This window comes from Eleutherodactylus coqui, chromosome 5 (assembly GCF_035609145.1).
Source record: "Eleutherodactylus coqui strain aEleCoq1 chromosome 5, aEleCoq1.hap1, whole genome shotgun sequence".
Taxonomy (NCBI): Eukaryota; Metazoa; Chordata; class Amphibia; order Anura; family Eleutherodactylidae; genus Eleutherodactylus; species Eleutherodactylus coqui.
The window spans coordinates 126,184,300-126,472,657 of NC_089841.1; the positions used below are offsets into that span (position 1 = coordinate 126,184,300).

Consider the following 288,358-nt stretch of genomic DNA (forward strand, 5'->3'; position numbering starts at 1 on the left):
ATAGAACCCGCTCTATCTATCTGGGCCGTATCCTTTATACGGCGCAGGAGGAGATCGATCTTGCCCGATCTTTGTCCATGATACGCAGCAAGCTCCCATAGACTTCACTGGCAGCTGGAAAAAATGGAAGGGAGGGAGTCCCCCTGCGCAGAACGCTCTGACTAGGCATTTCATTGCCGTACCGAGCATTTCTTCCTGTTACTTGCATTGGGTTCAGCGTGGTTTTATTTACGTGCACGCCGCAGCACACGGTCTGAACGGCTTTTAAAACACGAGTCGAGCATGTTAAAACTTCATTCATGCGTAAATACGTTCGTGTGAATACGTTCAGTACGCATACGTTCGTGTGAATAAGCCCTCAGGCTAACTTCACACTGCGAGCGCGATATGGAGCTGTGTGATATTCCCCGCAGATGCGAGGCGCTTTCACGTCAAAACAGCCTCCCATCACTTCAGGGCTGTAGCGGTCAGCCGCGATGGAGGATGGCGAAGTTTCTCCAATTGTTTTCAACAGGAGACCTTGCATAGTGCGCACCTAGCGCAAGGTGTGCTGCTGCCGCCGGCCTTGTTTAAGACAGTGGGCGCTACGATGTGAGAGCACGCAGAATGATACAACATGCTGCCATGTGTTTCCTGCATCGCATCGCTCATGTGTATGACCCCGTATAAAAAAATGGGGTTCATGTTTGTGCATCTCGCAACGCATAAATCTCACGCAATTTTCTCAGCCTTAGGCCACGCCCACAAAGGTGGGATTTTTTTAAATTGTTTAGCTGTAAAACACCTCCATTGATTTCAATGGGGCTTGTCAGACAAGCGTTTGAGAGCAGCGTTTTTGATTATGCGATTTTTCAAGTGCCGTCTGCGCTATTTCAGTGCATTTCAGCGATTTTTAATGCACCTCCTCACCCATCACAATGTTGGGGCTCATTATAAACACAGATGAACGAGGGAAATCGCGGCATTTTTCCGCCCACCGGTGTGAATGCCCCTTAAATTTGCATCCAGCAGTCTGCTGCAATCTGCCGGTTTCCTAGCAGGATCAGCGCGGTTCCGCTGATGTGACCGGACCGACCCCGCAGCCCATACATGTGTACAGCCGCTGTCCTCCCCGCGGTCAGCAGTAGCCGTCAGCCGCCGGCAGTCAGGGGCCGGCCTGTGACCTAATTGGGCGGGGTTTCACGCACACAGCTGAGACCAATCAGTACTAGGGGGCGTGGCCGTCGGCGGGGTTAACCCCATGTGTGCAGGCTGAGGCCGGCGCTGCTCTCTGCCTGGGAGGCCGCTGTGTGCTGCTGCCGCGGAGCTCCGGACGCGCATCCTCTCACCTACAGAAGGATCCAGGGGATTCCAGCGGAGGAGACAAAGGTGATTAGTGGGAACATGGACGAGGGGGAACCCACCGCTCAGGGGCACTGATGGGGGATCTGGTCCAGTCTGTGGACCCCGGAGCAGATGCTGGATGATTGTCTCCATGGTAACGCTGCCCGCAGCTTTGTTCTCGGGTGATGACCCCATCCCTCCACTATAGCCCATTGCTGGGTCCTTTATCCCTGCCACCTGTCTCCATTCTCTGTGCAGATGTAGCAGAGCTGATGCAGCGCCCTGTCGCCTCAGTTGTGGCAGCTAAGTGCTGCAAACCCACATATAGGACAGCACGATGTGCAAATGACATATTCATCATTGCTGCACCTGACTGAGCTCTGCTGCATCTCTAGACCCTATTTTATGTACATTTATTAACAAAAGTAGCTTTCAGTGTTGCAATATTTCTATTTACTTGTATCAACTAATTGTGGGATTTGCCATAAACTGCTGTGTGCTACAATGTATCTCTTCTGGCTTGTCATCATGTGCATTGACCATCTATGTGGCTGTGATGGTGGCTGTATGATGGACGAGCAGAATATATAGTGCTGCTGACCATAATATATAGTGCTGCTGACCGTAATGTATAGTGCTGACCGTAATGTATAGTGCTGACCTCGCTAGAAGAGCTCCCAGCTCACACATGTAGACAAGTCCTAATACTTCTATTGTCTGGCTGATGATGGGATAATCTAGATTGTTACCAGATCTAAAGTGTTGGCGGCTCACAAGGTCAGCACCCTATATAATCCCCTCGCACTGAACAAAGCTGCTGTGTTCAGGGGGCGCTGAGTCCCCCTCGTCACATGACGCCTCAAGTTGTTGCTGGCTGTCATTGAGATGAGTGACATGTGGCACCATGCTCTGCTGATAAACCTTCATCTTCGGGGGTCTACTAGTGTGAATTGTTCCCGATGTGGAGGTGCTGCAGCCGCCTGTTCTCCATCAGGACTGCAATCTACTCTTATAAGTCTCCGCACTCAGGAGCCACTTACTGCAGATTACTGTTCTTCACTTTCGTTTGCTCTTCATTGTCTCATTCTCCCCTCTCTGGTTTTACGTATTTGAGGTTGTACGCAGGTCTTAAGTTTGGAATTTGTTAAATCAAGATTTTGCCACTTCGTTAAACCGTTGTCATAGAACGTCAGCAGATGACTGACCAAGAAGTGCACGTTTTACTATGTAGGCTGGGTTCACATGGGGCGGAATTGCCGCAGAATTTCCGTGCGGACATTCCGCACAGAAATTCTGCATGCATTCTTAAGCCTGAGACTAAGCAGCAAAGTGGACAAGATTTGCAAAAACCTAGTCCACACGCACCAGACAGTCAGCTGCGGACGAGCCGCGCAGAAACTGGCATGCGGCGCAGAATTCAAATACGCAACAAGTTAATTGTATCACCGTTTCCTCTGTGGCTCTCTTCTCTCTATGGGGAGAGATTTCCGCAGTGGAATACAGGCGGACAAGCTGTTGGCACAGGTTTTGAAACAGCCTTTCAGCTGCAGAAATCTCGCAGAATTTCCGTGTGATCCTGCTGCGGACATTCCACGAAATTTCCGCAGGATTTCCATCCCGTGGGAACCCAGCCATAGGCTTGTGTGATTGAAAAAGGTAGCTTCACGCCACTTGTGTGGATGTAGATAATGTGAGGCATGAAGTTTGTTATATAAGTTGGGCCATGCAAAAGTAGTCCGGCACATCAGTCTTATGAAAGCTGTGTAAAAAAATCTTTGTTGGCCATAGCGCCTGCCAGATGGTGAAGGCTTTCTGGTCGTCCCTGGCGCTCGTGGGTGCAACTGATAGGCAACAGTACCTCCACCGATATCTACACTGAATGGAACAATGCTCTCGGTCGTGGTCATTCTAGATCGGTGCTACAGACCCTTGTCGTAAAAGCGAGATAACTAACATAGCATCCAATCACAAGCACAGCTTTCATTTTTAACCTTACCAGTATAAGAGATGAAAGCTGCGCTGTGATTGGTTGAAATGGACAACAAAGATTTTCTTTTAGACAGGTTTCATAAGAGTGTGGTGTCTGGGTACCTTTCCGTGGCCCCCTGTAGATGCTATGGTGATGATGAGTGTGAGGCACAGTGTGTAGCGGCACATCATTCAATATATATATACATCTTAGGCCGGTTTCACATCTGCGGTTGGAGGTTCTTTCACAGATCCGTCTCAAATTACTGGAAGAAAAAGCATTGCATGCAGCGCTTTTTCTACCAACCAAAAGCCGGGCATAAGACAAACAAACCCCATTATAGTCAATGGGGTTCATTTGGCACTATTCAAATTTATCTTGAGATGGACCCGTTCGTCCGCGGGGATGCTCCTTTCCTGCTCCGCAAATGGACCAGGAAAGCAGAATTCCAAATGCAGGTGTGAAACCTGAGGCCGCTTTCAAATGGGCGAAGTGATGGGAGGTGTTTTGGCACAAGCGCCTCTCATCCGCGGGACATTGAACTCGGCCATGTGTAGGAGCCTGATGTGGCGTGGTTTGTTATCTACACGACTCTGCCCTCATGTGTATTTATTAAGTAACTACATGATTTGCACTCACTCATCATCACCATAGCATCTACAGGAAGGCCACGGAAAAGTAGGCCACCACCACACTCTGATGAAAGCTGTCAAAAGGCACATGTCTTTATTGCCCATAACAACAAATCACAGCGCAGCTTACTGCTGAGGTAAGATGAAAGCTGTGCTGTGATTGGTTCAATTGTTTTGCTAAAGATGTATATGCAGTATACTGGATGGATCAGGTCAATCATGTGCGCGGTACTACTGCCAGCACTCCATGATATAACCCCCATTGTTGTCCACCTGCAGTCTGTAGGATATCCTCTGTGTCCGCTGACCGGTGATCTGTCTGTTCCAGGAACCGGGGAATTAAAGGGATTTTAAACAGGCCATTCAGCTGGCATATATCATGTGTAGTCTGACAGAGCAGAGATTACCATTACTGGGGAGAAAGCTGCAAAATAACCTCATAAGTCACATCCCAACAGCAGCCTGACATGTTTCTCCCCTCTCTGCACTATGTGACGGTGGGGCAGCCTTTGTACGGATTTATTTATGGGCTCACTTCTCCTCCGCAGGACAATTACATGTCTGCTTTGCCTCTTAGAAGGTAAAGTAAAGGTAAACTATTGCAGTCGCTACTGGCGTCACACTATGCTTGCAGCTCCTTGAGACGTCCTGCTTTCTCAAGACTGGTTTCAGCAGATCGTAATCCATCTACATTTTAAAGGGGTTGTCTAGTTGGAGACGGTTTATGGCCAATCCTCATGAATGGTCATCAATGGTTGATCACTGGGGTCCGTCATACAGGGTTCCTGGCGATTAGCTCTTTTATGGGCCTGCGCACTGCGGCTGTTTGGTAAGCGATTTTAACGTGCGTGAAAATCCAATGTTGTTCCAATAATAAAAATTTAAAAAATCAGATTGCACTTGCATGAAAATCGCATTTATATACCAGTGCGATGCAATTTATTTTTTTGCTCCCATAGAAAATAATGGGTGTTACTTAAATAGAATCACCCAAAATTAGGACACTCTGTGATTTTTCTGTCTTGGCCCATCAGGCCAGCTTCACATGGACGTATTTGCGTGCACAATACACGTTCACATGCGCGTATTTTGCACATGCATTTTGGCCACAAAAAAAAAAAGAACATGCTCTATTTTCCTGCGGATTTGCGCGCCAAAGGTTCTCATAGTCAACGCAGTTGCGCAGATGCATGCGCACTACACAAGAAGATGTATGGAGCACTGCATAATTGCGCTGACAGAATAATACATCTGGAACTAATTAGCCATTTCAATTGGTGCATTTGTTTGCCATGCGCAAATGAATATGCCCTGCGGGCAGAAAAAGTACTGTGAAGTATGCCAATATGCTTGCAAAAAGCCTCATAGCATGAAAACGTTGTGCTAAGGCGCATGCAATTGTGCTTGCATCCATTTGAATCCAGCCATAGTCAGAGAGAAAAATTACTCATGTGAATGAACAGGTTGAAATTAATGGGTTCTTTTCATGTGCGAGTTCTGTCCATATTGCAATTGGACGGAACTTGCGCATGAATATGACCCATGTAAATACACCCTTCACACACTGATGTACCTGTAAAAAAGCATAATTCATTCCGCATATACGCGTGCTCTGGTGCGCATAATACGCTTACACTCATGTGAAGCCAGAACCATGGTTGCACTTGAACTCGGCTATGTCCGGTGGTCTCATTGAAGTACATGGTGCAATGGCGTGAATGCACGGCCACCACTTCCCACATTTTGGAACATTTAGGGCTTAAATACAAATGGGTGCGTTTGCAAATACGCACGCCGCTACGGAGCGTAATTCCGCAAGAACCAGTGATTTTTTTTTTGACTATTCAAACTCTGTCCTATTGCGTGCGAGTTTAAGAAACAAAACAACGGGAGGATAGGTCCTGTCCTATCTTTTCTCGTACATAGAAAAACTATGTGCGATAAAATTAGGGCAAATCCTGTCTTTTTTTGCGATTAGTATTAACGCATAAGAATCCCACTAGTCAAAACCAAACCATTGGAATCAATAGTTTCCTTTTGTCATGTTTTGCGAAAACAGGATGAAATCACGGCCATATGAAGAAGCCCTTGGGGATGAAATCTAGAGATTGGTGGTGGTCCCACCAAACAGCAAATTAACCTCTATCCTGTGGATAAGCGATAACTTGCTGAGATGGAACAAGCCCATTAAATGGGATGTCATATCACAGCAATATTTTGTCTGGTAGCTTTCACGACAATGAGCCGATCCCTGGATTCCAGTTGCCAGAAGCCTAACCGTTCCAGCAAATGAAACCTCCACAATCAGCTTATCATTGTGGAAGCTGGCTCTGCAGGGGAGATGTACAGAATTATAGAGTAGGCCACTGAAAAGTACACCACACTTGTACGAAAGCTGTGTAAAAGAAAATCTCTATTTGTTGCCTGTAGCAACCAATCACCGCACAGCTTTTATTTGACCCCAGTAGTATAAAAGATGAAAGGTGCGCTGTGATTGGTTGCTATGGACAACAAAGACAGATTTTCTTTTAGACAGCTTTCATGAGAGTTCGGTACCGGACTACTTTTCCATTCCATGGCCTACCTTGCAGATGGAGCTCATTAAATTCAATGGTGCATGTCAAGCCTCCTGAATGAAAGTCAGTGCTTGTAATACATCTCTTCTATGGCTAAATGACCTTACCCTAAAAAGGTGACCCAGTAAGTGACACTGATGGAGCTTTACTACAGAGCAGAAGGGCCCCTGACATGCATCGATCTAGTTTCCCATGCATTTATTAACATGGAAGCATGGATTGTCTGATAAGTGTTGTTTTTATCCTACTGTAATCTAATGAGGGCAAAACCCCCCGAAACAGCTGTCTGTGTATGGTATTCTAGCTTGGTCATTGTTATAAGGCTTGTATAAAGAGTAACATTGGCTTGCAGGGATGCTGCCTTCCAATAGGTGGTGCTGCAGAGGTATTGTTCCATCTTCCTTATTTGCATATTTCCCAGAGGAGCATGAGTGGCCTTATAAGTCTTCTCACTCACCTTCTAGGTACTCTACTTAACTAGAAGCGATACCCTTCCCGACCCATGTTTTTTATTTTGTAATGACATAGTTTTGTACAGGGTGAAAAGAGAGATTGACAAGGAACACATTGGCTCACATATGCTAAAACTGGTGTTTCTTTATACCGATCTAAAGTTGAAGGGTACAGTAGCTGGAGTAATGTGCACCACAAGTATTAATTTGGTGCATTTTCACCAATCAGTCAGGAAATTAAATCTATGCCTGCAATGAGCAAGCATAGGCTTGTGCCATAACTTACATCATTTCTCCATAGCCGATGACTGTTTAGCCACTGTCCTGTTTTCACTGTAATTTTGGCACAAGCAAACGCAGCAAAATCTGCTGCAGCTGAATTAAGTCTTGCATGATGCTATGTCAGTTAGCAGCCAGCGACTGGCTGAGGATTATGGAAGATGTAAGTCATCAACACTTGGAGTGTGGAAAGTTGCCCATGCATAGCCTAGACCTTTAAATCTGCTGCAGAGTGCTTTATAATGAAGTTGGCGACACTTTTTACAATCTGTATGCAAATACCTTTTTGTCTTATGTTCCAAGTAAATCTCTCATAGACATTACTAGTAGCAGGGTTGCTGTTCATCATCTGTAGCTATACTTGTATCACTGCCTTTTTTAACGTTTATCAATATCAGAATACATTAGTTACAGAGTAACAGCTTTTTAGGACAAAACGACCGAGATTCCAACATGCATCTTTGCTCTTGAACAGCTCCTGATACATACGATTTTCATGATGTACCGTAAATTAAATGAATGTAACAGATGAAGGAAGGGCATGGAATCTTTTTGTAGATGATAACCAGGTGTAGGCTGTATAGCTGCCTTCAAAAGACCAAAATTCATCTTTGTGTAACCTAATATACAGGGTGTCTCCAAAGTGTGGAAACACTCATATAGAATAAAAATGGTTTGGCAGGCGATGAGGCAATGCAAGCTGCAGGGAAAGGAGGATGCCTGTTTGACAACATCACCAACCGTTTTAAATGCCACCATCTTGGATTCAACTCTTGATTTTTCCATTGAAACGGTAGGTGTGTTATATATCAAAGTGGCAGAGAATTTCATCGGAAATACAATGGTGTGCTTCATTTTAACAGAATTGTATTCGTTCTCACATTAAGGCTTTATTAACACGAGCGTATATCGGCTGGTGTTTTCAAGGCCGGCCAATATATGTTACCATCTGATGCATGGGCTTATATGCCATCGGGCGGGGGGAGACAGCTTAGCTCTGCTAAATTGTCTCTCCCTTCCCTCCTCCTCCTCTCTCTTCCCCTCCGTCTGTTTGCTAAGCTCCCGCCCCCTCCCCTTGTCTGCAGCCAGCAATGGAAGGGAATGGGGCGGAGCTTAGCTCTGCCCCTGTCCCGCCCCTCCCATTGCAAACAACCAGAGGGGAGGACAGAGAAGGGGGAGGAAGTTTAGCTGTCATTCCCCCGTCCTTCTCCGGCCACTGTCATTGGCTCCCAAAGGAGTCTATGGCAGCTGGTGTAGTCCGGACAGGAATATCGTTCCAGAACTAGCTTTCCTGTCTAGTCTGCAGGAATACGCCTATGTGATGATCTGATGCATTGGAATCCAATGCATCAGATGATAGCGTATATCGGCCGGCCGTGAAAACGGCGGCCAATATACGATCGTGTGAATAAGTCCTAACACTATGATTTTATGTGAAATCAGAAAACTACCCATAATCTCTAAAGTATGTGTTAAAACATGTTGGCCACCATATTCAAGTGTCAATCCTATCCTTTTCACCCATTTCTTTTGAATTCTGATTCTTGTGCTAGCATAAGCATCAACAATTCTGCATTTCAGATGAGCGACACGCTGTATCTTCTCAGAGTACACATGTGCCTTGACATAACCCTATGGATAGAAATCCAGAGGGGTCAAATTAGGAGAATATAGTGGCCATTCGACCAAAGCTGTATGACCAATCCATTTTTAGGGAAACTGCACAACAAGTCACTGACAACGCCCCTGCAATGAGGCGGGGTGCCATCTTGTTGGAAGAATTGTGGAAATGTTCCATCCTCTGACAGCAATGAAGGAAACATGTCTTCATCTAACAACCTTGCATAAATGTCTGCTCTTAATGTTCCCTCAATGAAGAAAGGGCCCACAATTTGGTTATCCCATACACCACACCATACCCTCACTGAAGGTAAGGCAGCCATGTAGATGGATCAGTCCAATAAGGGCTTGTGTCTTGATTAGTATCCATGATTCTGTTTGTTGACCTCACCATTCAAAAGGAAATTTTCTTCATCACTAAAAAGCATCGAATAGGGAAAACAAGGGTTAACCTGTTTCTCCGTATATGAAAGACGTTTGACAACTGCACTGTGGGAAATAGAAGGTCTGGTTGGGTGGCGTTGATTGAAATCTGCAGCGATGACATGTGCTTCGTTCTCCTGACATAAGGATGATTACAGCACGGTCTGCTTGACATAAGGAAGAAAAATCACCGTTTTAACATGAGAACGAATAAAGTTATGTGAAAATCAAGCACACCATTGGTTTTCTGGAGAAATTCTCTGCCAGTTTAAAATATCCCACAGCTACCTTCCCAATGGAAGAATTAGAGTTGAATCCAAGATGACAGTATTCAAAATGGCCGCCTTGTTGGAAACATAGCCTAACAGCTTTCCCCTTCTCCTGCAGCTTGTATGAAAAACTGCATCACTGTCTACCAAACTGTTTTCATTCTCTATGGGTGTTTCCACACTTTTGAGACACCTAGAACTTACTGCTTTGTCCTAAATTGATCTGATCTTGCATGAAGCCACAGTCCGACCATCTGAATTAGGCCTTAGGCTAATGTGCGAGTTTGTGCGCAACTACGCAACTTACAGTGAACAGCACACAGATGCAAGTCCGTGTGTCATCCAATATACACAGACACAGCACATTGAAACGGACAGGAATAGGACATGCCTTGTACATAGCCTCATAGGCCTGTGAGGGGTCTGTGAGCTGTCCATGGATTAACATGGAGAGCACACGGGCCTCAAATATGGTAGTATACTGAGGTCTAAAGAAGCAGTTCTCCAGCTAAACCAGTGAAGCATTTATCTAAGGCAGTGGTCCCTAATCTGTGGTGGCTCTTCAGCTGACAATCCTAACAAATTATGACTGTTAAGGTAGGGGTGGGAGTTGTAGTTTTAGGAGAGCTGAAGAGTCATAAATTGGGGACCCCTGAGCAAGAGCACTTACATTCATTGTCAAAAATATCAAGCACCTAGGAGGAGTTGTTGGAATCGAATGAAACTTTCTCTGTGTGATTGTAACGTTGATGTAAGTGATTACAATATCAGAGCAAAAGGATAATTTATAGCAGAAAACTGACCCCTTGAAGGAGGCCCTAGTACCCTCTTGTACCGTCTCTAGCTTAGATACAAGATGTGATACGGGTGGGCATGGAGGCTCTAGTACCCTGTTGTACCACCTCTAGCTTGGATACAAGATGTGATGCAGGCGGGCATGGAGGCTCTAGTACCCTGTTGTACCACCTCTTGCTTGGATACAAGATGTGATGCAGGCGGGCATGGAGGCTCTAGTACTGTGTTGTACCGCCTCTAGCTTGGATACAAGATGTGATACAGGCGAGCCTGGAGGCTCTAGTATCCTGTTGTACCGCCTCTAGATTGGTGATACAGGCAGACATGGAAGCATACAGGTTCCGTATGGTATCCTGCAGCATATCAGTCCACATTTGCTATAGATCTTGTAGGCTGTCGAATTTGGCATCCTAAATGGTCCCATACATGTTCTATTGGTGATAAATCTGGCAACTGGGCAGGCCACAGAAGTGTGACAATGTTATGGAGACATTCTGATGACACCCTTACTGTGTGCAGCCGAGCATTATCCTGCTGGGAAAGGCTTTCTGGAAGCCGCTGTGAGAGGAATACATGTGGCTGCAGGGTATGCTGAACATATCACTGAGCGGTCATTGTCCCTCGTACCACTACTAGGGGTGACTGTCATATGCGATGGCCCCCCAGACCATCACAGCAGCAGTGGGGGCAGTGTGCTCCACTCCGCTCCCCCCCCCCCCTCCGCAGCCCACCCAAGCCTGCTCGGATCACTAAGCAGTTACTCGAGAAGAGCGATGCTTGCTTGAGTAACTGCCTTACCGAGTAGTCTCGCTCATCTCTAGTGCTCACCCATAGGTCTTCAGACACAAACATGGTTGTCATCAGTGTCCAAACTAAACCTACAGTCATCACTGAAGACAACCCGGTTCCACTCCTTAGCAGTCCAGTTTCGGCGTTCACGACACCACTGCAAATGGAAGTGACGATGGGTGTCAAAGGCAGTACATCTAATGGGCTCTGTGAGACCAAATGTCCTTCGGCCAAGTACCTGGAAGAGTGGCTGGAAATGGTTCAGACAGACACAGCGGTGTAACAATGGTGCTACCTGTCTCTGAATGGTGGAAAACAAACTTGCTGGAGCTGCTTGTGCTGGTTGGATGATCAGACAATCTTCTATACTGGTGGTCTGTTAAACCGTCCTGAGCCCTGTCACCTTGTGTGCCCTCACGCATCCACTGGTCCCAACACCTTTTTACAGTCAGAACGGCCCAGGGGGTGAGCAATTTGTTGATAAGACATCCATCTTCTCACAATCCAATAATGCGCGCCCTCTTAATCTCTGTTTACTTGGTGAAATCTCTTCAACTGCATCATAGGGCAGTCTAGTGGTCAACAAGCTCTACACAAGCGGATAAAGAGGTCCACTACACACAAGGAGCCTCTGAGAGCCTTTTTACAGGCCAAGGGGGAACCACTTTTAGGGCCTCAGGTGACCAGACCTTCATCTAATCACATCACTGCATGCTGAGTTTTGCAGAAAAACGACAACTCCTTCTAGGTGCTTGATTTATTTTTTTGTTACAACGAGTGTACAAAATGGTTATTTCAGCATTACTTGTGCGCTAGTATTATATGCTAAAAATTGTCCAAAGGGTTTGTTCCTTGTACCCTCAGAATTAAGTGTGTAGGGAAGCCCCTCATTGGTAAGTAGAATAGTAATACCCAGTTGTTAATTTTGTTCATACTCTTCCAGGAGGAATAACAGAGGAGCGCAAAACGCTATTGTTATTTTATGGCGAATGCAAGTATTTACTATACCAGACGTGTAACAAGAGCTGACAGGCCCTCTTTGATTACAGTGTACAATATGTCATTCTGTCTTTACTCCATTTGAACATAAAAGTACTTTCCCTACTGGGTAAATAAAAGAAAGGATTGTAATTCTTTTGATGAAATCTATGCACATAGAATAATGTAAGAACAATAAGTTATTTTTTCTTCAAAAAGAGTTTACAAGAGAAGAAAATGAAAACACTTGTAGAATCCCCAATGACCTGGCACAGCCCCAGCAATGACTCTAGTGGTGCACTTCTTCTCCCTTGATAGCCGAATGTCTGAAACAGTGACCTGTTTTCTTTACTTGCTAAGTGTGTGCAATTGTATCTAGCCTGGGGTAAGACTAATATGACCAGTGTGTCTTAATTCAATTGTCCTGGTGTTTTAACGTCTCCATCACAGCTGGCTCTGAGATGAATCGCTTGGAATAATTATTCTGGAATCGATTTTATATTTTCATTGCAAAAGCTTTTCTCAAGACCAAATTTGGTCATAACTGGCTTCTGTGGTTTCAGAATGCTATATTTGTGCTCTGGTATTGTTTAAGGTAAGCAGTAAAGTACATTTAGAGGGCAACTGCTGTACCAGATTAAAGATAACGTGGGTACATGTTTTACATTTTTTGTCTGCGCTCTAAGCAACAAATTAGTGCGGTTTTATTCTGAAGGGACTTAAAAAGGAACTGAAGTGTTACTTGTGACAAAGTAAGAACTTGCTTATAGGGCTCATAGGAGCGTACATGCTGAGTCCAGGGAGGTGAGATGATTACCTTTGCTGCTGTTTCCTTGCTGTGCGCTGTTGATGCCGCCTCTGAATGCACTTGACAGACTACTTGTGCCTGCACATAGAATCAGAAAACTAGTCCTTTCATCCTATCCGAATCTAGCTGCTGTGATGGAGAAAACCGCAGATTCTGCTCTCTAACTGTCATTAGCATACACAGAGGAATAACGTTAGTATGCCGAACACTAGAGAGGTGATCAGCAGTGTAGATGTGATTCCAGTAGCTGTGGGATAGTAAATAGCTCACCATTCGCTCCAGCTTGTCTATGTGAGTCTTTCTCCCACTAGCAGCTTTTCCTTCCCTCTGCTCTCTACTTTCCATAGACTTCTGTGGGCAGCATTAGTCATTACACTCCTCCACTTTCTGTCTTGTTCTCTCTGTTACTAGAGACAGATTTCACTTGATAACACGTAGTGTACAGCAAATTAGAAGGAAAAGACACTTCTAGTGGCTAGCATGGTAGAGGGATTTTTTCAGCACACACATATCATTTTAGGTAAATAAAGTGATTTTCACTTTTACTAATTAACACATTGGCTTTCACAGTAAAACGGTTTTCCAAAAACTATTGGTGACCTATCTTCAGCATAGGTCACTAACAGCAGATCTATAGGTCACCAGTAGCAGATTGGGGTGCTTGGGGACCCCATTGATCAGCTGTTGGCAAAGAGCTGTGGATGGCCAAAACATTCAAAATGCCATCTGTAGAGCAGTGGCCCAGGTGGCTCTTTCTCATTCACTTCAGTGGAAGAGAGCTGCACTACGAAAACAGGCCACGGTGATAAGAACAGTTTTTGAGTTTATCTGCCATCCAGAGAGGGATCTCTGTATTGTACCCTGATATATTATACATAGTTATTAGGTCGCCCCTCAGCCATCTTTTTTCTGAACTAAATAACCCCCATTTTAAAAACTTCTCTGTGTATTGTAGTCCACCCATTACGTTTATTACTTTAGTTGCCCGCCTTTGTACCCGCTCAAGTTCTGATATGTCCTTCTAGAGTATCTGTGCCCCAAACTGTACACAATATTCAATGTGTGATCTAACCAGTGACTTGTAAAGAGGAAGAACAATGTTCTCATCATGTGCTCCTGGACCTCTTTTTATGCATCCTATGATTGTATTTGCCTTGGCAGCAGCTGCCTGACTCTGTTCCAGTGAGGTTAGCATTTAAAATCCCCAAGACCTTTTCCATGTCAGTGTTACCCAGTGGCTTCCCACTTAGTGTGTAATGGTGACATGTATTTCCCCTGCCCATGTGCATAACCTTACATTCATCATTTGTCACTTTTCTGCCCAAGCCCCTAACTTACCCAGATCCATTTGTAACCACATTTTGTCTGCTCCAGTGATAATTACTTTACATAATTTTGTATAATATGCAAATATTGATATTTACTATACAATCCCTCTACCAGGTCATTAATAAATATATTATACAGAATAGGGCCCAGCACTGCCCCCCTCTGGTACCCCACTAGTAACAGTGACCCAATCAGAGTATGTGCCATTTATAACCACCCTCTGCTTTCTATCACTAAGCCAGTTACTTACCCACTTACACACATTCTCACCCAGACCAAGCAATCTCATTTTATATACCAACCTTTTATGAGGCATAGTATCAAACACTTTGGAAAAGTCTAGATACACAAGATCCAATGACTTTCCCTGTCCAGTCTAGAACTTACTTCCTCGTAGAAGCTGATAGCCCCTCCATGCTATACCCAAGTGACTACTGCAGCCAGTGAGGCAGCATTGTATGGCACAACACTGCTGAGGCTAGTGACTGAAGAAGACTCTGATTTGGCTTATATCCTTAGTCATGTTGAAGGCTTGTTAGAAGGTCGGACATTTACTTATAGAGAAGCTACTTTTGAATAGGTGGCACTGCAGAGGTATTGTACCGCCCCTCATTTGCATATCAAATTTGCCAGAGGAGCATTGCATAGCCTATACGTCTCCTCATGTCTACTTGGTGCTCTCCACAAAGAGAAACAGTACCCTCCAGACCTGTATAGGATAGTGTCTACTTTTTAGCTATCTGTAAGATTAGATGTTTCAGCAATGCATAGGCCTATCACTAGTGGCCCAGTGGTTTTAACTAATCCCTAGTGAACCGTGCCCAATCTCTGGTGTTTGCTGGTCACTTATATTTTCCATGCTTTTACAGTGTGATAGAAGGTGTTATGAACCAACTGGCTAACAGTAAATCTGCTCCAATCCGTGAGGATTTCTTTTACTGTAGATTTCCATTACATGTAAATGAATATTTAGGTTACAATTCTGTACTAGTGTCTTCCATCACATTACAACGCTGCAGGAGAGAATGTATTGACTTTTCCTGCCAGCTCTTTTGTATGCCCTCTTTGGCTCATGACCAGCTTGTTAAAAATGGTGGTTTTCTGCATAAGGAGTTAAGTTTGGAGCATATGTTTTTTTTATTAGTTTCTGGAGGCTTTGGGGCTTTTTGTGTCTTTATTTTCTTAATAAAACACATAATCTGAAACAGAATTTTTAGTAAAAAGTTTAGCAGAATGTTTGGATTAAAAGAATATGGTAATGTCATTTTAAAGTCTATCCCTCTGTATACAACTGTCCTCTAGGATATCGCATGTCATAACTGTAGTATCAAAAAGATGAACAATCATGTGTTAGCCACAATTGAAACACATTATGGGGAATGTCCAGTACATTTTGCACAACCATGTCTCTTGTCTTCATTGATTAAGAGGCAATAAAAATGAAATAATTGTTTACACAGGCAAAATTAAATCACAAGTAGTGCAGCAATCAACAGAAGATTGTTTACAAGATATACCAAGTGCCCCAAACAGTACCCATCTTTACCATGCAACAAATGCTTAGTGACCACCTTCCACTAACCAGCATCTGTATAAGCACTGATATGGGGCCCATTACATTGAATGACTCTATGTTGTCTTTCACATGATAGGCAGAATCCTTTTTTCTCCATTGGGTTGGGTTGTCGAAGCTTTGTAGTGCTCATGTTCCTATTAACAACTTGCCCATGATTCTACTTTGCATCTGAACTGAGCATCGCTAATGCAACTGGTGATTGATCTTACTACTCAAGCCTTTGTCCACCTCTCATCTACCGTAGTTCACGTTTGAGATTAGGTGCAACACATAAGGAGGTTTGGAAGACAAGTGGGATGAATAGCAGATTGGAAATCATTTCATGGTAGCCATAGAGAAGGTTGAAATGTGGTTTGTGTTACCGCGTATTCATTTTAACGAGGACACTAAGCACTAGGATTCCTATTTATTTCCTGCTACTCTGTTGCTTACCCTCCGCAGTAATGGCTCTTTCTTGATTTGAAGCTTTGCCAACAAATGGACTACCTGTCCCTCTCCTGTCATATCTACTCATCCTGTTTCTGGTTGGCCGTATGATGGCTCCCTTAGTTTTTGTGCATCAAAAATGAAAGAATAAAGGAGAATGCCCCGCAGCCAACCAGTGACCGAAAATAAGAGGAAATAAACATCAGTTCATTGAAGTGAATGTAAATGAAGCTTACAGTACAGTATAAATTTCATTCATTTCTATTCAGAACGCTGCTGCTTCTTTTACAGTCAGAGCATCCAATTCAGAGCTTTAAATCTAGTAATAAATCTTACTTATGTCAATTTTGAGAGGTGCCAGGAACATAGCTCATTGACTTCTCGTTAACTTACATTATAGTATTAGATTCATTTTACAACATTTTTATATCTTCAGGAATGGACACCAATTGTGAAGAATTGAACTATGTGTTAATTGTTTCAGGATTGTGCTCACAAACCAATAAGTTGGAACTCGTAGAAAAGTATTTCAGTAGTTCTATCCAACACATTGCATTGAATATGTAGAATTAAAACCCATGATATAATATTTTTGGCCAATGTTAGAGAAGCAAAAAAAACCCAAAACGGGACAATTCTGTAAGACCTAAATGGTTCCCTGTAAATCCAAGACAAATGGCAACCACATTATCACTTCTTCTAGCTGTACAGTCTACTGTTCAGTATCCCCATTTATTTAAGACTTACACTCTTGTCCCATAAGGAGACTTTCATCCAAGCCATCCATAGCGCTGCCAAACTATTTTATCTCACATGCAGATCTTTTCTCTTCCTTTTTCCTGGATTTCTTTCTAATATCAATAATGTAATGTAAATTTTTTTGGCCCTATAAAACATTTTCCTGCAGAAAAGTAGCATTTCTGTGCTCCTATGATTGAATTCTCTACCATCTCATCACCTTCTCATCTGGTTTAACATTCCGACACTCCCTCACCACTACAACTAATTTTATCTCATCGAGAACTAAAATAACGATTGCAAACATTACCCGCATACAACCTTCCACCCCTCCAATTATAACATGGGTTACATATGCTCATGTCCTGTTTATAATTAGGATCTTTTACTAGCGAGGACTCACCAGCATTTCATTGGCAGTTGTTTCTCTTGAGCTATAATGTAAAGCTCTTTAAATGTAATTTGTAGCTATTCCCTAATAGTAATAATAGTGCTGCAGCATTTGCGGAAAATTTGCTCTGTTAAAATGAAACAATTCCTTAGAGCCGCTGTAAAGGCTTTATTAGTGAAATGCGTTATCAGAAATTTCCTGATATTATATTATTTTCAGAATGGTTCTATTTATAATTTGGCGCAATCCAATAACAATCCTTTGGGGTTTTATAGAATTTTACATTTTTCACAGATTTTTCTTGCAAATGCCATTTGTAAAATGCAAGTGCTGTTATGATGGGAGACAACACAGTGCACAATTTGCTTCTCATTCACTACTTTCTCTATGGTTGTGTTTGTATGTTTCTTGTTGGGGCAGGAGGATCAGGAGCAGTTCTCAACATCCATTGAGAACATTTTGCTTTGTAACAGGTTGCATAAATGCATCTGTCTTTTTCTTGAAGCTTGAGGAACTTGTGCGGGTTAATAAACATTCACGATTCATTTTGGGTTTTCCAATGTGTCCATAAAGAGGGCATGTCCATGATTTTGGGTTCAAGAAAAACAATTAGGGTTACTCTTGGGTGTGGACATGGTTTTAAAACTGAAAAATGCTGAAGAACATCAAGATTTTGGAGAATACTTTTGTAATTGACCTACATTTGCACAGATGAGGGGTTTTCTCATCTTGACCAAACATGGTGGAAATGGGAACACCCCTGATTACGAGGTGGTGAGAATGACAGAACCAGATGAAGATGACTGAGCTACGTTGTTTCTGTTACTTCCATAGAAGTCATAAGTGAGATATGCCTGCTCCCAAGTTACACAAACAGCGTAGCTTGCTTTTTCCATAACTCCCATTGACTTTTATTGGAGTTTCAGAAACAGTGTTTCACAGGATGCTTCTTATTTTCGTCCTCTGACCATCCACAACCACCTCATTCAGGGTGGCCAAGGGTTGTGCGTATTCTAAGTCAAGGTAGGTGCAGGTCATAGAGGTGGGATCCGCACATTTCAAGCTTTTATGGTGTATGCTTTGGAAAGACTATAAAAGTCTGAGATAAGAATACTCCTTTAATCTGTAATTGATAGTGTTGTTTTTGATCTAGTTTACTACTATTCCATGCTAGGTTAAGTAAAGTTGACCACAGGTCCAGCTTACCTAACCTCCAGCAATCAGCTGTTACTACTATAGGGAAGTTACATTGGACTATTAATCCCCCTGCAGCGGATACTGCGTTACATTTAGCATTATACGCCAGCTGTTCATACAATACATGGTAGTGCCAGATAGAGGAGGGTGTTGTGATAGGCAAACCAATATTGTGCATATGCCCTACAGACATGGAGTGCCGTCGTGGGACAGCCCCTTCAAAACTGATAATTTTACATAAAAAAAACACACAAAAAAAATAGGAAGGTGGTAAGGCAACTGCAGCAAATAAGAGGTTAACTTGCACAGGATACTGCACAAAAGGACAGCTGCTTTCTGTAGGAGATTATCTCACTTTGTAAATTTCTGGATTTCCTTAGTGTCCATTATTCATTTTTTGTCCTTGAAGGTTGTTATCAGTTTTTGGTCTTCATAAAAGAGATTGCAAAATAAGAAAATAAATTGAAATGCAATGGAAAAAAAGCTCAAATTCCTTAAAGTGATAAGAAAGTTATAAGAAGGTGCACATGAGATAATGAAGCTGATTTGTTTTTAAAGAGGGCCTGTCATGGGATAAAGTTAGTGGGGCTGGCTGCATGGCTCTGGAGCCATGCAGTCGCTGATCCTACCCCTATTATATTTTCTATGCTCCCTTCTGTTTCCCCCTGGTGAGCTCTTCTTAGGTCCAGTTCTTGGTGCTGTTAATGTATTAAGTGGGCGGTCCACACTGCTCACTGATAATGGGCAACATCGGACTTGATTTACAGTCCAATGTCATCCGATAACAGTGAGCCATGTAAAGCTCTTTAAAACGTAATTTGTAGCTATTCCCACATTGACAGTTCGGGGAGCTGGAAATAAGAAGAGCCTGTTTGAGCAAATAGAGTCTGGGGGGCTGGAGCTGCAGAGCTATACAGCCAGTCCCTCTGACTTTATATCATGACAGGTCTTCTTTAAGTTATCAGATTTACTGGACCATATATGTTAGGCCTCCTGCATATGACAGGGTCAGATCCGGCATGTGGGATCCCGCAGCAGGATCCAACCCTGTGCCCGGCTGGTAACCCCGCTCAACCCTGTGCCCAGCTGGTAACCCCTTCCTCTTTTTCTGTACTGCGGAAGCACCGGCCTAAGTGCCGGCACGCATGCGCAGTACAGATAAAACCACTTCATCGCTAGGCGATGACGCGGATCCCACGAACCTTCTACAGGAAGGGCCGCGGGACAGACTGCTTCCATTGACTTCAATGGAAGCTGTCGGTGCAGAAAACCACACAGAATGCAGCATACTGCGATTTTTCTGCCACGAGCGGAAGTTTTCGCTTGTATGCAAGAAGCAGCGTCCCTCCAATCTGCTGGATCCGGATTCTGTTATCTGTCATCCAAAATGGGCGAGTAAATCTTTAAACTAATCCCCACAGTGCATTGGTAATGTTAGATTATTCCTGACCTCTGATTGGCCAAAGGTGCTCATGTAGTCAGCACTGGCCAATCAGAAAGCAGTGCACAGTGTGCATTAGGTAGTTAGAAAATTGCTGCCGTGATTTTAGATGGCGGAAAACAGTGCCAAAAACCAGTGAATCAGTGATGCAGCAGAGAAGAACAGCAAGTAATATATTCCCCTGCCACCTACTGTCTCAGGACAGAATTCTAGTAGGTAGATGAGTTTGATGCAAGAGTTAAAACTACCTAAAGTTTCAGAATAAGCCGTCATATGTGTACATAAGAAATAACACTATCTCTGAGCATTGTAGGATTTGTATATTACAGTTTTCAGCAGTTTTCTCCCCTCTGCCGGCTGCATCTCTAATTCTCAGCTTTCCCCAAGCTGCTCCTACACTTTTGTGTTTTATGACACTTAAATAATTACAGTCTTGCTTCTTTTAAGTGTTATTTTATATTTACTAGTAGACAAAATATCCTAATTCATTATTCTTATGGGGAAAACGGATCCCACTATTTGAACTTTTATATGCAGGTCAGAAGGCTTTACTTGAAATTCCATAGCACAATTTACAGCCTATCACTGTAATCTACTAGGATTTTCTATTTTTTGGCTTAAGTACCAGTCCAGTCTATGCACTAGCTTGATAATTTAGTGCTGACTTCTTCTAGGAGGTGAAGAGACATCTTAAGAGCTTTGCAAACAGACATGTTTTTTTTTTTGTGTAAGGCCTCCTTCCCACGAACGGATTTCCGCCGCGTAATTCGCGGCGAAAATCCGCTGCGTTGCCCGCAGCTATTAGGTTCTATTGAACCTAATAGCACAATGCTCACGATGCGTAATTCCACCGCGGAATTACGCACCGCGATTTCTCCCGTCCTCACCCGCAGCATGCTCTATTTTCTGCGGGTGAGGACGGGCTGTACGCACTGACGGCTTCCATTGCAGTCAATGGAAGCTGTCCATTCACGCTATCTCCCGCTGTAACCAGCGGGAGATAGCGTGAAAAAACGCTTTCCCGCCCACCGCCGAGCGTCATATGACGCCAAATGACGCGGTCCGGCCGCGTCACGTGACACGGCCGGCCGTGCACGTGACACGCTCGGTGACGCGGCGGTGACGGGCGGTGACGCGCGGCGGTGGGCGGGGAAGCGATTTCACGCTATCTCCCGCAGGTAAGTATAGGGGCTCTGGGGGGCGCCGTGACGGGCTTCACAGCGGAATATTACGCTGCGGAGCCCGTCACGCTCGTGGGAAGGAGGCCTAAATCATTTTTGTTATCAAATAATATATTGACAAAGCGAGGAAAATAAAGTCGCCCCACCCCTAATTTATTATTTTTGTACTTATTTTGCTGCAATTTATAGGTTACTTTTAATACTATGTTAATTCTCTTTACTGCAAATGTATGAAGTTGTTAAAGGGATGGTCTATCAAAGGCAACACCTTTTTAAATCAAGTCCAGACCAGCAAGTCTGGTTTCAGAAAGATTCAGCAGTGTCTAGCCAAACTGCAGACGAGTTGGAGTATTATACCTGAATAAAGGGTTTATAAGGTGGTATATTTTGTCTTGAAGGCCTGCATGCCGAAACCTTGCTGTGTTATGCTTTTGAGCTCTGTAATAAAGCTTTAAAAACTTCATTTTGACAGTGCCTTGGACCTTGTTGCATATTGGACTTCATGGTGACTTTGGTGGAGCTGTACCCCAAGCAAGCATGCCATTCCTTGCTCTAGTGTGCTTGGTACCTCTGTTTGATGTAATATTAGAAAGATGCATAACTTTATTATTTGTCACTTGAGCTTTATTTACAGAAAGAACTGTGATCTTAATTCAGACCAGCTCAGATTTACTTGGGTTTATGTGTTCTTAAACTAGTCAGTTTCTCAGTCAGCATAACTCCTGTGTGATGATATCACATGGACTCTACCATATAAACTTTTCAGAAGGGTACACAAACACAAAGCCTTTGGCCAGCTGTGTGCCAGCATGCATACTTGTTGCATGCCACCAATCCCCATGCACTATCTTTGCGTGTACGCACCAAAATAGAACATGCAATTGTTTTCGTAATATATACGCCAAAAAAAACCCACCAGTGTGAGTGCCCAAATATAAACCAATGGGCTATTGGCGTTGTCCTTGTGAGACTGGCCTAATAGATGTTGTAAGTGTTTTGTATCAAAAAGGAAGTGTCCATTCTTGAGCTCTAGTCAAAACAATGAGCAAAGGATTGTTTTCTATGTGTTTATAAAGGGACACGTCATAAACCCGTCCGGGAACCCAGGTGTCTGTCAGACGTAATGTTAACCAGAGCTCTATCTGCTTCTGCTGCTCAATCACTGCTCTTTCTCTGGAATGATTTAGGCATCAGCTGGGGTGATTCATTCAGGCATCAATTAACAAGATGAACATCAGTGGAAGTGGGAAACTGGAAGTTCCTCTTGGCAATGGTTTCCCCAAAATAACATTTTGAAAGAAAGCAGGAGTAACTGCAGCACAAACATGACCCATTTCAATGGAAGCAAGGCAGCAGTATACAGTTGTGAGGGATGACTAGGACTACAGTGACAGATCTGTGTTTTATTTTACCCAAAGCACCGTATTTGTCATGTAGTATGTGTTATGAAGAGTTATGTTTATTACAGTACAAACAGGTGTACATAGAAGAAAGCATACCCTCTATAGCCATAATCCAAACTGCAGCCCCAAGTGCTGAATTAACAGATCACTCTGCTTTTTCATTTCCCTTCTATCATCCCTTTTTGCTTGACCTTCAGGCTGGTTCCCTACTTCTCATGGGTGAGGTCTCACTCTTAATCGTACCAACACCTCATAGGTCTACCATATGAATTCATGCAGTCTTGCTTGGGAAAAATATAAAGAATTAAATCAATACAGATGTAGCTAAGTTTTACCTGACTGTGATAACTTTCTGCAGCAAGTTATCTTTGGGCGGTTTCACATCTGCATTAAGGATTATGCTTTCCTGGTCCATTCAGGAAGCAGGAAAAGGGAATCTCCACGGCCGAACGGTTCCATCTCTGATCGGAACCAAACCGTGCAGAACGGACTCCATTCACTATAATGGGGTACACCTGATTTCCGCCCAGCTGCTTGGCTTTTGCATGCTTTTTCTTCCTGTGTCTTCAGCAAGATCTGCAATGAAACCTCCAGCTGGAGGTTCCAACGCTGATGTGAAAGTGGCCTTAAAGGGGCTCTGTCAGTAAAATAAAAAATGTATACTCACCTGCATCCTGCCCTGCATCCCTGTAGAGTCTAACTTGTAAAAAGAAAAGAGTTAAAAAAGCAAAGCAAACTCACCTAATCCCGTTGTACTTCTTCCCTCCCTTGTTCACCAGGCGCGTTAGGGGTCATCTCCCAGCGGCTCCTGCGCGCTCTCGTTGACCTGGCCGCGCCCAGAATGGGGATGCATGCGCATTCGCCGTCAACTCTCCAAGGACATTGGAGGTTAAACATGGCCAGGCCAATCTGTGGGCAACCCGTCACTTGTGATGCGTCGACCACTGACCCAGGCGACAGGATTTGCTATCCGGCAGTGGTCGAAGCAGGGGCGGAAGCTGGAACTTTGCCAGCTTCTGCCCTGCGATCGGACGGCTGCTGGAGGGACAGCGGAAGAACAGCAGCTTCCTGGTGAACGGCCTCGTAAGGCACAGGTGGGTATAAATTTTTTTATTTTTCTTACAGAACCCCTTTAAGCCATTAAAAAGCCATTGGTCTCTTAACACATTACAAGCCTTTATAAAGCTACTGAAAGGGTAAGCAAGCTGTAACACAGAAAGTTACCTTAACCGCTTAGTGACCAATTTATAGTGTTTTTATGTCCTGGTTTGCTGGGCTTTAATCGCCAGAGCCGTAAAAACACACTTCCTCTGGGGATTGAAGCCCTGCGGGCTGTGGACTTGACAGCTCCATGCTGACAATTACCAGAGGTAGCCAACAACCTGGAGCTGTCATGGGGGTGCCCCACCCCCAGTCAGGCGATCGTATTAGAGTCAATACAAAGTTTTAAAAAGGTAATATTTCAACTCCCCTCACAGATCCATGAAGGGGAGCTGAGAATGCTCACCCCCGTCCTCCCCGATGTTCTGCGTCTGTGCATTTGTCATTTTTCCTTCTGCTTTGCTTAGAGTTATTCAAAAACTGTGGGGCTAAAATATGCAGTACCCCCCTAGATAAATTTGTGTAGGGGTCTAGTTTTCAAAATGGGGTCATTTGTGAGGGTTCTCCATCGTTTTGGCCGCTCAAGGGCTCTACAAGTGAGCAATGGGGCCCCGTTGTGCATACAGACATTAGATTAGGGCCACAATAGGTATGTTTTTGAACACAGGACAAACAGGGGGATCCATTTTGGAGTGTAAATCCTCTTTTCATGTGCACTATATAAAAAAACATGTCTTTAAAATGACATATTTGCAAAAATATTAAATTGTATTTTTTCTCCTCTAAATTGCATTAACTCCTGAAAAAAAACGGTGGGATCAAAATACTCATGACACCCCTCAGTACATATATTAAGATGTTTGTTTGTTAAAATGGGGTCATTTGTGGGGGTATCTATCATTCTGACACCTATGAGCCTTTGCAATCTTAGTTTGGTGTAGGAAAAGAAAATGTTCCTCAAAATGTTAATAAGTAACGTTAAATTTGTACGTCTCCTAAATGGTTAGAAAAAAAACAAGGTTTTTCAAATGTGGGTCCAGTAAATAAAGTAAACAGATGGAAGTAAATAAAGTAAACAGATGGGAATATATGTCTTCTCAAAAATTTGTAATGTATGTTTGCACATATTTGAGATATTGCAGTTGAAAATATAATAATTTTTTCAAAATTTTCCAAGTTTTGGCATTTTTAATAATATACACAAATACTGTCAGTCTATTTATAAATGAAGTACAATATGTGGCGAAAAAACAATGTCAGAATCACTGGGATATGCAAAACCTTTATAGAGTTATTCTGTTTTAAAGAGACACATGTCAGATTTCCAAAATTTGGCCTGATCATTAAGGCACGAACAGGCTTGGTCACTAAGGGGTTAACATGTTATGTATGAGTCCAGTAAAATTTGGCTGCATTTGCAGTTGTAACCATCAAGTCAAAGCTAGAGATTCATCCAAGAAGCAATCACTTTATTGCATGTGGTCAGTAAGGGTATTTGGACAGGTGGACATTTGGATCAACATGACACAATAATACTTTAGGCGTAAAGGAAACCTGTCAGTAGAAATATTTTTTACAATCACCGCCATAGTGTTATGCTGCATGGCACATGTGGTTGTACACAAAAGGAGCCTTTTAGCTTCACCAGAAATTCTGCCTTTGAAGGCTGTGCACCCAGTATGCAAATGTGACATCTCGAGTAAAAAAGGTGGTGCCACCATCCCTCTGAGGCACAGTAAAAACCCAGCTTCTCCTCTCCACTTCCCCCCGTGTATAAATGTTAGTGCTGGTAGAGCTGAAATCTCGCAAACACGCTATGCGCTTCTCCGGCTGGGTCCTCTGGCGCATGCGCAGTGCACCAATTAAGGCAAGGTATATGCGCTTCACTGTACTGTGCTTGTTTGCGGAAGATGTGGCTGAAGGGGCGCATGAAGCATTGGAAAGATGCCAGGGCTGACATTAATATACAGGGGAGGCAATGAGCAGGAGGAGAGGCAGGGATTCTGCTGTGCCATGACGACTTGGAGGCATGGTGGCACTGCCTTTCTGTGTCAAGACGGTGCATTTGCATGCTGGGAATGCAACCTTCAAATTAAGAATTTCTGGTGAAGCTAAAAGGCTCCTTTTGTGTACAACCATGCAGGTCCTGCTTGCGTCATACTGCATAACACTATGGTGGCAGTTTTTAAATAATTTTTATGCTGACAGGTTGCCTTTAATACTGTAGGTTGAGAATGTTATGCTGTAGACCAATGCAATTTACCTCTCGGGTTACAGGAAATTACATGACCCCTTGCAGCCTTTGTTGGGACTTAAAGGGGTTGTCTAGTTTTAAACTATTATTGGCCTATTCTTACGATAGACCATTAATAGTAGATCGGTGAGGCCACCACCTGTGACTCTCACCAATCAGCTTCCCGGCTGAAAAACACATTTCAAACTGCCATGTTTCAGGATAAACGCATGTGGATGTCACACTGTGCACAACAAAAACACAAACTAAATGCAATGGAAACGCAGTAAGACCGCAATTCAGACACTATGAATAAACCCAGCATAAACCAGATTGTTTTTGTACACAACAGAATTCAGTTGTAAGGTTGTCATAGCCATTCTGCCTGTTTGTTTGATCTCCCTTCTTATTTATTTGCTCCTCCACTTTGAGACAGACGGATTCAGTCAGTTTTAGCTTTATTTTATTTATTTTCATTGCTTAGGAAAGGTTTGGAGCCGAATCAGAGGCCACCTTAGCTCCTTTTAATATCTCTCACTAAGTGCAGATAATATAAAACACACTAGTATTATGTCTAGTGTACTAGTTGTAGACATGGCTTGATCGGTCATGGTAACCCAGTTGATATCTTGTACATACCAGCCTGCCTGCAAAGAGCCAAACCCCTACTGCGACACAGTTGAAATTCATCACCGAGCAGGAAATAGACAAAATAAAGCTTGTATAGCAATCGGAGAAGTCATTCTGTTGAAGAAAATGATTGTAATTGACAAAAAGAATTGGGAAATAACAGGAATATTGGATTTTAAAAGTGGCAACATTCTACTTTGTATCCCATAGAGGCAATAAAACCCAACATTAATACTGGAACGTAAACTCTAAGTGCTCCTATTATATGTGTAATATATATATTAGTGGACCATTTAATATTACCAACAGTTTCTCCATTTAATGTAAGGATCAGAATATGAGCTCCTCCAAACTTGCATGATAAGAAACTTTGGAACATTACTACATATCCCCCCTTGAGTTCTGTCCTTACTGTAAAGAGTGCTACATTATGGTTTCAAAACTACTATCCCTCAGCTGGTTTTGATATTATGCATATGGCCTCCAATCTGTCTTTAGCACCTCTGCTTACCAAACAATTGTAACACCAACTACTATCTGCTGAGCAATAGCACAAATGCTTGTCAGATGTCCTGGATGTGTCTTTACTGCTTTTTACAACCATAAGGAACGAGGAGTCAAGTCTGTGACATATTAACAAGAGTTCATAAGTTAAGGAATTTCCATGGGCTTAAAGAAACAGTACTGGCCTTTTAGTGTTTGACATATTTTGGCATAATAGGCCTTAACCTGTAGTGCTTGACCTTCTTGTAGTTCTAAGCATTCTGATTTCAGTTAGACACTTGGAGTTCCTGTATCTCAAATGGGATTTGTTGGCAATAAATAGTCACTGCAATCAGGTTCTAAGTTGGCTCTGTATCTGAGAGCGCATTTCAGAACGGAGGTATTTTCATTAAAACTATACGAGAATAACAATTACTGCAGAACATAAGACAGATACGAGTCTTCAAAACCAGTCAAACAAGTGAAGACGGAATTGGATATTGAAATACCTTGATGTGCCAGAAACAGACCTGCAATCCATTATCAGTAACTAAGTGTTTCATGCAGAAAACAGCCAAAAAAACAGCACAGATGCTGAACTCTTATTGAAAAGCCGCATCCTTCCTTTGACACTATTGTAAAATAGTGGAAACCTAGCTTAGAATGACACTCTTAAAGATGTCTATCTGAAATTGTAATTAAATAGGTTATTTACTAGAGATGTGCGAGCACGCTCGGATAAGGCAGTTATTCGAGCGAGCATCGCTCTTCTCGAGTAACTGCAGGCTTGGGGGGAGCAGGAGGGAAGAGTGAGAGATTTCTCTCTCTCTCTCGCTACCCCCACTCTCCCCCGCTGCCCCCCCCCCCCCCCCCCGAGCCTGCTCGGACAAGAATGTAGTTACTTGAGAAGCGTGATGCTCGCTCGAGTAACTGCCTTATCTGAGCGTGCTTGGTCCATTCTATTATTAACCATTGACCCCTTGATGCCATATGCAGGCATTGTGAATTGATCAAGGGTTAATTTATTGAACTTTGCAGTTACAAAGAGGTCATCAGCTAGTTGTGAAATTGCCATCAGCATGGCTGGCACTTATAGCTTAAAGCTAAAAAACCCAAAATGTGGGATGGGGATGTCCAAAGCAGACAACCTTATAAGACCTACAGCAAAAATAGCTGAAATAGTAGTCCACCGCATGTATCACAGAGCAGGTGCCACAAGATAGGTAGAAAAGGTGCCAATCAGGGCAGTAGTAATTGTTTGCTTATTTATATAGCCATCTTACTTTTTAAGTAATCTACATTCATTGTGAGCAATTTGCAATAAAAAAAAATTGATCAACAAAAAATATTAGAGTAGACCTAATTTATTCAATTGAAAGTAATTTAAAAAGTCTCAAAATATTGATAAAAGATGATAAAAGAAAAAAAAAACACAAGCAAAATTGAAGATACAATCTTGTCCGATAACTTAAATGTTTGACATTTGAAACTTAAATGAAAGCATTAAGATTTCTAGTCTAAGGTTGGCCGTTAGATTGGCCAAATCCTGTGATTTTGGAAGGACTGGATGAGCATTTCATATGTATGATGGCCTTCCATCTCTCTCCAGATGACAGATGTCAGGGGAGATAAGAATGGAATTCTACTGCCCAAACCATTTGTTCTTGGCAGCGGTCTTCTTCCATCTCTGTACTTTAGCACACATGCACATTCGACTGAGCCGAACATGCATATGTATGGGGGTGTTGGGCAGTTTAACTGAGGGGTGAACAAGTGTTCTGCTGACAGCTATCTAAAATGGATGGGAAGACTAAACGTTAAAACAGAGCCAGTGGAACCTGTGGCTAAATGTGTGAATTCTGCCTATGCAACCTACATAAGAAACCCTGCCAATGTCTAAAGCCAGGCTTACTGCCAGTATGTAACTGTTTTCTTGCTTAAGTATTTGAATTAGTAAAAAAGTTTCTACGAAGTGTTAAGTGACAAATTGTCTCTGGAACTTTGGCTGCGAGTAGACCTTTTTGTTTTTGCAAGCTCATGATATGGATTGAATTCCTATATTATAACGAGTCTTACTGCAGATACGTTGATCATTGGGTGTGCAAAAAGATGATCCTTTAATTGCTAAGCACATTTACAGATTTCATTTGGAACATTTTTACCTTGGGTTACCCTATAAAGTGTGTATTTGTATTAGCAGTGCAGGAAGATTTAAACTGGTACTAATGAAAAATATAATGTAAGCTCAAAAACTCTGATATATGTGAAATTTCAGACCTCCCTATTAAGTTTTTAAAGGTTCTGCTATAGATCTTGAATGTCAGATAATGATGGATGGATCTTTTCTCACTTACTCCACCTCAGTTGCTGACTTTCTTTTCTAAATCAGATTAATTCATGAGGTCTTCAGTGCCAGCAGTGATCACCATGGTTTCTCTGAAACATGTAATTAGCTAATAAAGATGTTTGCTAGGTGCCAAAATACTACCTTAATGCTTTTGTATGAAGTTAAAAACTTAATTATGAAAAGATTAACATGCCCGGTGGCCAGCATAGTTTTTCTTAGGTTGTTAAGAGACCATTATTCTTCAGAGCGTATTGTTATAATGTGCTTTCCTCACATGATGCACATGAGAATAAAGATTCCAGCATGGTATAAGCTTTCCGAGAAACCTTTAGGGCACACTCAAGGTCAAAGACATTTCTTTAAAAGGTTGTCTCACGAAGACAAGCTCTGTCCATACGCCATATTTGAGCATAAGAGTGTCATAGAGAGGGGTTTCCTGTATTGGCAGACCATGTATAACATTGATGACCATTTTCCAGAAGGACCGCCATGTAATGCCTCATCTTTCCTATAGTGGCTACTGCTGAGAATTTCTGTTTGCCCTGTTGGTTCTCATGATAGCAAAGTGGTTAGATAAACTTTAAATCATATTTGTCAAGGGAGATATATTCTTTCCATAAAGTGTTCGTTGCTTAAAGTCAGTCCTTTTCCACGTGCTCCTAAGAATCAGATTTGACATCCAGTCTGTAAGTGTATATGGCTGTGCTGCAGTTCTTTTGGAACGGGTGGTCATGAGCACAACTGTGGTAGGAAAAAGTTTGAATGGGCCACAGCGCTAAACAGGCAATTCGTCGAACCCCCAATCATCAGAAAGTAATTGCATGAGCTAGTAATATGCCATCACTTTCTGAAAGCGCTCACTATGGTAGAGTGCTATTTGTGTCTTGCAGTAGAACATCGGAAGAGTTAGAAACTGGTGGTTTATCTCAATGGAGTTGGTATCTAGGGGGAAAAGTATTGTTTTGCAACAAATGATTGTCCCATATTCAGAAGACTGCTACAAGAAAGCTAAAAAATACCACCCCAACTGTTAAAGTGTCTTAACGCCTAAAATATAATGTAAAAAAAAAGCAAAATTAAGTAAAATATGTATGCACATAAAGTTTTGAGCTTTCAAAATGTGCCTCAAACTACTATCTATTGCTAAAAGGTCATTTTTCCTTTTTTTTGCTGACTGTATTTGTTTTTCTACCTCTATTTGCACTGGTTGCTATTGTCAGATAGGCTACAATTGTTTTTGAATGTTATAGCATAAGAAAAGCAAAAACTAACTTTTCAAACATAGATGAACTTTTAACAATTGGGTAAAACTTGGTCATAATTTGGATTGCTTTGACTTTTAATTGTTTGGTCCAAATACTGAAATGTGTGACAGATGCTCTTTAATAGCAAACGTGGCTCTGCTAAAGTAGCCATTTGTTGGTATAAGTGATTTATATAATTCCATAAACGATTTAACAAGTTATCTGTGTAAAATATGCTTTAACAAAGGAATCTTTTCTTTACCTCTTTTTCTCACTATAAAATAGCACTCAACTATTGCACATGTGTAGAGTCTTTACGTCTTATTCCCATGGAACAGAATGACAATTAGCTATTCAGATTTGCTCAAGTTTGCCTTTGGCAAAAAAATACCCAGCTTCTCAGTTTATGTGAAAATAAATCCTATTTGAGATGTGGTACCTTTTTCCTAAAAAATAATGTGCACACTTGAACACTCTTTGTCTTTGTCATTTAAATGGATCCACAATTCTATTCTGATTAATTTCTTAATGTAGCTCTATAGCAGTTGTAGATCCTTGAACATTCACTTGGTATTATTGTATCTTGACGCCACTGGAAGCTAGGGGTTTGACATGGCTTGGATGCAGGAATGCCCCTGTTCCCGATTTGCTCAATTCGGTAAGGTCCTTGAAGGTCCTAGCACTTAAGGTTCATAGTTACTTTTCCAGTTAGGCATAAACCGCCGGGTCTGTCCGGGCTTCTCCCCCACTGCATCCGCCGCCCCAGCGCCGCTTAGCATCGCTGACATGTGCCGAGCGCCGGGTCTCTTCTCTGCCTTCTCCCCCACTACATCTGCTGTCCCAGCGCCGCTCAGCAGCACTGACATGTGCCGAGCGCTGGGTGTGTTCTCTGACTTCTCTCCACAGCATCGTGAGCCGGACAGCCAACAGCGGGGAAGGAGGTGAGGGACTACAGCCGGTGAGGATAGTTAGAGCGCAGGTGGTAAAGGCGACTGCAAGTGCAACAGGCAGACAGCGGGGCAGAAGGTGAGACACTACAGTTGCAGAGATAACAGCTGACGGGGACATTCAAAGCGCGGGCCTTAAAGAGGACTGCAGGTGCCACAGGCCAACAGTGGGGCAGGAGCTGAGACACTACTGTTGCAGAGACTACAGCTGTCAGGGACTGTCAGAGCACCTGCGGTAAAGGGGACCGCAGGTGCGAGAGTAGTGACAGTGGCGCCGCAAAGGGGAAATGGTAAGGGGAGATAGCTGTGGCAGCGGGACACTCGCCACAGGAGACCGCATTGCTCAATGGCAGGACCTGTGAGGAAGAGGAGGCAGCCGTCCAACCAATCATGAACAGGGGGCCTGCGTCACCAGCCTGTCAAGCACCCACAATCTTGTCTCCACCCCTACTTCATGGTGGCGTCAAAATATAATAATACCCACTCACTTTTTGTAGCACTCACTGGTCGCTTACAAAATGTATTGGATAGTTCATCTTAGGTAGTTCAGCTTTATGATCACTTTTTTATGCTTCTAAGGTATAGGCTAGTACCTTTTTAAAATGACAAGTTTTTGAGTATACAGGTCCACAACTGCCTGGTGATTAACATGGCATGAGGTAGTTATTAAGAGGTACTTTAACTAACTGGGTATAAATTGGGAAACTGAAACCTATGGATCTCATAAAGGAAACAAGTTTCTGTCAACAACAAGGGTGCAGTTCAGGGGCACCTGGAAAATAATGACTGTAATATAATGAATTTCAACTTGTCTTTCAATAGGGAGTTGTATTGGTGAGCTACAAAAATTTTAAGAAGGCAAAGTTCAAACCTTAACTGACTGGGACAATGTCCTCAGAAATAAGAGTGCAAACAATAAATGGGAAGTTTTTAAAGCCATCTTAAATACTCACTATGAGAGGTTTATACCTTACAGGAATAAAAGGGTTAGGAATAGGAGAAAATTAATGGGGCTCAATAAAGATGGAAAGAAAGCAATAAACAACAAAACAAAAGCATTTAAACTACTAAAACAAGAAAGCATTGAAGAAGCATTCAAAAACTGTAAGGGGGAAAAAATATGTAAAAAGCAAATAAAAGCAGCAAAGGTAGAGACAGAGACTCATTGCCGAAGTGAGTAAAACTAACCCTAAACTGTTCTTCAACTATATAAATATCTAAAAGATTAAAACAGACATTGTTGGTTCTTTAAAAAGTAATGAGGGAAAAATAGTATAGGGTGATGAGGAGAAAAAAATCTGTTAAATAGTTTTTTTGCCAGTGTATTCACTCAGACGAAATGCCAGATGAGCTGCAAACTGGTAAAGTGAACTCTACGTTAAATGTCACCCAGGAAGAGGTGCAGAGCCACCTTAAAAAGATTAAAATAGACAAATTGCCGTGTCCCGACGGCATACACCCCTGGGTTTAAGGGAATTAAGTAATGTGATAGACTGACCATTATTTCTTATATTTAAGAACTCTATAGTTTTGGGATCTGTTCCACTGGATTGGTGCATAGCCAATGTAGTGCCAATATTCAAAAAGGGGTCAAGAAGTGAACCTGGAAACTACAGGCCAATAATTCTAACTTCTATTGTGGATAAAATGTTTGAAAGGGTTTCTAAGAGAGGCTATCCTGGAGGACCTCAAGGGAAATGGCTGTATAACTCCGTATCAGCATAGGTTTATAAGGGGTCGCTCCTGTCAAACGAATCTGATCCATATTACCAGAATACCAGACCCATTTGATGCCAAAATCCAGCACCTAAACAAGGGAGGAACATTTTTATATTTGCTATGGGGCTGCCTTTCTTCTTTGTACTCAACTGAGGCCGCTCTCACACTCCCCGCTTTTTACCGTGATTAGCGCAACGTCCCAAATGTTGCGCTTATCACAGTACAACACTCACATTGATTTCAATGGGGCCTCGCAGACATGCGCTTGAATGCCACGATTCTTGACCGCTGTCTGTTCTATTTTTCTGCATTTTCACATTTTTTAATGTACCTCATCACTCATTACAATGATGTGTTAAAAAACTCTGTCAAATATTGTACCATGTGTTCAAAAATGCCCCTAGAAATCACGGTAAAATGCCACGGTTTTGAGCTTGATGTGAGTATCTAAACTCATGTGTGAGAGTGGCCTAATAGTCCAGCATAAGTCTCTGTACAACATGGTAAATAGGAAAGCTTAACAAAGTGCCAAATAGGAAAGCTGAGTCCACAGTAGGTCTAGTTTCAATTTTGGAAGAAGCGTTGCAAAACTATATTAAAGACTTCCTCTACATGTAATTTCTAATAGTTATTCCTTGTAAACTGGAAGTAAATGTTAGCAACTTGTTTTGTACATATGATCGAGGTCAGTGACTAAGGCAAAACTCTGGATCCACCTTGACTTTTGTTTTGCAAATTATTATAACATATTAAAACTTTTCCTTTTATGTGATTATCCTTTGCAAACTAACTATATAATAAAAGTCTTAGCACTGACTGATTTATACCTTTTATAGGCTGCTGTTTTAATGGATTGTTTCCTAAATACTCTTAGCATGTGTTGAATTTAATCAATTCCCGTTTGTTGGCCTGCTGTTTTAACTTTAGAGTCTTCGTCCATCATCTATTCCAGAATGAGTATTCCTTCCGTTAGCAAAGCCAAACTGTGACTTCATTTTTAGCTGTTGTGTTGTGGAGAGCTGCCTGTACATCGTCAAATTGCCAGATACATGGTTTGAATGGTCATCCTATCCAGAGAGTTACAGTATGTACAGGGACTGGTAGCGAAGTTGCACTTTTCATGTAATCTTATGAAAACAGATAAGGCATTGTGTTGTATGTATATGATGCTGATGACACTAATTATAACGATATTTTTTCTTAATGATGGTCACATTTACAGATGTTTTCCACCTGAATTTGTTTTTGCAGAATGTATTTAAAGGGGGTGTTTAATATTGCAAAAACATGGCTGCTTTCTTCCAGAAACGGCACAACACATGACTAGGGGTTGCTCCTGGTATTGCAGCTTGATTGAATTGAATGGGGCTGCAGTACCACACACAACTGTAGATAAATGTGGAACTGTTTATGAAAGAAAGCAAAAGGTTTTTAATCCTGGACAACCTGTTTTATGCAGCAAAGCAACACAGAGAAGATGTTTTTTCCATGAACTTGAGACAAGAAATCTTAGATCGACTTTTTGCTATAGGTGTGACCAAATAAAAGTTCTGTGCTCATTAGACAGAGTATTGCCAACCAGATTGTAAGTCATGACTCAAGTTTCATGACTTGACACCATATTGACAACTGAGAAAGGAAAAAGCAGCTTGGCTACATACTACAGTATTCCCTATCTCATATTGTGTTCATGGGCGTAGTTGTAGCTAACCATAGCATTTCCTACAGTCTAGTGCTCAGAGATTTAGGCTGCTCAGCCAGGTATAAGAGTTGTTCTTTCACGAAGAATTTTCTGTTTTCTAGCTCTACTATGTGTATTCTTTTTTTAACTCTTTTTACTAAAGTATAAACCTCATACAAAAGTACCACGCAGTACATGACAATTTGAGTATACTGGGAAGGTAAAAAATAAAAAATAAATTGTAACTAGTCCAGTCCAGGACTCACTGACAAGGTATCTTCATATTTTCTCAGCCTGCATAGTGGTCCGGTCAGAGATGGAAGAACATTAAATTCAACAGTGACCAGAGGAAAACAATTATAGAACAAAGAACCCAGGAGATCATGAGTTTCATCTCAAGACATAGCAATTAGGGGAAACCCTTCAAGAATACTGACTTATATGAGGAAAGAGATGGTGGAGAATGTTCAGTAAGAGGACAGTTGCACCACATGCCCCATACTTTGTCAAATTTGTCAGGGCAATGGTGTCTTTTGTGAACTATGTAGTTGAATGGGACAACAGAGTTAACCAATTTCATCTGCATGGATAGGGAGGGTTTTTACGATCCATTAAGCAATAGTTTTTCTAGCTAAGAGTAATGTTTCCCTCAGGAATATGCTTATATGGTGCTGCCAGGTCTCCTCATCAAGAACTCCAGGGCAGAAGGGTTTAGGGATATTAAAGATCATTGAAAGGAAACCTTTGACCACCAGAAATCCTGAATAACCAGGCATGCCCAAAACATATGCAAGAAATCAGAATGAACACAAGAATATCTGATACAATTTGCTGACGTTACTCTACCCATTCTCTGTAGCCTTAAAGGGGTGAGATAACACTAATGTATAATGTATACCTGTATCAGTTTGCTCTTTCCAGCTGGAGAAATTAATAAAAGTGATTGCGGATGCGTGGTGTCTCTGCGCCTGCGCGCTAAAGCAGGCTACTGAGGATTCGTCATTCTCTGCTAGGCAGTGAATGAAACATCACTAGTGACATAGCAAACATTGACTTTCAGCAAACAGAATGCCGAAAATGGATGCTATATAACAGGATGAAGAGGATCCGGCCCGCTTGATCGGTGAGGAGAAAATGCACTAAGAAGACTTTTTATAATAGCAAAACCCCTTTAATGTTGGTATCAGTGATTTCCACCGTAAAAAAAAATGGAAGGTGTCATATAAGATATTTTGTATGTTATCAAATGGGAATATAGCATGGGAATAAGGCCTCAAGGGCCTTGGGAGTATAATATGCCGATTAGGGAGTTATGTGATGTACAAAGCCTGGAAGATGGAAATTGTGCATTTTATGCATTCCTAACTTGCAGGTATCTATAAAAGTGGGCATGAGGTAATTTATAGTTTGCAGCTGGTCAAAAGAGGCTAAAGTGTTAAGTATATCTTAAGTCTCCTAAGACCTGTATACTGAAACGTTCCCATATGTGGACATCTTGTAGGGAATATAATTCAGGAAGCCAGGGTTATGCCATTTCACTGCTTGACTTGAGAGAAAGCATTCTACTCGATGAGATCGAAGGGGCATTCAAAATGGGCCACAGGTTAGGGATTTTCAAGAAATGTGCCAGGTGTGCCTCTGAGTTGGAAAGAGGATCTAAGGTGAATAGAATGACTTACAACATAATGCAAAAACAGGTCTGGGAGTGCAGCCCCTGCCATCTGTTTTGGCCTATGGATGGTAGAGATTCGTAATTTAGGGCAAGAGCTTCCCTAAATAAAGGAAGTCATAAGAGAATCCATTGTACAAAAAAATCAGTATAGGGCCGGTACTGAAATATCATGCAAAACATTGAGGCATTTAGGTAGCGCTATCATTTTGATTAGGTTTATATGATCAACAACTGAAAATTGTGATGAGCCCCATATCTTAAATTTGGAATTAAAATGGTCTGTTAAGGGGTATGCATTAAGGAGCCTAAAGTCATTGGAAATATGGATTCCCAAGTAGTTGAACGTATCGGTGATTTGGAGACCACAAAGTGAATTGTTAGTGGATAGGGAATTTTCTGTAGAAAGGGGCATAAAGGCCAATTTTACCCAGTTAATATGAAGCCCAGAGAAGCTGCCAGATTTGTTTGTAAGGTTTATTGCATGAGGGTAAAATACCATAGGGTTTAATAAGAATAACATCCAGTCATCGCAATACAGTACCACACGGTCCTCCCAATCTCCCACACTTAAAGCTTTATATAATGTGTTTTTTCCAGACTATAATGGCCAGTGGTTCAGTGGCTAACAGGAAGAGTAGAGGGGACATGAAAAATCCCTGCCTTGCACCTCCATGCAGCGGGAAATAGGGGAGCAAGAGCCATTAACTGTGACTGCTTCAACAGAAGATTTGTAGAGTAGAGAGACCCATTTAATAAAAGTGCCACCAAAGCCAAATCTTTGTAAAACATGGAGCAAGAAGGTCCATTCAATTTAATCGAATGCCTTTGTGGCGTCAAGGGAAGTCAAAGCCCAGTTTGTTTTAGTAACTGCACCAATCTGAGCAAAAACCTGTACCCTCCTAAGGTTTTCGTGAGTAGACATACCAGGCATGAAATCTGTTTGGTTCAGATATATTAGATTTAATATTATAGAGTTGAGGTGGTTCGCTAACATCTCACATCCCACATGTATGCATGTCTCTGCTTAGAGGTGTTAAGATGGAGGATGTCTGCCTTATCAGTCTGCAGGGAGATGGGCAAACTGCAGCAGTATTCGCAGACCCGGAGTAAAGAGGGCTAATGATGGTGTTTTTCAGAAATGTGACTGCAGCGTCTGGCTGCTGACTGCCTCGGGGAAGGAAAGGCAGGAGAATTGGCAAGGAGTCCCACTAGCAGTTCCACTAGCTGTGCACCCAGGATTGCAGAGCACCAGCAGAAGTTCCCTCACCAGCACACTACCGCAGGGGTCAGAAGCTCGGGAGAGTGGAGAAGTCCCCTGCTGCTGAAGGTCTGCAGTTCAAGAGGTTCCGCAGCATGTGCTACCTAGGAGATAGAGCTGCACCACAGGGGGTGAATGCCCACAGAGTAGGTCCGTGCCAAGGCCTCAATACATGCCACAGCCAGGTACCGTCGGTCAGTCCACTAACTCTGCAACTCGATCCCCAGGTGAGGCAGGCATTTGGTAGGTGTTCGGTCCTCAGGAAGTATGGGATAGTGTCAGGATGTATGGTGTGCCAATAGAGCTCAGACTAAATGTGTCTCACCATATTGCTGCAGCCCCCTCATCCCCCTCCCCCCATGTGTGTTTATTCTTTGTGTGGAATACCTAATGTATGATACTACTATCCCTTCCTTGATAGTTGTTAAAGTAACAATATTTGTGTTGTGAGCCAAGTGGATGTGGCCCATCTCTGTCTTTGCTGGTACTCTATAAATTTTACCTATGTCCTTATTTTTGCTATTCATTTTTGTGAAAAGTTGGTGAACCTTTTAATATAGACTTGAAAGTGAGTTATACACTAAGCACTGGTGTTGATACTAGAGTACTGCATGAATAATTAGTATAGACATCGATCAATTACGCTGGATACTATTGTTGTGCTTTCCTCTACTAAACGCTTTTAGAAAGCTAGTTCTCATTAAGGAGACCCAGCCGTGTTTGGAGTCTTAAGGCCCTTTTAGACACAATGATTTTCGCTCAAAAATCGCCCAAAGCCATCTTTTGAGCGATAATCGCTGTGTCTAACTGCACTGACATGCATATTTCGTTAAGCCGTCGCTGATCTTTCAGCATGCTGAAAGATCAGTGATCAGTTATCAGGAGTTCACAGCGGGATACAGCTGATACTATTGTTTCAGCTGAATCCCGCTCCCTGAAGACAGGCAGATTATGAAGAACACAGCTGTCTTCTTCATCCCTCGCTTGGGGCGCTCTGCTGTATAACAGCTGGGCGCTCAGAGCGGAGAACAGCTGGATGCAGAAGACAAGCAGCTCGCTTGTCTTCTGTATCCCCCGCTCAGAGTGCTCGGCTGTATAACAGCCAGGCGCTCCAAGCGGGGAACAGCTGAATGCAGAAGACAAGCGGCTCGGCTTGTCTGCTGCATCCACTGCTCAGAGCGCAAGGTGATCGCTCAACGTTTGAACGATCACCTTGTGCTGTAAAAAAACACAACGATTATCGCTCAAAAGATTTTTTGCAGCGATAATCGTTGTGTCTAAACCCGGCTTTATTAAAGCTTCTTGGGAAAAACGCATAATACCCATAATGACATCGGATACTCTACATGGCATACTTTCTACTAACACCTGACACACTACAACTGGTATTTCCCTCCATTCATCCTGCATATATCTGAGTTCTCTCAAAGAAGATTTATACTCTTCATGTTTTCAGTTTGTTCCAAATATATTCAATAGGATTCTGGTCAGGACTCTGTGCAGGCTAAACCAATTGTGGAACATCCATACCCTCAAAGCAACATACAACATGGTTTAGTTTGACAGGGCACCTTGTCTTGTTGGAGGTCGTGCTGACCATTTCCATAATATTGCCACATTGTCTGCAGTACCTTTCAGGTTAAAGCACATTATCAAGGTTCTGCGTTTTTCTAAACCCTCTTTCATCATGAGTTTGTACTTCGGCTAATTCTAGGTGAAGTTGAGACCCCCAAGGATCACCTACATTTCCCCTAAGTCAAAAGGTGTGTGTGTAATGTGAATGGTCTTTGAGCTCTCCACTACAACTTATAAAGAGAGTATTAAAAATAACTTGTGTAATAAAAATGCATTTGCCTATGACCTTTATTCAGTTTTCCAGTGGTTTTCTCCCATAAATGAATGTGTATTTTATTACAGCTCTGTTTTTTTATAGAAAGTTTGTTGGAAGTCGCTTACATCAGATAAGTTCGAGCTCGCACGGTGATCTGGTGATAGATATCTGGCTGTTTTTCCTTTTGTACTTAAAAAAGGAGTAGAACATTAATGAGAAATGTTCCATAAATTAGGCCCTAAAACTCTTTTCATTAAACAGCCAAGCTAAAAATATCTTTGGCATGTCAAATGATTATTCTTGATATCTGGCCTTGAGTCAAGAATCTCTGCTTCTCTTGTCTGATGTACACAGATGAGACTTCCAAAGTTGTTGCTACAGATATACAGTAACACTACAACTGTTGATCAGTGTGTTGACTGCTGAGGTATGGTAATAGTTGTGGCAATGGAATTTAGCTCCACCAACACTTAAACTGCCATTGAAATAACTGGAAATAAATCAATAAAATAAAAATAAAGCTTGGTATTTGTACAGCACCAACTTATTCCGCAGCGCTTTCAAGTAATTTATTTCGCCCCACTAAGCCGGGTACTCATTTTACGGCCCTCGGAAGGATGGAAGACTGAGTTAACCTTGACACAATATCTACAGGATACAGGATGATCTCATTGTAGTTAAGCGAACAGCCTTCAGTTAAGTCAGGGTTACCTCCTTTTATTAATGGGGGGTTTCTCACCATAACAATCCAATCTCCAAATGCTCTATTATGCTATATGGGCATTCTAGAGCGGGATCTCCTGCATCCTTTATGAGCCACAGTAGTAAGACACTAAGTATCAAGGGCTTCCATTTTGGTAGACCCCCCTTGAATTACCTGGATGTCTGCTATGTAGTACTACATGACCCCTGCAGCGCTTCTCCCAGGTGATAATAGCTAATCACCAGGGGTTCAGACACACCTTTGGCTATCAGCTGATTGACCAGTTAGCTTTACTCTTAAAAGGGGTTGTCATGGTCAAACAACCCCTTTAAAGCATTTTAAAGCTCTGAGACCCCAATCTTTCCGGCAGCCAATTCATATTGTATTGAATGAGTCCTTAGCAGAGAGGAGAAGTACTATAATTGTAATGTGGAGTCTTGTACTCAATCATATGATTAGTATGGTTGGAGAGATCTTGAGATCTCACTGCTTGTGGAAAATCTGTATTATTGAATGCGTATATACAAATATCTTTATTCTCATCCTGCTAAAATATAACATAATGTACACATTAATGAGCAATAATTTTTAAATACAATATTGAATTTCTACACAGCACACAAACAGATCAGTGCTATAATGTAAGGCACTATATGAAAGGTTCTGATGTTTTTGCAATTGGAATGACAAGGTGTTTGATGCCAGTACTGTATGTAGGATGGGTTTACGGTATGTATGCTCTTCTCACATGTGGTTTCAATAAATTCTTAGAAAATTACTATTGCTTCATATGTATCTTTCGTTTCCAAGTTACTGAGTTTATTCAATACATAGACTTCTATTTGGATATGCCTTTAATGTACGGTTACTGATATAAGAGAGCTCCTTTTGCCCTGAATTAACTTTACCGCAATCAAATGAGTTACATTCCAAGTGTTTTTTGGGTTCTTGCCTTGTATTCCTTTTTAATCTATGCTTATTATGATGAAATCTACACCCCCACCCCCACCACCATTTGCCAAATAGATTTTTTTTTTTTAAAGAAACGTTTATAGGTATTCTCATACAATATAATACAAATCTACATAGGAAGAGATATCAGCAGTGTTTTGTAAATTTCAATAATCAGAACTCGTGTACTCTTCCTGTCCTTTGTAGTTACATATACTCTTATTTATTTCTCCCAAAAAACAGAACCCAAGATTCCCAACCTGGGAAATAGTAGTAACTAAAACATAAAAGCAAAGGTTTTACCCATGACACAACCGTCATCACAGCAAGCATTCAATATCCTTACAGATACAGATAATCTGAATCAATTTATGCGCCTGATATTTAACCTGTGGCTGACGATCTCCTAGGAAAAACAAAATTTTTGAAATGGGCCTACAAAATAGTCTATGCAGTAGCCTATGCACCTGAGTCCAAAGCCTAGCCACCTCAGGACAGGTCCACCAAATGTTCCCACCTCCGTACATCCCCTAAAACGCAGGGGTGAAGATGTTGGGTAAATGTTGTTCTTGCAGGCACCAAGTGGGTACGGTGCAATATTTTTAAGGATGTTTCCATTAAAGTAACCTGATAACTACCTTTAGAGACTGTTTCACAACAATGGCCCCAGCTTTCCACTGACATGTTTATACCTAAATGTGTCTCCCATTTTGTCATAAAAGGCAATCTGCCTTCCCCATTGGGTTATTCAGGATACTGTAAATTAAAGACAGAGTGCCTTTTGTCATGGGATCTCACAAGCACAGTCTCTCAAAGATAGTCATATCCTTAAGAACTTGTGGTAGCTGTAGTGAATATAGAAAATGGAAAACCTGATTGACCCGATAGGTTTTTGGATAAGGGAGGATCAAATCTTCCACCACTAGAAATGAACCAGGTCCAAGCTTGGTGGGAATCTCACATTTGGTATTAGTAGAAAGATTGTATTTAAAGCGAATGTTCCTCCGAGTACGCAGTGAATAGTAGTAAACGGGCTAATGCTATACAGATTAGCGACCATAGGACCATTTGACCATATCAAGTCTGGAAATGTGTGCTGGGCTATTCTTGATGGCTCTAGATCCACCCACAGCGGGGTTCCATCTCCTCCCAGAGTCTCAATCCATTGGGTAGTTCTAGCAGCTTTGTAATACTTCATTAAATTAGGGACAGATAGACCCCCTTGTCTATTATGGTAGTACATTATGCTGTTTTAATTCTAGGGCATTTATTAGCCCAAATACATTTAAAAATAAGCTTCTGAAAATTATTTAATACCCCACTGGGAACTGGAATAGGCATGATTCGAAAGAGATATAATATTCATGGAAGCAGATTCATTTTCACAGCATGAATCCATCCCACCCAAGACAACATTGGGTAGTCCCACTTAAGTAACTCTGAAGAGAGCTTCCGTATCAGGGGGTGATAATTCCATTTACATAGAGCGGACAAGGAAGTGGTCAAGTTAACGCCCAAATAAGGGATATAGTGGGCCTGATGTTGAAAGCCAAAATTCAGTTCCACTAAGTTTGTTATGGAGGGTGATGTTTTAACATAGGGAATATTGCTTTTATTGTTGTCTACGTTTAATCCTGTGAGAGCTGTCCATTTATCAAGCAGTCTCATCAAATTTGGCAAATATGTCAGCGGCTGGGTGAGTGTGAGCAGAAGATCATCCGCAAATAAGGTTAGTTTGTATTCCTTTTTCCCCAGGCTAATTCCTTTTATATTGTGGTTTCTGTCGAATCGCAATCACTAAAGGTTCCATTGCTAGTGCGAAAAGTGCTGGTGAGAGATGACACCACTGACAAAAACCCCGCCTAATTGGAATGGGAGTCTCTTTAGTAGTAGGGAGTTTTAAAAGAGTGGAGGGAGAGCAGTAGAGTACACACATAGATTGAAAAAAAAGTCATACATTTTTGTGCAGTGCATCAGTTATGCAAAAATGTGCATGTCTTTTATGCCGGAAACTAGCGTAAAAAAGGTTGCAGATGTACTCCATTGTTCTTGGCAACACATCTTCTATTAAAATGGCTAGGGGCAAATGATTGTATGGATTCACACGTGTAAAGAGTAGGAACAGTGCCAGTCTAGATGATCAGCACTTGTCAAACACCTGATATCAGGCAGCTTAGTGTCTTAATGCTTGATGCCAGATGTCCTTGGTTATGTCTCATCAATATATTGCATCTATACTGCTATAGACTATTGATGGGTTTTTCTTCTTCCACACTACAGTAATTATATATTCTCTTCCTTGGGAGTCATTCACAAGTTACATTCTCTCCAGCACAAATGCTGGAGACAAATGATAAGCTGCTCAAACTGAGACCTTGTTGGTCTTTCTGCATCCTGTTTTGGGCGATTCAGGTGTAACCCAGAACGGAAATTCGAGATGTAGTAAGAAACAAGATCTGAATGCCCTCTTATCTCAAAACCCATTGGAAATTGGAGGATATTGTGTTTTGTTATATTTGATGATTTCGCATCGTGTTTTATTTGTCACCGTACTTGGGTTGAGGTAGATCTCATATTGAGATCCTTAGACAACCCCCAAAATGTTTGAAGCTTAGTTACAAATCCCACAGCTTTTTTTGTAATCATTCTCCCTTTTTTCAGAAATATGGTTGGCTGAGGTTAGATTTTTTTTTCCTTCTCTCTTTCAGAATAACCACATTTAAATTATACTTTGTTTGATGGACTTGAAGTCATTTTTTTCCACTAAATGAACGATGTAATGCAACTACAGTATGGAAAATTTTACTAAGTCATCAGCCACAATTCAATAATTCAGTTCTATGCTAGCAATCGTAATGTTAATCCTTAAGTAAGATATTAGAAAACGAGATAAAACATTATTTTTGTATTCTGATAGAATGCAACATGTGAAAATGATCGTAAATAAGAAGAATGCCGAGATTCATTGTTTGAATGTTTATTAGATTGTGGTACAAAGAAAATACGACCATGTTTTAAATTAGTGATCTTTCTTGAGTGAAACTTGCTAAAATGAGTTGGCAATTGTGTGGACAGCATATTGGAAGCAAAGAAAATAATTTAGCCTCTTTTTAAAAAGAATGGGATTAGTTTATTAAAAAAATGTGGTTAAAAGAATATTATTTTTGCTAGAAGGCCAGCTTAGCTGTAAAATACATTTTAAATAGAGATGAGCGAGTATACTCGCTAAAGGCAATTGCTCGAGCGAGCATTGCCTTTAGTGAGTATCTCCCCCGCTCGAGACTGCAGGTTCGGGTGCCGGTGCGGGGGAGCGGTGAGTAGCGGCTGTCAGCAGGAGGGAGCGGTGGGGGGGAGAGAGAGGGAGAGAGAGATCTCCCCTCTGTTCTTCCCCCCTTTCCCCCGCAGCTCTGTGCCCGCTGCCGGCACCCGAACCTGCAGTCTCGAGCGGGGAGATACTCGCTAAAGGCAATGCTCGCTCGAGCAATTGCCTTTAGCGAGTATACTCGCTCATCTATAATTTTAAAGGATATTATGGCTTCAGCAAGTAAAGGATATTCATGGTATAATGAGAAACTGAGGAATTGATACAAAAAGTATATAGGAAGATTCTACATTGTGTTCAGGATCTGGGCCTACAGTCATACAATGGCAACCATTAATATTTACACATAGAGAAAACAAGAGTATGACAACTGTACTGTAACGGTCTATGGACCTGTGTGGTCATCATATGATCAGGATAGATTGTCATTTTCTGTGACTAAATAATGATGGTGCCCCTTTAAATGACTGTAAGCAAAGGCCTTGAAAACCACGAGAAATTAATTCACAACATATATAACTAAATTGTGTATTCCACATAGACACTTCCAACGTTTTATAGTACCAAAGTGCTATTAATATAGTCAAAATACTTTAATACTCACTTAAAAATTAAAGCATGCACTATCTTGGCGTGTAGTACATGTACATACATGCCAAGTTAGTGCATGAGATTTAGCGGCACGCAGCAGTTAGGCATGTCATGGCATACTTACTGTGTGCCCGTGCACAAGAGATTCTCGCATGGGATGCCGGCTCACATAGTCGTTTGAGCCCGGCCTAAACTTTACATGATCAAAGTGGTAATAATCCATTTAAGCATGTGTTAAATTGCATTTCTCAAACAGTAGTGTTGAAACTTGTTTTGGGTCGAACTCTACTAAGTTTGGTCATTCGTCTTGGCGAAATTCACTAGAATGGCTTCTTCTTTATTCCTTTTTCTTATTTCTTACTCCTTTCTTCTTCTTTCTTCCTCCATCTTCTTCTTCTAAAGTGCTATACACTAGTGTTAGGGGTACTGGTGAAGTCTGGGTTCTGTTCAGACTCATTCAGACCGAACTAAACTTTTATCCCAAATTTAATGAACCTGCCGAACCGAACTTTCAAGTGTTCACTCATCACTAACAGGAGTGTTAGGCTATTTGAAAAAAAAAAGCCATAAAATTGGATATTTTATATGCTTTTCATCTTTTAAGGATTATACCCATTAAAAGTGATAATGACTCTCTTAACATTGACTACATTGATAAAAATCATAAAGAAGCCAGAGACGTACCGTTAAGTTCCAGGCTACCAGTGCAAATTCTGTAACAGGACGCCCACAAACTACCATGTGCCATTTATAGGACTGGTTATGTTCATATGGCAGAGGGGATTTTGGGACCTCTCAGTCACCAAGGCCTGGGTACAATTTGCCTCCCCTATAGCTGTATGTCTTGGAGAAAAAGTTGATCTACTGTTGACCTGTATGTGTCCTCATTTTTTGGCCCAGTTCAAACTTCAAAGCTGAAAAAAGTGATTTGGCTGCGTGCTTGCTTTATTTGCGCATGACTGTTGTATAAAGTTGTACACCCTTCTTGATTATATATACAATTCAATGAGTGCTGGCAATCAAAGTTCTGATTGTCTATTGAAATCCGCATTGTTCTTGGCTTGATCTGATAGAAAAGGATGTGCAGATGTTCAATACTACATGCAGAATTCATTGAGGTTATTATCTTGCTAGTCCCTGGTTTCTGCTCTGTAAGCCACCTGAAACACTGTGCCAGACCGTGGAAGCAGATGTGCATTAGATCACATTAGTTAAGGACTTTTCATGCTCCGTGTATTTGCCTTTTTATTGCAGATGAATAATGGTTTTGTGTCTTATTCGGTGAATTAGAAACACAAGCCAACTAGTGATATTGAACTGCAGGTCGTTTGTGATACAGTCTGTATTAGTTTATTTCATCCAGCCTCTCTCATGTCTTTACACGGGCAAGCAGCACTTATTGACTTATTACTAGTCTGTTTTCTGCTTTTTCACAGACTTGTACCGAATTGCCAAGTTTTCACTCAGCTTGGATATATTACAAACCTTTCATTTAGTAATTGGAATGGGGTCTATAGAGTAATGAATCAGTGACTGAAGAAACTGTAAAAACACATCCTTCATTAATTTTTAATTACATTTATTGTGATGTTTTAACTGGGCAAATTCAGTCTGCAGTGTGCATGGAAATGTCAAATCTATGCACAGTCATGGTCACACATATGCAGAGGTAAATGTCGTTTGAGTGCACATTGGATGCCAAGTGTTGAATATTTAACATTATATGCCGGCTTTTGAATCCTACACAAGTACAGAGGAGTTTTATAGAAGAGTACCAAATGATGATGTGCTCTTATTGAATGTACTTTTTACTGAACATGGTGGCTAGATTATTTCCATTGAGATCAAGGGTATACAAATGACTTCACATATTGAAATATAAATTAAATGCTACATAAATAGTATTACATTACCTTCATGAACTTCTATATGTTCTAATGGTACAAGCCATGTTTAGGAGTAGAGATGAGCGAGTGTACTCGCTAAGGCAAACTACTCGAGTGAGTAGTGCCTTATGCGAGTATCTGCCCGCTCGTCTCTAAAGATTTGGGTGCCGGCGGGGCAGAGCGGTGAGTTGCGGGAGTGAGCATGGAGGAGCGGGGGGGGGGGGGGGGGGAGAGTGAGAGAGAGATCTCCCCGCTCTCCCCCGCCGCTCCCCGCCCCCCGCCGGCACCCGAATCTTTAGAGACGAGCGGGCAGGTACTCGCATAAGGCACTACTCGCTCGAGTAGTTTGCCTTAGCGAGTACGCTCGCTCATCTCTATTTAGGAGCTATTGTTGTAAGTGCTCTCTGCTATTGTGATTGCTGTACTATTTCGTGATATGATTGGGCAATTTTATTTCCTGTTGAGTTTCGGATGTGCCAACATGAACATCATGTGATTGTTCTCTTGTAATCTTGTAGATATAATACCTTTTAATGTCTAACAAAAATACATGATCTTATTACAAGCTTTTGGACCTCTCCGGATCCTTCCTCAGGTATAATGAAATTAGTCCACTGGTAAGGAATGTGACAGTTTTATGATCTCTAAATTGGTGTTAGGGGGTCACAGGCCTGTGTGTTATCTCTCCTTCAGACCTGCAAATAAGAAAATTGAAAGGATACCTCTGCAGCGCCACCTATTGGATGGCAGCATTCTTTAGGATCAATGTACTTTTTTTTTACCAAGTCTGTAAAACCCTTTCTCGGTGCTCTCCTTAAGGAGAGACGAAGCCATCCCCAAACCCACTCACCCCTAGGTGTCTCCACACAACTCCTGGGTGCTCTCCTTAAGGACACCCCTCTTGACCTCCTTCAGGCCTATCATATTGTTCACTGATGCAAGAACCATGCGCCGAGGTTCATTCCATTCTTGAAGGTATCAAAGTCCATAAATTTATGCTCCCAAATTCTTTTGTGACGCTGCGACTTGAAGTTGCTCTTCAATATGATGATTCTCATCTGTTCCATGTGATTTCATTGACTAGAAAAATGTTTTGCCACAGGTAATTCCATCTTTCCCTCTCTAATTGTGTGAACATCTGTATGCTACAATGTTTTTTTCTTGAAACTTTTTACTTAAAGGGGTACACCGGTAACTTCACGTTATCCATAATCCGCAGAATAGACAATAACCAGATGATTGGTGGCGGTCTGACCGCTGGGACCCCTACAAACCTCCAGAACAGGGGTCCCATGTTCTTCAAGAGACTAGCATAATGAATGCAGCAGCAGCACACATGCTCGGGCATAGCGCTATTCATTTCAGCAAGAGCAAGGGAGATTGCCAAGCTCTTGAACTCAGCTACTTTCAGGGCTCCCACAGAAATGAACGGAGCAGTTGACGAGCATGCGTGTGCCCCGCATTCTGATGATTGGTGAGGATTTCAGTGGTTGAACCTTCACAAATCAGTGAGTTATTCCTCATCCTTCTGTTGCACATTGCCAAGCCATACATTAACACTCTAATTAACATCAATGCTAATATCAAAGAAAGTTGCAATGTGTTTAACATGTGCTATAAAGTGAATACATTATATGCACTTGACTGTGATTGGAGGGCTTTGGGTGAACTCTATCCATAACTCTAATATATCAGTGGTTGTAGCATTGGTTGTCAACCTAGTACACTGTGGATGCCTCATCTGCAGCCCTTGACTCCTCAAAAGGGGCTTTCCTCTCTATTAGAAAGTTGGACATTATATTCAATGCCCTGCACCCCCAGTCTGTTGCAGAAAGGTGGCGGTACATTTCGCCTCTCCATTATAACCTATTGCAGTTCTTTGAACAGCCACGTGAGTGCATTCAGCTCTTTGTGTGACTTCCCTTTAATGTAGTGGAGGTTTATTGTGTTTAGAGCATTTATGGCAGGACCTAACTTAAGTATAATTAAGAAACTGTATTTACTCCTTTAAGTGTTGATCATACCCACACTAAACATGTAGGAGTTGGAATTTTGCAAAGTCTGGCACTCTGGAATTTGAAGATAATATATGGTAGTAGAAAACTAGTATACAAGTGAAATCGGGGAGACAGGAACTTCTGATTGTTGCCCCTGAGTTGCCAGTTGTCCACCAATGAGCCGTAGAGCTCCATTGTAAATATCTTTTGTGCTTTTTAACTGTACGTTTATTTTAATCATTTGACTCTCTGTATTCATAAAATGTACTCCCACTCATCGTCTCGAAATAAGATACCAAGAATAGAAGAGAATGTGCATCAACTTTGTCTGCAGGAACTCCATGCACAACAACAAATAAACAGGAAAACACAAAAAAGGTTAAGAAACCACATAAGAAACAAAATCACTAAAGATGAAACAAAGACAGACCAGCTTGATTTCAAAACAAATATCACAAAATACCATTCAGATCCAGTTATATTATGGAACTTTCTCCTTATGTTTTGTACAGTCTATGATTGTACATCTCTGGTATCACTGTATGGAAGTAATCTATTTCAAGAACCGCTGTATAGACTTCATACATATTTACTATATAGGAATTAGTGCTCAACATTGTCTTATGCAAATAAATACTCATTAAAAACAATTATCCTAAATTAAAGGAGATGTCCCGCGCCGAAACGGGTTTTTTTTTTTTTAAACCCCCCCCCCCGTTCGGCGCGAGACAACCCCGATGCAGGGGTTAAAAAAACCACCCGCACAGCGCTTACCTGAATCCCGGCGGTCCGGCGTCTTCATACTCACCTGCTGAAGATGGCCGCCGGGATCCTCTATCTTCATGGACCGCAGGGCTTCTGTGCGGTCCATTGCCGATTCCAGCCTCCTGATTGGCTGGAATCGGCACGTGACGGGGCGGAGCTACACGGAGCCCCATAGAGAAGAGGAGAAGACCCGGACTGCGCAAGCGCGGCTAATTTGGCCATCGGAGGGCGAAAATTAGTCGGCACCATGGAGACGAGGACGCCAGCAACGGAGCAGGTAAGTATAAAACTTTTTATAACTTCTGTATGGCTCATAATTAATGCACAATGTACATTACAAAGTGCATTATTATGGCCATGCAGAAGTGTATAGACCCACTTGCTGCCTCGGGACATCTCCTTTAATAGTTTTCAAAAAGTTGTTCTTTCTCATGAATTGTTAATACAGTCCTTGCAACCATCATGACGTTATTATGTAGTTCCCTGCAGGTAGCCATACATACTTCATGGAGATGTTGACCTAGGTGGTTTGAATTTAAACCCAGGATCACAGCTGGTAAGTGGTATTTGCTATGCCACTATGCTATCAAATAAGTATATGGATTAAAGATGACTTTTCAGAACACACTGTGTGTACATGAGGAATAGCACCATTTCTAGCCATTATATGAGTTACATCCTGCATTTTCACCATTTTCCACCTCTGCAGGCTGTATATCTAGTTTTCACTTCTCTCTCAGCTGGTGGGAGGAGTGTAGATGCCATACTGTGTTGTATTTACTCTGTAAACTGTATCAGGGAGAACATTAGAGAATTACTGAGCAGTGTAGAGGTAATTCCAGTAGCTGGCAACACAGGAAATCGTTCAGCTATTGTAGCAGCCACATCTGTGTGTATCTCTGCTTCTGGTTGCTTTCTTCTCTTCTCCTGCTTCTTCTTGTTTTCTACCTTGTAATTTCAGCCACTAGAAAGGGACAGCGCTTTAGAGTGATTTTTCGGCACAAAAACGTCATTTTCAGTATATAAAGTGAATTGCACTTTTGTTGTTCTCACAGTGGCTATCACATAAGCACAAGTTTTTGAAAAGTTAGTGACCATTTAGTACAAGTATGTAACCACCTGTAAGAGCATAGTGGGAAGTGAAACTTTATGTTTTTAAGGAATTTTCATGCAAATTTAATATAATTTGCCTGTGAATAGATTTTCCTACAATAAAAAAAGACTAATGAGATTCGTATTTGCTTTCATGAGGCAACTGATTTAGCTTTTAAGCAAATGTCTTAGAAGTTAAATATTTCTAGAGGGTCTTTTGGGGTGGTTTTTGCATTATTCTTATTTTTATAGACTCAGGGTACAGTATTAAGGCTGCCTGCACACGAACTGGTCGGATTCCCCATGCGGGAGCCCGCAGCGGAATCCAACCCTGTGCCCAGCTGGCGCCCACTCTTTCTTGCATTTATTCTGTATGTGGTCCGGACATGCGCAGTACAGATTTTTTTTTAATCCCTGTTTTTCCCGCACCATCACTAGGTGATGACGTGGAATCCGCGATCTTTCCATAATGCTAATTGCATAAGGGCCTCGGGTTGGATGGCTTCCATTGACTTAAATGGAAACCATCTGTGCGAAATCCATGCAACGATAGAACATGGTGTGTTTTTTTTTTCTATGAGCGCAGACATGAGCATGTTCTATTCCTGCTAATGGATATAGAATGCCATGGATCGTCCGCGCAGGTGATGATCGTGGATTCCGCGATCCAAATCTGGGCGTCTGCAGCCGTCCTGAGCTGATTTATGCCTAATTTTAAATAGAGAATCATTTGTATTACTTAATTTGTTTCTGTGAAGTTAATATTTCCAATTTCTTTCCATTGTGTACTGTGTAATGGTTCATGTTCCAACACGTCACAGAAATAACAAACAGGACACTTTGACACCGACCCCACTCTAAATTCTTAATTCTTCAAATTTCTCTATTCTTTTTCACCTGGTAATGTTTAAGTGTATTTCAATGCTTTCTTTTATCCAGGATGTTAGTAAGGGCATGCCAAGAACAGGAAAATAGCAATAGAAAACAACAGCATTGACAGTGACGTCTAGTAATCTACTATATGCTATAAAATGCATTTGTTCTATATTCCGTTTCTGTTATTGTTTTTCTCTGCTAAAGAACATATGTATTGTGCAGGACATTTTTTAGATTATTTACACGCACCACATAGAAACTGGACGTTCCTGCCCCCTTTGAGACTCCGTGCCAATGAATGCTTTGATGAAATCAATTTCTCAAAGTCCATACCATACATGGAAATAAACATGTATGCAATAAGCAGTACTGAATATATCTCCTGGGTCTGTAAATCCGAATCAGCCAGTATGAATGTAACCGGGAGAGGGGCCACCACTGCATGGCTACATAATGGCGAAGAAGGCTACAAATTGGCATTCCTCTCTTATCGCTTATAGCTCTGAGATATGGTACAGTACATCACATGTATTTAAATAATGAGTCCAAGCAATAAAGAAGTCCAATATAGAGAGCCGAGTTCTGGGAGCACAGACGTCAGAATGGTCAAGAACACCGCAAAGGTCAGAACCAGAATATGTAAATTAACGGGGGCCTTTGGTCTCATTAGCCATTGTGACAATTGCTTAGGCATCCTCCATGGGGGAGAATGCCTAATACAGTCTGAGGTGGATTGGAGGAAAATCTAATAGGTGCGTGCGTGCTGGCCCTTTAGACGAGAGAGTGGGCATTGGTCATATGGGTAGACACCAAGGAGTCAGTAATGGCGCGAGGGCGGCATGCAGGATGTGGAGGAGGATGGTGCCCGACCGCAATCCCAGATGCAGATGAGCAAGGGTTGGCACGCTGTGGCACATACACAAAACTGACAAAGAAAAAGTCTTTGTATACTAGGTGGGTGACTGAATGACTAAAAGACCAACAAGTTCCGGTATGATGTGAATATTGTGACTGCAATTACATTGGGAAGAGCAGCTCTGAAGCATAAACTGCTGCTCTAATTAGGGATAGAGTTCAGATGGATAGGGATATTTACATGCAAGTATATTTTTATGGTTTTTACAGATACAAATTGAAATTAAAGAACAAAGTAAAGATGATTATCCTCAATGTTTCTAAAGAAACTAATGTAATGTTTTTTTAATGTATCTGTTTGTTGTTTTTCCAGGTGCCTGTTGTGGAAAGTAAACTACACATATTAAAGTAAGTGCATTTTATAGTATATTTTAATGTCAGATGGAGGTTCGGTATTCTGTGGCATAACCAAATGCAAAGGCAATAAAATGCTTGAAACTAATTACGTTCCCTGGGATTGGGGTGATGGTGAATGCTTAACGATTTCCACATATAGCTCAGATATCGCTTTTAATTTTAAGACATAGTTGTCAACTTGTTATAGTTACATATGAAAATTATACTTATTTGCCCAGCAGCGGGGCAGGAGGAATACCCTGCTGCTTACAGCAGGACATTTAAATGGTGCTGCCCAGAAGTATCTTTTAAATGTCCCCTTGTAAAATCCTGCTAGTCCCCACTGGGATTAACGGAACCCTCGGGGAGTCCCCTCATCCCTGCGACAACTAACAGGAGTTAACAGAGGGACATTTAAAAGGTGCTTCTTGACAGAAGCACCTTTTAAATGCCCTGCTGTAAGCAGCAGGTATCTATTCCCAGCGCAGGAGTTTCCATTAATTCCTGCTCCCATAGGAGTCAATGGAAACTCCTGCCCAACGCGCACCTAACATAGTGCATTTTCGATCTTTTTTAGAAGCGCGCTGTTTTGCGCTGCTAATTCCTCGCATATCAACGCTTCTATAAGAAACCATTGGTTCTTTTAGGAGTGTTAATTTTCTGCAAACATATAACACACTTGTCTGACTGAGGCCTAAAAGGTATTTTAATTTTATTTATCCATCACAGTTCACAAAAACATGGTCTTCATCGTCATTTAAAGGGATTTTCCATAATCAGAAAAGAAATGGCTGCTTTCTTCCAGAAAACTTCTATAAGCATAAAGGGATGCAGATAATTTTAGTTCATACAAGCAATGAACCAGATTTAATTTTCGTATCCGAATTAACTACCTTTACTTGAGAATTTATCACCTCTTAAAGCAGTATTTGTGTAAAGTTAATTACTGCTTGTCATACACATGTCGGCTGTTGCCCAGAAACATATTTTACTGCTAATTAGGAGATGAACATATGGGAAAACACAGCTTTTTAATATAAATATGTAAGGGACGTTTTAATGACATATTAAATGCCCAGGCACACCATAAATGACATTATAGGTTTATTTCATGTTACAACATTATTTATTTTGTCTGGCATATGAGACATTACCGGGCAAAATAAATATTCTTTACTTCATGACTTTATCTCGTAAAGTTATTTATGGTGTGCCTGAGCCTTTCATATGCAATTACATAGCAGTTCTCTGAGGTCCCCATTTGTTTGCATTGCACCCAAATGTTCCTTTGAAGATGTCTTTCCATTAAATGGCTGCTTTTACACTTTGAATTAATTACAATATGCCACAATTTCCAGCAAGTACATTTATTATGAGACAATTCTGGCCATTGATCTTGTCATTCTGCAACCTCCAAACAAGAGGTCTAAGTAATAGCAGGATATATTACCCATTACTAATCTGAACTATACAGTTGCACTTAGTAGTTGTCTCTAGCTATATTATATAGCGCAGATATATTCTTTCCTGTTACAAACATTTTAAAGGTGAGGTCTAATTTGCGTAAAAAATGACAGCAAATTGTTCAAAGATTTTGACACAATTTTTGTTGTAAACTAAGCCAACTGCAAATTAGTCAACACTTAGACTAGGCAGTCTTAGAAATTGGCAGATTTAGGCTACCCTCTCATGGGCAGAAAATGCTGCGGAATTTCCATTAGCAGAATTGTGCAGAAATTCCGCAGCATTTACAGTATAAGGGCTTATTCAGGCGGCCGTATATCGGCCGGGTTTTCACGCCTGGCCGATATACGGTGTTCCTCTCTGCAGGGGGAGGAGGGTGGAAGTGCACTGAGCTAGCCCCTCCCCCTCCCATTGCAAATAGTGGCGAGGGGAGGAGAGGGCCTGTTTATGCTGCAGAATTTAGCCCTTGAAATAAAAGGGTTCATTTAAAACATGGCCAATTAGGTGCAGATTTGCCCACCCGCAGTAATTTCGCCACATGTGAAGGTACCCTTATTATTCAGCAGAGCTTTTTAAATAAATCTGGCCTATTTAGTCTAAGTTTGCACTGACATTTAGATAGTATTAGTAAATGAGCCTCTATGTGAATGCGTTAACTCAGAAAGTGCAATAAAAATTGGTATGCTATACACATTTAGAAATCAGGGTCCAGCGAGGCTGACTGTAAAAGGAGATAATATAAGCTAGCAGGGGTCTTGACTGCTGCAGCATGCAAAGTCCAGAGCAGAAAATGAGAAGAGGATGGGTGAGGGTATCTAAAGATGTAGCAGGTCATATCCATCAGGTGGCATTAGTCCCTTTAGGCCATGTAGTCAAGACAATGGTGGGCACATATTCTAAACTTGTTGTGTTGTAAAATGGGCATCTTGGCAGCCATTAGTTTTGCTCTTCATGTGCACCTAGTGAATGCCCCTGATTAACATTCACCTATGAACATTTCTTAGATCTGTACTGTGCCAACTGGCATGTGCTTATCTTGGTGTCATTGTGGTAGAGAATAGCAGGCACTGCTTTATCAGGGATGTCAGCTGTATATTATTACAGCCTATTCAAAATGATAACAAATGTAGGATAATTTATCTGCTAATTTACTCCAGAAATTAATAATACTATGAATGAACTCCAAATCTTTCAGATGGTAAACTACAGAAATTTGCTGTGCCATCACTACTTGTGTTGTTTTAGGACTTGGCACAGCACATTCATTATGCTGCGGAGTTCTTTTTAGATACTGTATATTTGCACAGCTGCACTTGGTCATATTTAGCACAGCGTTAAGGGAGGACTATAGAGACGATAGATAAAAGAAATATGGACTTCAGATAAGGGCTGATTAGAACTATTAGTATTAATTTCCACCGCACTAATATGTCCTTGACAAAGCAACAGAAATGCAAATGGAGGAATATTTGATGTTCTCTGTAGAAGAACAGTTGTTATAGTCAGAGACCTATTGTCAGCTGCTGTCCTCTGTGAACCAATGCTTTTTAAATGAGGTCCATCTACTGTATACGCATCAGCCAAACTATAAAATACATGTATGTATGAATATACACACATGTGCATTGACACAGTTAGATGCAAGTATGTACATCTATACACAACTTCTGTGCAGGGCCAGCTCCAACTTTGTGCGGGCCCTTAGGTGACAGTCTCAGTGGGCTCCTTTGTAGTATGTCACAACACATGTGACAGTAAATCTGCAGTAGCAGATACAATAGCCATATAACTATAGATACCAGCTCTATAGACCATATACAGTAAATGATTAAATTACCATTCTATCCAGTGATCACAAATGACGTTCTCTCTGACTGGAATTGTTCAGTTTCTTTATTTTTCTTTATTCTTTTGTATCCATTCCAGACCACCATGACAGCTTCTCCCGACTACAACTTGTCTCTTGTGATATTTGACACAAAAACATATTTGGCTCCTTGCATTTCCAGCACCTTTACTACATTATCTACATCTCTACACAACTCCCCTTTCTATATTACCAAAGATACTAGTAATGTCACCTGTGTTACCCCAGCTGAACTGTCCCCATTTGTGTGCCCCTTGTAGGTCCCAAAGAGTAAGTGCTACTTATAGTCACTCTCACACAGTAAAAGTGCCCCATTAAGCAATAATGCCTTGTGTCACCATTCAGTAATACCCCCTTTTGCCTCTGCTCAGTGAATAAGGCTAAAAGGGGAAGGTTTACAAATACCCCCTTTTAGAAATAATGCCCTTTTTAGAAACAGTCCCACCATTTGCCCCCTTTTTAGAAATAATGTCCCTTCTTATTAGTAATGCCCCCTTTTCAAAAATAATGCCCACTTTTTGTAATAATGCCTGCCCCCTTTTCAGAAAATATGCTGCCATTTATTAATAATGCCTCCTTGTCAGAAAATATGCCCAGGTTTAATAATGATGCCACCTTTTAGTAATAATGCCCCCATTTGCCCCCTTTCAGAAGTCATGTTCCCAGCCTCTCATTGTAGTTCATTAAAAAAAAAAACAGCACATACCTCCGGTGTTGCTGTAATGGGCATGCTGACCTCCATTTACTTCCGTTTTGTGCAGTCATGTGACAAATTGTCAAATGACCACACAACGCAGAAATGAGTGGAGGACGGTGTGTCCATTACAGCTGCCAGGAAAGTAAGTATGTGCTGTTCTTTCTAATTTATCACTCTTAAAATTATAATCAGGCCGGGGTCCTGACTGCTATATCTGACCCAGGAGCCCGGGCTCCCCTTGCTCAGGTCAGGCACAGGTGGAGTGGGCCCACCCGACTTAGTAGGCCCCCACATCTGCCCAGGTTTGATGGGTGCTGACACTTGGCCTGCTTCTGTGTTTGGGCTTTTACTTTTTATGCTATTTTTGTTGGAAGAGACTGAAGAGAGTAAATGAAAGGTGTGCAGCTGCTTTTTAAGTCAGCCCTTGAGATTTTTGTTCTCTATTTAGTAATTCCTATAGTATTTTAGGAATAAGACCATCATGGCATTTATCCTTAACATCTGTTTGAACTTTAGAGGAAAAGGAGATCTGCACTGTATATACAGCTTCACTTTCAGAGGCCTGGAAAACAAACCTTGCAATATCACCATTAACATTGGAGATATTTTCCTTCCAGATTTTTACAGTGGCATGAAGTTATTCTTCCCATCAATACACCACATTTCTTCAGTGCCAGATTTATAAAAGGAATAATAGGGTTCACATTTTTTAAAACATGATTAGAGATGAGTGAGCACCCAAATGCTCGGGTCCGCATTATTCGAGTCGAGCTTTTCGTAAAATTCAAGAGCTCTACTCGAGTAACGAAACCCATTGGCTACAATGGGAGACTCGAGCATCTTTGTATGTAGGACGCCGGGGAGGGGCCAAAAACTGGGGCGGGGTCGAACACGGCGTGATGATCGTTCGAGTAACGAGCACCATCGAGTACGCTGATACTCGAACGAGCATGAAGCTCGACAGAGTACGTTCGCTGAACTCTAAACATGATTTATTTATTTATACTGATGCACCTTCTGATTCAGTTCCAACTAATTCGGACCCAAGCAAATTTTTTGCAAAATTTTGGCAAATATGCCGAACTGAATTTTTTTAAAGTTCACTCATCACTACTCTTGATTGTGTCTATCACTAGTTGATCTGTTTCTATAGGAGCAGCAGATGCATTTTTTATTTTTCTTCCTTATTCTCTTTCTTTAACAAAGAAGGTTATTAAAAATAAGGCCACTTGAAAGAACCGGACATGTTTACCTCCTTAATATTAATGCACTTGTTTATTATTAATTGGATGGGGCGGGTAATATTGTCTATTAGTTTGATGAAAATAGCCGTAACAAGGCTTTGGTATAATGTTCTCATACTATTGCAGTTTGCCTTCCTTCTGAGGTCATTTGTGTCTACACTGCTTCTTTAATTAGGAGTTGTTACTGGTCGATGCAAAAAGGTTATTCACTTATTGAAGTGTTTGTGTCAGAATAAGTATTATTACAACACGTTTTTGCTTTCGTGTCTGTTTTGCTAGAAAACGCGATTCACGCCTCGAGAGACAAATCATCTTCCATTGAATCACTTAAATAGAAAAATGTTGGCTGTGTGCTCTCCGGTTTAAGCATCCATGCAGTCTGATAATGTGCTGATGCGTGGACACTGGCCTTGTGCTGTGATTTAATTATAAAATATAATTAAGAGATGATTAGAAAGATACCATGGGAAAGTTTATGCTTGCATTATATATTGCTCTCTTAATTAAGACTAGTGATCCTATAAAGGACATTTGATCCTTACTTTATTTGTGTCTTCCTTTGGTTTCGTCCATGGGCCAAGTAAAATAACTTATTATCTCCTAATAATAGCCACATAAAATACAATTTTTTATCACGTAGTGTATCATATAATGTGACAATTTTCATCTGAAATATTTAGTCACTGTACAAATACAGTCTGTGCTGCTGGGAAAATGTGGCATTCTATGGTGCACATGCAGAAGAATGGACAGCCATGTAATATATGGTCATACCACATCACTGGAGCAGCAGTGTAATGTTGTTGGGCCAACTCCTTTAATGTATGATAGAGGTATAATAATACTTATAATTTACATCTCAGCTACTACCGGAGCTTCTGTGAGTCAGCAATAAAGCAACGGCAATCACGTTGAATAGTGTGACAGTTGAGATTCGAGGTATCTGTCAGCCACAGTTTCCCTCTATACAGTGCTAATCACAATGTCCACTTAGTGTCAAACCCAACGAACCTCTTATGATACCGTGACCACTAATACATCATATGGCACCTGCCACTTCAGCTAATCACCGGCCTCAGCAGTAACCTGTTGAGACCAGAGATTGCCTGTAGCAGTCATGTCTTGTCGATGTGACGCCATCATTGCTGCCCAGTAAACAAAGACCATTGGGGGGGGGGGCACTGAAGTGGTAACACTGGTGCGGCATGGGATTCAACTGGTAAGTAATCATGCCTTTTATTACTTTATATCATTGCATGCCTGTTATTGTTACTCATTTTTTTTTATCTTGGAGAACCCCCTTTAATGTAAAAGGGCCATGTGCCATGGATTTACATGTGGTGTTTAACTGGTTAATTTTAGCTTGACCTTCAACTGCTAGTAAAGTCCAGGACAGCCATGTTCTGACTGGTAAGGCCACAGTAGAACAATTTCACAAGCTCGACTATAGAGAAACTTTTGGGGATCACAGACAAAGCACTGCCTAAAGAAAATCTAAACATAAGCACATAAGAGTTTTGCACCGTGTAACACGTTCTACCTCAATTTGCATGCAGCGCAGTTTTTTCCAACAAATTTGACGGATATAGCAGGAAAGAAAGTGGTAGGGAATATTTATGCTGCCTCATCAAATTCTGCCGCAATTAATTTTTCACTGTGGCTTCACATTTTCTTTAACCTTCCAGTTGATATATACTATATGGACAAAAGTATTTGGACACTGCATGTTTTTCAGAAAAAAGTGCTTTATTCTTCTATTTAGTAATGTGTTGGCCCTGCTTTTGCTTGTATTACAGCACAACACATTGAGGCATACTTTCCACAAGTTCTCTGTACGTCCGGGCAGGAATAGCTCGCCATTCCTTCTGCAAGGCTTTGAGAAGCGATGGTTGTGAAGATGGACGTGGGTGGCAGTGTCGTACCCGTCACTCCAGTCCGTCCCACAAGTGCTCAATCGGATGAATGAATAGTTATTACAAAAGGAGCAGGTTTTTATTTTACGCATGCCCTTCCCAGTATATCGTCTGGCAAACACAGTATTTGCATAATTGCTGATTTTCTGCAGTGTCCAAATACTTTTGTCCATATAGTGTAACATAGTAACATAGTATGGTAGGTTAAATGAAGACAATGTCCATCTAGTTCGGCCTGTTTCAACCCCCACCCAACTTGTTGGTCCAGAGCAAGGCAAAACAAAAAAAAAACAACCAGTCAATTTACCTAATTTGGATGAAAAAAATTACTTCCTGACTCCATAATGGCAGCCAGAGTAATCCCTGGGTCAACATTTGAGATGAGCAGCCCCGCTTGTCACCTAATGTCTATGTCCTGCAATATCATAGCGCTCTAAAAAGATGTCTAGTCCCCTCTTAAACTCCTCTATTGATTTTGCCATCACGACGTCCTCAGGCAGAGAGTTCCACAGTCCACTGCTGCATCAGTACGCATGGTTCATGCTGGATAAGTTATGCCTAGCCTACCTTTACCAGCCCTGACCTGACCATGACAACAAAATAGAGTATCACAAATCTTTAGTATGGTTAGGGAAGTCCATCACCAAATCATCAATAATATTCAGCGGTGTAGCTAAAGGCTCATGCGCCCGGGTGCAAAAGTTTATCTTGGGGGGCCCCCCAACTTCTCTTAACCACCTAACGCAGAGCTGTAACTTGAAGCTCCAAGGCCCCAATGCAAAACCTGTAACAGGTCCCCCAACTATAATGCTTTATTCATAGTACTGGGCTCCTTATATGAAGAAGAGAGGCCTTATGGGCCTTCTAACACTCTTGGGCCCAGGTGCAACCGCATCCCCTATAGTTATGCCAGTGATAATATTAAAGGGATTGTAACAAGTTTACAAGTTATCTTTTATCCACAGGATAGTACCATGCAGATGAAGAATAGTGGCAGCATCAATGGTGTAGTAAAATGAAATTTTATTTAATTCCATCCAGTAAAACTGCATGGAATTTTTACTGGATGGAATGAAATAAAATTTAGTTTTCACTACACCATTGATGCTGCCACTATTCTTCATCTGCATGGTACTACATTTGGATCGTGGTTTAGATCCTTAAACTGGGGCTTTTCATGTATATTTCCCTCACTGGATGCAGCTTGCTTTGAGTGCTGCCGGTGCCTTCAATTTGCTTTCTTATACACAGGATAGGGGATAACTTGCTGATCAGTGGGGGTCTAACTGCTCAGACCCCTGATGATCTCAAGAACGTGGGTCCTGTGTCCCCTGTCCTCCCCACTGTGGGGTTACTCACAGTACAGGTCATGAAAGTGCACTAATGCTACATTCACTTAAAGTGGGGCTACAGAAATAGCACCGTGGCAAGCACTCGGATATTTTCGGCAGCTGCATTAAAGTGAAAGGGAGTGCTGACCTCGCATGCTAGCCAGAGCTTCATTCACTCTGATGTCACTGCAGGGGAAGAAGCAACGCCCTCAGTGACAGGCAGAGAAGGACACAGGTCCCTATTCTTGAGATCGTCAGGGGTCTCAGTGCTGAGACCCCCACTGATCAACAAGTTATTCCCTATCCTATAAAAGGGGATAACTTGTAATCTTGGTACAACCCCTTTAATGATAAGAGAAAATAGCCCAAACTGTGTGTAGGTGGGTCTATAATCTGCATAGTATACAGTGTAACATCTATGGACAGAACTGTATTTTTGTTACGTCTCTTCGTGAATTCCTTGAAGAATTTATTACTGTTCCAACTCATTTGATTGCTGTGTCACAAATGTATATTGCCCCTTTAATGTGCGTAGTAGTTCACAGTTAATAATGCAGCAAGTTCCCGTTATATGGATGCCGTGGGAATAAACCGATTTTATTTGCCGGTTTTATAGGCATGACAAAAACTGATAAAAACTCTCTATGTCTTTAGCACATTGCCTTGCATGCTGTGATGCTTTTTCCTGTGGTTAACATCAGATGACAGTATATTTAGTAACATTCAGTCCTCTATATATTATATGCACTGTAGAGACCACTATACAGTCATACAGTAATCACAGGATCAGTGACTCATTCATACTGCTCAGTGGTTGTCTATGGGTCTAGTTTGACATTAGTTCTATAAAGTAGTCAAAACTTTTTTGGAGTCTCCTATCAAAGCATATTTACTGCGGAAAGATCATCATAATTGCATATGGATGAAAAAGATTTGCAGACTACTCTGTCTTCTAAGGCAAGCATCTTAAAATGACTGTTTTGAACTGTTGAACTTTAATAAGAAGAGAACACTCTGAATAAGCGTTGGTAAGGATAAGGTGATCCTGGAACTTAGTCTCTTAGTAACATAAATCAAATATGTCATGAGCTGGAAAGGCAGTGAATAAAATAACAGTCCCTGGGATTTTTTAAAACTTTTTTTCTTTGTTCTTTCACTGACCCAAAACCTTTGCGAGCAATTATAATTATCATTTTCAGGAAATGTCACTTGACGTGAAAACCAGAAGCAAATGAGTCTGCAAGCAAATCTAGCTTGTCTCCGCTGAATTCTCACGCTTCCATCATATGAGATGTTTTGTGTATTATAGCTGTGTTTTATTACTTTTTTGATGTAGAAACACTCTACCATAATGTTTTATACCACACTAATCACATGCTATAACAACACTAATCCAGTCTAGTACTTCTCACGGACAGCAGCCTCATATTGTGTTTATATAGAGCCATGCTGTTGTGTAGTTTTTCAGTACATAAGTATAGATGTTGAAGCTCTGGCTGTGACCTAGAAGTGGGTCCGGGCTGACAATATAATGTCAGGCCGGCCCATGTGCTCCTTGTCATTCAGCGCCAATGTGTTAACATCGTTCTGCCTGTGTTGGGTTTGCTTAGCCAAGGGAAATTGCTTCCCTACCAGGACTATCAACCTTTATTGTAGTATATTCTGTCCCTCCTTTCAGAGGACGCCGATTGTTCCTCTGTTTCGTGCAATTCTGGTCTGGTCCACATCCTCAGGTCTCAGCTTATGGTCAGATAAGTCCCTGGTGTTCTTATTTTCTGTTTTGTGCAACACCCGCTTCTTAGTACTGCGGTGAATATTGTTACTAATATCTGTCAATTGTCATTCCCTTTTCCATCTAGGGACAGTCTTGGTAGCCCCCAGGTTCCATCATCTCACTTTAGGCAGGGTTTTTCCATATTAGTGTGATAGAGAGAGATTTCCCCATTTTTAAGTTATATATCTGAGTTATGTATATCTATCCTGTTGGACAACTGTTACATCTGATCCAGATGAGGTGTTTTGGCATTCGGCTCAGACATAACAGTAGGCCAAAACTTGTCATTAAATTTGCATTATTTTCTATATACTTTATGCTATAAAGTAGTTGTCTCCAGTCTGTGGTTCTCCAGCTATTGTGATCCCCGTAGGCTTATCTGCACTTTAGTTATCTTACTGGTAGTATAACTGTACTTAAGTCATGAGCAAGATGCCGTAATTGTGAGAACCAGAATACAGATAGTAACAGGATTGCAATTGAAATTTATGACTTGATGTTACCCCCATTGCATCCCAGTTTTCTGACCAAAAATCTTAATTTTGGTATGAACTTTGACCATTGGTGAAGAACAGGCATTTCTATGTTCTGGTCGGTAATGACCCTGTAGAAAAATTTCAGAAACCTTGATAAAAACAAGAGAAAAACAATTTGGACTCTACTAGAGTTGAGCGAACATACTCTGCCAAGCTTGATGCTCGTTCAAGTATTAGCATACTCTATGGTGCTCGCTACTCGAGCGAGCATCACGCCGTGTTCGCCCCCGCCCCAGGTTTGGTCCTTCCCTGCTTCGACATGTCAATTTTGACCGCTCCCCGCTGCGACGCTGTGCACGTCAACGGTATTTTGTGGCTGGCTTGGAGGAGAGAGAGAGAACAAAAAAATATAGCTCGGCAACCGACGGGTCCCATACAAAAATGCTTGAGTCTCCCATTGAAGTCAATGGGGTTCGTTACTTGAATAGAGCGCACGGATATTACGAAAAGCTCAACTCAAATAACGAGGACCCGAGCATTTGGGTACCCGCTAATCTCTAGACTCTACCAAAACCAACCCTACATAAATCTGAGTGCAATATATAAGAATTGATTTGGTCATTGAATGGATGAAAGCTTTTTTCAAACAAATATTTGGTGATCTATAATCTATCGTCTCACCTAACTAGTAGCAATTACGTCACTGGTCCATGCTGGAGGAATACAGAGGTGACACCATTGTCATCATTGAGAAGACTTCTTATTAGAGATGAGCGAGTATACTCGCTAAGGCACATTACTCGAGCGAGTAGTGCCTTAGCCGAGTATCTCCCCGCTTGTCTCTAAAGATTCGGGGGCCGGCGGGGAAGAGCGGGCAGGAACGGAGGGGAGATCTCTCTCCCCCCGCTCCCCGCCGCAACTCACCTGTCACCCGCGCTGGCCCCCGAATCTTTAGAGACGAGCGGGGAGATATTCGGCTAAGGCACTACTCGCTCGAGTAATTTGCTTTAGCGAGTATACTCGCTCATCTCTACTTCTTATAGATGACCAGTAATTTGTGATTCTACACATCTAAAATTTACCTTCTTAGGAAGGAAAGTCACCTGACTAGTAAGAGCTATCACTTTAGTTCTTGATAAAGGTCCTAGTGAATCTAAATTGATGTAGGTCTAGGTTATTGATGGAAATTTGCAGCTCTATGGTAGTGAAGAACATTTTCTACCGTCAGTTGATCTACCTATACAACAGTCACTTGTCTACGTATCATCTGAAAACATTCAAATAACAAATCCTTCTGATTATTGATAAAGTATTGTGTTGGTTTCTTTCTCTAGTGTAATAGTAGTACATTGTGTGTTGCACTAGAAATCCCAGGAGAAATGATTATATGTTGCTCTCCTGTTACCAGGCTTCTTGGAGATTTAATTAACAGGTATACATGTGTTTTTCTCTCCCCTCAGTCCCATGGCATTGCCACATAAGCCCAGTCTAACTGTACATTTCTCTGCCTTGCAGTATGCATGGAGGTACGTTTTTCTGTTTCTGAGGTCTCCTTCCTTTTCTTATGTTGCAGAGGTGATTTTTTTCCTTTACTTCGCACAATGAATTTGATGAAAGATTCTTTCATGTGTCTTTTTTCATTGAAGAAGTGACAGGCTCTCTTTGGATATTCATCTGATGCTGAAAATGAGACTTTCATCAAGTATCATTGAAATTATTGCCTGCTGCGTCCTAATCTTTGTGAGTTTACTGGGGAATGCTATATTGATTTATTGCACTTGGAAGTGCATTACGAGACGTCTGCCAACATCATTTGCCCTAATTTTCAGCCTCGCATTTGCTCATGTAGTGAAGAATAGTGTGATCAATACTATAAATATTCTCTTCAATGCTGGATTGATCCTTAATTCTCACGTCTGCAAATTTGGATTGTTTACAGCATCATTGAGTACAAAACTGGAGATCTGGGTAACTTTTTATATGGCTATATTCTACTGTGTCAAGCTTAATCGAGTTGTCCATCCACTGAGGGCACCTCCTAATGGCAAATGGCGCAAGCATCATCTCATAGCTGTGCTTGTTTTGTGGGTCACAGCAGTTGCAGTTTGTTGCCCTTACTTAGTTTTTGGCAATTATGTTCAAAGTCAAGCTCTACTCAATGATACTAACTCCTTCCACCGCAGCTTTTTTTATGACGAATGTAACCTTGATTTTCCATATACCGCAGTTGAACTTTATTATCACCAGATCTTCATGGTCATCACTGATCTAATTCCACTTGTCAGTTTAGTTCTGGTCAGCTTTCGCATAATTCTTCTCTTTTATGAGCAAAGCAGAGCAACTTATGGCAATATCTGGATTGGGCATGACTCTTCAGAAACTGAAGTCTTGAGGGCTTCCAAAGTGATTGTACTGTTAATGTTCCTTCTCACCGCACTGTGGGTTGCCCACTTTGTACTCGTCTTGCTCTGGAAGTACGTAAGGTCATGGTTTTTGACCTCAACCCTGCTTGTTGTGCTGTTTTCTGGATACTCTAGCATTAGCCCCTACTTACTTATGTTAATTAACTACAAAATCAGTTTACAGATCAGGTCACTGAGCTCCTTCTGCTGTGCAAAGAGTCAACCCAAGACTTTACCTACTAGCAGTCCAAAGTCTACACCCGAAGAAGAAGCCACTAAAGACTGATCTTGTCATAGACTGCATCATTCGTTATATTTGACAAGAAAATATAATTGACATTTTTTAATAATTATGCAGTCTGCAAAGGCTTCAGTTTGGACTGATACATAGTCATATATATCTCCTGTTGCATTAATGTCAGACTTTGTCCATACTTCCATTAGCTTTTATCAGGTCAGAATAACATAACTTGCTATAGTTTGCCATCTGATAATAGAAACCTGATGGATAAATTATGCATCAGTGGTTACTTATTGTTAGGAACATTGTAAATATATTTTTGCTATCAGTATAATATAATTAAAAGCTATTTTAATTATGGACAAATATACTTGTTATAAACGCGCAAATGAACTTTTCTTTATTCAGTTTCTATATTGTACGAACCCGACGCAATACAAATTGAACCTCTTCACCATTAGACTTTCTATAGTGTTTACATATGCGTTGCTCAGATAGCATGGACTGGACTTCAGATGCTTTTATTACTTGAGTGAAGATAATTAACTGGGATTGTTGTGATTTATACTGGTTTCACATACAGCATATTGACGTATTTTCTTTTTTCTGTGTGTTTTTTTAAATATTTTGCAGCCAGATGTACCTTTTTAAGGGCTTATTCACATGGCTATTGCTGTGTTTGGTTCAAACATATAAATACTAAAATATATAAACAATATCTGTTATTTCCTAATCTATAAATTTATATATTTTAGTATTTATATGTTTATTATCTATTAGGATCCAACCTATGAATGCATGTAATAATATACATTTATCATATTTGTTACATACATTTTGACTTCCAGTAGATCTATTCACTTCTGTCCATTGAGCGCTGCAACGTGATTACTCCCTATGGAGCGCATCGTTGCGTTCCACAGTCACGTACCCGCTAGAAGCCTACCACGGTATGTCAGTCACTTGACCCTGTGACGTTCCAGGTCATGTGATACCGCTACTATGTCCATTACGGCATAACAACGTGATCGCCCATACACCGCGTCACTGATGACGTAGCTGCGATCACGTGACACTGCCGTGTAACGCAGCGCTGCGTTCCACAATCTGTCCTCAAATTCACACCACTATAGTCAAAGGTACGTCATCAAAGGGGGCCCGGACGCTTTCCGAGGCCACGTCATCAAAGGGGGCCTTGATCCAATGCCCTTAGAATAGAAGGTATGCATTTGGTATAAATATCTCATTGTTTTATATGTATTTTAATGCTTGAAAAAGACCTACTGTTTGGCCGAAACGCGTCGCATATTAAAGAATATCTTCACATATTCCATATCCTTTGCCTGCTTTCCGGGATTCAGGGGTGCTTTACATTCAAGCACCCCTGTAAAGCAAGTAGCATAATTTGTATTTGCGCATCCTGCAACATCTAATACTCTTAAGCACTGGAGCGCTGGTATCTTTTTGTATCATACTCTCTTGTTTTGCCTATCCTGTGGTGAAACCTTTTGCCCCTGGAACTGACCATGACGCTCTCCCTGAGATGTCTCCAATGACCAGTGCGAGAGAGTTTTTACTGTGACCTTGGAATGATGTGCGATTCCGGATATTGATGTACCGGAGCCCATTCTACCTAGGGCCCGGCGTCACCGGGTGAGTTCATTCACATTTTTCACATTTCATATTGATTGCCCATTTTTTATCTCTCCACCACTCTCTGGAGTGCTGCCCACTGTCTCATTGTACAAAAAAATGCATGTAAGAAATAACTGTCATTAAAATGAAACACAAGGGGTTTTTTTTTACAATTATTTTAAAATAAAGTGTGTGATGGAGTTATTCAGGTCAAATCCCCATTCATTGTCATATCGTATTTTTTGCAGTGATTTTGGCAACAATTAGTAATAATCGCAGCACAAGGTGCAATCTGAATGTGATGTGTGATTGAACCCTTACACTAAGTTGCTTTTAAAGGGGGTTCCCAGCAAATATAATGTATCATCGACTGTCAACCAGGATAGGTCATAATTCCAATTGATGCTGGTCGAACCACAAGAATAGGGGTTCTAAGTGTCCCGGATTGAATTCAGACGTGGTCATTCTTGTGTATTACTGCTCCATTCCTCCCTATGGAACTGTTGGAAATAGCAAACAGCTTGCACATTCAACTATTGTTTCATTTACTCTGGGCAGTTGGTAACCTATTCTCCCGGATAGTGGGAGTCCCAGTAGTTGGACAACCACAGATAAGACACTTAGCACCTCTACTGTGGATAGATAACATTTTGCCTCGAGACAACTATTAACTATTTTTATATAATGACCTTAAAGGCTTTTACGAGTTAAGAAACATTGGTGACAGCGTGTGTCTCGGAGGGGAAGAGGGATGAGTCATATATTAAAACCCCCAATACTCACCTCCCCGCTGCCGTGCTGCTCCCCTGCCACTGCTCCAGTCCTCCGGTCTTCTGTTTACTTGGTCTGCAGCTTTCACATGGGTTGTTTACCCACAGGACCACTGCAGCCAATAGGAGGCTTGACAGGGACGTCATCAATAATGTCTAATAAACCTGCCAGGGGCTTCTACACTAGAAGCCCACGTGACAGGTATATGAGACGTCACCTGTCAGATACCATGGTGCTAAAGCGGTGCTCCGGCACCACTGTATGTATATTGATTTTATATACTTTTGGGCAGAGGGGACCCAAAACTATATAAAAAAAGCTTTAGATACTGTACATAATTTTATCTTAAAAAAAATCCCTTACAATTATTATCAGTAGGTATTTAAAAAACAAAATGACTTGCGTGTTACTAATAAGTAATATTCTGTCATTCTGATTTTTTTTTTCAAATATTTGAATTATATCAGAAGTTTATTTTCCTCTATATGGCCAAGTTCATGTGGCGCAGAGTTTTAAGGCAGCAGAAATGCAGTCCTAAGCTCTTGCTCACGACCTGAAGGTTGCAGGTTGAATCCCCGTGTGGTTCAGGTAGCCGGCTCAAGGTTGACTCAGCATTCCATCCTTCCAAAGTCGGTAAATCGAGTACCCAGCTTGGTAGAGGGTAAAAGATGACTGGGGAAGGCAATGGCAAACCACCCTGCAAAAGCAGTCTGCCGAGAAAGTCATGTCATGACGTCACCCTAGGAGTCAGTCGTGCTTGCACCAGGGGACTTTACCTTGCCTTACATAATAAAGTTAGAGAACACTATTCAGCCGTTTCTGGAATAACACCGACTTTCCCTAGCTTGTGAATGGAGATTGAGCTTAGTTATGCAGTGATACTGTACTTCTCATGATGTTTTATGTCTGTATTTGACATCCTCCATGATGGTAGTCCCTTAGATATAACTAACTGCTGAATAGAATTTATATCAGCTACACAGAAGATATATCAATGACTTATATTTACTTGTTACGAGTTTTCTGATTTAGAGTGAAATGGCCTTTTTATTAAAATACCAAAATCTACCCATATTATGCCAATATTGTTCATAAAACTCTTGTTGTCACTAGCCTAACAAATTCAAAGTTGGTGACCATGCAGCAGTACTTATACCTGTAGGCATGTGGTATGACGGAATTTTGAACCTAAGTAGTGTTTCACTCCCATATTGCGTTTAAAGCAAATTCTATATGCTAATATACTGCAGTGCTGTAACCTATTTTTATATTGTAAATTTGTTGCATATTAAAATGTATAATATGGTTTCCAAGGTACAAAAGGCGTATAATATCTAATAAAATGTTATTTTATTATTTGGCACATTTTCCTATTTTCCTCTCACATTTGCTTCTGTCTAAGTCAGCTTGTTAGCTTAAATTGTCTTAGCGAAAAGCTGAATTATTTATAGCCTATGATACATTTTATTGGAAGCAAGTTCAGTTTTTTCATAGGTCGTTTGTAACCACAAATGTCTGATTTTTAAAAAAATGTGGTCTTAAGATTTGTAACCTACTACAGAGTTTCCAGTATTTCTGAGTAACTCACTACAAATATATGCACTTTCCAGTAAGTATATTTATAGTGCAGACATCATAAGTGCAACAATGTGAAGACACCGGTGATTAGATACAAGTAAAGGCTGCCACGTTGCACAGGTAGTAGCAGCAAAAGCGTCATGCACTTTTCACACATTTTTCCTATCTTCTAGCAGGTCTTTATGACCTGCCAGAAGATCCTATCAGTGGGGAAATGCTTTTTAGAACTCCAATGGCGCCAACAAATGGCCTGACAGCATAATTCTCTGTACTATGATTCCAAGCAGCACTGTGTTTGGAAGAGTGCCATAGCCTCTTAGTTCGAGAAATTGGTGAGGGTCTTAACTCCTAGGCAAACAGCAGGTAATCTGATGGAATTACAGAAACAGCTCAGCAGGTTTCACTATGCTGTTTCCATAACTCCCATAGAAGTCAAAGGGAGGTAGGCAAAGATCATTGTGAGCTATGCTGTTTTTGTAACTCCCGAGTTATGAAACAGTGGTGCTTGCTGTAGCGTAACTCCCATTGACTTCTGTGGGACATACAAAAACAGCATAGCCCAGCCACACTCGACTGTTTCTGCAATCACATACTCCCAGCTACTTCGTACAGAATGGCATTTCTCACTAAAAGTAAGTAGAAATGTTACTAAAAACCTGCACTGTTTGTAGTTTGTTTTATATTTGTAAATTTACGGATACCGCCGGATTGCAGTTTGTAAGGAAAAAAATGCAGTAAAAACACCTAAGGTTGGGTTCACACAGGGCAGAATTGCCATGGAATTTCCGTGCGGCTGATCCGTTGCAGCCAAGCCGCGGCATGACAATTGTTTCACCATTTTCGCAGCGGCCTCTCTATGGGGAGAGATGGCCGCAGCGGAATACAGGCGTCGAAGCCTCTTCAAAACTATTTCTGCCACGGAAATCTTGCGGTATTTCAGTGTGATTCCGTGAGATTTTCGTTGAACCTATCCTAAAAACATTTTTTTCTGAAAAAAAAAAATGTGTGAAACCACCGTTAAACCCAATGTCCATGGGCGGATTTGATTTGCGGAATCCTGCGCGAAAGATCCGCAATTCAAGCCGCCCATAGGGAAGCATGGGCGTCCACAGCTGCATTAAAGCATGCAGATTTGTTTTGCGGATCTTTTGGTGTGGAAAACAAATCGCAGCTGGCTCTATTTTAGTGCAGATTTCGTGTGGATAGCTTCTATTGAAGTTAATGGAAGCTGTCCGATCCAAGGAATTTGAAGAAGAAAAAAACTCTATTTTGCATGTGCGCAGCTGGCACTTCCGCACACATCTGCTGTAGAGAAAAAAGAACAGCAAGACAGGTACGCTGGGTCCTCAGCCACAGGCAGGGTCAGATTCCACTGCGGGCTCCCGCATGTGGAATCCGACCGGCTTGTGGACATGAGGCCTAAGGCCTCTTTCACAGTATTTGCGGTAGTACTTGGTATCAGTATTTCTAAACGAAAACCAGGGGTGGGTCCAAAATATGGAAGAGGTGCAAATATTTCCATTATACTTTCTTCCTGTAGGCTTCCTTCCTGGGTTTCGACTATAAACACTGGGGCAAAATATTGACCAGAATACCGATATGTGAAAGTGATTGTAAGTCTATGAACACCTTTGGGTGGCAATTTACATTTTACTTAAATGCCTCTATTTTGGACTGACAATCATTTTTGCAATAGAGTTTGATCAAAAGTGTTGCACTGTTTGTCTTCTGCAACTTCTGCATAACGAAGTATATAGACACTGCAGTCTAAGTCTCAATAGGAGTTCTGTCAGTGAGGCTGAAGTGACTGCTTAGTTTCTCATTGCTCTTTCTCCTATATGTTCTTATCAGCAAATGTATGACCACAATAATCAGCTGATAAGTAAGTACAGGAGAGAAGAGATAAGGGCTTAAAACTAAAAGCCCATTTATACTCAACAATTGTCCCTCAAATTTAAATGAATTTGTGCTATAATCGTTACGTGTAAATGTGAAGAACATCGTGCACTATTCGTTCACTTGTCGTTTATCCCTTAGTTTCAAAAAATAGTTGTTAGTTCGTTCACTTTTCGCTTGGTTTAAATGTCATTTGTTCAGTCCTTTGGAAGACTAAATGACTTGAGGGGAGGGGTGATTTTTTGCTAAACACAATGACTACTTGTTTACTCATGAGACAGACAACAATGGCTTTTCTTCACACTAATTAAAATCCTGCTGGCCAGAGATTCCTCGCATAAACACACACCCATCTCAGGAAACAATATATACAGTATTTACTTTAGCTAAGGCAAATGGAGAGTATTTCAAATGATTATCTTTTAAGTCTAATGCTCAGCATTTGTATGCAAAAAAGTTAATTCCTTCATTCTTTCAAATGACAATCGTGTGTAAATGGGGCTTAAGGGTCTTTTATATGGGCCAACTATCAGGCGAAAATAACTCAGACAATTTTAAGCAATAGTTTTCCCATGTAAACTTGGCACCCAACAGAACACTGAGTGAGAGATAACTCATTGGTCACTAGCCTCTTCGTTCCAGCTAACTGAAAGGAAAAGACTTGTGAGCCACTTCTCGCTTAGTGTAAACAGTCAGTCAACTTTGAATGACTCATCAGTCTCATCCTTGAATGATCTCCCGCATTCTTCATTTCTATTTACTGAATGACTATCTCCTGTGTTGTGAAAGCACATGAGCGATAGTTGTTGGGTGCTTCTGCACCCAAAAATTGTCCCATGTGAAAGTGCCCTCACAGCCTCATAGAGGGATCTTCTATTGAGACTTTTAGGCCTCCTTCCCACGAACGGATTTACGCCGCGTAAATCCGCTGCGTTGCCCCCTGCTATTAGGTTCTATTGAACCTAATAGCACAATGCACACGATGCGTAATTCCACCGCGGAATTACGCACCGTGAAATCTCCCGTTCTCACCCGCAGCATGTTCTATTTGCCGTGGGTGTACGCGCTGACGGCTTCCATTGCAGTCAATGGAAGCCGTCCGTTCACGCTATCTCCCGCTGCAACCAGCGGAAGATAGCGTGAAAAAACGCTTCCCCGCCTACCGCCGCGCGTCATATGACGCGGCCGGCGCGTCATATGACGCGGTGGGCGTGTCACATGACGCGACGGCGGTGGGCGGGGAAGCGTCTTCACACTATCTTCCGCTGGTAAGTATGGGGTCTCTGGGGGGCGCCGTGACGGGCTTCACTGCGGAATATTACGCGGCGGAGCCCGTCACGCTCGTGGGAAGGAGGCCTTAGGCTGTTTTATATGGATTCATTATCGCTCAGGTGATCGCTGGATTCTGTGTAGCTGAAAAATAGTCATTTAGTGTAAACATGGCCAAAGATTCAATGACTAACAATAAGTCATTCACTTATTGTATATTGTTCATCTTATATAGGCATAAAAACCTGATGATAAGTGGCCTGTGCCAGCAAGCAGTCTTTTATTTATGAACGACCTTGTTTACTGTGAATGGAGCTGGGTGGCTGCAAGAGATCTCAGGAGCACTCTGCCTCCATTCGGTGAGCAATTATCACTGTACGAAAGCATCAAAATCACAGAAAGTGGCCATATACTGATATACTGATGCAAGACGGCAAGTAAAAACGCCACATCCCTCAACATGCAGACAGCCAGACTGCTATATGGAGGAATAATTGCACAGATGAAGGTACTGATGAACAACCACTCACACACCTTCCTTATATTGAGGGGGTGCCTGCTTAGTATTATTCTTGCACTAAAAACGGGCACATACAGGGTGTCGGGCCACATGGTACGTGTAGTGCAGCATGTAGGCTCGCAACCTATTAATGACGCCATATTTTAATCCTCCATATAGCCGTTTTGCTGCCTGCATGTTGATGGATGTGGTGTGTTTACCTGCCTTCTTCTATTAGTACATGAGTAAGTATATGGCGGCTTTCAGTGATTTTTTTTTGTCTGTTTATATTTTGCTTTTCTGTGATTTTGTGTGAAAGCATAGGAGCGATAATCTATGGGACGACAGTTGGATGTTTAAGCTCTCGACCCACGTAAAAAGATGCTTGTCAATGTACTGCAGTGTCTACAATGATATTTAGAGGCTTCAGAAGACAAACGATGCAACATTTTTAATTAAACTCTATTACAAAATGTATTTTCAGCTCAAAATACATGCAATTAATTAAAAGAAAATTATTTCTCGAAGATGTCTATAACCTTTAAGGTAGGATGCTTTAAAGGGGCACTAACTGGACAACTTATCGTTATGTAATAGCCTGTGTGTGTCATCATATAGACTTTTATTAAAAATTCTGTTTCACCACTGTAAATCGAGTCTTAAGTGGCTGTCACTAGGGGTGTCCCTTCCAGCACTACTGCAGTCCACTGTCTGTTGTTAGGTATTAAGCTTCTGTAGTTACTGGCATGTTGAGATGTCTTCTTAGCTGTGGGGGAGGGGCTACCCCCTGGACTGACAGCCTAACAAATCTGCAGACACTTTGTAAACAATCCCCAGATTCTATGCCTCTCTTGCTATTATGGCACTTCCAAGTTCAGCCTATTATCTCCCAATGTTGATCCAGATAAAGGAAAAAATAAATCAATGAGGTAGAAGCCAATTTTCCCCATTTAGGGGAATAAATTCCTTCCCAACTTCAATCTGGTAATCAGAATAATCCCTGGATCACCGACTCTTTTTACTAACTATTTAGCAAAAATGTCTCTGAATGCCCAGCTCCAACAATCATCCTAGGATAGCAGAGGGGCAAGCATTCAGATACTGTCTTCCCTCTGATTAGAGCAGAGACAGCACAATGCAGCATGGGAAGTAATGGCAAGGAAGTGCAGGACAGTGAGCTACTGGCAGAATTGTAGGCTTGCTACACACATCCAGCCTGAAAGCAGATTGCAAACAGCAAGGCAGCAGAAAAATATAGAAGACCTCCTGAAAATCAGAACTTAAAATTACATTAAACTTTGCAAACAGCAGCAAATGAGACAGTGAGGAGAACCTGATGTATTTTACAAAACGTGTTTAAAACTCAGGTATGCGTTATCCTTACTTAATTATGATTCTTTTTTAAAGTAGTTGCCTGGTTCCAATTTTGTGTCCTAATGTCTAGAAACAAGCTTGTTTCCTAGTTTCACAAGAAGAATGACTTATTGTGAAAAACCATTTATTTATCCCTTTTTCAGTATTTTTTTGCCACTAGATGACATTGCTCAGACAGTGTCAGCAAAAAATAGCAGAATATGTGAAACCAGGATCAACCAAAGTTGTTTTTTTAAGTACAGTGGGGAAAAAAGTATTAAGTCAGATACTAATTGTACAAGTTCTCCCACTTAAAAAGATGAGAGAGGCCTGTAATTGACATCATAGGTAGACCTCAACTATGAGAGACAACATGAGAAAACACATCCAGAAAATCACATTGTCTGATTTTTAACTAATTTCTTTGCAAATTATGGTGGAAAATAAGTATTTAGTCAGTAACAAAAGTTCATCTAAATACTTTGTTAAATATCCTTTATTGTCAATGACAAAGGTCGTTTTCTGTAAGTCCTCACAAGGTTGGCACACACTGTTACTGGTATGTTGGCCCACTCCTCCATGCAGATCTCCTCAAGAGCAGTGATGTTTTGGGGCTGTCGTTGGGCAACACACACTTTGAACTCCCTCCAAAGGGTTTCTATGGGGTTGAGATCTGGAGACTGGCTAGGCCACTCCAGGACCTTGAAATGCTTCTTACGAAGCCACTCCTTCGTTGCCCTGACGGTGTTCTTGGGATCGTTGTCATGCTGAAAGACCCAGCCACGTTTCATCTTCAGTGCCCTTGCTAATGGAAGGAGGTTTGCACTCGAAATCTCACGATACATGGCCCCATTCATTCTTTCATGTATACGGATCAGTCATCCTGGTCCCTTTGCAGAGAAACAGCACCAAAGCATGATGTTGCCACCCCCATGCTTCACAGTAGGTATGGTGTCCTTTGGATGCAACTCAGCATTCTTTCTTTTTCAAACACGACGCGTTGTCTTTCTGCCAAACAGTTCTATTTTGGTTTCATCTGACCATATGACATTCTCCCAATACTCTTCTGGATCATTCAAATGCTCTCTAGCAAACTTCAGTCGGCCCCGGACATGTACTGGCTTCAGCAGGGGGACATGTCGGGCACTGCAGGATCTGAGTCTCTAGCGGCGTAGTGTGTTACTGATGGTAGCCTTTGTTACGTTGGTCTCAGCTCTCTGCAGGTCATTCACTAGGTTCCCCTGTGGTTCTGGGATTTTGGTTAACCGTTCTTGTGATCATTTTGACCCCACGGGTGAGATCTTGCGTGAAGCCCCAGATCAAGGGAGATTATCAGTGGTCTTGTATCTCTTCCATTTTCTAATTATTGCTCCCACAGTTGATTTCTTCACACCAAGCTGCTTGCCTATTGCAGATTCAGTCTTCCCAGTCTGGTGCAGGGCTATAATTTTGTTTCTGATGTCCTTCGACAGCTCTTTGGTCCTCACCATAGTGGAGTTTGGAGTGTGACTGCTTGAGGTTGTGGACAGATGTCTTTTATATTGATAACAAGTTCAAACAGGTGCCATTACTACAGGTAATGAGTGGAGGACAGAGGAGCCTCTTAAAGAAGAAGTTACAGGTCCGTGAGACCCAGAAATCTTGCTTGTTTGTAGGTGACCAAATACTTATTTTCCACCATAATTTGCAAAGAAATACGTTAAAAATCAGACAATGGGATTTTTTGGATGTGTTTTCTCATGTTGTCTCTCATAGTTGAGGTCTACCTATGATGTTAATTACAGGCCTCTCTCATATTTTTAAGTGGGAGAACTTGTACAATTGGTATCTGACTAAATACTTTTTTCCCCACTGTATGTGATCTGCTTTCTTAAAAGCCTGTCAGGTGATTTAGAAGAGGACTACAGATAGGTACTTGTGGTACATGGAGGATACTTTGCATACCTTTTTTTCAGATGCCCTTGTGTCTGCATGTTAGCAATGACAGTCATAGCTAGTTCTTGCACTTGCTTCACCACCATACTCTTAACACTTTCACATATGATTGTGTTGCTTCTTCATTTCGCTCTATGCTTGAGTGTTCATTAGCTTCAGGTAATGCAAGAGCTAGTAAAGCACTGGCCAAGACTGACAAGGTTTTATATGATTTACCTATGCGTCTTACAATAGAAAAGGCTAATGGCAGGCACTGAAAAATAAAACGTGTGAGGAAGCATTGTAATCAGCAAGAGAACCGGCTGGGGACCTAATATCAAGATCTCCCGGCCCAGGTTTGATGTCTACAGCTAGGTCACTATCTAGTCTTTGACCACCCGTGTGTTAAACACTAGAACAAGACCAGCATGCATTATTGGAAATCGACCACATATGTTAATGCTAAGTTATTATGTTTAAGAACTAAATGTAGTGTGAACAAGTTATAGGTTTAGCGAGTATTTCACCTCTCATATGCCTATTTGGTAGTTAATTTATATAAATGGAACACGATATTTAAAAAAAAAGTTAATTAATTGTAGTTTTGCACATGGATAAGAAAGCCAAGGCCCGGTTATTAAACTGCTTCATTTGGAACCCCCGAGGTATTATTCTTTCAATGGAAAACTCATTATTTTCGGACTAAGCTATTTTTGGAATCCAGTGGCAGTTTATAACCTGGAGCCAACCTCTAAGTTTTTTCACAGCCAAAGACATAAAATATTTTCTGGATGCTCAAATTCACTTTAAGTCCATCTGCCCAACAGAGCAACACGGCCAAGCAAAGAGTTTAGTCCAAGGCGAAACGGAAATACAATGCTGAAATATGAAAAGGATTAAAGTTTGTGGTGTTAGCATCCTCTTGGGATGAATCTCAAGGAAGGATTTTCAAGAAGTAGCTGTTTTCTAGTGAAATGGGCTGGACAGTAACCTGACACCTTGGTGAATTTAATGATATGATTAGAGGAATGCCTTCTACATCTTTTATTGCACCTGAGGGGTGTTTAGATTATGCATAACGTTACAATGTCAGGTTGTTTTAATTAATATTCCTTGCCCTGATGGTTTGTAAATAATATGGGTTCAATCATGGAACAATGTGACTTTATTAAAATGCCGAAACCGTGTTTGTCTTTAAAGAAATCTATTGTTAGATAAGAAAAACATTCATATCCCTGGGCAAACCAAACTTGTTATTTTTTAATTACTTTTCCATTTATATGATGGAAATTTTAGGCAATACGCTTTTAATAGTATCCAGGCCGTTCCAAAAACTTCTATAAACATGACTCTGCTTAATGAATTTGCATAAATGATGATAATTAGTGCCAACACTTTTATCCCAAAATATTGTATTTCAGTTACATTCCAACCTTTGTTTTCATAGTGAAGGTCAGAAAATAAATGTAAGCATCTGTTTTTTCTCTTTCACTGTTTTCACACATAACTTCCAGAATTTGTACATTAGGTATAGTCTGTTTGGTGTTCTGTTCTCTATACTTGTTAATGACCTTATGACAGATCCTTGGTTCTGCAAAGCATGTTTAACGATGCTTAGGGTATGGTCACGCGTAGCTGATTTGCTGCAGTATTTGGCGCTGATTCTTGTGCAGATCTTGCACCATTCAAATTGAAGTGGTGAAACCTGAGGCAGATCTGCAACCAAATCTGCAGTCGATCACCTATGTGTGAATGCACCCTTACTCTTCCTTACTTGCATGCTTTCATAGATAGGACATATCATAGTGTTAGAGAAATATTATAGTGGATCACTCCATTAGGGTCAAACTATATTTTATTGATTTGGATTAATAGTAACTAGGGATGAGCGAGTATACTCGCTAAAGCACTACTCGTTCGAGTAATGTGCCTTAGCCGAGTATCTCCCTGCTCGTCCCTGAAGATTCGGGGGCCGCCGCGGAGCTGGGAGCTGCGGGGGAGAGCGGGGAGGAACGGAGGGGAGATCTCTCTCTCCCTCTCTCCCACCCGCTCACCCCTGCTCCCCGCCGCAACTCACCTGTCAGCTGCGGCGGCTCCCGAATCTTCAGGAACGAGCAGGGAGCTACTCGGCTAAAGCACATTACTCGAGCGAGTAGTGCCTTAGCGAGTATACTCGCTCATCCCTAATAGTAACCCAATTCCTTCCTGAAAGCAGCCCTTATTTATAAAACCTTAATTAGAATATGAACTCAAATTAAAGAGGTATATCCATCGTGGTTCCGATGATAATACTTTTTTGTACAATGCTGTCAGGCTGGCTAGGTGTATGGATGCAACCAAGTAAGTTTCTCCATACCGTTTCCTTAAAGGGGTTGTCATATTTCTAAGTGTTTTGCAGCAGGAAGCAGACAGCTCCAGACATTGTGCAAGTGGTCTGGCTCGGTACTCCAGACTGAGCCCCATTGAAGCGAATGGGACTCAACCTGCAGTACCAACCAGTGTCACTGCGCAATGTATAGAGCTGTTTGCTTTCCACAGCAAAACAGCTAAAAGTGTGACAACTCCTTTGGCCCCAAATTTACTTCTAAGGCAGTTATGGAAACAGTGCAAGACAGGCTGTTTTTGCATTCCTATACTGGTCTGGTCAACATATATAGCTGGAAAAGGCTCATAGGACATCAGATCTTACATACGTAGAGTCCCAGAGAACTTTTATGACATATATGTGGAGAAATGCTATAAAAGCCAAAGATGGGTATATTCCTTTGAAGCAATCCAGGAATCTAGTGAGATCTTCTATTACAGGTGTTATCTTGCCAAGACAATCTCTGTCCCTATGCTCTATTAGGGCATAAATAGACTTCACAGAGGTGATTCTCCTCTATGAGACAGAGTGGAGAACTGCTAAAAATGGATGGCGATTCACTTGTATCTGACTTAGACTTCCACTAGCCACTTCACCTGTTTAAAGTCAGACCTGTGATCAGCTGATCGTCACATGTATACAAAAAACGGGTTGCCTTCCTTAGAGATTCCTTTTTACCTACTCTTGGACTATTTAGGATAGAAGTATAGCTCAACTTGTCATTAGTCTGTGCTCTTCAGAAAGAAGGTATATGTGAGGGCGGCTGTTTTACTAAAATCCCTAGTAATAGCTAGCCGAGTGACAGATGACTTTAGTTCTATGGCAGATTTTTCAGACTGCAGTTGCAGATTAATGATGACGATATTCATGAGGGGTTTCATGGTCAAAAAGCTAACTATGTTGCAATATAGCAAAGTAATTATGGTCAAGTGACACAATTATGGTGGGCTCCTTTTGGTTTAAACATAATTGAAAAAAGTATACTCATCCTTTCTGATATGTTTGGTGTTTAATAGTTTAGTCTTTAGTGTTGAACTCAAGGATTTGTAACATTATCTGGTTTCCATTTATATTATGAAGAATTACTGAAAGAGAAACAAAGACAGTGCGTCCATAGTGCAGATGTCACAATGTAACAAATCACCAATGAAGATTTAGCTGATGACTAGGTGGAAAGATAGTGTTGTGCCCTGGCCTGACAAAGGAGTTGGTTCAGCTCTGAAATGCGTAGCCTATCTAGCATAATAAAGTTTACTATAAGTTTCCGCAAGCTTTGGATTCTCTTGACAGTAGAGCCAACCTTCTCCTATTACTTTCTCTACTTTACTGAAGAATTATATTTGGTAGCATTTGCATGACTGTTGATCATACTATCGGATTAACTAGATGATTCCATTGTGTGTTCAAGTAATAGGCACACTTCAGAATATATTACTCCAATTTAACAAATCCATATGAGCCCTGTGCCTGAGGCTTGACTGACCTCTGCACCGTTTATCATCTGTCTATATGTTCCAGCGCAAGACTGCTGTTCCATAGGGAATTCGGTGGACTTTGCATGAGGGAAAGTAATGCTCTGAAATATTATTCCCTGGTTTCACAGACAAATGTTTGTGATTTTATCAAAGTGATGTCATGCCACTTCACTGGTTTTATGTTCTTATTCAGTAGTTACTTTGCTTTCTATGTGTTCAATCAATGTAATCTATAACTGTGGTGAGCAGGATTTCTGGAAGTTACCAGACCCTGGCGTAATGTTTTGTATCTTTTCCAATACATACATTGAGCACAGCGCACATATGAGATTTTCATGCAGAGGCGCAGTAATAAACTTTGATTACTGGTAAGCATTACAACATAACGTCAATTAGATGAAAACTAAAGCCCGATTTACACGGAACGACTGTCAGCTAAATGATCTGCATGAGCGGATGACGTCACTTCTAGTTGTTAGTGCGCGTGCAGAGCATTAAAGCTGCCTGTCCACGGGAGATTGTTCATTGCATTACCTGCGGTGATATCTGGCCGCAAGTAATGCAGTGAACGCTTTCCATAGCGTCGCTATGAAAAGCGCAGCTGTGGCGTCCACTAGCGGAGAATCACCGCAGAGAACTGACAGCGGCCCCTCTCTCCTCCCCCACGGCAGAATATCGCTGCCGATATTCCACAACGGGCGTGGACAGGGCGCCTTAGACAGGCAGATCACTGCTGAGTATCACTCCCTTCTCGACGATTTCTCGCTCAGCACTTCACATTCTATGTGCGTGGTGTGTTTGGACGCAAGCAAAAAGTAAGTGAACCAGCTGTGATTTTTATGCTGGTTGAGAATGAGCGGCAAACAAAAAGTAAAGAAATAGTAAACTATGGCTTTGCATTTAGACATAATAATTATTGTGCATTTTCATTCATTTGAACAAATTTTGCATGATAATCTTCGTGCACAAATAGCCCTTAAGAGGAAGGATATCTAATTCACACCATGCCCAGGACGAATGCAAATAGAAGTGGAATATATACAAATGGATACCAAAACAAACTGAACAGTGAATGGGACTTGTAAGCGGACATCCAACAACAATTGGCGAACAACAAAGCACTTACCACACCTTGGCTGATGGAATAACTAATAAATACCAGATATTAGATCATATTTTGGCAAAGATACTTAAGCTCACGAGCCGATGACAAGGGTCCTCATTGTCTTGTGAGTCCCTACTCTAACAAGACAACTCAAACCCAAAGCAGTTCTGCCTGCAAGTGGGGCAATCCCACCCAAAACCTCATGCATGCAGCAACACATGTAAGACTCCAAACACCAGGGTCCTGAAAGGAATGAGGAGAAAGATAATTGACTAGCACCCTCTTGCAAGAGCGGCTGACATTAATGTGCAGCAGACCAGCATTGAGTGGCTGTCTGGAGTAATACACACCCAGCCAGCTAATCATCCCACACCTGTGGAAGTGTGCTCCTGGAAACCCATAAAACTACAGATCTCAGGAACACAACATGGTACTATGTTTCTACTATATGGTACAGTGGTGCCTCAGCTTGCAAGCTTCTTGACTTGCAAGCAGACTCTCTCCCGAATTTTTGCTCTGATTTAAGAGCAAAAAATTGGGTTACAAGTTTGCTTGCAAGTCAAAAAGCTTGCAAGCTGGCTTGGGGGGGTCTAATACTCACCGACTGCCGGTGTACCGGTCATCGCGATGGCCTGCGGCGCTGCTGCAGGCTGCCGCGTCCTACTCAATGCTGACAGAGCATTTCTTCCTGAAATCGGGGCTTGAATACCCTGCCTCCAGCAAGCTAATGCTCTGATTGGTTAATCCAGCGCTGCGTCAGCCAATGAAAGCCAGCACTGGATTAATCAATCACAGCCATTCAATGAAGAGCTCCGTCACAGAACGAATTAAACTTTTAACCCAAGGCACCACTGTATATTGCAAAACATCACTTGACTACAATAATTTAAAAATAGTTACTGTATACTAAAGATGAACAACGCTGATCACTATGAACATCTAAACCATCAATTGGGAATACAAAGACTGAAGCGTGTCCAGTGGAGTTGAAGATCTGTATCTCATCTAATGGTGTAGTAGAGATGAATGTTTTCATTTTTGGTGTAGTGAGTCAAGATAGTAGGCATACTTACAGTTCTCTATATAAAACCACAGACAAGAAATTGTGATATCTCAATGAGTTGGCAAAGTCCACTCTTCTACATCTGTAGCCAGTTTGACCATCAATTCATTTTTGGTCCTTATGTTTTGTCCTTCTCATGGAACTGAGAAAGAATAAAGCCAATAGTCATTGGTAAACACAGAAGCTGAGGTCCTGTGATTAACCTTGGTTATTGATTATAATGGGACTTTAGTAGCTTTGTTTAAACTAAAGTATATCAATAAAGATGCATTCTCTGCAGTCGGAGCACAAAGTTGCAGTGTGTATTCTCCATTGCATCTACATTTTCTAAATCTGGTTCAAGATGTTTTTGATGCAAAATTTTTACTTTATGTTAAAATATCTTGATTAATAATGAATAGTAAAAATTGTGAAAATCCTCATGTTTAATCCAATAAATTTGGACCACTAAGCAAGTCATTGATCAGCATTGTGCAGTTTCCTTTTCATTGACAAATTCTAGTCAATGAACAAAAACTGAAGAATTAATTAACCAACCTGGTTTACAGCTCAAGTCATGGAAACATTTTAAGTGCGAAAAGATTCTTGTGAGATTCAGAAGAAATGCATAAAGGTGCAGTCACTCTCCAGGTTTTTTAGCCATGATTGCAGCAAAAACGCATTATAAATTATATTTTTTTACTTGCTGGATCCTGGCAATTTTTTTTCATTGATTGTGCTTGAAAGTCCAGGATGAGGAACCTTTGCTATGCTGCTTGCATTTTTCATTTCCATAATTCCCATAGACTTTAAACTCCCATAGAATGTAACTTCTTCAAGAGGATTCACGCGTGACTGGGAAGTATGAGACCTCTATTGCACATATAACACTGCTGACCTGGTGACCTCCCAACACTAATTCAGAGACTATAAAACCTTCACATCTATGTTTGTATTTCTGTTGTATTCTTTTAAGTGCAAATTAATCACATCCATGGCTGTGTCTTGTCATAAGTATGTGTGTATAAATATGCATACCTCTTCGGATCTATTTCATTATGCCTTGATGAAGGAACCTGCTTAGGGCCGAAAGCTCACATTAATATCATGTATTTTTGTTAGCCATTAAAAGGTATCATATCTACAAGATTACTTGGTTTCTCTAGCTGGGAACAATCACATATTGCCATTTAAGCACAATTGTCTGTATGCATATTGTATTGGCCTGGATGTCGCTCCTTAGACTACCACTATAACAACATGTGAATACAGTCTAATGTTATGTTTCCTACCAGCACATCCACACTTACATATGTGCAGCGATGCTTATAGTAATCCTGTATTGCCTACAAGGATTAATGAGGTGATTAATAATATACAAAGAAAAATGTCAGAGAGAAGGAAACTTGCTTTATTAGGTGTATTATTTTTTTTATTAAGCCTCATCTGAAATGGATAGTATGAAATGTTTGTACTAAACTGTAACATACAGGTAGTCAATGCAAGTAGAAGTAAGAGGATGAACAGGTTTTTTGCACAGGAAAACAGAAATGAATACTTGTAATTGACTTCACGACCTTCCCTTTTAATTATGTATGCAATACACTCTGCGGGGAGTTTTTAGAAGAACGGTTTACAACCCCAGTATTACAAAGCAAACATATATTATGCATCAAGTAATAAGAATAGGTATTTCAATCTTGGTGTATTGTATATTGTAAATTATATAGAGATTATACAGTATTAGGCCGGGCTCACATGAGTGAGTCTGATGCCGCATGCGGATATCCACAGCGGAAGACCTGCGAATGATCGCAGAAATGAATTGTGAATGGTCATGCATACATGCAGTTTTCCGCACAGATGTATGTGTATGGACAGCGTAGATTGCAAGTAGGGAATGACATCTGAAAGTAGCTCAACTCCTTGGAAACACCCTTGTATCACTCAGGTGACATTCCGTTGTGCTGTCATGGCGAGTGCTGTTCTGAGAGCCTTCAGAACGGGATGCTGATCTCCAGGCATGGCTGATTTCTACGACTTATTTTGGAAGTAGTATAAACCACTTTAAAAAAAAATTATTCTTGTGGAGGAGGAGCCCAGAAGAACAGGTGGAGGCTGCAGACAGCAGTCTGGGTGGAGGGGTTGCTCCCTAGACTCTGTCCTGACTTGTCTGTCCACAAATTCTTGCTTTCTTTATGCTTAGTGCTTAAGCAAATTGTAGCAAACTTTTTAGCAACACTCCACTTACACAAAAATTGTGACTTTTTGACAACAAAAAAGGACTGTTCAGCGCTTGGTAAATTCTCCCCTCTGTCGTATTAGGTTCAATAGTCTTGGCTGATTAGTCTAGAAATATATATATATATATATATATATATATATATATATATATATATATTAGGGATGAGACTCCTTTTTTCCGATACTGAGCTTCGCTGCTTTCACTTGGCCGAGGAAACTGTGCACAAATATAAACCCATTCTCTTAAATAGAACCATATACATGCAGCATGTCCTATCTTTGGGCGTTCCCTCGGAATGCATCGCCCATTGTTTTCAATTGGACCCGAAAAAAACATTGCACGGCGTGCGAGGTGCATGCGATGCGAGGTTTCCCATTGAAAACAATGAGAAACACTTGCTGATCCCTGAAGTAATGTGAGGCATTTTTGACACAAAACCGCCTCACATCCGTCAGGAAATTGCATGTTCCTGAGCGTGTTTTTGGGTTGAGCTTCATGGCCCGATATCATGCTCGCCCCTGTGAAATTAGCCTAAGTCTTATATAACTCAATTCTGACTGCCTGCATCTGCCACTAGTTTTGGGAAATGACAAACTCCATTCTGTTTGACTCGTATCTATACATGTGAACACTTTTAGGTTTCACCATTTACTGATGTAGCAATCATTAATCTGACTGGTGCATTGCAATAACTCGCTTTACAGCATTGTAACTAAATGATTACATTGTAGTAAAGGAGTTTTCTGAGCATTTACATTTACTTGTGTTGTCCTATCCTCAGGATAGGTCATCAATAGATGATCAGCAAGGGTCCACCACTTGGGATCCCCGCCAAACAGCTGATCCTCTGGTTACTGTCAATGCAGTTGAGCCGGACAGCCACATCAGTCGTCAGAGCCAGAAGTGTAATAAAAAGGTTTCACTCCCATTGAAAACTATAAGAGCGACGCCTTCCATTTCACTTCAGGCTCCTCATTGTGGCCAAAGCTGAAAGTGTAATAGAAAGCATAGCTCCTATTGATTTCAATGGGAGCAAAACTTTTCTATTACACTTCTGGTTCTGACCACCGATGCAAATGTCCAGCTCAGCTGCACTAACATTGGCCGGAACATCAGCTGATTGGTGGTGTTGCCGAGTGGCGGACCCCGCCAATCAACTATAATCTATAAGGATAGGTCATCAATAATAAATGTCCAGAAAACCCTTTTAAGTGACAAGTTAACATTTGCTACATCAGTGAATGCAAACAGTATAGCTGTAAAGAGTGTAATGGCAACTAGACATGACAACTATAGAGTGGAACCCCATGACTTTATGCCTAGAGAAGGTAGTTTTAAACCAGCAGTGATTATAATGGTAAATGACTTACCATTTGAATGTAATTTACTACATGTAGGGGAGCCAGAGGATATAGTGTACCCCAGCATGTATATATTTTTCATATCATTAAGCTTTCATGCTCAGCTGCTGACAGGGAGCGACTTGTTTTAAATGGGCTTCTGGATGTCCACTTAGTTCTCTCTTACTGGAGTTTTAATATTTCTTCATCCTTCTAGTTGATGGCTGTTTCTTCTGTTTCCTGAACAATTTAAATCTTAGTGCTTGCTTAATCTGAAATGGAATTAAAGATCCTCGGTACATTCTTCAGTCAGGGTTATGCTTCTCTATTTCAGCCACAAACAGTTCCTTTTCCTTCCTTAAAGAAACTCAACCTCTGCGTATTGCTTTCTTTCCTCTGCAGCTGGCGGTCAACTCAGCTTCACCTGGATGAGTCATTGGCAAACGTGCTATTAATGCATATTCTCTGTATTCATGAAGTAATGTAGTCTCCTTTAGTCTCGTGTAGTCTGTTACCGGGTTTCAGTAATGGAAATACTTTGTGCCAGGAGCAGGCAATAGATCTCTCTCTGGCTGCCTTGCCCTTTGCATTTTTTAACATGATCAAACAGTGGCTTTACCAATTGTGGGGCCTCCGGCACACCAGCGTGTTTAGGATCGTGTGCTGTCCTTTTAAATCCACGAACACGCATGGCTACATTCTAGTCGGCCGAGGTGAACAACCCAAGGTTTAGGTTCTTGCCAAATCGAACTTTTAGCAGAGTTAGACTGCTTCGGTTCGCTCAACATTAGTAACAACCAAAAATATCTGTCCATATTCTGGGCTTTATATATAAAGAATTCCTGAAGAAGAAGGTAAGAAATATATCTATGAGCTACATGTGCCTTCTCTATGCAGTAGATTATTTTACTAATACATAGAAAACAAAGTTAGTATTGGATGAAGTATTGTAAGAGGGAGCATGGTGGCACAGTGGTTAGCAATGTTGCCTTGCAGCAGTGAGGTTCTAGGTTCAAATGTGACCAAGAGCAACATCTGCATGGAGTTTATAGGTTCTCCCTGTGTTTGTGTGGGAGTTTCCGCCCATACTCTAAAAACATAATAATAGGTGAATTTGGTTTGGGAGCTCAAATGGGGATGTAAAGCTCTGTGTAATATGCATGTGCTATAGAAATAAAGGTATTATCGTGAAACACAGAGAGAACATACAAACTCCATGCAGATGTTGTAAGATTTGAACCTAGAACCCCAGCCATGCAAGGTGACAGTGCTAACCGCTGAGCCACAGGAGGAGAATCTCAACTGGTGTTGTGTTGCGGGAATAATTATTTAGGGGTATTCATGAAGTTCTGGTTCAGTTTAATCTACCCTGGAACGAACCAAGTTTGCTCATCTCTAAGACCTCCTTCACACGAACGACACGACATCGCCACCCGAAAATCGCAGCAATATCGCATCACTGGTTCATGCACTATCGCTGCATCTTCTTGCAGCAATACCATGATTTTGTAGCGCTACAAAGTTGCACGACTTTGTAGCACCACATTCTAAGGATTTTCGGGGGAGGGCTTAAAATATGAGCCCTACCCCGAAAATAAACCCTAGCTGAAATTTTTTATTAAAAAGTATATATCACCTTAGAAGCGCTGTCTGGGGCTCAGCTGCAGCTTCTCCTCAGTCCCTGGCACTGTTCTTCTTCATCTCTTCTGGCCGTGCATTGAAAAATCCCCCCTTCCCCCCTGGAAACACTGCCTGTAATTGGCTGATGCTTAGCCAATCAGAGCCCGCACTCGATGAATGGCTGTGATTGGTTCATTGAACACTGGCTGTGATTGGCTAAGCGTCAGCCAATCAGAGGCAGCACTTCCAGGAGACGGGGATTTTTCAATCCCCGGCCAGAAGAGATAAAGAAGAATAGTGCTGCGGACCCGGGGAGAAGATAGGGCCGAGCTTCTTACATTGTAGGGAAGTCCATTGGCACTACAGGCCTAGTGCCCAGGTGTGAATGCTATCTTTGCACCATTATTCTTACTCCTCTGGGCATCGTATTTTGTTTTCTTGCTTTCCTCAGTGTGATTCATTAGTTCATAGCTGCGTGCACAACCATCTGTCACACATCAGATGCTAACTGCTGGCTCATGAAACCATGCAACATTTCATAATCCTGACCTCTCTGCTGAAAATACTGAACCATTCAGTTTTTCATTCATGAAGACCCAAGCTGTACGTATATACTCATTGTAAAAAAAAATCAAGCACCTAGAAGTTGGCATTTTGCTGCAAAACTTGTCATGCAGTTACATCTCAGGCAGATATGCAAATGTTTAGAGTTGTGGCATGATTAAGTAAATGGTCTTGCCACCTGAGGCCCTAAAATTGTTCCACCCTTGGCCTATAAAAAGGCTTTTAGGGGCTACTTGTGTGCAGTGACCTCTTTTTCTGCTTGTGTATAGCTTGTTGACCACTAGACGCCTCTACGGTGTAAACAAAGAGATTTTGCACCATTCACAGAGTTTGAGAGGGGCGTATTATTGGAATACGAGAAACTGAATGGTTGTATGGACAATGCCTGCCACCTGGACCATTCTGAGTAGACTGTTAGGAGGTGTTGGGACCAGTGGAGAGCATGCACACAAGATGATCAAGCTGAGGACAAGACATTTCCCAGCAGGATAATGCTTGGCCGCACATAGCAAGGGTGTCACAGGAATGTCTCCCCAACATTATGGCCTGCCTGGTCACCAGATTTATCTCCATTAGAACATGTATGAGACTATCTGGGATGCTAATTTCAACAGCCTATGGGTTTGCATGATCTAGAGGCTCAATTACAGCAAATATGGAGCAATATGCTGTAGAATACCATACAGTACCTATATGCCTCCATGCCCGCCTGTATCACATCTTGCATCCAAGCTGGACATTGTCTTCATTCAGCCTAATATACTATGTTAGAGATGGCCCAACAGGGTACTAGAGCCTCCATGTCCAGCTCTATCACATCTTGCATTCATGCTAGAGATGGCCCAACAGGGTACTAGAGCCTCCATGCCCACCTGTATCGCATCTTGTATCTAAGCTAGAGATGGCCCAACAGGGTACTAGAGCCTCCGTTCAAGTGTTCAGTTTTCCTCCATAAATGATCCTTTTGCTCTGATATTGCTATCACTTACCTATATCAGCGTTACAATCACTGATAGAAAGTTTTATTCATTCCGACAACTTCTTCTAGGTTCTTGATTTTTTTTTTGACAATGAGTATATTTCATTGCTGTCAAAAAGAGAACTTGCATTTTTCCAAACTATGCACACTGGCATTCGATTTTGTGAAGGAAGTGTGCCCAGCTGCAGCAGTTTATTCCCGTTATTCTAGATGTCAGAGAAAGGAAGTAATACTGTGCGCCGTTTATGTATTTCCACTCCATACCTAATCTGATATATCCATTATAGTCATCCTCTGAGAATAGTTGGGCTGCAACAGAGCTGAGAATGCAAACTGATCTTTTTGTCGAATAGGTACATCTGTAAGATTGAGTAAATGAACTGTTGTAATAGATTGCTTCTGACATTTTGACGAGCTTGATATAAGCTATGGCTTCCTTGTGATTTGGCTCATTAGAACTCTTGTTTTGACAAGATGTTGTTTGCTGGGAGCACATGTGTACACAGAATGGCTGATGATATCAGGGTTTATGCTAAACGTACATTAGTCTCCCATCCATTGTTAGATGCATGGGCCAAGAAATCTTATCTGATGGAATTTTATTACTTTTTTTGTATTTTTTTTACATAAGTAGGACACATGGAGGAAAAATGGGTTTAGAGAAGCTTGTACAAATAAGGATGTAGGCATAATATTATAGACAGAAGAGGAAAGTATTGCAGTGATTTTTGATTTAGTTTCTTATGATTTCGTCTATGATGTTGAGCATGAAGTCCGATCTGCTGGCAGCTGATTATGGAGCAGATTGATATGTAGGTTTCTGGGAAAAGATTTGGTATAACTTGTAATTTTTTCCCTTTAATTTCTGCTTCTGCTGGGTGGTCCTATAGGTGATTGGCAGCTGTCTCTCTAATACACACATATATCACTAATTAGACCACTCACTGGACTCCTAAGCCTCGAGTGAATAGGAATTTTTAAATGGATGACTCTTTTTCCACAAAACTACAAATATATAGTTTTGTGGGTAAAGATGCAGTGTAACATCTAATTTTTTCCCACTTCAATTTCTGCTCATTCTAGACTTAAAGGAGATGTCTCGAGGAAGCAGTTAATTTTTTTTTTTGCCCAGTCCCCCCCATTAAACACACATTACTAAGCCCCCCTGTAAATGACATTTCTAGCTGGTTCGTACTTACCGTTCCAGCGTTTCAGCAAGTTATAAAAGTTTCCTCAAGATGGCCGCCGGCTCTTTCCCCGTCGCTCGCTGCAGCCCGACGTGCGCGCTCCCGAGACGCCGCCAGCTGTGTCTCCATGGCAACCGGACGCATCGCAGCCGCCGACCAGACGCCCCGCAGCCGCCGACCAGACAGCAGGTAACCGGCGCTAGCCCCCGGCTCCCCAGCGCTAGCTCCCCCAGCGCTAGCTCCCCCGGCGCAGCGACAGCCCCCCCCATCGCAGCGACAGCCCCCCCGGCCTAGCGCTAGCTCCCCCGGCCTAGCGCTAGCTCCCCCGGCCTAGCGACAGCCCCCCCGGCCTAGCGCTAGCTCCCCCGGCGCAGCGGCAGCCCCCCCGGCCTAGCGACAGCCCCCCCGGCCTAGCGCTAGCTCCCCCGGCGCAGCGACAGCCCCCCCGGCCTAGCGACAGCCCCCCCGGCCTAGCGACAGCCCCCCCGGCCTAGCGACAGCCCCCCCGGCCTAGCGCTAGCTCCCCCGGCGCAGCGACAGCCCCCCCGGCCTAGCGACAGCCCCCCCGGCCTAGCGACAGCCCCCCCGGCCTAGCGCTAGCTCCCCCGGCGCAGCGACAGCCCCCCCGGCCTAGCGACAGCCCCCCCCCATCGCAGCGACAGCCCCCCCGGCCTAGCGCTAGCTCCCCCGGCGCAGCGGCAGCCCCCCCCCCCGGCGCAGCCCGGCGCAGCGGCAGCCCCCCCCGACCCATCACTTACCTGGGAGGCTTCTCGGGGCTGCTGGGCTGGGCTGGGCTGGGCTGGGCTGGGCTGGTCTTCTCCGCTGGGCAGCTCCAGTTTCTGCACCTTCCTCTAACAGAGGATGGTGCAGAATGGCCGCTTCAGCGCGCTCCCGAGCAGTGACAGCTCGTCTGCGCATGCGCAGAAGAGCTGTAGCGGGGAGCACACTGAAGCGGCTCGCGCTGAATGGAGAAGACCGGACTGCGCAAGCGCGTCTAAAAAAGCAAGCTGCCAGCGAATTTAGACGGAACCATGGAGACGAGGACGCTAGCAACGGAGCAGGTAAGTGGAATAACTTCTGTATGGCTCATATTTAATGCACAATGTACATTACAAAGTGCATTAATATGGCCATACGGAAGTGTATAACCCCACTTGGTTTCGCGAGACCACCCCTTTAAAGTGGACAGTGGGTGGTTCTGAATAAGGATTGGCAGCTGTCTCTGTATGCGCATTTGCAGAAGGCAAGATCACAATTAGAACCGTCCACTGGACTCCAATGCCCAGAATGAGCAGATACATAAATAAATTAGCAATTATACTGAAATCTTAAGCATAAAACTATATATCAATCTGCTCAGCTCCTCATGCTATATAGCCTGATGGCTGCAGTGTGGACAGCAAGTTAAACCTGACAGGTTCCCTCTAATGATTAAGCATGCTTTATATGTACTTGGCACTGGCAAAACTATAAGGGATGCAGAGGACGCAGTTGTACCCGGGCCCACAAGCCTTAGGGGGCCCATAAGGCCTCTCTTCTCCATATAGGGAGCCCAGTACTATGAATAAAGCATTATAGTTGGGGCCCTGTTACAGGTTTTGCACTGGAGCCCAGGAGGTTGAACTTACACCTCTGTGTTAAGGGGTTAAGGGAAGTTGACGGCCCCAAGATAAACTTTTGCACCCGGGCCCATGAGCCTTTAGCTATGCCCCTTCTTGGAGAATGCTCCAAAAGCACATACCGTACATAAATATATGCATTATCTTCAGAAGTGGGCTAGGAGAGTACTTTGGGCCCACCGAAACAAATGATTTTTAGAAACCTCCGTACAGCTATTTAAACATCTGGTTATACATACCCACTGCCTCCTGCATCATAAACTTTGTGGTGTGATCTCACACATAGGATATGTTCCAAAAGGTTATTTATAAGAAAGTGAAACATAATAGCAGCATTACCTGCATTAAAGTTAGGTAGTGTGTCTGTTGCAGGACCCATAGACACTTGTGTAGCAGGGCCTCTTTATTGTGTCAGAACTTATCTAAGAAGAGACTGAATGGAGTGGTGGTTGCACATACACGGTGCTGCTCCATTCATCTTCAATGGGACTGCCAGAAATAGTCAAGTACAAGCGCTCAGCAATTTGCATCAGCCCTACCCCCATTAATAGAGCAGCAGCTGTACGTATATGCGCTGCCAGCATTTCATCCACGGCGTGTGGGAGAAACAACCCCACAGTAATGAGAGAAGGGGATGTAGGACCCTCGTTCTCAGGGTCAGTGGCGGTCTCAGCAGTGAGTTTCCACTGATCATAAAGTGGGGATAACTTTTGATTTTGGCATAACCCCTTTAATGCCCTATGTAGTCCTGTCCATAGAATGCTAATGTATGCCCGTACAAGATGTATTGTCCACATTGAGAAATCTACTGTGGATTTTGCTGAAAATTTGCGCCAACATCCTTGGCAGAATTTGCATGTGTTACATGTGTGTTTGCCATGGATTTTGCTGCAGATTTAGTACTGATTTCACCCTATGCATTACAAAGTGTGAAACTGAAAATCCACAGTTAAGATTATTATGATGGGAGCTTAAAATCCGCACCGCAGGTCAATTTACTTTGTAGTGTGTGGATGAGATTTAGTAAAAAAATCTCATCCATTATATTACTACTGTAAACGCTGCAGATTTTCCAGATGCAATTCTGCTGTACAGAATCCACAGTCTGTACTCTCTTTGTTCAGTTCCGTTAGCGCTTTGTTGTACTTTTATAGACCCTTATAAACTCTATGCCTCTGTAGAGGGTCATTGCACATTGCACTGAAAATAGGGCCATAATATAATCTGTAAGAGCCTCATGTGGCGCAAAGTGCTAGGGAAGCAGGAATGCAGTCCTAAGCTCTCGCTCATGACCTGAAGGTTGCAAGTTCATTCCTTGCATGGTTCAGGTAGCCGGCTCAAGGTTGACTCAGCTTTCCATCCTTCCGAGGTTGTAAATGAGTACCCAGCTTGCTGGGAGGTAAAAGATGACTGGGGAAGGCAATGGCAAACCACCCTGCAAAAACAGTCTGCCAAGAAAACGTTACGTCATGACTCGGTGCTTGCACCAGGGGACTTTACCTTACCTACAATCTGTAAGCAGCAGCTAGACTGCTTGCTTGTACTTCCCATGTAGCTGCAGGTATTTTTTTCTTAAAGTATAGCAAAAGGTAATCAAATATACAACATTACTATGGAGAGATTCCAAATGTGGAGACTCACTTTAGTATAGTACATGGATTCTCTACAGAAATCGCTTTCACATTCTTATGGTCAGTATGAAGGGTGTCAGAAATGTCTTGAGGACTTGGGAGTGAAACTTGATGAGGTTGTTAAAATGCTTAGCAATGTAATAGCTTTCTAACAAGTCTTTCATCTAACTTAACAACATTTGAGCTGTGTTCTGCTCAATTAAGTTGTGCTGTAATTTGTTTTTAACAACCCGAAGAAAAACTATTTGGCTTGCACACAAACATTGATTCCTTTTCTGTCTTTGATGATGCTATTAACACTCAGCAAGGGGTGTATGCATGCCGCTCTTATTACAATGCAGGCAATTTAAGTATGGCATCTTTTTAAAGTGCAGCTCCTTATGTTTCTAATTTTTCTCCCAACAGGTCCAAGTAACTGAGTCTTCAGCTAAAAATGATCATTGCTGTATAATGGAAGCTCCGGAGTACCTCGATTTAGATGAGATTGATTTCAGTGATGATCTATCTGTAAGTAGATCTGTTTATATATTTAACTTGTGTATTATGTGGTTATTTAGTTTGTGTAATGGAAAATACATAAATGTATTAAATCTAAACCTTCATACATTCCAGATGTTTTATATTATAACACACTTGTCATTTTTCACTTCTTTAGATTAGAATCTCTGAAAAAGATGTTTGGTTCTACTATTTGTTGCAGTGTTGGCTGCTCTTTGCTACTGTGGATGTCACTTCTTATTTTAGTAGTTTTACTTTTTGTTATGATGTATCTTATATGTTTACAGTACTTCTTTCTCTTTAGGCCCTCTTTGCATTGGCGTTTTCATTTCCATGTTGCTGTTCCATTATGGGAACAGCAAAACGTAAAGAAGACCTTTCCGTTTTCAAGCCCATAGAAATGTATTGAAGTGGAAGGTCTTCAGTTTCAATCAATTTCTGTATTTTCCATCTCCATTCCGTTTTTTACACTGGATCAAAAGTACAGACTGCTGCGCTTTTGTTTCCAATTTTGGAAACGGAATACAGATGGATTGCTTTTTATTGCATTGTGCTCAATGGGAGGCGGATGGAACTTGAAGACAATCTGTTTTTTGTGGTGGTGCCTCTTCAATGAATGTGGTGTAGTGGTTAGCACTGCTGGGGTCCTCGATTCAAATCTCATCAAAGGCAACATCAACTTAGAAAAGCTCTAAACAACTACCAACTGAGTCACCAGACTTGTTCTTTCATTAGTGGAGAAAGAGAAGAGCTAAAAGAATAAACGCAAAGAGAACATAAACAACCAATACAGACATCACCCTTGGTCAGATTTGAGCCTATAATTCCAGCACTGCCAGGCAACAGTGCTAAGGACTGAGCCACCATGCTTGAGAAGAATAAACATAATGACAATATACCACCTCCATACAGATGTTGTCCATAGTCAGACATGAATTTAGAACCCCAATGATGGCAAAAATGCTAGCTACCTAGCAAGCTTTTTCCTCCTTTCTTCTCCTGCTTCTCCCTTCTCTAGAGGAAGAGAAAAAAGCTAAAAATAAGCACAATAAGAACATACAACCCTGTACTGCCATATAGAGTATCTTATTTTTAAAGTAACAAACTCACCAAGAGATAAAACCAAATAGAAATGCTACTATATCTACACTCACCCTTTGTAAGGTACATGTTTGTTAACTCCTTACGGCTATAGAATGTAAGTTTACGTCCTACGCGCATGGTACTTAAGGCAATAAGACGCAAACTTACGTCATGAGGATAGTGCAGGTTCAGAAGTGAGCTCACGCCATTCAGTAGCAGACGGCTGTGACTGATAGCCGACCTCCAGGGCTTCTGAAACCCTTGATGCACTGGCTGCATCGTTCTCCTTTTCAATTTGGGCCTGATGCTGTTCCAAGGTCTCTGCAGCCCTTGATGGTCTGGCTCTTTCCCGCTTGTTTTGAATTTGGGCCTCATGCTGTGAGGGGTCTCTGCAGCCCTTGAGCTCCTGTCTCTTTCCTGCTTATTTTTAAAGGGGTATACTGGTGATGGGACGTTTTACCTCAGTCTGCACCCATCCACTGGATGGGTAAAAACTGATAGAACAGTGGAGGTCTGACCGCTGGGGTACTCACTGCTCCTGAGAACTCAATAGAAATGGAACAGTGTATGTTGAACTGTGAAATAGGATGAGGGGGCACAGGTCCCCCATTCTCAGGATCAGTGGGGGTCCCAGCTGTTGGAAGACCAATAATCTATTAGTTTTCACCCATCCAGTCAATAGTTGAAAACTGAAAATAACATCCCAGCGCTGGAATACCCCTCTAAGTCATTGGTCATGTTGTTCACTTGTCTCACTCATTTGCAGTAATTTTATTTATCTGCTTTTGGCTGCACTTGTCCAATGGGTTTCTCTTTAGTCAAGATCTGTCAGAGCATGTAGGAGCCTACGAAGAACAAATACATTTTTCACTTTTTAAAGATGGGGGTGCATTAAACACTGTCAATCGCTTTTGAATGCTTTTGAAAACGTTAAAACACTGCGTTTGAAACGCAGTGTTTTAACAGATGCTCATGTGGGAGCAGCCATATACATCCCGTATATAGTGATATAGACAATGTTGGTATAACCTGTGTATCTCCTGTATATATTTATATATATACATATGGTATAAATACATATAGACCATGCTGGTATGCACTGGCCCAGGTTATACCAGCATGATTAATATCACTATATACAGGATGTATAGTTTATACCAGCTGTAAATATATAACTATATACAGTAGATACCCAGAATTTGGGGTGGTTTCACACCTGTACTGGGGAATTTGGGCTTGGGGGAGCACCCAGCCTTAGGATATCTTATGTGTTTCCTTATTTAATATATAGTCATAATGACATATTCTCTTTAAACTGTCCCTCTTATAAAGTTTTCATCCTGACCTTTAATTCACCTCATACTGTAGCTTGAAGTTTGGAAAATGTACTCCTATTCGGCAGAGTGTGTCTCGCACACATTAGTGGTAATCCAATATAAATATTCTGGTCATTTTGCCTGCTCCAGCATGAATAATGGACTTTACCGCTGCTTTCCTGAAACTGAGCAACTGGACAGCTAACCTCACATTGACTGAAAGAAGCCCAGACTGAGACATGATTCAGAGCCTCAACCTGAATCTGTGTGTAACCGGTGACTTTACCATGTCCTTAATTTAAAGGGGTTGTCTCGCGGCAAACATCAAAATTTAACATTACCCCATTCCCCCTGTCACCCCCCCGGCATAAAATAGCAATTTAAAGCGGTTTTTAAACCGCTTGCTACTCACCGATCCGATGAAATATGGAGTTATAAAAATCTTCTCCCTAAGATGGCCACTGGTCCTTTCCCAGGGATGCACTGCGGTTTTCTCCCACGATGCACCGCGGGTCTTCTCCCATGGTGCACCATGGGCTCTGTGCGTTCCATTGCCGATTCCAGCCTCCCGATTGGCTGGAATCGGCACACGTGACGGGGCGGAGCTACGATGACGACGCGGTGACCAGCTCTCCGGCACGAGCGGCCCCATTCACCAGCCAGAAGCACGGACTGCGCAAGTGCGTCTAAAAACTCCAGAAGACATCAGAATTAGACGGATCCATGGCGACGGGGACGCTAGCAACGGAGCAGGTAAGTGAATAACTTCTGTATGGCTCATATTTAATGCACGATGTATATTACAAAGTGCATTAATATGGCCATACAGAAGTGTATAACCCCACTTGCTGCCGCGAGACAACCCCTTTAATCTGTGTGCACACAGTAGAATATGTTTTAGGCTGTAGTTGTATTGTACTGAAATGAGATTTTTTCTGGAGTATTTTCATTACAATATTGTATTTTACTAAAATATTTTATTGATAAGTTTAAAATAAGGGCTACAAAACAATCATACACACATGGAACTGAGGGCACCCAATCACATCATTCTAGTTCTTACTCCAGGGGAGAGATAGGTATAACACCCGGCTGTGAATATCAACCTATGGTGAAATTCAAATCACATCCAAAGTTTTAATCGTGTTGGGATTACCTCCAAAAGAAAAATCTAGTGCACATACCAAATAGTTTGGGACTACCTAAACCAAAAGTAGTTTCAGAAGACTGAAACCAGGCCATGCAACGGAGTGCAAATACCAATATATAAGTATTGAGATGTCACGTCAAATGAGCCAACCTCCAAAGAGGGAAAATCACACTTATGCAGAGGTGTGACACCTAATTAGTGGATATGGGCCAGCTCAATGTAGGCATCTACTACCCTATTAAAAGAGATGTCACGTCAAGCAAGCCAACCTCCAAAAAGGGCTTTTGATATATATTATTTGGACCCCTCTGCCTCAGTGATTTATATTACTTATAGCGTTCAGTGCACGAACCAGTCAAATTCTGTTTCAGGTTCAACTTTGCTAAAAAGTCAGTTTTCTGTGAACCTGAACTGGTGGTTCATCCTCGCCTAACCTGGTGGTGGTGCCTTCTCTTGCCCTGTGGTTCAGCAGTTAGCACCGTTGCCTTTTGATGCTGGGATCCAAGATTCAAATCTGTCCAAGGACAGCATCTACTTGGAGTTTGTATGTTCTCCTTGTGTTTTTATGGGTTTCTTGTTCAGAATAATCACTATTATTTATATAGTACATACATTTATTAAGGAGGAGGAGAAAGAAGAAGCATGGTGGCTCTGTGGTTAGCTGTTGCCTTGCAGTGTTGATGTCCTAAGTTGAAATCAGACCAAGGACAACATCTGCAAGGAGGTAAATAAGGGTGATTATGAAACACGGGAGAACTTACAAACACTATGTGAATGTTGTTCGACGTGAACCTAGGGCTTTATATAGGATCAAAGCTTCTTCTTCTACACACCATAGTAGGCTATTCCATTTTAAATCATGATTCCATTATTATATGTCTAGATACATTAGAGCAATTAAAAATGGTTGCAAAAGCCTATTGATATCTTGGTACTGTATATGCCATCCTATGAATAATATGTTGTGATATTACCACATTTTGGCCAAATAAACAAGCCCAGCTTTGTTACATTTGTAGTGATGATACGAAGTGCTTAGCCATAGAAAATAGGTAATGTTTCTTTTGGATGCCTGTTTACATGTTGCATTAAATGGTTGTCCATTTCTTGGCTGTGTTGGCCTCACAGCTGTAGAAGTGTTTTGCTTCTTCTGGAGTTAGTGTATGTGTTTTTGATTAGGTATAAAGGACCATATTGATATATTGTTTTATAGTCAATGCATAAAAATTGTTCCAAGAGGAAATAAATGATCGCACAGTACTCATAATGAGCACTACTGAACAGAAAACGTGTTGGTGGGAACATAGAGGCACCTAGGCTTTCTTTATAGGAGAGTATTTTGTGGTGTATTAACCTTAACACTAAATGTTCCCACAAAAATGTAGGCAGGAAAGCTGTTTTCTAAGCTCTGAATGGTTTCCTTTTTCCTTCAATTGACACATCACTTTCTACGACTTCCTTTCAAAATACATTGTGGCTATTGTTCCCAGGGAGAAGGCTGGTTTAGCACATACTAGGATCAAACTTCTCTGCTCTGTAACATTTTTCAAGATGGGAGAGACACTTTGTAAAGTAAAGTTATTACTGCTATAACATTCTCACATAATCCCTACCTTCGTTTGTGTCTCATTATAATAGCACACTTGGACCTGTTAACAATCAGGTTTGCTAAAAGCTAGGGGAATGTTTTTGGCATATGTTAGAGTGAATGCACAGAAAATGTTAACCCTTTAAAAAAAAAAAAAACAAGAAAAAAATACATTTTATTCTATGGTACAAATGCAACATAACTCAGAGTTCATTATTAGAGATGAGCGAGCACCAAAATGCTCGGGTGCTCGTTACTCGAGACGAACTTTTCGCGATACTCGAGGGTTCGTTTCGAGTAATGAACCCCATTGAAGTCAATGGGCGACCCGAGCATTTTTGTATATTGCCGATGCTCGCTAAGGTTTTCATTTGTGAAAATCTGGGCAATTCAAGAAAGTGATGGGAATGATACAGAAACGGATAGGGCAGGCGAGGGGCTACATGTTGGGCTGCATCTCAAGTTCCCAGGTCCCACTATTAAGCCACAATAGCGGCAAGAGTGGCCCCCCCCCCCTCCCAACAACTTTTACTTCTGAAAAGCCCTCATTAGCAATGGATACCTTAGCTAAGCACCACACTACCTCCAACAAAGCACAATCACTGCCTGCATGACACTCTGCTGCCACTTCTCCTGGGTTACATGCTGCCCAACCCGCCCGCACGACCCAGTGTCCACAGCGCACACCAAATTGTCCCTGCGCAGCCTTCAGCTGCCCTCATGCCACGCCACACTCATGTCTATTTATAAGTGCATCTGCCAGAGGAACCGCAGGCACACACTGCAGAGGGTTGGCACGGCTAGGCAGCGACCCTCTTTAAAAGGGGCGGGACGATAGCCCACAATGCTGTACAGAAGCAATGAGAAATCCAATCCTGTGCCACCTCCATCTGGAGCTGCACACGTGGGCATAGCAATGGGGAACCTATGTGCCACACACTATTCATTCTGTCAAGGTGTCTGCACGCCCCAGTCAGACCGCGGTTTTTTATAAATAGCCACAGGCAGGTACAACTCCGCAATAGGAATTCCGTGTGCACCCACAGCATGGGTGGGTGCCAGGAAGCCACCGGCGGTACATAAAAATATCCCATTGCATTGCCCAACACAGCTGAGGTAGTAATGTCGTGCTTAATGCAGGTGGGCTTCGGCCCACACTGCATGCCCCAGTCAGACTGGGGTTCTTTAGAAGTGGAAACAGATGCATTTACAACTCCCTGTGCACCCACAGCATGGGTGGCTCCCTGGAACCCACCGGCGGTACATAAAAATATCCCATTGCATTGCCCAACACAGCGGATGTAACGTCAGCTGTAATGCAGGTGAGCTAAAAATTCATTTGATTACACTGTAGGCGAGGGCCCACAAAAATTGCTGTATCAACAGTACTAATGTACATCAGAAAAATTGGCCATGGCCAACCAAGAGGGCAGGTGAAACCCATTAATCGCTTTGGTTAATGTGGCTTAATTGGCAGCCCAGTTACAATAAAAATTGGTGGAGGTGAAAGTTTCAACGCTTTAATGAGCATTGAAACGTATAAAAATTGTTTAGAAAAATTATATGACTGAGCCTTGTGGGCCTAAGAAAAATTGCCCGTTCGGCGTGATTATGTGAGGTTTCAGGAGGAGGAGCAGGAGGAGGAGGAGGAATATTATGCACAGATTGATGAAGTGAAAAGGTCCCCGTTTTGGATGGTGAGAGAGAACGATGCTTCCATCCGCGGGTGCAGCCTACGTATTGTTTAGGTATCGCTGCTGTCCGCTGGTGGAGAAGAGAAGTCTGGGGAAATCCAGGCTTTGTTCATCTTGATGAGTGTTAGCCTGTCGGCACTGTCGGTTGACAGGCGGGTACGCTTATCTGTGATGATTCCCCCAGCCGCACTAAACACCCTCTCTGACAAGACGCTAGCCGCAGGACAAGCAAGCACCTCCAGGGCATACAGCGCGAGTTCAGGCCACGTGTCCAGCTTCGACACCCAGTAGTTGTAGGGGGCAGAGGCGTCACGGAGGACGGTCGTGCGATCGGCTACGTACTCCCTCACCATCCTTTTACAGTGCTCCCGCCGACTCAGCCGTGACTGGGGAGCGGTGACACAGTCTTGCTGGGGAGCCATAAAGCTGTCAAGGGCCTTAAAGAGTGTTGGCCTGCCTGTGCTGTACATCCTGCCTGATCTCCGCGCCTCCCCTGCTACCTGGCCCTCGGAACTGCGCCTTCGGCCACTAGCGCTGTCGTATGGGAATTTTACCATCAGTTTGTCCGCCAGGGTCCTGTGGTATAGCAACACTCTCGAACCCCTTTCCTCTTCGGGTATGAGAGTGGAAAGGTTCTCCTTATACCGTGGGTCGAGCAGTGTGTACACCCAGTAATCCGTAGTGGCCAGAATGCGTGTAACGCGAGGGTCACGAGAAAGGCATCCTAACATGAAGTCAGCCATGTGTGCCAGGGTACCTGTACGCAACACATGGCTGTCCTCACTAGGAAGATCACTTTCAGGATCCTCCTCCTTCTCCTCCTCTTCCTCAGGCCATACACGCTGAAAGGATGACAGGCCACCAGCATGTCTACCGTCACCAGTGGGCCAAGCTGTGTCTTCCCCCTCCTCCTCATCTTCCTCCTCCTCCTCCTCACCGCGCTGAGATATAGACAGGAGGGTGCTCTGACTATCCAGCGACATACTGTCTTCCCCCGGCTCTGTTTCCGAGTGCAAAGCGTCTGCCTTTATGCTTTGCAGGGAACTTCTCAAGAGGCATAGCAGAGGAATGGTGACGCTAATGATTGCAGCATCGCCACTCACCACCTGGGTAGACTCCTCAAAGTTTCAAAGGACCTGGCAGATGTCTGCCAACCAGGCCCACTCTTCTGAAAATAAATGAGGAGGCTGACTCCCACTGCGCCGCCCATGTTGGAGTTGGTATTCCACTATAGCTCTACGCTGCTCACAGAGACATGTGGAGCGTAGAGTTCCACCGTGTGGGCACGTCGCACAGCAGTCGGTGCACTGGCAGATTAAACCGATGTTGCAGGGTGCGCAGGGTGGCAGCGTCTGTGTGGGACTTGCGGAAATGTGCGCAGAGCCGGCGCGCCTTTCCGAGCAGGTCTGACAAGCGTGGGTAGCTTTTCAGAAAGCGCTGAACCACCAAATTAAAGACGTGGGCCAGGCATGGCACGTGCGTGAGGCTGCCGAGCTGCAGAGCCGCCACCAGGTTACGGCCATTGTCACACACGACCATGCCCGGTTGGAGGCTCAGCGGCGCTAGCCAGCGGTCGGTCTGCTCTGTCAGACCCTGCAGCAGTTCGTGGCCCGTGTGCCTCTTATCTCCTAAGCTGAGTAGTTTCAGCACGGCCTGCTGACGCTTGCCCACCGCTGTGCTGCCACGCCGCGCGACACCGACTGCTGGCGACGTGCTGTTGCTGACACATCTTGATTGCGAGACAGAGGTTGCGGAGGAGGAGGGTGGTTTAGTGGAGGAAGCATACACCGCCGCAGATACCAGCACCGAGCTGTGGCCCGCAATTCTGGGGGTGGGTAGGACGTGAGCGGTCCCAGGCTCTGACTCGGTCCCAGCCTCCACTAAATTCACCCAATGTGCCGTCAGGGAGATATAGTGGCCCTGCCCGCCTGTGCTTGTCCACGTGTCCATTGTTAAGTGGACCTTGGCAGTAACCGCGTTGGTGAGGGCGCGTACAATGTTGCGGGAGACGTGGTCGTGCAGGGCTGGGACGGCACATCGGGATAAGTAGTGGCGACTGGGAACTGAGTAGCGCGGGGCCGCCGCCGCCATCATACTTTTGAAGGACTCCGTTTCCACAACCCTATACGGCAGCATCTCCAGGCTGATAAATTTTGCTATGTGCACGTTTAACGCTTGAGCGTGCGGGTGCGTGGCGGCGTACTTGCGCTTGCGCTCAAACACTTGCGCTAGCGACGGCTGGATGGTGCGCTGAGAGACATTGGTGGATGGGGCCGAGGACAGCGGAGGTGAGGGTGTGGGTGCAGGCCAGGAGACGGTAGTGCCTGTGTCCTCAGAGCGGGGTTGGATCTCAGTGGCAGGTTGGGGCACAGGGGGAGAGGCAGTGGTGCAAACCGGAGGCGGTGAACGGCCTTCGTCCCACCTTGTGGGGTGCTTGGCCATCATATGTCTGCGCATGCTGGTGGTGGTGAGGCTGGTGGTGGTGGCTCCCCGGCTGATCTTGGCGCGACAAAGGTTGCACACCACTGTTCGTCGGTCGTCTGCACTCTCAGTGAAAACCTGCCAGACCTTTGAGCACCTCGGCCTCTGCAGGGTGGCATGGCGTGAGGGGGCGCTTTGGGAAACAGTTGGTGGATTATTCGGTCTGGCCCTGCCTCTACCCCTGGCCACCGCACTGCCTCTTGCAACCTGCCCTGCTGCTGCCCTTGCCTCCCCCTCTGAAGACCTGTCCTCAGTAGGCGTAGCAAACCAGGTGGGGTCAGTCACCTCATCGTCCTGCTGCTCTTCCTCAGAATCCTCGGTGCGCTCCTCCCTCGGACTTAATGCCCTTACTACTACCTCACTGATAGACAACTGTGTCTCATCGTCATCGGCCTCCTCACCCACTGAAAGCTCTTGAGACAGTTGCCGGAAGTCCCCAGCCTCATCCCCCGGACCCCGGGAACTTTGCAATGGTTGGGCATCAGTCACGATAAACTCCTCTGGTGAGAGAGGAACCACTGCTGCCCAATCTGAGCAGGGGCCCGAGAACAGTTCCTGGGAGTCTGCCCGCTCCTCAGAATGTCTCATTTTCATGGAGTGAGGAGGCTGGGAGGAAGGAGGAGCAGCAGCCAGAGGATTCTGAGTTGCAGCAGTGGAAGGCGCAGAACTCTGGGTGGACGATAGGTTGCTCGAAGCACTTTCTGCCATCCACGACAGGACCTGCTCACACTGCTCATTTTCTAATAAGGGTCTACCGCGTGGACCCATTAAATGTGCTATGAATGTGGGGACGCCAGAAACGTGCCTCTCTCCTAATCCCGCAGCAGTCGGCTGCGCTACACCAGGATCAGGAGCTCAGCCTGTGCCCACACCCGGACTAGGGCCTCCGCGTCCTCGGCCGCGCCCACGTCCTCTAGGCCTACCCCTACCCCTCAGCATGCTGTATTACCAGGAATGCAGAAACACAACACTGTAATTAAATGTGCCGCTTATTGGCCTGTGGTTTGAGGCTGAGTTCGCTTAGGGAACGGCAGGAAATAATTTTGCGCAAGCCTGCTGTAACACTTAGCTGGCTGCGTATTTATTTGGAGAAATTTTACCCCCAGCACACACGGACCCAGAACACTGAGCAGAGTGACAGGCAGGCCAAATAGATTTTTTTCTAATCTTTTTTTGCACAAGGACCACTGCGTATATTCAATCTATATATGTCTTCTGGCCCTGCCTACGCAATTCTGTCCCTGATGTGTGTGACGGAACTGCAGTGTTGCACTGTCTGTTATTAAGTGCAACAGAGCGGTGATTTCAGAGCCAGGAAATAATTTTGCGCAAGCCTGCTGTAACACTTAGCTGGCTGCGTATTTATTTGGAGAACTATAACCCGCAGCAGACCCAGAACACTGAGCAGAGTGACAGGCAGGCCAAATATTTGTTTTTCAAAGATTTTTTTGCAAAAGGACCACTGCGTATATTCAATCTATAATATATGTCTTCTGGCCCTGCCTACACAATTCTGTCCCTGTAGTATTACTGCAGGGCGCAATGCTCTGCACGGCCGATATAGCAAAAAAAAAAAAAGTGCAACACTGCTAAAAGCAGCTTCCACACTACTGCACACGGTTAGATGTGGCCCTAAGAAGGACCGTTGGGGTTCTTGAAGCCTACACTAACTCCTAACACTCTCCCTGCCTAACCACCACTTCTGTCCCTGTAGTATTACTGCAGGGCGCAATGCTCTGCACGGCCGATATAGCAAAAAAAAAAAAAATGTGCAACACTGCTAAAAGCAGCCTCCACACTACTGCACACTGTTAGATGTGGCCCTAAGAAGGACCGTTGGGGTTCTTGAAGCCTACACTAACTCCTAACGCTCTCCCTACAGCAGCTCCAACACTATAGCACTGTCCCTCAGCTATCTCACAACGCATCTGAGGCGAGCCGCAGGAGGGTCCGATTTTTATACTCGGGTGACACCTGATCTCCCCAGCCACTCACAGCAGGGGGGTGGTATAGGGCTTGAACGACGCAGGGGGAAGTTGGAATGCCTTCCCTGTCTTTCAATTGGCCAGAAAAGCGTGCTAACGTCTCAGAGAGGAAACTGAAAGTAACTCGAACATCGCGTGGTACTCGTTACGAGTAACGAGCATCTCGAACACGCTAATACTCGAACGAGTATCAAGCTCGGACGAGTACGTTCGCTCATCTCTATTCATTATGGCTGAGCCAAGTTTGCTATTTAGCACAGCTTTCTGAGAGAAGACAGAGGGACAGCATTGTGCTATACATGCCTAGATAAACAATGCTCACATTGCCTTGACAGAGCCGCAGGCATAGTGTGATACTTTGCCTTTATAAAGCCATATAGTGCCCACATAGCATCATATTGTGCCTACTAGATGATATACTGTACCTAAGTAATGACAAACAGTGCCCACACAATGTCATACTCTGTTATACACTGAATTGTCACTTTAGTAGAGACAAATGACCTTTAATGATTGGAACTTATGTCTATGCAAATTAGACAGGTGATAGAGTGCAGCATAAAATCAACCGAGCAAGTTTTACGTGGATCCGTTTTAGGGCTCATTCCCATGGGGGTATTGTCACTGCATATTACACACACCTATTTCCCCTTTGCGTAACACATAGTGAATGGAGGCAGTGAAGCATTTGACACTGTTGACCACAAACTCCTCCCCAACATGCTTTGCTCCATCAGCCTAAAGGACACTGCTCTTTTCTGGTTCTCCTCCTACCAATCTGACTGCTTATTCAGCATCTCCTTTGCTGGCTCTACCTCCCTTCCTCTTCCCCATGCTGTTTGGGTCCCCCAGGGCTCGGTCTTTGGCCCTCCTCTCTTCTCCATCTACACAGCCCCCGTTGGACAAAATATTGGGAGATTTGTCCTTCAATACCATCTCTATGCTGACGACACCCAGTTATAATCCTCCTCCCGCAACATCACAGTAACATTCTTGAACACCACCAAGTGTCTGTCCGCTGTCTCTAGCACTATGTCTTCTCTCTACCTGAAATTGAATCTCTCAAAAACTGACCTGTTGGTGTTTCCACCCTCTACTAACCGACCTCATCCTGAGATCTCCATTTTAGTGTGTGGCACCACCATAATTCCCAGACAGCACGCCCGCTGTCTTGGAGGTTATCTTTGACTCCAAACTCTCCTTTATCTCCTACATCCAAACTGGGCCCGAACATGTCTGCTGCACCTCAAGAATATTGCAAGAATCCGCCCTTTTCTCACTGTGGACATGCTAAAAATGCTCACTATTGCCCTCATCCTCTCTCAGCTTGATTATTGCAACTCGCTGCTGATCAGCCTCCCCTGCTCCAGACTTTACCCCCTCCAATCCATCCTAAATGTGGCAGCCAGGCTCATCTTCCGGTCCAGCTGCTACTCAGACAACTTTGCCCTGTGCCAGTCACTGCACTGACTGTCCGTCAAATACAGAATTCAATTTCAACTCATTACCCTCATCCACAAAGCTCTCCATAACACCAAGCCACCCTACATTGCCTCTCTTATCTCAATCCACCACCCAGTCCGTGCCCTCCACTCATCAGATTAAGTGCCCCTTTTATTCGAACACTCGTTACCACCTCGAGGACTTCTCCAGAGCAGCACCAGTCCTCTGGAACGCACTACCCAAAACTATCTGGGCAATCACTGACACACAAAACTCCAGGCACACTCTAAAAACTCACCTTTTCAGGGAGGCATACTACATCACCTAAACCAAACCGTTCTGTACTCTCCTTGATAACATGCTCCCTGTCCTACCAACTGCAATCCCTGCTAGCCGTAATCAACTGCTCCCTGTAGTCACACCGATTCAGCCACCACACTGTTCGTCTGACCATTGCCTATGTGTATAGCATCCACACTTTTCCACCTGGCCATACCGTGCACATCTCCAGCCCCTTTTTCCTTCTGTATTACCCCATTATCTGTAGTATGTAAGCTCGTTGGAGCAGAACCCGCACCCCTACTGTCTCCATTAATTGATTACTCCATGTAACTGGTTTTTGTATCTTTTTTCTTTGTATCTGTTCTCCCCTGTTTTGTAAGCGCTGCGGAATATGTTGGTGTTATATAAATAAAGATTATTATTATTATATCATTCTTACATTCACACCTGCATTTGGACTTCGAGCAGACACTGCGTATAACATGCAGGAGAACCAAATTGCTGCATACTCTATTTCTCCGCGTATCATACACAGTCCTTCAAGGGCTGCATATGAAATGCTGTCCATTTGCAGGCAGAAGTTTACGCATATGCCCATGTGAATGAGCCCTTAGTGTGAATCAACCAGAAAATAAAGCGATCTGAGCAACTTTGAACGAGGCATGGTTATTGCTGCCTGCCTTGCTAGGTCAGTAGTTCAAAACTTCCAACCTTGTGGGGTTTTCTCTTGTAACAGTGTTGAGAAAAACAAATAGCAAAAGGGGATCCTGTGGATGTCAACAACTTCTCCTCAAAAAAGGGTCAGAGGAGGATGTCAAGAAGTGTCCTAATGAACAGTTAAACAAATTATAGCTGACTATAAAACTGGTTCTCCAACTAATGTGTCTGAAAGCACAACTCGTCATCTTTCCTTTGTACTGATGGGATATAACAGCAAGCGACTAGTTCAGGTGCCATATCTGTGTAAGAGAAACAGAAAGGCAAGACTCCATAGGGCAAAAGACTGCAAAAACTGGATCACACAGCAGTGGAGAAACATCACTTGGTCAGGTGAATCCAGAATTCTGTTGCACTGTGCTAATGAGAGGGTCAGAATTCGGTGCCAGCAGCATGAATCATTGTCTTCCTGTCAGCTGTTCAGGGCATGTTGGTATCTCCATCCCATTTGCAGAAACTTCAAAAAGCTCTCTTGTCCATTTGGGCCAATATTCCTGCAGGATGATTTCAACATCTTGTGGAATCTATGGCAATTGCTGTTCTGAAGGCCAAAGGAGGTCCAATGCACTAATTGATGCCTCTAATAAAGTAGCCTTCAGTGTTTATCGTTATATATCAAATAGTCCACAGTGAGCGTTTAGCCATAAACAGCTCACCACACATGGTAGAATAAAGAATAGTCCCCGAAAAGGGATAATCAATTTAAGCTGTTCTTCGGCCTAACATTTGTGTAAAAAATATCCCACAATATATCTGATCAGTCAATCACTGGGAATTTCCACAGACTTATTATGTGCATCCATATTTTGGGAGACACCCCCTCTCTCAAACATGTGCATGCATATTGAAACCCCCTTTCTCAGGAGTGTGCATTCAGAACTTGTGAGACAGAGGAGAAGGCAGCTGATACAGTGCTGGATAAAGGACTCTTGGGGAAAAAGGTTTTCACCTAAAACGGCAAGTAAACCTATAGCCTCATCTCAGAAAGTTGTCATAATGTGTGAATGATGGAACCTTGGAGCTGCATAGGGATGGCTTATTACGTTATGAATGAATTCATGGTGGAACTATATAAACTACTTTTCTTTCTGGCATTGAGATTTTTGGATTGTTTTGGAGTATGAAAACACTTCACAGAGGCAGAAACGTCTATTCTGTGAAGGGCTGGAGTATGACAACACCGTTCATATACTGTAATATCCTCCTTAATGAGAACTTTGGTATAGTTGACTTCACTGACATGTATCCTTTATGACCATTTTATTTATCACATCACATGCCACAAAAAGTGATGAAAGTCCCATTTCTAGGCTGGCATTGCGGCACTTAATATCTGATATTGAGTTTTCTCTGTGTCATATTTACATATTTAGAGCAGAGTTCTTGGTGGTTACTGGATGGAATTGGTGAGTCAGTGTTTTATATTGTAACATGAATTCAGAGGTGGAAGCTAGTTGGGAGTGTTAGCATTAATGGTAGGAGCAAATCTTTAGGAGACCCATTGGACAGATGTCCAACTTTACCATATGCTTGTGTGTTGTGTAGCCGTTTAAAATTTTAACAATTACAGTATCTAAGGTAGTTTAAAAAAAAAAACTTAGTAAGGTAAATGGGCAAATAACATCTTGTATAAAAATATTCAATGTATCATTTAGTGAAAGGAAAGTAGCAGAGCAGGGAAATGCAATATCCACGGCTGCTCGGTTACATAGTTACTGCACAGACATACTAGCAGCTAGTGATATCATCAGATCATTTGCTGCTGGCAGACATAATAGGAGCAAGTCCAGGCCAAAATCCTGAAGTTCCCTAGCTGAACCTGAAAAATATGCGGTTTTGATAAAAATTTCACGGCTTGTTTATTTATTTATTTTTCTTGACTTTGGAACGATGAAGCTGAAATCTGCAGGTCATCTGAAAGGCATCATAAATTTAAAATGTTCTTTTCAATACATTCGTTTTAAAAAGTTTCAATCTAGTATCTAGTTATAGCAAAAAAAAATTGTACATCTTAATAACGTTGCAGATTTAATTGTATGGATTACAAATACACAAACTGGTAAAGGGTAAGGGTTAAGTAGGCTGTATATTAAGTCCAGTTCCATTTGCATTGTCTATTTGGTTGCCATGGCTTGGTAGAGTGCTTCTCAAACTGTGAGGTGGGGCCTTTGGTTGTTGGTGAGGAACATCGGTACTAACTAACTGTTTATTTTAATATTTTACTGCATTAAGGAGACAAATTTTAAGATAAATTAGGCCTCCTGTCCACAGCTAGCCATTGCTAGCGATATGCCGCGGCCGGTGGGTGAGCAGGGGAGAGAATTGACACAGTTCTCCGCAGTGAGCTATTTGACATATAGGCTCACTGCGGAGAATCTCAGCATGCCGCGATTTGAGTCCCGCGAGCGGAGAATAGCTATGATTTTCCGCTCGTGGACAGGGGGCTGCGCTTTCCATAGCAACACTGTGGAAAGCATGCACTGCATTACTCGCTGCCAGATTATCGCCGCGAGTAACATAATGCACTATCATCCGTGGACCGGAGCCCTAAGGTCCACCTCTCAGGATTCATCTGATTCTCCAGGCCGCTGTCAGTGCAATGGAGTTGGATGTCTATATTGGGGTCAGAGCTGGAAGTGTAATAGAAGGCTTCTCTGCTAACCACAATGAGGAGCCAGAAGTGTAATAGAAGGCTTTGTTCCCATGAATTTCAATCAGAGTGATGCCTGCTTTTACACTTCTGGCTCCTACCCATGGACAGGAGAAATGGATGTCACCAATATACAGTAAATAGGGTACTGCTAGGGAAAAGTGATATGGAAAAAACCTGGGGGTACTAGTGAACTGTAGATTTAACTGGAGCAATCAATGCCAATCAGCTGCTGCAAAAGCAAATAAAGTCTTGGGGTACATTAAAAGAGGCATAGGGGCAAGGGACGAGAACATTATTCTTCCACTATATAAGGCACTTGTTAGGCCCCACATGGAATACTGTGTACAGTTCTGGACACCGGTGCTCAGGAAAGATGTTGCAGTGAAGGGGTTCAAAGAAGGGTACCTAAATTAATAAGCAGAATGGGAGGACTAGAATACCCAGAGAGGCTATCAAAATTGGGATTATTCACCCTGGAAAAAAAGACGTTTAAGGGGCGATCAAATAACGATATATAATACATTAGGTGACAATACAAGGATCTCTCCCATGATCTGTTTATACCCAGGACTGCAACGGTAACAAGAGGGCATTCTCTATGTCTAGAAGAAAGAAGGTTTTATCACCAACACAGAAGGGGGTTCTTTACTGTAAGAGCTGTGAGACTATGGAACTCTTTGCCTGAGGATGTGGTGATGGCAAAATCCATAGAGGAGTTTAAGAGAGGACTAGACCTCTTTCTAGAGCACTACGATATTACAGGATATAGACATTAAATGACCAGCGGGGTTGTTTATCTCAAATATTGATCCAGGGATTACGCTGGCTGCCATTATGGAGTTAGGAAGGAATTTGTTTCCTCTAAATGAGCTAAATTGGGGGAGGGGTTGTCTTCCTCTGGACCAAAAGGGGTGGGGGGTTGGGGGTAAGACAGGCTGAACTAGATGGATATTATTTTCATTCAGCCTAACATACTATGTTTCTATGTTACCCCGATGTGCATGTTCACCTGCACTGATAGCGGAATATCCAGTGACATTCAGTGACTCAAAGGAGTTGTTCCTGTTCGGAGTTTTCCTTTTCTTCTCCATTTGGTCCAGAACCTTTTCAATCCTTCCTACTACCTCTTGACTCCTCAAAGTTTGTGGCTCTGATAATAGCAGCGAGACACACTATGTGACCTGAAAATAGCACAATTTGGCGGCAGAAATAAATAATAATCTTCACTGTCCTCCCAGAAAGGAATACTACCCTGTGCCCCATGGAATTAATTGATATGCACTATGCACTCTGAAATTATGATACACACAGCGCTACCTGAAATTAATAATGATATGCATTGTGACCCTTGAAAATAAGAGTGCCCCCGCCAAGTAAATAATACTTACCTGTCCAAGTTTTGACATCAAGATGCCAGTCTTTTGTCTTCATGTATCCCCTAAATTTACATCCGTCTCATAGTAACATGTGGAGAAGAGTTTTGCTATTTGAACTTCTTGAGAGATGGCGAGCTGAACATCTGATGCCTTGAACATAGTGGCTAATAACCTCAAGATGTCAACCAATGGTTTTCCCTCAGGGATCAAAGTAAGTTAAGTATATCATGTGTCCTTCCCAGGCCTTCTGGAGACACGTTAGCAGCAAGATGACGTAACTGTGCTGCCTGAATCTATCAGGTTCTGCTGAATGGTGAGGCAGGAAGTAGAATACTCCTTTGCACTTACCGGCATGTGATTATTTAATTGTATTGCTCCTAAACCTTATTGTTTATTTGTATCTACCCCTAAGGACACCATTACAGTTACATTTGGGAGACCTGGATAAAAATCTCTCTTCTCACAGGTTCCCCAATCCGGATGTTATTTTAAAAAACTATTGAAAAGAACAATTTAAAAGCACTAACCAGATCCTAACCCTGAGGCCCAGACCGATCAGCTGATCATTGGACCAGTATGTATTTACAAATAAGTTGTATTTGTGAGACAACCCCTTTAGCCCTTTCCAATCCACTGTCTGATGTCTAAAGACTTTCTGATTGAAGGCTGTACCGCTTCGATGTCGGAAGACGTCCGGCAGGGTATTCTTACTGTAGATTACTGGCTGCTCTGTTGTTGGGGGCCTTTCCAGCATGTACCGCAGTACTGGCTTTATCCAGCAGATGGTGCCATTGTATAATGGCAGAAGGAGAAAGCCCCCTTGGAAATCCTGAATCCAAAATTGGATTGCAAAGGCTTAACCCTGATCACAAGTGCTCATGCACATTGTAGTGCCCCAATATGTGCCACTCTATTCTGCTTCACTAATATATTATATTGCTTTGAGGGAAGAATAGTTCAGTAATATTTCATGCAATTGAGAATACCACTATTTAGCTCATTACATGGAAAACCTCTGTATGCTATCATAGAAAATCAAAGGCACAGTATAGGCCCAAAGAATTCTGTACTACACTGATCCATAATGTTATCATACATGTGAGGCCTTAAATTAGTATGTGGTATGCTACCTTATATTCCAATAGTCCTGTCTTTTACTAGAACCCTTATACAGTTAAAAAAAAGTGTTTTAGTAAAGTGTTGTAGGTAGAAATCTGGAAAAAATGACCCAACAATTATTTTTAGAAATCCTAAACTTAGATCAATAAATGTGACCAAAAAACGGAAGAGGAAATGCAACTAAATAATGCTTCAATGAATTCTTGCAATGGGGAAAACAGAACAAAGAGATACTAATCCATGCTGGCACCATGGCGTAAATATTAATAGCAACATCTTTAATGTGGTTAGGCTTATGGTTACTCCGCACGGATTTACTGTTTTATTTTACAATGGGCTATAAATATTTTATTTGTAAAATGTATTCAATTGCTCTACTTTTTTCTTACACATTTGTTTTTGATTGGCATATCCAGTATGACATTTGAAAGAGGAGAAACCATTTTTAGCTTTGGCCTTCTAGGCAGTGTGGTTGGTAAGGAATCTTAAAGTGTCCATAATTGGCCAGCTGAATATTACTTAATGTTTATATAACAATGATGTGAGTGGAAATGTAGAGACTCTTCGTCTGTTGATGTTTAAATTCTAAAAGTAAACTTAGTGGCTACTTTGTGTGCTTTTAATTATTGCCCAGAGTGATGTATTATAGGTCATTCAATTTCTATAGAGGCACACCCTCCTTCCCGGATCGGGAAAATATTACTCAGGCTGTCTACTATGCATTATCTTACGTATGGTGCTATTTGCCCTTGAGACTGTAGAAATGTAATATAAATGCATGTTTTTGTTTTATATAAATGGAGCTGCAGAGAAAAGCATTAATTAGGTATTTAGTCGCTGCTGGCTGTTGTGAAGTCTTTATGATTTACTGTTTTTCTGATGAGGGTTGAACTACACAGAGGTCCAGCAGGACAAATATATGGAGGAGTCCCCACTGTCAACAGTTAAAAAACATTCAGATAGTATGATATCAAATGATGCAGTTTATCAACTTATACTATAAGGCAGCCATTCATTGAATTCAATGAATGGCTGAGTACTGCCTCTGATTGGCTAAGCGCTGTGACCAATCAGAGGCAGTGCTCAGCTGTCATTCAGTGGTTGAGCGCTGCATCTGATTGGTCACAATGTTCAGCTCTGGCACTCACTGTCACTGGTGCTACACGTGATATTCATTTTATCCCCCACTGTGATGTCATAAACTGCTGTGTATTACATGAGAAATAAAATGTAAAAATACACAACCATCATGATATGAATAGAAGTTTTTGGAGTTTCCTTTCTGCCAAAAACATGTAAAAGGTTTCCCCAACAAATATTTTACCAATAGCCTTAATCAGCGGTCATTTTTGGACACTTCTATCTAACATTCAAGCCATCCAGTCCAAAACTCTGACAATCAAAATGAATGCTTGATTTTTGGATTCTTGAGATCATTTCATTTAAAGGGCACTACTTATACTCATCTACTAGCTTGTGTAAGCCCGGTTTTACACAACCGGATTTAAATTGCGGATTCCGCGATCACCGTCCATACGGGCGATATGCGGTAATATACGGGTATTAAAAGGCATGGACTTTTGCCGGTTCACTCAGACGTGCGGGCAGGAATTGTGGATTCCGCAAGCGGAATGAAAAGTTGCAGCATGCTCTATTTTAGCACGGATTCCGCATGTACGGGCTCCATTGATCTCTATGGATGCGTGCGTTCTGCACTGTATACACAATTAACATTGTGTATGGGTGTGGATTTGCTTGCAACTTAATAGGGGGCCAGATGCAAAAGCTGGAATTTTGGGAAGGGAGAGAGAGAAAATTATTGCCTGGGCGGTCAACTGTGCAATGTTTTAATGTCATTCCCTCAATGCAAGCTTTTTGCCGCATGAACGATATGCTGTTCATACGCATACATCTGCGCAGAAAACCGTACGCTTACACAACTTTTACAATTCCTTCCACAATCACTCGGTCTTCTGCTGTGGATATCTGCAAGTGGAATCCGACTCATTCATGTGAGCCTGCCCTTAGTCTCATCATTTCTGTAGTATACTTGCTTTCAAACGTTTGTTACTTTATTGCTGTAAATCATGTTTGAAGTGGCTGCTGCTAGGGGTCTGCCTTCCAACTGCTCTGCAATTCATAGTCTGTTGTTAGGAGGTACACAGTTTTTGTAGTAACAAGGCCACAGGGATGTTTCCTTAGCAATGGAAGAGGAGTGGTCTTTACAAGGGTGCTCCTGTGCGCTCAGGCTGCAGGCTGAAAGATCTGCAGACACTGTGATAACAAACTTCACAATCTCTGCCACGTTTACTCACCACTTGGCCAAAATACATGAATCGTCCTAGGAGAACAGAGGGGTGGGCATTCAGAAACATACCCCATGTTGATTGGACCTCAGACTGAGCAATGCAGCATGAGACATCAGGCAAGGGAGTGCAGGACAGTAAACTACTGGCAGAATACTAGACTTGCTACAGGCCCCCCACATTAAGGTAAATTGCAAACAGCAGAACAGCAGCAAAATGGGAAAGACCACCTGAAAATCAGAACTTACAAACATGAAACAGGCTGCAAACTGTATCAATTGAGTGATTAACAATAAGGGAAGAAGACTCTTCTGCACATTGTACAGTGGCCTGGGTTGGCACTGCAGGCTACATCTTGTTGAAGTGAGACTTGGCCTGCAGTACCAACCGATTCACTGTACAATGTACGAAAGCTGTCTACTGCCTGCAGCAAAAACAGCTAGAAGTGGGACGTTTTAAAAAAAGAAATTGAAAAGGAGAAACGTGAAAGGATAAATAACATAAAAATGAAGTCATTTATGCTGCAACAGTAAGAAGTTGTTACTTAGTAATTTAACACACATATGCCCTGATGCTTCTGCGCATATACTGCTTATGGTAGGCCACACATATAGGTATGAAGTCATACAAGGCAAAAAAAGAAATCGATAATTACAGGATTGTCCATGAGAAATATTTTTTAATTTCTGAGCAGGAAAAGATTAATGTAGCCAATATTTGCTTTGTACCGAAATACTGCTGACTTTTACTCATCTTAGCCCTCCTGCATATGGTTTAGATGATACTTTTTATTGGGCTAACCTAATTTCTCTGAAATTATAGTATTTTGTATATACAGTGTCATGTATCTTAATGTAAACTTTGGGAGCAAAAATAACCAAGCACTGGGTTATGTTTAAAAAAGTTAGCTTCTGCTTCCTGAGTCTCCTTCTTGTTACTTAGTTTCCCAGTTAGCATGGCTGAAACAATGTTTAATTTCCATGTGACTTTAGATCGTTACATATCCCATCCACCCACGCAAAGTGCTGGAAATTGCATTTACAAGTTGTTTTAAAGCACAAATGTAGTCCTGGGAACTTGGTTCTTGTACCAACTACCAAATTGTTGAAGATAATCCATGTTTTTTTTATCCTCCCCAGTATTCTATAACATCCCTGAAGACAATTCCAGAACTATGCCGAAGATGTGATGTGCAGAATGATGATAGAGCAGGTAAGTTTGGGGTTTATGTTATGTAAGTCAATAGTCAATAAAGTACATTCATGAGGGTTATTAAATGAGCTTTTCTGTTTTATAGCCTTTTTTGAAGTGCTTTTAGTGCAAGTTTAATTAATGGGTATCTGTAGTTTTTAGTAAAACCTCTAATAAGTCACAGGGACATGTCAGAACGTTTGATTGGTGGTGGTCCAGATGCTGAAATTCCCAGTGATTGCTGTAAAGGGGCAGAAGCGTGCAGCTGAGCCCTGTGCTACTTTGGCTCTTAATGATTTTGTTCTCTTTGAAGACCAGAGCAAAACAATTTACAGGTCTGGGGCCCATACTGCTAACCCTGCCTCTCCTTGGGTCATCTGAACAAATTCATTTAAAGGGAACCCGTCTTCACCGGTGAGCAGCAGACACAACATTCTCATAATCATAAGACAAGTTCCAAGGAGTCTGGGAATGTGCTTTGCATACTTACCCAGCTGTTTGTTCCTCGTCAGTCACGGAAGTCAGCGTACAAACTCATCTCTGCACGCTGTGCACACGCACCCATCGAGAACAGAGTGTGTGTATGTGTGCGACACGTGATTGTTCTCAGTAAGAGAGATCATAATTTTGAAGATACCTTTTAATGGCTAACAAAAATACATGATGTTATTGCGAGCTTTCAGACCTCTCAGGATCCTTCCTCTGGCATAATAAAACATGGTGCTTCACATGACACCATGGGAATGAAAAACTATGCAAAGCACATCCCTGGACTCCTTGGAACCTCTCCTACAAGCACCATAAACTTATTTTGTGATGCGCATATGTGATGAAAGGTTCTCTTTAAGGAACATAGCGCTCAAGTGAGCACTTATGTTTCAGCAATCGGAAAGGGTCTCAGCATCCCAGCCCACTATGATCAAAACTGCTGATTAGTCCCTATAACATAAAGCATTTACTTGAGGCTTTAACTCAAACCCTCTTTCCCTACAATGTCTATATTTTTATGGGTTGGAAAGTTTAGCAAGCAAGTGGAAATACAGGGGAAACCATAAACTAAACAATTGTTTAAGGAAGGGAGATTCCTCACAAATGAAACCAAAAGTCAGCTCAAGACTGGGCAGGCTTTGGTGTTGGAAAGGATTTTTCTTTTTTTCCCCCAAACATACTGTTACATTTGCATAGTTTATCCAGGATGGCTTGTATTCTATTAAAGGGGTTTTCCAGGGAAATACTATTGATGACCTATCTTCAGGATAGGTCATCAATAGTTGATCGCCTGGGGTCTATTGCTCAGGACTCTGACCGATCAGCTGTCAGCACAGCAAATACACAGAGGTTGGGGCAGAAGCAGGCATGGCTCTCATTGAAATCAATGAGAGCTGTGCCTGCAGTTACGAGCGCCAGCCACTGCACGGAGGTCGGAACAGACCCTGGCTAATTAACTATTGATGACCTATTCTGATATAGGTCATCAATAGTATTTCCCTGGAAAACCCCTTTAATGTGTCATTATTTTGGTTTTATGTTTTTTAAAGCATGCCCAAAGTTTCAGATGACTTTTCAGATTAAGCTAGTTTTATGTGCGTGGGGAATAACACTATACAGTTATATGATATAGGCTTTGCTGCGGGGCCTTTAGGCACTGGAAGTCCCTGTAATGTAGGAGCTAATGCTACTTTAGACCAAAATGTGTTACCTGATCATGTGAACAGAGGTGTAGTCAGATCAATCCAGGTCAGAGCAGACAGCAGACAGAAGCATGGTCCGTATAATAACCTGTTTCTACTGAGTCAGTAGCAGAAAATCCAGCAAAGTCAGGGATAGCCAAGGTCAGAAACCACAGAGTCAGAACACAACAGATAATACCTTAAAGGGGTTGTCCCGCGAAAGCAAGTGGGGGTATACACTTCTGTATGGCCATATTAATGCACTTTGTAATATACATCGTGCATTAATTATGAGCCATACAGAAGTTATTCACTTACCTGTTCCGTTGCTGGCGTCCTCGTCTCCATGGTGCCGTCTAATTTCAGCGTCTAATCTCCCGATTAGACGCGCTTGCGCAGTCCGGTCTTCTCCCTTCTGAATGGGGCCGCTCGTGCTGTAGAGCTGCTCCTCGTAGCTCCGCCCCGTCACGTGTGCCGATTCCAGACAATCAGGATGCTGGAATCGGCAATGGAACGCACAGAGCTTACGGTGCACCATGGGAGAAGACCTGCGGTCCACCGTGGGTGAAGATCCCGGCGGCCATCTTCGCAAGGTAAGTAAGAAGTCACCGGAGCGCGGGGATTTGGGTAAGTACTATGCGTTTTTTTTTTTAAACCCCTGCATCGGGTTTGTCTCGTGCCGAACGGGGGGGCTATTGAAAAAAAAAAACCCCGTTTTGGCGCGGGACAACCCCTTTAAGCTGGACCAAAAGGCCAAAAACTCAGGCTCCTTTCTTATTGAAAGGGTGCCCAATATAGCCAGGAATCTCACATGATTGGCAGGTAAAGATTTACTATGGTATACGCTAGCCCTTTAAGAGCGTGGGTATGTGCCTGCACACCCTCTTGGCCACTAACAGAGCAGACACTGGAGCTGGGCATCTGCCACAGCAAGGAGAATGATACTCGCTACAACAGCCAGCGCAAACAGGAGGGGTAAGCTGGTGACTACAAACTGTAAGGTAACTTTCTGTGCCACAGTATGTTTATCTTTTAATAGCTTCACAATGTTTCTGGAGGTGTTAAGATAACAATAGCTTTTCAATAGCTTTGAATAAGATAACTTGGCACAGAAAGTTATCATAGCCAGGTTAAACCTTCCTACATCTGTATTGCAATGTTGTTTTTGCTCACCTATACTACTGATTTTATACAAAGTTTGTTGAAAGCTCATTAACCATTTAAGTCTAATTCAGTTGAAAAAATATGTCAATGGTAGGGTTTAGCTCATTCTGCGTCCTCTTACAATTCTTACCAGCATGGTTATATTGGAGGCTTCCTGGACTACAAGCCTAGTTTGGTTTTAGTGACCTACAGTATATCAAGAAATAGCATATCCTAGGGTAAAATGTGGCTTTAACTAGCATTTCTTCAGCAATTAGTGTAAAACAGATGTGATTAGATTTGGACTACATGAGTAACTGCATTATAATAGTATGCAGATTACATGGTATGTACCGTAAGTTAGCAGTTATGGAATTTTTCAGTTCACATAACCTGTTTTAAGCCGCACCTACAGTCTATGGAATCATAGGCAGTTTTGTGAAATATATTAACTTGCGTTCTGGGTAAGTATTCAGATAGCTCCAAGCACAGACTATAATAAGAACTGAAGACCGACAGAGATTACCTGAAAGATTCCTTCTAACATTGGATGTTACACAAGTGGAGACAGTAAATAGAAGATCTCTTTGTCAGTTTCACTGCCTTGTCCAGCACACCTCTCTTACCAGCGGACAGGTCTCCAATGAATAAAGAACGGCCTCCATCATTGATGTCCTCGGGGCAGAAAAAAACTATACAGTCTTTCATGCTTTCTTCAAGATGTAGATCAGCTGAGGAGATTCATAGGGGTAAATATGTTGGCAGTGAAAGATACAGTTATTATCATTCCTTTTGTGTTGCGCATTGAATCATTTATGTTGATGACATATTTCATTGTGTTTGCCCGGAACAGAAGATGCATTTCCTTGTAGTATTAAATCTGTATATCTGATTTACACTATGATACCAAAATTGTTACGGTTATATAATTGGTCAAACTAACTGTAACCTACCACACTCTTCTTTCAATGCAAGGAGGCAGTTCATAGTCCGTCATTTAGTATTATGCAGATTTGAAATGTTTTATCTCCCGGCTGTTGAATATTTATTTTTTCCACTTCAACTTTCTATTATTGTAAAAGGTTGAAGTGAAAATGTATGTAGTGGTGTCTTCCACAGCCAAGGTCACTCCTCCACAGCAGCCCTTATACAAGATTATATTAATGGGACACATATAAGACTGAAGGATGAAGTTTTATTTATTGCAGGTAGTTGACGGGTCAGAATCTGGAAGGATAAAAAGGACACCTAAGTCTTTGAGAAAGTAACGGTATTAGTACAATATAGCGACACCGAAAGCTAGGGGGTTGGCCGGCCGGCCTCAGGTAGAGGTAATGCCCCGTTCACGCCCCAAGCTGCTGATTGGCTAACTTGCAGCCTCCTGGATTCTGATGCTGCCCGTCTGTGCAAGCAGGAACATGGGGATGATGGCACGCAGGCTACTGCTGTCTCATCTCCAGTAATGGCCGCCACCGAACCCTCAGCGCTGTTACTTGCCGGCTTAAGCTGATGGCACTCAGCCTGCTGCTGTCTGGCGCTTTCTCGTCCCCGGTGATAGGTGGCCCTGGCCCCTCAGTGATGTTATATGGCGGCTCATGCAGGCTCCTGCTCTCTGGTGTCCCATCGCCATTGAAGGCTGCCACTGAACCCTCATTGCTGTTAGTTGCCGGCTCATGCATGGTCCTGCTGTCTGCTGCTGTTCTTCCCCCTCTTCGTTTGTACTTGGTGCATCGTGGTCTCTGCTGCAGGGCTGCTTTGCTGTGTCCACTGGGAGAATCTGTCTCAGAGAACCCAAGTTACGTGCAGCCCCACCTCCTCAGCGCCGCCTGGTGTGCTCGGCCATCTTCAGCTGTGTGTGTGGAGGAGAGTGCTGCTGGCCCGCTCTACCATCTCCACCGGCAGAATAGCACTCAGAGCACCCGACTGACGGCCAGCCCCACCCCCTAAGCGCCTGGTGCACTTGGCCATCTTGAGGTGTGTGGATTATAGTCAATAGTGAGCTAGGGGCATGACCTGGGCGTTACCTCTACCTGAGGCCCGCCAACCCCTAGCTTCCGGTGGAGACATATTGCACTAATACCGAAAGTAGCCGTGAAAGTGAAGAAATTTGTGGTCCTATACAACTTGAATCCAGGCCACCACCACCACAATGGTGATAAAAGAACATTGCAGGTCAAAAATAAACATTCTTTTTATCCAAGTGCCATTTATATAATCTCAATAGCCCAGGCCACAAAGTTACTAAAAGTATATAGTTTATACATTGGCACTTACATATTTTACAATCTATAAAGTTTAATGCAACCATTTAATTAATATTCATGCCTCTTCAGATCTATTTAATTATGCCTGAGGAAGAACCCTGAGAGGTTTGAAAGCTCACTATAACATCATGCACTTTTGTTAGCCATTTAAAGGTATCATATCTACAAGATTACTTGGTTTCTCTTGCTGGGAACAATCACATATTAAGATTACAGCATGTGCATTTTTGTATATTTGGGCAAATTTATCATGTTTCAGATTCTAGAAAACTCATATATATTCTGCACCACAATTATGATTTGTTTTAGACACTTTTAGACCCTTTTTAACTGTGTCCAATAAATGGGGTGTGTCTTTGCGCAAAGAAGGTGCACATCCTTCCCGCAAAGCTACCTCCATTTTTCGGGCTTAGCTGAAAAGGTGTGTAAGAGTGTCTAAAACACATCATAATTTGTTGCAAAACATGTAGGACAGTTTTATGTCACAGTTTGTTGCAGAAAAGCGGCATATTTTCAATAGTAAATCTGCCGTATTGTTGGCAATCCAAAGCATAGATCAGTCTATAAGTAAATACTGATAAGCAGAAGAAAGTTCCATGCCACTTCTTTGTTTATATAGACACTGCAACATATCCGTATTTGCCTTATAAAGGGCCATTTTGAGCGATCATCTTTGCATAACTTTAAGTAGCTAATTAGCTACTAAAGAGTTAATGCAGGGGGAGCGGGATACCGCTGCGATAGTTCCGAGAACAATGCAGCTGTTTTGTAATGCAAACAGCTGCTTTGTTCTCAGCGCTTTCAGCTGGTGTCCCGCTGAGAACTTTCAGTGGGATACCAGCTGAAAGAATGCTACCAGCACCGCTTGCTGCGATATCAGCGTGCGGCGCTGATAAGGCTCATCGCTCATTTCTAGCTGGCTAGAAATGAGCGATGAATGAACAGGGCATGATGGCGGCGTGTTTAGATGCAACAATTATTGCTCAAAAAATGGCTTTTGAGCTATTTTGAGCGATAATTGTTGTTTAAATAGGCCTTAAAGCAGCTCAGCTCCTTTCAAATGACATGCCACTGTCCTAATGATAGGTGATCAAGGTGTTTTCTTGGGCAAACTCATTAACATTTTCATTTAATTAAGTGGGAGTTTTATTAGGTTAGGAAATCAATGGGAGCTCAGGCCAGGTAGAGCTCTTCCGCTCCCATTCCCTATGTTCCACGTCTGGCCCGCTGCACTAACAGCAGGCCGGGTGATCAGCTCATTGCCGGGGATCCAGAGTGGCAGGTCCCCGGCAATTAACTATTGATGACCTATCTTGAGAATCCTGTTACCAGCGACTGACTACTTTGTATACACTGATGAGAAGAGCAAAACTATTACTTTTTCGCCAAAAATTTCTAAGCATTCAAAATTTGATGCATCAGAAAAGCCATTCGCTGATTAATTCATTCTATATTATAGCATTCTGTTTTCCTTTTCCAAGATCTGTAGAGTAGAAAAATGAGTTTTTCTTTAGAGGCAGACCTTAGTTAATCCAGAAAGATTAGGGCATCATGAAAACTATCTGATTTGTAAACACTGTAAGAGTGAATGATGTATGAATCAGTAATAAATGTGTGCCGGAGAGCTTCAGTACAAACAAACAGCCCATTATCTCTCTCAAATATTTGGATGCTGCTTGATGCTAATTCTTCTTATCTAAATCTGTCCATTAAACTACAAGACGCAAATAATCCCATCATGCATAATCTTCATTTGACAGTTTTGTAGAAGAGCTCCATCTTGTGTGCAGATGAATAACATTTCCCATCCATCTCTGTACTACATCCTTTATATACATATAACTGCATCCTCTGAATCAGGAGATCTATAGTTTCCTTCAGTTGCTTAGAATTAGGGCAGTTTTCGTAATGGCACATAGCTGTAATGGTAGGCCTACAAGTTTTTATGCAATTTTGTAACCAAAATGAGAGGCAGATTTAAAAAAAGAAAGTATTAATAAAATAAATTGAAGTATCCTTTTTTTGCTCATTTGCATATACAATTTATTTGTGTTCTTTATTTTTGTTTTAAAAAAGTTAATTAAAATGTCTTTTTTATTATGCAAGGTGTCTGTAAACCCATATAGAATTAAAATGGTTTGGCTAATTTTGCAGATCTAATTTTGCATGTAAGCTGTGGGGGAAGGAGAAACCTGTTAGGCCATGTCACCAAAATGACAGCCATTTTGTATGCCACCATTGTAGACTCAACTCAAAATTTTCCAGTGGGAAGGTAGACAATGCTGTGTTTCATTATAATATAACTTAATTGGTTCTAATGTTAAAACAGTGATTTTTCTTCATTATAGGCAATGGGAATGATGGTGTTATCTGAAGCAGAACGTGTTGAGATTGTGCTCTGTCGGGTGTTGCGGCATCTGCAATTTGTAAGGATGCAATTTACGTGAAGAAAAAATTGGTTGTATGGAGACATTGCTAGCCCCACATTCTTGAGACAGACAATGAGTGATATGTTGTGGGCTCTTGCTGAGTGAGGCCAGAACAGTGGTTCCAGTTGCTTCATCAGTAACGTTTTTTGGTTGTCCAAATTTTGGTTCATCGGCAACAGAACTTGTTTCTCAGAATTTGGAAAGGAGTTTGGCAACTACACTGTGGGTAATGGGAGGTCTGGTTCCATGGCTTTAGTTTAAATAAGCTGTGATGACACATGTGCTTCATTCACCTGACATAAGGACCCACTCAACACGTTCTGCTTGAGATAACGCCATCATTCGCATTGCCTGTAATGAAGAAAAATCACTGTGTTAACATGAGAAAGAATGAAGTTATGGTAAAATGAAGCACATGATTGGTTTTCTGTTGAAATTGGAAAAATTAGAGTTGAATCCAATATGGCAGCATTCAAAATGGCCATCATTTTGGTGACATGACCTAACAGGTTTTTCTCTTCCCCTGCAACTTGTATGTAAAATTGGATCACCATCTGCCTACCTATTGTAATTCTACATAGGTGTTTCCACATTTTTGAGACACCCTGTACTTCTATCTTCCATTCCTGATAAGAACCATATTCACCCCTCCAACATGTTTTTTCCTTCTTTGTCTGTGATTCCGTATGGTTACCATATGGGCAGAATATTTCTTAGGGGGGCTGCACCTTCCTAAGAAAATAAATAAAAGTTCCTCATTGCAGACTTTCACACCGGGCTTGCTCCACTTCACCTTTTTCTTCTATTTCTACATTCTGTTCATGTCTTAGACTACTTTCACATGGCCAAAAAACTCAGTCATATACGCGAGCAATGTTTTCCCACACCTACAGTCTTTGGTAGAGGGGGATGTATATAGCCATGCAGTGTCAGTGTTGGCCATTAGGGGGCCAGAGTACTTGTTTGTATTGTGACCTGATTCTGACCTGGATTTGGTTTTCTGGTGTGTTACCATCCATCTAGTGGAGGAAAGATGTCGATCTGCTGAGCTCAATACCCCCAAACTATGACAGTATATATTCCTCATCCGTGAGCATGCTGCACGCTAACAAACACTGCATACATGACTCCTGAGATCAATAAACTGAAATAACACACATAATAAACTTTATATAGAAAGCCCTGTGCAAATCAATCATGTTTAAATATAAACCTTTCCTTATGTCATTTTTAGGTCAAAATGTATGTGTTGATTAATTTCTTCATTCTTTATAGTGATCAAAGCACTTTTCTTGTCATATAGAGCTTAGAGAGGGAAGACATACAGTAGATTTAGGCAGAACCAGTCAGTCCTCACAGCACTATGGACTAAGTTATGGTGCCATTGGGGGATGTGACAGGGAGTTCTGTGATGTAATTTTTTATAGTCGCCTGTATCCGCGATCTATAGGTGTCCCCATTTGAAGTTGGCACATGATATGTAATTGTGGTCCTATAGACTTGTGTAGGAGAACGTGCACATTAGACACTGAAAAGAGTCAGATTTTCATGCCATGCAGTGACTTCAGAGGAGGATACTGCTGGATCTCGGGAGCGAGTATCACAAATACATCGCCCGGCTCATGTGGCAAGTTCCCTCTAAAATAAAATAAGTCTGAAGCCTCCACTAGATGGAGCATGGGAGCTTTCCAAATACCAGAGGCGTAACTTGAAGCTTCTGGGCCCCAATGCAAAACCTGTAACAGGGCCCCAAATATAATGCTTCATTCATAGTACTAGGCCCCATATATGAAGAAGAAAGGCCTTATGGGCCTCTTAAGGCTCCTGGGTTGGGGTGCAACCACATCCTCTATAGTTACGCCCGTACCATATACTATATTAATACTTGTCTCTAATGGCAGCAATGTTTAAGAGTTGTCTATGCAGGTAATTTGGAGCCTTCTACAAGTCAAACAAACTTACTGCCAGTACAAAGATATATTAAGAAATTAATCTGCAGAGGATTTAAAACCTATTTAGATTAATGAAAGCTAAATGGTATTAATGGGTGGATATTCACTTTAAACCTAAAGATACCAAATCTATTTGTAAGAGGCGGATCGATAAGTGAACAAAGCCTGTGCTGGAAGAGATTAAGATATCACTTACTTGAGCACGTATATTATGCAGAGGCTTAACATGACATGGAATATAAGCAAACATTATGACTGGTTTTATTAATGTTAATCTTTTCGGTGCCAACTAGACAAAAGTGTTTACAATAGTGAATTATTTTAATCTAAATCATCAGTGAAACACTCTATACAAGTATATTTATATCTCACTGAGTGTCTGCAGGTGAGCCACATTATTAAACATTGAAGGCATATGTGAAATAAAGCTATACATTTATCCCCATAGTGGCCATTACAGGAGAAATGTAGTGTTAAATATGTCAATTCACGTATCGGAATTTTTCACGCAATACATGGATGGTTTGGGTTCGGTATAGTGAGAAACACTTAGTGATTATTAGTGGTTGTTAGTGATTTTATGCTTTCGCTTAAAATTAAGGTATCCAAGATAGGCATCGGCCGATCATCTGATGTGTAGTTGGATTTCAGCTGCCCGATCCTTTTGTTCTTGGGATATAAGCTGCTGCCAGAAGTGCCTGACAGCGGCTTTTTCCCTCATTACATCTAAAACACATGTACACTCAGCAAAGCATCCATGTACACTAGGGAAAGTCGGGAGTTAAACTGAGTCAAATTAGCGTTTTGTGTACAGCTGTCTTATATGTATGAGTAACCTAAGAAATGTCTCAAGTCAACAGTCACCAACTTGATGTAAGAAAGCAAAGGAATCTGTATGTACAAGACGTTACTTTTTATTTAAAGGGAAATCCATCTTAAGGGAATTCTGTCATAGGTTCTTACTGCCCAAACCCAGGATAGCACATAGCCCTCCATGTATGTTTTATGTAGAAAATGCAAATAAGGAAGATGAAACAATACCTCTGCAGCGCCATCTATTGGATGGCCACATTCCTTCAAATCAATGTCTGAATCTTCAAACAAGCCTTTGAAACATTGATTGGGAATAGGGAACCAAGCCAGAAAGCCATATACACACAGCTGTTTTGGGGTGTTTTCCACTCATCAGTGTGCAGTAGTTTTCTGGCTTACCTGGTGAGAGGCCTATGACATAGGTCGGGAGGGGTATCATTTCTCCTTAGGGAGAGCGCCCAGAAGGTGTGTGAAGACACCTAGAATGGTGAGTGGGTCGGGAGGGGCATCGTCTTTCCCCAAGGAGAGCACCCAGAATGGGTGTGTGGAAATACCTAGGTGAGTGAGGAGACTTATATGGCCATGCATGCTCCTCTGGGTAAAATATGCAAAAAAGGAAGATAGAACAATACCTGTGCAGCACCATTTATTGGATGGCACTGCAGAAGTATTGTTCCATCATCCTTATTTGCATATTTTACCCAGAGGAGCATGTATGGCCTTATAAGTCTCCTCACTCACCTAGGTGTCTCCACATACCCCATCTCAGTACTCTCTTTGGGGAGAGACAACACTGCTCCTGACATATGTAGAAAAAACATACTTTGAATTTTGACTCGGATTGGAGCTCTGAGTCATGGAAGTAGGCCCACTAATCTCTCTCCACCTGCAGTATAAAGACTGATAGCTCTCTTCCTAGACAAAAGAAGGGCAAAGATCTATCAGTCTTCATGCTATGAGTTCGGAAAGGCTTGCGTGTGCTTTGCAATAGGATATACATTGGGGTAATGTGCATACCCGTCCCGGGTTCATGCTGCTCGAGGTTAAGCCAGCATGAAATTGATGACAGAGCTCTTTAAAAACATAACAAAAATGCTGAAAGAGAAAAAAGCAACATGGAATTGTGGTCCTACTGGAGATACTACATTTTAGTGCAGACGCAGCATTTAGTCATTTGTAGTAGGCTGGATCCATATCAACCCTCTAAACAAACAAAGAAATAAATAAACAGTAGCACAAAAAAGTTTGGACAGTTAGGTTCAGGTCCGGGTTATAAGCCAGAACAGCAGATCCATGTCTGCAAGGCTGACAAGAAGCTGAAAGTGTAGCCGAGTCTTCCCTGCTGGTCAGACCATTGTGCAGAAAGAAGTGTTTTCATAAGACTTAGACAGAATTAATTTCCATGCTTCGCCTTTAATGGTTCCTGTCAGAATGAAACAGCTGGGGAGCATATGGTATTCATTTCCCTGTATCGCTTGGAAAAAATTTCACATGTAAATAGAGCTTACATAAAAGTGGAGCCCATGAACCCAGAATCTTATATAAGACATGAGCAAATGGGCACAATGGTGTCTCTGTACTGGACAAGCAACTAACTGGGGCTTCCGTTATTCTAAGATAAAGTGAAGTATAGGCTTTGCAGACTTCTTTGTAGATCTTGTAAGGACTTACTCAAAGTTTCATTTTACTTTATCTACTTCCTGAACTGGAATGATTGTGTAGACAGATATTACCAATATGGAAAGGAAAAGGCATGACTTCCACTATAGCTCACAATTAGGATGATGATGATGGAAGGTGATTGTAAGGATAGGATTGGACTACACATCTATTTAGGTGCATAAAAGCATTGTAAAATTATGGGCATTTAAGAAATTTGTAAGGCAGGCCCAACAGTAGTACCACCCAGGGCTCTATGATGATCTAAATTAAGTTCAGTTGAACTGCAGGAGGTCCAAGGGTTGAGGACCATTTCATAAAAAGCCAATTATTCTGTTAATATGTTTTTGGAGTGTAGGATTAAACCAGCACAAACACAGCAAGAATATACATTACAAACTCCACACAGAGGTTATCTCCGGTTAAATTTAAACACAGGACCCCAGTGATGTCACTGAGTCACAGTGCTGCCCATCGTAAATGGCACATGATGATAATGAGAAAACGTTCGAAAAGTTTGGTTTGGCCCGTTTACCAAACTTTTGCAAGAAGTTCAGTTTGGTTAGAATTAGTTTAAAGTGAATCGAAAGTTCACCAAAACTAAACTGGTGTATGACACTGTCCAAAAGCGATAAAAGCCCTGTATCCCTCTCTGAGAGTGTGATACAGGGTTGTTTTTCGCTCTTAGACAGGTTTATGCACCAGTGTTCATGACTATTGTTGAGCGGACCAAACCAGTAGAACCCTGTTTCAGGTAAAACTTTGCTAAAAGCTCATTCGGGTTCAAACCGAATTGAACTTTTAGCAAAGATTGACCTGAAGCAAGGTTCTACTGGTTCAGTTCGCTCAACGGTAGTACTGGGAAACGCATTATTAATAATTCCCTAATGAGTATTGGAAATAATCTCTTTGGCGGTATTCTGGGATGGTAGTACTCTGGTTGTTGTATAGAGGTTCTTCAATGGATTTTAGACTACAGGGTTTCATAAATGCCTGTGTCTGCTAAAAATATGAAGAATAAGTACAAAGAACTCATTTCCATTAATAGCATTACACAAAGAAATTGTTAATGATTGAGTTCCTTTATGTATACTTTGAAGCTGCTTCAAATATTGAACCACACTTCAACATTTGAAGCAGTGGAATGCAAAATTCCTTATGTACCAGATGCAAATACTACACATGATGTAATGTGAGTTTGTCAGAGTGCTATGTGCACTTACAAAAGTATTCCAGAAGGGCCATAGATTGCAGCCATGGTTTGAAGAATAGCACGTTTTATCAAATGTGTGCATCGTACCATGTAAATTGTATGGTTTTCTTTTTATGCGGTGTCTCACAAACTCATACATTACATCAGTTACAAGGTTCCCTATAGCAATGTTCATATGGATCCCGGAGGTCGGACCCCACCAATCAGAAAGTGACACTGTATGCCGTTGCTTTTTTGGATGGGAAATCTCCTTTGAATAAAAGTAATAATTAAAATAAATGATGATGATTTATGTTAGAATACTGAAATAGTGGACTTGTTTTAACTCCAGGTATAGATGCTGGTATGTGATGCTGTAATATGAGCCGGCTTATTCTAACTAGATTTTCATGCAAATTAAGCCATATGTAATATGTCATTCACTAAAATGCCTGAAATGGTTTACTCGGTTTCAGTGAACCAAACATTTTCCCATTTACAAATGACATTTTCAGCTCATAATGTTCAGATTCCTAAAATATTCTGGTAATGATCTGAGAGGCAGGGGCCCTGCAGCAAGCAACAATTATACAGATGTTTCTATGTAAACTACTAGATACTGTGGCTCAATGTAACTCTGAATGTGCCATATATACTATAAGGTACCAGCTGACAGTACGTCTTGCTGGCAGTCAATAGGGACAGGCTGTCTTTTGGCTGGTACATTTTTGATAAGATTCTTATTAGTAGACCACCAAGATTTTTGATGCTGAAATGCACTTTTTTGCTATATTCAGCAAGGTTTAGTTACAGCAGTGATGGGCACTCGTGGCTTGTGCCCCAGTTCCCAGATTGCATATGCCAAAGTTTGACAACTTTGAATACCTTTGACTATATATTTTTGTGTAAGTCTATGGTTACTGTATATTCACACGTTGCAGATTATTTCTGCTACCGAAAACCTATTCGGCAATATGTACATGGATTTCTGCATACCTCACTTAAATTACTGGAACAGTCATAGAAATTTCCGCAAGAAATTTGCGATTTGTTAATGAACGTAATAAAGCACGTTTTTAGTTAGCACAGTCGTCAACCTTCTCAAACAGGAACTTAGCTTCTGCTCTTCTTGAGAAGAAAAAGTGATGGTGCCGCTACAGCAGGTAGAAGCAGCACTTCTGACTGGGCCATAGGTCCTAAGGCCCTCTCTAGTACATAGGAAGACTTGAGTATTCTATAACATCTTGGTGTCACGGTGTACATGGTACACAGTAGGGGGGAAACTAAAAAATATATTTCTTTTATATAAATTCTTTATTTATGGTTTTAAACCGGTAAGAGGGGTATAGAGAAAGCAAGAGGGGCATATGGGTACAATTAAACCAACTTTGTCAGTTCTAAACAATTGTTTCTGCTGTTTAATAAAACCATGCAAAGGTCTGTTATCTAATTCATAATTGTAAGTAATGATAGTAACATGTAAAGCGTGGCTTTACATTGGACAACTATTGTTCAAATAGTTGTTCAAAATGCTTCAGCAATAGAGATGAGCGAACGTACTCGTTAAGGGCGATTTCGCAATCGAGCACCGCTTTTTCGAGCGGGGGGTAGCAGTGGGGAACAGGGGGGAGCTCTCTCCCCCCCCCCCCCCCCACTCCCCTCTGCAACCCCCCGCTCACCCCCGGCACCCCCCGAATCTTTTCGCCCGAGTAGTCAGTTACTCGAAAAAAGCGGTGCTCGATTGCGAAATCTCCCTAAGCAAGTACGTTCGCTCATCTTTATTTAGCACGTTACTAGCATACTAATGACTTTTACATACCTCCATGCAAAGTTATTGGCTGGTCGTTGACAGGTTTATATTTATACCAGACAATAATTAATCAACCAGCAACTCCAGAATTTTTAGGTGATCTGAAATGAAGTAAGTAGTAAATGTACCGTAATTTGCTTGTTACCTATTTGATATTTGTGTTTATACGGAATAACTGTTGCTTACATTCGCTCTATCAAGTGCCAATTCGAATGATAGTTCTCCCATGTAAGACCATTAAAAGGTAGTAAACTTCCAAAAGTTGGAAGAAGACAGATATATTGTTGAGTTTTCTATAAACAGACCTCAAGTAAATGAGATTCTTGACATTCTAACCAATTTTTCCAACTTGCATATAGTTCACAAAGTTTCTGTTCTAGAGACCATTTAGCTTTTCTATAGGATTGAATTAAACCGATTTCAGTTTAAGGTCCTTTTACACTCAAGCGCCCAACAGTCGTTCCAGCAATATATTTTCGCTCCTGTGCTGTCAGACAGGAGTGATGATCGCTCAGTGAATGGAAGTGGAGCGGGCAGGGAATCACTTCTGCCCGCCCATCTCCATTCACAGTAAATGGGCTGTTGTTCAGAAACTGAATGACGAACGATAAGGAAATTAATTATCATTCATCATTCAGTCGCTGGCCGCATTTACACTGAATGATTGTCATTCAGATTTGCAAGCTCCAGTGGGATTCTGAACAACAATAATCGTTCTCTGTACAAGTCCCTTACACATTATAATATGCTTGGCGTATCTGTTTCCTTTCAGTGTCTGACTATTTAGATTTTTGCAGCATTTAAAAGATGCAGAATACAGGACCCCAGATTAAGAATCTGGCGAGCTGTAAGTAAATTAAGTATTACCATTTCAGGCACGTCAACAGATGCCTTACAGAAAAAGTTTAGTATCATAGGTGCTAGAAATGCAGAACTTTGGGTTACATGTTTGTGAGAAACGTGTACTGATAGGATTTGTTCTCACTCACTTGTCTTAATGAGGTGGAGCTGCCACACAAAGTAGCTAAAAACCTGTTGCAAATACCAGTCGTACCTGCTATGTGGTCTGCTCCTACTGCACAACATGAAAAACAGCCTTGCTACCATCTGAAGCGTAGGATTCCAATGCCTTCATTCACATGGGCGATTTTCGGGCATGTGAAAAAATCACACCATCAAAACGTGAAATTGGCAACAGTTTTGTGTCGCAGATTTTTCACGCTGCATCAAAACATAGGTCTTGACCTATCTTTTGACGAAAAATGTTGGAGGCTTCCATGAACTCCTATGGGAGCTGAAAAAAAAGGGGGAGGCAGTTTACCTGCGTCCACTGCTGGGAAAAGATGACAGCTCGCTGTAGTTAACCATTAGAAGTCATTTTGAGGATTTCTTCTGACTGACAGACTTCCACGCTGCAGCATATTTTTCACATGATAAACCCATGTGAATGGACAAGAAAATGCTAATTAATCTCAGGACTTGACTGCGGCTTTTCTTTGTTTATGTGATTCTTGGCTGTGGAGCAGCTGGCATAAAAATGCATCGCCCGTGTGAATGAGGCCTTAACAGTGCAAATCCCAACACTATGAAGCTGGTCAAGTTCCTCCCACATGACTATATAAGAAAGTAAAATTAAGTCAGATGTTCTAGAGCTCCCTACAAAGATGCACAGTTTTGTCATCCTCTCCATTTACTCTTTGATGTCTCTGTCAAATGTCACAAAGACAATCTAGTGGTCTACTAGTGAATAAACTATGGCAGCATCCAGGTGTAGATAAAGATAAAAACCTCTTTATTCTCCCATGATAGGAGAATAAAGAGGTTTTTATCTTTATCTACACCTGGATGCTGCCATACTTTATTCACTACTTGGCATTTATTACGGAAATGGTCTAATCCGTGTATGGCTGGTGCATTTATTTTTGGGATCCAACCACAGGTGTAAGACTATTTAGTTGTGCTGCTAGTAAATTTGCTTTAATCTAGTGGTCTACTGTCAGTGTGACTTCAGATTCCTAGTAGTATAGCTCATGTTTCTCATCAATCTGGACACTAGAGACCAGGGATAGACCAAACAAGGTGATTTATCAATCTTCTTCATTCATATTCACCTTTACCCACGTCCTTAAAAGCCTTAGTGCTACACACTCATATCTATGCAAGAGATGGTAATGTAAAGAGCTGTGCAGAACCACAAAGTTTGTCAAGGCACATTGTTTCATATACTCGTAGAATAAAAGGAACAAACAGGTCATCACAAACATTAGTCATCCGTGATCTTCCGCAAACTAGTTTTGCCTTCTGGTTCTCTCAAGGGTCATATGAGGAGATAGGTGGACATGTGGGAAGGAGAGCGCTGTATCACCTTGTTTGCTCTACCACTGGTCTCCATAGTGAACAGATCGAGGATGAGTATGTGTTATTCTGTTAGGATCTGAAGTCTTGCTGACACTAGACTAATGGCATTGCATGCATAGACTTTCGCTGCATCACTCACACTTGCGGGTAGGAATTGCAGATTTCGCGAGTGGAGAGAAAAATCGCAGTATGCTCTATTTTACAGCGGATTCCGCACGTATGAGGTCCATTGATCTCTATGGATGCATTCGATCCGCAGTGCATACGCAATTACATTGAGGATCGAACGCAATGTGCTAGGAAACCAGATAACTAATGGTATAAAGAAAGCAGGAATTTGTGGGCAGACCATGCAGGACAGTCTGGGGAGCAACACCCATCCAGACTGCTGTCTGCAACCTCCACTTCTTCTTCCGGGCTCTTCCTCCACAAGAATAAGTGGTGTTTTGTGAAACTGGTTTAAACTACTTCCAAAATAAGTAGTATAAGACCAGCCAAGCCTGGAGAGCAGTATCCTGCTATCCTGTCCTGAAGGCTCTCAGAACAGCTCTCACCACGACAGCACAAGGGTACATGACCGGGGCAGTCGCCTGAGTGATAGAAGCGTGTTCCCAGGGGGTTGTGCTACTTTCTGATATCATTCCCTGCTTATGTTCGTTCTTCTGTGCGGACAATATGCTGTCCATACGCATATATCTGTGCGGCAAACCACACGCATTCGCCACCATACGCAGTTTGTTTCCGCAATCATTCGCAGGTCTTCTGCTGCAGATATCTGCGTGCGGAATCCAACCCATTCATGTGAGTCGGCCTTATTTATGAATCCCCAGGACATCTAATGCCGAGGACTCCTTGAGGTTTCTTACTATATTAAAAATCTCCAACTTCATACTTTATGTAAGCACTAAAATTTAGACTATTCTTTAATAATAACATTCAGAAAAATAAAGATGTACTGCATGACAACAGTTTATTATTCTTGCACTACCACTAACCTCATGTATATGTGTACTACAGAAATAATTTTATTCCATTCTACTCTAAAAGTTTATGTACAATAGACTCCTAGTTCTTTTCTGCTGGAACGGTTCTTTAATAACAGACTTCGCTTTGAACATGAAAACAGACAGAAATATGATCACCTTTAAGGGTGAAGATGTCAAATCATCAAAGTAGAGATGAGTCTTATTCCCAGAATAGAGAAAAATAGTATTTTTTTCTATTTAGCTTTTCTGCCTTCATTATATGGCGGTCTTTATAAGGAGAGTGATCAGTAACATCTCAGTTATTTGGTGTGGTATTGTTTCTAAGCAGCAGAATATATCCAGTTACCAGTTACAGACGTAAATCAGCTAATTAAGTGCTTTCTTCCCAAATTAGTCATGTATTGCTGTCTCTCCTAGTGGCCACAAGGTTAAGACCAGCTAGACTGGATATTGTAAGTCTAAGATGTTGAACTTTCATTGTCAAGGTTTTAATACTAACACAAGAGTAACCACATTCGCAGAAGACAATATCTTGGCCAGGTTCACACAACATTTGGGAATTGCTTTCAGCACGACAGCTTGGAACTAAAGAATATATTCCCATCTATGTGATCGGATTGAAGAAGTTGCTTTATTTTCTGTGCAGATTCTGTATTGAAATACAAGCCTATGTAAATACAGTGGTATGTATAGCTCCATTGGATTACATTAGCTCTGTATTTGGCCGCTTTTTAGCCGCATTTTAATACCCTTATTATGGCGTGAACTTAGATCAACATAAAACTCTGTGATGATCTGAAGTCACTTGCGGTTCTTCTGGCTGAGTTATATTCATCTGAAACCCTCTTAACCCTTTGCAATCCAATTTTGGATTCAGGGTTTCCTAGGGAGCTTGCTCTTTCTGCCATTATACAATGGCGCCATCTGTTGGCTAGAGCCAGTACTGTGGTATGTGACATGCTGGAGAGGCCCCTCGACAACAGATTGGCCAGTAATTTGCAGTAAGAATACCCTGCCGGATGTTTTCTGACATCGGAGCTGTACAGCCTTCAATCAGAATGTCTTTAGACGTAAGACAGTGGATTGGAAAGGGTTAATAATGAACTGACAGTTTGTCCATTTAGACCCCAATGCAGGAATCTCCTCTAAGGGCGCCTACCCACTTGCGTTGCCGATTTTCACGCGTGAAAAACGCGGCGTTTTTTGCTGCCCTCCATTGACAATCATGGGTGCATTAAGAGAAAAATAAGGACACATATGCAACTGACAGTTCCTATGTGAAAAAAACCCACGAAACGGAAAAAAAAACCCAGATGGACAAGAACACATTCTATACTAATTGCTCTTGAGAAAAAACGCAAAACATCGCAGGAAAAAAAATCGCCAGTGGGTAGGCGCCCTAAAGCTGCTTTCTCGCGGCTCGCAATTTGTACGTTGCGAGACGCACAAATCTCGCACAAATATGAACCCCATTCTATTCATAAGTAATTTTTTTTATTCCTGCATTGCAGTGCGGGAAACACCACAGCATGTCCTATCTTTGGGCGTTCCCTTGGAACGCATCGCCCATTGTTTTCAATGGGACAGGGAAACACATCGCACAGCGTGCCGTGCAAGGTTTCCTATTGAAAACAATGGGAAATATTCGCCGATCCTTTTAGCCATGTCGGAGGATTGCAACCTCATTGAAGTGATGGGAAGCCTAAGGTTGAAAAGTATATTATGATGACCATTACTATTTGACCAAAGATGTAGATGAAAAAGAATTCACTATAGGGAAGCTAACTTTTCATATGAGACTATATTTTAGAATGTGCAAACAAATTCATACATTAACCCCTTGAGTGGCACGCCCGGAAATTTTCCGGGATGAGCTCCACTGCTCATAGCGACATAGCCCGGAAGATTTCCGGGCTATGTATCACTATGGGAGCTGCAGAGCACAATGCCACAAGCTGTAACACTGTGCTCTGCCTACACAGTCCCACAGAGAACAAAGCAAGGGCTTTGAAAAACCAGCAGAAGATATTGCCGATCTGCCGGTAATCTCCTGCTTTGTTTACAGGTTGCCATAGAGACCATCGGCTTGTCAGAAGCAAGCCGATGGTCTCTGTGGCAGGGGGAGCTGGTTCTTGGCTGTCAGAGGACAGCTAGGTACCAGCTCTTACAGCAGAGATCAGAGAAAACCTCCAATCTCTGCTGTGTTAACCCTTTACATGCTGCAGTCTATGTGACTGCAGCATGTAAAGGGCTGTCACTGCAGCAGATAAAGGGCTGTCACCATCGGACCCCCGGAAAGTGATCAGGGGGTCCTGATGGGTCCCTGTGGAAGTCCCCTAAAGGGACAAAAATAAATAAATAAATAAAAAATTTAAAAAAAAAAAGGTAAAAAATTATAAAAAAAATAATAAAAACACTGGTCTCCCTTTACTTTGTAAAAAATCAAAAATACAATCACACATGTGGTATCCATGTGTCGTAATGACCCAGAGAAAGAAGTTAATACATTATTTAACCCCTTAATGACATGGGCCCTTTTTTTTCTTTTTTCCCCATTTCTTTTTTTCCTCCCCCTTGTTTAAAAAAATCACAACTTGTCCCGCAAAAAAACAAGCCCTTATATAGCCATGTCAATGGAAAAATGAAAAAGTTATGGCTCTTGAGACGCAACTGCAAAATTAGTTGAAATTCAATGATTACACCATTTTAAAAAACCTGCCCTGGTGGGCACGACAGGGTGGTAGGAAACCCGCCACTCAAGGGGTTAATGGTTATGATCAGCTTCACAACCGTTTTAGTTGTTTTAATGTATCTAAACTGAAAAAGTAGCAACTTTGTAAATAATCTCCAAACATATCCTACAGTTTTGTCGTGATGCAAGTCGCTGCGTCTCCATTTGGACAACAAACAGAGGTCTGTAGTTTTAGACCTCTTTAACATGATACTATTCTGGTCAGTATTTGTAAACCAGAGCCGGAAATGAAGTATACAATAGAAAGATTTTCATCTGTTCCATGTTTTGGACTCTTTCCTAGTTTGGGCTTGCAAATACTACCTACAGTTCTGCCTGATGAAAATGTCTTATCCCTGCAGTCATACTTCTTGCATTCAGTATCTTACTTCTTGCTAATCCACCAATATTATTATTAGTTTTAGAACGATTATAACAGTATATTAGTCGTTTGTTAGCATCATAGTACGGAGTGTGCCTTGTAGTGATCACAGCTGTAATTGGTCATACTTTTATATTTTCGGAGTCATTGAAAGTGAGGCTTTCCAGCTGCAAGCCCTAGTTCTAAATAAATATTGCCTGCTGGAAAGGTATCAGTATTTATATTAAATAAAATTATTAGGATTATAAATAAACAATGTGGAATTAAGATGTTGTGTTTTTGGTTCCCAAATGTTCGAGTGTGCCAGTATAAGACTTCTCAGGAAATCTTTGAACATTTTACATTGACCTCCTTATAAGGGAAGCATTAGTTCTGGGTAATGAGTGTTTGGGTCGGAGAGAGAATCCTTTTATTGGCTCTAAATTGAAAAAGGACCCTGAAAAATATGTAGTATACCCAAAATATGTGTAATCAAAATGAGGAAAACAGGTGAAAATATTTTCTTCATTTTATCCATATTCTAACAACATAACACAAAGTTTGAAAAATGTTTTAGTCCTTGGATCTACTGGTGGGGCCTGTGCATTATAGGAGTTTTTAGAGAACCATGGAGCTCAGTATAGTAACAGGGTCCACATATGCATCACATTCAGTCCTGGTACCACAATTACTCATCATGGACGCAGGCTACAGACAAACTTTGCATGTATTCTGATCCTCCAGTCAGGTGTTATTCCATTCCATCTGACCTCCTCTTCTAACCTATGAGTAACAGGAGAATTGACAGGTGAGAGAGACTAACACAAGACAGAATGGTCAAACTATGCAGGGCTCTTGTTTGTAGTCTGTAACCATGCGGACACATCGGTCTGCATTGGTACTGTACACAGAAAATAAAAGGATATTTTTTAATCAAAACAATTTGCAAAGTTACTTATCTTTCTTTTTGGATGCATTGAAAAAATGTTTACAAAAGTGCATATCAAAATATCATTGTGTTCCTAGAGCCCTATTCAGGCATCTGTATTTTTTGTCCATATGCTTGAGCAAATCTTCATAGAACTTTTTAGAACCAAATATGCACTCTTGTGCTCATCCTCCATCATACCTCTCATGGCCACTTAGAGACGCTCTCCCTCATTTTTTTCTCATCTAACCTGGCCCTTCCTTACTATGCATGGACCACTTGGACATTTATAGCCTATGGGCAGTTATGAACAGGTTAAATGGGTTTCTGAGGTAATTTTTTACATATAGTGTAAATGCTGCAGAATTTCAACAGTGAAAAATTCTGTGACAAAATCCGTAGCATTGGTGCGAAATTTCACTTAAAATCAGCTGCGAATCCGCAGTTGATTTCGGCCTGTCACTCCTCCTACCTTGCAATCAGCAGCTCTTCACTGCAATGCACAGAGGAGCCCTCACTTGGCAACTGCTGCTATGAGCTGCGACCACCGATCAGCTGATATGTCCACTTCTGCATCACCTGACTGGCGGTGGCTGCAGCGCTTAGTGGCGGTTGCCAGGGGAGGGCTGCTCCATGCGCTGCAGTGACGGGCTGCTGATTGTGAGGTGAAGGGAGCAGGAGGGTGAAATCAGCTACTGATCCGCAGCTGATTTTTAGTCAAAATCTGCACCCATTTTTGATGCAGAAATGCTGCGGATTTTGATGCATATTTTCCACGGTGGGAAATCCACAGCATTTCTGCTACTTGTGAACAGACCCTAAAGGTAAGAAAAGTTATAAACTAAAAAAGAAGCTATACTCGCTGGTTCCATTCCACTCCATTCTGGCCCGCTCTGCCAGGCTTTGTCTACAGGGCTGCAGCCTATGTATGTGACCTTTGTAGCCAATTACTGCACTCATCAGTGTGCGGCACAAGAAGCCAGTGACTAGCTGCAGTGGTCACATGGATATATGAGCATATTGCCACTGCAGCCCCCTTAAAATCCAGTGGGGTGGAATGGATCAGCGGTGCTGCAGTCATAGGAGTCCAGCTGGTGACTATAGCTCTTTCTAATTTTAGAATATTTAGAACAACCTTTTAAAGCTTTTGGAAGTAAGCCTTCCAAATCCCAACGTGCCCAACTTGGTTAGCACATTTTGTTTCTTGAAGAGACATTGGGCTGACAGTGCATGAATGGATTTGTGAATTGTAATGCATCAGTACAGGATCTTCAGCTATGAGCTATAGACATTTTTTCTAAAAAAAAAAAAAATACTCATATAGTCAGTGGAAAAGTTCAATCTGCCCAGTTCTTGGCAGTGATATTAACATGTTTATGAGTTTAAGCCTTTCAAGAGTCTCCTGCTATTTTCTTTATAATGCTGAGCACTATATTTTAGAAGTATGATTTTACAGAACATAAACACTGTTGGGTTGTCATCTTTACTGCCACAAATATTATCCGTGCAGAATTAGTTCCAAATTGACCTTAGTGAAACATTGTTTAAATTCTGATATTTAAAGGGGTTTCTCATAAACATTGATCAGCTAGCTAGAGGATGTCCGACTGGGTCCCTCAGTGATCATGAGAACAGTGATTTCCAAGTCCCCTGCTTGAAAGGAGTGACCAGGATTCCATTCACTTCCATGGGAGTGATGAAGATAGCTAAGTGTTGTAGTTTCATAGGCACTGAATGGATCATTGTCAAGGAGGGAACTGCGTGGATCCATTTTAAGCAAATTAAAGGAGCAATCCAAACAAAACTGTTAGGGTATGTTTACAGGGGCCAAATTCATCACACATTTTCCACAGTCAGATAGACACAAGAAAGAAAGTATGCAAAAAGGCCAAAATATACATAAAAGATAAACTTTATTAAACAATTTAAAAACCCTTAAAAACAAGCAAAAAGCCAAAACACAAGGAAGTGTCATGTAATACGACTGCTACCCCTTCAATCCCCTCAGTTAGCCCAATACACAATGTTAACAAGTGGTGGCAAAAACAGTAAATGGCAACAAAGGCAACAACATACCTGTAACCTAGGATATTGTAGGTAATCTATGAAAAAAATTGGAGCAAAAAAAATCATTTAGCTCCAAACTAGAAGGTACCTGCCAAGGCGTGGAGCCCCCAATAGCAGATATAATGTAGATCCAAGAGGGGATCTCTCCCAAAGTACTGGAGCCGCCTATCTACAGAGTAGAGTGGGAAAACTCCACGCGTATCATTACTACCTGTGGCTTCGTCAGGAGTGCACTAAAGATTTAACCAGTTTGTATAGCATTCCTAAACGAACTAAATAGAATCGTCTGCTTTAACTTCTGGTTGCCACTTGTCTCAGAGGAGGCTGGGCTACCCAGAGATGCACCAAAGGGCGCATCAATTAGGCAGAAGTGACCACCTGCTAGTGCTGGTGGAAACCAGCATCCTGCTAATGCTCTGCCCAGTGCAATATGGAGCGAACGGATATCCGCTTGCTATAGAGACAAATAATAAATAGAGTGCAAGTGTAACATTCGCCCAGTACTGGCAGAAACTAACATCATGCTGGTATATCTTCCAGTTCAAATATGAAGCGAATAGCCATATTATCGCTGCAGAACAATAGAAAGTGAACAGTACATCGCAAGTGCGTTCAAATCTACAGCCTTCAATTTAAAAGCTGATTTATGAAGGATAGAAGTAAACACTGGTGATAATACAATAATCTAAACATTGAAAAATAGCTGTGTCTAATGTTACATACATTCCCATAATCCCCCACAGGTGATTACAACAATAGAAGAAAGCTGTCGGACATTCTATGGGTCCTAGTTAAAGAAGATGTAATACACGTCATTGACATTGATGACATACTATGACAAGAATAAAAGTGCTTGACAATAAAGGGTATTATGATCAGTCCTGGCACAACGTTGTAACATCTTAACACAACATGCATTCCACAAGAGCTCTCACAGTAAAGTAATTGTATAGATTCAGAAAGTTGACTGAACGAAACAACTGAGTGTCCAATTCCCAAGCCCCCGGAATGCGAATTAAGTCTTAAAACATTAAAGATTATAAGCAATCGAGCAAATAGGTATACAGACCCAAAGCTTTGATGAATGCACCAGCCAGTAGACCATACATAAGTACAGAATAGATTGTGTGATGATACTAAGACCACCATCTTGAACTGGTACCCCACTAATTACATTCATCATACCCATACACTCCTCTCACAGAGTAACCCGATTTGACATAATGGATCCAAAGAGAACATGTGAACCCGCTTCTGATAATGATCAATAAAGGCATTAATATACAGCCTAATGAAGAAAAAGGTAGTGGGCATACATAATACAAAATCCCATACACATGTTCATAACAACCATGATCAGTAGGGTAATTCCCATATATTATTCGCATCAGAAAACAAAGAAGGCAGTATGTTATTAGAGATGAGTGAGCACCCAAATGCTTGGGTCCTCATTATTTGAGTCGAGCTTCTCGTAAAATTCGAGAGGTCTATTAGAGTAAAGAACCCCATTGACTAAAATGGGAGACTCGAGCATTTTTGTATGTGGGCTGCCAGGTCTCTCTCTCTCTCTCTCTTCCCCCCCCCCCCCCCCACAGCCAGCCAAAAAATTGCCATGGACGTGCGCTGCGTCACAGCGGGGAGGGGTCGAACACGGCGTGATGCTCGCTCGAGTAGCGAGCACCATCGAGTATGCTAATACTCGAACGAGCATCAAGCTTGGAAGAGTACCTTCGCTCAACTCTACATGTTATCCATTCCCAGAGAGCCTTCCCAATGAACAGATGGCACACATACATCTTTCGCTGGGCTAAGACCACATGCACTGTGGACATCCAATTATTCAAAATGAGGCTCCTCCTCCACCATATATTGAGTGTATACAAATGCAGCAATTCAAGTTCCAGTCTATGTATGCAAGACAGCAAATTGGAACTCATAGACTAACCAATAGATGGGCGACAGTAATTCCTCATCATATAGCTATTACCATAGCGTTGTTACAGAATAAAAGGAAACCACATTAGACCCCAAGAATACTTGACGGTATAAATATATCACCCCAAATGTACAAGTAGAAACAAACAAATGACAGCCAAAGTATCAATGAGACAATTTAATTTCATGCATGGATGAATGCACAACAATAATAGAATGGACCTACACTGGCAAAACCTGGTGGGGAGCAACACTTGGCTGCACAGTTGGGGCACTAGTTTCGAAATGTAGAGAACAAGGCATACACTCAAATTTAGGGGTTGGAGCCCCTTTAACTCACTAAAAACCTCAACAGCAAGAGATTATATACAAAAGTCCAATTCCATGTCAAAGATGAGGGTGTGGAACACCTTCCACATCAGAAAGGCGGTATACAGTCCCATAATGCTCTACTTGAGCTTTCATCATCCTTGACTCTCTTATGGTAAAACAGAACACATAGCCTGTGCTTACTGTGTGGCTTGATGTAGCTTTACCGCTGACTCAGTGCATCGCACTAGGGAAGGCCAAATATACACTGTAAAGCATAGCTGAACATAAGAAAAAAAAATATATATATATATATTTTTTATAGAAACCGATGAATGTCATTTGCTCATTTAACCAGTCATGTTGCTTTCCTATTTACTGGTTTTATGTTAACACTGTGTATTGGGCTACCTAAGTCGATTGGAGGGGTAGCAGTTGTTTTCACACGACACTTCCTTGTGTTTTGGCTTTTTGCATGTGTCAATTCCACTGAGGATTCCGCATGGCATTTTTCTGTACCATGTGGTAGAAATTTGTTAAATCCCATCCGTGTGGCTTGTACTGTTAATGCTGCTAATTTTCTGTTTGGAAATTCGGCAAGTAATTACCAGCCGGAGACTATTAGCTGCACATGAACCTGGAGTATACCCGCAGTGGCTTCCTGTCCATATCATGTGACCATGAGCAACAGGTGAACAAACGTAACTGTCACCACTGGACTTGGAAGCACCACGGGCTACCCCTATGAATCCTTTCACTAGACCACCAGTCTATCTCCAACTAGTCCATAGTTCACCTGTATGTATGTATGTATGTATCTATGTATGTATGTGTATATATATGCACTGTGCATTCATTATTGTCATGAACATATGTAAGTACAGGGCTCTTCCCTATAGGTCAGATTCTACAGAAGTAACTGAACTGATATTTTTCATTTTTCCTCTTCTTGTATAAGACTGCCTCATTTTATAGAAGAGGTTAAACACCCCACTGTGCTATACATAATGCATGAGAGGAAAGGCGAGAAGAATGTTTTCCTACCGAAGCAGCATTAATAAACTCTCACAAGGTCAAGGGTTCGAAAATCAGGAAATGATCCATTATGGGTCATTAACTGCATCTTTTTTCCCAATATATCACAAATGTCAATGCAAACTGCAGCCACCTGCTATTTCCTATCCCTAGCATCTAAAGAGTAAATAAACTCCAGAGGTATGGAGGTCTGATTTGTACACAGAATATAAATAACAAAAGGAAACCGATTATGAGAAAATACCACTGCGCAACATGGCAGGTAAAATCCATTAGAGGGATTGTCTTGCACTGGGTCCTCCTTTATGTGCAAGAACACAGAGACACTTTGTAAGGGTGGCTTTGGCAATAATGGACCAACTACATCCATGTATTACTTCAATGGCCATTTTATTTTCTGGCCGCCACATATACCTCTGATGATTCTCTGGAAAATATCTTTGTAATACAGAATACATTAAGCATGATAGAAGTTAATTTCACAGATTCATATAAAAGCTGTGAGAAGAAATCTCCATGTGCCCTTGTATGAAACTACAATTAATCAGAAAAACGTGCTCCATAGTGCAGAGGGGCACAAATTATAGAGCCGTCAGTAGAGATGAGCAAGCATACTCGCTAAGGGCAATTACTCGAGTGAGCATTGCCCTTAGCAAGTACCTGCCCGCTCAGAAGAAAAGATTCGGCTGCCGGCGTGGGGGAACGGTGAGTTGCGGCAGTGAGAAGGAGGGAGCGGGGGGAGAGAGGGAGAGAGCGATCTCCCCTCTGTCACCCCCCCCGCGCGCGCTTTCCTCCGCCGCTCCCTGCCGGCATCCGAGCGGGCAGGTACTCGCTAAGGACAATGCTCGCTCGAGTAATTGCCCTTAGCGACTATGCTCGCTCATCTCTAGAAGTCAGTGAGGAAAAGTTAGGAATAATGGTACCTTATAGGGTTGTGTAAGGGCACAGCACCTAAAGAAGCCTGTCAGCTAGCTGCAGCCTCCCCACTGTGGATGTCAGGAACCTCTGCAAAGCATCAAGGAAAGGCAGAAACAAAATGGGGATCATGTGCGTTAGGTTGAAAAGAATCAGCAATGAATATTTAAAATTCTTGTTAAACTGGGTTATGCGTTTCAATCCTGAAATGCAAATAAGGGAGATGGAACAATACCTCTGCAGCGCCACCAATTGGAAGGCTTCATTTCTGCAAGTCAATATAAGACTCTTTATACAAGCCTTGTAACAATAACTAGGAATTGAAATGGGACCTTCAACAGGCTAGAGGAAGGTCCCATTTCGGGATTGAAATACACATCCCAGTTTAATAAAAATGTCAAATCTTCACCACTGATTCCTGATCCTGTTGAAGCATGATGTGGTCCCCATTTTGTTTCTGCATTTCCTCGGATAAAACTAGGGACACGCGGAGGTATTAATTCTATAGGCACCATATGAATCAAACTGCCGGCCACACTTTTGACAGGCATTGCTCAGAAAGGCTAAACCAACTCCAATAATGATATCTTTCATGCTTGTTGCAAGGTCACATATTTTGGCCAAAATATCATTTTATATCTCATGCTGTTTTTCATTTTGCTGAAGACACTGGGGGAGAATAGAGTATCAGTAATGTGGTGTACTAAAAATGCTGGTCAGGCTGCCTGATGTAATAGTATGGGTGTAACTAATGGGAAGCCAGCCAGCAATGTTTCTTTCATTTGTCTGACACCTTTAGGCCCCTTGGATGCTACATTGTTTTCTCTACGTTTGTTGAATGCAAACCGAGTCTTACAGGCATTGCATGATCATGAGTTTCCTGCAAGCATACAGAAAAAATGTATGTATCGTCGTATAAATACATAAAACTTTTCTCAATAAATGAAATGAAGCTTTTTACAAGGATGTACAGATGTAGCAATTGTTAGCACAACCAATGTATCATGATAACAGAAGTGTCAAGTTAAAGTTTGCTATATCTGTTCGTCAGCTAACCAAACCCAAAAATACTGGGAATATTCTACTAAAAATGTGCAAAAGATTATGTATTGACCAACAAGTGACATTATATGTGAAGCTAGTTGTGAGTATGTATAGAGTAATGATCATTAGAACTATGGACAAAAGTTCTTACCAGCAATAGTTTATTCATGTTTGTTTTGCCACAATTGCTGAATTTATGCTTCTGCTTTATTCACTTTGTTAATTGCTATAGACAGATAATTGTAGACAGATATTGCCAGTTTTATGTTTTTCACTGACTTAATTGTATTTAATTTGCTAACCTTCTAGTGCCCAATGCAAACTGGAGCTGCGGAGTGTCTACTCTTATTGGCAACACACAAAAGCCAACAGGGATCGCAGATGTCTACAGCAAATTCCGACCTGTTAAAAGGGTTTCCCCGCTGAAGCATCAACCAGAGAGTCCAAAACTCAATGAAAGTGATGATCAAAAAGAGGAAAAAGAAGAAAATGAAAAAAATGATGACCCAGGAAAAGATGGCGTTCTTGCAGATGATGATGAGGGATTTAAGTGTAAGAGCATCGAGTCAAATGTTTTGCTTGGCGAGCTAGAACATTATGACCTAGATATGGATGAGATTTTGGATGTGCCTTACATCAAATCCAATCAGCCATTGACTCTTTTTACCAAAGTAGCATCGGAGAAAAGGACCTCCAGTATACATCCATTGTCCAAGGGTAAAAATGGTCCTATGGGCAACCTGGAGAATCTGACAACCAATGCCACGCAGTTTTGCGTATTGTCTCCAGTTAAAAACTCAACTCAGTCTACCATCCTTGATCAGAGCAGGCATTCATCTGGGGGATTAGAGCTTTCACAGTCTAACATTCAGTGCAGCTCAGTCCATGAAGCTGAATACCATAACAAGAGCTTTCTGAATAGAGCTCTGTCTGATTCCCATGCACAGAAGCTTGAAAAGACCATGCCCAGCTGCCAGCTCCGGTCATTTCACCTGCCGGGAACAGACTCGCAACTGGATGGCATAAACGGTAATGTGAACTGGAATTACTCTGAAGGGGAAGACATGAAAAAAATCAAAAGCATATTAAATATTGTTAAAGAAGGACAGATATCCCTGCTGGTAAGTACACTACAAATGTATTAGCAATCCTCCAGATAGACTGGTCACTTACTTTGCAATATGGAGAAGTAGATTTCTTGCACTGCAACCTGCACAGTGATGGCAAAGAAGTCTCCATATTAAATGTTATGTCAATGACTTATACTATGTAGGATAATAGTGCATTGCAATAAACTTTCTTGCTCTGTGATTGAATGTATATGCCCGGTCTAGTTAGTAAAGAATGTATTGGGGTATATTGCCTGCTTCCAGCAAGTGCTACAATGCGTTAACTCTTTAAAATGCCATCAGGCTTTGCAGCTCAGCCTGGTTCCAATCAGCTTTTTGTCATTGGCTCACCGTGGGAACACCGTGTTGTCTTCATTAGTATTCAGACTTGTTCTTTGCCAGCTTTTTGTAACAACCATTCACAGACAAGAGCTGAGCACAAAGTCTAAAATGTCCCACGGCCCATCCAAAGCATTTCATTAGCATCTGCTTTGGTGATTAGGTATGACAATTGTAGGTTACCAAAGAAACAGATTACTAAACACACAGCTTGAGCGAGCAGTTTACACTGTCCATTGCAAAATTAGGGCATTAGTGATAGACAAAACGGCTGTTGGGTTTTACTAGAGAGTTATGTGATTTGCACTTCTTTATATGATTAGGTTAAATAGTAGAGAATTATGGTCCTTGTAGTTCTACTAAAAGTGCACATGCACTGTGCCTATATCTAAAGGGGGGTACGGTATGTTCACATGCAGATTTGTTACAGAAGTATCTGCAACTGAAAATCCGTTCCATACATCTGAATGTGCTTTACTTTTCTGCAGCATGAAGTTTTACAGACCCCATTCAGATACATGGAGCAGTGTTTGGAACAAACCAGCCCATGGGAATATACAATACCTTTAAATGAATGAGTGTATTCACGTAGCATAGAAAATTGATTTAATGTCAGGAAGAGAACACATGGTCCATCTAGTCTGCCCTTATGATGTCGCCATAATTGTGGTCAAAATATACATAAATCATGTGAAAATTAGTGATGAGCGAGCATACTCGCTAAGGACAATTGCTCGAGCCATCATTGCCCTTAGCGAGTACCTGCCCGCTCGAGAGAAAAGGTTCGGGTGCCGGCGGCGGGCAGGGAGCTGCGGGGAGAGCAGAGAGGAATGGAGGGGAGATCTCTCTCTCCCTGTCTCCTCCCCGCTCCCACCTGCTGACTGCCGCAACTCACCGCTCCCCTGCGACGGCACCCGAACCTTTTCTCTCGAGCGGGCAGGTACTCGCTAAGGGCAATGCTCGCTCGAGCAATTGCCCTTAGCGAGTATGCTCGCTCATCTCTAGTGAAAATATGTGAATGAAATATGGATCAATATATTGGCTGCAGGACTGTGTTGTAATACTGGACAATATAGGAGTGACTCAGTTAACTCTGTAACACTAGATTTACATTACTTTTGGACAAGTGAATTGAATATAGAGAAACCGTAACCAGATTTAGCTGTTGCCTGCCTGTATGTTTAGCCCATTGAAATTTATGGATATGCAAAAGGCTAACTTTTGATATTTTGCTTTGTTCACCAAACGTATCCTTCAGATGTAGCCCATAAAGTTGAGTACAAAGTTTTTTGTGGTGCTTTAAATGATTGTAAATGCCTGCGGTTTGGAGCATTCTTTATATAGAATTTAATTGTTTAAAAAAGACTCTTTTTGAATTATTAGTATTATTGTAATAACAATAAAGCCTATGGATATAAATTCATGAAAAAACATCTTAAACTCAAGTGTTGCTCTTTTATAAAATGTCACTGATCCCCAAAAAGCCACTAGCATGCCACAAACTGAAAAATAGTCCATCTAGTCTGCCTTCTATTTCCTTTCTATTTCTCTTTTAGGATAGATCTATGCTTATCCCAGACGTGCTTCCATTCATTTATTGTTGATTTTCCCACCATATCTGCTGGAAGTTTGTTGCACGCATTTACTATACTTTTAGTAAAATAAGATATTCCAGAGGCGTAGCTAAAGGCTCATGGGCTAGGGTGCAAATGTTTATCTTGGGGCCCTCTAACTTCTCTTAACCCCTAATGCAGAGGCGTAACTTGAAGCTCCTGGGCCCCAATGCAAAATCTGTAACAAGGTCCCCAACTATAATGCTTTATTCATAGTACTAGGCTCCCTATATGGAGAAGAGAGGCCTTATGGGCCCCCTAAGGCTCCTGGGCCCGGGTGCCACTGCATCCCCTGAAACCCCTATAGTTGCGTCAGTGAGATATTCTGAAATTGTTTCTGATTTACCCCCAACTCGTTTTCAGAATGTACCCCCCTGTTCTAGTGTTCAGTTTCTTATTAAAAACTTCTCATAATTCTTATTTATCACGTAACATATTTAGGTTCCTTTCACATATTTTTGGATGCAAAAGCACCTTGTTTTTTGATGTTTTGATGCACCAACATTTTTTTACTGGCAAAAGCACTGAATCCAGATGTTCGTTATGGGTCAGGGATAAAACATGAGACACTCTTCAAACCTTGTATTTTTGTAGTGGTATTTTTGTTCAGTTTTTGGGTCTATAGCGTTTTTGAAAATCGCAGCATGCTTTGGGTGCGGTGTTTTTCTTCAGGCTTCTTTGTCGGAAAAATAAAGCCAAAGAAAAAATGCATGTTTGCATAAAAAGCACCACCAAAAAAGTCAGTGAGAAAAAGGAAGACCTTATGCAAAAAATGCTTGCGATTTCTCTTCTTTTTTTACCATTGTACATGCGCAGCACAGTTTTTTTTTCAAACTCCTGCTTTCCACACGTCTGCAGAGTCAGCTGCAGGTGGGCCGTGGATCGGATGGCTTCCATTAACATCAATGGAAGCCGTCTGTGCGGGATCTGCACAGAAATGGAGCATGCTGGGATTTCTTTTCTGGACCAGAAGGTCTGCAAATCAAATCCACATTCTTTAATTAATTTGCGGACACCCAGGAATGCATGGGTGGCTTGATTTGCAGATCTCCCGCACGGGGAAATGGGGCCTAAGTGTGGAGTAAATACCAGCTAATAGCTGTTTTCCTATTAGATTCTACCGCATTACGGTTTTATTTTTTTTGCCTTCCTCTGGATCAACATTGGTGGTTAATATGCTGAACTGGATGGACGTATTTCTTTTTTCGGCCTTACATATTATGATACTATGATACCTATTGGCTGTCAAACTCTGGAGTATCCTGTCTATACTGCAGTCACTTCCATGCAGAGAAGCCTTCTGTCTGATGCTTATCAGGCACCATCTTGATCTTTACATTTTCCCCTGCTTTCTGTACTTCTATGCTGTGCTAGCAATCCCATGATTCATCAGCACAGCATCGCATGACCAGCTAGAGTATGTACCATCTCTGCCTGCTGAGAGAACACTGTAATTATCTTTAACCTGTACATTTACCTAAAAAAAGGCTAAGGACCATAATTATACAGTCAGAGGATGAACTATCATCTCCTTCATTATAACTTTGTGACAGGAGCCTGTAATCATCACTATTAACTGTGCTAAGATTTCACCCCCCATCTCCCTTCCCTGTAAAAAAAAAACAAAAAACAGTGTAATACAGTCCATGTAATTTCATCATGCATGAAGTTCAGATAACCCTTTGAGAGAACAGAAAGGCAAGTAATTCTTAGGGGATCACCATAAAATTACATGATTAAAAAAGTAATACTATCTGATTTAAGTATACTGGGGGACTAGTTATATAATGTATGATCTTTAATCGGGTATTCCCCTTTCAGCCAAGAAAACCTGGAAGCTCTGTTCTGTCACAAAGTTGTCACAGTTCTCTTTCCTTAGCTCTGATTGAAGTGATGGGAACTATGAAAACGGTGTAGCACGCTACGCTGCGCTATTACTGTAACTTGGGTATGTACTAAAACCGTGTACTGCGCTGTGCTACACTTTCTTCTGTAGCTACTAGAGATGAGCAAGCGTACTTGCTGAGGGCAAATACTCGAACGAGTATTGCCTTTTGCGAGTACCTGCCCGCTCGTCTCAAAAGATTCGGGTGCCGGCGGGGGTGAGCGGTGAGTTGCGGGAGTGAGCAGGGGGGAGCAGGGGAGAGAGAGAGAGATCTACCCCCCCCCCCCCCCCCGCTTGCACCTGAATCTTTTGAGACGAGCGGACAGGTACTCGCAAAAGGCAATACTCGCTCGAGTATTTGCCCTTAGCGAGTACGCTCACTCATCTCTAGTAGCTACTATTCACTTCAATGAAAGCTGTGGTAACAGTACTGCTCTAAGCCCTTGGCTCTATTTGTAGACTCCAGCCGGGTAACCGGCAGCCATGCCAGCGGTGTCCCATCTCTGTTTTGAAAAGCCAAGAAGGGAATACCCCTTTAATTATAAACATGTATTAATGAGTTTGTAAATCAACAATCATGACCATTGTTGGCTGCTTGTGCTTGTTTGTGTGTTTTAGCTGATGAATTGTCTTGTTCTACACTAAATATCTCTTGGATTATTATTTTACAAGAATACCAAGATGAAATATCTATTGGAATCTAGTAAAAGCGACATATATGGCACCTATTGAGATATCCCTACTGGAGTTTGCACATGCTTAAAGTCACTAAGTAGCTTGTTAAGAAAACTTCTGTAATCTTTTTGGATACTGCATTTATACAAGTATAAGCTTGGAAAGAACGAGCTTTTGTAGCAAGGAAGGATTCACATTTTAACTTTCCAGACAACTGTTTTAATGTGAGAAAACTAGGGATGAACCACGAACTGTATGCTGTTTAAAGTTGGCCAAGTCCTTGGAGATTTTTATGATGATTTGGATTATCCTCAATGTATAAACCACGGCCAACTGACCTGATTTCTCTAAGCTGGCTTTCCCAATAGCCAGAATAACATAAGACTACATATTTTAAAAAGACAATGACAGACCAATATATTCTGGGAAGTAAATATATAAATGTAGTTTATCGTGCTTCTAGTTCGGCAAACTTCCCATATGTTCTCCCGTATCTTTTCTATCTTTCTTTTGCTGCAGTTAAAACTCACTTAAAGTAAATTCACACCACATTTGGGTTCAAATGGATGTATAGGAGCTTCACTCAGGAACTCACTCGTTTCGACCAAAATAACTGTGCTCATTGTCAAGCATCCTTGCTTGCTTGACAAAGACCACAGTTATTTTGGTCGAAACGTTGCATGCATTTTATGGAGGAGGAATAAAAGTTTACAAATTTTACTACAAGAATTCTGCTGAAGTGAGTTCCTGAGTGCAGCTCCTATACATCTATTTGGACTCCGTTCTAAGGGCTGGTGGGTTTACAGCTCTTTTTCGTTGGAAGTCTGCACCTGAATTAAGAAACTTCCCCAAGGTGTGGTCCTATTTGGAGTGCCGTTGACAAATCATTTGGTTTTGATGGATAGGATGGACCACATTTGGGTTCATCTTTGAAATTGTCTCACCAAACATATATCTGGACTCTTTTTTAGCATATGTTTGCTCACTAAAGTCTATGAGCAGGTTTGTTAGAATGAATGTCGGACATTTTCCCGGCATGTACTGTACGCCGACAATGGTGGAAATTGTGCCTTGCGGAGTTATAGTTTGATAGATAATCAATATAATGACAATTTTCTGCAGTGATAAAAGTTAGAACTTGTAAAATTAGAAGATCATATGAGTATTGTAAGAGTTTGCGTGACATATGCAACACCCTGACCCCATCCCATAGTAATCCAAACATAGATAACCATAGGGATGTATGGTGATCTACGTTTAGTTCAGTATGGTACAACTATGGTATCAGTGTGTTACTGCCATAATAGTGGTGTTAAAATGCACCCATATTACTCTTTGTAAAACTTTAGTTTAGTGAGTCATTTCCATCACATGCGGAGGTTATAATACTTTAAGATTTAACCCTTTCCAATCCACTGTCTGACCTCTAAAGACATTATGATTTAAGGCTGTACAGCTCCAATGTTTAAAGACGCCCGTCGTGGTTCTCTTACTATATATTGCCAGCCTCTCTGCTGTCGGAGCCTATCCAACGTGTCACCTCATGCAGTACTGGCTTTAGCCAGCATTTGGCGCCGTTGTATAACGGCAGAAAAAGAGTAAGCCCACTAGGAAAACCAGGATACAAATTGAATTGGAAAGGGTTAATCTTCCTTTATTTTCAAAATCACACTAGAACACAAATTAAATGTGGTCATGTTTCAAGAGTTTCATGAATGAAACAAGAGTTTACCAGAGGTATAGTTTATACACCGTCTTTATTGTTAAATCTGAATAATGTTCTTATTTTTATTGTTTTGGTCATTATTTTATATAGTGACATTGGTCCCTTTTTCTGATGAAGACGATACACATAAAGTCTCCAATTTAAAGGTCAAATCTATGTGAAGTAGTGTAAACTAGAGATATGTTAAAATGTCGAGCGGCAGGGGGAGATTAGATAAAGTATATAACCCAGAACTCTAGACAGCAGCGCTAAGCACTATGCCACATGGGCATCCTATAATTCCTTTACTATGCTATTTTCATTATTAAACATTTTGCTGACATCAACCAATGAGCTGGAATATGGTTGACCCCCTGGACACATTCCTGGTACTTTAGAAATCCCTATATGCAATCGAATATCATGTCTCTTATTCGCCTGGTATGTTTTTCTTTAAAATACGATAAGGAAGTACCAGGAGTAAGCCAGACAGAAAGTATTATATGTTTTACAAATGAGCCATGATCCTGTCTGTTCCCAGTCATTTGGTGTTTGCTTCAGCAATGTTTGACCGAGAAGATTTTATACATGGCTATTTGATTAGACATGATCTTTTCTCCAGAGCTTAGTGAAAATAACCAGTCTCCTCTTAAAATGTTTTTCATTTTGTCCCAGGCAGGCTCCGGAGAGGGCTGGCATGCTTGTGGTTACTTGTCACGGTATAATTCAGCCGTAGACGAGAACATTCCAAAAAAGCTATCGCCAGATCATCATTTTCAGTTTATGAGGCGACCTATAGTGATTGCAAGAGCAGTAAAAACTGATGGACGAAAGTGCTTAAGTGGTTACAGCAACTCTACTTGTAAAATATACCTAGAGTTTTACTTTTCTGTAATTTAATTTTAGAATCTATTTTTATAGGTCAGAGATCTCCTATTTCCATTACCACAGCTCGAGAGATCAATCGTACCATTTTGAACTTATTTAGATTAAAAAATTAAAGCAATATTACACTCTAAAATATTAACTTTGCACCAACTAAGTCGACTTGGGATGGCTTCTAAAATATTGCTTTGATTGTACAAGATGCTTGGCAGTCATGGTAACTTCTCTGCTTGCCGCTCCTCTCTAATTGCTAACTGTTAACAAAATATGAGTCCAGATGGCATCCACCCTATAATCTCCAATCTGTGATTGCTGCCCCTCTAATCTGACTAACCAGTCCCTTCTAACAGGTGATGAGTGATGACTGGAGAATGGTCAATGTTGTACTCATCCATAAGAAGGGTAATGGAGAAGAAGTTAGGAACTACAGGACAGTTAGTTTGACATTTGTAATAGTTAAATTAATGGAAACTCTCCTAAAAAAGAAAATATTTAACCACTTAAAAACTTACAACCTAGGACCCTGAATAGTAGAGTTTTATTGAGGGTAGATCATGCCAAACTAATCTCATTGATTGCTTTGATTATGTGACAGAAGAGGTAGATAAAGGTGATGCCACGGATATCACCTATCTGGAGTTCACCAAAGCCTTTGGTACAGTTCTGCATGAAGAGATCATAGATTAGTTGGATTTGCAGTTGATTGAAAGTTAGATATCAGAGAGTTGTTGTCAAGGGAGTATATTCTGAATCGGAATGAGTTACAAGTGCTGACCACAAGGGTCTGCCCTGGGTCCTATTCTTTTTAATATGTTTGTAAGTGGCATAGCAGAAGATTTAAGAGGTAAGGTCTGCCTGTTTGATGATGACACAAAAGGGGGTTGATTCTCCTGGTAGTGTCTTGAACATGGAAAACAATTTAGCTTTACAGCATAAATGGTCAGAACAATGGAAACTGAAGTTCAAGATTTCCAAATGTAATAATGCGTTTAGAGAGAAGTAATTCAGGGACTGAGTGTTGTATCAACAGTTCTGTGTTATCCAGGACTTCAGAAGAGAAGGATTCAAAATGAGTTTCATCAGGTAGCAAAGAAAGCAAGTAGGATGTTCGGCTGCATAGCTAGAGGTATAACCAGTAGAAAGAGGGAGATTGTGATTCCGCTGTATAGAGCTCTGGTGAGACCACATCTGGAATACTGTGATCAGTTCCAGAAACCTCATCAACAGAAATAAATTGATAAGATAGAACAAATCCAAAGACAAACTACAAAAATGGTGGAAAGCCTCAAGAACAACATTTATCAGGAAAGACTTGAGGAAAAAAGAGGAAGGAGAACATGATCGAAACCTTTAACTATGTTAAAGGTATAAATAAGGTTTGGGAGGGCAATGAGTTTTATTATTAGGAAGCTTAACACTAGAACAAGGGGGCTCAATCTGAGATTAGTTGGGGGAAGATCAGAAACCATGTCAGAAATATGATTTTACTGAAATAGTCATAGATGATTGGAACAAACTTCCAGCAGACATGGTTGGAAAATCAACAATAAATGAATTCAGGCATGTCTGGGATAAGTATATAAATCTAATCCTAAGAGAGAAATATTTCTATAGTCCTATAGTATGTTGCTAAAATATCTTAGACTATTATAAGCAATGTCATTTTAGCTTAAAGTTTGTTTTTATCAGTTTTTTCCTGAACAAATGTCTGCTCAACTGTGTGCAAAACTATGTACAGTGTAGAAAAAGTATCCAGATTTGGATACTTTTTTTGCTAAACTAGTATACAGATGTAGCAAAGTGTAACTTAATTGTGATAACTTGCTACAAGAAGTTATCTCGACACAACAAAATCAATTGAAAAGCTATTGAAATGGCAAATATACTGTGACACAGAGCCTTTTATTAACATGTTAAAGGGGTTGTCCCGCGCCGAAACGTTTTGTTTTTTTTTAACCCCCCCCCCCCCGTTTGGCGCGAGACAACCCCGATGCAGGGGTTAAAAAAACAAACCGGGTAGTACTTACCCGAATCCCGGCGGTCTGGCGTCTTCATACTCACCTGCTGAAGATGGCCGCCGGGATCCTCTCTCTCTGTGGACCGCAGGGCTTCTGTGCGGTCCATTGCCGATTCCAGCCTCCTGATTGGCTGGAATCGGCACGTGACGGGGCGGAGCTACACGGAGCCGGCATTCTGCACGAGCGGCCCCATTGAAGACAGCAGAAGACCCGGACTGCGCAAGCGCGGCTAATTTGGCCATTAGAGGCCGAAAATTAGTCGGCACCATGGAGACGAGGACGCCAGCAATGGAGCAGGTAAGTATAAAACGTTTGATAACTTCTGTATGGCTCATAATTAATGCACAATGTACATTACAAAGTGCATTAATATGGCCATACAGAAGTGTATAGACCCACTTGCTGCCGCGGGACAACCCCTTTAAGTATTGGGTTAAACTTTGTTAAATCTGCATCCATCAGATATAGCCCAAATATGTAGTGTAAACAGAGGCTATCTTCTGCATGTAAAGTTTGGCTCTGTGAGGTTTGTGGAGGTCTATATACAAATCACCTCCATTCTATTTTTGAGTGATGGATTGAGGGGAGATGAACAATCAAAAGGAAACAGATTCCTGTTCTACAAGCAATACGTCATAGGAAAACCAATGGTACTGTTACATGGGACGACTGTCCCAATGTTTTTGACTCCTGTGCTTTCACACAGGAGAGATGATTGCTCACTAAATGGAAGCAGAGTGCTGGAGATCTCTTCTGGCTACTTACCTCCATAGATGAGCGACTACCTGTTTAAATGGACTGATAGGTAGGCTTTTGAGCAATTACTCAGATGACTATCGGTCCATATAAAACTATCCAAAGGTTGCTTTACGCTCTCAGTTCTCCTCTTACCATAGGTCTATAAAAATAGCCATTTGTCTTACTTTAAAGGGATTTCCCACATAAATACTATTGGTTACCTATCCTCAGCATACATCATCAATAGTTGATCGACTGGGGCCTGACGCTTGCGACTACGGCCCACTGTCAGTGCTGCAATATACAAGGGTTAGAGCAGAAGTAGTTGGCTCAGACTTTTGTAGTGGCCAGCGCTTGTAATTTCAGGTATGGATAGGTCATCAAAAGTATTTGCATGGAAAACCCCATTATATCCTATATTATCTCTGTCTATTCACTTTTTTACCCCCCAGGAAGTCAAAGTCCACCAGGATGCTAATGAGGCATCCATTACTTTGTAATCTAAGGAGTTCTCAGATCCAGGAGAAGATGATCATTTATTACACGTATCGCACTCACAGTTTTTGTTTTTGTAAGAAAAATTGATTGAAAAGGCTTATTCTCTGGTTGGCAGAAGTTCTGATTTATTTCAGACATCTTGTAGTTCTCAGTCTCTGGACTCACAGCATGGAGTGTATTTTTTCATGTGTGATACTATTGTAACATTTTACATAACTAGACTTTAATGTTTATGAATTCCCCATTGATACATTTCTCTGGATTTAGCTCTACTTTTCCCACACTTTTGTACACTGGGGACTCTCCCTCAGTCTCATTCTGTAGACTTCACTAGCAAAGAGTTTGGTTATTGATGAACTTAGACTAATCAGTGATGGTTACTGTACTTTTTGATGTTTTGCCTTTCAAGACATAGTTATTGCACGAATCCAAGCCTTTCTGACTGCATCCAGGTAAAGTTCTTCCAGACATTGACCACTATAGAAAAATATTAACCCCTTCCCGCTCCAGGACGTACATTTATGTCCTGTTGCGTCGGGGTATGTATGCAGAGAGGTCGCGGGGCGACCTCTCTGCATACAGCGCGGGCGTCAGCTGTTTACTACAGCTAACACCTGCGGGCAATAGCCGCGATTGTCCATTCGACCGATCGCGGCTATTAACCCTTTAAATGCCGCTGTCAATTCTGACAGCGGCATTTAAAGCCCCCGAACCCGCACGGCCTCCCCTGCTGTGAGATCGGGGAGCCATGCAGGTGTCATGGCTGCCGGGGGCCTTCTGAAAGGCCCCAAGGCTGCCTTGAGAGACTGCCTATCAAGCCATCCCCGTGGGGTGGCTTGATAGGCTGCCTGTCAGAATGCACTATGACGTAATGCTATAGCATTATGTCATACTGCAGGAGTGATCAAAGTATCGCATATTGTAGTCCCCCAGGGGTTCTTTAAAGTAAAGTAAAAAAAAAGAGCAATAAAGTTTTTTTAATGGTAAAAAAAAAAGTTATAAAAGTTTAAATCCCCCCCCTTTTTGCCATATCTATAATTAAAAAGTCTAAATAATAAAATAAAAATACATCTTTGGTATCGCCGCGTCCGTAACAGTCCGATCTATCAAAGTAGTGCATTATTTACCCCGCATGGTGAACGTTGTCCGAAAAAAAAATTAAAGAACGCAAGAAATGCACTTTTTCAGTCACCCTGTCTCCCAGAAAAAACGCAATAAAAAGCGATCAAAAAGTGATATGTATTCTGAATTAGTACTAACGGAAACTACAGGACATCCCACAAAAAATGAGCCCTTGCTCAACTACGTCAACGGAAAAATAAAAAAGCTATTGCGCGCACAAGATGACCGCAGAAAATAATTGAAAAAAATTAAATGTTTTTGAAAAAAAAAAAAAGAGTAGTACTGTAAAAAAAAAAACTATACAAGTTTGGTATCGTAGCAATCATACTGACCCATAGAATAAAGTCATCATGTCGTTTTTGTTGCAGTTTGTGCGCCGTAGAAACAAGACGCAGTGAAAGATGGCGGAATGTCGTTTTTTTTTTTATTTTACGCCACTTAGATTTTTTAAAAGGTTTGCAGTACATTATATGGAGCAGTAAATAGCACCAATAAAAAATACAGCTCGTCCCACAAAAAACAAGCCCTCATACAGCGACGTTGATGGATAAATTAAGGAGTTACGATTTTTTTAAGGGGGGGGGGGAAACGAAAATAGAAAAAAAAGGGCCACGTCATGAAGGGGTTAAAGACCAAATCTCAGATTCCTACTGTAGTTGTTGCTTCTAATGCAGAAACGTGATTTATGTTGGTAGACCAAATTCTCACTTTTGGTTGTGGTATAGCACACATTTACAGCTATGCTACTGATGCATTTTTATATGTGGTTTTCCCTCATACGTTCTCCTTTGTTATCAAAGGAAAATAACCTTCACACAAATACATGCATAATGTTGCCCAGTTCATAATAATAGCCACCTTTATTTACAGCTGTGGCGAAAGGTTTTGAGACTGACACAAATTTTTATTTTCACACAATTTGTTGCTTTTATTGACAAATACATGAAGTTTAGGCAAAGACTCAAATATTTACCATTATTTTTCTAGACGTCTGCAATTTGTCCGGGCATGCTGGAATTTTGCTTCCTGGTCAAATCCTGAATGATGGCAACCCATTCTTGCGTAATGAGTGTTTGGAGTTTATCGCAACTCCTTTGCTTTTGTTTGTTCATTTACTTTTTGAGGACAGATGACAGGTTCTCAATAGGATTGAGATCTGCGGAGTTTCCTGGCCATGGACTTAAAATGTCAATGTTTTGTTCACCAACCACTTAGTAATCACTTTTGCCTTGTGACATTCGTGTGCCATTATGTTGGAAAAAACATTGTTCATCACCAAATTGCCCCTGGATGGTTGGAAGACGTTATTCTTGGAGGAGGTTAAGATACTATTCTTAATTCATGGCAGTTCTCTAAGGCAAAATAGTGAGTTAGCCTGCTTGGCATGGCACAGGTCTCATGGTAGCGCTCACCTTTTCTTTTCCAGACAATCATTCTTCCAGATGTCCCAAACAGTCTGAAGGGGGCTTCATCACAGAAATAACTTTACCCTAGTACTCTACAGTCCGAACCCTGTGCTTCCTGCAGAATGTCAGTCTGTCCTTGATGTTTTCCTTGTAGAGAAGTGGCATCTTTCCTGCCCTTCTTCACACCAGACCAGCCTCCAAAAGCCTTCACCTCACTGTGCATGAAGAAGCACTGATACCTACCTGCTGCCATTCCTGAGCAAGCTCTGCACTGCTGTTGAACCGATCTCGTAGCTGAATCCTGTTTATGAGACTGTCCCAGAACTTGCTGGACTGTCTTGGGTGCCCTGAAGCCTTCTTCACAGTAATTGATCCTCTCACCTTGAAGTTCTTGGTGATCTTATAAATGGTTGATTTAGGGGCAATTTCACAAGCAACAATGTCCTTTTGTTGTGAAGCAATGATGACGAGATATCTCTCCTTAGAGGTAACCATGGTCTACAGAAGACAATGATTTCAAGCAACCATCCAACTTTTAAAGCAACCCGTCTGCTCTTACAATTCTATCAGCATAACCGAGTGATATTAACCACCTTGTTCTTTATAACACTTTCTCCTGAGCTAACGAGAAGTTCACTAAAACGATGTCAGCAGGTCATTTTGTGGGAGAGCTGAAATGTAATGGAACTGGGATTTTTATAATTAAATTAACTTTCATGGCAAGGAAGGACTTTGCAATTTATTACAATTCATCTGATCACACTTCATAACAGTCTAGAGTTAATGCAAATTACCACTAAAAAAACTGAAGTAGCAAACTTTGTGAAAACCAAAACTTGTGCCAGTTTTAGAACATTTTCACCTTGACCATTTGTGTCAGTCTCAAATCTTTTGGTCACAGCTGTATATAGCACAAACATATTACTCAGTACTTTACATTACATAAGGTTCTGTCCCCGTTGGCGCTCACAATCTGTATTTATATATTTGTATGTATTTGGAGTGTGGGAGAAAACCCATTCAAATACTGGGAGAACATACAAACTCCACGTAGATGCTGTCTTTTGTCGGATTTGAACCCAGGACCCCATGCTGCAAGGCAACAGTGCAGTGAGCCGCCATGCTGGATGTTGCAGAGATCTGTGTTATAGTGGGAGTATTGTAATTTTTAATATCACTTGCATCAGCATAAAATATTTGTGCCCTGCAACAAAATAATGTGGTAATCAAAAAGCCGTTGGGAGTTGCTCATTAGTGCCCATACACATATAATCAATGTCAACTATTAGTCTTTCTGACTCCCCTATACACATGCACTCTTCACACATACAGTCTTGGCTTGTAGGTCTTTCTGCCGAATTTGTATGTGTTTTCAATGAGCAGATTCGAGCATGTTTATGGGTAAACTTTAACATTAACACTTTCTTCACCTAACATGATGTGTCAGTATCTCAATGATGCAGTTGGTTAAAATATAGGTTCCCTTAAATAATACTGTATGCTGAGACTGCTGTCAGGGCAGACAATGCTTGAAGAAAATAGCACTGTCAACATTCCAGTGGCCTGGGTTGGTACTGCAGGCACAGCTTCGATTGAATTCAATGGGAGCTGTGGCGGTAGTACCAACCCAGGTCACTACAATGTTGGCAGTGCTATTTTCTTCCAGTATTGTCTGCCCTGATAGTGGGCTTGGTGGTCAGCTGATTAATGTGGAATCCAAGTGGTGGACACCCATCGATCAATTATTGATGACCAATAACTGAGGATAGGTCATCAATAATTAAAGTCTCAGCCAGGCAACCATGTTTAAGGCTGGTAATGGGAATAATTGCCATAATCACATATTACATTTACATATTAGATTGCTGATAATGCACTTTCTGATTCATTGATGTTACTGAAAGGTCTTCATTTTCAGGCGCTATCTGCTCTACTATATGAAGTCCATTCAGCCATCTTGCTTTTGTTATCATTTTTCAGTTGTTCTCAGCCAACATTTTTGTTCTTTGTTTTTTGGCTTCATGCCGCAATGTTGTCACAACAGACCCTGCTTTATGTCACAATGGATGTCACACTTTGTACAATTCATGTAGCTGTGATACCTGTTATCTTACATTTATGGTTAACAGGATGGACAGCAAAGTGTGTTGTGTTGTATGACTGACCTGACAAAGTCCAGGACTGTCAAATGTGGAGAAACAGACAAGCTTCTATAGAAGAAACGCTGGATTTTTAAAGGTCACTTATGTCGCTGACATGGGTGATCTGGTGTCTGCATTCTGTTCCTATGACTGTTCAACTGACAACTGGGCTCTTTTATAAAACCGCATGTTCAAACATGTTCAGGACAGATATGGATGGAAGGAAACAGACTTTGTACATGATCCTATAGAGAACATTTGTCCTTGGCTAAGCAAATATTGTTTCTTTAACATTAACTTAAAGTGTCATGATTAAAAAAAAACTTTACAGAATTCTGTATGTAATTTCTTTACATATAATTAGCTAATGTAGGCCGAATGCAGATGTCCGGGTCAGATTCGGACTGCGAGATCCTCGCGGTGGGATGCGACCCTGTGCCTCTGCAGTGACCCCCAGCTTACCTGTTTGGCGTAGTCTCTCTGCTCTGCAGATGTTCCGCTTGGTGTACAGCCGCAGTCCAGAGCTGTCGGGCCGGCAATGATGTGGATAATGACATGCTGCGATTTCCACCCTGTGAGCGGAATATCGTAGTTGATTTCCGATCGTGGGTATGTAGTTCCTGCGGTATCTGGAGCTCCGAATCCCGCAGTGCAAATACGCCCATGTGCATTGGGTCATAGTAAGATGTTTGCAGTGTATGGTATAAGAAATGCTTAGATAAATGCAGTTAAATCTTCCACCTCACTTCAGTAAGGCGATTTCGGTTGGATACATTGCTGTAGAGTTCAAATGACCACACAAATTAATGTTCCCACATACACTACCCTAGCAGAAGTAATTGGACACCTAACTAAGAATCAAAAGTAATATTTATTTGTGCCAAGGCACGTTGTTTTGTTGGAAGTATTGCTGATCAGTCCCAGAGTATTGCCACATTGTCTGCAGCACAGTATTGTCTACAATGTCAAAGTACACATATGTGTTAATAGTTCTTGCCACTACAACCAACAGTTCAAGACCATGCCATGTAAGGCTGCCTGTCCACGGCCGCAGCGTTTTCCCGCAGCAGATTTCTGCCGCGGGAGCCGCCATAGAAAAACGCTAAAGTCATTGAGATTTTCTGCGATTAACCTTTCATTAATGATTTTTCCACTACACTTCCATTTCCGCTCTATGTAAACATACCCTGCAAGAGAAATGGCATATAGACATAGACCCATTGCAGATAACAGTTCTATTTCTGTGTGAGCTTTCTGCATCTCGCAACACACAAAATTTGCACCATTAAATGAACCCTAAAGATAAAAAATGCACATAAAATTATATCCAAACACTTCTTCCATTAACGCCCCCCTTTTGTTTGATTCTGGTTTGTCTTGTATTGCAGTTACAACTGGTGGACAGTGGAGGCGATGTTGTCCCCTGTTTACTGAGTATACTACAGCACTTTTTAGGGACTGGTGCAGCGCGTATAACAGAGGAAGCAAGAAACTCAAGTTTTGAAAATATGATTTTAGTATTCTTTAATAGTCTTTATACAAAACACATCGATTTTCTTTTCTACTTATGAAATTGACTTTCAAAGTTTTTATCGCTTAGCCCAAGAGTCTCATCTTTATTTTCCAAAACATGTCAGTGATGATGTGCCTTGTCTTCAGGGCTATCTTGACTTTTCAGAACACGGTTACCCAGTGCCTGGAAACATGATTATCTCATCTTTTTCTCTCCACAGCCTCACATTGCTGTAGATAATTTGGACCAAATCCATGATGAAAATGGAAACAATCTTCTGCATATTGCAGCATCCTATGGACATGCCGAGTGCTTGCAGCATCTCACTTCACTTATGGGGGAGGATTGCCTAAGTGAGAGGAATGAAGAAAAGTTGACGCCTGCTGGATTGGCAATAAAGGTAAAAGTCAAGCCAAAATAATTAAGTGTTTCTCCCTTTGAAATAAAATAATGGTGCAGATGTAAGGGGATCTAAAGCAGAGATGGATAATCTGCAGTTTCAACCTCCTGCCAAAGTAAAACGGCATGCTGGGTCATAGAACTTGGCATTTGCATAATACACTCACACTGATGTAGATCCAGACTGTCTGTGGCATTGAGTCATTGAGTGTGTTGAATCTGGTTTCAAGCTGCAATGGCTCGGAAAAGAGTACTGCATGTTGAAAATATGGTATTCTGAGGCTATTGTAACCTAAGGGCTCACTGTAGAGATCCGAATGTTTAATGAAGTTATGGGGCTTCAAACTTAAATCTAGAACAGGACCCCCGCCATAGTGCATTTATAATATTAGTGTCTTCTTATGTGATGGAGGGGATGTCGGACCCCATCAGACACCAGCACCTGCTATAGCTAAAATCCTGTATAAATCATCACACATTATGGTAATGTCCTCTAAGCATTTAATAACATGCAGCCTATTACGTGTTTAGCAGCAATTTTTTGTAAAAATACGGAGTTGGGACTTTGGTTATTGCATGAATGTAATAATGCTATCATTAGAAATCAAGCCAAATATTGCGCCTTAGTCTGCTCATATGTTTTACAACTTAGCAAGTGTATATTTACTTTTGAGTTAAATAATATAGTGGGCTTTTTACCATACTGTGCCTTTTGAAAACAGATTCTTTAACGTAGTCCAATAAAAAACTATCACCTCCATTTAAAGTGTTGACATTTGATTTTCTGCATTACTTAAGTTATTGGATACCTGCCATTCGCCAATAAAATAGCTATAAACCAAGGAACTTATGAAAAGAGTAGAAAATAAATGAAACTCATATATTTCTCAGAAACGGCTTTGTTACAGTATATCAGGCACACGGCATGCTAAGCCAGCTCAATGATTTACGGTACAGTATTTGTGTTTTTTCCTACTTTATATTACTTATTAAGCATCTCGAGTCTGCTGTTATAGAGCTCTGAAACAATGTGTTATAAACACTGAAAGCTGTGAAAATTTCTATAAAAATATATGTTTATATCTCTGCATTTGACCTTTCCCCAGCAATAACCCATTGACACTGCTCAATCAACCAGTCAATAATCATTTCTCAAATTAACGCTACTTATGTCACAGGAACTAGGCAGTCCTGCACATTAATGTAAATATATGGCGTATTAGTGCAGCAGGCATAAGAGCTGTACCCCTCCGTTACCTGCAGGTGCTAGCTGTATTTTATGGCCATCATCCCACTCTAATGGACAGAATCAGAACTCTGATCCAAGCTGTTTAACTACTTAGATGCCACAATCAATACTGACTGCAACATGTAAGTGGTTAGACGGGGGGAGGGGGTGTAAGACATATGGCACTGTATTGTACCAGCGATCATCAGGCTAAAACTGTTTAAGTCCCCTAATAGGATAAAAAATGTGAAAAGGGGAAATAAAATGTTTAACCCTTCGCAATCCAATTTTGGATTCTGGGTTTCCTAGGGGGTTTTCTCTCTCTGCCATTATACAATGGCACCACCCACTAGCCAGAGACAGTATTGCGGTATTGGACATGCTGGAGAGGCCCCCGACAACAGAGCGGACAGTAATATACAGTAAGAATACCCTGCCGGATGTCTTCCGACATCGGAAGCTGTGCAACCTTCAGTCAGAATGTCTTTACACGTCAGACAGTGGATTGAAAAGGGTTAAAAAGCGAAAAACAAAAACAAAAAATAACAAAGTTCCTGATATAATATGCTTTATTGAGTCAGAAAAAAGTACACAATTTGTTACTGCCACATGCGTAACAACCCACACTATAAAATAATTCTGGCTATTGAACCTGTATGGTGAATGCCATAAGAAAATAAATAAGAAACATGTCAGACTTTTTTTTTGTTCATCCCGTCTCCCAAAAACAAGGGTAACAAGTGGTGAAAAAGCCAGATGTATCCCAAAGTGGTACCAATGAAAATAACAACTCATCCTGCAAAAAACAAGTGTTCACACAGCTCCATTATATGGTGATTCATTTATTCTTAATCATGCTACCCTCAGAATACTGTTAACAGGTCATTTACACCGCACTGTGAACAGCATAAGAAGGAAGCCTAAAATACAATGCCATATTTTTGTTCAATATTAGAGATGAGCGAGTATACTCGCTAAAGGCAATTGCTCGAGCAAGCATTGCCTTTAGCGAGTATCTCCGCGCTCGAGACTGAAGGTTCAGGTGCCGGCAGCAGGCAGGGAGCTGCGGGGGAGAGCGGGGCGGAACGGAGGGGAGATCTCACTCTCCCCCACGCTCCCTCCTGCTGACTGCCACTACTCACTGCTCCCCCGCACCAGCACCCAAACCTTCCATCTCGAGCGGGGAGATACTCGCTAAAGGCAATGCTCGCTCGAGCAATTGCCTTTAGCGAGTATACTCGCTCATCTCTATTCAATATATTATATGTATCCAAAAATAGTAGCATTAAAAAACACACCTCTTCTCATGAAAAAAAGGCTCCACATACCATTATGTCAGTGGAGAAACATAGAAAAAGTTAGAAGGCGGGGCTGAAAAACACAAACAAATATCTGCATTCTGAAGGCCAAAGTAATTTGTTTCTTTGAAGGGAATCTGTCAATAGGTTTACACTGACTTTCCAAAGGGCAGGATAAAGCACTGACTGAACTCCTGATTCCAGTGCTGTGTACGTTTTTTCTTGCAGTAGTTTTCATAAAATCACTGTATATCAGCTGTAGCATGAGACTAGCTGCTGAGTCCTCCAAATGTATGTGCGCACACTCTGGTGTCCTCTTCATTTATGAGCTGCCGACTTAACTTCTCATCAATACTGATTGACAGCTTTCTCCCTAATCACAGAGACAAAGCTGTCAATCAGCTGCGGAAGAGAGGGGAAGCCCATGGTTCATGGACTTGGCAGTTGGTTTATACTGTAACTAATTAACACTGATTTTATGAAAACTACTCAAGAAAGCTCCAGAATCAGGGTCTGTCACTACTGTATGCTGCCCTCAGAGAGGCTCCGACAGCGGAGTGGCTGGCAATAGACAGTAAGAATACCCTGTCGGACGTCTTCTGACAATGGAGCTGTGCAAGCTTCAATCAGAATGTAGGAAGACATCAGACAGTGGATTGGAAAGGGTTAACATCTTAACCTAAAGGTCTTGTCCATAATCAGCTCTTATCACCTATTCACATTATATGTGATTAATGACTGATTTCTGAGAGCTCCACATCTGGGACCTCCACTGATCTCTAGAATGGGGGTCCTGAATATTCTATTCCTATACACTGCATGACTTCAGTGAGGAGGAGTTTAACTAGTAATATAAAATACTACCAGTTAATACTGTGCATCATTCAACTTCATGCATACTGGAGAATATGGGGAGATCTTTTCTGTGACACTAGAGAACTGGAATGACGCATGTCCCTTCCTATCCTTCAGGGCTGGAGTCAACATATTTAATTCTCAATAATAAAGGTCATATATATACATACGACCTTCAGGCTACTTCTGACTGAAAAAGTACTGTAGGTATAATAAGCAGCATAACACGTATTTTCCACTGCTGTAACCAGATTTAATGACCTGATGTAGCATCAGATGTCTTAAAGAGGACCTGTCACTTGTCTGAGTTAGTAAATATGTGCATTCTCAATGACATAACAATTTTGGAGCTTCCTTTCTTAGAACTCTGTCTTGTACTGTTCCTCTGGTAATTCTTCTGGATATGTAAAATTACATTTCACATCTGGGTGTTACTATTCCTCATGTCAATTTGGTGTGTCCCTACAAATGTCAAAAGGGGGGATGGTTTCAAACCCCCAAATATAGTATTCACTCAAAACATATGGAGAACAATAGCATCCTCTGTATATGTTCTTGTATACATAAAAGTATACACTGAAGCAATGCTTTGACTCTTGCAATAGTTGGGTCTGGGTCTTATTCAAAGTCCGAACCTTACAAAGACCTAACTATTGTAAGGGTTGATACATTGCTTTGCTATATGCTTTAATATAGCGGATGCTGCCCATTTGTGTCTGAAGAAAGCATAGGAATGCACCCTGTAGACCAGGGGAATGTTAACACCCAGTTGACAATTTAGGCCTTAGTCAGACGGGCGTTTTTTTCGCGCGATTTGCGGATCGCATGACGGATGCGCATCCGCAAATCGCGTGACCGGTGCCCGAAAATCGCCCAAAAATCTGCTCCTAGCCGCGTTTCATTAGAAACGGGCCGGAGCTGTCCAGCGCATTGCATTCAATGGAGCCGGCAATACAGCCCGCTCCATTGAAAGCAATGCGCTGCGGGCGAGTGTGGGATGAATTGTCGGGAAGGGCTTAAATATATAAGCCCTTCCCTGCAATTCATCCAGAAAAGTGTTAAAATAAAATATATATATATACTCACCTGCTCCTGGCAGCCGGAGTTCAGAGCGGCCGTCCTGCAGTGGGTGTGAAGGGGGTGTGAGTCAGACCTGCCCCCTGCAGGCCGGTCGCGCGGAACTCCGGCTGCCGGGAGCAGGTGAGTATGTATATATTTTTTATTTTAACACATTTCTGGATGAATTGCAGGGAAGGGCTTATATATTTAAGCCCTTCCCGACAATTCACCCCGCGCACGCCGGCAGCCCATTGCTTTCAATGGAGTCGGCTGTATTGCCGGCTCCATTGAATTCAATGGGCAAACATCGTTCTTCTCTGTCACAGCTGTTACAGCTGTGGCAGAGTAGAATGATTTGTCTTCTATATGTTCTCAATGGGGTCGGCGCTGCTGCCGCCGGCCCCATTGAGCGCATATAGAGAAGAGAACAGGAATCGCAGATCGCAGATAGGTGCGATCTGCGATTTCTGTTCTATAATTTATCGGACGAGCGCATAAAAAGCGCTCATGTGTCCGATACCATTGCAAAGCAATGGTTTTAAAAAATCGCCGGACGCATGCGCATGCGCAAATCGCGCGAAAAAACGCCCGTCTGACTAAGGCCTTAGTCATACATTTACAGGAGGAATAACAGAGGGATAGCACAATATAGAAATGTAAAGAAAAATGCTCCAGAATTGTTATTTAATGAAGAATACATGTATTTGAGTAAATACTAAACTACCCCGTTTCCCTAGAAATAAGACCTAGCTTGAAAATAAGCTCTAGTCTAATGTTAGGAGAGGCTTGAAATATAAGCCCTACCCCCAAAATAAGCCCTAGTTACACTATAAAAACAAGTAAAAGAAAAACGTTTGTTTAGCTCACCTTCTCAAACGGGACCTCCAGCTGCCTGATGCAGATCCTCCACGGAGCTCAGACTTAAGCCTCCAGCTTCAACAGGGCAAGCAATGTGCAAGAAAATTTTGCAGTAAAAGTCGACTCCACATGGGGTAATCTTCTTTATTAGCGGTTCTTTAAAACAGAGACATAAACTCCAAAGTGCCAGTACACTACATAAAAAAAAGAAGAATATATTACCTAGCAGGCTCGGTCCAGATTTCTCCTCTGTAGAGGTTTGACGCGGTTTCCGCAGTCCGCAGCCGCTTGTACAACATCCATTTTTGGTTTGTTTGAAGAGGGCGGTTTAGTCCGCCGAAACGCGTAGCAACTATTAATAAAATATAATTATATTGCATGGACCATTGTGTCCTTTGATATCCCGGGAGACCACGAGCGCTGGGGAAATTTTCTTGGCTTCTATAACGTGTATATACAAACAGCTGATTTCGGGCTGTTACCCTGCTGATCGCTTTCCGGTGAAACCGGATAAGGAATCCCAGGAATTACCGCAAGCGAACAAGGATACAGGTGGCGGTGGACCCTCTGGGCAGGGGGTCATACCGAGCACCAGGTGAGTACTATAAGTATTCACGCTAATCTTTTGAAAAACCCATTACGAGTGAGTAGGCGCTGATTTTGTTTTTCTATACCCTTTTTGGTTACGGGATTCATAAATCCCTGCTCCAGGAAGCAATGGCTGTGATTGGTTATTCGACCGCTGCTCAGCCAATCAATGCAGCGCTGGCTGGATAAACCAATTACAGTCATTTCATTTGTTCATCCAGCCCTGCATTGATTGGTTCTTCGACCGCTGCTCAGCCAATCACAGCTATCGCTTCCTGGAGGCAGGATTTATGAATCCCGTAACCAGGAAGTGATGTTGTATGAGCGGCCAAGGACTGTGGGAAGCAAGTCGGAGCTGTGGAGAGCAGCGGGAGGGACCTAGCCTGCTAGGTAAGTATATTAAGACCTACCCTGAAAATAAGACACTGTGCCTCTTTTGGGGCAAAAATTAATATAGGACAGGGTCTTTTTTCCGGGGAAACACGGTAGACATGCAAATAGCGCTGGCGTATTTTAAGTTTTTTTTTTTAATCCATGTGTTTGCTCAGTGCTGAATTTACATGTCACTGTTGTTTTTATTACACAGACTACACTGCAATACCATATTTCAATTCATGTCAAACTGTTTAAAATGCGCAGAAGCAAAATATGTTGATTATAAATGGTGCTTAAAGTCATTTTAGTAGAGAAACGTCTACTTTACAGGCTTGATTCATAACCCCAAGTGTATGCAAACTGACAGGTTTTCTAATGCATTTGCCATAAGGTTCAGTCATGGTGAACTTTTTTTTTGGCTAGTTTCCAGTGTGGAGTCTGTCTGGTTCAAGAAAGATTAAATATATTTGGAAAAAGAGTAAAGAGGGAATTCTCTAAGACACCTTCAAGTCGTAAATAATGCATAATCATTTGGAAAGAATACATAAAATATACATCTAAGACTACTACAAACTACTAACGCAACTAACATTTTATGCCTTTTATTCTAGGAATTTTGACCTAAACCCAGTATTTACAAATGATTAGTTCTATTACAAGTCCTAGAATGCAGTCATATAGCTCGGAGACGTGTAAAGATTTCAGCAACTACAGTGCTTCTTCCAATAAATGTTAATGTCATAAAATAGTAGCCATAACTTAATTATATTGCTCGTCTTAAAATAACATGTAGTCATAACTAAGTTTCCATTGTTCCATTTGTGATAAATTCTATATAAAGCTTTGTAAAAATTTGTAACTGGCCCAGGAGTAATCTGATCTTCAGATTTTAATACAGCACAGAGTGTGCTAATGGATAATTTTTTAAACTAGCGTTTTTTTTTTTCTTTTGTCCTTTGAAAGTGGATTTTCCACATCTCTAACTATTACATTTAAGGCTTGTTCATATTGGCCATTGTGGGTTCCATTTTCCTGCAACATTATGGGAGCAGGAAAACTGAATCCACTAGCCAAATGCATCTGTCTTATGATGGAACCAAACGGTGCTAATCAGCCCTCATTGATTGTAATGGGGTCTGTTTGGTTGCCTTACAGTTGTCCAGCATATTTATACCCAGGGCTGTGACGGTAGCAAGAGGGCATCCTCTACGTTTAGAGGAAAGAGGGTTTCATCACCAACACAGAAGAGGGTTCTTTACTGTAAGAGCAGTGAGATTATGGAACTCTCTGCCTGAGGACATTCGAATGACAAAACAATGGAGTAGTTTAGGAGGGGACTAGATGTCTTTTTGGAGTGCTACGACATTGCAGGATATAGACATTAAATACCCAAAAGGACAGTTGATCCGGGTCGTGGAGTCAGGTAGGAACATTCAATGTTGATCCAGGGACTATTCTGACTGCCATTAGAAGAATTTTTTTCCATCAAATAGAGTAAATGGGCATCTGCCTCATTGGTTTTTTTTGCCTTCCTCTGGATCAACAAGGGGGAGTGGAACAGGCTGAACTAGATGGACATTTATCTTCTTCAGCCTTGCATGCATACTATGTAGCATTATACAGAATACATGCAGCGCAATTCGTTCTTTGTTTTAGCGGAATTCAAAAACAAAGGCCCCAAACAAAACCTCCGACACAGATGTGAGCAAAGCCTTATCTGTTAAATCACACACAACATCATTTTTCAATTGTAATAATTAAAACAATTGCCTATCCTACTAAATATTGAGCATACTTACTATGGCACCCTCCACTTAATGTGTTCAATTTTGATGAGAAGAAGCCACTTTTAGTGCGCTGATTCTTATTCCCTAGTATACACAATAGCGGGAATTACTCCAACTATTTACAATAGGTTCTTGACAGTGGGGCTGTACTACTGTACGTGTAGCCAGCAGCACTGGACACATTAGGTGGGCATTCTGAGAAGGAAGCAGATGAACACCAGGGGGTGCTATAACTAGTATGTAACAGTAATATCTACATGCATCACTGAGAAAAAGGATAACCTGTAACCTTTATTTTTCACACTAAAAGTAACATATCTAGACTCAGTGTCATTTATTCCTGCTGCACTGTCCGCAGTTTAATTTATTTTTGCCACATTGTCAACAATATGATATATATTTTGAGAATATTTAGTGATTTTTTTATTGAATGAGGCTAGAGTTTTCATAAAATTATTATGCAACACCCAGGGATAATCATGCTATGGGAATTTTTTTATTTTATTTTTATCCTGGCATGAATCCTCATGGGACTTATTTCATACTTGTAAGACCCAATGTGTTTCAGCTGTAACTAAGTTTCCTCAGGGGTCCAACTTTGTAACTTAGATGAATCTTGTCTTGCCACCTATAACCCCAGATTCATGTAACATATGTTGCAAATTAAGATGCAGTCTGCCTGACAAGGAGCACCTGTGCCATACTCTCGTTTACTGCTAATTTCAGCCACATAGCTCAAATAGGAACACTAAAAAGGCTCATCCCATATATCCCATAGCATTAGTGTACCTGCCTGGCATTTTGCACCTGTAGCTTTCTACTATGCTCAGTCATATAGTCAGAGTATTCCGCAACTGGCTTCATGACATTGGGTTGTTTGATTTAGTGTTTGGCCATGTGTCTGAACTTAGTAGTAAGCCACAGTACGTTACAGGTGCAATATGTCAGGCAGGTGCTATTAGTGCTGCAACAGGCTCCATGAGAGAGGGTTGTTTGATTTAGTGCTCCTGTTATTTTTCCAGTTGAAGAATTTTTTTTGCATGGTCCAGCAGAGAAATGTATGATTTAATTGTGGGACATTTAATAAATGTGTTGGCAGGTGCTTATAATAATTAATAAGTACAACATTTTTTTTTTCTTGTCACTGACAACTTAATTGCTGTAAAGGAATGATTAGCACAAAATTCTCATATGGGAAAAATTTATCCAGGGGTTCCTTCATGGTAATGAAGATTATGAATAGTGTTGCTCATCGTAATATAGCATGTAAGGCCGAATGAAAACAATGTCCATCTAGTTCAGCCTGTTTATCCTCCTATGTTGTTGATCCAGAGGAAGGCAAAAAAAACCAAGAGGCAGGAGCCAATTAGCCCATTTGGGGGAAAATTTCTTCCCGACTCCCTAATGGCAATCAGACTAATCCCTGGATCAACCCCTAATAGTTCCTACCTGCCTGTATACCTGGATTAACAATTAACCTAAGATTTATATCCTGTAATATCCTTCCCCTCTAGGAAGACATCAAATCCACTTTTAAACTCCTCTATGGATTTTGCTATCACCACATTCTCAGGCAGAGAGTTCCACAGTCTCACTGCTCGTACAGTAAAGAACCCTTTTCTGTATTGGCGATGAAACCTGCTTTCTTCTAGACGTAGCGGATGCCCTCTTGTTACAGTCGCAGTCCTGGGTATAAACAGATCATGGGAGAGATCCTTGAATTGTCCCTTCATGTATTTATACATAGGTATTTGGTCGCCCCTTAGCAGTCTTTTTTCCAGGGTAAATAATCCCAATTTTGATAGCCTCTGGGTATTCCAGTCCCTTCATTCCACGTATTACTTTAGTTGCCCTTCTTTGAACCCCCTCAAGCACTGTAACATCTTTCCTGAGCACTGGTGACCCGAACTGTATGCAGTATTCTATGTGGGGCCTAACAAGTGCCTTATATAGTGGGAGGATAATGTTCTCATCCCTCGCCCCTATACCTCTTTTAATGGACCCCAAGACTTTATCAGCTTTTGCAGCAGCTGACTGGCATTGGTTACTCCAGTTTAATCTACAATCCACTAGTACCCTCAGGTCTTTTTCCATATCACTTTTCCCTAGCAGTACCCCATTTAGTGTATATTGGTGACATCCATTTCTCCTGCCTATGTGCATAACCTTACATTTTTCAACATTGAACCTCATTTGCCATTTTTCTGCCCAAGCCCCCAGCTTATCTAGGTCCATTTGTAGCCATACCTTGTCCTCCGTTGGATTGATTATATTGCATAATTTTGTGTCATCTGCAAATATTGATATTTTACTGTGCAGCCCCTCTATCAGGTCGTTGATGAATATATTGAACAGAATGGTGCCTAATACTGAACCCTGTGGCACCCCGCTAGCGACGGTGGCCCAATCAGAGCATGAACCATTTATTACCACCCTCTGCTTTCCATCTCTGAGCCAATTCTTTACCCAGATACACACGTTTTCACCCAATCCAAACTGTCTCATTTTATATACCAGCCTATTATGCGGCACAGTGTCAAATGCTTTAGAGAAGTCCAGATATACGAGATCAATAGACTCTCCCAGGTCCAGCCTAGAGCTTACTTCATCGTAGAAACTGATCAGATTGGTCAGACATGATCGACCCTTCATGAATCCATGCTGGTGAGGAATTATTCCATTGTTCTCCTTGAGGTATTCTTCGATGGCGTCCCTCGAATACTTTTCCAGTTACTGAAGTGAGTTACTGAAGCCTGTAGTTACCAGGCTTACTTTTGGATCCCTTTTTGTAAATTGGAACCACGTTGGCAATGCGCCAATCCAGTGGTACAACCCCGGTCTTAATAGTATCCATAAATATTAGCTATAGCGGCCTAGCTATCACATCACTTAGTTCCCTTAGTACCCTCGGGTGTATTCCATCTGGACCTGGCGATTTATCGATTTAAATCTTCTTTAACCAGTTCCGCCCTTCCTCCTGCGTTAGGTATGAGATATTTTGTGAGGGGTTCATTTTATTCCCCTTCATCTCATGTGGCATTTCCTTTACGTTCGTGAATACTCTTGAAAAGGAACTATTTAATAGGTTTGCCTTCTCTCCATCATCTTCAATGATTTTTCCTGCATTATTTGTTAAAGGGGCAGTGCTCTCGGTGCAAATCCTTTTGCTGTTAATATAGTAAAAAAATAGTTCCGGGTTGTTTTTGCTCTCTTTGGCAATCAGTCTTTCAGCCTCCTCCTTAGCAATTTTGATCTTATCTTTGCATATTTTGTTTTTTTTCCCTGTACGATTTTAGCGCTTCTTTGCTACCTTCTTGCTTTAGTAGTTTGAATGCTTTCTTTTTTTCATTTATTGCCCCCCTTACAGTCTTGTCGAGCCACAATGGTTTCCTTTTACTTGAAGTTCTTTTGTTTTTAAAGGGAATGAACTGCTCACATGAGGTGATTAGGATCCTTTTAAACTTTTCCCATTTGTCCTCTGTACTGATATTTTTGAGGATGTTGTCCCAATTAATGTTACCGATAGTAGTTCTAAGCTGATCAAATTTTGCTTTACTAAAGTTTAGTTTATTTGTCGCTCCCTGATAAGGCTTCTTATTGAATGACAGCTGGAAGTTAATTATATTGTGGTCACTATTTCCCAAGTGTACCCCCATTATTCGGTTCAGTTTGTTAGTTAGTACTAAGTCCAGAGTGGCCCTCGCTAAGGTAGTTATCTTTAATTGTTTTCAAGAATTTATCACACCTATATTGTGGTCACTGTTCCCCAAGTGTCCCTCAACCTGTACCCCCAATATTCGGTCCTGTTTGTTAGTTAGTACTAAGTCCAGAGTGGCCCTCGCTAAGGTAGTTATCTTTAATTGTTTTCAAGAATTTATCACCCCTATGAGAATTGCAGGTTTTGTTTTCACATTTAATATCCAGATAATTAAAGTCTCCCATGATAATTACTTTGTTGCGGATTGACACTTCTTCTATCTGCCTTAATACTAAGATTTCAGTTTCTTCTGTTGCTTTTAGTGGCCTATAGAAAACCCCTATCAGGATTTTGGTAATTTTCCCTCCCTGTATTTCTACCCACAGAGATTCCACATGTTCATCTCCTGCACCTATATCTTCCCATAGCTTCGGCAATAAGTACGATTTAACGTACAGACATACCCCTCCCCCTTTCTGGTTTCCACGGTCTCTTCTGAAGAGGTTGTAACCTTGTAAATTTACCGCCCAATCGCACTTATCATCAAGCTATGTTTTGTTATTCCGACTATATCATAGTTTTCATCAGACATTCTCGCTTCAAGCTCACTCACTTTATCGATCAGACTTCTTGCATTCGTTGTCATACAATTTATACAGTTTTGTTTGTTCTTTAAATTCATTACTAATGGTACTATTGGCTGATCTGACAGTTCTAACTGTACTAGCCCCTCCTCCAGCTCGACCCCCGTTCCAATTGCTTAGACCCAGGTCGCTAGCTACGCTGACTACCCCCTTATTTCTTTTTGCCCTCCCCCCAGTCCCCTCCCATCTTCTCACCCAGCATAGCTGCACCCTTCCCATTAAGATGCAGCCTGTCCCTACGGTAGAGCCTGTATCCTACAGCTGAGCAATAAAAGTATATGTGTATTAGCACTGTTGTCTTTCAGTACTGTGGTACTAGCTTCAAATCCCATCAAGGATAACATCTGCAGGAACTTTGAAAAACTCCATCCAGGTGTTGCCCTTAGTCAAGTTTGAACCAGCAACTGCATTGCAAAGCAGCAGTGCTAACAACCGAGCCACCACATGTGTCTATTCTGTAACCAATAAGGGAAAGATGATGGAGTGATGGAGGTGTAGGTTCAAATCTGACTAAAGGCAACATCTGGATATAGTTTTTCAAAGTCCATGCAGATGTTAACCTTGATGGAGTTTGAACCTAGGACCATAGCACTAAGTGAGGGTTGCTATAGAAACACACACATATTCACACACTTGTTAAAGGGGTTCTGACATCAAAAAAAAAAAATTGTACTCATCTTGCCTGGCCTGGCCCGATCGCCAGGCATGTCCCCTCCAGCCGGCATCTTCTTCTGTGCCTTTAAAGCAGAGCAGGAGCGGTCAAAAAGACCGCTTCCTGCTCTGGTCCGTCCGTCAGGCACTTCCGAGGTGAACGGGCGGACCGCCCACAGAAAGCACGTCACAAGCAGTGCTTGCTGTGGGCGGCCCGTCCATCCTGCTGAACTCCGGAGTGCTGCGCATACGCAGTGGAGACGCAGCTCGTCCTGACTCCTGTCAGAGGGCACCTCTCTACTGCGCATGCGCGCGATCCCGGAGCGGTGCGGCTTGTGCAGACAGAAGAGGAGGAACAGCGCCTGCTGGGAGATGACCCCCCCCCCCCCCCCGATGTCAACAACAACAGAAGAACAGGTAAGTATTATCTTTTTATGCTTTAGCAGCCATTAAACCATGGGTTCCCTGGGTCCATTAGGCAGACCAGGGAACAATGGCTGCTAAAGCATAAAAACATTATTTGTGTCAGAACCCCTTTAATGCAATCAATTTTTACGTCAATTTGAATGGAAGTCGAAATCAACTGTTCCAATTCATGATAAATTTTAGGTCAAGCTTACGCAATTCACCAATAACGGAAGTTGACAACTGCAGCTTTTCCCACTGAATATGTGGTACTAGTTACCCAACTACCCCAGATTGTAATGACCAACCATGTCACAGCAGTATAGAAAATAGATTGCTCACCTGCGATGTGCGCCGAACATAAATCGTCAGAGACTAGATTTCCTAAGATATCCTTTTAGGGTCACTGATGATAATTATTGGTCAAGAACAGTTATGATTCAGAATTTAACAATCACGTATGAATTGTTTCCACATTAAGTAATGTAATACTACTGGAAAACTCCAAATAGTAAAAAATAAGAAGAATGTTAACAGCATGACCATGGTGATCATGGGGAGCTGCACATTGAAGTGAAACTCGAATATATTGTTTTCTTTTTATGTATTTTAATTATCTGATGTTTTTTTTACATCTTTGAGATGAGCATATTACAGATTAGTTACCCTGCACGGCAAGAGAGAAATTACATGCTATTAACAACAAACATTTTCGACCATCTATAGTGAAATAATATTTTGGTGGTGTATGTATGAACTAAAACTAGTGTGCACATTCTCATTGAGAAGACCATTAGTTCATATCTACTGGCTTGAGCAATTTTGGATTAATAGAGTGGACCTTATATTAAAGGTGCTTTTACATAGGATGATAAGCTGCCGTTAAGAAGTGTCAACTGAAAATATGGCATGACGATCTGCACTCGTTTACACGGGCAGCTACACTGATCCTTCGGACCTTTACAGATTGCATCGGGGGATGTGTTGCCAACAAGCCAACATTTATGCCACCATATAAGATTTGATCAGCTTGTCAGATGATCGTGGGCATATTCATACAGGCCAGTGATCAGGAAAACAAACTTTCTTGCCTGATCATTGGCACATATAAAATGGACTTTGGACTACGTAGGTTTTCAAACTCAATCTTCTATGAGTCACTTTGCAATTACTGTAGTCTTTATGATAACAGACAAAAACACTGTGTGGTGTAATCTTGCAGTTATAATCCCCTTTGTCTGTCCTCTACTTATTGCTAATGTACATTTGGTAAGTCCATAAGCAGTAGGAGCCAGATTGAAGGGAGTATAGCTGTTGGATCAGACTTACTTGATTTACTGCCATAAGAACACACAGGTATGTATAGGATCTGTAGGCACACAGAATGGCATTGTGGGCTGCAGCTTGTACACCCCTAACCTAGGCATAACAGAGTGTATCTATTTTTCTTGGTTAGTAGTATCTTTGAAACTAAAAAATATAAATTCATCTATTTAAAGTGGTGATGGCTGACATTACTTGAGCTTCTACTAGTATAACAGAAACATATTCTTTCCCATTTGGCATGGGACAGATTGAAATAGGGAAACAGCTGCACATTCGAAATGTAGGCCCCTAGCAATTCTAGTATAACAGTAGGTATATGTGGTTTCTGGCAAAAAGTCCAATGGAAAGAAGACACAAAAAGAACAGTATTACTAAGTTGAATTTAGTCTAGCTGTCATGTGCGTTATGACTTTTGGAAGAAAAAATATTTGAAAATTTAACATTTCATTTTTCTTTATTCAGATGGGTCAACTGGAGTGTGTTCGGTGGATGGTTAGTGAAACAGAAGCCATTGCTGAGCTCAGTTGTTCAAAAGATCACCCTAGCCTTATCCATTATGCAGCCAGCTACGGTCAGGTATGCTAATATGATATTAAAATATTTAGTTATTTATATACATCCTGTCATATTCATTATATTATTCTGCCTTCTGACATATCACTACCACTTTAAGAGCCAAAAGGGGAAAATCTTAAGGCATTACGGATAATTGATTCTCTCTGGTTAAAGTGACTCTCTTGGAAAAAAGATGAAAGTGCAGCTTTTACTTAGAAGGAAGGTCTTGTTATACTTACCTAGTTCCTGCAGTTCTGAACATCCATGGGGATTGGTGCCTGCTCTCTAGGGAAAGAGCTGCATTTTAAGCTTTTTCTCCAATGATGACTTTCATGTAATGTAAATTTAGGCTAATGAAGTTAAAGGTTGACCCGCTAAAATCATGGGATCATATTGAACATAGATTTGAACCAAGGTCACTGGCTAAACTGTGTTGGCACAGCGTTTTTCTATTTGATCTTAGATCAACTCTTGTTGATCTCAGATCAAAACTTTGGTGCAGCGGGCCCTAAGATGAATGTTTGGGATAATGGCAGTAAGTGGAAAGGTTAACGAATAGAAATAAGCGAGCATACTCGGTAAGGCAAACTACTCAAGCGAGTAGTGCCTTATGCGAGTACCTACCCGCTCGTCTCAAAAGATTCGGGTGCCGGCGGGGAGTGGTGGGGGAGAGCGGAGAGGAATGGGGGGGAGATCCCTCTCTCCCCCCTGCTCACTCCCGCAACTCACCGCTCTCCCCCGCCGGCACCCGAATCTTTTAAGACGAGCGGGCAGGTACTCGCATAAGGCACTACTCGCTCGAGTAGTTTGCCTTAGCGAGTACGCTCGCTCATCTCTATTAAGGAAATTTTGAAAATGTTGCCCAGTCTCCAGAACACCCCTCTAACTTTAAAGATGTTCTTCCTGCTGCATTTACTGTAAAGTGATGAGAACTTGTCATGTATATTGATAAATTCTAGTCAAAATATACAACTAGTACACTTACTTTACTGTAATTGAAATAGTCATACCATTTTAACATCTTAATTTGTATTTAGTCTCAAGTATCCTGTAGTCTTAAGTCTCCTCTATGTAGATCTACAGCCCTATTTCTGGGTCTGGACCAGTGTTCACTGGAAACATATAAGAGGAGAGTAAATATACCTAAATGCAACTCATTTATTACATTGACTAAGTCAATTAGAAGTAAACTTCTTGTTCATGCTCCAAATACTGTGTATTCTTAGGGTGTCCAATGACAGATTGAGTTACTAATTAGCGAAACGTGAATAGGGCTAATCAGTTCACAGATCTCTACTAGTGACATTACTGAGGAACACTGAGGAATACTGTCATTGACTGCTGTAACTGTGACAGGCATTTGGTGCAGAGATCTCCATGACTTTATGATATCAAAGATTGTGACAATAACAGCTGAACAAATGATGATGAAGTGTTGATATTGAGCTGGAATGCAGCATGGCGACTATAGGTGAAATCTTTTGCTATACTGTACATACTGTCGGTACTTGCATTGAGCGGTGAAATGCGTTGAAGTAAAGGCTACGTAAATATCGATGAGCTGTAAAGCAAAAGGACATCTAAGCTTTATTAAAAACTACATCTTTCTATCTTAAAAACCATACTGGAGTGGGGCTGTGACAACTTCACTTTGGTGTGCCCTATGATACTGTTACCTTTATTGAACTAAAGCTACCTAAACATCCAAGAGCGGTCAAACCAAATACATTTAGGCTTCATTAGAAATGACATCTTCCGCATCAACATTTATACCAAGTTGGTGCCGTGATAACCTCACCTCGGCTTGCCCCATGATAGTGTCACTACTATCAATACAAGATCTGTCGCTAACCCCAACGGATCTCGACACCCTGATACAGTAACCTCAATACACAGATCACACCAGAGCAGGCATTTCATTTGGGCCCCTTAACAGGTACCAAAGAAAAGCCATCCTCCTAAATCTTTACCAATCATTGGCTTATTAGCTGAGGCTCCATCTACTACCTATCTTTGTGTCTGAGATACGTTTTCCTATGTTATTTATGTCTGCCAGTTAGCTCTACCTAAAAGTTGGAACCCATATCTTCATTTGAATCTCTTTCCAACTCTTGGAGGGCAATTGTGCCCAATAGTATTTATGGTTTTAACGTAATTAATAGAGATGAGCGAACACGTTCGGCTCCGCCCCTTTTTCGCCCGAACACCGAACTTTGCGAACACTTCAGTGTTCGGGCGAAAAAGTTCGGGGGCCGCCGTGGCAGCGCGGGGGGGTGCGGCGGGGAGTGGGGGGGAGAGGGAGAGAGAGAGGGCTCCCTCCTGTTCCCCGCTACTGCCGCCCGCGCCGCCGCGCATCTCCCCGCCCCCCGGCGGCACCCGGACACTTACGCGCGAACACTGCAGTGTTCGGCAAAGCCGGTGTCCGGGTGCGGATGTGTCCGTAACGGACACGTTCGCTCATCCCTAGTAATTAACTAATAAATCTTATTTTTATAAAGTCTAATCTGTGAAGGGCAACCTATTAATAATAGACTTTTCTGCCTCTGTGAATTTTTTTTTTGTCAAGAGGAAGGTTGAATAGACAGGAATCCCTTGTGGTTGTAGTTCCACGGCCCTTATATATCTGTAAACAGGGTGATATTTTTTGTACCCATTTTACTTTACCAATTACCTTTACCACCTATATTTCCAGTTTTTACTAAATATGTCACATTCGTCCAGTGCTGTCGAGGAAACCTACCAACTGAAACAGAGGACACGGGCAGGCTGAGTGACATATAAAACACATGTGGGGGGGGGGGCTGGCTGGGTTGCTAGACATGAAATAGTACAACTGGCGGTGATAGAAACCGAGGACAGGCCTTGAATTTTTCCCTAACTCAGCCCTGACTAGATCTGGCAATAAAGGAGAGGACCCATCCCGAAAAGGGCAACCCCACGTTTGGAACCTCCCTAGAATCCATGTATGTGCCTAGGTGTAAAAGGTAGGAAAGGGAATATATGAGGACTAAGGGTAGACAGACAAGACAAATAAACAAGACAAGGTCAGAGTATAGGAGCAACAATAGTCTGAACAGTTACAGTTCAAAGTCCAAAGTCCAAAAAAGGAAGACACAAAAGAAACCACTGACTAAGATATGCATACAGATGTATTTCTGGCATCTTCTGCAAAGAGAAGTTGGAATAATAATCCAAAACAGGCCACTGATAGAGTGGCTGAGACACTAGACAGTTCCGCCAGCCTACTCGCAATAAAATAGAAAGGAGATGTTTCTCCCTCGCCCTCCAGCGCCAGATGTCTCTGCACATGCTCTGATGAGCACATCGCATGCCATGACATCACACCGGACCTATCAATGTAACCAAACTTCGTCGACATCAGCAGCACCATGACAAAATAGCATGGAGCATCCAGCATTGCTGATAACCCTGACGCTAGTTTTAGTGGTCCTGTAGAACAGTAAGGGTATGTTCACATTTTGCATTGTTATATCATATTTTTACCATTATTTTCACAAAATGCTATTGTTATGTTGTAATTTTGTATAAACAATTGCTCCAAAAACTGCAATGTGAATGCAACGTGTGAATAAATCCTAAGGCTGTATTCACATTTGCAGGAGTAGGTCCGAAAAAAAGGAAATGTATGAAGGAAGCACTTATACATATTCTTTCTTTCGTTTCCACTCCTGTGTACTTTAAAAAACTTCCCCCTAAACTGTGGGTGTGAATCCGGCCTATAGTCTGTGTAAAAAACAAAGTGTATAGTCAGCAATGGGCCTTGTGGTTTTTGCAGTATACCTGACTTTGCAGCTTACAACTCAAGAGTAAGGCTATCATTCTAACTTGACAAAAGTGTCTTTCTTTTCCGAGTCCTCAGTAGTGTATGAGATTGTCTGCAGAAGCCATTCCAAGTTTACTGCAGCATGATGCATCTACCAGAGGGAATATGAAGTGCAGAATATTTAATGGATAACAGTTGTTAAGTGGCTTCATAAAACATTGCTTAATTCCCTCTGCCAATATACCTCCTTTTCAGTAACCTCTGTTTCATAGCATTGCTCTTGAAATGAGTTCTGTTAACTGAGAATTGTCTTTCCTAAATCCCTACCTAGGAAAAAATACTTCTGTGGCTTCTTCAATTTATGCAAGAACAGGGGATTTCTTTGGATGAAACTGACAAATGTGGGAACAGTGCAGTTAATATAGCATCTCAGAATGGATATCTGGGCTGTGTGCAGGTAAGACGTCTCACAGTATAGCTCTTACTAATGGGTAAAACTTCTTTCTGCGTGGAGCTTTGTTTTGGGACTTTGATCTGTTTGTAAATCATGAAATGTTTACTAATGAGACATTGCAAAGCATGCGATTCCTTTTTTTTTTTTTTTTTAAGATTTTTTTCGTGTTGTTCAGTCATACGTGGTATTAAATTTGATGACTCAAAACTAATTTTTCCTTGTAAAAAAAAAAACTTAATAATTGGCAAAACATTTTAATGTGGCCTTAACAGGACACGGTTTCATATGGCACATCTTTTCAAGATTACTAGAATATCTTTACTACACTAATGTACTACATGTTGAATAGATCAGTCTACTTGAACAGTTTTAGTAGGTCCTTTTTCATCAATGTCCTTATTAACCCTTTCCAATCCACTGTCTGATGTCTAAAGACATTATGATTTAAGGCTGTACAGCTTCGATGTTGGAAGACATCCGTTGGGGTTCTCTTACTGTATATTGCCAGCCTCTCTGCTGTCTGAGCCTATCTAACGTGTCACCTCATGCAGTACTGGCTTTAGCCAGCATATAGGGCCGTTGTATAATGGCAGAAAAAGAGTAAGCCCCCTAGAAAAACCAGGATACAAATTGGATTGGAAAGGGTTAACTCAATATTCTAGAACATCTCTAATGTAATGTAGCGGCAAATATTTATTAGGTTAGTGCACTACAACACTTTTGCTGAGTCAGTGCTGTAGAACATCTTTATTATATCAACATTAGAACATCTTTACTAAATCTTTACATTATACTAAAATATCTTTATTAGGTTAGTGTTCTAGGCCCTCTTTACTAAGTCAATGTTCAAGAACATATTTACTAGGCCAAAGATGTAGAACATTCATACTAGGTCACCGATTAGGACATCTTTCCTAGGTCAGTTGCCTCTTATGTTGTGCATAGCTTATGAAAATAATTCGTAATTGTTTTTTGGAGATCTTAAGTAGCAAATTCTCCTTAAAGAACAAAAAAAAGTTAGTGATACTGTTTTTAAAACGGCTTTATGCATTAAGCAAATCGGGTTTAGTCAGCTACACACCAAAAATGAATTCTAGTCCAGGGAATGCTGTTGTATATAACCGGTATATTTACCCATGCACTGCTGGCATTTTATTTACAGATGTAGCAAATGTTAACTTGACCCTTAACACATTAAGATATCTCGGCTACAATGTGTTACAGTGTTGTAAATGAAGTTATGATGATGCACCAGTCATGTTCAATTGCTACATCTGTATATAAAAATAAGAAATAGTCATGTGTACAATTTTCAGTTAAAAAAAGAAGCCGAATTCCGATTACATACAATTTTCCTCTAAAACCTTAATTAAGTTTAGCCAAACCAGTAATATAAGACTTGACGCATATGGTAAATTTGAATATTAATTCATCTATCTGCTTTCACATTTGCTTGAGACATCAGTAACCTATTACATTGACAGGCTGTATGGCCAAACTTTTCATATAAAGGCACGTTTACATCACCGTGTTCCAGCAGTGTTGCCAAGAACGTCATTACACCAACTTGAGCCATGAAAGAAATTATCCTTGCTATGTCTCTCTTTGTCACTAATAAATATCACCCTGACATGAAAGGAGAAATACTCAACACATTAAAGCACATTTAACATTCTACTATCAAAACTGAATTGAATTTTCTCTTAATGTTCTTTATAACGTCAGTTCCCCAGAGACAAAGGAGCTTGAGCCCACAAAAAGAAGCACTTTATGGGTAGTATCTACTTTGTCTCAGGCTGGCTAAGAACAGCACCTACAATATTTCTTATTTTCCCTGTTCTGTAATTGAAAACATATCAAAAGCTGTACTCTTTAAGTATGCACCAGAGCCAATGCCAAAACATTGTCTGAATTTAATGAGTCAAGTTTTGGCAATGTCTAAAATATTAGTTGTCCTCTAAAATATACATTAATAGAAAATTGAAGAGCCAACGTTTCAGATGCTTTATGTCTGGTGCCAGATATCATAAATTGATGTTTTTCATGCAAAATGGCTTAGTTAGCAAATACTCTCTTTTGACAGCATAATTGTTCGTTTGGGGTTTTTTATTAATTTTTTTATGAGCTAACATATTGCTTTTGTGCCATGATTCGCAGTATGTTTGAAATCAGATCTCTGATGAGGTGTGAATGTCTCTCCACTCTTAGTCTATCCATGTGGTCAAAATAGAAGGTTTTTTGGTAAAATTGGAGCATCCAATGTTGGGATCCTGAAGGGGATAGTGGTAAAAGAGTTGTTTCTTAATTATTATATTGAGATGTTTTAGTGACAATTAGAGATGAGCGAGCGTACTCGCTAAGGCAAACTACTCGAACGAGTAGTGACTTATGCGAGTACCTGCCCGCTCGTCTCTAAAGATTTGGGTGCTGGTGGGGGGCGGGGGAGAGTGGGGAGGAACAGGGGGGAGATCTCTCTCTCACTCTCTCCCCCCTGCTCCTCCCAGCTCACTCCCGTACCCACCGCTCTCCCCCGCCGGCACTCGAATTTTTAGAGACAAGCAGGCAGATACTCGCATAAGTCACTAGTCACTCGAGTAGTTGTCTTAGCGAGTACGCTCACTCATCTCTAGTGACAATAAATAAATTTACATTAAAATCATATATGTATTAAAAGGCAATCCTAACATGTTCGTAATGTTATTTTTCAGACTTTAGTTGAATATGGAGCAAATGTTACCATTCAGAATCATGCTGGAGAGAAACCATCTCAAAGTGCTGAGCATCAAGGCCATAGCATGTGTGCCCGATACTTGGTTGTAGTAGAGACTTGCATGTCACTGGCATCACAAGTTGTCAAGCTCACCAAGCAACTTAAAGAGTAAGAAAGGTTACAGATATAAGATGCATCTATTCTGTATTTTTAATATTGCCTTATAGAAAAGGAACATCCACTAGAGAACTCTTGGCTGTGGAGGACCCCAGATGAGAGCAATAGATTTAATGGGCACCCATTGATTTCAATTGTTGTCTATTAATGCTTAGATTTCTTTGCAGTAGTACAACTAATATATACAGTACACAGTTTTTCTATCTCATCGTAACATAGTATGTTTGGCTGAAAAAAGACATAGGTCCATGCAGTTCAGCCTATTATCCCTAATGCTGATCTAGAGGAAGGCAAAAAAACAATGAGGCAGAAACCAATTCTCCTCATTTAAGAGAAAAAAATTCCTTCCCGACTCCAAGTCTGGTGATCAGAATAATCCCTGGATCACCGACCCATCTGAAATAATCATTGACTCTACCATGTAATGCTTAAGAAAGGTGCCCAGAGCCCTCTTAAACTCTTTTATTGAATTCATCATCACCTTGTCCTCAGGTAGAGAGTTTGGAAAAGGCCAGATACACAAGATTCAATGACTCCCCGTTCCAGTCTAGAACTTACCTCCTCGTAGAAGCTCATCAGGTTGGTTTGACAGGAGCGATCTCTCATAAACCCATGCTGATACGGAGTTATACAGCTATTTTCCTTGAGGTCCTCCAGGATGGCATCTCTTAGAAACCCTTCTAACATTTTACCCACAATAGAAGTAAGACTTCAAAGTAGATTTTTTCTGAAATGCTGCAGCGTTTCAGAATTATACATCAAAGGGGACAATAGGCTTCTAGGTTTATGTTGCCCAAGGTTCCAGCAGCATGAACCAGATGACAGAATCCCTTTAAGTTCAGTTTGCAGCCGTTGCTAGATACAATATTTGCTATGTCATATGTACTAGGGCTGTGATGGTGAATCTATGACACGCGTGTCAGCACTGACATGCATAGCCATTTTCACTGACACGTGGCCGCATGCAGCCGCATACAGAGATGTTTCATCCTTGGCTCCTGTACAGCCAGATACAGTAGCTGAAGATAAAGCATTGCTGTAGACCTTCTTTGCTGGAGGTCTGTAGGCCAAAACAACAGAACTCCGGCACAGAGCGTCTAGTTCTGGGACTTCCAGTTAGGCCGCTGACCTTACTTCCGGCCGGCGGAGCAGGGAGCTGACACACCAAGCTCAAAAGGTTGCCCATCACTGTACTAGGGCCTCTAGCTAAAGTGTAATTTACATGAATGAGAACCACAACAAGAATATTTTTCGTTTCTAGCTCCCAAGGTGCGTTTAGTCTGTAATGTGATCTCTAGTCGGTATTAAAGGGATTGCAAACCACATAGACATTTGGTTTTACTGCCGATTGACATGGTTTTCAAATTGATTGTTAATTGTCACACAATTTTATAAGTAAAACTGCTCTTCACCTGCAAAATTGCATACAGGCTATAGATGAGCAGGCATACTCGCTAAGGCAAACTACTCGAGCGAGTTGTGCCTTATGCGAGTACCTGCCCGCTCGTCTCTAAAGATTCAGGTGCCGGCGGGGGAGAGCGGTGAGTTGCGGCGGTGAGCGGGGGAGAGAGAGAGAGAGATCTCCCCTCCGTTCCTCCCTGCTCTCCCCTGCCAGTCCCTCCCCCCCACCGGCAGCCGAATCTTTAGAGACGAGCGGGCAGGTACTCGAATAAGGCACTACTCGCTCGAGTAGTTTGCCTTACCGGATATGCTCGCTCATCTCTAATAGAGACTAAAAGTCTGTTTGAAAATTGCTATTTTTGATAAAACTGCAATTCTGTGCATTTTTCAGCTAGGCTGTGGCTGCTATGTGTGATCTCACATCGTGCAAGATATGCCATGAATGTTATCTTTGGAATCCTCACCTATCTGCTAGCTGTACATTGGCCCCCAGAATGATTTTTACTGGGCACTAAAGACATAAAGCCATGACCAAATCATTAGGTTTAAAGTACTGCACAATATCCTGGGCCTACAGAACATAAATTAAGGTATTAAATGTGTTCGAGCAGGGCTGAACTAGACACACAATTAATCACATTCAGCTTTATTCCCAATGCAGCAAACTACGTACAACTTTTATCCCAGTAACTGCATTTTATTTCACAGTAGGCCACTGCCCTAATCCAAAATCAATGATTGAGACATAATTAAGCACCTCAGGAAGCTGAATTGGTTTGATCAAGGCTCTAATAATCTTTATCTGATAACTGTTAGGCAATAGTCAGATTTTCCGAAACTTAAAAGTGATGCCGTCCTCCTTTATCTTTCAGAGGACACTTGAAATGTAGATTGCTATGTCAAGCAATGATTAAGACTTGCCCTGTAGTGTCAGGTAATTGTGCATTCTTCATAACAAGTGCCTGCATTCTCTAGCTATACAGAAAATGAAAAGCAGAGCTGGGTGGCGTTGCAGTAATTTACAGCCAGCGGTAATCTGGTATACATAAAACAGCTTGAAGTTAATGGGTTTCTTTAGAAGCCAGGGAGCTTTCCATAGAACAAATGTAAAATATAGTTCACACGGACACACTGAAGATGCAAGGTCTGGGTAGGTGTAATTACTTGACTAACAATGCACAGATTGGGAATAGGGCTGTAAATCTGGAGAGCTGCAACATATCATCAGTTTGTTTAAATATCTGGTCTGCCATAGCCTTTATACACGGTCGAGTCACATTATTTTGCCGTTGACAGCACATAGCTCATGGAGAAAGTGTCATGTCATGGCCTGGCTTGGTGGGTACATAAGGTGTGCGATAGGCTTTCTGCTCAAATATAACTCATTGTTGTCATTGGTCAAGGCAGTGATTTATCAAAGTTGCAAAAAGAGATGATTATTAGTGGCAGTATCTCTTAAACAGCGCAGTATGTGACCTGCTCACATGCAGCTGTGGTGGAAATGTACCTTGAGTGGACAAAGGGCACCATTAGGAATAACCAATGTGGATTTTCGGAGCACCACGCGCCATTGATGTCTGAGGTGAATGTTGGCTATGAAGGTGCACAAGGGCTGATATGGTACAGTAGAGCAGCTTACCATGAAAATTAACTTAGGAGGCTAAGAGATGTGGGTCTAAAACAACAGATCAGTGAATTCCACTGTATATGGGGCTCCAAAGCAGACAGATGGTCACTGCACCTATGTTAACAAAGGTGCATAGGAGGAAAAGGCTTCAGTATCAGAATAGGACCACTATTGATTGGCAAAGGGTTGCCTTCTTCGATAAGTTTTCTGCTTCATCTTCAAAAAGATGATTGTTGGTGTGTCAGGAAAGAAACATCCGAGAACAAATGCTCTGCAACCATTGCTGGAAGAGCACAAGCTGATGGTGGCAGCATTATGGTCTTGAGAATTTTTTTGTGGCATTCTCTGGGCTCACTCATCCATATGGAAAGCACACTGAATCAATTTAGTAATGAATCCATCTTTGCAGATCACCCATACATGCTGTTTGTCTTGCCTGGGGCATTTAGGATCCTCCAGCAAGACAATGCGAGATGTCACAAGGCTAAAAATGTCTGACAGTGGTTGGAAGGACATGACCAAGGCTTCCAAATATGTCCCTGACCCCCTATTTCCCTAGACTTCAACTCAATTGAGCATCTGTGGGACCACCTTGATCATCGTGTTGGCTCTATGGATCCTCTTCCGTGCACCTTCCAGCAACTATGGGATGCACTGCAGTCAGCATGGCTCCAGCTACCTGAGACAACCTGCCAGCACCTTATTGAGTCACTCCCAGCCCGTCTAGTTGCTGTCTGTGTGGCACACCGTGGTTACTCTGGATATTAGCTGGTGGTCATAATAATGTGACTCGACTCTGTATAATACTGTATCCTGCAAATACAAGGATTTTTAAGTGCAAAAGCAATAACTGATTTTTTTAAAATTTGAGTTGTTCTTTGTTCCCCTGTCTGACTAGAATCTGACGTGTATTTCCATAGCGAGAAATCAATTCTGCCCTCTCTCCCCCCTCCCACCATTTCTGCTATAGATGTGTGGTTTGAACTTTTGCAGATCCACACAAGGATTAGCCCTGTTGTCATTCAATCCTCAACATTTCTGTGCGGAGTCCACAGAAATAAGTAGCGTGCAAAAGTCTGCAGAGATAATGTGACAGCAGAGTAAAGTCAATACTGTGTTTTCTTTACAGGCAGACGGCAGAGCGGATCACTTTGCAGACACATCTTCAACAGCTATTGGAAGCCCAGAGATCCCTGCCAACATCCCCCAGGTACTTGAATGCCACCTGTTCCCCATAGAGATTGGGAATAAGAAAACAATGACTTAATTTTTGAAGTTGAGGAAAAAATTATTTTCCATAGCTTGCTTATGGCATTATTAGGAAATGTCCGCACACAGAGGGGTTCTCCACCGAAAATCTGCAGCAAATCCACAGCCGAATATTCATGTGTAACATGTGGATTATGCTGCAGATTCATTGCAGATTTCATCTCTATACATTGTAAGGGGTGAAATCTGTGGTGAAGATAGGCAACAATATGCTGATTTTAAAGTCCACACCGCAGGTCAATTTCCATAGAAGAAAACGCTTGTAGTTTATGGAGGAAATATCTCATCCACATGCCCGCTACTGTATTCCACTGCAGATTTTATTGCGCAAATCCACAGTAATTCTGTCTTATGTGATTGTACCCTAATAGTTTGAAGTAGATAAATACTTTTTTCACACCTTACTTAACCCCTCAAGGACATGGACTATTTTGGCGTTCAGGATGCACCGATTTTTGGGGGCTTTTCATCTCCACTTTTCAAAAGTCATAACTTTTTTATATTTCTGTTGACATGGCCGTGTAAGGCAGGGGTGTCAAACTCATTTTCACTGAGGGCCACATCAGGCTTATGGTGACCTTCAAAGGGCCGATTGTAAGACAGTATAGTAAGGGCTTGTTCACACAAGCGTATTTGCGTACATAATATGCAGTGAATAGAAGCCATTGATTTCAGTGAGTTCAGTCACATGATGTACATTTTCACACAGCATGACCTATTTTGTTGCGTACTACGCACCCCGATAGGCCATTGAAGTGAATGGGCCGTGCAAATATGTGGTGAATGCGCAGGAAACCTCTGTATTCAATGCATATTTGGGCACCATCTCAGTGGGCCCATCTGCGTTCTTTTTTCCGTGCCTAAATATGCAGGCATTAGCAATTTTTGATTGCGCAAATACACAGCGTATTTGTGCTACCGAAATACCCATGTGAACAAGCCCTAATAGTGACCCCCCCAGCAGCCACCATTATCCCCCCCCCCCTCAGAAGCCACCATTAACCCCCCCCTCTCAGCAGCCACCATTAACCCCCCCCCTCTCAGCAGCCACCATTAACCCCCCCTCAGCCACCATTAACCCCCCCCCCTCAGCCACCATTTACCCCCCTCCTCCAGCAGCCACCATTAACCCCCCTCCTCCAGCAGCCACCATTAACCCCCCCCCCCCCCGTAGCTACCATTAACCCCCCCTCTCAGCAGCCACCATTAACCCCCCCTCTCAGCAGCCACCATTAACCCCCCCCCCTCTCAGCAGCCACCATTAACCCCCCCCCCTCTCAGCAGCCACCATTAACCCCCCCCCTCTCAGCAGCCACCATTAACCCCCCCCCTCTCAGCAGCCACCATTAACCCCCCCCCTCTCAGCAGCCACCATTAACCCCCCCCCCTCTCAGCAGCCACCATTAACCCCCCCCCCTCTCAGCAGCCACCATTAACCCCCCCCCCTCTCAGCAGCCACCATTAACCCCCCCTCTCAGCAGCCACCATTAACCCCCCCCCCTCTCAGCAGCCACCATTAACCCCCCCCTCTCAGCAGCCACCATTAACCCCCCCCCCTCTCAGCAGCCACCATTAACCCCCCCCCCTCTCAGCAGCCACCATTAACCCCCCCCCCCTCTCAGCAGCCACCATTAACCCCCCCCCCTCTCAGCAGCCACCATTAACCCCCCCCCCTCTCAGCAGCCACCATTAACCCCCCCCCCTCTCAGCAGCCACCATTAACCCCCCCTCTCAGCAGCCACCATTAACCCCCCCTCTCAGCAGCCACCATTAACTCCCCCTCTCAGCAGCCACCATTAACTCCCCCTCTCAGCAGCCACCATTAACTCCCCCTCTCAGCAGCCACCATTAACTCCCCCTCTCAGCAGCCACCATTAACCCCCCCTCTCAGCAGCCACCATTAACCCCCCCTCTCAGCAGCCACCATTAACCCCCCCTCTCAGCAGCCACCATTAACCCCCCCTCTCAGCAGCCACCATTAACCCCCCCTCTCAGCAGCCACCATTAACCCCCCCTCTCAGCAGCCACCATTAAACCCCCCTCTCAGCAGCCACCATTAACCCCCCCCTCTCAGCAGCCACCATTAACCCCCCCTCTCAGCAGCCACCATTAACCCCCCCTCTCAGCAGCCACCATTAACCCCCCCTCTCAGCAGCCACCATTAACCCCCCCTCTCAGCAGCCACCATTAACCCCCCCTCTCAGCAGCCACCATTAACCCCCCCTCTCAGCAGCCACCATTAACCCCCCCTCTCAGCAGCCACCATTAACTCCCCCTCTCAGCAGCCACCATTAACTCCCCCTCTCAGCAGCCACCATTAACTCCCCCTCTCAGCAGCCACCATTAACTCCCCCTCTCAGCAGCCACCATTAACTCCCTCTCTCAGCAGCCACCATTAACTCCCCCTCTCAGCAGCCACCATTAACTCCCCCTCTCAGCAGCCACCATTAACCCCCCCTCTCAGCAGCCACCATTAACCCCCCCTCTCAGCAGCCACCATTAACCCCCCCTCTCAGCAGCCACCATTAACCCCCCCCCTCTCAGCAGCCACCATTAACCCCCCCTCTCAGCAGCCACCATTAACCCCCCCCTCTCAGCAGCCACCATTAACCCCCCCCCTCTCAGCAGTCACCATTAACCCCCCCTCTCAGCAGCCACCATTAATACCATTAACACCCCCCTCGGCAGCAACCACTAAATCCCCCCCCAGCAGCCACCATTAGCCCCCCTAAACCACATACTTACCTCCTCCTTGCTGTCTGCGCTGCTTCCCCTCCGCTCACATATTAACATTTTCCACATCACTTCTGCTTATTCAGCAGTTCCAGCAGCCTGATTGGTTGTTTGGGTTGGCTGATTCACCAAGCAACCAATCAGGTTGCTGGAATTGCTGAATAGGGCAGAAGTGTTGTGAAAAATGTTAATATGCCAGCGGGGAGCTGCAGCACTCCAGCTGGTAATAGCTTAGTGGTGAGCAGCGTCGGCACGCCGCGGGCCACATGAAACGAGGCAGCGGGCCGGATTCGGCCCGCGGGCCTTGTGTTTGACACATGTGGTGTAAGGGCTTGTTTTTTTGTGTGGCAAACTGTAGTTTTTACTGGTGCCATTTTTGGGTACATAGACTATATTGTAAAACTTTTATTAATCTTTTTATGATAGCAGGGAAAGAAAACCCATCAATTCTGCCATTGTTTTGTGTTTTTCCTTATTTACAGTGTTAGTCATGCAGCATGAATGACACAATACATTTTTTCCGCGGGTCAGTACGATTACAATGATGCCAAAGTTCTTAGTCCTATAACTTTTTATTTTTCCATGGAAGGAGCTCTGAAAGGGCTTTTTTTTGTGTGCCAAGCTGTAGTCTTTATAGGTACTATTTTGGGGTACATACAGCTTTTTTGATCATTTTTATTGTATTTTTTGGCAGGCAAAATGAAAAAAATAAGCATTTTGGCTCAGTTTTTTAGGATTTTTTTTAACCCTTTTTGCCAAATAGGATAAAAAGTGTGTTCATTTTATTGTATGAGTCATTACAGATATGATGATACCAAATGTGTGGGATTTTAAATGAAAAAAAAAAAATTTCATACTATGGGCTCGGTCACACGAGTGATTTTTAAGTGTATGTATAGGCGCAATTTTAAATTGCATCTACATAGAACCAATGCTTTCCAATAGAAGCAGCTACGTGCGATATTTACATGCGGCTAAAATTCGCACCTGCAAAAGATAGAACATATGAGTGTCAATGGACCGAGTCACGTGATTTGTCTACATGCGATCTGCAATTTTTTTCTAATCGCACCTATACATGTGTGAAAAAAATTGCTTGTGTGACTGAGCTCTTATAGGGGAAAAAGCACTATTTTTATTTTTTTTTTTACACTGTTTACATCCCTGTAGGGGACTTGTACCATAGAAGCTATGATAACTATGATAAAGCATTGCAGGACTTCTGTCCTGCAATGCCTTATTGCTTGTAATAGTGATCATAGGCAATGGCAAAGCAGGACGCCTGTATCTGGTGTCCTGTTGCCACGGCAACCAATCGGCCCTCCGTGATTACATCGCGGGGGTCGTCACAGAGAGAGCGTTCTCCCTCTGTGAACCCTTTACATGCCGCAATCTACATAGATCGTGGCATATAAGAGGTTAACAGCAGGGGTCACTGTCAGCAAAAGCCGGCTCCTGCTGCCGGATGGTGCGGAATCTCTTTTGATCTCACGCTATCCAAAGGGCGTAAGTGTACGTCCTGTTACGTTAAGTACCCGGCAGCCAGGACGTACACTTACAGTAATACCATTGTGAACACCACAGAACGTATGTCAGTTATGAGATTCCAGCTGACATACTCACTGAAGGTCCTTTTACACATGGGTCGATTATCCAACACAAATAATCTCCAAGTGCTCATTCGTCAACAATGGGGCTGTGTAAAGAGGCCAATGATCAGCCAACAAACAGGAACGAACAATCATAGTAGCCATTATCTGTCCCCATAAACTGATTCTCGGCCCGTGTAAAAGAAAATTAAGGAAGCGCCGATCAACATGCATGCCAATTGACACTCATATCAAGTAGAGAAGCTGACCCACGTAAAAGGACCATTAGGCTCTGTCCACACTACTATTTGGGGGTCCTTTGTGATTTCTGTCAAGCTTTCCGCTATTCTTTACATAAAAAATGCCAGAACTTTGACAGATTGTGTCATCAGTCATCAGTGTCTGTCTGGATAGATAAAAAAATAGATAAAAAAATGAACCCATCACAGCGGTCTTGTCTATTATCCGCATGATGCTAGTATAGACAGAACCTAGTAAATTTATGTAAATACTTGTATTATATTTAATTATTTTGTACCTAATTTCAATTTCTTTGAACTCTTGAATCGAGGTGTACAGGACATATTTTATGGGCTGCGAATAATAGATGAAGTCTCAAGTGCTTTATGCTCAAATATTGATCTTTGCTAAGTTTTAGTTTTACCTCATTCTAAAAGTCTTGCGTCTTATGTGGACATTATCACAGGCTAGGATTTCACATCTTGAAATCCATTTACAGGTCTTGTAATACATAGACTATTTGTTCAGCACATTCATACAGGAGAAGCTTTGCCATCATAACACACCATTAAGTTGTGATGGTGATCAGCTAAGGACCTCATCTTCTAACATGCTACAGTGTAATATAATCAGTCAGCTACAGAACGGATCTGTGTTTAATGAATATGAATTTCCTACCACAGAGCGAGCTATATTTGCAGGGAAAACCCATTAACAGAATGTAACTTGAGGAAATAAGCTTTACAACAGGGTGCCAGAGATTCAACATTTAGAACCAACTTTCTGATTTTAATAACATGGCATATCCTTTATAGATCAGAAACAAGGTTAAACGGGTTTTATCACTACCATGAAAATTCCTCCAGCACCTGGGTCCACCGTAAAATTAACAAAAAGAGCATACTCACCTCTCCTCAGCCCCCGGAATGTAGCTCAGAGACCACAGCATCACCACCCCAAACTCCTGGCAGCATGGCACATAAGATGTGAGTGCTGATGCTAGGAGTTCAGACGGTGACGTTAAGACCTCTGAGTGACACCAGGAAGCCGGAACCTTGTCCGTAGGAGCCACTACGCTGCATTGCAGGTGGATATATCGTTTATATGTGCATCAGTTTAGATGCCGGCTTACTTGATTCCATTTGGTTAAACCCTTAAATAAAATGGGGATGTAACAAGTAATTCAGATTCACTGCTAACACCCTACAAATCCATCAGCAGAATATAGATGTGACATTCATAGTCAAGGGCATAACTTGCACCTCTGTTTACAATACTGGTGTCTTTTTATGTGGGAGATAGGCCTTTGAGATCCCTCAAAGACCAGGGCTTGGGTGCAACTGCTACTTTTGCAACCCCTGTTGATCATTTTCAGGGTGACCATAGGTCAGCCATATAGTTGCTCCTTTGTTCATTGTATCTGCTAATGGGCAGAAACCCGGGAATTTTAATTCCTTGCTGTTTTCCTATTTGATTACTGTATCCTAGTCTAAGGGGAGCTTTTTATTATAATAGATATGTATTCTTTATTGCCTTAAATTCCCTAAAATATTAGTGTTTATATGTTTACCACATTCAAAGTATGCCTTAATGGCAAAGTGATTATTCTTTACATTCATCACATTTTCTTTTCACAGTTCACCATCATCCCCTGCTTCAGGCAGTCTCCCGCGGAAGACCCTTGAATTAGATGATGTTACACAGAAAAATAAAATAAACGGCACTCATGAAAACTATCAATCACTAAGCACATCAGTTCCCAGCAGACTTAGGTGTAGAGCACTAGATGAAGAATCTGATAAGATTTTGCGGCAGTTGTTAGGAAAAGACTTGGCAGACAACGTTTCTAGTCCTGAAAAATTGTCACTGGAGTTCCAGGATGGGACATCATCCAGAAGTGGTAAACGGATCCCACTGGAGAAAAGAGAGTTTAAGCTTGCTCGTTTACGGCAACTTATGCAAAGGTCTCTCAGCGAGTCAGATACAGACTCCAATAACTCAGAGGATCAAAAGCATACACCTGTTAGAAAAGCTGATAAGCCAAGGCCACAGCCTATAGTAGAAAATGTAGAAAATTCTGAAGCTCTTCAACTGATGATAAAAAAGCATGCACAGTCAAACACTGCAGGACGACGGTTTGTTTTAGGGCTAAAATCTAAATCTGTGGATGGCCATAGTCCATCACCAACATCTGAAAGTAGTGATCCAGACTATGAACCTCAGTACCAAACAGGGATCATACCTCAATCTTCAGGTTCAACAGACTCTTCAAGTACTTCTTCAGCACAAAAGACAACAAGCCCGAAAAGTGCTTTAAAATCTCCTTCTTCAAAACGCAGGACTTCCCAAAATCTGAAACTCAGGGTGACTTTTGAGGATCCTATTGTTCAAGTGGAACAGACTGAAGTAGATCTAAATGAAGGTAAAGACAAAGATGGTGGAAAGACACAAAAGTCCCAATCTAATGGTGAAGGTGGAGAGCAGCAGAAGAAAACATTTGGTGCTTTTCGAACAATTATGGAGACTTTCAGTGGAAATCAGAACAACAATAATAATGCTCCATCAACAAATCCTGTGAAAACATCATCATCATCTGCACTGTCATTTTCATCATTAGGGAGAAAGTCGGGAGATACAAAGACATCACCTTCAAGCAATACGAAAGGGAAAAGCAAAAATGTAAGTGTAAAGAAGGACAATTCTTCTTGAAAAACATTAACTAAAATTAAGTATGTTTATTTATTGAAGTAATTTTAGGTTTACTACTTCCTATAGGGAAATTTTTTTTAAAAGAACAGATTTAATGATGTAAAAAAAATCAGCCGCAGCTCAAGCATCTCATTAAGCTGAAGACTCTTTTTGATTCTATGAGTCAGTTCTTGCCTTGCATCTATGGCACTATGGCAATTCCCCCACTCTTAATTGTTCGATAGATAGATAGATAGATAGATAGATAGATAGATAGATAGATAGATAGATAGAGGTATAAGATAGATAGATATAGATATTAGATAGATAGGTAGATATATATGACATAGATAGATATGATATGAGATAGATAGATAAGATATGAGATAGATAGATATGAGATAGATAGATAGATATGAGATAGATAGATAGATAGATAGATAGATAGATAGATAGATAGATAGATAGATAGATAGATATCATGTAAAGTTTAAACAAGTCCATCACTACAGGTGGTCATAGTGCAGGTGAGTTTAAACTAAAAACATAATTTTTTTAGACTGTACAAACCAAACCTTTTGTTATCCATTTGAGAATTAAAAGGGTTGTCTGCCCATTAAAGCAGTTTTCTGAGATCCCAACAAATTTAGTTAGTAGATCGTTTTAAAATATTTTAGAAAAAGTCTAACTCACCTGTTCATTCTGCGCCTGTTCCAGAGCCGCTGCTTCGGTGATCCCCATTGGTCTTTGTTTTCCATCACTACAGCAATGATGTCACAGGCTACCCATATGACCACTGAGGCTAGTGATAGGCTGCAGCCGTCACATAGGTCGACAGTGTCTTCAAGGCTGCAGCTCTGGAAACAAAGACTGGCAGGCAGCACAAGAGCAGCCGCTCTGGAACTAGGGCCGAATGAACAGATGAATCATGTTTTTATTATTTTAAAACAATCCTTGGCTTTAATGAAATATTTGGGGTGTCTTGGAAACCCCCTTTAACATTAGGGGCATATTCCTAAAATACATTAATGCCACACACCGTGCCTGGATCAGAGTGTTGAGGTGACTGGATAAAACATGAAGAGACTGTACCATTCTGCTTAGCACTCTGCCTTCTTCAATGTTTCCAGTGTTTGGTCTGCCATCTGAAAAATGTCATCAGTGTTAAAAGAGTCTATCAAGATATTTTTCTATGTCTATATATTGGATTCCAGCATTTCAGCATGTAGTTGACTGTGTTACATATAAGCATGCTGCATGTTGCATGTACTGACCTGTATATTGCAATTTCCCAGGAACCTTCCACCTGCTCTTCCAAACTGTCCTCTAGGGCATTGCTTGAGGACCTTCTTCCTAATCATGCATGGTATGTGGTGGTGGTGGTGTTGAGTAAACATATTCTCTTTTTTCCTCTTCTTTTCATGTTCATTTCAATCTCTTCCTAAGTAAAGTAATAAATCAACAAGAGACAGTCTATTAAGCCCTACTATCGCAATTAAGAACATACATCTATCGCACTATCCTGCTGACAGCTCTAGCAATGCAATTTTGGCAGTACTGGTAAGCCTCATATAAAAAGAAAGGACTTCTCATAAATCCATCTTGCCGCATGCTACATCTTGGCATTGTATGTAGTCTCTGCAGAGCAGGAGTCATTTAACAGATGATGTGTATGGAAACTACATTTCCTGTCATGTGTGGGAAAGTCACCTCCAAAATGTTCATGCCTGTACAACCGAAGCCCAGAAAATATTCTTTTTTGTGATAAAGTCCTGTTTACATTTACAATGTGTCAGTGGTGAATTTATAATCTCCAAGAAGTTGGGAAGATGGTGTTACATTCCTTGCTTTCACACAGTATGTATTTTATAGTATCTTGTACAACAAAATCTAGATTTATGACGGGAAGACTGTTGAGGTGATGGCAATACTGGGTGTATACCGATATTTACAGATCAGCTGTGTGATGGCTTCTATGTGATGACTTGGCATCAAAGTCTAGATCTGGGGTTAAAAAATATAACAGCCATGGAAAAAGTGCCGCCCACCCATATTTATATACAATATGGTTATATACTATAGTTATTTGCAGTTTGATCTCACAATTCGAATGTTTACCAAAAAGTTCACGGTTGTCTCATCTAGCTAGGAACGTTTTCCAGTAGTGCAGGAGAACCTCAGCATGGTCATTGTTTTTCCTATGGTGGACCCATGAAAACTGATGTGATCAAATAAAAAAGATCCATGGTCATCATCCTATGGCTCTTTATTAGTTTTTGATGATTCTGCGTGTTCTTGAGTTACTCTAGTAGGATGTTGACTCCTAGCATGGAAAGAATCTAGAACTAAAGGGAACCTGTTATCAACTATAAGCACCATAAACTAATTTATAGTTTAGGTAACATGGAGTCTAGTCCCCAGTTTCTCTCTTTGGTAGTTTGATCAAAGTATATTGGCTCATCCACCATAAACTGGGAAACATGGGTTTCTTTCCTTTTTAGCAGGGCCTAAGCCAACAAATAAAACCAGGGAAAATAGGATACCAATTTATATGGTCTAATTAAAGGGACAGGAAGCAAACAAATGCAGTCACCAGCAGCACTCCATAGAACCCTCATCCGGGTGGGACCAAACAAGCACAATGATGCTACAGCTGCAGTGTGGGGAGCCCTAACCATACCCCCAAGTAGCAATATGTCCATAAATCGATCCGCAGCAGCATATACGAGTGCCAAACAGATGTAGAAAAAACCTCCTTTATTCCTTCATAGATATGTATAGAAGCGACGTTTCGATCACACCATGAGATCTTTCTCAAGCCTCCCCCCTTCACAAACAACCCACATATAAATAACAAGTTACAACACTCCATAACCAATCAAGTCTAACTTACATAATTAGTCAGATTAATCTCAGATGCGGCTCCATCTTCAGTAACCCTTATGTGACTGCATGGCGTCTCACGTCTAACTCTCCTTCCGTGTTGCTCAGATCGGGTGGCAACGCGCATGTGCGGGAGGAGACAAAATATCGTGGGACTACGGACGGAATATCACCAGTCCGCAGCACCTTGCGCATATGTAAAATCCACCTGATCTCACCAAGCCAGACGCTTCTGAAGACATTCCTAGCACAATATGCGTGCTGAGAGTCCACAGAGGATATAGCACACATACAATACACATGCACATATAACACAAGGGACAGGAGGCCGATGGGAGCAATGCTGTACACGGCGCACAAACCAAAAAAGAGAAACAAAGTCAGCACTTCCCAACTATAAATCTATAGGTGCAGGTTAAACCGCAGCTGCGACTAAATAGTATAAACAGGAACACATGGCAACAGCACTCAAATAGATTTTTATCAGAAAAATACATAACTAATGTATATACTAACCAAATAATTCTAACCACACACACTAACCACCTAGTTATTATAATTAAACCACCTGGTATTAGTGTTAGGACCCATCCAAGAGTATGGTCACCTGGACATTGATGGATGGGCCAATATACTTGGGATCAAACTATATACTAAGAACTTGCACCTTTTTAATGTGGTTAGTATATACATTACAAATATGTAGTTTTCCGATTGTTGAGTGCTGTTGCCATGTGTTTCTACTTGATCTGTATAGTCATGGTTTAACCTGCACCTATAGATTTATATTTGGGAAGTGCTGACTTTGTTCCTCTTTTTTGTTTGTGCGTCAGTTATTAACTCTAGTCATTCTCTTTGTTTCTTTGAGGTTTGTCGAGCCTGTTAACAATATTCATTGTAATTAGATTAAATTGATTTCATTAAATGCACTATTTTTATTGAATACATGAATTCATGCAGGAAATCTAATGGGTGTTACTGTCTCAGTGGTCATGTGTGCATGAATGGCATGTGACTGCAGAAGCCAGCGATTGGCTGCAGCAGTTGCGTGAGCAATAAATGTGACATCATCGCTTCCTGTATCAGCAGGGACCAGATCATGTCACATTCATTGCGATGTTCTGTCTGCACTAAGAACTGCAAGCAAGCCTGCTCGGGACTGCTGAGACCAGTGGGAGGGACCCAGATGGCACCTGCTAGGTAAGTATTGCTTTTTTTCATGTAGTGTAGCTAGGGCTTATTTTGGGGGCAGGGCTTATATTTCAAGTCCCCCAAAAATCAGGGTAGGGCATATTTATGGGGTCTTACTTTTGGGGAAACCCGGTACCAATACTATATGTATTCAGCATTCCTTATGACTCAACATGTAAGGCAGAAATTATTTGTTTTTTATAATATGACACAAATAAACAAAAAACTAGGATGTGGTCCCATTTCCTGACCAATAAGTAATTTAGAACAGCAGCAAAGTGCTCAGACATTCCTCTACAACACCAGAGGTGGGGAATTCTCATACCACGTTCCAAAATCCCCACATTGTTTTTACATATAAAGCAGTTGTCTTATTACTAACAGATAAACCACCGCATTGTAGAAGTAAACAGCAGTGCAGGCGTTGTGGGGGTGACGGTCTCCTTACTGTACAACATGATTTTAATTTGCAGCTCTTCCTAAGAAGAATGCAAACTGGGTGTTTTCAGCTTAGACTGATGGAATGAACTCAGATTTTACTAGCAAATTAAACACTGACAGGGCTGGAATTAATGGTATGTTCTAACCCTGTTATTAAGTGGTTCTCAGATTTGTTGACTTCTAGAAATGCCATAAGAGAAGTGCCCGCCAAGAGAGACCATGGAAGATTCTATGAAGGACTTATTTTCCAGGATTAGGAATGTAGACAGTGGGTCAGTTCTAATATTCATATATTGCAACTAGAGATGAGCGAGCACGCTCGGAGGGGGCAGCGGGGGAGAGCGGAGGGGAGAGGGAGAGAGACCTCTCTCTCCCCACCCCAACCCCCCGCAACCGCACACCCACGCTGCCCCCCCGAGCACGGAGGAGAAGGCAGTTACTGCAGATGGGCGAGGCTCGCTCGAGTAGCCGACCTTACCGAGCGTGCTTGCTCATCTCTAATTGCAAGCTTTCCAAATTGATGGGTCCAGTACTCAGCCTTAAAGCCATTAGTGGGGCCATACCACTGTTTTAGCACAGTGTCCCCTATTCACTATTCTTGCTCTATGGCTACCGTGAATGGGGTTGGCTGTACTTCCCTGTATAACTGGGTTGTCAGGGTGCAGTGCAATGAAAGCTTAGAAGGGGGTGCAATATAAACCAACATTTCTGCCCCCTCATTTTCAGAATTGGTGGGGTCCCAGAGATCAGACATCCACCAATGATGATGTCTTCTATAAAAATACTATCACTTTATAAGATGAGCATTGCCCTTTAAAGAAATGATTTCAAGATGAAATAATGATTAGGCTATCATTTAACCATAGCGAACTTTATATAGAATATATAGTTACCTAGTACAAACATAGTATTGTTGAAAAAATTGTGTTGCACGTCTGTCAAGTTCAAAGAGGATGTAAATGCAAGGAAGGAATAAGTTTTAAGACTTTCGTTTCCCTCTATCGGCTTCAGACAGGGATCAATATGCAGCTCTGGCACATAGACTACACCAGTTTACATATAATATTGCCCCCCACCCCATACATTTGCTTTACTTAGCCACATCATTCACCTCTCCCTAAAAGGACACTGTCACCACCATAAACTAGGTTATAGACTTCTGTGGAAGAACATGCGCACATCGATCGGAAATTATTTTTAGACCGCATGCAGACTTCACTGGGGGGACACTGTGGGAATCAGGAAGTGGTGAATATGAAACATATATCCCCTAGCTCCCCAAACTGCACCATAACTCCGTTTATGGTGCTTTTCGGTAGAAACAGTGTCCCTTTAAATATGTAAACCATGCCATTAACACAGGAAGGAAAATAATAGTGATCAGATAGCAGATCTACAGAGGAGGTCTGAAGAGTATAACCACTCATATAGGAGAATAGTACTTATCAGACACAGTCACAGCAGAATACATAACAAGGATCTGTCAGCTATTTTAGTAAATACTTGTATTTTTATATACTTGTAATGCCCATGAATAACAATTCTGGAACCTCTTTGCATGTTTATAGTTCTTTTATAATTCCTCAAGGAAATGTATGGATAAATTGACAACTGGATGGTGCCATTAAGCTTGTAAAAAAAATACGTCCCTCTACAGTCTGACTGTGTAAGGACACAACCTATTGACTCAGCTACAAGGAGACTTTATGGGCACAGTATGGCTCTGTTTAAATGGGCCATAGGAAACAACCCAAAGAGTTAGATGCTAATACATTTCTTGGTGTATTAGCCACCAGACTGCAGGAAGTTGCCAAGCCCAGATTTATCTATGGATTTTTCTTATTCGAGACCAGATTTCCTTATTGGTATTAAAGGTACATGTCTTTAGGAAGTTCTTGATGAAAAGGTGCCTGCCACAAATGCAACTGTCAGCAGGAATAGTCATTCATAGATGAGCAGTTCACCATTTTTCTCTGCATCCATTTTCAGTGATTAATAGAAGAGCTCTATCTATCTCATATCTATCTATCTATCTATCTCATATATATCTCATATCTATCTATATGTTTATCTATCTATCTATCTCATATCTATCTATCTATCTCCTATCTATCTATCTATCTATCTCCTATCTATCTATCTATCTATCTCCTATCTATCTATCTATCTATCTATCTATCTATCTATCTATCTATCTATCTATCTATCTATCTATCTCATATCTATCTATCTATATGTCTGTCTATCTATCTCATATCTATCTATCTATCTATCTATCTCATATCTATCTATCTATCTATCTATCCCATATCTATCTAGCTATCTATATGTCTATCTATCTATCCCATATCTATCTATCTATCTCATATCTATCTATCTATCTATCTATCTATCTATCTATCTATCTATCTATCTATCTATCTATCTATCTATTTCAATTACATCGCTGTTGTCAATTTCCTAATATGTCCTGGAATGTGTTCTCTGACTAAAGCATCTGTCTGACAGTCTAAAAAGTTTGGGAACAGCTGAGAAGCATATGGATAAGACAGTTTAATGTGTTTGGTGTGCGTTCAATACATGATCCATCATTCCTAATGAGAGAAAACGTAAACTGACATCTGCAAACATGTATGCTTGGTGCTTCACCAACATTTCCCTATCATGCCAAAAATTAACTGCGGAGATGTTTTATACTTAAAGCTTGAAAAATAAAATTGGTCTGAACATTCCTCCCATTATTATCGTGCGGCATTACCAGTCTGGTCATTTTTATCATTGTAAATCATTTATACTTAATCTCCAGAGTTATCATTAAATGCTGACATCCTTAGCAAAGCAGCAGAGGTCGTGTAGACCGGCCCTCTTCACGCAGCTGTAGGCTATATTAATAGGCCAAAATCTTGTACATATGTTTGTCGAGTACTTAGCATACTTGTTGCCTGCTTAAGACATCTGACAGCTGCAAAACGGTTTGGACTTGTCCACTATGGAGTCCGCCTTTTCAAAACCAATTTTCATTATACTGTCCTGCTTTGAGAACTTTTCAAGGATAACACAAACTGTTCCTTTAAACCAAAGGCAAAAATGTATCACGGACGGTAATGCCATGTCATTTTTGCTGACCCATGCCACAGCTACATGTTCATGGCCCCCAATGCCAAGTCAAGTTCCATGCTGTAGAATAGCAAGAACAGCCTATTTAAAGGAAACCTATAAGGTACTTTATGTTGTCTATCTGTTGCCTGAGGAAGCCACTAGTTCAGCAGTGAAACGCACTGCTATTATATTTAGATCTTGCAAATAAAGAAGTTAATACTCCCTTCTCCAGGTCCACGCTGAAGTGGAGTCTTGTACTGTTCTTCTCTATAGTTCATAATTCCAATTTTAAGACAATATATTCCAAATACGGGGTTTCATGTGGTGTTAGGGCCTAACAGTAAATTTAATGTTAAAAAAATAAATATTAGTAAAATTGTTTTTTTTAAATATAATACTGCATGTTTTTCATTATGCACTTACTAACCCAGAACTAATAAGCTGAAATAAGAGCTAGAGTTGTTTCTACATTGATTACTGCATTTCTCTGCATTTTACCTTATGTGAATGCATCAGCTGGTATAGGTAAAATATGGTGATTTACATATACTTTTTTTAACTTATCCAGGCATAAATCAGTCAGTGGATCGATGAAGATTCTGTTCAGTGACATACATCCTGAAGAACATGACATACAAGAATTTTTCTTATGAGTCTAACTTCTTGTTTAAGGTGTCCAGCAAGAACTCTACAGCAGCACCAGCAAAGGCTATTCTTCTCCTGTGGCCTTCCATCTACTGTGTGTTTTGTTGTGATGCACAGATAACAATTTTTGATGCTGTGGGTACGTCTGTGCAACTGAAGCATTTTATATTTGAACTACCCATCTTTCATACTGGATCGCATGGACAATGATTGACAATATGTCTTGATTTCAGTTCTGTTTGAAAAAGTAATATTTTGTTTTACTGTTTTCATCAGTTTTGTCTTTAATTACTGTATATGATATTTATTACTGACAACAGCTTCATCCCATTGTTTGTGATTTTACCAAACCATTTGACCATCATTATGCCCCTTTTAGGTGGGTTTTGCCAAATAGAGTTTCACAGATTGATATACTGTACTCCACCGCTGGAGAAGAATGTCAAAAAAAGTCCACTCAAATCCGCAACCTACAGTGAAAGTTTAGGCTAAATTTAATGTTTAAAAAAATGAGTTCTGCATGTTTCCGAGGTGGCAGCAGAGGTCAAAACCATACCACTCTCAGTCATTGTTCTGCTACTATTTGGTGTAGCTGTAGAACTAGGACAACATTTATGCTTGCCCTGTTTCACTTCCATTGTCTCCCTTTATTGTTGTAAGGGATGGCTTTTACATGAGCCGATAGTTGTGAGAATCGTCTACTTGTTGGAGTTACAAAGCTTTTAGCTCATCTAAAAATCAAGCGACTATTGACCTGTGTAAACAGGCCGCCGTTCATCTCTGAATGATGTCATCACAGTCTGTTTACTGTGAATGGAGGCGGGCAGAAGCCATTCCTCGCACGCTCCATCTCCATTCACTGAAAATCATTACCACTGTGTGAAAACATAGGAGCGATAAATCGTTGGGCCAGCTACCAGGCGCTCAACAGTTGTCCAGTGTAAAGCCACCCTTAGGCACTCTACACTCTTAAAGTTATTTCCCCCTTTGTTCACCTGCCTGTTTCCCTTGTGGAATACGCCTTATAGGTTCATAGCTCAGTGAGAGAGTGCATAATATATATGATTGGACTACATTTGCTCAGACAGTGGTCATTAAACAGAAAGCCATGTAGGTTCCCAAAGTCTTTAGAGTACGGTAAGGTAATCTGGGAGAGGGAAAAAATCAAACTCTGCAGGACTATGTAAGATATTGTATTGTGGATTAAAGACCATAGACCAGTATAATTGACAAGGTCAAACCATTGAAGACTGAAATTCATTGTAAAACCAAGTTCTAAACCCAGGATCTCAGGACTTTGGTGCAGTTTACACACATGCACCTCCATACTCCATACTCCTTCACAACCCCCTCCCTATGCTCACATACACAAAGACTTCAAAACTGAGAATGGATGAAGAAAATTACAGCATTGATGTGGTCTGTACAGATTCCCAAAAATAGATGGTATAATTAAGCGTTTCTTATGCATGATTTTCCGGGGATCAATAGAATCCTTTATTTGTAAAGTCCGAGCATTCCTGATATCAGGTTCCATACTAGTACATGACATGGAGCTTATACACAATGTATTGTCTTCTTTCTGTTCCCACAATATTTTATATGTGATATTTAATGGTAAAAGTAACTTCAAGTGACTTTGACAGCCATATCATTGGAAAAACCTGGATATTTTCCTTTTCTTGGATAATGTCCTAAATGCTAACAACATCCAGTCTTATCAGAGTATATCATGTACTAAATAGTAATTTATGTCTTTCACTCTTTAAAGTTAAAAGCAGAGAAAAATTACTGTGACAAATACAAACAATTGGACTACACAAAAAATAACATTTTCTCCTAGAACATAAAGGGTAATTCTAATTGAAAGAAGATGCTTTAATAAATAAGCCTTTGTAGTGCCAGGGCTGTTGTGTTAACCAGACTCTTAGAAAATATAATTGCCTTTGCACAGTAATCAGGCATATTACCTAATTTCCTCTGTTTCCCATGATTTAATGTCAGCTGAAGACAAAAGGCCAAAATAAATAACTCCAGACTTCAGACAACTTTTCAGCATCACAACTTATCTAGGCGACTTACTTCCTTTAACTGTTAAAAGGCACACTAGCCTGATACCTCTAATCAGCATTCATGGCCACGTGACAATTTTTTTCATGAATGCATTTATGTGATATACACCATGTGACATCTTAAAATTACTTTGTATAGTATGGCACTGCTCCCTAACCAGTGGCTTGGAAGCCACACATGGCTCGTGGACTCCCTACAAGTGATTAGCCCGTTGGCAACTGCAGATACTATTGTGCACTAGTGGCACCTGTGGGGGTCATAACACTGGCAGTTAATATTGTAAGAGCCGTGCCACTTGGTCATATCATTAATAGGCCTTTTCTATTTCAATATTTAGTGTACCTCAAAACCACTTAACTATCTATGGTACAAGAAGGTGGCTTGCAAACTACGAAGGGAGTACCGTTGCTGTATACCAGGCACAGATAATAGCAAAATATCCATTAAATCTCTGCACCACTACCACTAATACCAGTAAATTACAGGATAATATCTAAAATGTATCCTTTAATATTATATTTAAAGCAATGAATCAAATGACGCTAAGCACACTTGTATGGCACACTTTGAGCATGAACTCTTTGCCCCTGATGCACCTTTAATCCATATAAATTGGAAGTACCTGGAGCCAAACAGGTATTTGCTTAGGGTGTCCAGGGATAGGTTCCTATTATGGTGGCCTTTTTATGGCAAATATCCTAATACATCCATTGCCAATGGATAGTGGACAGCTGTAGCAAAGTTTTAAATTTAACTGTGATAACTTTCTGCACCAAGTTATTTTATTTTAAGCCATTGAAAAGCTATTGTTCTCTTAGCTTTCCACAACAAAGCGATTGAAAAACAATTGAAAGGGTAAACAAACTGCAGCATAAAAAGTTAAGATCCAAGTTAAATGTTTACTATATCTACAGGAAGTGCACGGTTTTCTAATCTGGCTTTGCTTGGACAGCACATTGTCAAAGGATGATTTAATAGGACATCTGGGTCTGCAAGATGAAACCTTTCTAAGTTTAAGACTTATATTGTTCTTTGTCACATTAAACATGGAGGCAGCTTTCCATTGTTTTTTATATCAATTTATCTTGAAGGTAATTTGTCACCTCCAAAAACCTCGCCATAACTTCAGTAATAAGTAAACAGTTTAAAAGACAATGACTCTAAATCTGCATTTTTTATCTTTCTACATATTTGCCTTCCCTTAGGGCTCATGTCCACGGGGAAAATAGGATTTAGGATCCGCAGCGGATCTCCCGCGCGCGGATCCGCACCCCATAGGGATGCATTGACCACCCGCGGGTACATAAATACCCGCGGATCGTCAATAAAAGTGATTTTAAAAAAAATGGAGCATGAAAAAATCTGGACCATGCTCCATTTTCATGCGGGTCTCCCGCGGGGACGGCTCCCGCGGGCTTCTATTGAAGCCTATGGAAGCCGTCCGGATCCGCGGGAGACCTAAAGTAGGAATTTAAAGCATTTACTCACCCGCAGCGGACCGCGAAGCTCTTCTCTTCCTCACCGCCGCATCTCCCTTGCTTCGGCTCGGCGGATGTGCCCGGCGCATGCGCGCGGCACGTCGACGACGTGCCGGCGACGTGCCGCCGGCGTCAGGAATTCATCCGCCGGCCGAAAATGAAGATCCGGCCGTGAGGAAGAGCAGAGCTTCGTCGCCCGCGCCGGATAGGTAAATTCTTTTAAATTGCTAATTTCAGCGCTCATGTCCGCGGGGCAGGAGGGACCCGCTGCAGATTCTACATGTAGAATCTGCAGCGGATCTGATTTTCCCCGTGGACATGAGGCCTTACTGTAAAGGCCCATTTAGACCCAATGATTCTCACTCAAAAATCACTCAAAGCCGTCTTTTGAGCGAGAATCGTTGGGTCTAAACACACAGACATCGTGCAGTTTTTGTTAACGAGTCATTCATCGTTGTCTTTCAGCTAGCTGAAAGAGAACGATGAGCCTTATCAGGACCGTGCGCTGAGTTCTCAGCGGGATACCGCTGATACTATTGTGTTCTGCATACCCCGCACAGAGCGCACTGCTGTATACCAGCTGAGCACTCCGTAAACACAGCCGGAGTATTACAGCTTTAAACATAAGCCCTTCCCTGAAAATCATCCCGAGCTGGTGTAAAAAATATATATATACTCACCTCTCTGCCACTGCCACTTAGCGACGTGTAATCGCTTCTTCTCCCTGCACTGCTCTGAGCTCTTTCATTAGGCGGTGATTTAAAATCTCCGCCTGCTGAAAGAGCTGTATCTGATTGGCTGAGCACTCAGTCACAGTCAGTGCTCAGCCATCAATTGAAAGACAGATGAGCGCAGCCTGTGATTGGTCACAGCGCTTAGTCAATCACAGGCAGCACTCGGCCATTCATTGAATTCAATGAATGGCCGAGCACTGCCTGTGATTGGCTGAGCACTCAGCCAATCAGGTACAGCTCTTTCAGCAGGCGGGGATTTTAAATTCCCGCCTGATGAAAGAACCTCAGAGCAGTGCAGGGAAAAGAAGCGGCTACATGCAGCTGAGCCCCGGCAGCAGCATGGAGGTGAGTATGTATATTTTTTTATTTTTTACACCAGCTAGGGATGATTTTCAGGAGAGGGCTTATATTTAAAGCCGTTCCCCGAAAATCACTGAGGGGTTGCCTGTGTTCTGCATACCCCGCTTGGAGCACTCAGCTGGATACCAGCTGAGTGCTCTGAGAAGACAACAGTTGTATACAGAAGATAGCGGTCCTGCTTGTCTTCTGCATACAACGTGAGTCTTCATTTACACACTTATGTAAAGTGAACGCTCAAAACTATCGTTTGAGTGAATTTTGAGCGATCATCTTGCCGTGTAAATGCACACAACGATTATCACTCAAAAGATGTCTTTTAACCCCTTTAGTGGCACGCTCGGAAATTTTCCGGGACGAGCTCCACTGCTCATAGCGACATAGCCCGGAAGATTTCCGGGCTATGTATCACTATGGGAGCTGCAGAGCACAATGCCACAAGCTGTGACAGTGTGCTCTGCCTGCACAGACCCACAGAGAACAAAGCAAGGGTTTGAAAAACCAGCAGAAGATATTGCCGATATGCCGGCAATCTCCTGCTTTGTTTACAGGTTGCCATAGAGACCATCGGCTTGTCAGAAGCAAGCCGATGGTCTCTGTGGCAGGGATAGCTAGCGCTTGGCTGTGAGAGGACAGCTAGGTACTAGCTCTTACAGCAGAGATCAGAGAAAACCTCCGATCTCTGCTGTGTTAACCCTTTACATGCTGCAGTCTATGTGACTGCAGCATGTAAAGGGCTGTCACTGCAGCATGTAAAGGGCTGTTGCCATCGGACTCCCGGAATGTGATCAGGGGGTCCAGATGGGTCCCTGTGGAAGTCCCCTAAAGGTGCAAAAAAAAATTAAAAAAAAAAAAAAAGTAAAAATTATTTAAAAAATTATAAAAACACTTGTCTCCCTTTATTTTGTAAAAAAAATCAAAAATACAATCACACATGTGGTATCCATGCGTCGTAATGACCCAGAGAAGGAAGTTAATACATTATTTAACCCCTTAATGACATGGCCCCTTTTTTTCTTTTTTCCCCATTTCTTTTTTTCCTCCCCCCTGTTTAAAAAATCACAACTTGTCCGGCAAAAAAACAAGCCCTTATATGGCCATGTCAATGGAAAAATGAAAAAGTTATGGCTCTTGAGACGCAAGTGCAAAATTAGTAGAAATTCAATGATTAGACCATTTTAAAAAACCTGCCCTGGTGGGCACGACAGGGTGGTAGGAAACCCGCCACTCAAGGGGTTAAGCGATAATCGTTGTGTTTAAATGGGGTGAAACGCCCATAATGGGTTGTTCACTGCATGCTAATGCATACTAAGGACTTCTAAGCTTGTCTGATATAATGGAGAGGACTCCTTCATTAGCATGCAGCACATGGCTCATTTGTGAACTTACAGGAGAGGAATGCAAGTAAATAGAAAGACAAAAATGACAGATCCAGAATCTGTGTATTTTAAGCTTTTACTGATTATAATAGTTGAGGGGGATGTTTGGAGGTGACCGATTCTGTTCACTTTAATTTTTATCTAAATACACTATTAAATGGATTTTCCACGGATATACTATTGATGACCTATTCTCAAGGTAGGTCATCAATAGTTGTTTGGCTGGAGTCTGCAACTCAGGAACCCAGCTGATCGGGTGGCCGTTGTCAGCACCGCCACACACTGGTACAGAGCGGAAGCATAGTGACCAGTGCTTGTAAAATCAATGACAGCTACTACTACACTGCTTACTGGAAATCCCACCACAAAAACCTCACTTTACTGAACTACCCTGCTCAAGGAAGACATCTTTTCTTTTACTTTTTGGTATTCCATTTCCTAGTGCAGGCAAGTGTCCTCTCAGTTAAGCCAAGGACTGGGGCTATCTTCCAGCACTGCTTTTGAAATAACGAGGGAGCCTCCCAGTCCTGTTATCTTTGAAACCTCTATATAAATTGTGGTCTGTGAGCACAATAGTTGGGCCTTGGGAGGCTGAACTTTGTGCTTCCTATGCAGGAAGGGATGTTATTACATTGACAGATGTAGAACAAAAGGGGCATCACATAGGAACATGACTGCAGTCATGTCACATGGCTTCTTGTATTTGTACTTTAGCTTTCAGGATTATATAACCCCAACCTAGGGACGAATCCAGGGAGATCTATGGGTTATTTTTTTAAGGAATATATTAAAGTATAGTTCCAGGCCATATCTCCCAACAGAGCAGAAAAGGCTTCCAGGGTCATGCACTTGCTTGGGCGGCCATTACTTTTAAACTTCTGACAGAATACAAGACCTCTGATGTCACTTGGACTAGACTATATGGTATCATATAACATCTTGGTATCCATTGAGCAGATTTTATGAGAATGTATTTGTATTTGGATGTCAGGGGAATTGATCCTGTGGTAAACCAGCAGCTTTCTAATTACATGTGATAAATACATTTAGATATTGTATTTCCTATGATCATTACCCCGTATAACAATAAAAGCAAAACCCACCTAATTATTCACACCACTTTCCACAAAAATAGTTTTATTGTGTATTTTGTTACATTGTACACCTCCTTTTGGGTTTTTACATTTGAGCAGATAGTGTTACCTGTATAAAAACCTTCCCAAGAGGAATCCATTTACCATATATCACTGTCTAACAATGGGATAAATGAAATGCGGAGATAGTTTGTGAGATGTCAGTGTTTGTGACTGTGTGAGATGACCAGATATTTATGCAGCTGCATGGGATGAGCGCGGCAGAGGTTTTGTACTGTAAATTTACTGTTTAATTGTTTATTGTCCTCTTCTCATAGTTTTTGTACAAAGACACTGAGGGTGTTCTTTTTCTGAGCCTTTTAACACTTTATAAAATGGAAATCTTTGAAAACTGTTCATCACGTAGCCTACTAACTAGACAATAGATGATGAGATGGTTTCTATTTTACATTGGCTGTTTCTTAGGTGAGCACTCAGTCTTGTAAGAAATATTTTATCTAAAATGAGCACTTTTTTCTATTCAAATTGGTTTGGATTTTGTGGATTTAATTGTACATTTTGAATGCAATTAACAATAAAAAAAATTTAACTAAAATACTGTAATTTGAGTTATTTCTCTTAATAGTGTAAGCTCTCGTCTACGACCTTAAGGTTGCAAGTTCGATCCCCGCTTGATTCAGGTAGCCATCTCAAGGTTAACTCAGCCTTCCATCCTTCTGAGGTCGGTAAAATGAGAACCCACCTTGGTTGGGGGTAATAAGTAATAATTACCTGAAAGCATGGCGGAATAAGTTGGCACTATACAAATACCAAGACCAAGATTTTAATTTGCCAATTTACAGCACAAGATATGACTACACAGACAGATGGATAGATACAGTTACAATCCAAAAGTTTACATATACTTGGTTCACATCAGACTTCATCTTACATTTTAGCTTTAGTTCATTACTTAGATTCAGTGGGTCAAAAGTTTAACTACACCAAGTTGACTATCTTCAAAGTTAAAGGGGTTGTCCCGCGGCAGCAAGTGGGTCTATACACTTCTGTATGGCCATATTAATGCACTTTGTAATGTACATTGTGCATTAATTATGAGCCATACAGAAGTTATCAAAAGTTTTATACTTACCTGCTCCGTTGCTGGCGTCCTCGTTCCCATGGAGCCGACTAATTTTCGGCCTCCGATGGCCAAATTAGCCGCGCTTGCGCAGTCCGGGTCTTCTGCTTTCTTCAATGGAGCCTCTCGTGCTGGATGCCGGCTCCGTGTAGCTCCGCCCCGTCACGTGCCGATTCCAGCCAATCAGGAGGCTGGAATCGGCAATGGACCGCACAGAAGAGCTGCGGTCCACGGAGGAAGAAGATCCCGGCAGCCATCTTCACCGGTAAGTATAGAAGTCACCGGAGCGCGGGGATTCAGGTAAGCGCTGTGCTGTTTTTTTTTTAAGTCCCTGCATCGGGGTTGTCTCGCGCCGAACGGGGGGGGGGGGGGGGGTGGAAAAAAAAAAACCCGTTTCGGCGCGGGACAACCCCTTTAAGAAAATGATAGAAAACTTTTAGAAGCTTCTTACCATATTTAGGAGTTTGTGACTGCACATGTGTCTACTTTCATATTCAGTGTCTCTTTGCCCTTGATTCAATAAACAATCCAAGCAACTAGGCTGAGGCCTCAGAAAAAAAACGAGAACCTAAAAAAAGGCTGTATCCTCCTCAGGATCAATTTTTTAAAACAGCTGAACTGAATATACCCCATCATCTGTACAAATAATTAGAAGCAAATACAAAATGTGGCACAACTCTGACTCTGCGACCACCGATACGCCTTTTGACAGCCTCATTAAAGGGGTTGTCCCGCGGCAGCAAGTGGGTCTATACACTTCTGTATGGCCATATTAATGCACTTTGTAATGTACATTGTGCATTAATTATGAGCCATACAGAAGTTATCAAAAGTTTTATACTTACCTGCTCCGTTGCTAGCGTCCTCGTCTCCATGGTGCCGACTGATTTTCGGCCTCTAATGGCCAAATTAGCCGCGCTTGCGCAGTCCGGGTCTTCTACTGTCTTCAATGGGGCCGCTCGTGCAGAATGCCGACTCCGTGTAGCTCCGCCCCGTCACGTGCCGATTCCAGCCAATCAGGAGGCTGGAATCGGCAATGGACCACACAGAAGCCCTGCGGTCCACAGAGAGACAGGATCCCGGCGGCCATCTTCAGCAGGTGAGTATGAAGATGCCGGACCGCCGGGATTCGGGTAGGTACTACCCGGTGTGTTTTTTTAACCCCTGCATCGGGGTTGTCTCGCGCCGAACGGGGGGGGGTTAAAAAAAACAAAAAACGTTTCGGCGCGGGACAACACCTTTAAGTGGGCTGTATTCCATACAGCCGTCAATTGACGGCCTCACTGTGGAATAAAGCCCCGGAGTCAATACGCGTGACAGCTGTCTGCTATCGGCTGACAGAGGTAGCTGACAGTCGGGAGCTGTCATGGAGGGCGGCGGAGCTTGATAAAGACCAAAGGCAGGTCGAAATGTAGTTTTATTTTTAAAGACATGGAGAAATAAAGGTTTTGTGTTTTAATCTTCACCATTTATGCTGCCATATTCTTTATACTATTTTTGGGGGGTGGCAGAGAGTCACCCCTGGTCACGCAATCGCTGTTATCCAATGGATAACGACGATTGCATAAAAGTGTAAAAAAAATAGTTAAAGAAAGTTAAAGTCCCAGCTCCCTTCACAGATCGGATCCATTGAGGGGAGCTGAAAGTACTCACCTCCGTCCTCCACGATGTGAAAGTGAAGTGTAAAAAAAAGTTTAAGTTTCATCTCCCCTCACAGATCGTTTCCGTGAGGGGAGATGAAATTATGTACCTAAGGACCCTGGATTGGATTGCACAATTCCATCACATTAGTGTGTTGGAATTACGAAATCACTAGCAGAAAACAGAACGCCGCATGTTCTATTTTACCGCGGATATCCGCAACATAAAGCCTATTGTGTACGGCTGCGAATACCCATGTCATCACTAAGTGATAGCGCAGGAAATATAAACAAAAAAAGGTGTACTTTATCGCTTGTGTGAGTACGCAGTTATGCACAGTACATTACACAGCCGTACGCAGGGCAACGGCCGGGCTCACAGCTGGGAACCACAGTGGGCCTCCACAAGCGAATTCCACATACGGCCTTGTGAGCCTACGTAATTTACAAGATGTCCCCAGGAACGCTCGCCGTCCTGCAGTTCCAGGCGCAGCTTGTTGAACGCCTTCTGTGTGAGACCACCGAAGCTCAGCAATTTATAAAGCCTCACAGAGCACAACTTTTTACACCCCATCCCTGCCACTGAGGTCAAGAAATAGCCCCCAAAAAGTGTCAAGTTTGCAGCAAGCATGAGAGGAAGAAGGATAGACAGTTTTATTGCCCCATGTGCCGATCCCAACCAGGCCTCTGTAATTACCCCCGTTTTTGGACATATCAAACAGTTTACATTATTACTTTTATCTAAGATTTAGGGAATGTCAAAAAGGAGGGGGAGGGATTATTTTTAGGGAGCAATGGGGCCTGGAATTTATTCAGTTGTGCCCTGAAATCCAATGGATGTTCCCTCCATTATAGGCCTAGCCATGTGTCCAGTAAGCAGATTGGGGCTATAATGGGTATGTTTCTGAACACAGGACAAACGGGTATCTATTTTGGGGTAAAAGTCTTCATTTATATGTGTGCTGTACAAAAAGAAACGGTTTTAAAAATGACACAATTGCCAAAAAAATGACAATTGTAATTATTTTCCATCTGCTTTGCTTAGATTCATTCAAAAACTGTGGGGTCAAAATTTGCAGTACACGCCTAGATGAAATCATTAAGGGGTCTAGTTTTTAAAATTGAGTCTTTTGTGGGGGTTCTCTGTCGTTTTGGCCGCTCAAGGGCTCTACAAGTGGGCAATGGGGCCTAAAACACCTTCAAGCAAAATGTCTTCTGAAAACCACTGGCTGCTCCTTTCGGTTTGGGCACCGTTGTGCATACAGAGATTAGGGCCACAGTGGGTATGTTTCTGAACACAGGACAAACAGGGGTATCCATTTTGGGGGGCAAATCCTCATTTTCATGTGCGCTGTAGAGAAAAAAACTGTCTTTAAAATAACATATTTGCAAGAATATGAAATTTTACTTTTTCTCTAACTTGCATTAACTCCTGAAAAGAAACTGTGGGGTCAAACTACTCCAGACACCCCTTAATGAATACATTACACCTATGAGCCTTTACAATCTTTGCTTGGTGAGGGTAAACACAAAAACTGTTTTTTATGTACAGCACACATATGAATGAGCACTTTCACCACAAGATGGATAGCCCTGCTTGTACCGTGTTCAGAGACATATCCATTGTAGCCCTAATCTTATTTCTGTACGCACAATGGGTTCTGCACCGAAAGGAGCATCAAACTTCAACTGTCTTAACTTTTACGTGATTGCCATTATCCATTGGATAGCGGCGATCACATGACCGGGGACCGCTCACCACAGCCCTCGGTCACTGCTCCAGGCTCTCGGCTACCTTTAGTAGCTAGGAGCAAGGAGATTTTAAATTTCCTGAGCCCTCCACAGCTGCTGCGCTTGCTTCCGCCATTTTGGCGATGGGCCCATGCATCGAAGCTGAAGAAAGGTTCGCAGATAAGGATCCCATTGGGGGACATCGCTGGAGGCCTTAGGTAAGTAATTTCACCTCCTGTCATGGATCCGATCCATGACGGGAGGTGAAACTTTAACTTTTATTTTACTTTTACGTGATCACCTTTATCCTTTGGAGGCCCCCTGTGTAATTTCCAGGCTCTCAGCTACATTTGGTAGCCAGGAGTGGGGATATTTTAAATTATCTTGGCAATCCACGGCTTTTGCGCATGAGTCTGCTATTTTGTCGACGGGCGTATGCACAGAAGCCAGGGTAAGGTCCGCTAATATATCTGTGGGCCTTATGTACGAAATTTCATCTCTGTAAGGGAAGATGAAACAAACTTTTTTTACCACTTCTCTTTTACTTTTACATAATCACTGTTATCCCTTGGATAACAGCTACCATGGGACCGGGAACCGCATACAGCAACTCCCGGTGACATCCCCCTGCTCTCGGCTACTTATACTAGCCGGTAACAGGGAATCTTTAAATTTCCCGGGTTTCTGTGCATGACATAATGACATCTGGTGTGCATGCGCAAAAGACCGGCATCAGGTCCTGGAGGACCAGAACGTTGTGAGACATTGCAGAGGACGGGGGGGTCCGATCCGTGAGGGGAGCAGAAACTTTAACTTTATTTTACTTTTGTATTGACTTTAATGCGATCACATGACCGGGGTGGGGTGGGGGGTGAGAGGGCTACCTCTGGCCTCCCATGACAACTCCAGGATGTCCGCTACCTCAGGTAACATACAGCATGGAGAGCGAGCATGTTTTTACGGCCCTAGGGATTAAAGCCCAGCAAAGCAGGACATAAAAAGTCTATGAGGTGGTCACCAAGCGGTTAGTCCTCAGAGGAAGCATATTTTTACGTCTCTGAGGATTAAAGCCTACTTAACTAGGACGTAAAAATGCAATGAGGCCGTCACTAAGGGATTAAGGCAACAGTGCTAATGACTAAGCCACCATGCTTCTCTTCTGTCTTCTTCCTTTGGAGGAAGAGGTGAAGAAACACATACACAAGAAAAACATACATGCTCCATGCAGATATTGTCCTCAGTCAGATTTGAACCTAGGACCCCAAGGCTACAAGGCAACAGTGCTATACACCATAATCTTCCGATGCATTCTGCAGGAGAAAGAGAAGAAACAGAAACACAGGGAGGACATACAAACTCCATGCAGATGGTTGTCTTTGTTGAGTTTTTAACCTAGGATACCAGCACTGCAAGATAACAATGCTAACCACTGCACCTCGGGGCTTCTACTTTCTTCCTCATTCCCTGGAAGACTTTTATGGCTCTTAGACAGCGTTATACACCTGTTATAGAGTAAAGTTTCGGTTCAGTTCAAACTAATTGAGACCAAACTGTAGTTTTTGCTGGAATTCGGTTGCACAACACTGATCATCACCATGCATTGAAAGGCTGTTGTGCAAGAATGAAGTTTGTGGGTGATCACTAGGTCAAAGGCGTAACTTAAAACTGTATTATCATGCTGAGGATACCTTCACACTTGTGATAAAATTTGCACGATTTTTGCGTGATGCGAGAGTGAGTGAAAACGCAGAATTATAAAAATAATGATTTTCAATGGTTTAATTCCCATTTTAAAAAATAGCTGCACGTCCAATCTTTGCGTTTTGCGATTCTTTTCTAGCCCATGTTTCGCGCTGTTGACGGATTGTAGTGCATTTTGTGTTTAAAGGTGCCCTTTTATCCATGTTTGAATATATTCTGCAAAGTACAGAAGCGCCTCAGCTCAGTATACATTGCTTAATGTCACAAGTGCCACTAGAGGGCAGCGTTAGGCTAACTTCACGTTGGCAAGCGCAATATGCGACTGTGACTCCCGCCCTCATCTTACGCTTGTCATCCATGTTAAATCCCCAGCGATGTGAGACGTTTTCATGGCAAAACAGCCTCGCATCACTTCGGGGAAGAAGGGATCCTCTGGCGCGGCTTTCAGCTGTGGCGGCGAATTGCAGAGATTCTCCCATTGTTTTCAATATGAAGTCTCACATCGCATCATGTACACCTAGTACATGGTGCGATGCTGCCGCCATCCTCATTCAAAACAATGGGTGCTGTGATGCAAGAGTACGTACCTTGATAGAACGTGCTGCGATTTGTTTCCTACATAACATTGCATCGCGGTGCCATATAGGAAAACACGGCTTATGTGTATGACCCCATTCAAAAAAATAGGGTTCAGATTTGTGAGTGATTTGTGCGCCTTGCAATGCATAAATCTAGCGCAATTTTGAAGCCCGTGTGAAGGAACTATGTTTTCGGAAAGTTTCTACTCATTTAATCCCCCAGCAATTGAGGACAAGCTCTCATCATTCTGCAGGCAAATTATCACACACCATAGAATAAAACAAATTGACAGCAGAAAAAGACCACACGGTCCATCCAGTCTACACTTATAATGATTTCCTTTTCATTTCTCTCTTAGGATAGAGATACGCTCCTCCCAGGCAGCTTCAATTCATTTATTGTTGATTCTCCAGCTACCGTGTTTCCTCAAAAGTAGGTCCTACCCCGCTAGTAAGACCTACCCTGGTTTTCGGGGAAGCTTGAAATATAAGGCCTTCCCCAAAAATAAGGCCTAGCTAACCTGTCACCCCCCAAAAAATTAATACTCACCTGGTCCGCGGCGTCCCGATGGTCTCCGGCGGCGCTGCCACAAACTGCAGAGTCCTCCCCATCTGCTATCTCAGCTTCTTCTGGTGATGAATACCTCGCCTCCAGCAAAGCGAGCGCTGTGATTAGCTGATCGAGCGCCAGCAGCCAATCACAGCCATTTAGTGATGTCACACATGGCAGCTTATTTCAAAAAGTCACCTGAAAACTTAGGTATGCTTTAAGCATGTGACAGGAGATTTCAAATCCTACTTATGTATCACAATGCAGATATACAGAGGGGGTTTGAGTCTGAGTTGAATGATCTGATAATTTAATGTAAAACCAGATATTGACAACATTACGGAACTAAGAAACTAAAAAACCCCAGCAATTCTTCCCTTACTTTGCTGCTTACCGTCAATGTAACTTTCTCCGCTTATTTGTTGGTGCCACCTTGTGGCTAAAACTTGATACAACATTTTGAGACAAGTCATCAACTTTTGTTTCATTTTAACTTATTCGTAGTTTATATAGTACACATTTTTTAGTTTATAAAATACATGAGCAGATGCCCTAGTTTGGGCCTCAGGGCTCAGTCAGACGAGCGTTTAGTTCACGCATGTATAGGTGTGTTTAAAAAACGGAATCAATGCTTTCCAATGAAAGCGGTCACATGCCCGCTTTTTACAAGTAGGCAAAATTTGCACCTGCAAAAGATAGGGCAGTGTTTTTTGATTTGCACAAAAACGCAGTTTTCATGTAAAGAAATGCAACTTTGACAGTAGGAAATCCTATGGCAAACTGAAAAACTGATGGCAGTAAAAAAATTATTATTCATCAAGAAAGGTGTAATTTTCACTGGTTGTATACTAGTTCCTGACAGGTGTAATCTATGCCATATTTATGAAAGAGGTGAATGGCGCTGCAAAAACTAGTGGATGCAGCAAACATTTTCAAAATGTGCCAATTTTTGACAAAGTTTACAAAAGAGATTCACATAGACCAGGAAACAGTCAGTAGAAGAGGCATAAGAAGCTGAGATGCGTCCCATATTATACTGTATGCGCAAAAGTAGATGCGACAAAATGGGAATTTATTTGAAAATTTACCTCAGAGTGTGTACGAAGGTAATTTCTACACCGCGTGGCTGAGCATGTGCCTTCACAGCCATATGAAGAATGCTGTCCCACTAAAATAATGAAACATGTTTGAAGAGAACAAGAGCAATCTGAGCGCCAAAATGACGATAAAATGAGAAGAGATGGTCCAAAAAGAATGCTTGGTTGCATGAAAAACCACACAGAGGCGCCAAAATGAAATAGCTTTTTCGACTGCGCTCAAAATTTACCTCAGAGGCTGAAATATTGTGCAATAAAATTGCGCCAAATTCGGCAAATACATAGAGACCGCCATAGAATACGTCAACCCATTAATTATGCTATTTAGAACAAGTCTTACTTTTTGCGCCTGTTTTCCAACATTCAGCTTCATAAATGTGTTGGAAACAAACACCCACATTTGGCAGAACTATTCATAATTTTTCATTCTTTTTGGCGCAAAGCAATCAGAAAAATAGTACACCATTATTCTGGTGTAAATTACGCCATTAATCTGGTGGAAACTGCTTCATAAATAAGCGCCATGAATCGAATACAGACCGAATACAGATGTCACACAGAGCTGCACAGAGATGGAAAAATGTCCGTTTTTTGTGGATGTAACACTTTTTACACGAGTGCAGCTCATCTTAACATTTCTAGAGGAAATTTCTATTCCTCTGAATGGGTCTTGGAGAAATCCATGTGCAGGAATAACCCCATTCAGCTGAGGGCTTAAACATGTGAGCGGGAATTTCTCCCCTTAGGCTAATTCCACAGGGGTGTTTGAGATTTTGGCGCAAGAAAATTGTGGCAAATCGCATCTCTATTCTCTGTGATTTCTGAGTGTCAGTGAGGCTTTTTTTTTGGTGAATAATCGCACATCACTTCGCTGCCGCCAGCAATAAAATCACACGATTTTTTATTGCAAAAGTCAATGGGACTTCGTAATGTTAAAATCACATCGCAACACACGTTTGTAGCGATGCAATGCGATAAAAAAAGCCTCCATAGGAATACATTGGAGATAAAAAAAAATTGCGCATTGCAGAAAGATAGAGCAAGACACGATTTTTTATCCTCTTAACATCGCATCAGTAAAAACATCGCAGATAGGAAGGAAACCATTGTAAGCCATTGGGTTCATACGAGGGGTGACTGAAAAGTTCTTGGCCCACCCAATAAAGGTTGTCAATAGTCCAAATGTTTATGGCTACTTTTCATCGTAGTCCCCTTTTAGGGCCACACACTTTTGCCACCAGTGCTGCAGGCCCATTATACCCTCCTTGTAGAACGTTTCTTCCTGCATGGCAAAAATGTCCTCCACAACATCTATGACGTCATCATCTGATCGAAGAAGGGTTCCAGCTAGATGTTTCTTGAGCTTAGGGAAGAGATGAAAGTCAGAGGGGGCCAAATCGGGTGAATAAGGTAAGTGCCGAAGCAGTTCGAAGCCACAGGACTCAATGGCAGACATCGCAATGGCGGATGTGTGCAGGCGCATTGTCCTGATGAAAGAGCACTCGTTTTGTGAAACAGACACGTTTCATTTTGATGGCCTTGCACAAACGCATTAGTGAGCAGCATAATATGCTCTGTTCACTGTTTCACCTTTTTTGAGGTATTCAGCCAGAATAACACCCCTCGAATCCTAAAAAACAGAGACCATTACCTTGTCAGCTAATGGGACTGACTTGAAATTCTTGGGGGTGGGTGAGGAGGGGTGTTTCCACTGTTTCGATTGAAGCTTGGTTTTGGGTTGAAAGTGGTGAACCCATGCTTCATCCATTGTCACAAAACGTTTGAGAAATGACACAGGATCAGCCTCTGGCGTTTGTTTTCTGCTGTCAACATTCTTGGGACCCATCGACATGAGACCTTGTGCATGTCAAGTACAACTCATATGATGTGTCCAACGCGTTCCTGAGATATGCCACTGTCTCAGCAATGTAGTGTTCTGTCACATGCCGGTCTGCCATGATGATATCCTGGATTACAGTGACGTTTTCCTCTGTACTGGCCGTTACTGGTCTTCCATTGCACGGTGCGTCCTGCACAGAGGTGCTGCCCCGCTTGATTTCCGCCACCCACCTCTTCACAGTGGAATAGGAAGGGGAATCCTCCCCTAATGTTTCCATCATGTCATTATGGATCTCCTGTGTACTCATGCCCTTTTTTTAGTAGGTATTGGATGACCGCACGCTTGCTCTCTTTTTTCCATTTTTGAAGATGTGTACACCTTGGAGATTTCAAACGCCAATATCTGAAACAAAAAAAAAAGATATTAATGAAAAATGTGGTATGTAACCTAGCAAAGGAATGTACTATTAGTTGATAAACTGACATTCGGCCAGGAGAAGTATTTCATGGGTGGGCCAAGAACTTTTCAGTCACCTCTCGTATTCTTCTTTTTTTACTGACTATCGCAGCAGGCGAAAATCGCAGGATTTTCCCCGTGTGAAAGCACCCTTATCTGGCCATGAGGGGCCATATAAGGGGACAAAACAAAACCCCCAATTTCAATTGGAGTTTAGTGGTTTTGTTTTCACTGCTGGGATTTTTTCGGCCGTGAGTACTATGGCTGGGAAAAGATAAAAGAAATTTCCCTCATTCAGTTGCAACTACGCTCTGTATTGCAAGTCACACAGGCAGCAGTCTATTTCTAACTGAAGCCCTTCACAGAGTAGACTAAGAGTAAAAGATTTACATTTGATTTGGGTAAATTAAAAACACAAACCACAATAAGGGAACACAAGGGGGGGACATTAACAGAAATTAGCGGATACACTTCCCCAAGGTATAGGATATCCGCTGTAGGACAGACAGACATAAAATGGTGTGTCGGGGCATGTGCCCTAGATGTTGTCCACGGGGACCCAGTATATATGATTTATTATTACTGGGTGGTGGCCAAGACCACAGGCTGCTTCTTATGTATTCCCCCCTGTAGTATCAGTCCATATTGGACATCTGAGAGGCTCACAGTGGTAGGTGCTTGAGCACTTATCTTCTGTAAACTCTGATATGTAGAGTGCGGACCAGGTGACAGCGCATCTAGGTTATCGGAGTTGCATATTTAGTATTTACACTTCAACACGTTTCTCTGCAGATTAGGCGGGTCATCAGGAAGTAAAATGAGCCCTATAAAAGACTGTTTTAAGACTTTAGTGTTTTAGTCACTGTCCTCATACTCAGTGAAAGTACACGGGTGAGAGGTTCTCATGTATAGAATATAGATAGAGATAGCTCAGATTGTGTGACTAATATATTCAATCTATTAATGGCTATTGGGAGCTGTTAGAAGAAAGACAAACTTTCATAGCAATGGGGGACGCATTCAACATACCAGACCATCTATTACAGCTGAATGCTATTCATTCAGGCCTGGTTATATCAGGCTCGATAGTCAGAGTCTGATATGAGAATCATCACCATGTGGTGATGCTGGTTGTAGCTTGGTATGGTTTGCGTATACAAGCATACAGAGGTCCCCTGGAGGAGTTGTCTGGTCAAAAATGGTTTGGCCAGAGCCAGCTACAAAAGAAATGGCTAACTAGCTAATGGTGCAGATTGTCTACCTATGCTGGCTTAGATTGTATGGCTCACATAGTCAATAGCTGGAAGTTTATCTATTTATATTAGCTGGGTTGATAGAAAATAGACTCAGTTCCCCAAAAAAGGGTGTAAACAAAAGTAAAGACATTAAAATGTGGAGCATGTGGAGCTCCCTGCTTATATAGCGCACCAGAACCACCCATGGGATGGGCCTTCAAACAGCCCATCCAATCACTGTAAAGTAAACAGTACCAGTCAAAACTTACAAGCTCCTATATCAGATCATCAATACATGCTGGTCCTCATTTTTATGCCTTATATCAGATGGAGTATGTTAATCAGTCAGCCTATATACATACCGCACACTTTGCGGCCAATGCATGTCTACAATTCACTTAGAACATTACAATGTTGTCCCTGTGGTTGTCAGGACAACCAGGCCAGCAATCCGCATTACCCCGCCTCTCCTGGGTTTCCTCAGATATTAGTGATGACGTGTATGAAGGACAAAGAACAGTGGCGCCATCTTGGAAGCTGGCAAGGCGCTGATCTATGCTGAAACCATTCCTGAAAGTGCAGTGTATTGATGATGCGTATGAAGGGCAAAGGACAGCAGCACCATCTTGGAAACTGGCAAAGCTCTGGTCTATGTGGAAAGTATTCTTGAAAGTACCTCTGCTGGGAACTGGTACAATCGAGCTAGTATAGATAGACAAACTTCCAGCTAGTGACAATGTGAGCCATACAATCTAAGCCAGCATAGGTAGACAATCTGCACCACTAGCCAGTTAGCCATTTCTTTTGTAGCTGGCTACCTCTGGCCAAACCATTTTTGACCAGACAACGCCTTCAGGGGACCTCTGTATGCCTGGATACGCAAACCATTAAGCTGCAACCAGCATCACCACATGGTGATGCTTCTCATATCAGACTCTGACTATCAAACTTGGTATAACCAAGCCTGAATGAACAGCATTCAGCTGTAATAGATGGTCTGGTATGTTGAAGGCATCCCCCATCTTCTAACAGCTCCCAATAGCCAATAATGGATTGAATATATTAGTCACACAATCTGAGCTATCTTCTATCTACATTCTATACATGAGAGCCTCTCACCCGTGTACTTTCACTGAGTATAAGGACAGTGACTAAAACACTACAGACTTAAAACAGTCTTTCATAGGGCTCATTATACTTCCTGATGACCCGCCTAATCTGCAGAGAAATGCGTTGAAGTGTAAGGCTGGGTTCACACAGGTTGGATTTGCTGCGGTTTTGCCGGGTTCACACAGGGCGTTTTTGCCTAAGGTTTTGCCTAAGGCTGGGTTCACACAGGGCCGATTTGCTGCGGTTTTTCCATTGCGGTTTTGCCGCAGAAGAACTGCTTCTGCGGCAAAACCGCTTCAAAGGTTAATTTTGGCTTGTGGATTTACTTGCAGAAAAATCCGCAAGCGGGTTTTTTTGCAGCGCTTTTTTTACTTTTTGCAGCGGATTTTGCTGCGTCCATAGAGGATTATGGACAAAAAAGCGCTGCGGAAAAGACAGAAGAATGGACATGCTGCGTCTTTAAAAACCGCGCCGCAGTTGCATTTCCGCACTGCGGCTGTGCGGAAGAAATCCGTCCTGTGAGAACAGCTTTTTGCCAAAACTCATTTGTGCTGCATTGCACTGCAAACGCAGCGGTTTTGTCTCAGTGCGGATATGCAACGGCAAACCGTGGCAAAACCGCAGCAAATTCGCCCTGTGTGAACCCAGTCTAAATACTAAATATGCAACTCCGATAACCTAGATGCGCTGTCACCTGGTCCGCACTCTACATATCAGAGTTTACAGAAGATAAGTGCTCAAGCGCCTACCACTGTGAGCCTCTCAGACATCCAATATGGACTGATACTACAGGGGGAATATATAGGAAGCAGCCTGTGGTCTTGGCCACCACCCAGTAATAATAAATCATATATACTGGGTCCCCGTGGACAACATCTAGGGCACATGACCTGACACACCATTTTATGTCTGTCTGTCCTACAGCGGATATCCTATACCTTGGGGAAGTGTGTCCGCTAATTTCTGTTAATGCCCCCCCCCCCCCCCTTGTGTGCCCTTATTGTGGTTTGTGTTTTTAATTTAAGCAAATAAATTTAAATCTTTTAATCTTACACTACTCTGTGATACGCTCTGTACTGCCGAGCATAGTTGTGTTCACGCCACTATGATTTAATGACTGTGATTGGTCCCTTTGCTCAGCCAAACAGAGGCAGCACTTCCAGGAGGCAGGGATTTTTAAATTCCCAGCCAGAAGAAAATTATGCAGAACAGTGCTGGGGAGAAGACGTGCCAGATCCTGACAGCATTGCTAGGTGAGTTAAGATTTTCTTTTAATTATTTTCAGCAGCTAGTGGTTATTTTTAGGGTAGAGCTTATATTTCAAGCCCTTCCCTTAAAATCCCTGCGGAGGTTGCCTTCATCCCTTTGCTTTCAATGGGGTGGCAGCAGCGCCGGCACCATTGAAAGCAATGGGATAGCATCGCGGTCCTCTGCCACAGCTGTCACAGTTATGGCAGGGGATTACTTCATCCCCGCGGGGAGTCCCATCATCACTGAACACTGTGACAGTGCTGTCACAGTGTTCAGTAATGAGGGGAGCTTTGTGGAGCAGCTGCTTCAGTGAATGGGCAGAGTTTCATGGGCATTTTTTTTGCACACATAGGGCTGCCAAAAAACACGCTCATCTGAATGAGGCCTAAGGGGGAAAACAGACAAGCATTCTTCAACTCTGTATTTTGTCTGTCTTTTGTGGACTGTGACATGGAGCCAATGTAAATCTATGTAGCAATTTAAATGCCCAAATTTTCATGGCCATTTTTTTTCATGTATCTTGTCTTTTTTGTCAATTTTTGCCTCTGTATTGCTAGGATTTTCTATGGGGCAACTATCGATCAGTATTTGCCCAGTAGAAAAAAAATAATGACAGTAAGGGTGCCTACCCACTAGCGATATCTTTTCTTGCAATGAGAGAGCGATGATTATAAAACCAATAATTTTCAAGAATTTCATACTCATTAATGATTTTTACTCTCAAGCCTCACAGCGCAGAGAAAAAAATCTGTGATATCGCTCAGTGTTTGCAACGGCAGCGCTAGCCCTATTGAAAGCATAGGGAATACATTACAGACTTCTGCCACAGCTGTGGTAGACGTCCGTGATGCTATCCCATTGCTTTCAATGGGCTCGGCACTGCTGCGCCCCCATTGAAAGCAGTGGGTTGCAGGCAAGCCCCGCAGTGATGATTTTCAGGGAAGGGCTTGAAATATAAGCCCTTCCCTGAAAATCATCCCTAGCTATAAAAAAAAGTTTAAAAAAATTATACTCACCTAGAAGAGCTGTCCAGCTCTACTCTGTGGCACAGCAGTCTTCTTCTGTGTTCTGGAGGCCGAGGATTGAAAAATCCCCACCCCCAGAAAGCACTGGTCTCATTGGCTGAGCGCTCAGCCAATCACAGGCAGCGCTCAGCCATTGAATGACAGCTGAGTGCTGCTTGTGATTGAATTCATGAATGGCTGAGCACTGCCTGTGATTGGCTGAGCGCCGTGACCAATCATAGGCAGCACTCAGCTATCATTCAATGGCAATAAGAGCAGCGCTTTCTGGGGGTGGGGATTTTTCAATCCCCGGCCCCCAAAACACAGAAGAAGACTGCTGTGCCGGAGAGAAGAGCCAGATGGCTCTTCTAGGTGAGTGTATAATTTTTTTTTTTTTTACAGCTAGGGATGATTTTTAGAGAAGAGCTTAAAAAACTAAGGCAAATACTGACTGTAAAAACGTCTCTATGGGCTTCGACATGAAGATATGCACAAATACACTCACCGCAATGGAGCTATTTGTGCATGAACGAGGTTTGGAGGTGCCAATAATCAGATTTAAAGACGTATACTGTACTTTTTGCACTCGCAATGCCAGCTCAGATTTGCACCTGATACTCCCTTTTCCGTGGATAATAAAGGCTATTTAAAGCCAAATAGGGGCCAGCTGTCTTTTTTCCCTGCATTGTCCCCTTGATTTTTTTTAACCTGTCATAGACATCTATGGCAGCTTTCTGCATAAGGCGCTTTCACACAGCCGAGATTCTCACGCGAGATTTGTGCATAAGACGCACAAATCTCACACGAATATGAATCCCATTCTTTTGAAAGTGGTCATACATGTGAGCAATTTTTTCTCGCATTGCACCATGATGGCAGAGATAAATATACTAAAACTAGATAACTTGTCCTATCAAAGCAAACTGTAAAGAACATAAATATACATATATGCAAAAACACAGTCTAACCACAATCACATAAAGATTTTTCCACTTCCCTTCAGGGGTACAATCAATTTTGCAGCCCTATTCAAGCTATCAGGTTCAGTGGGCATAGATCCACTGTGCCACACACTAGTTTGGCTTAGGGTCAAATCCAGAGGTGACACCTGATGTACCCCAGTCTTCACAACCAATATGTGGGCAGCAGCACTTCCAAATGTGGAATAAGCTGGAGTCTGGGACACACAGAATAAGTTGAGCATGGTATGACAAGCCGGAGGTCGGGGCAGGCAGCAAACAGAAGAATGGTTAATACAGATGCAGCAGTATCATCTGTGTGGACTGGCCCGCTGCATTAATAGCATAGCTGTCTACATGCGGAAACGTTACTCACGTAGCGTGCCTGTTCCCATTCAATTTGAATAGACCATTACACTACGCCAATATTGTAGCCATGCGACAATATCACTGTAACATGCTAATGCATTTTAACATCTGTATAACACACAGGGTCAGGAGCTAATACAAAAGCCTAGTCAGGAATTGCTAAAGTCAGAAACCGGAGAATCAAAACCTTACACAGGTCAAAAAGACCACAAACTCAGGCATCCTCCATAGGGGAGGATGTATGATATAGCCATGAGTGTCACATGATTGGCAGAGGATGAATTTGTAAAGTGTGCATTGGCCCTTTCAGGCCTTAGTCACACGGGCGTTTTTTCGCGCGATTTGCGGATCGCATGACGGATGTGCATCCGCAAATCGCGTGACCGGGGCCAAAAAATCGCCCGAAAAATCTGCACCTAGCCGCGTTTCATTAGAAACGGGCCGGAGCTGTCCAGCGCATTGAATTCAATGGAGCCGGCAATACAGCCGGCTCCATTGAAAGCAATGCGCTGCGGGCATTTAAGCCCTTCCCTGCAATTCATCCAGAAAAGTGTAAAAATTAAAAAAATATATATACTCACCTTGTCCCGGCAGACGGAGTTCAGCGCGGCCGGCCTGCAGTGGGTGTGAAGGGGGTGTGAGTCAGACCTGCCCCTGATTGGCTCAGTGCTGAGCCAATCAGAGGCAGGTCTCACTCACACCCATTCATGAATTCATGAATCGGTGAGTGTTGCCTCTGATTGGCTCAGCGCTGAGCCAATCAGGGGCAGGTCTGACTCACACCCCCTTCACACCCACTGCAGGCCGGCCGCGCTGAACTCCGTCTGCCGGGACAAGGTGAGTATATATATTTTTTTTTTTTACACTTTTCTGGATGAATTGCAAGGAAGGGCTTATATATTTAAGCCCTTTCCGACAATTCATCCCGCGCTCGCCGGCAGCCTATTGCTCTCAATGGAGCCGGCTGTATTGCCGGCTCCATTGAATTCAATGGGCAAACATCGTTCTTCTCTGCCACAGCTGTTACAGCTGTGGCAGAGAAGAATGATTTGTCTTCTATATTTTCTCAATGGGGTTGGCGCTGCTGCCGCCGGCCCCATTGAGCACATATAGAGAAGAGAACAGGAATCGCAGATAGGTGCGATCTGCGATTTCTGTTCTATAATTTATCGGACGAGCGCATAAAAAGCGCTCATGTGTCCGATACCATTGCAAAGCAATGGTTTTAAAAAGTCGCCGAACGCATGCTCATGCGCAAATCGCGTGAAAAAACGCTCGTTTGACTAAGGCCTCAGAGCGTGAGTGTATGTGTGCATGCCCTCTGTGTTAAAGGGCGGCTGTCAGAGGATGCAGCATTGTGATCAGGAGACTGATAATGGAGCCATCAATCAGAGCTATAGAGTAATTTAATAGATTGAGCAGAGTGGAGGGCATTTGAGACAGAATTCCTGTCACTTGCTGGAGTGACACGGGAAGGAATAAAACTTCAGTTTCTCAATGCTGCTTCTAAAAAAAACAACTGAGAAAAAGAGCAGGGTCTGTCACTGCTCACTTCCTCCTCTGCATCTGATAGTGGTTGCATGGAACGGCCTCTCCAATTTATGGAATGTGCCCGGTCACATGACCCAGCATATGCTCCCTGGCAATAGATCTCATAAGCTCTATGTTCTTTGTTCTGAACTTCTTTTAACTTTAACAAGTCCTTCTCCAGCGCTTAGACATGGTTCACCAATACCAAGGAGGCAAGCGGATAGTACAGTAGCTCAGCATTCGGCCTTCAGAAGCACTGTATCTTTCTTTATGAACTCAGTCAAAATTCCAGGTACCAAGTCACATTCCAGTAGCAAGAGTCTAGTATGGGACCTTTAAACTCTCCATAACTGGGGCCTAATGAAAGTTTTCAGTAGGCGAGGCATCTACTCCATGGTTACATCCACATATTCCAACTATGCATCAAAATTTTTGGCTGCCCCATATATAAGCTCTGCCTCTCCAACACCCAAGGGTACAATACTTAACTTACTCAAAACAATCTTCCTTTAACAAAAAAAAATATTGGACATGTACTACCCTGTTAATCCTTTTAAGGGCAGTGATGACTTAAAAATGTCCATCTCTCTTAAAAGTATTGGCCCACTTTTAGCTATGTTGCTGCAGGATACAGGCAGCTCTGTACATTGTACACTTCAATAGGATTCAGCCCGCAGCACCAACCCGGGCCACTGTGCAATGCATAGAGCTGTCTGCTTCTGGCAGCAAAACAACTAGCAGTGGGACAACTCCTTTACTGTAGATGTCTAAAAGGATCACAGTTAGAGTTGAGCGGACGTACTCTTCCGAGCTTGATGCTCGTTTGAGTATTAGCATACTCGACGGTGCTCACTACTCAAGCGAGCATCACGCCGTGTTCGACCCCGTCCCAGTTTTGGCCCCTCCCTGCCACTGACGAGTCAGAATTGACCCCTCCCCACTGCGCACGTCAATGGTGGTTTGTGGCTGGCTTGGCGGAGGAGAGAGAGAGAGAGAGAACACAGGGAGGAAAAAAAAGCTCGGCAACTGGCGGGTCCCATACAAAAATGCTCGAGTCTCCCATTGAAGTCAATGGGGTTCGTTACTTGTATAGAGCTCTCGAATTTTACGAAAAGCTCGACTTGAATAACGAGGACTCGAGCATTTTGGTGCTCGCTCATCTCTAATCACAGTACATCTATGCTGATTTTATGGAGAGCATAAACTTGAGTTTTGACTCTATCTGCACTGGAGTCAAGCTTTAAAAAATGGCATTGTTAGGTAAGCATGACCTTGGCTGCTACCCTAGTATTCTAAATTCCATCTACTTCCATGGGAAATGGCATTTTAACCAAGTTAGTTACACCTTAAGAGTTAACTGCACAATACTTTGCCGTGTTGTAAAAAAACTAAATACTTGTTTCCTGCACTATATTTTCCCTACATGGTGCCCCGTTCATCAACATTTGGGGAGGTTGTGCTGTTTCAGAAAGTGAACTGATGGATTGCTTGAGAACAAACACATAATTTAATGAAGTAGGATGAAAACATAAGGGTTTTGTTATGATGATTCTAACAATACAGAAACTGTTCCCATATTTCCGTTCCATGAAAAGAAATTCCTGTCTAATTATAAAATAATTACATTTATTCAATACTCTACTTCAAAATGTTGTGTAAGAAAAGCTCACAGTAAGAGAGGTACTTACGTTGTTTCCTTGGATACTAGATAATGCCAATTGGGACCCTGTTTTTATCTGAAAGTGGTCTCCCCACTGAGAAGCAAGGCATGGTGAGTAGCTGCTTATACATAGCAAGTAAATAGGAATTTTGTTTGTTTTACAAAGGGTCCAAGACCCAGACTATTTTATGTACCCTCTTCAGAGACTCTGTAATAAGTCAGAGAAGACGTTCTGGTCAATTTATTTAGAAATGTCACACATTTGTAAAGGGGTAGGCTATTCTGCGGTAACATACCCTGGTGTATGACTGTATAAGTTATCACCTGTGTGCTTGTACAAGGTTTATTATTTGATATAAGGGTGGCCTCCTCTGGGCATTCTTTACTACTGCAATGACCATATGTGTGTATTACATTTTATCTGTAATTTCCATTGGCTACGGGATGACACGTGGGTGTCAGGTAGTCTGGAATCACGCAAGCAACTTGAATAGTCATGGCTGTGTGACCAGGACGGCGAGTACTTCATTGTTCTGAGGGGTTCTGTATCAGGTCTGCAGGTTTAGCCACTACACAAAGAGACTTAGTACAAGCCCCTGTGTTTCTTAAGTTATCGCCATCACTGTCAGACGACAGTTGACTTTCATCCAGGCATCCGAACTCTCCAAGGTGTTCTCCCACCGCCACCGGAATGAACTCTGGATTCTGAAACTGGAGTCCTTTTATTGTACCAAGCATCTCTATTTACGTGGATTACTGTTTTTGCTGTATTAAGAACATATACCACAACCACGTTCAATTTGAGCCTGAGTAAAGAATTATGACACAACAGGGCTTAACTTCATGAATAGAGATGAGCGAACGTACTCGTCCGAGCTTGATACTCATTCAAGTATTAGCATGTTCGAGATGCTCGTTACTCGAGACGAGTACCACGCGATGTTCGAGTTACTTTCACTTTCATCTCTGAGACGTAAGCGCGCTTTTCTGGCCAATAGAAAGACAGGGAAGGCATTACAACTTCCCCCTGCGACGTTCAAGCCCTATACCACCCCCCTGCAGTGAGTGGCTGGCGAGATCAGGTGTCACCCGAGTATATAAATCGGCCCCTCCCGCGGCTCGCCACAGATGCATTCTGACAGAGATCAGGGACAGTGCTGCTGGTGCCGGAGCTGCTATAGGGAGAGCGTTAGGAGTTATTTTAGGCTTCAAGAACCCCAACGGTCCTTCTTAGGGCCACAACTAACCGTGTGCAGTAGTGTGGAGGCTGCTTTTTGCAGTGTTGCATTTTTTTTTTTTTTTTGTATATCGGCAGAGCATTGCATCCTACAGTAATTTTACATTGTCCAGGGCCAGTAGTGGTGAGGCAGGAACAGAAGACATATTTGGTGTATATAGGCAGTGGGCTTTTCCAAAAGCATTTGGGAAAAAAAATCTATTTGGGCTCCCTGTGACCGTCCTCAGTGTACTGGGTCTCTGCTGGGGGTAGTTGTCCTAATTCATACGCAGCCAGCTAAGTGTTACAGCAGGCTGCGCAAAATTCTTTCCTGCCTCTGTGTTGCCTCTTACATCACCGCTGTATTCCTGTCCACAAGTGTACTGGGTCTCTGCTGGGGGTAGTTGTCCGAATTCATACGCAGCCAGCTAAGTGTTACAGCAGGCCTGCGCAAAATTCTTTCCTGCCTCTGTGTTGCCTCTTACATTACCGCTGTATTCCTCTCCACAAGTGTACTGGGTCTCTGCTGGGGGTAGTTGTCCTAATTCATACGCAGCTAGCTAAGTGTTACAGCAGGCTTGCGCAAAATTCTTTCCTGCCTCTGTGTTGCCTCTTACATCACCGCTGTATTCCTGTCCACAAGTGTACTGGGTCTCTGCTGGGGGTAGTTGTCCTAATTCATACGCAGCCAGCTAAGTGTTACAGCAGGCTTGCGCAAAATTCTTTCCTGCCTCTGTGTTGCCTCTTACATCACCGCTGTATTCCTGTCCACAAGTGTACTGGGTCTCTGCTGCGGGTAGTTGTCCTAATTCATACGCAGCCAGCTAAGTGTTACAGCAGGCTTGCGCAAAATTCTTTCCTGCCTCTGTGTTGCCTCTTACATTACCGCTGTATTCCTGTCCACAAGTGTACTGGGTCTCTGCTGGGGGTAGTTGTCCTAATTCATACGCAGCCAGCTAAGTGTTACAGCAGGCTTGCGCAAAATACTTTCCTGCCTCTGCTGTGCGTTCCGTAAGCGAAGTCAGCCTCCAACCACAGGCCAATAAGCGGCACATTTAATTACAGCGTTCTGTTTCTGCACTACTGGTAATACAGCATGCTGAGGGGTAGGGGTAGGCCTAGAGGGCGTGGACGCGGGCGAGGACGCGGAGGCCCAAGTCAGGGTGTGGGCACAGGCCGAGCCAGTGTGGTGGCCAGGGGTAGAGACAGGGCCAGACCGAATAATCCACCAACTGTTTCCCAAAGCGCCCCCTCGCGCCATGCCACCCTGCAGAGGCCAAGGTGCTCTAAGGTGTGGCAGTTTTTCACAGAGACGCCTGACGACCGACGAACAGTGGTGTGCAACCTTTGTCGCGCCAAGATCAGCCGGGGAGCAACCACCACCAGCATGCGCAGGCATATGATGGCCAAGCACCCCACAAGGTGGGACGAAGGCCGTTCACCGCCTCCGATTTGCACCACTGCCTCTCCCCCTGTGCTCCAACCTGCCACTGAGATCCAACCCCCCTCTGAGGACACAGGCACGAGTGCCTACCGGCCTGCACCCACACCCTCACCTCCGCTGTCCTCGGCCCCATCCAGCAATGTCTCTTAGCGCACCGTCCAGACGTCGCTAGCGCAACTGTTTGAGCGCAAGCGCAAGTACACCGCCACGCACCCGCACGCTCAAGCGTTAAACGTGCACATAGCCAAATTGATCAGCCTGGAGATGCTGCCATATAGGCTTGTGGAAACGGAGGCTTTCAAAAGCATGATGGCGGCGGCGGCCCCGCGCTACTCGGTTCCCAGTCGCCACTACTTTTCCCGATGTGCCGTCCCAGCCCTGCACGACGACGTCTCCCGCAACATTGTACGCGCCCTCACCAACGCGGTTACTGCCAAGGTCCACTTAACAACAAACACGTGGACAAGCACAGGTGGGCAGGGCCACTATATCTCCCTGACGGCACATTGGGTGAATTTAGTGGAGGCTGGGACAGAGTCAGAGCCTGGGACCGCTCACGTCCTACCCACCCCCAGAATTGCGGGCCCAAGCTCGGTGCTGGTATCTGCGGCGGTGTATGCTTCCTCCACTAAACCACCCTCCTCCTCCTCCTCCTCCTCCAACGCAACCTCTGTCTCGCAATCAAGATGTGTCAGCAGCAGCAGCACGTCGCCAGCAGTCGGTGTCGCGCGGCGTGGCAGCACAGCGGCGGGCAAGCGTCAGCAGGCCGTGCTGAAACTACTCAGCTTAGGAGAGAAGAGGCACACGGCTCACGAACTGCTGCAGGGTCTGACAGAGCAGACCGACCACTGGCTTGCGCCGCTGAGCCTCCAACCGGGCATGGTCGTGTGTGACAACGGCCGTAACCTGGTGGCGGCTCTGCAGCTCAGCAGCCTCACGCACGTGCCATGCCTGGCCCATGTCTTTAATTTGGTGGTTCAGCGCTTTCTGAAAAGCTACCCACACTTGTCATACCTGCTCGGAAAGCTGCGCCGGGTCAGCGCACATTTCCGCAAGTCCAAGACGGACGCTGCCACCCTGCGGACTCTGCAACATCGGTTTAATCTGCCAGTGCACCGACTGCTGTGCGACGTGCCCACACGGTGGAACTCTACGCTCCACATGTTGGCCAGACTGTATGAGCAGCGTAGAGCTATAGTGGAATACCAACTCCAACATGGGCGGCATAGTGGGAGTCAGCCTCCTCAATTCTTTACAGAAGAGTGGGCCTGGTTGGCAGCCATCTGCCAGGTCCTTGGAAACTTTGAGGAGTCTACCCAGATGGTGAGCGGGGATGCTGCAATCATTAGCGTCACCATTCCTCTGCTATGCCTCTTGAGAAGTTCCCTGCAAAGCATAAAGGCAGATGCTTTGCGCTTGGAAATGGAGGCGGGGGAAGACAGTATGTCGCTGGATAGTCAGAGCACCCTCATGTCTATATCTCAGCTCGTTGAGGAGGAGGGGGAGGAGCATGAGGAGGAGGGGGAAGAGACAGCTTGGCCCACTGCTGAGGGTACCCATGCTGCTTGCCTGTCATCCTTTCAGCGTGTATGGCCGGAGGAGGAAGAGGAGGAGGAGGATCCTGAAAGTGATCTTCCTAGTGAGGACAGCCATGTGTTGCGTACAGGTACCCTGGCACACATGGCTGACTTCATGTTAGGATGCCTTTCTCGAGACCCTCGCGTTACACGCATTCTGGCCACTACGGATTACTGGGTGTACACACTGCTTGACCCACGGTATAAGGAGAACCTTTCCACTCTCATACCCGAAGAGGAAAGGGGTTCGAGAGTGATGCTATACCACAGGACCCTGGCGGACAAACTGATGGTAACATTCCCATCCGACAGCGCTAGTGGCAGAAGGTGCAGTTCCGAGGGCCAGGTAGCAAGGGAGGCGCAGAGATCAGGCAGCATGTACAGCGCAGGCAGGGGAACATTCTCCAAAGCCTTTGCCAGCTTTATGGCTCCCCAGCAAGACTGTGTCACCGCTCCCCAGTCAAGGCTGAGTTGGCGGGAGCACTGTAAAAGGATGGTGAGGGAGTACGTAGCCGATCGCACGACCGTCCTCGGTGACGCCTCTGCCCCCTACAACTACTGGGTGTCGAAGCTGGACACGTGGCCTGAACTCGCGCTGTATGCCCTGGAGGTGCTTGCTTGCCCTGCGGCTAGCGTCTTGTCAGAGAGGGTGTTTAGTGCGGCTGGGGGAATCATCACGGATAAGCGTACCCGCCTGTCAACCGACAGTGCCGACAGGCTTACACTCATCAAGATGAACAAAGCCTGGATTTCCCCAGACTTCTCTTCTCCACCAGCGGACAGCAGCGATACCTAAGCAATACGTAGGCTGCACCTGCGGATGGAAGCATCGTTCTCTATCACCATCAAAAACGGGGACCTTTTCGCTTCATCAATCTGTGTATTCTATTCATCCTCCTCCTCCTGCTCCTCCTCCTGAAACCTCACATAATCACGCCGAACGGGCAATTTTTCTTAGGCCCACAAGGCTCAGTCATATAATTTTTGTAAACAATTTTTATACGTTTCAATGCTCATTAAAGCGTTGAAACTTTCACCTCAACCAATTTTTATTTTAACTGGGCTGCCTCCAGGCCTAGTTACCAATTAAGCCACATTAACCAAAGCGATTAATGGGTTTCACCTGCCCTCTTGGTTGGGCATGGGCAATTTTTCTGAGGTACATTAGTACTGTTGGTACACCAAATTTTTTGGGCCCTCGCCTACAGTGTAATCAAAATAATTTTTAGCCCACCTGCATTACAGCTGACGTTACATCAGCTGTGTTGGGCACTGGAATGGGATGTATTTCTTGAATTGCCCAGATTTTCACAAATGAAAACCTTAGCGAGCATTGGCGATATACAAAAATGCTCGGGTCGCCCATTGACTTCAATAGGGTTCGTTACTCGAAATGAACCCTCGAGCATCGCGATAATTTCGTCCCGAGTAACGAGCACCCGAGCATTTTGGTGCTCGCTCATCTCTATTGGTATCCTTCAAGGCTCTGTCCTTGGTCTCCTACACTACTTTATCTATACCTGTAGGGCTAATGCCCACGGATAGATTATCAATGCGGGATTCACAGCCAGATGCCCACCACAAATTCCGCAGCAATGAACGCCCATAGACATGCTAGGTTAAAAGATTCTCCCCTGCCCACGAGTGGAAATCAACTACGATTTTTGGCTTGTGGGGGGGGAAATCACAGCATGTTCTATTCTGTGCGGAAAATCACACGGATGGCTGCCATTACAGTCAATGGAAGTCATCCACCCAGTGGGCACTGCGGAAGTACCACAAGAATCTGTGGCACAGCACAGCTTGTCATGCACCGGAACTGCGGATGTGCACCGGCCGAGATCCAGAGAGGTGTGTATGGGGTCTCTGTTGGGTGTCGGGTCTGATTCCACTGCGAGATCTCACAGTCGGAATCCAACCCGGCTGTCAGCATGAGCCCTTTACCTGAAACAGCTCATCACATCATTCTGGAGGAATTCTGGCCTACTCTTCTTTTTCAGTCATTCTGATGTAGATTTGCTGGTGCCCTATGGCATTAACCCAATTTCGGCCTAGCTATTGCTCTTGGATAGATGGCCTCTCATTTAGTATACAGAGAAGTTCATGATCAACTCAATGTCTGTAAAGTGCCCAGGGCCTGTAGCTGCAAAACAAGCACACATCATCACTCCTCCACCACCCTGCTTGACAGTTGGTATAAGGTGTTTGTGCTTGAAATGCTGCATTTGGTTTTCACCAAAAGTGATGCTTGGCATGATCGCCAAATATCTCCACTTAGGTCTCATGTGTCCAAAGGACATTATTCCGGAAGTCACATGGTTTGTTCAGATGCTTCTTTACAAACTTCAGCTGTGCTACTGTAGTGGCCCGGAGTTAACGGGGCCCCTCCATAATGTATCCATGCATTTGTCCTGTGCCTATGTGTTGTCAGTGTCTTCTATGTTGCATATGATGTGTATTGCATAGCTGCAGCACTAAATAGGTTAACTGTCTGGTATGTGATATGTCTGAAAAATGTATCTTGTTGTGTGTCACGTGACAATGCTATATATATATATATATATAATTGCAAGGTGTTTTGCAAGGAGTTTCAGTCTGGGCTTGCAAGAAAGAAGGAAGGAAGGAAGGAGAGTGTGGAGTTCTGCAAGTGAGCCACACAGACACCATCTCTTTTGTGTGGTCTGGAATGGAAGAGGCTGAAAGGTTTCCACCAGCCTGCCCTGGGCCTGCCTTACCCAGGAGATACCAGTTTTACCCCTAAACACTGTGAGGGAGAGAGAGAGAGAGAGGAACTGCCTTGCAGTGTGGAGTGCCTGTTTTCCCAATACAAGTGCTGACCAGTAGAAAACTGGAGAGAGTAAAGGAGATTGGCCGGGAACAGAAACCAACAGATAACACGGACTGTGGATTCTTCTAGTATCCTGTGATTTTTCTCCCTGTCACGCCACTTTGTGTTCACGCCTCATTTTCCCCCTTGTATGAGTTTGTACCACTGTTGGACTGTACATGGTTATTTCTTTAAGTAAACAACCACTGCCGACCATTCCCAGCTTTGCTCTTTAAACATTTCCCTGTGTGTGGACTACTTATTTCTGCTATCTGGATTCTTCACCGCAGAGGAAGGATTGGTGGTGTCATAAGTAACAGGACTTTAAGGTAAATTGCATTTTGGGTTACCCTGTGAAACTCCCCCAGCAGTGACTTGGACACGTCCCATGCTAACCCCAGGGAAGGAGATGGTAGAGCCCTGTAACAAGGCCCAAATCTACCCCGCTGTCTCCTCGGCTGTGAGCCTGCTCCTCGGATGCTGCACTACCATGTTCTTTTTAGAAAGAAGAGTTTTTCTCCGGACAACACTTTCATACAAGCCATACTTATTTTTTTCTAATTGCCATTTACTGTCATAAACTCAAACATTTAACATTAACATGCTAACTGAGGCCTTTGGAGTTTAAAATGTAGCTATTGAGATTTTTGCAGTCTGACCTTGGGTTGAATTTGCTGGGACATCCACTCTTCGGAACACTGTTAATTGCCTTAAATGTTTTCCACTGCTAAATAATCTTTCTCATTGTAGAATGATGGAAATTGTTTGGAAATTGCCTTACAAATCTTCTTAGATTGATGAACCACAATAATTGCTTCTCTAAGATCATTGCTGATGTCTTTCCTCTTCGGCACTGTGTTGACACATGCCTGAATGCTCCAGACCAGCAAACTGCCAAAACGTCTGCTTTTGTAGACGTGATCACACTTTCTGATAATCAATTAATCATTTTATTAGCAGCACCTGGCTGCTACTTACCCTTTTAATTCTTATGGAAGCAGTTAGGATGTACCTAATTTTTCACATACAGCTTCTGCATTTTTGCCTGTTTTTTGTGAAATAATGACACAGTGTAATTTATCATGTGTTATTGCTCATCTGAGGTTGTATTTACCTAATTTCAAGACCTTCTACTGTCCCGATAAATAAAAGCATTGAATTCAAAGAGGGTGTACTTATTTTCACTCATGACTGTATATATATTGACAGAACCTTCAAGGAGGTCACATGGTCTAATCTAGTGCTGCAATAAGCTGACAGAACCTAAAGCACCAAGCTGATTGGCTAAGAGACTGAGCTTATAAACAGGATCTTTTCCCAGGCTCAAGGAGTCATCCGGATAGTTAAGTATTGGTGGTGTTTTGTTGCAAGTACCGTTACCCAACATCATCCTCAGTATTGTGTACGGTGTCTAAATCAGTAAAGGAAGGAACCTACAAATAGCACTGTGTTAACTAGTTATCTTATGGATAGAGTCTACTTCCAAAGCTGACTGCATACACTTGTCACACACTTTAATTTGTTTAATATCTAGAATCTTCTTGCAATACAGAAGCTGTTGTGTTGTCTATCCCTGGTCAAGGTGGACTGTTTGCTGACTGTGATCACATAAGAGTCAAAGCGTAGTATTAAGTATATCTTAAGTATATCTGATCCTCTGGAAGCTGACCACTTTCTATTGTTATGCAAATCATACTTATTTTCAACATAGTTGCTCTTTATATCTTCACCACGACTTCATGAAATTTTCAGTACAAACAGGTAAACAGCTGTACCAAATTAACTCGGGCAAAGCCTGGTATGTCAGCTGGTGTGTTTGTGTATATATATAATACACATACGCATATATACATGGCCAGAAAAATTTGCTCTTTAGGCCAAAATCAGATAACTTTTTTTTGAGGGGGGGGGGGGGTGTTGAAAAATAAGCCCCACCCCAAAAATCATCCCTAGCTGAAGAAAAAAAAGTAATAACTCACCTAGAAGCACTGTCTGGCTCTTCTCTGTGGCCCCTGGCAGTCTTCGGGACTAAGCACCTCTTAAATGTCCCACTGTAAGCAGCAGGGAAGCTATTGGCAGCACAGGAGTTTCTATTAACTCCTGCTCCCATAGGAGTCAATGAAAACTCCCGCAAAATGCGCACCAAAGATAGCGCATGTTCTATCTTTTTTAAGGTGCTTGCCGTTTTGCGCTTCAAATTCTGCGCATATGAACGCTTCTATAGAAACCTATTGGTTCTTTTAGAAGCGTGACTTATGCGCACACAAAACACACGCTCGTCTGAACGAGCCCTAAAATAGTAAAAACCAGGATAACCATATAACCTTGGCGAGTAAATCCTGCCTTTTATTATAATGCTCTATATCTTCTATATGGCAGATTGAGTTTTATAAAATGTATATAAAACCAAGGGCACCATAAGGACAGCACAGCTGCTGCCTGTGTTTTCAACCCTGCTCTTAATATATTCTACAGCGTATTGGAATGGAAGATTATATCAATGACTAGGTTCAAATTAATTAATTTGATGTCAGAGGCGGACGCCTGATTACTAAGTAAATGGAAAGAAATAGTTCCACTTTGAAAAAAGAGATATAAAGCAACAGAGAACAGGATACATTTGTATTGTAGATTGATCACTGATAGTTCATTATCTCCACAAAGTTATCAGAAAACACATACAAGTTGCAGTCATTGGTTTAGTTAAAGGGGTTGTCCCGAGGCAGCAAGTGGGTCTATACACTTCTGCATGGCCATAATAATGCACTTTGTAATGTACATTGTGCATTAATTATGAGCCATACAGAAGTTATAAAAAGTTTTATACTTACCTGCTCCGTTGCTGGCGTCCTCGTCTCCATGGTGCCGACTAATTTTCGCCCTCCGATGGCCAAATTAGCCGCGCTTGCGCAGTCCGGGTCTTCTCCTCTTCTCTATGGGGCTCCGTGTAGCTCCGTGTAGCTCCGCCCCGTCACGTGCCGATTCCAGCCAATCAGGAGGCTGGAATCGGCAATGGACCGCACAGAAGCCCTGCGGTCCATGAAGACAGAGGATCCCGGCGGCCATCTTCAGCAGGTGAGTATGAAGACGCCGGACCGCCGGGATTCAGGTAAGCGCTGTGCGGGTGGTTTTTTTAACCCCTGCATCGGGGTTGTCTCGCGCCGAACGGGGGGGGGGGGTTTAAAAAAAAAAAAACCCGTTTCGGCGCGGGACATCTCCTTTAAGCCTCATGCACAGGATCCTATTACGGCTCCATACAACCTATAAGCCATAATATGGCACCCGTAAAAATCTATGGGTCTCTATTGGAACAACTTTATGTAGATTAGTAGTTTTTTTCTGCTACATTTTGTATGAATACAACATTTATAAAAAATGTATACTGATGAAATGACAGCAGCATGTAAGTTTCTAAGAAGTTTCAATCAAAAGTGACAACCAACATGGCTGCAACTTTGTTTCACAATTTTTAGTTCCACTAGGTAGCTTGACCATGCAAACGCTTGTATGTTAGAGTGCAATACTTCTGTGTCAGTTTTATACTGACAGGCAGCTGACAGAAGGAACTCCCTCCCACTGTCAAACTACTTAGATACTGTAGACCGTTGCATCTAAGAGGTTGGGCGGTTGTCTCTGATCCAGGTATTTCGGAAGGACCTCAGGTGCTCTTTTGTTATTGATCTCGCAGTTATAGTGGCAGTGCCTGTGAGATCACTATGACAAATATACTGTATCTGTTAAAGAACACAGATTAGTCCTTACTCATGAAGGATACAGTATATACTTGTACATCATAGAGCATTAAGGCAATAAGGACTGTAGTAAAGTTTTGCATAGTATACATATCCAACATTTTGTCTTATCGGTGTTGCATTTTTTGGGACTATTGGTGCTTTAGCTTACAATCGAGCATGCTCTAGATATGACATTTCTTTCTGGTGTTTTTCATAGATATTTGAAGGTATTTGGCTAAGTCTGAAGAGATAAAGGGGCAAAAAAATTCAATTTCCCTTTAACTTCTTCCTGCACCCTATAATTACATCATGTAAGGGGTTAATTCTTGAATCATACTGTAAATGTACATCATAGTAATGGTGTGAGCACAGGAGCAGTTCCTGATCTATCAGCAACGGGAGCCCACTGTAATATACCACAGGATCACTGCTGCAATCGCCAGATTCAAAGCTAGATCTGATCTTGGGTTGTTTAACCCTTCAGTAGCAGTAATGACATCTAAGGAGTTTGACATAGGGTAGGGGCTTCCTTTGTCAGTGTACTCGATCCTCGTGATGTAATCGTGGGGTGCTGCTAGTTTGCTATGGCAGGAAGAAGCCTATCAATGTTCTCTGGATCACCCATGTATTGAAGCCATTAGGTCCTGACTCTTGGTTGCCTACTGGTATAAAGGTTACCTTACACCTTCAATAACTGTCAGTCAAAAATATTTTTGCTCACTTTGGCCAAGTGTTCATGTATTTTCCATGGGGATAGTGGAGAAAGCTGCAGCCAGACATCTCCTGTGGCAGTTTGTCTCTAGGTTGAAGAAAAGGATTAGATGTTGAGATTCAACGTGCTCAATCCTTCTTTCTCAAGACCTGATTAGTCAGGGGAAAATTGTTAATCCCAAACACATCTAATAGTCATTCGGTCCTTCTGAAATCAGTGGGTTTGGGCATATATGGAGGGCTTAATGCTGACATGCTATGCCTGGATCTAAATGGGCAAGTGGCAAACACTGAGAGCCATTGACATTATGGAAAGCAGTTTGGTGCTCACTGAGCAGACACTTGCTGGGATAGAGGCGGGGGCGGATGGTAGTACGGAAGAGCAGGCAGTAAGCTGGGTGACAGATAGAAGGAGGGGTAGAGGGAAGAGAACCAGGGAGGCTAGTCCTGAACTGGCACAACCCAACAACTTTGCAAAGTTGGCAGATGAGAGGGATGCCATTACAGAGCCAGCACCGCTGCAGCACGACATGCCCTTTGAACGAGAGGGAGATGACTGCTCCAGTGAGACGGGGTGCGCAGGGCAGACTAGACAGGTCCTAGTGGTGGGGGACTCAATTATAAGGGGGATAAGGCAATCTGCCATAAAGACCGGGATCGTCGAACGGTGTGTTGTCTTCCTGGCGCTCGAGTTTGACACATCACGGATCGGATTGGCAGATTACTGGGAGGGGCTGGTGAGGAGCCAGCGGTCATGGTGCACGTTGGCACCAATGAACAAATTAGAGGTCAATGGAGGGCCCTCAAAAATGATTTCAGAGACTTAGGGTCCAAGCTTAGGGCGAGGACCTCCAGGATAGTTTTCTCGGAAATACTGCCTGCACCTAAGGCCACACTAGAAAGGCAGCAGGATCTTAGGGAGGTAAACAAGTGGCTCCGGAGTTGGTGTAAGAAGGAGGGATTTGGGTTCCTGGAGAACTGGGCTGACTTTGCTGTTGGCTACAGGCTCTACCATAGGGACGGGCTGCATCTCAATGGGGAGGGTGCAGCTGTGCTGGGTGACAAGATGGCTAGAAGGCTGGAGGAGTGTTTAAACTGAGGACTGGGGGGAGGGCAAAAAGAGAAATAAGGGGGTAGTCAGCATAGCTAGTGACCTGGGTCTAAGCAATGGGAACGGGGGTCAAGCTAGAGGGGAGGTTAGTACAGTTAGAACTGTCAGATCAGCTAATAGTACCATTAGTAACAAAATGACTTTAAAGAACGAAAAAAACTGTATAAATTGTAAAACCCCAAATGCAAGAAGTCTGATGGGTAAAGTGGGTGAACTTGAAGCGAGAATGACTGACGAAAACTATGAAATAGTCGGAATAACGGAAACATGGCTTGATTATAAGTGCGATTGGGTGGTGGATTTACAGGGTTACAACCTCTTCAGAAGAGACCATGGAAACCAGAAAGGGGGAGGGGTATGTCTGTATGTTAAATCGTACTTATTGCCGAGCCTACAGGAAGATATAGGTGCAGGAGATGAACACGTGGAATCTCTGTGGGTAGAAATACAGGGAGAAAAAAAATAACAAAATCCTGATAGGGGTTTTCTATAGACCACCAAAAGCAAAAGAAGAAACTGAAACCTTACTATTAAGGCAGATAGAAGAAGTGTCAAAGCGCAACGCAGTAATTATCAAGGGGACTTTAATTATCCGGATATAACATGGGAAAACAAAACCTGCAATTCTCATAGGGGTGATAAATTCTTGAGAACAATTAAAGATAATTACCTTACCCAACTTGTGCAGGATACAACTAGAGCGAGGGTCACTCTGGACTTAGTACTAACTAACAAACTGGACCGAATAATGGGGGTAAAGGTTGAGGGGCACTTGGGAAATAGTGACCACAATATAATTAACTTCAAGCTGTCATTCAATAAGAAGCCTTTTCAGGGAGCGACAAATAAACTAAACTTTAGTAAAGCAAAATTTGATCAGCTTACATCCTCAAAAATATCAGTACAGAGGACAAATAGAAAAAGTTTAAAAGTATCCTAAACACCTCATGTGAGCAGTTCATACCCTTTAAAAATAAAAGGAAACCAATGTGGTCCGACAAGACTGTAAGGGGGGCAATAAACGAAAAAAGAAAGCATTCAAACTACTAAAGCAAGAAGGCAGCAAAGAAGTTCTAAAATCGTACAGGGAAAAAAATAAAAAATGCAAAGATAAGATCAAAACTGCTAAGGAGGAGGCTGAAAGACTGATCGCCAAAGAGAGCAAAAACAACCCGAAACTATTTTTTAACAGTTAGTCCCCGACTTGCGAACAGGTTCCGTTCCGGGAGCCCGTTCGCAAGTCCGTTTTGTTCGCAAGTCGAACAAATGGTTGTATGGAGGGGATCGCGGGTGGATCCCACTCCATACAACGTCGGGTGCCGGCTGTTCTTACAGCGGGCACCCGGCGGCAGCAGTTCCGACGAGCCGTGGCGCTTGTCGGAACTGTTAACACTTTAAATACCGCTCTGTCAGCGGTATTTAAAGTGTTAACAGTTCTTACGAGCAGCGCGGCTCGTCGGAACTGCTGCCGCCGGGTGCCCGCTGTAAGAAACAGCCAGCACCTGACGTTCAGGGGGCCTGTACAGCATCCCATGATGAGATCGCGGGACGCTGTGCGGTTGCTAGGCAGCCGGGGACCTCCTGAAAGGCCCCAGGGCTGCCTATGCAGAGTGCCTATCAAGCGCACGGCTTGATAGGCGCGCGGCATAGACAGCCCTAGGGCCTTTCAGGAGGCCCCCGGCTGCCCAGCAACCGCGATGTGACCGGACAGGCTTCTATCAGGCTTGAGAGAAGCTTGTCCGGTCCCTGCACAGTATGATGTAATGCCATAGCATTACATCATACTGTGCTGTACAGATAGTTCTTATCTAGCGAAATTCGTAAGTCGAATGTTCGCAAGTCGGGGACTATCTGTATATTAACAGCAAAAGGATTTGCACCAAGAGCACTGGGCCTTTAACAAATAAACAAATAATGCAGGAGAAATCATTGAAGATGATGGAGAAAAGGCACACCTATTAAATAGTTTCTTTTCATGCGTATTCACGAACGAAAAGAAATTGCCACATGAAATGCAGGGGACCATAATGAACCCCTCACAAAATATCTCATACCTAACACAGGAGAAAGTGCGGAAGCGGTTAAAGAAGATTGAAATCGATAAATCTCCAGGCCCAGATGGAATACACCCAAGGGTACTAAGGGAACAAAGTGAGGAGATAGCTAGGCTGCTATATCTAATATGTATGGATACTATCAAGACCGGGGTTGTACCACTGGATTGGCGCATTGCCAACGTGGTTTCAATTTATAAAAAGGGGTCCAAAAGTGAGCTTGGTAACTACAGACCAGTAAGTCTCACTTCAGTAACTGGAAAAATATTCGAGGGGTGTCTGAGAGACGCCATTGAAGAATACCTCAAGGAAAACAATGGTATAACTCCTCACCAGCATGGATTCATGAAGGGTCAATCGTGTCAGACCAATCTGATCAGCTTCTACGATGAAGTAAGCTCTAGGCTGGACCTGGGAGAGTCTATTGATCTCGTATATCTGGACTTTTCTAAAGCAATTGACACCGTGCTGCATAATAGGCTGATATATAAAATGGGACAGCTTGGATTGGGTGAAAACGTGTGTAGTTGGGTAAAGAACTGGCTCAGAGATAGAAAGCAGAGGGTGGTAATAAATGGTTCCTACTCTGATTAAGCCACCTTCACTAGCGGGGTGCCACAGGGCTCACTATTAGGCCCCATTCTGTTCAATATGTTTATCAACGACCTGATAGAGGGGCTGCACAGTAAAATATCAATATTTGCAGATGACACAAAATTATACAATATAATCAATGCAACGTAGGACAATGTACAGCTACAAATGGACCTAGATAAGCTGGGGGCTTGGGCAGAAAAATGGCAAATGAGGTTCAATGTTGATAAAGAGAAATGGATGTCACCAATATACATGAAATGGGGTACTGCTAGGGAAAAGTGATATGGAAAAAGACCTGGGGGTACTAATGGATTGTAGATTAAACTAGAGTAACCAATGCCAGACAGCTGCTGCAAAAGCTAACAAAGTCTTGTGGTGCATTAAAAGAGGTATAGGGGCGAAGGACGAGAACATTATCCTCCCACTATTTAAGGCACTTGTCAGGCCCCACATGGAATACTGCGTACAGTTCTGGTCACCGATGCTCAGGAAATATGTTGCAGCGCTTGAGGGGGTTCAAAGAAGGGCAACTAAGCTAATACATGGAATGAAGGGACTGGAATACCCAGAGAGGCTATCAAAATTGGGATTATTTACCCTGGAAAAAAGACGGCTAAGGGGTGATCAAATAAATATGTATAAATACATGAGGGGACAATACAGGGATCTCTCCCATGATCTGTTTACACCCAGGACTGCAACGGTAACGAGAGGGCATCCGCTACGTCTAGAAGAAAGCAGTTTTCATCGTCAACACAGAAAAGGGTTCTTTACTGTAAGAGCAGTGAGACTGTGGAACTCTCTGCCTGAGGACGTGGTGATGGCAAAATGCATAGAGGAGTTTAAAAGGGGACTTGATGTCTTTCTAGTGCGGAAGGATATTACAGGATATAAATCTTAGGTCAATTGTTAATCCGGGTATATAGGCTGGTAGGAACTATTAGGGGTTGATCCAGGGATTAGTCTGATTGCCATTAGGGAGTCGGGAAGGAATTTTCCCCCAAATGGGCTAATTGGCTCCTGCCTCTTGGGGTTTTTGCCTTCCTCTGGATCAACAACCTAGGAAGATAAACATGCTGAACTAGATGGACATTGTCTTCATTCAGCCTTACATACTATGTTACTATATTAGTTGTGCACTGTGTTTTGTAAGCAAGCAAAGGATCACCGAAGCGTCATGCGGGACGTAGGACGCTGGATACGCAGGTAAGTTTTGGGGTCTCTGGGGGGCACCGTGACGGGCTCCGCTGCGGAATTCTGCGGCGGAGCCTGTCACGGCCGTGTGCAGCCGGCTTAACAGCAGGGATCTGTTACGCAGAACCCCAGGGATCAGTTGCTTCCCCGGGCTGATCTGTTGTTGATAACCTGTCCTGAAGATAGCTCATCAATACCTAGAAATGGGACAATCTCTTTGTGGAACTAATAAATATTGTTAAATATTTTAAAGTGTAAAAAATAATAACCAATACTATACAAATAAAGCATTATTTATTCTGCATGGTGAATGGCATAGAAGGAAAAAAGGTACTTGTGGGTTATCTGTCACCACTTTTTTAATTAATTTCACAAATGTTTCACCAATACATACTTAAACTCTTTTTATTTTTCCAAAACATAAATATTTATAATATTATTCTATATTTAAAAAGTGGTGACAGATAACCCACAAGTACCAAAAAAAGAATGCTAGAACCGCTGTTTTTGTTCACCATCAGTAAAACATAAAAAAATATATAAATTTAGGATATATCTGTAATTGTATCTACAGTTAATGTACAATGCATGGTGAATACTAGAGATGAGCGAACACCAAAATGTTCGGGTGTTCGTTATTCGTAACGAACTTCCCGTGATGCTCGAGGGTTCGTTTCGAACAACGAACCCCATTGAAGTCAATGGGCGACCGGAACATTTTTGTATTTCGCCGATGCTCGCTAAGGTTTTCATGTGTGAAAATCTGGGCAATTCAGGAAAGTGATGGGAATGACACAGTGACGGATAGGGCAGGCGAGGGGCTACATGGTGGGCTGCATCTCAAGTTCACAGGTCCCACTATTAAGCCACAATAGCGGCAAGAGTGCCCCCCCCCCCCCCCCCACTGTCAGCATAAAGATCGTCCTCCTCTGGCACAGCTGTAACAGCTGTAGCAGAGAAGAACGATGTTTGCCCATTGAATTCAATGGAGCGGCAATACAGCCGACTCCACTGAATGCAATGGGCTGCCGGCGATCGCAGGATGAATGGTCGGAAAGGGGTTAAATATATAACCCCTTTCCTGCAATTCATCCAGAAATGTGTTACACTAAAAATATATACCGGCGTATAAGGCGACCGGGCGTATAAGACGACCCCCCAACTGTCACCTTATACGCCGGTAATACAGTGGAGCAAAGAATAAAAAGCATTACTTACGTTTTTAGATGATCTGCGGCGCTCCTGCAGGCTGTCACTCCCTCCTGGTCCACGGCAGACAAGCTTTCTCCACGAAAGACTTTAAATCCCTGCCTCCAGAAGCACATGTGCCTTCAGCCAATCACAGCCAATGACAATGATGTCATTGAATGGCTGTGATTGGCTGTGTTTCTGGAGGCGGGGATTTCAAGCCTTGAAATCCCCGCCTCCAGAAACACAGCCAATCACAGCCATTCAATGACATCATTGTCATTGGCTGTGATTGGCTGAAGGCACATGTGCTTCTGGAGGCAGGGATTTAAAGTCTTTCGTGGAGAAAGCTTGTCTGCCGTGGACCAGGAGGGAGTGACAGCCTGCAGGAGCGCCGCAGATCATCTAAAAACGTAAGTAATGCTTTTTATTCTTTGCTCCACTGTATTACCGGCGTATAAGGTGACAGTTGGGGGGTCGTCTTATACGCCCCGTCGCCTTATACGCCGGTATATATTTTTAGTGTAACACATTTCTGGATGAATTGCAGGAAAGGGGTTATATATTTAACCCCTTTCCGACCATTCATCCTGCGATCGCCGGCAGCCCATTGCATTCAGTGGAGTCGGCTGTATTGCCGGTTCCATTGAATTCAATGGGCAAACATCGTTCTTCTCTGCTACAGCTGTTACAGCTGTGCCAGAGAAGAAGGATTTGTCTTCTATATGTTCTCAATGGGGTCAGCGCTGCTGCCGCTGGCCCCATTGAGCGCATATAGAATGCATCCATAGCGAGCAGCGGGAGGGGCAGATTTCAATACTCGGGTGACACCTTATCTCCCCAGCCACTCACAGCAGGGGGGTGGTATAGGGCTTAAACGTTGCAGGGGGAAGTTGTAATGCCTTCCCTGTCTTTATATTGGCCAAAAAAAAGCGCTAACGTCTCAGGGAAGAAAGTTTAATTTACCAGAACACCGCATGGTGTTCGTTACGAATAACGAACATCCCGAACACCCTAATATTCGCACGAATAGCAAGCTCGGACGAACGCGTTCGCTCATCTCTAGTGAATACTGTTAAAAAAAATTACAGAATTGCTGTTATATACCTTCCTTCCAAAATATGGGGTAAAAAGTCAGTAAAACGTCATATGTGTCTCAAAACGGTAACAATGAAAATTGCGCTTAAAATATGGAGACAAAAACCAATTTTTTTAAGAGAGTCCACTTATCATGAAATAGCAATAAAACATAAAAAGATTATATATACTTCGGCCATTTGGCTTTTTTAATCTGGGGTTACATTGAAATGATGAAGGGAAGCTGCTGACAAAAGTGATGTTTTCTATGGGGCAGTTCAAGGCATCTGACATCAACTTTGATGCCGGATGCCTCCCTGCGCTGGATAGAAAAATGCTGCATGCAGTATTTTTCTATCCAGCTATGGATGGAAAAGTACACCAAAAAGTCATCAGTTGTGGCCAGCTCCAGCATCAAAATACTGGCCAGACACAAATGATGAATGGGACCACAGCCTTAATTTTGTATCACTGTAATCGTAGTGATCCACAACATAAAGGTAACATGGTACTGTATTTATGCCACACAGTAAACACAGCTAAACTTAAAACAAAAAACATGAATGGCAGAATTCCTATTAAATACATAAGGAAGTCATAAAAGGTCATCAATAAATGATGTACCCCAAAATATTTCCACTGGGTGCTACTCCTGCAAAAACCAAGTCCTCTTGAAATACAGAGAAAAAAAATCACCATGACCTTAAGCACCAAACTAGGCCATGTGCTTAATAATCCCTTCCTGCCCCATGATGTACATCATGGGCAGGAAGGGGTTCATATGAAATGCTATACATGTATGGCATGTAGATGCCACGGGTTGAGCCCAGTCATTCTCAGTGAAAGTTGGCAGTAAGTGACAGCCAAGGTCTCGATGCAACGGAGGGGGGAATCACTGATAATTCTGATCCCCCACCATTAAACCCTTACATGCCATGATCAATGTTGATCAAGGCATGTAAGTGGTTAACAAAGGGAATGAGCTCTTTTAGTGACACCATCGGCCTTCCACTAAACAATTATTCTTTAAAAAAAGATTTTAAAAAAGCACATGCCATATCATCACAACCCATATTATAAATTGAACATACTTTTTACCCGCACAGTAAATGCTATTTAAAAAAAAAAGACCAAAATGCTTTTTATTCATTTCACCTCCCGAATAATGCCCTAAAAGTGATTTAAAAAAGTCATATGTACCCCAAAATGATACAAATAAAAACTACAGCTCATCACGCAAACAACCTGCCCTGGCACAGCTCTATCCATGGAAAGATAAAAAGTTACAGGTCTTTCTAACCCAAATGATACCAAAAAAGCCTAGATCTCACCATTCAACGAGCAATCCTCATATATCAACGGACAAATTGAAAGGTAGTGCCTTTTGAAAAATGGAGATGAAAGTCGACGTGTTCTTATGCGACTAGGCCTTGTCCTTAAAGGGGTTTTGTCTTAAAAAAAAATAAAAATTCTATACTTACCTATTTCTTCCTCGTTAGTCTCCTTACCACATATTCTCCTGGATGAGCTACTCTAGTGCCCTAGGGTCACCTCACCGCATGCCGACCAGCTTGTTATGAAGCTGGCATTCCTCACATTCCCTTCCTGCAGGTCAGTGAAAGTCATGTTCCTGTGCTGTAGCGTTCACTGGCTAGGAAGGAATTCTGATCTATTGCCCAGATAGGAGACAGCTTGCATGAGCAGTCTCTGAAGTAGTTCGGCACTCCTCATGCTGGCCTGTGAACTGTGACATAACATACATTGGCTGGCAGGAAGAAGACTACCTGTGAATGTACATTACCTCACAGGAAGGAGAAGAATTAACCAGCTGGAGCTGAAGTGAGCCCCCGGACTGCAGGAGACAGGAGAACATGGGGGAGGTGAAGATCTGGTAAGTAGACTGACAGGGGAGGAATAGGTAAGTATAGAATTTTTCTCTTTAATGACAGAACTCCTTTAGGGGTGGCTGCTCGGGGGTATGTGTAATTGCACATGACTCTGCACAACGTATTTGCGCTGTACACAAGTATTTTTGCGCTCATACCGGCGTATTTTACTGTACTTTTTCTGCAGCATGTTCTTTTGCGTGCAACAGACAAACACTTCCCAATTTAAATAGCCATTTAACCTAGTTAGTAACATTATTTGGTGTGCAAATGTGCACAAAAGTAGAGCATACTACATTCTTTTTTTCGCGCGAGCAAAATGTGTGCGCAAAAAAAGGAAATGGGAACAAACCCACTGAAATCAATGCGTTCTATTCTTTGCATATCATTTGCGCAAATTTTGAGCACACTAGATCACACGCAACTACGCCTGTGTGAAGCCACCCTAAGGGCTAAGGAGTTAAAAAAAACACAGACACAAAAGACACAAACAAGTTGTGAACTTGACCTTCCACAAGTGATAAACAACACCCTACTACTATATTTTCGCTCTTACTGTTTCCCTGAGCCCACATTGTGTAATGGACTATAAATGTTAGCAGTAAGTAATTCTGCCAATGAAAAATCCCTTATGACATTAAAACAGGGAGCAATCCATATGGTAGGTGCAGTTTTATCTAATTGATAAGACTTCTCAGCACTTCCTGCATTGTTGTACCGACAGATTCACCCTGAATAATTGAAGAATACAGATTTTCTTTCACATTTGGAGACAAGACTATCAGTGTTTCTTCTCAACAATAAAACCTCACGCTGGCCCTGCAGCATCTTGTAATTTAATTAACCAAGTCCCAAGAGACAAATAGAACTTTTATGAGACGCTTTTGTAAAGCACAATGAAGTAAACAAGCAGAGTACTGCCTGTAAGTCTTGAAACTTCCCCCAGGTGGGGCTGTTGTCACACAAAACTAACCACTAAACAACACAAAAAAAGTATTTAGAATAATGCACTGAATTGAATTGTTTTTTTAATTCCATTTTAAAATGTAGTTTTGACTTCAAACTACCATTCATATTATAATAGGATACAGCTAAAATGAATGCCCACAATAAACATCATGCAGATAATTCTAATAATAAAAATAATAATTACATTGCACCAATATATTTTGCAGCACTTTATAATACAGGGGATGCATGTACAAACAAAACCAGTTATTACATAGTAACAAACTAATAATTCAAACAAGAGTGAGGGCAAGAGCTTACAATTTACAGATGTAACAGAGCTTAACATGTCTGTGATTACTTGTCAGAGAAAGGCAGGTTTCACATCTGTATTGAAACCTCCAGTTGTAGGTTCCGCCACAGATTCGGCTCAAAATACTGGGGAAAAAGCGCCTTTTCTTCTGTCCAAAAGCCGGCCACCAGAGTGGAAACTGAACGGACCCCATTGTAGTCAGTGAGGTTTGTTCAGCACTGTTCAGTTCCGCCCTGAAACAAAGCCGTTCAGCTGTGGGGAGATTCCCCTTTCCTGCTTCCCAAATGGAGCAGGAAGGCAGAACCCTGGGAGCAGGTGTGAAACCACCTTAAGTTATTAAATCATTAAAAAGCTATTGTTTGCTTATCTTAACACAACAAGAGCCTATATAATGTACACTCTTTGTAAAAAAAATAAAAATAAAGCACCTAGAAGAAGTTGTGATTTTTGCTGCAAAATTGGACATGCAGTTATCTGGACATTGCATTATTAGAGTTGTGGTGTGATTAGATGAACAGTCTTGTCACCTGAGGCCCTGAAAGTGGTTCCTTCTGTTAAGGTTGTGCATATAAGACCTGTGGTTTTACAAGTTGTGCACACCTTCACAGGTAGGGGTTAATTGAGCTGGCTGGGTGTGGTATTCTCCCCCAGCCAATCCCCTTCATCTGCGGCAGATAAATACCAGCAAGTCTTATGAGAGATTGCTGGTCATTTTATGTAACACTATTTCTCTCTGTGTTAATCACACTCAGAACTGGTGTTTGCATGCTTGTCTGTAGTGTCTCTCTCCTTCCCTGAAGACGGTCTGGATACCTGCTGTCCCTTCACTCCTTGTGGTTTCTGTGGTGCATGAGCCTAGTCCTGTGTGAGGACACTTGGACTGGCTATGGTTTACCATCTGTATGCATGTGAGCTCTGGGTGGGGTTCCTGTTCTATGTTGTATGCACAACCTGGTATGTTGGTGTGAACAGTGACGTGTGTTTTGTCTGTGCAGGTGGCCAGACATGTGCTTTATGTGCAGTCCTGCTCTGTGTTTAGCGTGTGTGAACAGTGTCATGTCCTACGTGTGTGTTTAGTGCATCTCTCCAAGGTTTCTAATCAGGGATAACCAGGTCCCAGTTGAAGACAGTGGGTCTGTCCTTATCGGGACAATCACCTCGCTTTTAGGCAGGGGTGCCTCACTTTCCTTGATAGTAAGGGACAGGGGTCCTTCCATCTTAGCCTGGAGAAGTGCAATTGGTCCTTGCAACATTATGAAAGTTGTTGCAATTTTAAATAGGACACCATCTTGCATCCGTATACGTAACACTTTCCTTGGCCTATAAAAAAATATCTCATAGGTTACTTGTGTGTAGTGACCTCTTTTTCCACTTATATAAAGCCTGTTGACCACTAGACGCCTCTATGATGCAATCAAAGAGATTTCTCCCAATTAGTTTTAGATGGGAGGGCATTATTGGAATGTGAAAAGTTGGATTGTCGTATTGATGAATTGCCTCCACCTGGTCCGTTCTCACCTGTTAGGAGCAGTGGATCTGTGATTGCACACGCGACCAGACTCAGGACGCCCTCGTCAGACTGCCAGTTGAGAGGATCGTCTGATCATCCAACGAGCATGAGCAGCTCAAACTGTTTATGTGTGCTGCTTTTGACACCCACCATCCCCTCAGTGTGTAATGGTGTCATGAAGCACAAAACTGGACTGCTACGGTAGACAACTTATTCTAGGCGTTTGATTTTTTATTTTTTTTGGCTATGAATGCAGGTGCGCAATTGTGACTATATCTGAAGAGACTATATCACCCTTTTTTTTATTAATTAAAACCAGATAGGGAAACATTTTCCATTTTTCTAATCTGTTTTTATTTTCTGATTGTAGTATATTTCAATATTTTGTCTACATACAACTATGGGGCTGCCGTAAGGCCTGAGCTTCATTTAGCAGCATTTAGAAGATATACTTTACCGCAGCTTCGTGGGTCATTCACATAATGGACAAGAGGGGACCCATTGACTTTTAATGGAGACTGTTCTAGACATGCTATGTGACAGGTAATTAATTGTACGGGGAAGGGGAGCAGATAGTCACAGCAGATCATCAATAGTGAATGGTGAATCCTGTGTTATCTACATACAGGTGCTACCTGTCAGTGTAATCCTGCCTGTGATCTTAGTGACATCACTGCTGCAAAGTGTTCTCTACAGATCAGGAAGTATCAGGCCATTATTAGTCTTAGTGATTAGTGTGAAAAATTCAGGATTTTAGGATTTTTCTAAAATATGGATTGTGATTGAAAGGTTAAAAAAATCAACAACAATTCTTTAAGAATATGTTTAACACAAAAATGTGATTTATATAATAGGTCATTTTCTGATGACACATTCCCTTTAAGCGCTCAACAATTGTCCCATGTAAAAAGACCCTTCGATTGTTAGCAGAATGTAGAGCATGGGAGGGGGCTGTAGCATTATAGAGAGCTTTGTGGGCGAGAGTAATAAGATTAAAGCTGCCTGCACACAGGTGGATTTACATTGTAGTATCTGGAGAGGGCACCAGCCTCCGGATCCCGCAGCAAATACCCCTACATGAGCGGAAATCAATTACGATTCCTCTACATGAACGGAAATTAATTGCGAGGAGAAATCGTAGCATGTTTCATTTCTGTACGGATTCCACACGGACGGCTACTATTGAAGTCAATGGAAGCTGTCTGTTTCGCTGCCCTTATGCAGTGACATTGCGGAGAGGTCATGGATTATGCATCATCAACTAGCGATGACGCGGGAAAAGCTGGAATTAAAAAAACTATACTGCTCATGTTTGACGGCTCGCCATTTGGACCATCCATAGTACAGCCAGCAAAAGAAGAAAGCAAGTTCGCGCGGGACCGGCTGGACACAGGGTCGGACTCCGCTGCGGGTGCCCGCACATTTGCGGAATCCAACCCGGAAATGTGCAGCTCGCCTAAACTGTATACTAAAGTTAATGGTCAACAAGTGCAGTGACTAGCACAGGGTGGAGGCACTAGTGTAGTGGTTGGACAGAAAGATTAATCTGACTGCTGTATTCAGGATAGATTAGAGGCGACAGTTTAGTGAGGGAAAGACAATCCCGTTGTAAGGCAGGCAGTAAGGCTCTTGGAGGTTGGATTTATTGTGAATGTTTCAGGTTTTGCACCATATGCCTCAAAATCTACCCCTAAGAAACAATATGCATAGAGTGTACACCTTAGCGAAAAATATAAATAGGGCAACCCTCTGCAGAAAATACACGCCATTTACACTATGTATCAATATACCTTAATAGCATATTTGCTAGTTAACAGTTTTTGCATATTCTACCTATTTCTAGAAACAATTAAAGAATAACTGCACTTTTCAGAATCTTTTTACAAGCAATTTAGACCTCTAGGGATCCACCTTCAGCTGCTGAGAGGGGCCAAGAAGCAGTGAAGATATCCAAAGGGGCACAGCCCTTGGGTGAGCACTGCAGCCCTCTTGTTCTTGCAATCAGTGGAGGTCTCAGCAGCGGGACCCCCACTGATCAAAACTTTTGAACGTCTTTCCAACATGTCAAAATTTGTGAAAAGTGCAGTATGCCTTTCAGAAGTATACAGTAAATTTGTAAGCTAGAAGTCCAAGTTCATAGATAAATGAATTATAGTTGACTTTTCCTTTTAGCAAAATATTTTAACCAAAGTTGTTTTATCAGATTGCACATTTCTTTGCCTAGTACAAAGATTTTTAATTCTCTCACACTAACTGCATTGACTGAGTAGTGAAGCTTTACTTTTATCTAGTAATGAGTACTGAATTTGAGGTCTTAGATAAGTCTCTGAAACGCAATGCATCAAAAGGGATCATTTCTGTAAATGAGTGTATTCTCTCCTGTTTAACGTAAGTAATTAGTACTTAATGGCTGAAATGTAGGAGATGGAAAACAGGTTAAGAAATAATCAAGAAATGAATGGTGTGGGGTGTGCGAAATGCCAATGTGGATACCTAAAGTGAGTAACTATAAATCATGAATGAAGGGATATATTGGTGGAAGGCTCCGGGGCAAAGTGACCTTGCAGAAAAAGGATTTACAAGAAACAGCAAAGAAATAATGTGAGATTGTTGACCCACAAAATAAAGAAATGGGCCATTATAAGAGGGTCATTAAAGTGTAAAGGATGGCTAAAAGAGCTATGGTAACATAAGATAAAAAAGACACTAAAAGCTGAATTTCTTCATTATGTATAAAGTTAGTTATTCTCATTCTTTTTTAAATAGTTATGAGTTATGTCAGTGTTTCCCAACTCCAGTCCTCAAGGCACACTAACAGGTCATGTTTTCAGGATTTCCTCAGTATTGCAGAGGTGATATAATTATTGTCAGTGCCTCGGACATTGCCACAGGTGTTCTTACCATAGGATATCCTGAAGACATGACCTGTTGGTGGTCCCTGAGAACTGGAGTTGGGAAACAGTGAGTTATGTAGATAAAGCCCCTAAAAGCTATGCATGTATACAGCTGTATTTCTTTCATCATAAATAATTAAAAAGGTAAGTGCACATTTGACCTTCTCGCTTTAATTCTACCGAAATCTATAGACTGAAACTGAGTGTATTAAACTCCCAAATTACATAAATTAGAATATGACATCATATAAGGGATAACATCATAACTGTTACACGGTAAACATTAAAGGTATTATATAGAAGTAGAAAGAAATAACTGAAACAGTGCCCCCTGTCACCATGGGTTGTGTTTGGTATTGCAGCCCAACTACATTGAAGTGAATAGGATTGAGCTGTAATATCACATACAACTTCTGGAAATAAGCAGATATGCTTTTCTAATCCTGTTTTCCCCTTTTAATGTACAGAAAATTTCCTAGCTGAAACATATCATAAAGGGTGATTTCACACCTTCCACCATTCTGAGAGCAGGAAAGGGGAATCCCTGTGGCAGAACGAACCGTTCTCTGGATGGACCTGAACAGTGTCAAGTGAACCCCATTAACTATAATAGGGTCCACCAACTTTCTGCCCAGCTGGCTGGCTTTTGTAATTTCAGCCACATTTGTAATGGAACCTTATTTTCCCATGAGTCACCATTATTGGTAAGTAAACTACCAGGGTGTTTTCTACTATGAAAGGAAACCCACTCAAATATGAATTGTATCTAAATAGGCAGCAGAAGACTTTACCACTAGGGTGGCCAATAATTTTACCAATTACTATAAGAATAACATTTCTAGCACATTACTTTACGACACAAAGTGTTATATATAGAGATTTCCCCATGACTTAGAAAAATACATTTATCTGTAATCTTTTTTTACCTTTTTTTTACACATCAGAAGTTGAAAGTGAGACATTTTTCCATTTCATTAAAAAAAAATTAACTCATTGAGAAATTGAGGGCATCAACAAATCTTATAAAAGTTGGGAGTGAGGTAACAAAAGGCTGAAAAAGTAAGTGGTACTAATGAAAAACAACTGGAGGGTCACTTTTCTACTAAGTCACATGACTGTGTATTAAAAGAGAATGTTAGAGATGCAGGGTCTCTCAGAAGCAAATATAGTCAGTGGTTCACCAAAAAAACTGTATCTAAAAATTGTTTAGTAATTTCAGAAAAATGTTCCTCAACATAAAATTGTGAAGACTTTCAATATTCCACCGCCTACAAAACATATCATCATCAAAAGATTTTGAGGATGTGGGACAAGGCCGACGGTCAATACTGGATGCTTGATATCTTCGGGCCTTCAGGCAGTGCTGTATTGAAAACAGGCATAATTCTGTAATGCAAATCACTGCATGGGCTCAGGGATGCTTCCAGAAATCATTGTCTGTGAACACTGTTTGCTGTCCAAACCACTAATGAAAGTTAAAATTGTATCATGTAAAGAAAAAGCCATACACCAATGCAATCCAAAATGCCAGCATCTTCTCTGGGCCAAAACTCATTTAAAATGGACTGAAGAAAAATGGATAACTGTTCCATGGTCAGATGAATCAAAATTTGAAATAATTTTTGGAAATGATGGATGCAGTATCATGTGGACTCAAGAGAAGAGGGACCATCCAGCTTGTTATTAGTGCACAATTCAAAAGCTGATGGTACTCTGATGGTATGGGGTTGCATTAGTGCTTATGACTTGGACAGCTTACAGATCTTAAAAAGGCATCTTCAATGCTGAGCAGTATATAAAGGTTTTAGAACAACATATACTCCCATTCAGACAATCTCTTTTAGGAATGGCCTAGCATATTTCAACAAGACAATGCTAAACCACTTACAGCATCCTTCACAAGAGCATGGCTATGCAGAAGAAGAATTTGGGAAATTAACTGTTTTGTTTCCACAGCTTTCACCAATAGAAAATATTTGGCACTATATGAAACAAAAATCCAACCAAGAAGACCCAGGACTGTTGATCAACTAGAATTCTACATTAGACAAGAATGGGACAACTTTCCTCTCCCAAAGCTCTAGTAATGGGTCTCATTACTTCCTAGACATTTACAGACTGTTGAAAAAGAAGGGATGCTACACAATGGTAAACATGGCCCTGTCCCAACTTTTGTGAGATGTGTTGCTGCCATCAATTTTTTAAATTAGCACATTTTTTAAAATGAACTTGAAAAATGTCTCACCCTCACCTTCTGATGTGTGTTCTATGATCTACTGTGAATAAAATATGGTTAGAAAAGATTTCCAAATCATTGCATTTTTTTCTTTACATTTTACACTGGGTTCCAACTTTTTTGGAATAGGGGTTATAAAAAGCAAGATACATTTGTTATATGATATATAACATGATATATTTGCAACAGTTTACATTAACTAGTTACCAATCAAAACACATCAAAACAAGTTGTTGTCTCCAAAACCATTTCAAATGGGCCAATCCAAGCCTGTGCCAAATGTCTTGCTTTGATGAGAGATAAGCCGCTGCTAAAAGTTCTCTGTCCAATGTAATGACCAACTTTGCTGTCCTATGAAATGACGGATTTTGACACTATTGATAAATATCCATGAGAATACATTGAATAATACACCAAAAATATATACAGTATATCGTGAGATTTTTTGTGCTCTTTAGGTTCTCAGTTCAGGTATTTTTAATATAGTTTTATTTGTATTTAAAAGTCTAATATTTTTAATGTTTTAATGCTTTTATTAGGGTACGAAAGAAAATGACCCTGTAATGACATAAATAGTGAGAACTGTAAAAACTAATTTATAGACGAATGTGGTGCCAAGTTAGAACGCATTAACAAGGTAGGGCTGTAGGGTCTCTCTAGGTAAGATAATATATTGCTTTCATTAAAAAGCAATCTGCATGGACCATATCCACTAACACTGGGAACTCTGTAGCTGTCACCTTTATCAGGGGAATAAGAGCAAACCACTACATTTTAATCACTGGACTTTGTCAGGAACAAAAAACAGCCTGCTCCCCACTAATCAACAGACATGTATCCTGATAAAGAGAGGGAATTGGAAAAAGACAGTTTCGGCGTGTACCACAAGATCTCCGCTGAAATGAACAGGACAGAGCAATTTTGTCACATCATGCTATTAAATGCATACAGGGGTCCACAAAACTGTGCATATTACCAAGAGTGCAAAGTACCAAACTAAATTTACTTTGTAATGAATGGAGCAAGAAAGATATGAAGATTATTGACATCCTTTTGAAGTGTTAAACAATGAAACCATAGAAGTTAAATAGAGAAAAGTAAAAAAAAAAAAACATAGATGGAAAATATCTACTAATCATAAGGCCACATTCACACGCGCACAAAACTCACGCGAATATGAACTCCATTCTTTAGAATGTAGTCACATGATGCTGCAAGGTAAAAAATTGCTCCATGTCCTATTTGTCCATTGGAATGCATTGCCCGTCATGTTCAATGGGACAGTGAAAGACATCGCATGCCATACGATTAGAGATGAGCGAGCATACTCGTCCGAGCTTGATGCTCGTTTGAGTATTAGGGTGCTCGACATGCTCGTTACTCGAGACGAGCACCACGCGGTACTCGTCTTGATTAAACGAGCACTGACCATTGAATTCAATGGAGCCGGCAATACAGCCGGTTCCATTGAAAGCAATGGGCTGCCGGCGAGCGCGGGATGAATTTTCGGGAAGGGCTTAAAAATATAAGCCTTACCTGAAAATCATCCTAAAATGTGTAAAAATTAAAAACAAAATGTATACTCACCTTTCCGCTGCAGCCGGAGTTCAGCCGCGTCTGGCCGGTAGTTCTCCTGAACTGCTCTGAGTAGTATTCAGCAGCCGGGGATTTAAAATCCCGCCCGCTGAATGAGCTGCCTCTGATTGGTCACAGCCTCACCAATCAGAGGCAGCTCTCACTCACACCCATTCATGAATGGGTGAGTGCTGCTTCTGATTGGCTCAGCGCAGGGACTAATCAGGGGCAGCTCTCAGCTGTCATTCAGCTGAGAGCTGCCCCTGATTGGTCCCTGCACTGAGTCAATCAGAGGCAGCACTCACTCACCCATTCATGAATTCATGAATGGGTGTGAGTGAGAGCTGCCTCTGATTGGTGAGGCTGTGACCAATCAGAGGCAGCTCATTCAGCGGGTGGGCATTTTAAATCCCCGGCTGCTGAATACTACTCAGAGCAGTTCAGGAGAACTGCTGGCTGGCCGCGCTGAACTCCGTCTGTAGCGGAAAGGTGAGTATACATTTTTTTAAAATTATTTTTACACATTTTAGGATGATTTTCAGGTAAGGGCTTATAGTTTTAAGCCCTTCCCGAAAATTCATCCTGCGCTCGCCGGCAGCCCATTGCTCTCAATGGAGTCGGCTGTATTGCCGGCTCCATTGAATTCAATGGGCTAACATCGTTCTTCTCTGCCACAGCTGTTACAGCTGTGGCAGAGGAGAACGATCTTTATGCTGACGGTGCGGGGGGGGTCTCACTCTTGCCACTATTGTGGCTTAATAGTGGGACCTGGGAACTTGAGATGCAGCCCAACATGTAGCCCCTCGCCTGCCCTATCCGTTGCTGTGTCGTTCCCATCACTTTCTTGAATTGCCCAGATTTTCAAAAATGAAAACCTTAGCGAGCATCGGCGATATACAAAAATGCTCGGGTCGCCCATTGACTTCAATGGGGTTCATTACTCGAAACGAACTCTCGAGCATCACTGAAAGTTCGACTGGAGTAACGAGCACCCGAGCATTTTGGAGCTCGCTCATCTCTACATACGATGTGCATGCGAGTGCAATGTGTTGTTTCTAATTTACATGAATGGGAAAAACTTGCCAATCCTCTGATGAGTGTGAAACAATTTCCCAGAAGTGATGTGAGGCATTTTTGTATGAAAAAACGCCTCGCACCCGCGGGTAAAATGCACGTTAACAAGTATTGGGAAACCATCAATACATCTGAACTCCTCTAAGCACTGCAGCACCTGTAAAGGAGTGAATTGCATGTACTCATACTCACCCACACAATGTATTGCTGTAGGTAAGTAAACTGGATATAATATAATAAGGATTTGACAGAAAAATCATTAAAGTTCTTATGTGAGACAGACAGATAATGACAGTAAACTGCAATGTGCCAAACAAAAAATATACCAGCAAATCTACACAATTTAACAACAATTAAGTTTTCAATGACAGTACCTGCATAATTTATACATATAGCTAGATATACACCTTTTTGTTAAAAGAGCCAAAAATTGAATTTAAGTTACCTCTGAGTCAGGCTAGTAGACGTTACGTCCTTTGATTATTTAATGTGTTGGAACAGTCTGACTGTCACCCAATATTTCTCGTTTCGGGAACAGCAATCTGACTGGTTGGATTTAAATCTGCCCAATTCTATTGTTCTTACGAGATAAAGAATCTTCAGAAGTACAATGAATATTGTTGAACAATCAAATATTGAAAATGTGTATGAGCATTATGATCAATTCAGATACAGCTTGAGATGTATCAACATAGAATAATTGTCGAAACACATAAGTGAAAGAGAATGCAGTAAATCAGAACGTCACCAAACAATGTGATCCCTAAACAGTACTAATGATTATCCACCATGGCAAAGAAGGGACATCTGCATGGCATGCCTTGACGTATTACTTGTGATATTCACAATGTCAATAATTGCAGCAATGGTACCCCCAGAGTCTGCCCTAGAATCCTCAGAAACAGCCACTAATACCCCAGTATCAAGCATAGTACACCTGTCAGCAGAATAGTCACCTATATGCTCATGTCTATTCCTCCAGAAGATGCAAGTTAAAACTCATGTGCAATTTTATATTCTTGCTAAAATCTGCACAGGAGAATATCTTTCGGGCTGAAGCAATAACTGATAGCTTGCTATTTGCATTTGGGGTACTTGGCAAGCTACACTTCATCAAGAATTAGTAAATACTGGACTTGCACTGCAGATGGGCTGTCCAAAATGGAAAAAAAACTGAAAAGAAAAAGGTTCCATGCTAGCGTGAAACAAAAATGTGATGCTTCTCAGTAAGAGGCATATAATAATCTTGTAGATATGATACTTTCAGTGGCCAACATAAAGTAATAATGTTACAGCAAGCTTTTGAAACTATTAGTTTTAAAAGCTTGCTGTAACATCATGTATTTTTGTTAGCCATTAAAAGGTAGTATATCTACAAGATTCCTTGGCTTCACTTACTGAGATCTGTGACAGTGGAAAGCTGATATCTTACTACTTGTAAAAATTTATTAGGAAGACCTACTAAATAATAAAACTATGCAAGTTGTCTCCATGTAGCCTACTCCATCATTGGATTTGGACAGCTGTTTAGCAAAATGTTCTACTAACTTAAGGTCCATTTACACAGGACAAATGTCGGGCAAACGATGCCAGACACTCGTCCCTGTGTTTTCTCACTCCCGTGCTCCTGCACGGGAGCTAACAGAGCAGGCTGGTTCACAGAGCGGCCAGCAGGGGGGCGGAGCAGTGCAGGAGATTTCTCTCCTCTCACTCCCCCACCCCTCTCCATAGAGATAACACAGCGGCCAATGACTACTGAACGGATGCTGTTTAAACTGAACGATGAGCGATAAGCTCATTGCTGATCATTTATGCAGCATAAAAGATCAGTGATGAGCTCATTAATCATTGTTTAGTTTAAACAGTGGCTCTTCAGTAGCAAACGGCCAGTGTGTTATCTCAATGGAGTGGGGCGGGGGAGCGAGAGGAGAGAAATCTTCTGCACTGCGCCGCCCCCTGCTGGCCGCTCCATGAGCAAGACAGCTCTGCTAGCTCCCATGTAGGAGCCGGAAGCGCGGAGACACAGGGACGAGTGTCGGGCATTGTTTGCCCAACATTCGTCCTGTGTAAACAGACCTTTAGGCTGCTCTCACATTAGCATTTTTTTCAGCATTTAGCATGGTATTTCAAACACTGTGGTAAACGCTGTAAAACACCTCCATTGATTTCAATGGGACTCCCCATATGAGCTTTCGAGCATGGCTTTTCTAACGCAGTGATTTTTGAGCACTGCTCTATTTTAGGGCGTTTTGGTAATTTTTTTAATGCACCTCATAACCCATTGCAGATAGAGTGCATTAAAAAATGCTGTCAAACTCATTTGAAAATGCCATTCAAAATCTCTGTAAAATGTTGCATTTTTAAACACCTGTGTGAGAGCAGCCTAAAGTTGTCTTATCATATGCCTGTGTGGTCTGGCCCATGTAGATGAGACCACCATGGAGGCTAGGTCGTGGATGGTGAAGCACAAGAGTACGATTAGAACTAGAAACATGGAGTTGCCCGTATCAAGACACTTTATTGAGTGTAAGTTTGCCATTAGTCAGTTCAAGTTCATGATAATAGACCACGTCCCGATGTTACCTAAAGGTGGGGTTCGTGTTCTAAAATTAAAGAAAAAAGAGCTGAGCTGGATATGTGAGCTAGATACAATGTCACCCAAAACTTTGAATTTGGAGTACCATTATATGCCTCATACTTGATTATTGGATTCTTTGTGCATTACATGTCATAGTAGTATAGTGCATTTCATTATATTTTAAATTCTGTCTTATGTGTTTTTGTGCTTTTTTATTAGGTTCAAGCAGTGCTGCTTCAGATGCAATTCCATCCACTTTTTTTGTTCAACCAGCATGCCTTCATTTTGGGGATATACCTCCTCCTGTTCAAATATGATTGATAAATCAATATTGTTCTAATAAAAATGCATTGACTTGACTTTACTTTCTGATGAGTAGTTCATTTTATGTATTAAGGATGTATGGGAATCCAATGCCCCCCCCCCCCCGCGCTTTTTGTGGTACAATAAGGTATGACGTCTCATGTCAACAGTGGAGTGGTTAAGTGGTGACATGATGATGCTGTCCCACTCACTGGGACTCTGTGGTCGCCCTGAGGTATATGGAGCCACATGGTGCATTATATATGGTTCTAGAAAAATATGTAAGAGAATATGGACAAAAATGGGTCTGACTGCTATGGTATATACCGATTAATAATTGCAGATGAATATGTCCTCTCGTATAAACTCTATGTGACAGCTGATGTGTTTACATATGCTTCTATGGAAAGCATGCTCTATTGAAAGGTTACTTGGTATGAAACTATATATGTAGTTTTGTGATGGATATACATAATATACCTCTAGGGAGAGATATATGCATATATAACTGATATAGATTTTATAGGATATGGGAGAATTATGGGTATAGTGTAATCTAGGATAGACTCTGTGTCCCCTCATGGCTCCACAGACTCCCTCTTTTTTTGTATTCCCCTATCACTGGGTACCATGATTACAATCATTCCTACTCCTCAGCAAGTTAATTGGCCTATGATCTTTGATATCCTACATGATTGGCTGTTATATCGGTGGTCCAGCTGTATAGATAGTAGATACAGCATAATAATATGGCAAAGTCTGTGTCGCTGCGCCGGTGATTGTGCGCCTGCGCAGTTGTCTCCTAGTGTCTTCCATAGCAAGTATCGTGGGATTTGATGGATTTCCCAAGAATGAATGTGATGTTTTTCATCGCGCATGCGCAGCTGACGAGTGAGACCCCGACACACGCCAGAGGAATCAGATGGAGCCGCCCTGGATGTACTGCTTATGTGTGTATATTATATGTGTATATGTTGTTATATTGTGTTTGTATTGATGTTTCTAACACCTGTCTTAAGTCTGGCCTAATTAAGAACTGGGTGTAAACCTGTAATCTGATTGGTGTTTGGGTTTATTTTGTTGGCTATTTACACTGCATCGTGTATGTTATCTATTAAACTTGAAAAAGACCATGGAGGTCAAACCGCAGCTATCTTTGTGCGTTATGGGAGAATAAACGTATACCTGTACCTGTTTATGCTGCCAAGTTACTTTTTTCTGGACTGTCTACAAGAATCACGGTTTGGATTCTGTACTTGGCTTTTATATTACTTCTGTCCTGCCCAGTGTGGGTTGTCTGCGGTGCTGCTGGTATAACCCTCTATATCTCTACAGCAGCCCAAGGTTGTCATGCTTCAGGCACAGTTGTCAGAGAATATTAGTGCACTCCAGGATGAAAAGATAACTTATTTATTGGAAAAATTGGAGCAATCGGCAAAGTGTTTGAAGACTGAACTGGTTTCTTCGTAAGGCAGTTCTCATCGGTTCTCAGTCTCACAAACGCGTTTCAGAGTACTCTTATGTTTACAATAAAGAGGTTATCTTTTCATCTTGGAGTGCGCTGATACCCTCTTTCCCTGAAAATAAGACATACCCTGAAAATAAGACATAGCATGATTTTCCAGAATTTTTGAGGATGCAAAATGATTTTTCAGGCTTTTTGAGGATGCTTGAAATATAAGCCCTACTCTAAAATTAAGTCCTGCTAACAGTTAATTTAAAAAAGTCAATTTAAATAGTGTCCAGGCAGCTATACATGTAAAAAAAGTTAAACCTTTTTGAACAAAAAGTAATATAAGACACTGTCTTATTTTCAGGGAAACACGGTATTTTCTAATACCTGTGCCTGAATTTTATTCACCCAGCAGCTTGTCTGAGATGGAGAAAGCAGCACCAAGGGCAGTTGAGAAGTGCACATACCGTCTGTGGTATATAGCCATATCAGGTGAGCAGGGCTGATAACAACCAGAGGGGCTTTTCTGTCTGATGAATCTGCACATGAGCTCTTGTTCTTCTTTTCATTTCAGGTTGTGATGTTGTTAGAAATATGAGTTTAGTATAGATTGCTTATGCTTCTCCAGCAATGACCAGTATCTTATATCTCCTTGGTAAGGCCTTGATCATTCGCTCTAGCATTCACAGAGTGTTAAGGCAGCAGAATACAGTCCTAAGCTCTCACTCACAACCTGAAGAGTTCAATCCCTACAAAGTTCAGGTATCCAGCTCAAGGTTGACTCAGCCTTCCATCCTTCTGAGGTCTGTAAAATGAGTACCCAGCTTGCTGGGGGTAATAAATTTTAAAAAAATTACCTGAAAGCGCTGCGGAATAAGTTGGCGCTATACAAATAACAAGCCCCTTCCCCTTCCTTCATGTGTGTGGTCTGGAGTCTTGATTACAAAGTAAAGTTGTGGCCTTGTGACTGATGACATCAAAGTATGAATTTGAACTAAATGTTACACATTGGAGAATGAACATGACATTTTTATACTGGCTACATTAGCTTCTACATAGAAAAGTAAATATAAGAATATTTCATAATTTCCTCCATACCATTGTAGAAACGGCTTTTAACTAATGCATATTTCCCATTTCTATTTGAACTATATAGATCAATAAGGAAGCAGTCAAGAGATCACAGGCCTTTGCCATGAATGTCCGGGTACCACAGAGCTACATTATTACTCTTTATTAGTTGTTACTTTCTTCCCAATAAATGTAGTATGTAATCATAATACGGCGTTACTCAGTAAGTAAAAGTGTCACGTATCGTATATTTTCATTTACAGCTGATTAATGGTCTTCATCAAGAGAAGCTTGGAGAGGGGAACTTATATCAGATGAGCTGGAATGTGTTTACTCCTGCACACTGTACAGGAAAGAAGATTTGTAGCTGAGAAGGTTCCAGATCTGTAATGAATAAAAATAAGATCACTTCAGGGAGAAATGTGTTATTGACAAATTAGATTGGCTATCTATACATATTAATTATGCTAGTCAGGTTCGGTAGCTCTGACACAACCATGCTCATAGCCAATCTATTTTAATTCTCAAAGCAGATGTCAGAGCAGTGGACTGCAAAGACACGCTGGCAAAAAGAAAGAAAACATAGCAGAACTTGCAATTTTATAGTACAGGTATAAAAAGTGAAAGCAGGTATTTAGAAGATTGCAAAGCAGCTTTGTTGGAGATTTTACTGCATAAATGTTACTGCGTTATAATTTTTGTGACATGAGTTATAGATATATATTGAGCATTTCATCAGAAGCATATAGATCCATCAATAGGCTGCATCTTTTGCTGCCCAACATATTAAAAAACATTTTTGTAGCAGACAGCATATCCATTAAGCCTCATTCACACGAGCGTCGGAATATGCACGTGAAAAAATTGCATTTTTAGAACCATTGGTTTCCTATAAAAACGTTCAGATGAAGGGATTTTAGATGCGCAATGAATTCGCACCTTAAAATGATAGGACATGTGTGGCTACAATGTACGCATCTAAGGATCGTGCTGCATGAAAAGATAGGACCTGACCTATCTTTGGTGAATGATGCACAGGAGTCTCCATAGACTCCTATGGGAGCTGGAGTTTAGGAGTGTCCGACTCCCTGAAAAGAAGATTACAAGTCATTTGGAGGATTTCTGCCAAACAGCATCGGCAGCACTACACGTAGAAGCACATTTTAAATGTCCTGCTGTAAACTTCTGTTAGTCCCCGTGGGGATGAGGGGAAGCCCCGAGGGTTCAGTTCATCTTCCCAGGGGTTCCCTTAATCCCCGCGGGGACTAACAGGATTTTACAGCAGGACATTTAAAATGTGCTTCTGGGCATCAAGATTTAAATGTCCAGCTATAAGCAGCAGGGAATTCCTCCAATCCTACTGCTGGGCAATACCCCAGCAGCAGGGGGCAGTAGGGGAATCCCTCCACCTCGATCCTCAGCATGGGGCTCCCCAAGCACTTCCCTATAGTGGGGAAAGAGAGTGGGGCAGGGTTAGAGAGCGTGGGGTGAGAGAGTGTGGGGCTAGAGAAATCCACCCTCTAGTCTCACCTCCTCTCTACTTGCTATGGGAAATCCCTGTGAAAAGCCCTATAGCTCCCCCTCTCTCTGTACTATAGGGATATCCCTCAGGGATCCCCTGTAGCCCAGCCCTCTCTCTTTCCCTGGTATGGGGAAATCCCTTGGGGAATCCCATACCAGGGAAAAAGAGAGCGGGGCTATGGGGGATCCCCATAGCAGGGAGAGAGAGCGTGAGGCTATGGGGAATTTATCCATAGCAGGTTAATCCCCCATAGCCCCGCTCTCTCTCACTGCTATGGTTTAATCCCCCCATAGCCCCACTCTCTCTTTCCCTGCTATGGGTAATTCCCGAAGCCCTTCTGCAGCAGCTGCACTTTTTTTAAGCAACACGCTGCTCCAATGAATGGGCGATTTTCACACACATGAAGCTCGGGCCTTCTGCATGTGATAAATCATCCATTCACACTATTTTTTGTGCAGCTTAGCCGCGATCTTTTCATGCACGTAAACTGCACTAAAACAACGCCTGTGTTAAAGAGGCCTTAGACTGTATTTACATGGTCAAATATGATATCGGTCAGAGTTTCTCAGACCAATATTGCACTCATAAAGCTGCAATTTTATTTTGTGATTGGCATATATATATATATATATATATATATATATATATATATATATATAGCCCTAGGTAGTTAAGGACACATTACTAATATTTACAATGGGAAAGACCTTTCTTCAATAGCTTTAGTCTATGTTCTGCATTGTGGCTTCCATTCATAAAGTAAGTCATGATAGCATCGTACAATAGACGCCAGAACTGCCTAATGGATCCTGACATGGTTTCCGTTGCTTGCACAGTGCAGCCTAGTGAGCTAGTTTTGCTGACAAATTTGACATAACTGCCGCCTGATGCTATTGTGGTATAAATAGCCTTACTTTTTATTCAGTTTGCACTTCAACAACTATTATATTGTGGTTTTCACTGCTAAAAGCTGAATAAGAGGTCAGGATCTTCGCTAGGAACTCCCCAATCAGCTGTAATAGTTTAGTGGCCCTCTTTGCCAAAAAAGAGTAGCTGTTATGACTGTTTATCAACCTAAAGCTGCACGTATAAATAAGATAGTTGTTGGCTAACTCTCCGCTGACCTACCAATAACAGGCAAGCTTAGCTTATCCCACTATCTCCAGCATGATCTTACAACAGTAATGAGCAGTGATGAGTGTTTAGAGAAATAATCAGTTTGTGTCGGTATCGGGCCAACATGACGAAAATCAGTGTAACTGGGAGGGCTGATTCTGGCTCCCATTACAGTCATTTGGAGTAAAAATCGGGTTCACTAATTTGGCTAATGCAGGCAAAGACCCCCAAATTGTATGGGAATACAGCCATACATTCGGGAACTCTGTGGCCTCCCAAAAATTGGTCAAAATAGTGTACAGTGATGTAGAGGTCAATTGTAGCAGACGGGTGTCACTGAACACACAAAAAGGCCCAAAATTATGTCAAGGAAGACAGCAGGTGTGTTGCTTGTTTTAAAAGCAAAGTCATACATTTTACAAGGGCAAATTCTGCCAGGTGAACACTTAATCAAGGGCCTACTCAAAGAAAAAGCAGTAGAGTTACCAAAAATTACGCCAAGGGAGGCAGCAGGTGTGTTGCTTATTTTAAAAGCAATGTCATAAACTTTGCAAAGGACAAATTCTACTAGATGAACAGAGCAGTCAAGCATTGACTTCCTCAAGGTAAAGATGTTGAGCTACAGCTGTTTCTTGTGCTTTAGAAAATTGTTGTTTTGGGAGAAGGAGAAGGCGGAGGAGGAAGAGGATGAGAGGGGTGAGGTGAAGACAGACATGGATCAATGTCCCATAACTCTTGGAGATACCATGAAATGGGACCACCACTTTCTGCTTCAAGCCCCACCTGCAGAACATTGACACAATGTGTTTTTAAAGATGTGTAACGCTTCTGGCCATGCTTGCTGGACCCCATGTCCAAGGCCAGGAGCACCCTGTCACTGACAGTGTTCTTCAACACCAGTGTCATGTTATCATTCACATGGCAGTGCATGGCAGGGACAGCTTTTTGGGCAAAGAAATAGTGGCTGGGCATCTGGTGTTGTGGGTAAGCATGGTGCATCATGTAGTAGGAGACATCTGTGTCAAGTAGTCTGAAGGACAGCATTTCCATTGCAAGCAGCTGTGCAATGCTTTTGTTCAGGCTCATGGATGGTTGGGATTGTATATTTTTTTCAATAGCTAGAGGATAGAGACCTGTCCGCTGACCTAGGACATGCTGGAATATGGGGTAGATGTCAATGTCGTTGAAGGTGGTGGTGATTCCTGGCTCTGAAGCCTGTAGTGGGATAGTAAATTGCAGAAGAGAGGCCTACTGATCCTCTACAAACATCCGCTCTGTGCTCAAAGTCTGCTCATGAACAGGGAGGGAGTTAGGGGAAGAGAAAGCGGGAGCAGAATGAGTCTGCCTCTTTGCCCTCGTTGTTGAGTTTGTTTATGTTCTTGCGACGTTTTAAGCACTTACCGCATCCTACAGATGACTGCTCTTCTGGTATCACATGCAGTTTCAAGGAATGCCTGGGTTGCACAAGTCCTTTGAGAAGACCTAGCTGTGGTCCTGATGTTGCTGCTGCTGTGACTAGTAGTAGCTGAGGGTGGTGGCACTGCCCCTTTGTTTTTCTGCAACATCCTACCCACTGCCTTGTTTGGGCGCTGCCCTGCAATGACCACTTCTTCCTCTGAACAACGTCTAAGGCCACAAACAGAGGACTGCAATATTCCCCATGCCCAAGCATAGTTTGTCTGTCTATATACGTTGAGAGAAGCAGAAGTACATTCTCTCCCAATGTACAGACCATGTTTCATATGGGCATATAAAACTGATGCAGCTTCTTTCTCTGCTCCCTCCAATAGAACCTCAGTGTACAAGCTTTGAGACCAGCAGCAATATATTCTTTGTAGAATATCTGTCCCTAACAACAGACAACATGTTATATAAACTTGATGCAGCTTTTCAGTTTTATGCTCAACTGTAAAATGGCTACTTGTCACATTGTGCCTATATAGTGGGCCAGAGTCACTGGGACCCCTCCATAATGTTATATGTCTGTCTTGTGCCATTGTCCTCTCGGTGTATTAATTGTGGAGTGCATTAGAGTTATGTGTATTGTACCTTTGCAACACAGAATGGGTTAATGTCTGGGTTATGTATGGAAAATGTATCATATTGTGTGTCATGTGACTATGTCTTATATATGTGTTTGCAAGGATGCAAGGAGAGTTGGTTTTTCTAGTCTGGGAGTACAGTCTAGTCTGGTCTGTGGATACAAGTCAGTGCGAGAAGTTCAGCTTAGAAGTCTGTCAGTGAGCCACGCAGACATTGATTGGAAAGAATAGGGGAAGCTGAGTGATTCCTTTCTGCTTGGCCTGGGACCAGTATACCCAGGATATGCCAGTGCCACCATTAGTCCTTCTCCCTCACCAGTACTGAGTGAGAGAGAAGGACCATTGCTTGTCTAGAAGAAAGGCACCAGAAGCGTGAGTGTTGACCAGTAGAGAGTTGGAGAGAGAGAGTGTCGCTAGGAGTGGGATCACACCATTCCTGGTTTGTCCCGAACATTTCCCTGTGTTCTACTGTCAAGGTTCTTCGCAAAGGAGAATGGTAGCATCACGAGTGACAAAGAAGACTACAGGTAAACTCTGGTTACTTTTCCCTGTTACCACCCCATCAGTAACTTGGTCAGATTCCGAGCTACCCCCAGGGGAGGAGATGGTATATCGCCATGACAAGGCTTTTATCTACCCTGCCATCTCCTTGGATGTGGGCCCGCTCTTCAGACGCTGCTGATGTCATATATGGCTAGGTCATGTGATGCAGGCATCCAATGAAACTGCTACCCATATGCAAGATGGAAGACATATTTGGTGATATCATCTAGGCACCCTGACTGCTGATTAGCTTTGATTTTCCTGCAATTTTTTTTTTTAATCGGACTTATCTGATTCAATTTTGCTCAGCCGATCAAGACAAGCAACACTATTAATAAATATGGGCAACTTCAAGAGCTTGTTGGGCCCTTAAAAAATGTAAAAGAAAAAATACTCATCATGATTTATAACAATAAAAGATAATTACCTCAACACTACCCCCTTTCCCACTCCAATGCTTCCTGAGTCACCTGACAGTCTCTGGTGGGTGACCCTTCGTTATGCCAATAACAGACCTGTCAGTGTAATCAGCAAACAGACAACAGAGGGCAGGAACAGATTGACAGATGTGTAAAACACAGGGGATAACGGAGGGGCTAGAGAAGGGAAACAATATAATGGATAATGGTATAAATGGAAGAATGACCTAAGATCTTTCTTTGAACTGCTCTGACTAGACCTAACAAAAAGGTCTCATTCAGACGAGCGTGCTTTTTTGAGCGCCTATGTGCGCAGAAGTTTCATGTGCCCGTTCACTGTCCTTGGAGAAGTGCAGCTGGTCCACGAAGGTACCCTCATCACTGAACACTGTGAAAGCACTGTGACAGAAAGTTTAAAAAAATTAACGATTTAGCTAACCCTCCAATTCATGAGGGCAGCTGAGCATACTCACCTCCACCCTTCGCAATGTCCCGGGGTGATCTGGTCCAGAAAGGCCCTGACGCCGCCTACTGTGCATGCGCACCAGATGTATAATATCATGTGCAGAAGGCTCGGGAGATTTGAAATCTCCTAGCTACTGAAGGTAGCCAGGAGGCAGGAGATGTCACCGGGGATTAACGGAAAAGTAAAAAAAAAAAGGTAGCCTTTCAGCTCCCCTCATGGATCTGATCCATGAGGGCAGCTGAAAATACTCACCTCCATCCTCCGTGATGTCCCACGGCAATCTGGACCTGCCGCGGGCTTCTGCTCATGAGCCGATGTGGTGCGCATGCGCAGAAGGCCGGAGGGCCCAACAAATTTAAAATCTCCCTGTGCCGGCATGTCAAAGATAGCCGAGTGCAGGGAGATGTAACTGGGGACCGCTGTATGCGGTTCCCGGTCATATGATCACTGTTATCCATTGGATAACAGCGATCATATAAAGTTAAAAAAAGTTTTTTAAAAAGTTAGTTTCATCTCCCCTTACAGATCGTAACTGTGCGGGGAGAGGAAATTACATAACTAAGGTCCAGCTTCTGCGTATGTCAGAAAAATGGCGGATGCATGCGCAAAAGTCGAGGATTGTCCAGGAAATTTTAAATCTCCCTGTTCCTGCCTACCAAAGGCAGCTGAGAACCTGTAGATTTCTCGGGGGGCCATGGTGAGCAGTCCCTGGTCACGTGATCGGCGTTATCCAATGGATAATGATGATCACCTTAAAGTTGATGCACTCCGTGAGAGATGAAACTTCTTACCGGAGGCCTCTGCATCCGAACCCCAATGCGGTCCTCCTCCACAGACCTTCCCCGGCTTCTGCACATGCGCCTGCCGGCAAAATGCTGGACGCATGCGCATGAGCCAGGGAGGGCCCGGGAAATTTAGGATCACATTAGTCCCGGCACTTAAAGGTTGCCGAGAGCCCGGAGCAATGACCGGTGGGGTAAAAGTCTTTATTCATATGTGTGCTGTACAAAAAAAACTGTTTTTAAATTGACATAATTGCTATTAAAAGGAAAATCGTAATTGTTTCCTTTCTGCTTTGCCTAGAGTCATTCAAAAACTGTGGAGTTAAAATATGCACCCCTAGTTGAATGCATTAAAGGGTCTAGTTTTCAAAATGGGGTCATTTGTGGGTGTTCTCCGTCGTTTTGCCCGCTCAAGGGCTCTACAAGTGGGCAATGGGGCCTAAAACACCTTCAAGCAAAATATCTATTCTGAAAGCCACTGGCTGCTCCTTTCATTTTGGGCCCCCTTATGCATAGAGACATAAGATTAGGGCCACACTGGGAATGTTTCTGAATACAGGACAAACAGGGGTATCCATTTGAGGTGTAAATCCCCATTTTTATGTGCACTATAGAATAAAAATTGCCATTAAAATGACATATTTGCAAAAATATGAAATTTAATTTTTTCTCCTCTAAATTGCATTAACTCTTGAAAAAATACTGTGGTTTCAAAATACTCCTGACACCCCTCAGTGAATACAATAAGGGGTGTAGTTTTTTAAATGGGGTCATTTGTGGGGTATCTATCATTCTGACACCTATGAGCCTTTGCAATCTTGGCTTGGTGCAGAAAAACCAAATGTTCCTCAAAATGTTAATAATCAATGTTAAATTTGTACGCCTCCTTAATGGTTAAAAAAACAAAAAATTTTCAAATGGGCAATTTGAGATATTGCAATTAAAAATGTCAAAAACTAACATTTTTATTCAACATTTTCTCAGTTTTGGCGCTTTTAATAAATATACACAAATTCTATCGGTCTGTGTTTACCACCTAAATGAAGTCCAATATGTGGTGAAAAAACAATATCAGAATCACTTGGCTATGCAAAACTTATGGAGTTATTCTATGTTAAAGTGACACAGGTCAGATTTCCAAAATTTGGCCTGGTCATTAAGGCGCAAACAGGCTTGGTCACTAAGGGGTTAAGATAGCATATTAAATTTCCTAATCTAACTCTTCTTTGTTTCCTCCTCTTCTTTATTTGCTCACAGAGCATGACCGCCTTCATCCCACTATATACCCCACACTCCATGTACATAAATGTACTTTATATCAGTACATACACAGATGCTGACTATTGCCTGGCTCATGGATTATTAGGTACAGTTTCCTTTGGGTCTGCCTATATTAAACCCTTTAAGTAATATTACTGACCACTCTTATTTTCAGAAATGCATAATAATGTGTTGATGATCCGTGGCAACTAATATTAAAACACAGGCATTCATGAAAAATGTCCTATTACTTTTGAAGAGACTAGTGAGAATTTAAAGTGCTCTGCCGTTTCTCCGTGAGATGCCATATTAGGCTAAATAAAATAAGACTGTATGACATAAATTGCAGCCACAAGGCTGACCTTTCCTTGTGAGTTTTTATTGCCCAAATTAATATAGTAGTTGCCAAATCCCAAAAAGTAATTTTCAACAATTTTCTCTGCCAGGAAAAATGTGCTTAATCCATCACCAGGAAAACTGCATCCCAGAATGCTGCAAATGGTTGAATTGTCTTTTTGTTACCAGTTTTATTTTGCAGTAGGGAATGTGAGCGTTTGATGTTGATTGCTTGATTGGATGCAGTGGGACCCTTTAAAAATAGTAAAAACAAAATAAACAATCCTGTACAAATCAAATGTGTGCCAACATCAATCACGCACTTAGAGCAATGTCCAAGGTATTTACACAGAATATTGCCATTAAAACTTGCCAAAATTAATTGCCACCATTGAACATAATAGCCATTTTTGACAATCCATTAGGAGGACAAAGAAATATTAGGGATACAGAAGATGACTACAGGGACCTATAAAGGCATCTGCTTTCTTTTAATATTCTTTACAGTTGTGCAGGTCAGATCATAATGCCATTGTAAAACACTTGCCCTTTTATGCTATGCAGCTCAGAGAGGCAAAATAAGTCTCTAAATATTAGCTCTAACATTGCCAAACAGTTCAGTAACCATAATTACGTCCTATATAGGTTTACTTGTATTTTTTGAAATTGAGGATTATTTATATTCTCTTTTAGTAGACATTCAAAATGACTTCAGAGTTGGGGCACAGCACACGGCAAACACACATGCACTGGCTTTGTATGACAGCACACCAAGTCCTGAACAGGGACTCTATGTTCATCTGTACGTTTCTTAGTAAGCCACTTTATTCTCCCCAAAAGGCGATGCTTCCCTAGTCATCCGACACACATCGAGCCTTTAATCAAATTCCTGCCATACATGTTGTAGCGTATCACGAATGACTGATGCAATGGCTTCTGTGATGCGCACTCACAGATCATGCATGGTGGGGATAAGGATGGCATGTAGACTGTATCATTAACACTCCCCCAGAAAAAAAAAATCACAAGACGTAAGGTCCGAGGAACGTGGAAGCCAAGGAAGAAGTTCACTATCAGCATGATATCACGGCCAATCCATCTGTTTGGTAGTCATCTATTGAGCTTACTTCTGACTTCATTCTGAAAATGGGAGGGGTGCCCCATCCTGCTGGAGGATAAAATTGAGGATTTCCAGTTGTGGCAGAAGCCATATCCGTAGCCTCCAGGTACAAAATCCCTGTTGTTGTTTCCCCATGGAAGTACCGTAGAAAGGGCCATACACTTTCCTACAGGTTATAGCGCAAAACACATTCCCCTTGGGGGTCCTGTTACAGGTTTTGCATTGGGGCCCAGGAGCTTCAAGTTACGCCCCTGTGTTAAGGAGTTAAGAAAAGTTGGGGGGCCCCAGGATAAACCTTTGCACCCGGGTCCATGATCCTTCAACTACACCCCTGTCAGCAGACCTACTTCAGATCTTGTCATTGTTGAGTGTGTCAAAACAGAATGAAAACCATGTGTCAGTGTTAAGGTATGGTGATATAATTGCTATATACAACAAGTTCTCTATAAAAATTACATTGGCTGTCTACATCCCTCTGGGTGTCCTCAGAGTAAGTTATAGCTGACTGTTTAACAGAGACTGTGCTAGAGACCACCAGGGGAAACTGAACACAATGACTACGTAGGGAATCACAATCTCTGTATCGATAATAGGTGGATTAATTCTTTCTCATACCATAAACTGGTATGTGACTCACAGACGCCTGCACCATGTCCCATTACTATGCACATAGACTGTACAAAGTTATGCTGTGTAACCTCCAAGCTGTGTGCCTCCAATGTAATTGTAAAGATTTTGCCTATCAGAGACTGTAATCATCATGCTTCTATTACCTCTTCGTGAGTAAAATTGACTCCTTTATTTCCCCTCCCCTTGATGTTCTCTCTCATTTTATTGCCACATCCACTCTCTGCAGAGCAGATATCTAGTCTAACTTCTCAGTTAAACATGAAGGAAAAAGAAGGACCAGGCATGTTGAATTTCACTCCAACTGGAGCTATGCAAATGAATGATCGATTAACCCTCCATTATGCTGCCTATTGGAAGGTAGCTACTAGAGATGAGTGAACATACTCGCTAAGGACAATTGCTCGATCGAGCATTGTCCTTAGCGAGTACCTGCCCGCTCGAAAGAAAAGATTCGGCTGCTGGCGGTGGGCGGGGAGCGCGGGGAGGAACGGAGGGGAGATCTCTCTCTCCCTCTCTCTCCCCCGCTCCCCCCTGCTCACTGCCGCAACTCACCTCTCACCCGCGCCGGCAGCCGAACCTTTTCTTTCGAGCGGGCACGTACTCGCTAAGGGCAATGCTCCATCGAGCAATAGTCCTTAGCGAGTATGCTCGCCCATCTCTAGTAGCTACCTTACAAATCAATATCCGGCCTGCTAAAAGGTTGGCTATTGACTCATAGAATAGCCAACTTCCATAGGTGGTTCTGCGAAGGGTTATTCCATCACTCATGTGCAGAACTTTTCCCAGGGAGCATTGTATGGCCTATACGATTCCCTACCTACACCTTTGTGGTTCCCTCCATGAAGAGAAACATTACCCCCTGGAATCCCACTGGAGATAAGGATTATTCTCTTGTTCCCTTCAAAATAAACATGCAGGATCAACTGAGAGAGTATATTTATGGTGGAGTTCAGTCAACAGTAACTGAATATGTATAGCCATCTTCAAAAACATGTAATAAATCACCTCCCATTATAAGAAGAATGAAACATCTATGTTTGGCTATAAATAAAAAAAAATCTATTAGTCAAGTCTATACCGTTCGATAGTTCTTTTTAATGCTATTGGCTATGAATTATACAAATTGTCCCAATTAGCGCATCCTCTTTTTACAGCATCCTGAGACAGTTAGACAATGTGTATATTAATAAATGTTCTCCTTTATGGTTATTAGGTTTTTCAGATTTTTCTTTGAAAACAAGGCTGTAATTGCAACATTACTCTTTAATATTAGTGATCAATCGGCTTGTGAATGATCAATACTGCAGATTCTCTTCTGTCTGATATATTTCAATGAAGTGAGCCATAGAGTATCATTAAAATTATATATTTCCTCTAAGAAGGAACCTTTGATTCACTTAGACTTCTAAAATGTCCTTCAAAACTGACCTGCATTCACTAAAGGCATTACAATTTAGTGAGACAAATTAGACTAAACTTTTTATCTCTGCGGTTTTGCACATACACTGATTAAACTAGTATTTCTTCCAAAGATTGCTAGAGAAGATAAATGAACCGGGGCAGCAATTAGAGTAAGGAAAAAGTAAAGATTGTCTGACATGATTTAAGTTTACTGCTAAGGTACTTTGTCATTTTGTCTCTATAATCTCTATCAGAATTGACTAAAACAGTAAGCATAAATCATTAGACTAATTTATTTCATCACATTGTGGTCTGGGAGAAGAAGAATTCATTTTTTTCTGAAGACCCAGGGGAAGAAGAAGCCATGCTGAACTTTATTTTTTTTCAAAGAGATCAATAATTAGTTTTCTTATCTCTTCAAAACCATATTTTCATTGAGGCAAGCAGGAATCTTGTGGAATACTTGTAAATACCAATGTGCTGTGAAGCTATGGATGTTTTGGGTTGCAGATAAAAGAGAAAAGCAAATGTATGGGTGGCTTTATCTTTCTTTTCAGACCCTCACAGAAAATACCTGTAGTACAACAAGGTGTAAAGGGAAACTGGGAGGTCCGTAATTGTCCCTGATGCGGCTCATTACTATTCATATATTGGTTACTCTCTCCCGCCTTCCTACACCGCTTGCTGCTGATTGGCAGATCTATCTGTATACAAAGTAGGGCCTTATGTCCACAGGCGGATCGGATTCCGCATATGGGAACCTGCAGTGGAATCGGACCCTGCCCATGGCTGAGGACACTGCAGGACTTCTACTTCTAGAGCCCTGACACTTTTGGGAAGGCCACACCTTTGTTTAATGGGGTGGTTCAACCCTTTTAGATCACTTTGCTCAAAAGATTGCCCTATGTTTGCAACTGCTTAAGGCTGCATTCACACAAATGTGTGCGTGTGCATACATAGGTGCGCACAAAACTATGCACCCGCATACATGTACAAAGACGCGTGAATGCATATATATATATATATATATATATATATATATATATATATATATATAGTAACAGCGCAGGGGGAAACACTTCAGGCCACAATCAGAATTCTAGAGTTTCTCTTTATTTACTTGCTGGACATAACATAAATGTACTGGTAACCTCCAGATAACAGAATATACAGGAAGAAAAAGTATTTTCTTAAGCCAATAGTCCAACAGAGTGAAAACATAAAAGTCCTTTTTAAATAAGCGTGGCAAAGGCCCAGCAAACCTTTGTTGCAGTGTGTGGTGAAGTCTGCAGTTCCGCTCACTTGCAGCTTGTGTCTCTCACACCATGCAGCTCTGAACTCCCCCTTCACACTGCAACCTGCACCAATTTATGCACCTCACCTGTCTGGCTCAGGTGGAACTCAGTACTGGAGTGAGGGACGGACCGTGTTTACATCACGGATGCTAGCAGTCTCCGTGATATGTACCTTCCGTCCCACACTTTACCTCTCACCCAACTACAATATATATATATATATATATATATATATATATATATATATACACTCACCTCTCCGCCGCTACCGTGTAAATATTCCCCATGGAGAGTAAAGAATCCCCTGCCAATGAATGAAAAATGAATTCAATGAATGGCCAAGCGCTACCTGTGATTGACTGAGCGCTGTGACCAATCACAGGCAATGGCTGAGGGCTGCCTGTGATTGGCTCGGTGCTCAGACAATCAGATACAGCCCTTTCAGCAGGCAGGGATTTAAATTCCCCCTCTGCTGAAAGAGACTCAGAGAAGTAACGGGACCCAAGCTGCTAGACGCGCCTGAGCAACGGCAGTGGCGGAGACATGAGTATTTTTTTTTTACACCAGATAGGAATGATTTTTCAGGGAAGGGCTTATATTTAAACCTCTTTCCTGAAAATCACTGCAGGGGTGCCGGCAGTGACAGCTGTGGCACGGGATTTTTTACTCCCCGCGGGGATGAAGAAATTCTCTGCCACAGCTCCTAAAAAAGGAGAATACAGCTTTATCCCACAGCGAAGGCACCCACCGCCACAGTTTCAGAGATCTATGGGGTCTTGTTCAGTCACATTTTCATGTTTCTCCAGGAGGATCACTTTATAAAGAACCCACTTAAGTCATCACGTAATGACGATTCTTCATAAAATAATAGTCTGATTTATAATAGTCTGAGATATGTCTCATTTATAGACTACAGACTGCCTTAAAGGGGCTGATTCATCAGAAACAATCCCTTTTAAAATGTGGGCACTGAGGTCCCACAGCAGATCACTCATGGCCTGCTCTCAATCCTCAAGCCAAACAGCTGATTTTGGCGGGGAAAGCTGTTACCAGCCAGGCATTTCCACTGCAGCACCATTACAAGGGAAATGTAGTATTGCAGTTCAAGTGAATAGTCGGCCATGTAATGCGGGGATGACACGAGTCTGCCAGAATGGGAGCAACTCATGAAGAGTAGCTCTCCGTTCCGGCTCATAGAGGTGGTCCAAAAGTGTGACTACCCTCTATGATGGTCATATGCATATGGACAACCCTTTTAAATAGCAGTTTGTGGTCTGGTGACTTAATCCCAAAACAACGTAGAAACATTTGTAATTCCTTGGTAATCCTACTTTCAGATGCCTCCTAAGATTAGCTAGAAAAATTATATTAAATACAAAAGAAATGGGAGTTTCTGTTAATACAACTCTTTACTAATTTATAATTGGTGACACAATTTAAAGAAAACTTTAAAGACAAATGTAATTGGTGTACTGAAAATACACATATTCGTTCTAAAACCACATAACCATTTTGTCCTTGTGTGTAAGTCTGGTTTTAGGCTATATTTTAGGGTTCATATTACGGCTATAACACTTGGCTCCCTGCAGTTATATTCAACTGAACTTAGATCACAAGAGAAATCTGTCATAGTCTCAATTCAGTTCCATAGTACAGCAGCGGATGGGTGTTGCGGCTGCAATACTAAACCTAAAATGCAGGGGTTATAAAGATCCTAAAATTTGTGGGTTTACACCCATTTGAAAAAAAAAATGTCTAAATGTCTCTTAAGATGATGATATGCCTCAAGAATAGACATAACTAGTCCTATAAACTTACTATTTGGCACCAGTTTTTTATTTTAGCCACCGTATCATATGTAATGGACTTTATATTTTTATCCATTTGCTAACATTGATACTAAGCATTTTTCAGAAGGGTGGCCACATTCCATCAGACATGATTACACAGAGACAAAAACAGTTCTTTATGTGATGCGGCATAGTAAATCACACTTGAACGTTTGTGTTTTGGCAGTGTGTGTAACCAGTGAAACCACTTTAAAAGTGTATTTACTCACTTGTCCTATATTTCATATAGCTGTATTGTTGGCTTTCTTAAAGAGTAGGAGAACCAAACATATGAACAAAGAAGCATTAGTTTTTGTACAACTGAAGTTAAACTGATAAATTAGGTCTCATGTATTGAACAGGAATTGGAGCCTATTGCCATGAGAGTAATTTGACTCCTTTGAAGACCCCACTAACTTAATTGGTGCTAGTTTGGGGGCTGAAAGCAACATTTAAGTCTGTAGCAGCAGGGCACCATACTGCTTGAGAATGGAGGAGACAAGTACTCCATCTGACAAGGGAAGTCATATATAGATTTTTGTGTCTATTGTTTTCACGTAACTGCGTGTGCACTTTACCTAGTCAATCAAATATAATTGACACCACTGGGTTCTGTTGTTTTGTGCATGACAGGACTTAGAGGAAAATGAAAAAATGTGCAAGTATATCTTTTTACTGAGAGGCTGTAGATGTGTTATCTGCTAGTTATGCAACGTTTTTGCCAAACTGAATTATTTTAGATGATTAAAATGTAGTTAAATATATTGTTTACTTCCGTCTGAGCAGTCCAGATGCAATTAGTCCTAATATTTCAGGATTTTTTACAATATGTCAATTTAATTAAATTATTCTTATTACTATTGTTATTTTTTTTTATTTTAAAGTGCAGTTAAAAAGGGTTGTCTGAGTTTAAAAAACTATTTTCTTTTTAAATGGCTAGATATGTGTTAAAACAACAAAAGAAACTATACCCACCTCTCTTTCCCCTGTGAAAAAAGTGAACCGACTCCTGTGACGTTCCTGGTGTCTGCCAACAACGGAAGACAGGTGACTGCTGCAACCAATTAGAGGCTTAAAAAGCTGTTGTTTTTCTTAACTTGGACAACCCCTTTAATTCTAGAGCACTGTACATATGAGAACAAGGGTTTAAAATATAGTACATATATAGAACGACACGAACAATTGGGCATCTGCTAAATAAGTATAGATAATGCACAGGAGAAATCTTGGAGACTATTGTGTGAGGAACAGACCAGAGAGGATCGACTGGATAGGTTGTAGACAGCCTTGTATGTCATTGATAATATCTTGAATTGGATTATCTAGATGATGGGCAGCCACTGAAGGGATGGCAGAAGAGAAAGACAGGAGAGTAAGAGGGCCAGAACTGGATTAGACGGGCAGCAGAGTTGAGGATAGATTCAAGGGGTGCAAGAACATTGGATTTGAGGCGAAAGAGGAGGATGCAGTAGTAGAGATGGGAGAAGATAAGGACAAGCATTAGCCTTTTGGTTGACCCAGGATTGAGGATATAGTGTATCCAAAAGATGTTTTTGAGCTGGAGGTGACAGGGGGTGGTGATTGCTTGCATATGCAGTTTGCAGGAGAGGGTGGAGTCAAAGGTTATACCTAGACAGCGGGCTTGTGGAATTGGTGAAAGTATGAAGCAATTCATTGTGATTAATAAGTCTGGTGGGGGTGTTGAGTGAGATGAGGGAAAGATGATGATAAATTGCTTTCTTGCATGAATTCTCATTGAAATCCCTGCAAACACATAAGTGAAGATTTATATTAGGCAGACAGATGTGGATTCGCCTTGCCACACACCAGTTTGGCTGTGGGCTAACTGAGGTGGCAGCACCTTGGGAACCCTGGTTTTCATGCTTACCTTCTCCAAGTAGGATACTGTTTTTACTGCAGGGTCCCCAAGCTGTTACATACACAGTCTTAGTTGTGTGGCTGCTGACACTGCAAGGCACGGTACCTGAAGATCTTAACATAGTACAAAGACAGATTTCAGTCAGGGTTGGTAGAATAGGTGCATAAAAGAGGTCCAGGCTGTAGATCAGGGCATTTAGCAGACAAGGCAGAGTCCAAGATACAGAGCGAAGGTCAGAGAGCACAGAAATCAGAATAGTTCAAACAAACTTGGGTCAGAGCCAGGAATACATGAACTGGGCTGTCACAATGGTAAAGAAACCAACTGGTTAGGTATCCTCCATAGGGGCATGATACACTTAATAGCAGATGGTTGCTGGTGATTGGTCGGGACAGCATTAGGGAGCGCACACTGGCCCTTTAAAAAAGGGGGAAGGAGTGCACACCCTATGGGTAGAAGCCTAGGGGGAAGCAAAAGCTGTGGAAGATCATGCATCATGTCACAAGCAGCACTGTCCGAGTAAATGCCTAGAAGAAGGTGAGTGGCACTGCCATGCTTTAATAGTAATGTTGTCCCCCCCATCACATCCAGGACCCCTCCGTCTTGCGGAGGAAAATTTCTTGATGAAATCTGGCACCTGCATGTTTTCTTGAGATTCCCAAGATCTCTCTTTTGGATGATATCCCTTCCAATCCACTAAATCGAAGAGCTTAACTCTTATCTTTTTGATATCTGATATCACTT

General features: G+C 42.2%; 2 protein-coding genes across 3 annotated transcripts; both read left to right on the forward strand.

Moving 5' to 3' along the window:
• The first annotated feature begins 1,289 nt into the window (after nt 1–1,289).
• SNCAIP (synuclein alpha interacting protein) lies at nt 1,290–210,725 on the forward strand. Of its 2 annotated transcripts, XM_066603114.1 has the most exons (13): nt 1,290–1,368; nt 53,153–53,187; nt 95,077–95,178; nt 117,502–117,574; nt 147,464–148,275; nt 165,022–165,201; nt 180,434–180,547; nt 184,642–184,767; nt 187,473–187,642; nt 191,809–191,889; nt 198,148–199,189; nt 200,494–200,564; nt 207,381–210,725. In XM_066603114.1, exons 3-13 carry the CDS (start codon nt 95,122–95,124, stop codon nt 207,463–207,465), a joined length of 2,811 nt encoding a protein of 936 aa, XP_066459211.1. In that variant the 5' UTR covers nt 1,290–1,368; nt 53,153–53,187; nt 95,077–95,121; the 3' UTR covers nt 207,466–210,725. The 2 variants fall into 2 exon arrangements, with proteins under 2 accessions (XP_066459211.1, XP_066459212.1); XM_066603115.1 differs by lacking the exon at nt 200,494–200,564.
• Nucleotides 65,628–66,629, forward strand: LOC136628805 (taste receptor type 2 member 143-like). The gene has a single exon (XM_066604900.1). It carries the CDS (start codon nt 65,628–65,630, stop codon nt 66,627–66,629), a length of 1,002 nt encoding a protein of 333 aa, XP_066460997.1.
• Nucleotides 210,726–288,358: the final 77,633 nt, after the last annotated feature.

Bases quoted from the DNA above. Each gene is read 5' to 3' on its own strand.
- SNCAIP (XM_066603114.1), top strand. From the start codon at position 95,122: ATGGAAGCTCCGGAGTACCTCGATTTAGATGAGATTGATTTCAGTGAT. The intron at 95,179-117,501 runs GTAAGTAGATCT...TATCCTCCCCAG, and splicing joins ATTTCAGTGATGATCTATCT to TATTCTATAACATCCCTGAA. The intron at 180,548-184,641 runs GTATGCTAATAT...ATCCCTACCTAG, and splicing joins ATGCAGCCAGCTACGGTCAG to GAAAAAATACTTCTGTGGCT.
- LOC136628805 (XM_066604900.1), top strand. From the start codon at position 65,628: ATGAGACTTTCATCAAGTATCATTGAAATTATTGCCTGCTGCGTCCTA.